This window comes from Aulonocara stuartgranti (assembly GCF_965226115.1).
Source record: "Aulonocara stuartgranti genome assembly, chromosome: 15".
Taxonomy (NCBI): Eukaryota; Metazoa; Chordata; class Actinopteri; order Cichliformes; family Cichlidae; genus Aulonocara; species Aulonocara stuartgranti.
In genome coordinates, this window is record NC_138951.1 from 30,958,996 (window position 1) to 31,247,353 (window position 288,358).

The following is a 288,358-nucleotide window of genomic DNA, read 5'->3' on the forward strand; positions in this document are numbered from 1 at the left end:
AAGAACATGTTTTTGTTTCATAACTAGACATGATCCATATCACACCCAAGTCTGATTTTCCTTTTTTGTTTTATAAATAAACTGTATTGACAAAGGCCCACAGTCGGGCAAAAGGTTGTATATAATGGTTCTTTGAGCAAAATGCATACCATGTTTTTGTGTGGATGGGAAAAAATGCAGTAACTTCTGGGTCTGAAAAGAGAACTAGTTTAATATCTTAAACTTGCATTCTTTCTGATGTTCAACACTGGTCATTCCTGTGCTTGGAAGAAGAAACCAAGAGGGGTGTGTCATTAAGCTAGATTACTAGGTTAGCAAGAAAGTCTTGTTTTAAGTTGTTTGTCATGAAAGTGGCTTTCTTTCTACCTGACTAAAAAATTGTGGTAATTTAACCTGAACAGGAGTGGGTTATGTTCAGGATTTCTTTTTACAAACGGCTGGACTTGCATATGATTTTTTTCTTTGCATATTAGAATTTAAATTGTATCTCTGTATCATGGCTTTTGTACCTCACTGATATTGCAAATGAAGCGCAGCTGTACAAACGTCACAATGTTGCTGGAATATTCATCTGATGATGCAGAAAATGTGTAAATGTTCATATACTTGATTCTGATCTGCTGCTCTTTTACAGCGCAGTTAGTAGAATGCAGAACACACACAAAGAGCACCTGTCAATCAATAAAATTGATTTAACTTCTGCCAACAAACTAAATTTCCACATCGCCTTTATTAAGGTACAGGCCAGCTTTAAAGTTCCAGAGCTCTACTGTGAATGATAGGCAGAATTCATAGGGATAATTTTGTATGGAAAAAGATCATATGACACAGCAAAGAAAGGCCGCCTCAACAGAGAAAGTTGCAGAAATTATAGCGTGATATCTCTCATCTCTGACTGGGGTTTTAGGTTTTGTCAAGTCAGCTTATACAAAGAAAGCCTGACTTATTTCCTTGGTAGTACACCCTTCAGTAGTACAGAAGGTTGATTTTAAAACAACAAGAGTGCCCAAAATCAACCTTCTGGGTTAATAATGTAACTTTAGTAACCAGTGACTGTTGGTGACGATGTCAGTAGATGTACTTTATATGTTGGCATCACATACAGTAGGACGTAGACGTAGGACCCCGGTTGGAAAAATTCAGCCAATATGCAGTTCCTTAAACCTGCCTTCTGTCTCAAGTCCACCTGATGACGATAGCTGTGAATGCAAAAGGACTCCCAGTCCCATAGAAGTCCATGGAAAAATGGCTTTCTGACTTAGAAGGAAAACGTTTTGAGAGGTTAAGTTTATGGGCTCAGTCACTCATTTTGGGTCATATTGAATACAAAATAAATTTTTAAATCTCAGTCATAATTTTTTTTAAGAAATAGAGGCTTATCTGTGGCATTAATTCACAAAATATCTGTTTATCTGTTGGATTCAGCTTTTTGGGACATATGTATAACTTCATAGCAATCAAGAAATTGTTGAGGTGTTTCAGAGCAGGTCATCCATCTGTCCAATTTGGGCTTTTGCTGCAATCTAATATTGTTGTATGTATTGAGAGCCATGACACCAACATAGGTATTTCAATCTTTCTTTCAAGTCCTCTCACTTCATTTGACATTTTGACACCTTTTCAGAATTCGTCCCAAGTATCTGTTTTTGCAATATATTATGTTAAACAAGTTTTTCATATACACCATCTGCGTATATGCTGATACTGTTCTACCTGTGTAAACCAACCAAACACATCATTCTGGCTTTAGGTTAATATCGAAGTTGATGAGTTTCCGGGGATACAGCCTATAAAAGTAGGTAAGTGTACCTTGATTCACGGCTTGATTCACGGTTCGTTCTATTCTGTAGGTTTTAAACTGGTTAGCACCACAGACACAGGGTTGCTGGAATATGAAGCCTTATGATCCACCACTGAAAAAACTTTCATGGTAGTATTTGTGAGGACAGAGCCCAGTTCAAGTGCCTTCTCATTACAAGTCAGTACCTGGACCAGCTCTTGCCGGAAGCGGCGACTGACCATACAGTAGAGTAGGAAGTTTGTGGTGGAGTTCAGGTTCTGCAGCATGTTGGCAATGTCTCCGGCAACGTTGATTGGAATGCTGTAGTCATTTCTATTAAAATTCTCATTATTGTAGTTGGTCCTCAAGATGCAATACGTGACAAAACGAGGAAGGCTAAGCACAACAAAAGCCACAGAGACGGTTCCCAGCAGGAGAATGGTCCTCCTCAACATGCCCCTCGTGCTTTTACCCTGCATGACACGATACTCCTCTTTAGTGAAGAGCTTACTGGCGTTGCACAAATGGTACCCAATGAGGTAATTGAAAATGATAACCAACACGATTGGAATTCCTCCTGAGAGGAATGTAGTTATCCACACTATAACAGTAGTGTAGGTCTCATTGCGGTATAGACATCTGGGCAATGTGATGTTCTCTCCATCCACTGTGAGGTTCACAGGTGTGACAATATTGATCCAAGCCAGAGGCACAGAGACCAGGTGGGATACCAGCACAATAGCTATGCAGGTAAGCTTAGTGACCCTAGTTTGTGACAAATGCTGTTTGACAGCCGTGCTGCGGAGGACCAAGTAACGCTCGATGGTGAACACCACCACAATCCAAGAGGAGCTGTAGAGTGACCCATACTGCAAAAATCCCAGAATGCTACACCAGGGGTAAGAGTGCCAGAAGGGCTGCAGGGTCCAGAAGGCGAGAGTTAGGTCAATAAGAATTACCCACACCAAGTAGAAAATGTCAGCAATAGCTAGACAGCTGAGGTAGATGATGGCTGTGCTGGACATCCCACAATTACGGAAACAGATCATGTAGAATGTGAAGAGGTTTCCTAGAACAAAGAGTAGGAACACAGGCCCACACTCGTTTATTGATCATTTGGTCAAAGATAAAAGCTAAAACTAAGGATGCATATGATATTGTACACATCCACAAGATACAGTAAGTAGCAAAATTAATCTGATGTCCAGTTTTCACACATTTTTAACTATTCAGGAACTATTTAGGAAACTTCATCTCATGGATTTCATCAAGGATTTGGTAGCTAGCATACATCAGTTAGCTAATGTTGTTGGTTACAGAGTAGCTGTGTCCAAATTCAGAGGCTACATCCTCCTGAGGCCGCATTTGTAGGCCGATTACATCACAACGACGCGACAAAGGCTTGAAGACTGAGAAAAAATAATTCAGATGACTTTTTTCTCAGAATTCTGACTTTTTTCTCAGAATTCTGAGATTAAAGTCAGAATTCTAACTTTTCTCAGAATTCTGGAGAAGAAGAAAAAAAAGATGTGCCCACTTTTTCTTTTTTCCAGTGGCCCTAATCCTCGTCCGCAGCTAAATACGCAATGTCATATTTCTATTTCTACTTGTCTTGTGCATTGTTATATTTTGATGTCCATTATTCTTGATAGATCGTGGAAAGCCAAACGCAATACAAACCTGGAATGCCGATGACACAAAGTAAAGGGTAGTAGATCTTCTGGATAGTAACAAAGATGGATAAAGTGGCTCCCTCCATTGTTTGCTCACATGCTAATACCTGCAATAAAACCACTGGATGTACAGTAAGACAAATAATGTTCAGGGCGTCACATTGTGCAGCTTTTTAAGACCTACTTGGAAAGTTTTAGGTGTAACTGTTAGGATAACATATTGTACATGATGACAACTGTTGAGTTTAAGCTGCTAAAAATAGATTTACATTTTGTAGGCTACTTTGTTGTAAACTCAAAATAACTCTACATGAAAGCTGGCCTACTGTGTTAGGTGGGTTTCATCTGGGTGTAACTAAAACAAAGCATTAATGGTTTCTGAAGAAAGTTATGTTTTCTTCAAATCTCTGTCACTTGGAAATTGCTTGTCTGCGGCCCTGTGTTACTTGAGAGAAGTTAGGGATCCACTGTAATCTTGATGACATACAGAACCATACATATAGCTTTATTCTTTCATCCTTTTTTACCTTTTAGAAGCTTCAAAACTCTGTATGAATATAGCAGTCTTTACTATTAAAGTGAACTAAATTAGACTTACCTAGTTTCTGCAGGATGTGATTGCTGTGCTCCTTTTAGCTATAAAGTTGCCACATAAAGGGGAGTTTTTCCACAGAGATGCATCCCAGCTGGTTATGAGTCCACAAAGACAATGGTATTGATAATATGAAGGAGAGATGCTGAGGGAGCTCCACCTGCTGCTCCAATAAGGCTTTGGGAGGGGGGAGTCACACCACCTGACATACGGTTGAAGGGAATTTTCCTACACAGTGGAAGCTCATTTCTGGCAGCACTTATAACACACGCCTTTACAAACCAAATTAAGTTACTGAAATGACCCCCCTCCCACTCGTGTGTTTTGAATGAAAAAACTTCAAGCAAGAAAAATAGACAGAATTTATTTCTTCCTCACTATGCAGGTTTGTGAAACCTTTTCATTGGACAGCTCCACTGAAATAGAAAGTCATATGAATTTGAAATGAAACTCTGAGATTTCTGATAATATTTTGTAAATTTACAGTGAATTGCTCATCACAATTACTCTACAAGTTTATCCTCTAACACATTTACATCTTAAATCTGGGACTCTCCACCATTATAGTCTTAGAACTGAAGAAGATTCTCAGATGAGAGGTGAAACGTTTCCAAGCTCCTTAGACTACGATGACCTGGATGACACAGGCACATTTACATCTCCTTTTTTGTCCTAATCCTTGCTTTTTGGAACATAACTTTTCCTTTGACTTCCTCTGAGTATGTTGTCTCTCTAATTTTGAAAAACTTGAGAATACACTTTAGGACATTATTGTGTGCTTTGCATATTACCATTGCAGTGCTGAGCTCAACTAAATTGCAAAATTTCAAGGCAGATTTTTCTTTTTAAAAAGATGTGCCTCCCTCCTTTTGAATGTAGTACTGATTCTGCAGCTGGTGTCTGTCTAAAGTGGTAGGTTGCACATTGATGGAACATCAAAGCTGCTCCCATTCCTCACTGGCAGCATTGACTTTTTAAGCTCTAAACTCTCCCAAAGTAAAATTAGCAAATAATTTTGGATGGTGGTGCTGCTCAACTTTAATTCCACTCACAAACAATCATATATTCAACCCACCATTACCTGTGATCCCTGAGCGTGTCGGCATAAGTGGAAATTGGAGCGAGAGTGGCTGAGGAGAAGTGAGTGTGCGTGAGAAAAGGAGTGGCGGCGTTTGGACTGAGTGAAGAGCGAGCATGGATTTCCTCCCCTCTATCCCCTGGAGCCCTGGACCCCTGCCCCACTCACTGTATATATAAATCACTGTGGTTTCACTCTTGTGTCAATAATTTGTCACCTTTATTGCTTGCCAGAACACTGTCTGCGCTTGAATCCATCTGTTAGCCATGACAAGCTGTACAGTGTGATTAAAGTAATTAGAAATAAGTAACATAACTTGTTTTATAAGGCTGTGATCAGGTGAGATGTGGTGCTACTCTAAAACTGCTTTTTTGTGAATTTAGCCAATTAAATTCAACAAGATTTAAACAGATGTTTCACAAGCTGTATGGCTGATTTATTTATTGATTTTTTTCCAAAAAGTTAGCAAATCTCTTTACTGTACTCATACTAGCTGTCCTCTTTTCTGCCTTCAAATCCTACTGATCAATAAATCAAACAGCAGTGTACAAACAGAATGCTTTAGCTGAGTTTGGAAAATTTGTTGTCATGGAAAAGAAGTGATACCTTTCACATAGAAGACATTGATTTGTCAAACATAGGCGCAATAATCATTAATGGCCATTAATGGTAGTGTTACCAGTTGGTGAGCCAGAGACCTGCACTTTCAGTGACTTTAATCCAGGGGTAGGCAACCTTTCTGATGATGAGTGCCATTTAAAATTTCCTCAGAAGTAAGTGTGCCATATGATTGCATTATGATTCACTCAGATATACACCTGGTTTATATCTGACCCAGATAGACTGCAGGTCATAACTTCTTACCTGAAGTTCAGTTCACCTGACACTCGGACCGTCGGCTGCCTTGGGTCTCTCCTCCTCCTGCCTCCCCTCTCCCCCAGCCACCTGCTGGCCTCCACCACTTGTTAATGTTACTGAATCTGTGGAAGCTCCGCCATAGCCACCACCAAACAACTGAGTTATTTTTACACACCGGCCAGCGTCTGGCCAATCCACCACCTTTCATTGTTTATACCGTTCCAAAAAAAAAAAAAAAATCATCGGCCCACCGAGCAAATGCCTGGTATGCCCGATGGCCTGTCCAACTATGGTCGTGCCATCAGTTAACCCTTCGGGCATGCGTGCCTAGGGTTGCCGACTCCTGCTTTAATCCTACTTATATATGTAAGTTTTTGAAAAAAATCTACTTCTAAAAGTACTTTTATTGCACCATGTTTATTCACTCATGAGCTGCTGTAACATCAATTAAATGGCTGAATTACCACCTCAGGTGTTTATTCAGGTGTGTTGCAGCAGGGACACATTCAAAAGTTTAAGGACCCCATCCCTCAACGACTGGAGTTTGACACCTGTGACCTAGGGGAAGCATGTATAATGCAAACAGAACTGGTCCTACATGGAACCCTGTGGAACTCCAATATTAACCTTAAGTGTGTGAATAAAACTCCCCATTTACATGAACAAACTGGAGTCTATTGGAGAGAGATATGATTCAAATCAGTGCGGCACAGGACCTTTAATACCTGCGGCCTGCTCTAATCTCTGTAATAAAATACGGTCAACAGTATCGAACGCTACACCGAAGTCTAGCAGGACAAGCAAAGAGATAGGTCTATTTGTCACAGGTCATAAGAAGATAATTTTTAACCTTCTGAGTGATGAGGTCCTAAACCTGACTGAAACTCTTTAAATAAACCATTCCTCTGTTGCTGCTTTACAACAATTCTTTAAAGAACTATTGAGATAAAAGGAAGGTTGGAGACTGGCCTACAATTGGCTAAGACAGCTGGATCAAATCTTTTTGAGTAATGGTTTAATTACTGCCAGCTTAAAGGCCTGTAGGGGTACATATTAATGGTACATAGCCCACAGACTTATCATATTTAAGATTGACACATTATTTAATGGTAGGACTTCTTTGAGCAGTCTTGTAGGAATGGAATCTGACAGACAGCCTGGTTGGATTACTGAAGTTATTCACTGCATACCAGGCAGAATCGTACGCAGTGAGAATGTCACACTATTAACATGATAATCAGGCATAGAGCAGAGCAGCTACCTAAACTAAACTCCCACGGTGTTGGCACATTTCATTCAAGAGGATAACAGCAGGCGGATTATATCCTTGACTTAGCTACAGCAATTTCAGAAAGACATCTACAGTAATGTAATGTATTTGCTACTGCTGTGTAATCCATGTTTTTAAGAAATTATCAAACAAATGAAGGTTTTCAGGGAATACTGTAAAATCTTTAGTTTTTAGAGTATATGTCACAACAAGATCCAGAATAAGATTCCTCCTCCTGCTCTGCTGCTAGCAACAGCAGCCTCCTGTGACTGTGAGGGCTTGTTACCAGTTGTGCTGGTACTAACATGGCAGTTAATTTGTCACATTTTGCTGCATCTATTTTTAGTTTCTTTTTCTCTCTTTTCAGCTCCACCTTTTGACCACTTCAAGTTGTGTGAGGGCACAGGGAAAGTAGGGCCTGGCTGCCACTGGCTCTCTTGCTCTGTGAGCATGCAGTTTCTCTTGGTTTCTCAGGCAGGTGCACACACACATGTAAAACACTGGCATTGGTCATAATAAGTGTCTTGGAAAGAGTGTAAAATGTTTATTGGTCTTTTCTGAGTTCCAAATGCCAAATCACTGAATTAACAAAACAAGTCATGTTAATAAAAAATGGAAATGAAAGATACAAAGGAGAGAAGTTAGCGACACTTAAAACCCATTTAGCTGTACAACTGAAAAATGAGGATTTACCAAAGGCTTTGATACCATCTGCATTAAGACCAGACCAGACCAGAGCTGGTTTCCATTTATTTTCAATGCGTTTCACATTCAGACTCCTGTCACATGAACTGGTCCAGAGCTCCCCTGATCATATACTCCAAATGTCTCTCGAAGGATCACCTAAAAGGGTTAAATAAAATCAAAGACTCAATATAATCGTGTCACTTAAACATAAAAGAAGAAGCAGCTCAGGAGGTAAGATGGTCCTGGTTCAGGTGCAGCCTGTTGATCCTGCAGGCTCGGGTGGAGGACGTGCAGGAGGAAAAACCCCACGATCTGTTTCCAAATGAAGATTCTCAATCAAAGACATTTATACTCTTAAATGAAAATCTTTCTTGTCTCCCAGCTACAAAATAACACACCAGTGGTATAAAGACAGAAACATTTTCACCCAAATAGCAATGAGGGATATGTCAAAATCCTTGTACGTTGCTGTGATTTACAAAAATGTGGCAGATCGTTTGTAAAAGAACCTGCAGCAGCAGCAGCCTAACTAGAAGCTTTTGTGACGGGAAGGCAAAAAAAAAGAAAAAAAAGTGGACTGTGTCATGCTCACCAGGAGAAACTTTATGCAATAACACGTGTAACTGAAAAGTAGAGAATAAAGCGATGAATTCTCTTTTATAGGAAATGAGAAAAAAATATAGAGCCTTCCAATTCAATCTCTAGAAAATAATAGAGAAGCTACAGTATAATACACATACAGATTAACTGTGCCTCCTCAGGTACTTGACTTCCTTTTATCATTATTATTACTTTTGTGCAGAAGAAAATAAAATCTGAAACGGAAGCAGACAAACTAAAACAAGCTTTTCTTATTTACATTGAATACAAGGAACTGCATTAGCACAACCCCCAGTTAACCCCAGTTCCATCAGCCTTGTTAACTATGGCATTTACAGAGTTCAGACACTAGGGGGGCGTGTCGGAGACTGAGGGCGGTGTCGTCAGGGGGTTTGTATTGGAACTCAAGTTGAGCTGAGGAAGCTGTACACATCCCTAACATAAAAAGGCCAGGCTGAAAAGGATCCATAGTTTTTTTGTTTTTGTTTTTTATATAGCACTGCTGTAGCTAATCGTGTCCAGGCCTCGAGCTGACCCCGAGAGAGAGAGAGAGAGAGACAGAGAGAGAAAGCAAGAACAGGGTGTGGGGGGTGGTAGCGGTGGGTTAGAGGTTGTCCCCGGGCTGGTACTGAGGTTCGGTGGCTGTGAAGTAGTCTTCCAAGAAGGCTTGCAAGTACTCAAAGGTGGGCCGCTCCTCTGCGTCCTTCTTCCAGCACTGTAGCATCAGCTCGTGCAGCGAAATGGGGCAGTCCTGTGGGCACGGCATCCTGTAGCCCCGCTCCACCTGCTCCAGCACCTCTCGGTTGTTCATACCTGAAAATTAAATGCAGGAAGCAGGTGAGAAAGAGCGCTCGGGAGCTCTGCCTGGGATCACGCAGTGATCAAATTCAAAAAATCAGTTCTTAACGTGCTGAATCTGCAAAGGGTTGTTTAATGAAGATCTGTTTAATTAAAACCTCTAACTGAAGAAAGCAAAATCTACAAAATAATGTTACTAAAGTTTTGAAAAACATGGCCTAGTCTGAACATGTCGCGCGTTGTCGGTCTTAAGTGCTCCTCAGTAACATTCAATATTCACTATTTACTGGCACTTATGCTTATGTTGGTTGCTGCTGTGGTCTCCCTACTGTGTTCTTCTCTTTTTGCTTATTTTCTTTTCAGTAGGTGATCAAACAGACACACAGCAGTGGATGGAAGCAGCTACAAAGTTTGCTTTTCTTCACGTTGGAGGTTGTTAATCAGGTGCTTTGATGAAGGATTCCTGTCGGCTTTTTCTCAGTAAAGATTTGAATGTTGATTACAGCTGGTTGTTCTGGATGCTAGAAAACCCCTTTTTTGACTCCACCTGAGCTCACCATCTTTTTAATCTCTTTAATCCCATCTCTTCGCTCTTTGTAATCCCTCATTTTGTAATCAAGTTATTTGAGTTACTCAATGCATTGTTGCAGCCTTATATTGACCAATACAGAACAATGGGAAAGGACAAGGAACTCAGTGAACATCGACGAAGAATTGTAGATTTATACAAGTTGGGAAGGTCTTCTGGAGCCATTTCTAGACAAGTGCTGATTCAGATCATCAGTTGAAACAACTGTACTCAAGTAAAAGTTATTCTGATGGTCTAACATTGGTTAGGTTGTTTAGGAACAACTCACGATCCACTGTGGCTCGAAACCTGCCAAAAACTGGAATCTGCTCAAACACACAGTCATTGTCCTCAGTGCTTGACTAAAATTTGAAGCCAAATGCCTTCTGGAGAAAAGCTTTATGGTCAAATGGGACAAAGAATTGAACTAGTTGGCCACAATGACGAGAGATATTATTGTAGTAGTAAAGATGAGGCAAAGCTGAACTCTGTAACAGTGTCAAGCATGGTGGTGGTAGCGTCATGCTCTTGGGATGTTGTGCTGCTAGAGGCTCGTGGTACATTGCACAAAGTGAACGGAATAATGGACTACCTCCAAATTCTCCAACCAGACAGCCAGACAGTTGAAACTGTGTTCTAACACAGAGGCCTTCCCAACACACCAACCTCATGCCTATTAAAATTTGTGGACTATGCTTCATGCCAACCTACTTCAATGAACAGTCAAATATCCAGTCTGAAGTATGCTAGAAGCTTGTTGTTGGCTCCCAAAAGTGTTGAAGTGAAACTTGCCACGAGACATTTAACCAAATTTTACTGATGTTGTATAATTTTGACCCTGAGATCAGATAAAATTCAATATAAATTCAAATGATGTCTTTTCCCTTTTTAAAAACAGCTGAATTCTACGGGGTCTCTTTCCAGATGATCTGAGAAACCTTCCAGTTTTTAACTGAATCTGGCAATAATCTTCATCTCAAGTGTCTCCTGGGTAGGATAGTTCTCTTTCTTGAGTCCATTTTTCTGCTATTTTGTCCACTACCTTATAAAGCTGTTAAGGTGCTGCTTTTCCCTCAGCTCACTTGCAAGCTAACCATCCTCACCTGCTCTCTACAGCAGAACCAGCCCACCAGCACCATCTGGTCAAACATGTTCCCCCTCCCTGCATGGAGCTGTATACGGAGTACGCCCCAGCCTCTCCCACTCTCTTTCTTTTTGTTTCTGTGTAAAATGTATCTTGTCCCACAGGGCAGCAGAAGTAATTAAGGGTTAGCTCATATTCTGGCAGGGAAACGAAGGTTACCCAAGCGTAAAGGAACATTTTAATCCCATAAACAGCAGCAGGAGCTGCCTGTTGTGATAGCTGTGTGTACTTTGGTAACTGCTCAGTGTTTCGCAGTTCCCCTTTATTGAGCCCCTTAATCAGTGTAGACTGACCGGCTCAAGGTGAAAGCAGCTGAGCGAGCAGAGCTTAGCTTCTACTGCACCGTTTGATCCTTCCCCTTCCTTACCTGGGTAAGGCACCCGACCCTTGGTGACCAGCTCCGTCAGCAGGATGCCGAACGACCACACGTCTGACTTGATGGTAAACTTCCCGTACAACGCGGCCTCTGGGGCGGTCCACTTGATGGGAAACTTTGCACCTGAAGGAGAGCAGTGAGACCACATTAGTATTAACGAGGAGAGCATGTCTACACTTCAGGTTTATTCAGTTTAACATGATCCTTTTTTCTGTTATACTGGGCCTTCACAGTCCCTTATCATTTTAAACTAGCTTGATGAATTTATCTTTAAAGTACACACATATACACATATACATATATATACATATACATATATATACATATGTGTGTGTGTGTGTGTGTGTGTGTGAGTGTATGTGTGTAAATGCATATTATTGTATATGTGGTGGCCTTTCTCTTTTAAGTGAACAATGCTAACATGTACAAATTTGATACCAGCAATACAGCCTGTAAAAAAATTTACAGGATAAAAAGGAACATTCACGTTTTCTCTTAGGTTCCCCTTCACACGCTGTCATTGATTGTAACTGATTAAACTTTAAAAGTACTTCCTGGGAAAAGTCAGGAAGGAAATTAGAGACCAGAGATTAAACATCAGAGGTCTGACTTTTAAAAGTGAAGTGAAGCATCTAGCAGAGAGCAAAGAACATGTGTGCAACAAAATGACTTCATTTGTCAAAGGGAGGAAAGAAATTACAACATAATGACAGTATCTGCTGAGCACATAGAAATGGCATGAACAGCTGCTATGAGCTTCAACTAACCAGCTGGGAAATGACGATATTTACAGTATTCTGAGTGCTGACACGTACATTTGTTATAAACGTTAATCTAACATGACCCATAATTCTGCATGAAACTGTCTTTCTGCACATTTAAAGTTCAAATGTGGAAGAAAATGTTCCTTTGTTGAATTAAAAGGATTAAACCCAAGAATTATTTTATGAGGGCACAGCAACGTTTTGGTGTCTCTGAGACAGACTGGTGATCTGTCCAGGCTGTACCCCATCTCTCACCTACGGTAGCTGGAATAGGCTCCACTTTGTCCATGACCCCGAATTGGGTAAGCGGATGAAAATGGATTGATGGATGAAATGGCAATTAGATCAGAAAAAGGTCTGTGGATATTTATTTATACTTCCAGAATGCAGAATGTACAAATATGTTTTCTCCAAATCAGGGAACAGCTAGCACAACCTGATATCTGAATATCTCAAAGGCTTCAAGGGTCAATAGTGAAGTAACATGATGTCCAGTTTAAAATCTCTCTGTGTCTCTGGGGCAGGGAGTGTCTTCCCTCAATGTCTGTGTTATTGAGAAAAATATTTGGAGCTGACTGGCTGTGCTGGCTAGTCATTTTCTTGTGGGTGTAATGCAAAGCTTGCAACTCCCAGAGCGAATTTCCTCCATGATCTAATGCAGTCAGGCAGCATGTGAGCTTGTGTGAGTGGGAGCATTAAGTATGTGCATTTAACATCGTTTCTGAGCGAGTTGGAAAGGAGTTAGAAGCCCTACCTTGTCGAGCCGTGTATTCGTTGTCTTCGATGAGCCTTGCCAGGCCAAAGTCGGCGATCTTGCACACCAGGTTGTCGCCAACCAGGATGTTAGCAGAGCGTAGGTCTCTGTGGATGTAGTTCATCCTCTCAATGTAGGCCATACCTGCTGCCACCTTGATAACAGCACAGAAGGCAACAATAGCTAAAGAAATTTCTGTCTCAACTGTGAGTTGCTCTCACTTCACGAGAATACATTTAATAGCATCTATATCTATTTATCTATATCTATATCTAATGGTAGGTAAAGCTTGTTTTTTGATAGGACAGCCCTCAGTAAGATATGTCGTTGCAGTTTGGATTGGTTTGATTCAACTTCTCTCTCAATGACTCTCTATTTGCTAAAGATTTGGGTCAAATAAAAAGAAATTGACAATAGAAGCCCTCAAGTTATCTCTTAATGAAGTCCTCTAATCACATGATTAGAGCAATCACAAAGTTGCAGTTTTGAAAAGAGGACAACAAGAAGGGTACACTGAAACCAGTGTAGAATCATATTTTATAAAGAACAAAGCTGTAGAATTACTGGCACAAGTTCTGGGGTTGAAAAAGTAAGCCAATGCAGAAGTGCAGTTTCTGGAGTGGCCACTAGAGGCGGACTTTAGCCTTTAGTTGTTCTAAAATGCTGGAGCAAGAATCCTAACAGAGAATACTAGAGAGAGCGTATTTCTCCTGTACTGGCTTCTCTTCATTGGATCCCTTTTAAATCCAGAATCTATTTTAAATTTATTCAAATATATCACATATATTCTAATCTAACCAATGTCAGACCATATTCTAATCACATATTAGAATATATGTGATTATATTGAATAATCAGGCCCTATCTTAGCTTAAAAGACTTCATAGTACCACATATTGTAGGGTGTACATTTATATAAATCAAACTGAATTGAATTGCATATTTACATTTTATTCAGTGTCCTAACGGTTTTGGGATGTTTTGGAATTTATGGTTGCACAAACAGATTTTGCTGCCATAGCAGGACCATTTTCAGGACCATAACCTGAAGTCTGTGGCATACCTGTGCAGCCATGTCCACCAGGTTAGGCAGTTTTAACCCTCGTCCTTCTCCATCCTTTAAAAAGTCCAGTAAGCTTCCTGGAGTAGGCATAAAAACATGTTATGTTGCACACATGTGCACAATAAAATAAATAAAACACAACTTTATTAAATCAGTTTTGGTTTCCGTGCCCTGTGCAATACAGGAACACAGGAAGTGTTTGTAAATCTGAAGTAAAATAACCTTGAAGAAAAATCAGGTGAATATCTCTTAGAAATAAGCCACAAAAAGCTCGCCAGCTACAAAAATAAATATTGGATTGGTGGACCTAAAAAGATCCCCACATAAACTTCTACATTCATACAATTCCACAGTGGATCGGCTCTTTTAAAGGCACTCCTCTCCAGCTTAATTGGCTGACCTAGATATGGCAGGCTCTGCACGCAGCAGACACAGCAACGTACATCAAAGTTTCCATTCTTGCATTCTCTGGTGATTAATGCGCGTCCACAACGCTTTCTTGTGGCATCTCTGAACCCCAGTGTTTTGAAGGACTGTTTTGCAGGCCTTAATCATCTCCACTCTCTTTGAAAGGCAGGGTTTGCCATTCCAGAGCGCTCACTCTTCAGACTGGAATGAAACAAAGTGCTTTGACAGACATTCTTTTAACTGGCCACAAGTTTCACTTTTAGGCCACAATATATGCTTTTTATGGCTTTAAAAAAAAACAAAAACACCCAGCACGCCCCTGCGGGCGGTTTATCCTTCAAGCTCGGGTCCTCTACCAGAGGCCTGGGAGCTTGAGGGTCCTGCGCAGTATCTTAGCTGTTCCCAGGACTGCGCTCTTCTGGACAGAGATCTCCGATGTTGTTCCCGGGATCTGCTGGAGCCACTCGCCTAGCTTGGGAGTCACCGCACCTAGTGCTCCGATTACCACGGGGACCACCGTTACCTTCACCCTCCACATCCTCTCGAGCTCTTCTCTGAGCCCTTGGTATTTCTCCAGCTTCTCGTGTTCCTTCTTCCTGATATTGCTGTCATTCGGAACCGCTACATCGATCACTACGGCCGTCTTCTTCTGTTTGTCTACCACCACTATGTCCGGTTGGTTAGCCACCACCATTTTGTCCGTCTGTATCTGGAAGTCCCACAGGATCTTAGCTCGGTCATTCTCCACCACCCTTGGGGGCATCTCCCATTTTGACCTCGGGACTTCCAGGTTATACTCGGCACAGATGTTCCTGTACACTATGCCGGCCACTTGGTTATGGCGTTCCATGTATGCCTTGCCTGCTAGCATCTTGCACCCTGCTGTTATGTGCTGGATTGTCTCTGGGGCATCTTTACACAGCCTGCACCTGGGGTCTTGCCTGGTGTGATAGACCCCAGCCTCTATGGATCTTGTGCTCAGAGCTTGTTCTTGTGCTGCCATGATTAGTGCCTCTGTGCTGTCTTTCAGTCCAGCTTTGTCCAGCCACTGGTAGGATTTCTGGATATCAGCCACCTCCTCTATCTGCCGGTGGTACATACCGTGCAGGGGCCTGTCCTTCCATGATGGTTCCTCGTCTCCCTCCTCTTTCTTGGGTTTCTGCTGCCTGAGGTATTCACTGAGCACTCGGTCAGTTGGGGCCATCTTCCCAATGTATTCTTGGATGTTCCTTGTCTCATCCTGGACTGTGGTGCTGACACTCACCAGTCCCCGGCCCCCTTCCTTCCGCTTAGCGTACAGCCTCAGGGTGCTGGACTTGGGGTGAAACCCTCCATGCATGGTAAGGAGCTTTCTTGTCTTTATGTCAGTGGCTTCTATCTCCTCCTTTGGCCAGCCTATTACCCCAGCAGGGTACCTGATCACGGGCAGGGCGTACGTGTTGATGGCCCGGATCTTGTTCTTACCATTCAGCTGACTCCTCAGGACTTGCCTGACCCTCTGCAGGTACTTGGTGGTTGCAGCTTTTCTAGCGGCCTCTTCATGGTTCCCATTCGCCTGCAGGATCCCCAGGTACTTGTAACTGTCCTCTATGTCTGCAATGTTGCCTTCTGGTAGTTCATTCCCTCAGTTCTGACTACCTTCCCTCTCTTTGTTACCATCCGACTACACTTCTCCAGTCCGAACGACATTCCAATGTCATTGCTGTATAGCCTGGTAGTGTGGATCAGTGAATCGATGTCTCGTTCACTCTTGGCATACAGCTTGATGTCATCCATGTACAGGAGGTGGCTGACAACTGCTCCGTTCCGTAGTCGGTATCCGTAGCCAGTCTTGTTAATGATCTCACTGAGGGGGTTCAGGCCTATGCAGAACAGCAGTGGGGACAGAGCATCTCCTTGGTAGATCCCGCACTTGATGGTGACTTGTGCTATGGGCTTGGAGTTGGCCTCTAGTGTTGTACGCCACATCCCCATTGAGTTCCTGATGAAGGCTCTTAGGGTCCCATTGATCTTGTACAATTCTAGGCATTCCAGTATCCAGCTGTGGGGCATTGAGTCATAGGCCTTCTTGTAATCAATCCAGGCAGTGCACAGGTTGGTCAGTCTGGTCTTGCAGTCTCGGCTGATTGTTCTGTCTACCAGTAGCTGGTGTTTTGCGCCTCTGGTATTCTTGCCAATTCCTTTCTGTGTCCCGCTCATGTATTGACCCATGTGCCTGTTCATCTTAGCCGATATGATGCCTGACAGGAGCTTCCATGTAGTACTGAGGCAGGTTATTGGTCGGTAGTTGGAGGGGACCGGTCCCTTCTTGGGGTCCTTGGGGATCAGGACCGTCCGGCCTTCAGTTAGCCATTCCGGGTGTCTCTCGTTAACTAGCAGCTGGTTCATTTGTGCTGCCAGACGCTCGTGGAGTGCAGTCAGCTTCTTCAGCCAGTAGGCGTGAACCATGTCGGGCCCTGGTGCTGTCCAACTCTTCATACTGGAGACCCTTTCTTGGATATCTGCCACTGTGATGGTTACTGGACCCTGTTCAGGGAGGTCGCTGTGGTCTGCCCTCAGATCCTCTAGCCACTGAGCATTGCCGTTATGGGTTGCATCCTTCTCCCATATGCTCTTCCAGTATTGCTCCGTCTCCAGCCTTGGTGGTGCTGTTCTCTTATTGTTCCCTTGCCACTGAGAGTACACCTTTGCTGGTTCTGTGGAGAACAGCTGGTTTATTCTCCTGCCTTCTATCTCTCTGGTGTACCTCCTCAAGCGGCTGGCCAAGGCTGTGAGTCTTTGCTTGGCAGTTTCCAAGGCCTCAGGTATGGACAGCTTGCTGTATTTCTTAGGCACCTTATTTGTCGCACCTTTCTGCAACTCCGTTAGTTGGCTAACCTCCCTCCGTGCTACTTTGATCTTGCCCTCTAGCCTCCTTCTCCATGGAGGGTACTGCCCCTTGTCGCTGTTCAACTTGTAGCCAAGCATCTCACTGATCACTGCTGCCGTATTGTAGATCAGCTTGTTAGTGTCGGTAATCGTGGTTGTAGGTATTGCCCGTAGTGCTGCATTAACATCATCTAGCAGACCTTCTGAGGGTACTTCACGTAATCTTGGTAACCGGCTACGGGGGATCCAGGTTTCAAGCTTGGCCATGATCCTATTTTTCAGGTCAGTTCCTCTCGCACTCAACGATCCTTCTCCTATCGCACTTGGGGCTATGTACCCAATCTCGGGTGGGGGTGATGATATCGCCCCCCTGACCTGGCGTCCTGACTCCTCCTTGCCGTAGCATTTGTGTTGTACCTCGTCAATCTCTAGCTGTGAGAGCAGTCCCTTCTTTCGAATATTGGAACACTGAGCTACTAGTTGTTTCGCCGTCATTGTGGATGTTGGGTATCGAAGAATCCATAGGTCCCTCATCCTATTCATGTAGCCCCTTCCGCCGGGGTTACTTTTTACTGAGATAGTGGTCAGTGAAGACACATACAGGGGCTTGGACTGAGCTGGTCACACAACCAACATACAACATAACATAGAACTTTAAACTCTTCTACTAATGGAAATTAACTTTGCTTTGCTTTGCAAAACTTGGCTGTGTTACGTTTTCTGAGTCTGCAGCTTACGCACAAAACCATACCAAGAGCTATTTCTCTTGTTTGGTGTTAGTCCTTTCCTCTCTCACACTTTGTTTCTGCACAAGGGTGAGAGAGGCAAACTCGCTGACATGCAACCAAAAGCAACGCAAGGTCAACTGCTTTACAACCCATTTTTGTCACACAGAGCTTTAAGCTTGTGTCTCCATTATTAGTTTTCTCTTTCAACAGAAATTCTGTAAAAATTCATCTTTTTCGTAATTGAATGGTGATGACAAAATTCTTCTATTCTTCTTCAATAAAATCACTCTACATAGTATAAGATGCTTGTAAAAGCGAGAGAAACTGCATATTTTGAAACAGGAAACTGTTGCATCAACTCTTATTTTATAAAAATAATTATTTTTTAACAAGTGAATAACTAGCACTTTTGGGGTGCAATGAAAAACGCAAGTAAGCAGCTGTGGATTGTGGGTGTGTTCCATCTACCTTTGCCCATGTACTCTGTGACGATGTAAATGGGCTCCTCAGACACGACAGCGTAAAGCTGCACCAGCTTATCATGACGGAGTTTCTTCATGATCTGAGCCTCCTCCAGGAAGGACTCTGGGGACATCGTGCCAGGCTTCAGAGTCTTCACTGCCACCTTAGTGGTGCCATTCCACGTTCCTGGTACACAGAAGCTGGCATCAGTACAGTGGGAAAATGCATTCGTGTCATTTCAAAGTCAAGCTTGACAACCCTGTGCTCTAACCCGAAGACATGATTGGCAGGTGTGAGGCAACTGTAGTTTAAAAACATGGGGAAAGTCTTGCTTTGAAATGACAACGAGATAAACATGCAAGACAGGAAGCGATCGAGAGACTGAGGGAATAATCTTTCATGCACAGTGGTTGGGCTGAAGGATAATTAAATGTGTACGGGATTTGGAGCGGACATTGATTTGAAATGGCTTTTAAAGGCTTGGAGAGAGATTCAGCAGGGCTTTAAGAGTCACAATACGCCAACATGGGAGCGGATAATCCTTTGTAGGATGATCAACAAAGGCAAGCCTGTAAGCTCCTCACTGGTTACATGTCAGTGACTGTAACACAGCACGGCTATGCCTCCAATATGCACTCTATCAAAATACTGTGTGAATGTAGGTAAAGGTATGGATGACTTCAATTATTTTATTGAAGCAGTACCTTTTTTATATTATTTTTTACAGTAAACATACAAGAATCTTAGGAAAGACAAATTTGACCTACTTGTTTATTTTAAGGGGCTTAATTTAAGATTAAGCTCATATATCAGAGTGGGCTTCTGTAGCATCGTGACTGTGCTTTCAATTTTGGAAGTCAGGACTGGTAACCTGCTGCTACAGTGGCCCAGAGAGGTCAAACATACTGCAACTGAGAAACCATCAGCAAATAGAGAAATACTGCAAAAGCACACAAAAAGTATTGTTGTGTGTGTTTGTGTGTACTTTTGCTGAGTATTTTCTGTTTGCTGGTGTTTTCTTAAGCTGCAATGCATTTCACCTTTCAGGGCCACCTCAGTGTTCAACTGGAATATTATAAGAATGCAAACATACACTGTGGGGTGGAAAACTATTCTTATAGGTATCAGCTGATTTTCAAAGAGACTTTATAGTTTATGTCTTAAGAAACTAAAACAAAAATCCTGTGGGAGTGCTGGAGAGGGATAAGAAAGCTCCAGCTTGCATGTGAAATGGCAAAATAGCTTCTTGGCACAATTATGAATACATAGATGAGCATAAAGGAGACTCCACGTGTACTTGTGGGATGGGCCAGAGTGAAAATTTCAAAGTTTGGTTTTGAATTTTCTTACCATAAAACACATCGGCAAAACATCCTGTTCCCAGCTTTACTTCCAACTCAAGTGCGTCTCTGCTGATCTCCCAGGCATCATGACTCAAGCCCACAGTGTCAGGGATGTAGTTCACACACACGCCCGTTAAATTAAAGCACAAACCATCCGCACTCTCTACAGGGGAGGGGGGGAGGTAAGGCAAACAGGGTTAGGGGAAAGGAACATGCAGTGAGGTACACATGGAAGGAGGCCACCTTTAGGCTGTGAGAGTTTCCTGACACACTGGATGATTTTTCCAGATTATTTTGGCAGAAAAGTTTGGAAAACAAGGACAATTTGACTGGCAACACCCTCAATCTAAGAATTACCAACATTTTTGCCCCATGTTCTCATTTGATCGAACCCATCAGATTATTGGCCTGTGTTTTGGACTGTGTCTGGTGTCTCCGTCAGCTCTGTGTGGCTCCTTCCGAGTGGCCCCCTTACTAGGAGGCGACTCGATCCGTACCCATCCAAACCTCCCCAAACTGCCCATTCCCGAGACGCTTGATCAGCTGCAGCGACTCCCGTGGGATCTCCCACACGTCTTTGGTTTTGACGGACAGGTCAGCGAGGCGGGGCATGCCTTTGTGGCAGGGAACCACCAAGCGACAGCAGAGCCCCGCGGCTCGATCTACACACAGCACACGGCAACGCGCAAAAAAGAGCAGAGACAGAGAGAGGGAGATGTACAGAGGGTTAGCGCAGCACCCTGCAGGAGACAAAGACAAGCTTCAGAGTGGCACAACAACTGGAAGCATAGTAAACATCAAAGCTGAGAACCAGCGCCTCTGTTTTCACTTTCTGGTGGGCACATGAGCTGATTACAGGTGAAAAGATTCAGGATGTGGCCTCTTTCATCCATCTTGATCATCAGATTAATCAGTTTGCTTACAAGTCACACGCGTCTCATACTTATAAAATTAGAGCGTTGTGATGTAGCACTGGCGGATGAACTTTTCACAACTGGCTTTTTATGTAATAACTTGTTAAGTATATTCTTCCTAATAGCCAAAACGAATAGAAATCTATTAAAATGTTCTCATTTTCTATAATATGATTTCAGAGCATAGTTAGAGTTGGAAGTCTACCCTCTGAACTCCCAACAATCTGTAAAACAAGCGAGTAATGATGTATAGACTGTTGGGTGTTGGGTGGTGAAGGGGTTAAAACAGCAGCCAGAGATACAAACGCCAGCTCTGACATGTAGCCAAACAGCCAAACTGGGGGTCGGTTGTCATTTCAAATTGTTGGCAGTCTACCTCTGAGTGTGCTATAAGTTCACAAGCATCATCTGTTGCTGGAAAGCTAAAATAAAACAGTACCTAGCTCTGCAGTTACAGCTGAAATTTAAATGACTTTAATGGTTATTTCTGGCCTGGGTTGGTAGAGTATCACAGTATAACAGTAAAAGTCTTCAACACTCAATAGCAACAAGCAGAACTAAAGACTCTAAAGGCTTCCTGTGGCTAAGGGCATGGCGACGTGCACACGGTTTACGATAACAATGGCCATTTACGTAAAGAGATAGCTGCACGGTAAAATGTATATATTTATAGTTATGTAACGTTAAATCATAGGTACTTTGTGTACTATGAAAAGCATTATCGACCATACTTGTTTAGGACGATGAGTGCCCTTTCCATTTAGATTAGGCCTGTTTGCTGTCACTTTAGCTGATAACACCACGACATCTATGTGCTCGTTCAAATCATTCTTTCTTATACTCTGAAGGAAGTCTCATGTTTGCCCCCGACTGATTAAGCCAGTGGATTAGGTCAGAGTTTCCGCAGGCATCCTCACGCTGATATTTAGATATTGCCTTGACAGCAATGATAAAGTGACCCTTGGTTTTTATCCTCACGGTCACTGGTAAGACCCCAGGGTGTTTGCACAGGGCAGTAAAGATGAGATAAAGGCCCGCGTCTCACCCACAGGAGTGTTAAACCTGGAACACGGCCATCAAAGCCCATCTGGGCCACCTGCCTGCTGCCACAGCTGCTCCGCTCAAACATCAATACGGCTCTGTGTATTCTCCACTGGCTGTCATAAAAGCTGTCAATATGTGCACCGTCTCCACGGAGAAAACACAGAAGCAGAGGGTGTTTCACAGAAAGAGGTGGCGGCTTAAAGTGTGGAAAGCTCATTTTATTTTGAAGACCAAGTTAGTCTTTGTGATGCTGCTGAACTCCATTTTGCCTGCTCATAAATGTGTTATTGCTGACAGTTATTAAAGTTTATGTTCTGCTCTCTAATCAATTACAAACCTGAGCAATTCCCAACACCTGGTTTTGGTAGAATGATGGTAGGATCATACACAAATCCATTCAGTGCCTTATCACATCAATTTATCACGAAAAAAATAAATAAACAGAATATAAAAGTAGACAGGGCTAGCTTGTTAACCGTTTTATAATCGCAATAAATCATTTCAGAGGATTGTTTCCTGGTCTTCTCTTGGGTCAGTTGCCTTTAAAGACATTATTACGCAACCAGAATGTGAATGAGTGAGAGCAGGTAACAACACTCCTACTGTAATTTGTTCCCCTGAAGCCACTGATTCTATCAATGCATTTTAATAAAATGTTATTTAAATGGTACCAATTCACAAGAAGGCATTTGACCTTATAAGGTAAAGACCAGAGAGTGATCTTGACATCAGTGGGATGCAAAAAGCAAAAGCATCATCATGAACTGCAGCCATTTATTTGTAAAAACACACTTAAGGAATCGGATTTCTACAACTAAAAAATGCAAAACGATAAAAATTAAAAACAAAACAACAAACAAAACTCAGTACTCCTTGAAACTGACTATTTTATTTCATCACGTGCAGCTTTTAATTTTCTCTCTCGTGACTAGCAGAAATGTCGTTTGAACAGAGTAAAGCTAGGTTTGATTCTCAGCCTGTTAGTGAATTTGGCCAGATTAGCAGCCAAGAGTTATTGCTTTCTGACCCCTGCAGGTGATGCGAAGAACAGAACAACGCTCTACGATGCCCGATATGCTCCTCGGCTCTTCAGCAACATGTAAAATAGAAAATAGCGCAAAGCAGAAAGCAATAAAAGCATAAGCCCTGCAAAGAGTCAAGGTTATTTGCAAAGGTGTGCTCCATATGCCATTTAGAGTGGCGATAAAGTGCAGGACGGACAGCCTCTCTTCACATGTTGCCTCCTGTGAGATTCCTGACACCCCTCCCCCACCCATCACCTTCACTCAATACCAGGTTGAGATGCAAATGAGGAGACTTCACTCAGGCAAGTCTGCTGGACCAGACGGAGTGAGTCCCCTTGTCCTCAAGACCTGTGCCCCCCAGCTGTGTGGAGTCTTTCATAAACTGTTTATGCTGAGTCTGAGTCTGCAGAGGGTCCCGGTGATGTGGAAGACATCATGCCTCGTCCCTGTACCAAAGACGCCTCGTCCCAGTGGCCCCCAGGATTACAGGCCCGTGGCACTGACCTCCCACATCATGAAGACCCTGGAAAAGCTCATCCTGGACCAGCTGCGACCCATAGTAAGACCACATCTGGATCCCCTTCAGTTCGCTTATCAGCCTCGTCTCGGAACAGAGGACGCCATCATCTACCTGCTCAATCGTGTCTACACCCATCTGGACCAGCTGGCGAGCACTGTGAGGGTCATGTTTTTTGACTTTTCCAGTGCTTTCAACACCATCAGGCCGACCCTCCTGGGTGATAAGTTAGCAGCGATGCAGGTGGATGCTTCTCTGGTGTCCTGGATTGTTGATTACCTGACAGGAAGACCACAATATGTACGTCTCCCACAGTGTGTGTCTGACAAGGTGATCAGCAACACAGGGGCACCACAGGGGACTGTCCTCTCCCCCTTCCTCTTCACCCTCTACAGCACAGACTTCAGCCACTGCACAGAGACCTGCCATCTTCAGAAGTTTTCTGATGACTCTGCGGTGGTTGGATGCATCAGCAGGGATGATGAGACAGAGTACCGGGCTGTGGTCGACTCCTTTGTCACGTGGTGTGAGCAGAATCATCTGCAGCTCAACGTGGCAAAGACCAAGGAACTGATCGTGGACTTCAGGAAGACCAGGAAACACTTGACCCCTGTTTCAATCCAGGGGGTCAGTGTTGACATTGTAGAGGACTATAAATACCTTGGAGTACACATTGACAATAAACTGGACTGGGCTAAAAACACCACAGCACTTTACAGGAAGGGCCAGAGTCGTCTCTATTTTTTGAGGCGACTGAGGTCCTTCAACATCTGCCAGAAAATGCTGAGGATTTTCTATGAGTCTGTGGTGGCCAGTGCGATCCTCTATGCTGTTGCATGCTGGGGGAGCAGGCTGAGGGTCGCAGATGCCAACAGACTTAATAAACTGATCCGTAAGGCCAGCAATGTTGTGGGGATGGAGCTGGACTCCCTCAAGGTGGTGTCGGAGAGGCGGATGCTGTCCAAGATAAAGACAATGTTGGATAACACCTCCCACCCACTCCATGACATGTTGGTCAGTCACAGGAGCACGTTCAGTGAGAGACTGAGATTACCGAAAAGCACCACTGAACGACACAGGAAATCATTCCTGCCTGTGGCCATCTCCCTGTACAACGCATCCACTTAACACACTGTTTGCTGCTACAACTACACATGTTTCTTTTCCAACTATTTATTTATAAGTGACTTATGTATGTATGTATGTATGTATGTATGTATGTATGTATATATATGTATATATTGTACTATTCTTAGTTAGCGTATTGTCTGTCTTGTCTTAATGTTGGTTTAAAATGGAGCACTGTAACAAAAAATAATTTCCCCCAGGGATCAATAAAGTATTCTGATTCTGATTCTGATTAATGTGCCATGACGCTAACGCATACAGAAAATCCATGGCACTGATTTTAGGACTTCAAGAGATCAATATGTCAATGACAACTGGAGCGTGACTGGAAAAGCACCGTTCTTAGTCAAAGGGACACAGAATGAGAGAGATCAAACACAACAAATGAGCACGCTTTCAAAGAAGCACAAGTAGAAGCGAGACAGTGAGAAAATGCTGAAAAACAGAATCCGTGTTAACAAGTAATAAGTAAAACATATATGTGTCAGTGCACCAGTGGGGTGTCCGTTTCCAATAAGCTCAATATGAACAGCAGGATGGGCTCACAGTGGCTCTTCAGGGTGTCAGAGTGCTCTCTCTGTGGCCTCTTGTTTGCTGCATTAAAAATTAATGTGAATCCAGTTGCACGTGAGACACAAACTAGCAGGTATTCCAACACAGGCCATGTCTTTGTGTCTCACAGTACGAGTCATCTTCTATTCCTGTATGTGAAAATGCAATAACAGCGTAACAGTGTTTGCTTAATGCATGTTTGATCAATTCACGGAAATGGACACCACACAAAACACTTTCCTATTTGGGCTTGTGAAAATGGGATCGCAGTGTCAGTGCTCTGCATCCACCGACAAATCTGTCTACGGCAACGTCTGTCTGGAAGGCTTTTAAAAAAAGAAAAGGCATTTCTCCCGTTTGATCTGCTTGTTTTCAGGCCAGCGATGCACTTTCTTGACATCTGCATCATACATTCAGCATTTCCCAGTACAGCATTAAATATTACCAGATTATTATCTGAACTTAAATTTATGTGATCATTCCTGTCTACCTGGACTGAAGCAGAAAGTACCAAGCTGAATTTCCTAAGACCTGGTGGAGAAGTGGAGCATGTAAAAAGGATAAACACATTTAAAACTGGACGATTTTTGTTAAGATCAACCTATTTTATTTGTTTTTTTCTAGGTTCAAATTGATTCTTATTATCTTACACTCGGCATTAGTGAGGCTGTTTTAGCTCTGTTCCCTCTCCATTTAGACTGACTGACTGGTTGTCCATCTTAAACATAAGCTTTTAACAACATATATATAGCTATATGAAAAAAGGGAAAACTAATAGCTTTAGTGGAAGCATTGTACTGTAAGCATAGAGTTTAGATTATTAGATATATTAGATAATATTAGAATATTATGAACATTATTTAACACATAGTGAGTCAGAAAGGTGACTGAAGATCATGGGAATCATCCAGCAGCCTACATCTACTGCAGCATAATTAAGGGAGGATTCAGGGTCACCTGATCCAGCCCTAACTATATGCTTTAGCAAAAAGGAAACTTTGAAGCGGGAGACAGATAGTGTCTATCTCCTGAATTAAGCTGGTTCCACAGAAGAGGGGCCGGAAAACTAAACGCTCTGCCTCCCATTCTACTTTTAAATACTAAATATATAAGTATATATACTTTAAATATATAAATATATAAGGATTAACACACAAACGTAGCCCTATACCTCTACAAACATATAAAACCATATTGTATTATCTCATAGTATATTTTGTCCTAACAAAGAGGAGAAAATCCAAACAGACCAGAATGAGAATATTTTGAAATTCTTCAAATTTACTTGAATAAATAATGACAATGGCTCATATTCAGCGTTTTCTGAAACAAAGAGCTCTACACCTGCACAGACTCTTCCTTTAGCCATTCTCCACCTCTCCATCAGCTTTAATGACATTCAACCAAAACGGCACTGAACACTGTTGTGGCTCATGTGGAAGAAGCAATTACAATCTAAAATCATTCAGACTGAACAGTCGCACATTTACAAGAACAAACTGCAAAGCTACCTTTTTTTAAGTCGACCTTAAATACACAACAAACAAAAATAGTTACAAGTTTACACAACATGACAAATTATAGAATCTTTGTATTTTACCTGAATAGTGCTGAACCAGCTGCTGCAGTGTTTCAAACTGAGCCCTGGTAGTGATGTAGTAGCCGCCGCTGTCTAGCTTGCGGATCTTATAATGCTTGACGTGGTCGCCCTTGAGATCATCCCAGTCCCGTATGGATAAGGAAAAGGCACCTGAGGAAGACAGACCAGGAGGTTCGAATCACTGAACACCAAGTTCCCATTCAACACTTCAGTACTCACTTCTACCCATCCAGTTCTGCTGCTATTCAAAAAGCAGAGGCTATCACACTACACTTTTACTACAAAAGTCTTATGAGAAATATGAGAGCTTAGAAAATACTCCATGCGTTCTACTTGTGATTACACCATCAGGCAGCTGTGAACACTTCTTACTCCTAAGTAGTAAATCTGTCATGGCATAAACACACACACTTACAGGTCGATGTGTGTCAGTGTGTCTGTTTTGTGGTTTTTTTTACCCTTTGTGGTTTCACTTTCTCGGATGAGATAGGTGCCTCGAGGGTTGCCAGTAGACAGTAGCTGCCTCTCTGCATCCTTACGGCCCAGTTTACCAAAGTACCAGCTGCAAATATAGGAAAAGAAGTCAAACACAGACACACTGCAGTCACTGTGTTCAAGTCATGCATAAGGTCACATCATAGTACTACTATTTCCAGGGGTATTGCCAAAAATGGTTCTGACAAGGAATCAGAAAATCCCGGACAGTATCGTGGAGCTTTTTAGTCTGATGATGCTAAAAGACTGTTAAGATAAGCGTAATTCTCAAGAGGCCATTCATTTGTCCAACATTTGTCCAACACTGTTGGACAAATGAATGAGGCCAAAATGTGTATGATAGCACTGGAACACGGGGTTTGCGATGTCATCACTGAGAGCCCTGCTGCCAGCTGACCTTTTAACATTATGTAACACATGATGAAATCAAGTGATGATGAGACGGTCAACACTGATATTATGGATGGAGAGTAACACTGACAATCTACATTCCTACATTACATATTTGTTTCGAGTATCACAACATGGCAACTAGAGGTGGGAATCACCATACATCCCACGATACGATCTTATCACAATACTTAACGCACGATACGATATTATTGCAATTTTAAAAAATATTTTGCGATATTCAGATTCTGTACATAAAGGTAAACTTTATCAATATTCATTTTATCTAATATCAAAGTCTTGCACTCAGTCTTTCTCTCATTTCAATCAGTTTTATTGTTGACAAACTGAACGGTTTGTATTACAGTCTAGTCCAACTTAACTGAATGCAACCATCTGGTACAATTATAGCTATTTATGAAAACTATGCAGCCCCTTCAGCAACTGAAGAATTTGAAAGTTAATTAAAACAAAATATAATTTTACATTAAATAAAAAAGTTTTAAACTTAATTAAAATAAAACATGTCTTAAATTAAAATAAGTAAACTGTCATGTTTATTGCTGCCAAAAAACAAGTTAAACACATTTGGACAGTGAAGGAATGTCAGGATTCTTGCTCAGAAAAAGGATCAACATGCTCTGAAGTCAGAGTTCCAGTCCACAAAAACTTTTTTTGTAACAAAATATCGATTTCTGCTGTCCCTGTATCGATACATTATTAGCAAACAAAATATCACGATACTACACAGTATTGATTTTTTCCCCCATCCCTAATGGCAACGTGAGAGCAATAATTTGGAAAACGATTCGTGCTCAACACTACCCAGCAGCTGTCTCTTCTCCCCTCACAGATTTCTGAGTGCCCTTTCAACTGATGGATGTACTACAACCCTAAGCTCCATCAACAAGAGCATCAATTACTGCTTTGTTAGCTACATTTAACTACATTTTTTATAGAAAAAAATACACTGCTCAAAAATCTTAAGGGAACACCTGATCATCACAGTATAAGTTAGTCAGTTAAACTTTAGGGATATCAATCTGTCCAGCAAGGATGCATAAACTATTGTGAGTGGATTCTAAATGCTTTGGTGTAAATGAAAATAACAACAGGTACAGTATAAAATCATCAACAAGACTGTCACGGTCCTGGGTCGGTGACTCAGTGGTTTTGTATTTTTGAATTATTATATAGTTTCTGAGTTCATGATTTGTCCCTGCTAGTCTCCTAGTTTTTGTCTCAGTATTTCTAGCTCCCTAGTTTTTTAGTATTTGCTGATTTCAGGTTTTGTTATGTGCCTTCCCTGTGTTCCGTGTTGTGTCTAGTCTGTGCCTTCCTGTCCCACGTTTCAGGTTCATTGTGTTAAGCTTACATGTCTTGAGTTCAGCCTGTGTGTTTCCTGTTTTACTTTGATGGTCCTGGTCCTTTGTCAGTGTAGTCTGATTTACTTCCTGTGTCTCGTTATGTCAGATTAATCCCAGCCGTGTGTTCCTCCTGTTATGCATTCCTGCCTCGTTACCTGGTGTGTATATAGTGTGTGCTTTCCTTTGTTCAATTTGATCGTCTGCGTTTCCTCCTGCATGTTATCATCCTCTGTGGTTCCTTTGGATTACCTCTGTCCTCGTGTTTCCAAGTTTTCTAGTTTCAGGTTTGCGTTATCTTAATGCTTAGTTTTGGTTAGTTTTCTCTGTGCCACCTGTTTGTACTTTTGTTCAACCATCAATAAAGGCTTTTGTTATCATCCACCTTCGTCTCAGTTTGCCTCCACTTGGGTCCTCAGCCTCATTCCTTCCATGCCAACTGCCCCGGCAGACGTGACAAAGACAACCTCCAACAAGAGATCGTCGTTCTCTCCTTGTCCCCCTGACTCAATTTTCTTTCGTTTTTTGTTTTCAATAGGATCCTTGTCACTACTGGTAGCATGAAACGGTACCTGTAGTCCATTCAAGTTGAAGAAGTAGTCTGGCTCTTTTAGAAAGGCACATAGGGTTTTCTGCATCTCCTAATACAGTCTCACAAGTGTTCAGGAGTAGCAAGAGACATGAGAAGAGCTGGGCAGGGATATATACATGCATTAACCCTGAAGCTGGACCAGTATGTACTTCTTTGTGTGAGCAGGGCATCATTACCAGAGCCCTCCAAAATGACCTCCAGTGATCTACTTGTGCATGTTTCCCAACAACATGTCAGAATCAGATGCTATAAGGTTGACATTAGTGCCCTTTATCAGGCCCTGTGCTGACAGACCAACACCATATAGTTTGAATGGCATTCGCCAGAGAACACCAGAACTGGCAGGTCTGCCACTGGTGCTTCATTCTCTTGTCCTATGTGAGCTCGTTAGCTTACCACTGTATGAAAATGCTTCTCTACAAAGCTAAATGCACAAGAATAATATAATTCTTCACAGTGAATTGACTGAATCTTGATTCAGAAAAACATCTGTGTGGAAGATTACAATAATCCAGCCGTTTGATGTCTGAATCAAACATAATACTCTTTATAGTGTCACATAAATGCCATTTTATAAGGCCAGTAGAAAAGCTTGCCTTGAGTATAAAGTATAAACTGTTCCTCTCTCCTGAACTTCCTTTCTCAGAAGGTTAACGTGCAGCTGTCAGTCTGAAGCTTCACATCCACTAATCTCAAAGTACTTCAGAGCACATTCTCTATGAAAGTCAGCGGGTATGAACAAGTGCACGCTCACACACATATGCTACTTACTCTTCAGCCTGGATAGAGTCCACTGGAGCCACATAATTACTGGGAATGTAGCCGCTGCCACCGGTAGTGAGGGAGCGAGCATCCCACCAGTCCCCTTCACTGAAAGACAAAAAGAGGAATAGGGTGAGGAAAGGAGAACATTTATACAACTTCATTTTATATGAGCTGACATGCTCTGGTCCACTCACTTGTGCAACATATATAGAACTCTATAATCCCTATATAAGTTTAAAATTAAGAAACAGCTAAAAGAAATGCACGTTATCAAAGAACAGCTCAATGAGTTCAGGAGAGCATATTTTAGCTGCTGAAGTAAGAACATAATGACGATATAATAAAGATGTATTTTTTTGAAGGTGTATATTATTATTTCCTCATCATCATGAACTGGGAAAGAGGGCTTTTACTTATGCTGCCCCTTTCACATGGAACATGATGCAAAAAGACTGGAAGATAGCAGATCTTATTTCATTAAATGCTTTTAAGTCCAGATTGAGAGAGCCAGAGAAAAATGTTTTTAAAATGTAATTGTTATTTATAATATGTATGTAACTTTGTAATTTCAACGTGTTGTCGCCTCTTGGCCAGGACTCCCTTGCAAAAGAGGTTTTTAATCTCAATGGGACTTTTCCTGGTTAAATAAAGGTTAATAATAAAAAATAAAAAAATCAGAAAACACGTTATAAAAAGCTGAAGCTGGTCCTGATGTTTCCTAACGAGACGAGGAAGAAACTGAGATTCTGGGTTCATCCAATCCTCATGAGAAGGCAGCAGCAAGGAGACTTTCATGGTTTAAACCAGGAGTTTGAGTTAAAGCACCACATCTGGAAAAAAATTCACAGAGGCTGAGGTGAAATAGTACTATACTAATAATTATAATATATTATAATAATTCAACCAGGCTGCATTTTGAGCTACAAGTACACTCGTTGCCAAATGCAGTCATCTGATTGGTCAGTTCTGTTTATTTAGACCTAAAAAATCTGAAAACTTGAGCTTGGCTCAAAAAATGAAGTGTTCTATAATGTTCTACTAGAAATAATCTCCAAGGACAAGCACTATATCCCCCAGTCCTCTGAAATGTTTGTTGAAAAACTACTGCTGGCCTCCAAGTTCTTAATTAATAATAAGCAATCAATTGTAATCAAATAATAATTAAAGTTCTAAAACAGACGTCTTGATATGAAGACTATAATGTCAAAAAGGAATTTGACATTAATAACGTCCTGCACTATAGTTTCATAAGTAGCTAAATCAATAATTTTGACCCATATTAAAAATATAAAGACAAAGTATGGAGATCACAAAACACTGAGAGGTGGAATCACACCAGTAGTTTAGAGTTTCAGATTGGATTTGCCAACAAAAGTAAAAATGTACTGTAGTACAGCGGTCCCCAACCCCCCGGCCTCGGACCGGTACCGGTCCATGAGTCGTTTGGTACCGGGCCGCGAGAGTTGAGGCTCAGGTGTGAAATGTATGGTTTTCAGGGTTTTTATCGGTTTTCAGCGTTATTTTGTTATCGTTTTTATCATTAACTCGGTTTTCCTGGGTCTTTTCACGTGTGTTATGAATAAATCTTCTTTTTTCCGTACCAGTACTAGTTTTATCCGCGACACCTTAAAGGCCGGTCCGTGAAAATATTGTCGGGCATAAACCGGTCCGTGGCGCAAAAAAGGTTGGAGACCGCTGCTGTAGTATCTAACAATGTACCCTTCGTCTCTCCATCTCTGTGCTAAAACCGTGCCTCACTGACATGCTGTACCACTCTGCACTTATTACTATCATGTCCCTTACACACTGGGAAGGAATGGCTTTAGATGTGTGTGAGTTTATCTATGCATGAGAGAGACGGTTATAAGACAGAGAAAGAGACAGAGAGAGGGGAGTGGAGGAAAGGGGAGGAGCGCAGAGGCGTTGCTGAGCCTTCATTTATTCTGAATAAAGCCATGATGAGGATTGCCTGGGGACGACATCCCAGGCAGAAACAGACACGCTTCCCTTTGTTCAGAGGGGATCCCTTGGGAAGGGAGGGAGAGAGGCACACATGAAGTCTCAACAATAAACCTTCTGAGGGTAAAAAGTATGCAGCAGTAAGAGGATGTGTTTTTCTGTGTAATGTCGATATGTGTGTTTGCATGGAACCGGGGAGGCATAAACAGACGGGGTGGGGTGGGCCCCAGTCTGTCCCGCTGCCTCTTTTGTCTCCTGAAACAAACCCTTTAAACCAACTCTGTACCACCACAAAAAGACTGAAAACAACAACGAGAGTAAACAAGGAACCTCCCTCCTGTCTCCAAATGGATTCAAATCCTCTTTCCCTGTGGTGACTGCTGATGAGAGTATAATTAAATACAGCACTGTGTCGACTGAGACGAGTGGTACAGACGGCCATTCACACCACAGCACGTTTATTCATAGCCTGTGGTCGGATCAGAACAATTCAAGTTGAATTTACTAATAGTGTAATCGTGTAGTGTAGGATTCTTTTTCTTTATTATGTCTGATGAAGCTACACAATAACATGCTCAATGGTGGCTTACAAAAAACCTGAGCTGAAGGGAGTGGCTTCTAAACATTCAGAGATGTTTCCTTTAGGATGCCATCATGTAACACAAAGGAGACACATTGCCTTCTGTCAGCTGAGACTCTCCCAGAACTAGTTTGTTGCCCAGGCAGGCGGGGGCATCTGTTAGTCACTGCCAGCTCTGACAGGCTAGAGCAGACGAAGGCTTTAGGCAATTTTACTGCCTTTCTCCACCAGGGGTCAGTGTGGGCAGCTGAAAGGAGCCCTGACCATACTTGAGGCGTGGGTGGATGGAGAGAGGTGGAAAGGAGAGAAGTAAGGGAGTAAAGATATAGCAATCTATGTTTCATGCTGGGGAGAAAGACATACAGAAAGGAGGAAGAGGAGGGAGGTTGGGGCTTTAATGACACTTTTTTCCTGCTCTGGCTGGAGCCCTGGAAAGGCCGAGGTGTGTTGTGGAATGTGCAAGACAGCGGCTAAGTGGGTGTGGTGAGAAGGAAGGCTAACCTTGTTGTGCCATAAGGCACTCATGTATGGACAAGAGGCTGAAAATGAAAATGAATCAGAAGAAAACTCACATGGGAACTGCATTACCTTTTAACAATAGAGGCTTGTGCTTGTTTATAATATAGTATCAGTAAGACCACCAATACAAACATCCATGTTACTAAAATTAGCAGCACTGACTCACTTCTACAAGGAATCACGGGGAATTTGTGAACTTCTTTCCCATTTTTGACCTAAATTTAGTCTCTAAGGTTTATATAGATTGCTCCACCGTTAGAATTTACTTAGAATTTTCTCTGAAACCAAAAAGATAAATTTGTGCAATTTCCACATTATTTCTAACAAACTACTTCAAGCTGCTGCCCGATTAATTTGACAACCCATATTAGCATGTTGATTTATTTATATTTATCAAGGACAATGGAAATCAAGATTGTAAAAGCCAAAAGCTGAAAACTTAGCGGTCCACCCTCTTAACTCAATATGGTCACTCCAAAACCAGTGGGTGACAATTACCATTTATATACATTGATCTCAGTCAGGGAAAGCAAGGTAGCACTACTTGCCCAGTGAAATCAAAAAATAAACATCAATTTCAAAGCAAAAGATTTCTTTCCCTTTGCATCTCAAACAGCGCTCTTCATCATAGCCTGTCTCATCTCTCTCCGTCTCTTAAAAATTACTGCCATATTGTTGTCGCTGGAAGCAGCCTTAACTCTGAATGACTATGAGTCCAGTGAAATCTGAAGTGTGTCTCATTTCTGCTGGTGTATCTGTCCTGATTTAAGCTTGTCACAATGTAAAGTCAGCAGCTTTTTCTGGTGTCTATGTGTGAGCATTGTGGATAAACCTCTCGTATTTGACAAGAAACTGATAAGAGACAAGAGACTAGCGAGGTAGACAAGCTGCTGCTGGCTCTGCTTTCACTGCTCTGAGATCAGTTACCATCTGCACCTACTGTTAGCAAGTAAACAAGCTTCTGTGATTTCTCATCTTTGCATATAAGTTTGATCTTATTAGCCTTATAAGGAAAACTGAAGTCAATATCAGCGTTATACACTATACAGTGTTATATACTAGATTGATAGAAACTTTGTTTTCATGGTTGCATTCTTCTTACAAGTAATAAACCCAACTTTTCTCTGAAAAATAAATATTCAATTTTGAAATCCAGCAGCAATATACCAGCAACATAATACTGTCACTCCACTGTGTTCATGTGCTTAGAAATCACAAAACTAACAGCAACACTCACAGCCTACTGTTTAATTCTGAAACTATATGGGTCCCCTCTGCAGTGCTATTCTGCACATGTACTGAGCAACCTTATTACAATGAAATGTGAAGGAGAACAGGGTCACAGCGCAGTCCCAGCAGTGTTCATGCTCTCCTCAAATGTCAGCGCACTGCCGCAGGAACCCAAACAAACAGAGGCAGGCTGAGATGCAGCCGGATGCAGACACAAAGACAATGAAAACCATCAAGGATAGTTAAAGAGCTGGCAGATGATTGTGGCTCTTTTCTTGTTCAGTTTCACACACACACACACACACACACACACACACACACACACACACACACACACACACACACACACACACACACTTTGCTGCAGTTCTGCTGACTAGCAGAAAGGCAAGCCAACATGACTGTGGGTGTAACCTAGGCACTTCCTGTTCAGAAGGAAGTCTTGAAGTTACACTACACTCATCACTGCTGGTTGGAGATCCTGCTCCACCCTCTGTAAAATCATGACTGTCATATTGCTTGTTCAAGCCACCACTTTTACCTCATGTGAAAGGCTCTGCACCCTTTAATGCCATACCCTATGAAAAGCTGCTGCCAATTCTGGCTTTCTCAACCAGCTACTGTGGTCTTAGGTCTTATTTCATGGTTTGAATAATTGAGTTTTCAACGCTGAGGTTGCCAGAGCAGAACACAGCTTTTATGTTTCACAAACTGAAGCAGTAAAGCAGGCTTATTTTGGGCTCTTTCCTGCTCTACATTATGAAACCAAAACATTTCTTTTTCGTGTACAAGCTGCCACTTTCGACTCATCTGAAAACTTGTCTGCACCTCTCCAAGTAGCTAGCGCCATCTTCTCGTAGACTTGCATTTCTCCTGAGTGTGGACAGACTGATAAGCAGCTGCAACTTACGTGCTGTTGATAATCTGGAACCTCTCTCCCTTCTTGAAGCTGAGGTCATCTTCTGTCCGTGCCTCGTAGTCATAAAGTGCCACAAAGAGGGTGACTCCTGCAGGAGGGACCAAACCATAGTGTCAGCGCTAGGAGGATTAGCAAGAAAATCCAGTTTAAAATTACACTCTGAACTGAAATGAGCTGCAACAACAGCTCCTTCACAATGAGGATAAAGGAACAACTGTGTGAAGTACATTGTATGGTAGCAGATCTTTTTAAACTTTTAAAATCAGAACAACATGACTTTTTAGATGCAACTCCTAGAAGGTAAAAATTAAAGATCTTGTACAAGAACTTCAGCCGAATGGGTGAAGACAAAAGCAGAAAAAATGGAACTATTTGATTGATTGTATACTATTGTATGGTACTAAGGAGGTTCTTAAAATATATTAAAACTATTTTTTGGTTGGCAGTTGGAACTGTTTAGCCTGAGGTAGTAGAGACTGACTGTACATACACTAGGATAGGTTCTGCTGTAGCTCCGTAATGTCCGTTCAAAACTTTTTCTAACATAGTCACGATCCAAATCCTCTTTAACATGTTCAGTGTTGATGAGACTCCTTCTACACACAAGTACTGCCGTCACTTTCTGTGTATATAATCAAGTGCTCTTTGAGGATAGACTGTTAGAATGTTTAGCCCTTAACTCCCTTCGCAGCATTAATTTCACCGATAACCACAAAATGCTGAAGATTCTTGAAAGAAGATCAAGGAGGAGATACGATGCTGCCAACCATGGCTAAATTGGAAAGAGCGATGGACAACAGCACCGTCCATCTTTCCAGAGAGACATTGATCGATTGCACTGGGTTGAAGTCCAATGACTAAATCAGAAACAGACAAAAACGAGCTAAAAAGATACAAGTTCAGTTTCTGTACAATCATGGTGTGTGGTGGATGTGAATACTGGATCATCTGAAAGATAAAACATAAACATTGAAATATCAGATAGAAACCTTGTTTTATAATGGTTTCAAACCATCAAACCGACACGTCAGACACAAACTAAATCCACCAGCTTCCTGCAGTTTACCACAAGTTATATTTATGACCTTCTAATACCTTTGTTAATGCCACTATGGTTAAGCAATTTGACAAAGCAATAATATTTGGTTCATGTAGTTCATTGCAGGCTTGCCCATGTCCTTGTCACCGTGGAAATCTTGTATGTAGGCTATCAATTTAGGCTAATATGTTAGAGCTGCTTGACCTGGAATTGCTGCTTTTCACTGATTTGATTCCTTCTGTGCCAGGATCGAAACCCTTGAGCAATATTTTGAGATTAATTTTAAATTGTAATGTTAGAGGAAAAAGCTGTATGTTGATTCCTGCTTCTCAGGTCTTAGCATTCTGAATATTTGAAGACCTGATTTACCAGTTAAGTCCTTATTTTTAGATTATTGTCTTCATCTTTTTAAGGATTCGGGAAGGCTTTTAGTCTAAAAGAACCAGCGAGTCTTAATCATACAGATCACGTTTACTCTGTGACACTATATGCTTTATATTTGTAGACTAACTTTTGCAGAATCAATATTCTCCTCCACCAGTTTTGTTAATTTACCTCTTATCACAGATGTAAGAAAGAACAGTATCCTTTAAATATCTATCTCAGCACTGTTTTCTGACCCTTACACACCTTTTATAGAATATGTTATTGGATAACAGGAGGTCAACAATAAAAAGAGACTAAGGAAGAAAGAAATTCAAACTGGTACAGTAATAAAAAAGCAATAGAAGAAACAATCAAAAAGGCATTTTGTCTAGACACTGGCTCAGTCAAATTCTGGCAACATTGTGACATGGAGTGATCTTTGCTTACCTTTAATTGAAGCTAAAACCCACACAGAACTGCTAAAACTGCTACAAGATAGTTTCAAAGTGTTGGCAAAAGTTCAAAATTGACCTTACAAGCCAGAGCTCCTGCTTGCCTAAAGCAAATCCACCACTTCAATTAGATAAAGCTGACAGTAATGTGAATGTAGCAGCAGGGCAGCCAAAGGTCTGACATTGAATTGTCCAGTGACAGAAGCTTGAATATGGACTTACTTCAATCCAGCCTGACTCCCATCAGACTGGCTAAAACTCGAGATAAAGACCAGTGGCCTGCAAAACCTTTTCAGCCATGCCAGCATTATCTCAACGACTCCACACAGACAAGACTGAAAACATCAAGCTGGCTGAAATAGAGCAGAAGTTGTTGTTTTCCCTTTCAAAAGCCATTACAAAGTGACTTTTATGAACAAATCTCGAATGCCTTTCTGCTTCTCTGTTTGTCACACCAAACTGCAATAATCCTGACAACAAGGCAGGTGTTGTGGAAAGTTCAACTGGAAAACCTCGCAATGTGTGAAACGAAAGCAGTTAATGTAATGCTTTCAATGTCCAAATAACGATTCTACTGACTGGGACTGAGTCAAATGAATGCAACGACTTGGATAAGTGAGAGCAAAACAACCTGCTTATACAATATGAGTACTTATTAATACAGTGTGAAACCCTTACTCTGTCTTTACACTGTATTTGTAATGTTACTTATAACAGATACAACTTCGAAATCTAAAGTTGTTAACAGTAACATCTGAAAGGTTGAAACATCATTTTTATAACAGGCTTTACATGGCAGAATCTGTAATCTAGCTGTGTTTGTATTTTCTATAACATTTTACCACAAATAAAACAGATTAAACAGTTACCTCCTCCTAACCTGCTGATATCATTAGCTGCTATTAGCCCATTCTGCATCTATTAATGTGGGTATATAATGCTTTGATATTTGCTGAGTTTACCCATTTTTTGGTTAACATTACATAAAGCAGAAAATGATACTTGAGGTAATTTACAAACAACCCCATAATTTGTACAGAAAAGTAGCTGTAGCTCGATTGCACCATCTGGAGCACAGTTGAACACACATGCGAGTGGCATAATATGGCAAGTTGGTAACTACTTTGTGAAATACATTGATGGAAAGTTTTCCTCTTTCAATATTAGGTGAACATACTTCACGTAGATATGCAGAGAAAAAGCAAAAATCTAGTTCTGGTAAGTTATAGAAAGAAAATTGTTTTCTGCTGACTTTTTAGTGGATATATATAATGTCACTTACAGAGCGTGATATTTTATTAATTTCAACATATTGGCGGATGTTCTTTTTTCTTGAAACACATAAAACATAAAGGTAAGTGTAGTTCTTTATTGTTCCAAACACATATGCCACCAACAAGGAAGCCCTCTGGTGGACAAGCTATACAACGTCAACACACATAACATAGTTGAAGGGTGTTTCTTATTTCTTCTTTTTTTTAATTTAATGGCTATTACTGATACTGATAGACTGACAAACAGATAATATCAAACAGACCATTTTTCAATGCTATTTGAATGATTGTCTTTCGCCAATTAAAAAACTACTGCGATGACGGAGATACCTCTTATGGGAGGTTAAAGTACAGACAAGAACATGTAAACAGCCATACGTTACCATACGCATGCACGCAAAGCTCCTGAAAGTTGAACAAGAAAGTTGGTCTTTGAACTGGAATTTATCTTAACGACAGACAAAAACTTCTCTGATTATCTGGATGCTCATCTTTCTTCCACCATTTCATCAACTGTAACTGTAATGATATTATCAATAACAAATGATGGCTCCAGTTATGAAAATAAGACCCCAAATCAAATATTATCTTTTAACAGCTCGGAAATCCAATTTTAGTTTCGCTCCATTTGTCTCGCCTCGTAACAGGTCTCAGGTCTGAGACGACAGCAGCTGTTTGATGCTGTGGAGTGTTTGACATATGAAAGCTGAACAGGCAATTCTTTAGAGTCCACTTACACCGGCTTGATAATTCAAGTAATTTCTCATCAGAGTCTCATCAAACGGATTCTTTGTCAGGAGGCAGCAGTGATATGAAGAGGCTTGTTGTGGCGCTCTGGGTGATGGAACTGCAGATAAAGAGGACCTGCTGTTACTTATGTGAAAAACCAACACAGATGTGAGAGGAGACCTTTAAAAAGAGTGTTTGATTGAAATACTCGAGTTCTCCAACCGAACAACATCAACAAAACCTTCAAGCCAGAACAGCTGTTTGTGGTGTTTGAATGTTCGATTAGGTCAGCAGAGGTGAGCGCCAACTATAAACTAGTTTATCGATCAGAGTTGTCTGTTGCGATGCCACTCAATTAGTTACATAAGACCATGGTACTAGCCGAAAGTTTCCATTTGGGGAGAATGACATCAGCAAAAGATCAACTGATCAATAAGATTTCAGATACCAGCTCCACTGAAGGGGCTGACTGGGGCTGAGGAGAATGAGCTAGGCAGCTGCGTTATAACAAGGCTTTAAAGGGAAGGCCGGCTTACATCCAAATTTCTCCCACCAGGAGAAAATTAAAGAGCTAAACCCCTCTCTGCTTCTCTACCACCGTGTGGATTTGGATTATACAGAGCAGAAAAATAATCCACACTTTCAGGGAGTGTTCTGCTAAGTTGAGTGGAAATGCAGAGTTCCTCTGCATAGCAGCCTGGACTCAATCAAACACAAAGGATATCCTGAGTAGGAATATTCCCTACCTAAACAATGAAACCGGCACACAAAGGCCGGTGCTAATGCCAGTCGGACATTCCTGACATGGCCGGGCTGGGGTCGGACTGTCGAGGTTTTTGGGATGTTATGGGAAGTCTTTAACAGCAAGAGAAACCCCTCTTAGTTTGCTTTTGCATATGGAGGCGTATGCCTGTGGGTGGCTGTGAGCACAACACTATTACTAGGCCCAGTCAGCACCTTAATTGTGTGGGACTGAAACAAAAAGAACTAACACTCACACTTCAGGCTGTGATGGAAATCCTTCCCGTCTTCTGTCAAGCAATAAAGAGTATTTTCTCCAAGAAATTTGTTATTTACTCCCTCTATGTTGCTTGTTTGCAAAATACCATTTGTCTCTCAGCAGCATTGTCCTCACACTTCACATGACAGGACTGCTCAGATGCGAAAGCAAAGATGGAACAAGGATATGATCAGTTTTCTGCTTCTCTTCTGCAGTGATTTTCTAAGGGAGAGTTGCTCTTTTTATATGTCACACTATTCCCAAATGGTAACTAACAACTACAAACACAGTCTAATCTGTTTGCCACTGAGCAGATCTGCAAAAGAAGCTGAATATAAAGGTTTTTTTGCCCTATATCACAGCAGTGGTGACAGGCAAGCTCTGCTCTTTGTTTTCCCATTCTGTTATCATCCAAGTCCAGGGATCAAAACTGGCTGTTGTGAGCAGAGTCATCAAAGTCTTGATACGCTTCAAATGAACTTGAATTGTCTGGCATCCTCATGGCAGAATTGCAGTGGGAAAGTGGTATTCTTTGTCCCACTTGTTAATGTTAATGATACAAAGAAGTTCAAAAGACACAATTCATGGAGATAATGGTGGCCAAGGGAGGCGTTTTCAACCCACAGTGAAAGGGACGACTTTTTGTCTTCCCTGTTAATGTGCTTTTAGAATTTAGAAAATATAACTTATAAAATATAACTAAATGCTTTTTAAAACTGAAGAGAGACATTGCAGTCATATTTGTTGGGATCCTAAAGTCTGAAGCACCGTTGGATTTTATACTTCACTGTTGTAAAAGTTCAATTAGCTTCAACTCTGACTTTGTTTGGCGTTGACCTTCCAATTCGCAACTAATAAGATCACAGCTGTCCACGATGTAACCCGTGATAAACTTGTGATAGATGAAAAGGTTATTGTCTCTGTGTTTGAGTCCTCAGAAGCCTACGACAACACCGTCATGTTCTGCCACGATCTTAGCTGGAACACTACAGCATCCAACAACAACACTAATACCTGTCGACAGACATACTAGAAACTTCAGTCAGTTTCCTTTGCAGGGTAAATTGGCATACCAGCACTGTGTTTAATCACAAATTTAGGGCAAAGTTTTAGAGCACATGAAAAAATGTTTTAATAAAAGATTTGGTAATTAATGGAGGGTTTATGACTGTACGGAGATGAAAGGAAATAACTAAGGCTTCATTTATAATTTAAAACTGAACCTAAACCTTTTGTGCATAGGTAAAGCACAGGTGTAGTGTAAGGACGGCACTGGTACAATGTAGGTAAGGTAAGGTGTAGGTACAGCACAGATAAAAACAGTCAAGGCGCAACAGGAGATGTATACATCTGTGTACTTGCCACAGCACTTGCCACTCACTTGTACACCACTTGCATTTAATCATCACTTATTGTTATTTTTTTCCCAGCCTCCCGACCCCAACCACCAACAGGTTACGGCTGATTGATGTCCCTTCCTGAGCCTGGTTCTACAGGAGGTTTCTTCCTGTTAAAAAGGAGTTTTTCCTTCCCACTGTTGCCAGTGCTTGGACAAAGAGGGCCGTCTAATTTTCTCTGTATTACTGTAAAGTCTTTACCTTACAATATAAAGCTCCTTGAAATGACTGTTGCTATGATTTAGCCCTTTGTAAATATAATCACATTGAATTGAACTAAATTGAATTGGTAAAGCTCTGGATATTGATAAATCAACCTTAAGTACCAACGCTCTTTCATGTCAAAGTTGTTTAGACATGCGAGGTACCCTGCTGGCCTGCCTGTGCAGGTACATTCATTAGTACTGTGACAAAGTGGAAAACCCATCAAGATGAGGATGGCAATATAAATTAGGTATAAAGAAGGGAATTTTGACAGCACTGCTTAGTCTCCCTACACTGGGATCTTCAACAAATGGATCTACGTTTCTGAAGCTAACATGCACGTGCTCAGGGTTTATAGCTCAGGGAAAAAAACCCTAATCAGGACAGGTCTTACAGCAAATGCTAAGCATACTGTATATTACTGTGCAATTAATATATATATATTGAATCACTTTTCATTACTTTCACATTCAGAAATAAAAATTGTGATTCCTTTACCTGTTCCACCCCGGGTCCTCAGCGTTCCCGTGTGTGAGGAAGTGCTGACTCCCCCGAAGACGGTCATCCCCTGTCCTACAGGAGCATGGAAGTTGTTGTAGTTGGGGATGGCGGTGACCCCGAAGTTGGGGTAGTGCTGTGGCGTGGGGTCGGCCCCATAGCGGTAGCCCGCTCCCTGGGAGATGCTGTTGTCTCGGTCATCTGTGAGTTTGGTTGCCTCCTTATCCTTGCATTGCACACAGCCCATTATCTATAATCTGTTCACGACACAGAAACAAGAGGCATTTTTTGAGTTTGGATAATAACTGTTGACTGGAGTGACAGGTCATTAAAAACAAAATGACTGCAGCTAACCAAAAGAAACCCATCCAACTGATTATATAAGTAATAAGGAATGAAATGTAATAATGAGCAAGGGAAATAAACACGCTACAAGAGCCTTAATTCAGGCAATAAATAAAAATTATATACTTTCAACCTGATGGGTGGATCGATAGGATGAGCTGGAGAACAGAGCTTAGCCACACTCCACAACAAACAGAACTGAAGCCATCGCTCTGTTAAAAGGTTTTAGTTCACACCATTTTCTCTACAGCTGAGATCCTTCCACTGATTAGCACTCTGGTCTGAGACACGGGGACCTTTTTTTACATAGCCTGACATACAGCTTGGTCTCTGGATGAGTCACACAAACAGTGTTTCTCTTTTATGGCCAGGAAGAAAAACAGCTCCTATCACATTGACGGTGCGGAGGCACAGAGCCATGCTGTCAATGTCACCTCGTCAATCTTAATGGATAGCTGTAGGAGGATGGAGAGTCGGCGATTGGACGCTAGTTTTATCACAGAGCCTCCTAATCAAAGTCAGTAACAATCTTCACCTGTCTTTCATGTGCTCGAAGATTTCTGTACCTATAAATCTCAGTTCATGCATCCCTGCCTCTAGCTTACAAGTAAGTTTGGTCAGTATTGAAAGCAGCTCACTCTTCTTACCCAATTTAGTATATTCCTAAATAAATAAATAAAAAACATCTAATTGTTTCCTTAAAGGAAAAAATCTATAAATATAAGACTATTGGAATGGAACATAAGAAAGAATGAGCAATAAATCTTGTCTCTCCTTGGAAAACAAAATCCTGATCAGGCCTTAAGCTCTGGCCTGTTACATGAAAATATATATTCACTTCCTGTTTCTTTTTAAACCCTAGTTTCCTTCTGTCTTTTGCCTCCAGTGACTGCAGAAAAGAATTTAATTTATTCACTTGTGAAAAGAGAATATTAAATAAGGAGTGTAGGATTCCCCTCCTTCTTCCCATGATCCATGATCTACAGCAGGGGTGGGGAACTCCAGGCCTCGAGAGCCGGTGTCCTGCAGGTTTTCGATGTGTCCTTGATCCAACACAGCTGATTCAAATGACTAAATTGCCTCCTCAACATGGCTTGAAGTTCTCCAGAGGCCTGGTAATGAACTAATCATTTGACCCAGGGTGATATCTAAAACCTGCAGGACACCGGGCCCTTGAGCTCTAGAGTTCCCCACCCCTGATCTACAGCAGCAAGTGGATCACAGATCATAGGAAGGAATATGAGTCTTCTATCAATCGATAATGTCCCTGATAAACAGGATACTGTGACACAGATAGACAGAACCACATCATGAACCATTATAGCCAACGACTAAGAAAAACTGCTGAGGATATTTAACTTTTCTAGGAGAATAATCTCTTGCAGTTTCAACGTGTCTCCCAGCATCACCTTCACACCCGATTTGATGTGAATTTTCCTCATCTGCTTAGACAGAGTGTCAAAAAACTTGTTGAGCACATTCATGTTGCCTAGGGGAAGAACCATTTTCACTTTGAACTGATAATGACCTTTCCACTGGTATTCTACCCCAGGACAAGTTTACACTGTCAGTCTTATTTTCATGCTTTTGTTGTTTCTGCTGTTCAGATACCAGGGTGCTTTGATACTGCCTGTCTTGTATCTCACTGAGGGTTGGATTCTGACAGATTACTGTTAGGTTTATACCTATCACTGTTCATGGATATGAAAAGTAAAAACTGACCAAACTGATCCGTGAGACTTGAAAGTGACAGTGAAGTGACTGTCTGAGCTCTAGAACAATGGACATTACAAAATTCACTTTCTTTCCTTAAGATCAGGGATGCCCAACTCGAGGCCTTAAGGACTGGTGTCCTGCAGGTTTTAGATACCACCCTGGGTCAACACACCTGAATCAAATGATTAGTTCATTACCAGGCCTCTAGAAAACTTCAAGACATGTTAAGGAGGTAATTTAGCTATTTAAATCAGCTGTGTTGGATCAAGAACACATCTAAAACTTGCAGGAGACGGGCCCTTGAAGCCTGCAGTTGGACAACCTCTGCTTAAGATGCTCTACCAGGCACGTACTGTGTCCGTGTTCAGTTGCAGCTTGTTTGCTGGTCTCTCTTCCTTCAGTTCTGCCTTCAGTAAGCAAAAATCATGCTCTTTTGGGATGAGATCAGGTCAATAAGTTGGTCATTGAAGTATATCCCATTTCTTTGTCAGTAGCCCTTAACAATGACACACCTCCTTTAACATCTTCTTAACTTCTCCTTCAAAACCAAAGAAGAAAACTGTCTATTGTGGTCTTTCAGGCCTTTTGGCGCTCTTGCCAGTACTTTTGAGAATGTATTAGATGGTTGATATTCCCAGTCAAAAATTTCTACTATTGGTCTGACGGTTGTTGTTGGTGTTGCGTTCCCACATAGCAGACAGGTCTGGCCCGGATGTAGTGTCAAGCCAGCACTGCTGGCTGACTTCTGGCATGGTACGTGTGTTATGTCATCCAAATAGGGGCCAGGCCTGGCGTAGATGGCACTGTTTATGTGATGGCATGCCACAGCTGGCCCGATTGTAGTTTGGTTTATGTGGCCCAGGCTCATAGAAAACAGGTCTGGCCCAGATCCGGCATTAAGCCTTCTGACTGACTGGTGTCATGGCAGGGTGTATGTCAACCAGATGTGGGCCAGGTCTGGCAATGATGACACTGTTTATGTTCCGATTTTCCTATTTCAGTTAAAAGACCCAAATACCACGTTGCAATACTATACTGCTATGGGCCAACATTTCAAACGCAGGTTTGACAGGTTTGTGAGTGTACACTTTTTCCAAAACATAGTGAGGGTTTACTCATGTGTACCACCGGGTGGCTGTAACTCAGGAGGTAGAGCAGGTCATCTACTGATTGGAAGGTTAGTGGTTCGATTCCTGGCTCCTCCAGTCTGCATGTCAAGAGTATGAATGTAGTTAGGAAGCGCCCAGTTTAGAGAAAGTGTGTGAATTTGGCATGTTGTATAGAGCACTTTGAGTAATCCGGGAGAGTAGGAAAGACCTATCTAAGAATCAGTTAATTCAGTGTCTAAACAGAGTTTTGTCATGTTACTTTTGTACTATTATGTTCCGGCACATGTTGTTATTACATTGCTTGACACACATTAGGCTGACATCTGGGGCCAGAGCTGAAACTGTTCTGCCCCAGCACAGGGCCGTCATTCTTTGTGGTATGTGTGCCATGTGTAAGCACATTGTGTGGGCCAGATCCGGGCCATACCAATTTTGCTATGTGGGTTGATGTTGGTTTTTCAGAGTATGACCTCCTTCATTTGCATCAACATCTCTTTAGACCTTATGTATAAAATACCTGTAATCCCCCAAACAGTTAAATACTTTTATTATATCTTTTTAACTACGGCTGCAAGTCTGCATCTAAATTAAGTCTTGACTGTTTTAAAATCCAAAAACTGTACCTCGCTAATGACATCAAATCAATTTGGGAAGAAATTCCTGTGATAAAGATAGTTGCACCTTCCTAAGCTTTTTTTTTTTACTGTTAAAGGGGATTTCTTCCTCTCTACTGTCACACGGGCTTCCTCACAGAGGATCATATCATTAATTTCACCCTAATATTGCTGGGCCTTTACCTTACAATAGAAAGTGCCTTAAGAAGACTGTTGTAAACAGTTGTTTTATAAATAAAATGGAATATTCAATCTATGCTTTCGCAATCATGTGGATGCTACATCGGTCCACCGTTATAAGGAGAGAGCTTCCAAGTGCTACCCTCTCCTGGGCTTGACTCTTTGTTGATGCCAGAACAGTGACTAACCATTTAGAACAGGTGCCTCATGCTGACTGACACACTGTGACTATTCTCTTTCAACATAATTATAGACCAGTCCCTCAGATGGCACCAAAGTGCAGACAGAGGCCGAAATGCCTGTCAAGACAATCAGAGGTTGTCACAGCAAGTGGAGGTGTAGAACAGAGACCAGTCTTACTGTAATATTGGTTTGCGTTTAACATCTTCGGCAAAGATATGCCTTTCAAACAAAGTGTTCTGTTTTACTCTTTGTTCTTTCTGTATTGTATTGTATTGTATTGTGTATTATTCATATTAATCAGAATCAGAAATACATTATTAATTCCAAAGGAAATTTTATGCTGTATAATGCCAGATATTATACAAAACACGAAGTGTGGACATCTTCGTTATGTAAGGATGAAAATCAGGAGTGGACAATACCCTTTTCATCCTCTGGCTGAACTTGAGCTGACCTATGCTAAAGCTATGAAACCAGCAGACAGAGTGAATAGAAGGCTATGCATGAAGAAGCAGTGCACCAGCACACTCTGTCAGGGGACGCTGTAATGATCAGTGACAGGACGCAGGGAAGGCAGGGAAGGCTAGGCGACAACAGCAGCAACACTACGCTCAGTGCGAGCCTGTAGAGCATCTCTAATCGTACGCTCCCAGCAGAAGCCAACATCAACTGCTGTGTATTCCGACCCTCTACATAACCCACACTTGGCAGAGGCAGAATCAGATTTTATAGAAGGGAAACCGATGTATTGATCCCTCTGAGCTGGATGGAAAGCTGTTCCTGCTGTTAAACGCTAATCTATGGAGGAAGGATGATGACAGATCAGGTCTATATTCCAGAATGGATGGCTTAGCATTACAGCTGGTCACACAGAGCTCGATGCTTTTGACACATTTTTGCTTCTGATTAAAGGCAGATAAAGAGCGATGACACAGAGAAAAATAGACTTGTAAATGCACCCAATGATGCACACACAGAGCATCTCTCAACATTAATATGCAATATGAAAGCACTATGAAGGCCCTGCTGTCACTCAGAGTGGTAGCAGAAGATACAGACAGTGTAAAGTCAGAGGATTGTTCTTCTATTCTACTTCACTCTGCTGGGATAGAAGCAGCCCTGGCACCTCTTAATTGTTTAGGTTACCTTTATGTTAAATATGTTAAAAGATCCTTTACATTTGAACTTTGCAGGCCGAGTGGGTGAAATAACGTTAATTTATTAAATTAAAGCAATTTTAATCATAGAAATCACATCACTGTTTTAAGATAAACACATGTTTATTGTTGTAGTCATTAAAAAAATGAGAAAAATAACTTTTATAAATAATGGATAACCATAGCTTATGTGTTAGCCAGCTAGCAACAGCAATGAAAAACTTTACAAAACTGAATCTGCCACCAGGTATAAGTATCTCGTGGAAAAATGGTATATTGCCCAACACCAACATGAAGAAAAAGGCACTTACATTGGGCCTTTTTAGCTATATGTTGCTTTCCCCGTGTAGCTGAAATAGCAAACTATGGGATTCCTACTGAGCAGAAGAAAATGGTTGTCTATTTCCACTGGGTACTTTTTTATGCAGTAACTTTTTAATCTATTGGATGTTTATTGCAGTCAGCTGGTAATATATCCGATAGTATATCAGGTGCAAATGTCAGAAATGGGTTTTCCTCGAAGGAACTCGGAAACAGGGTGAGGAGCTCAGTCACTCAAGGGATTCAATTTCAATTTTATTTATATAATGCCAAATCACAACAACAGTCGCCTCAAGGCGCTTTATATTGTAAGGTAGACCCTACAATAATACATACAGAGAAATGTATTATGATATGGTACTACAAGGTCATTGAGATAAGATGGAGCCTGATTATTTAAGACCTTGTATGTGAGGAGCAGGATTTTGAATTCAATTCTGGATTTAACAGGGAGCCAATGAAGGGAAGCCAAAACAGGAGAACTATGCTCTCTCTTTCTGGTCCCTGTCAGTACTCTTGCTGCAGCATTTTGGATTAGCTGAAGGCTTTTCAGGGAGTTTTTAGGACTTCCTGAATATAATGAATTACAGTCGTCCAGCCTAGAAGTAATAAATGCATGAACTAGCTTTTCAGCGTCACTCTGAGAGAGATTTTTATTTCTAATTCTAGAGATGTTGCGCAAATGGAAGAAAGCAGTCTTACATATTTGTTTAATATGTGCATTGAAGGACATATCCTGGACAAAAATCACTCCAAGGTTCCTTACAGTGTTACTGGAGGCCAAGGTAATGCCATACAGAGTAAGAATCTGGTTAGATACCATATTTCTAAGATTTTCGGGGCCGAGTACAGTAACCTCAGTTTTATCTGAATGCTCAGAGACAAGTTGCTGTTCCTCTCCGTTGAAAGGAAAGTCTAGGTTGGTTGGGTATTTGGATAGAAGGCCTCCTAGAAACCTCCTCGCTGAGGTGTTTGGGATTATCAACCATTTAGGAACCCCCGGGCAGACAGAGGACACACTGTCCCTGTGATGACTTGGGAATGCCTAGGTATCCCTCCCACAAGAGCTATAAGCTCTGGCCAGCGACAGGGTGGTTTGGACTGCTGCACCTGTGACCAAACCTGAGATAAGCCATAGAAAGTGGATGGGTGAAAGGTTGGTGGTTGAACAGCTGTTAATTTCATTCAGGTTTAACGATCAATGTCTCATTTACCAGCTGTTCAAAAAAACTGCCAATTATTTTCATGCAGGCACGCTGCCTCTGGCCAGACGTTTGATGCCAGACGTTTGGTAGCTGACAGTTTTTGATGCTCCAGACAGACATAACAAGGCTCGTGGTGACAAATGAAAGAAAAAAAAAGTCTTTGTAACGTGTCAGTTAAAAATGAGCTTCAACAAGATCTTCAGTTCTCCTTGTTATGATTACTTTTTTTTATCCTATTCCGAGAGTACCTTCACTTCTTTGAACGATATTCCCTCATTAGGTATTTTATTGTTATCGAGCAGCCATGAAACTTTGTTTATGTTAAAAATATTTTTAGGCCACAATGCAATTATTCTGCTTTTCTTAAAACTCAAATCAATTAGACCAATCACTGATGCAATCGGATTGCTGGTTCCATGCTGAATGTACTCTGCGTTCCTCCAAAGACAGCCCTGTTTGTCTGGGGCCTTCCTCCATAGCCTGCTGCAGTGGGCCAGGCTCATCACTGACTGCTGTCTTTGAACTGAAGCCCCTTTCATCTCTTTCTTTTCCACTTCCTTCCCTCCTTTTCACACTGCCCTCTCCACTGATTAATTATTCCTCCTCCACAGAAAAAAAAAAAGTCACCTGCTTGCCATAGGGGCTGTTTTGCTGTTTATTCCCTGCAGTCTCTCTTCTCCTCACCCAGAGTGAAGCAGGAGCTGCTATAGAGGTGCCTAATCACTGCCCACCACCAACACAAGGCACTTCTGCAAAATGTCTCTAAAATTTGTTTATTCAACGCAAATTATTTGCCTTTAAAATGAATCTTTACAAGAAAGCAATACAGTTCTCCACGTCCTTGCATGCTACACATCAGACTAAGCACCCCTTCTATATTTCATCCTTATTCAACATGAAATCAATAAACTCTTGGTGAAAATCCAATTACAGAGCAGAACATGACCAGTAGTGGAGTTGGATCTATAATTAGTTAACGCAAAAGGCTATTCATTGGATGGTCAAAATTCATTAGGCTCTTTAATTGGAGCCAAAGACCTAAAGCACCTAAAGATGTGAAGAGCATCATTAAAGGAGTTAAAGGAATGAATATAGATTAACTCGGTGTGAAATATGATTCCTGTTAAAGAAAAGATGGGGGGATAAAGGAGGGCACTGGGGGCTTTGACCAGAGGCACAACCAACCGTGCACTTGGGTAAATAATTCATTGGATGGCTGTGCAGGCCTGAAGGTATGTCACTGTGTTTGGAGGCATCCATTGAAGGCAGCGCTCCCTGACTGCATTCATATTTGATGGGGAGGTGATGGATTGAGGTTCATTAAAATCAGGAGAGGAGGGAGAAGGCTCTGAGTGGTTGAAGTAGATGGAGCTGGAGGACACAATGTTACATTAACCCCTGAGGGAAGGCTTTTTCCTTCCCCTTGAATACTGAAGGGCTTAGGTCAGATCCTAGTGAAACTGTCTAGACTAATGATTGAGAAGAAAGGAAAGTGGTGACTTCTCCAGAGCAAGAATGCGAGCTCCTGTACTTACTCAGTTTAAGGGAGAACAACAAGGAGTAGTCACTCTCTTTTAATGATGACTTATGAAGGAGTTGATAAAGGTAAAAGTGCCCACGACACAACACTCAAGGAACTGGAGTTACCTCCAAGAATGACTGAACTATTACTTTTATTTCTCTTATTTCATATTCCGCACATAATTTATATAGGACGGGGATGTAAGCATTCAATAAGTAGAGCCAAACCTTGTGTTCTTTCTATTAGCCAATAAGGGGCAACTAGTTACAAAAAAGAAGTCATTCTTGAATAAAAGTCAGTCTCATTTAATTTATAACCTCACTATTCCCATTTTACTAATGAATTAGGATCTCAATCGCTACTTTTATACTCTTCTTTAATACTACTGAAGGTCATTATGGATTTTATAATACGATTTAGAGTCAGCTGGATAATCATGATAAAGCAGGGTATGATTTAGTGTGTGGCAACTTTGCTATTGTCAAACTGTAGAGGAGTGCACAGCACTTTCCCATTGATCTCTCACTCGTTACTTCTAGCATCAAAACATGAAGATGGCAACGGCCTAATTAGAAATATCAGGCTATAAAATAATTGTCATTTATATACGGTGTACATATTTAACATAATATAAGCTCATACTTAAAGCTGACTCTGACTGCAATCGCACCCTAATATTTCCTGCCTGCTGTGGTTAAATAAAGGCAAAAAGATGCTCAGGAGAGTTAGTGTAAACTCTCTAATCTGACCTACAGTTTATATAGAAATTGCCCAGCCAGCAACAATAAAAGTCAAATTAAAGTGCGTTTGCATGAGCTATTTTTCTGCCCCCTGTTAAAAACATCAGTTCATGCGCATTAATACAGCGTGCAATTTCATGCAAATTCATTTTTAAGCTCCCTTGACAATGCTGACCTTTGAGGGAACACAGAGACCCAGAAAGTCTAAAATGTAGGAGGTGTCCGTGACAGCTATCTGACACCGCCCACAAGTAATATGAAGTCCCAACACGAAGCTGCTTGCACCACCTTTTTCTGCAGCTTGCACAGGTTGGTCACTGATCATTCAACCAAATGTTTAGTTTCTCACTGTTGTAGAACAGACGACACATCACAAAATAACTGTCCACTTCACATCATCTGTGCCCTGAATCAGAGAGACATAGAATCAGAGGTGGGCATGGAGTAATAATGCAGAAGAAAAGGATTACGGGGCCTGGAAGGAGGGCATGAAGCAAAGGAGGAAGAACGGTGGCTCAACCACTGGAGGAAGATGGGGGAGGCAAGTGTGAGACGGAGCTGAAGTGAAGGAGTGAGTCGACAGGGGGGTGGAAAAGAAGGTGGTGAGTGCTGAAATGAATAGACAGAAAGAGAGGAAAATATACGTGGGTGCAGGGGCTTGACAAAGGAGCAGGCTAATGATGGGCTCGGGCTGTCACATGCTGCGCCCGTCTCTGCTGGGGGAAAGCCTTGTCTCTGCCCTCGCAGCGTGCCGTCCCACTGCTGTCATGCAGCGCCCTGTGGAGGGAGGATGTCTGTGCTGGTCAAGGTCAGTCGCTCACACACAGACAGATGGAAGGATGTACTCCCAGGCCTCACTCCATCGCTTCCTGTCTGATTTATTGATATGTACACCAACTATAAGAGTACACCCCTAAACCTGCTTCTCACTAAAGCTGCAGATTACCAAATGCAACCTATCGGGCATAAACATGTGAGCAGCCTCCCGATTTAAGAAGCCAGGTCACTACACTTGAATCAACAGTTCAACCATAATATTTACGCAGCCTTAGTGTCCAGTCACTCTGCTTTTACTCTGCACAAGACTGTGTGAAGCTGTGAAACACTGTTCACTGACGAGGATCTAAGAATAGCCCGGCTGAATGCTCGGCAACCTTAGAGAGTTTATCAGTTATTTAACAGCCGCAATACTGTGTGGGGTTACTGAAAAGGTCCGGTTAAGAAAAATAAATTAGCCATTGCATAGCAAGAATTTGCTCTTGTAAATGCAGCGACCCCAAAATTGCCAGAATCAAAATAAATCAGTGAAGGAAAACTCAATCAGTATTTGTTTTTTTAAATGTATTGCACCAAAAATCATTTTTTAGTTGATATTCTTTCAGTTGGTAATGATTTCATTCCTGAAAACCTCACACTAATTATTTCAATTTAATTTGCTTCTGTATTAACTTACCTATATATTAATTATCCTGTATGTATATACATTAAATTATGAATAATTGAGTTGTTTGTTTTTTTTTAAAATTGTGTATTTATTCCATAATTTACTTATGGCTTTTGTTTTTTTTTTAAAATTATGTCAACTTTGCATTCTAGTCTTTATATTGGCTTTTATTTGATCTGGATCGTCAGTAAAATAATAATCTAACCTTGCTAAAAACATTTGTTTAATAGGAGTAAAAAAAATGGAATTAATCCCATTCTAATTTGACAATCAATATGATGGACTTAAAAATCACCATGTCTGTGTGGCTTGGAGCTTGGTAGTCCTTATTCAGCTGTGGGTTCACTGAGGTCACCTGCCACATCACAGAGGAATCAATGCTGACACAACAGCACTGCTGCAGCATCTGCGGTCCTTTCCTCCCCCAGCTGCTTAGAGGGTGGCCTCTGCCAGGCTGACCAAACCATTTCACACAGAGCAGGCTCCGTTTTCTAAGGAACCAGGGTAGCAAAGGAAAAATACACACAAGTGACCAAAGACACTTCAGCTGGTCGGGTTTCAAAAGGAACACGTGGAGAAAGCTACTTTTAGCTGGCAATGACTCGGTTATGACTACAGGCCCTGATTAACGACCCAGGAACAAAGCAAGGCAGGATATGTGAAAATATATTTTCACTTGGCATGTGCAGCTGCTACTAGCTTCCCCATTTAAAGAGGTAAACTCTCCATTTTGCCCTTAAGTAAGTAGTCATGCAGCGGTTTGGCTTCAGTTTATTTTAAAGAGGTTGGGTGGAGCAGAGTCTGGAAAGCAAAGGGCTTCATAATCGTGTGCTCAGCAGCACTTTGTCTCTGCAGGAGGTCTTCCAGAGGATGCCCCAACCCCCCTTCATTAAAAATCTGACTATCTTGTGAGCTCCTCAGCCTGAACAGGATAACGCCATAGAGGATAAAATGCACTGCTTCGTGGTTCATTTCAGGGTGCAGTATCTCCGCTCTGGTTGGGATTATGAGCTGTGAGCTGTCAAAGCAAGAATAAGCCTTCCTCCTGCCTCTGCTGGGAGAGAGCTGAGACGCAACATGTTTGTCTGCATCTCTTCCTGGTGGGTGAGCGTAGATCACAACAACACAGGTCTCAACTGCATCTCTCCCAGCACTCTCCACATTGTGGAAAAAGGTACATGTCTCTGTCCTCCCTACTCCTGTCAGCATAACCCAGGCTGGGTGGAGCACGCCGTGACACCATTGTGTCAGGGCGGCTCAGCGTCAGAAGCACCGACAGTGATGAAGAGCTGGGAGAAGATGACAGTCGACACCTTGTGATCCTCCAGGGTGGAGACAGAACTCTTAGACTTTGTTAGAAAACGATTATTTTGCTCCAGACATGCTGCGTCTTCAGGTAGGAGCTGAACCTACAAACCCTGAACAGCAACTTTAACAGCAAGTGATTCATCCACTGATCTGTGGATCGCAAGAAAAATCTTGGGTTTTTGTTCCTATTAACCAGGTATATAGGTGTGTAATTTATGTATTTTAGAGAATATGAATGTGTAAAATCCCTTATTTAATTACAACCCTATAATTTATTCATCTCAATAGTCGTAGGTGCTCATTCACGACACTGCATCTTATATGTGTTTTTATGGTTCAGTAATAAAATCTGTTCCAGATGCTCTGTGTTATGTGCTCCTTGTGGTCTGCCTCTGCTTTATTGAACAAGAAAGAAAAAGTTCATGAACCTTCATTAAATGGCATACAAGGTTACAAACATCCCAGCCGCAGGCTCAGAAACACAGGGAGCTGCTTGATGTGAACCCTGCAGACGTGCTGACAGCTGACCTTCTGTTAATAATGCAGCTGTGTCCAGGACTTGACCTGGCAGCCCCCCCACTCTTCCCCTGAGCCCTGAATGAATCAACACCAACACGAGATGCTACGTCTGCTCTCCTCATTGAAATATTCCTCGGCTGCTTGGAGGAAACTGTCAATTAGCTTTCGGTTTTATTCAAGTGCTTTGCTTCAACTGAGCAAGGTAGAAAACCTAACATGTAAATTAGAGATGGACCGATCCGATATTACGTATCGGTATCGGTCCGATACTGACCTTAATTACTGGATCGGATATCGGAGAAAAATAAAAAATGTAATCCGATCCATTAAATATCACGAAAGCACCTCACAAAACTTGCAACACGCCATAACTCGCCTCAGAACGTTAGCACGTCGGAGCAGTATGCATCACGTGATAGAGCGGCTGTGGCATGCGGGACCTGTCGGTGGTTTTGCATTTGGAGCTTCGCTAGCAACCTGGCATTTCATCTCCGACAAAGTTATCCCCGAGAGAAGTAAAGCAAGTGTGTAAGTCCATCTCTGAATGTTTGTAAAGCATTCCTGCGTTAAGCTTAACAAGCGACTGCCTCTCCTGCTGCTACTTCAATCATGAAACTGCTTAACGATCAGCTGATCGGCTTTTCTGTCGCGAGTCCGTCTCTCTTGTTTGTTTTTGGCCCACTTTGCACCAGAAAGAGGAAACCAGCGGCTGAACAACAGCAGCACATTTAAGCTTGATCAGCTGTTGTTAGAATGTATTTAATATTACTTTCTACACCAGGATCTTTTTCTACGTAGCTGACGCTGGTAACTGTGCAGGGGCGGATCTAGCAAAGTTTAGCCAGGGGGGCCGATAGGGCATTAACAGGGAAAAGGGGGCACAAAGACATACTTTTCTTTCTTATTCTCATTTAAAATGTCTAGCTTTTAATAAATAATTATCCGAATCTTACACCCAAAGTTTTAATTTGATGTAAAATGAATAGAAGTCAATTAATGTATATAGTGACTATTAAGTCTAATATATATACCCTAGTAAGCTATAGTACTTTTTCCTTTGGGAAGGTACCATCTGTGCAGTCTGCAATTTTGTTGAAGAAAGATGTTGAATCTATTTAATATTTCTTGAAAAATAATTGATTTCTGTGCATTTTTTTTTTCACACTGCATCAAATTAAGGTTGATTACGTCGATTAAGCATCATGAGGTGGAGCGTGAGGGGTGGTTCCCTATTTTTTATTTATTTATTTTTGTTGTTGCTGGGAGTTGGAACCCTATTAGTTAGGTTGCTTAATATTTATGCTAAGTACTCTTTAAAATACCAGAATAGGGAGGATGGTGTAGGTTTAAGTTTATTAGATTGATCAGTATTGCTGAACTATGAATTTATTTATTTTTTGCATACAGGTATAACAGAATAGCTTTAGTGTAGTTGTTGTTTTAAACTTGAGTAAACTTAAACTTAAAGTTCTTTTATTGGTTTTTAAATGTCTTAATGGTCTTGGGCCTTCTTATCTCTCAGATCTGCTTTTACCATACGAACCCTCGCGGACCCTGAGGTCCTCTGGTACTGGCCTTTTGATTGTCCCTAAAGTCAGGACACATACTCACGGAGAGGCAGCTTTTCAGTGGTATGGTCCTCGTCTGTGGAACAGCCTGCCGGAGGAGCTCAGGGCCGCAGAGAACGTACATGTTTTTAAGAACAGGCTCAAGACCCACCTTTTTAATTTAGCTTTTACTTAGCGTTTATTTATTTTTTATGCTTATTTATTCTATCCTGTTATTCTATTATTAATTTAGGATTTACCTAATATTTCTTGATTTTATTCTTATTCATTTTTTAATCTTCTTACTCTATTTATATTTATATTTATATTGTATCCTGTTCTTATTTATTTTATCATTTTACCCTGTATACATCGTATTGCGTCATATCTCCAGTGTTTCCTCGGAGGGCGCTCTCTGCACCGGGGCTGTTATTGACCGTGGCTGCTGGGTCTCTGGGGTCCTCTCAGCCTGGTTGGGGGGCTCCTTTGCCTCCCTCCGGCTGTGTGCCCAGCCCGGAGGCTGCGGTCTGTGACCGGCTCCCGGTGCAGACGGCTCTCTGTTATAATGTTTCCTCACTTGGCTCATGCGAGCCCAGCCCAATTTTTACTCTTTAAGTGTGCGCGTGTGTGTATGTGTGTGTGGGTGGGGCTGGGGGGATATATGTGTATTGAGAGTGTGGGAAGTGAGTTGGAGGGTGGGGTGGGCTGCTTTTAACTATGTAAAGCACTTTGTGCTACATTTTTTCTGTATGAAAAGTGCTTTATAAATAAAGATTGATTGATTGATTGATATGAACTTATACAAAATGCAGCAAGATGTAAATATGTGTTTCAGCTTTACTTTCCTCCCATAAGAGTTCATCTGGTAAAGAAAACAACTGTGAAAATGAAAAACATCCAAAAATCCTGACTCCTTAATAAGTCACAGTTCCTCATTCACTTCACAAATGTCACTGTGATTTTGTCACCTCAGACATATTTTTGTGATCATGTGATAGGACTGAGCCATGTATATGTATGTATATATATATATATATATATATATATATATATATATATATATATATATATATATATATATATATATATATATAAGAACAAGATCCGGGCCATCAACACGTACGCCCTGCCCGTGATCAGGTACCCTGCTGGGGTAATAGGCTGGCCAAAGGAGGAGATAGAAGCCACTGACATAAAGACAAGAAAGCTCCTTACCATGCATGGAGGGTTTCACCCCAAGTCCAGCACCCTGAGGCTGTACGCTAAGCGGAAGGAAGGGGGCCGGGGACTGGTGAGTGTCAGCACCACAGTCCAGGATGAGACAACGAACATCCAAGAATACATTGGGAAGATGGCCCCAACTGACTGAGTGCTCAGTGAATACCTCAGGCAGCAGAAACCCAAGAAAGAGGAGGGAGACGAGGAACCATCATGGAAGGACAGAGCCCTGCACGGTATGTACCACCGGCAGATAGAGGAGGTGGCTGATATCCAGAAATCCTACCAGTGGCTGGACAAAGCTGGACTGAAAGACAGCACAGAGGCACTAATCATGGCAGCACAAGAACAAGCTCTGAGCACAAGATCCATAGAGGCTGGGGTCTATCACACCAGGCAAGACCCCAGGTGCAGGCTGTGTAAAGATGCCCCAGAGACAATCCAGCACATAACAGCAGGGTGCAAGATGCTAGCAGGCAAGGCATACATGGAACGCCATAACCAAGTGGCCGGCATAGTGTACAGGAACATCTGTGCCGAGTATAACCTGGAAGTCCCGAGGTCAAAATGGGAGATGCCCCCAAGGGTGGTGGAGAATGACCGAGCTAAGATCCTGTGGGACTTCCAGATACAGACGGACAAAATGGTGGTGGCTAACCAACCGGACATAGTGGTGGTAGACAAACAGAAGAAGACGGCCGTAGTGATCGATGTAGCGGTTCCCAATGACAGCAATATCAGGAAGAAGGAACACGAGAAGCTGGAGAAATACCAAGGGCTCAGAGAAGAGCTCGAGAGGATGTGGAGGGTGAAGGTAACGGTGGTCCCCGTGGTAATCGGAGCACTAGGTGCGGTGACTCCCAAGATAGGCGAGTGGCTCCAGCAGATCCCGGGAACAACATCGGAGATCTCTGTCCAGAAGAGCGCAGTCCTGGGAACAGCTAAGATACTGCGCAGGACCCTCAAGCTCCCAGGCCTCTGGTAGAGGACCCGAGCTTGAAGGATAAACCGCCCGCAGGGGCGTGCTGGGTGTTTTTTTTATATATATATATATAACACCCAGCACGCCCCTGCGGGCGGTTTATCCTTCAAGCTCGGGTCCTCTACCAGAGGCCTGGGAGCTTGAGGGTCCTGCGCAGTATCTTAGCTGTTCCCAGGACTGCGCTCTCCTGGACAGAGATCTCCGATGTTGTTCCCGGGATCTGCTGGAGCCACTCGCCTAGCTTGGGAGTCACCGCACCTAGTGCTCCGATTACCACGGGGACCACTGACGGCACCCTGGCGACAAGTGGGCTACTGGAACAAGAAGGCATCGGTGGGCAAGAGACGAAAACAGGGCGTTGTTGGAATGAATAGGATATATGTGTGTATATATATATATATATATATATATATATATATATATATATATATATATATATTAGGGGTGCAACGATATTCGTATCGATATTGAACCGTTCGATACAGTGCTTTCGGTTCGGTATGCATATGTATTGAACAATACAAAATTTTTAATTTATTTTATCAACTTTCCTTCTGACGATGCTGTCTGTGTTGAGCGCTCAGTGAATCTGCGTTCGACTACTCCGCCTAGGCTGCACTGTCGAGCGCAGATCCACTGAGCGCTCAACACAGACAGCATAGTCAGAAGGAAGAGCGCAGGGCAAGCTAGCAAGACAGAAGTTAAGCTCTCCTTGCAACATGGACCTCCCCCACCCTCATTCAGATCTGGTGTTTGGAATTATTTTGGTTTTCATGTGACGTATGACCCTGAAGGTAAGCGAGTCATGGACTAAAGTAAAACAGTATGTTGGATGTGCCATGCAATGCTCAATTACATGGGTGGGAACTAGTATGTTAGCGCAGTTAGCTCGTTAACGTGTTGGCCGTCTAGCCCCATGCACAGGGCGATCGGCGGTAGCTCGTTAACGGAGATTTGCCGTGTTGTGGCGTTAAGGTCATTTCAACGAGATTAACATGAAAGCACTAGTGGGAACACAACGAATATGACTGCACATTTACGCCGACATCATCCTAGTGCAAAGACAAAAACAACAAGCATGCTACTAACTTTAGCCGAGTCATTTAGACAGCTGTTTAATATGCTGCTGAGAATATAGCCCAGAAGAAGCGGATAGTATAGCTTTGATTTTGGAAAGAGCCATTTCTCTGTAATAAACTCTCTTTTCCAAAGATGAGTGATTCCTCAATCAGATACAGGGCTCGCAAAATCGCTAGCCCGAGGTCCTGGGGCTAGAGATTTTTCCAGTCGGGCTACCAAAATCTATCTCTGCCCTGCCTGTCGGCCTATTGTAGGAAGGAAAAATATATGTCAATGCTTTTGCATTCTTTCGGAAATGTAGCTGGGTAATTATGTCATTGGCATCGGTGAGCCACTGTCAATATGTGACATATTGAAGTCGCGTTTGAATTTGCGCTTGTTTTTTGCTTTCACTTTGCAATCGCGTGAACTGTGTATAGAGAGCGACAGCACTGATCTGTGAGTGATGATAATTTGCGCACCAATTCCTCTGACATCGTCTTATTAATCGTTAGCTTACTATGCAAACATGGCAAGTGAAATCTCCCGCAGCAAGCTTAAACATGTGAGAGGTTGATCGCGCAGAGAATCGCTGAGCTTATGTGAGTGAGTGTGTAAAAGCATTTCAGTTCTGCTGAGCCAAATAAGACAGGTCAGGGTGAAGAAGTGACAGCCAAAGAAAAGCTTACCACAAAACGGAGAAGTTATGACAAATCAGACTATAAGGCAAAAAGAAAGTGCAGCTTTATGGTTTCATGGACAAAAGAATTTCTGTGGCTGCAATATGATGAGCTAAATAACCAGGGCTGCACATAAGTGGTCCGCAGGTGCGCATTCGCTGTCAAAATAAAAAACACGCACAAGGGTTAGGGTTAAATTTAAAAACTGTACTTTTGAGTTAAAATATATATTTATAATTTTAATAAATGACAAATTAAAAAGGCATGAACATTTTTTTGTATCGAAAAAATATCGAACCGTGACACCAAAGTATCGAACCAAACCGAACCGTGAATTTTGTGTATCGTTGCACCCCTAATATATATATATATATATTCAAGTATTCAAGGAGCTTTATTGTCATTCGCATCACATGTTTACATGAGGTGGAACGTGGAACACAACATTGAGTGCTAATACCAACTCTCTCATGGGGCATTAAAATGTCCATCTTGGCTAAAGGATCATTTTTCAGTAACAGTAATTGCAGGTCGGGGTAGTTGGTCAGCATGTCAGCGATATCCTTAGAACACACACTTGAGGTTCATTATTAAAATAAACCCATGAGTGCAAACTTTTTATTTTTGGCAGTGGTTGTGTATCATAAGTGGTCTAAGTAGTTTGAGGCCAGTGATGAAGAGAGGGGCTATATCAATCCCCAGTATGAAATAACTACACTTTTTAACTGTGAATTATGCAAAGTAGAGTCTAACAATAAAAATATAGAGAAGGAAAGTAGAAAATACATTCAAAGTATGTGAGTCCAATCGTAACCCGTCCTGTAAAATACAAATTAAGAAAAAAAAAAAGTTGATAGCTTACTACTAATCAAAGTCACAATGCAGCCTAACTTTACTCCTACATCACGAAAACTGATACTTTAGAAAATGTAAAAAGCAAAGGCACTTTTTCTTTGGTACTGTAGATACCATTGCTAGTGTACAGCATGTACAAGTGTTCTACTCTTGCTTTACATACTGAAGAAGAAGAAGAGGGAAGCCCACAAGCACAAAAAACTACAGATGGCATAGTAACAACTACACGAGGAAGATGGCTACTCATGCAGCTGCTACGATAGTGCTGCTCTGACTCATTGATAGGAATGGCAGCGTATGGAAGTACTTTGTGTTTAAGGGGGACCCAGGGATGACAAATGATTCTCAAAAGGCATTATGGGGTCTTTTGGAATAAGGAAGGAAATGCTTCCAATTTAGCAAATCACCTAATCTCCAGATCTGTCCGAAGACTTCAGTTGACAGTAAAAACATCCAAAATATCATCCTTCTTACATCATCCTAAACTGCATGCTACCTTTTTGTTTGATACATCTAGCACTGCCATTGTCAGGTCACGTTTTGTACACCAGGCTGCAATGTTTGCAATAGCTAACATAACATAATTATGCTAACATAATGTAATTAAAACAGTAGGATATTCTGCAACCATCCTAACATTTGAGTCTGTGTCCTGTAAATAAAATACAATGTTCATATTTTAAATAAATGTTCTGTCACCATATCTACATGACTGCTAAACTTCTAACAACCCTAAATCTCCCTTGTAAGTGGCTTTCTGGTGACCTGCTGGAGGTTAAGAGGTTATTTTTGCAGTAATGATGATAAATTGGACACATAGGAAGTAGAAACAAACACTCCACCTAACCTGACCCTATTACAATGACATCCCAAAGAGAGGATTTGAAAAAGACTGTCTACAGGCCGTGACTGTCTGTCATGTACAGATGAATGTGTTCTGTGTGATCAAAGTGTTCTCTCAATGCTCTGCACCAGAGAAAGAAATTCTGCAGATCAACACTTCTAGTGCCCTGCACAGGAAAGCCCTGCTGTCAAGACATCCTCGCATTAGCGAGCACAGCCTGAAGCTGCTGCTGCTGCTGCGCTGACTGCATTCTCAACAGGAAACAGGAGGAAATAAAACATTGTTAGAGCGTAATGCTGCAACTTCCCCAAGTGCTCAGCATCCAAGACAGCACGACAAATGCTAGCAGTGTCAGGGTCATGCTCTCTATTCAAATGCTATTAATAGAAAAACAGCTGTATGGACGATGATGAGGTAGGGGCTTTTACTTAGACTACAGGGAAGCAATATAAGGGCTTTTGCCTGATATGGAACACATTCACTGTGATAAAACCTGGCTGCTCGTCCTTCATGGGCAACCAACACATCTGAGCACACTGAGGAATGCTGTATTCAATTTAATTCAATGCAGTTTAGTTCAATTCAAATTTATTTATTTAGTGCAAATCACAACAACAGTTGCCTCGAGGTGCTTCATATTGTAAGGTAAAGACGCTACAATAATACAAAGAAAACCCCCACAATGAGACAACCTCCTTTGAGCAAGCACTTGGTGACAGTGGGAAGGAAGAACTCCCTTTTGACAAAAATAAACCTCCGGCAGAACCAGGCTCTGAGAGCAGAGCCGTCTGGTGAAGGCAGTGAGGAGAGGAAGACATGACACAAGATGTGAGAGCGATCCAGATATTAATAATCACCAGAGGTGTGGACTCGAGTCACATGACTTGGACTCGAGTCAGACTCGAGTCATTAATTTTATGACTTTAGACTTGACTTGAAAAAATGTTCTAAGACTTGTGACTTGACTTGGACTTTTACACCAATGACTTGGGACTTGAATTGGACTTGAACCGGTTTACTTGAAAAGACTTGATATTTTACCCCAAATATAAAATTTAACATGCATATTATATAGAGATTGAAAATGTGACGTCATTCACGGGTAGAACCGCAAAGGATTCTGGGAACTCGTGGCAAGCGGTACTAGCGCACGCAGGCTTTCAATTGAAATCAGTCACACAGCAATAAAAAGAAACACAAAAATGTCAAGAAGCTGTTGTATTATTAACTGCAATAGCCGGTCGCATGACAGCCACGGGAAGCCGACGGGTAAAGAGATCGGTTGTTATCGGATTACGTCGTTGAAGAGAAATTGTTCGAGCCATGTTTCCGAAGTAACAAAGACGCGACGGATGGTCTGGATTGCAGCCATTCAAAGATCAAATATAACGTCCCAGAACACTCCAGCTCACAGGTTAGTCTGCTCCAAGCATTTACACAAAGGTCAGTCTGCTGTTGTAGTTAATGCGTCATTTTCATAACATAATTGGTGATATAGGTTACAAGCAAGTCTGGCGCTGAACAGAAATTGTCGCGCTATGCTCCTTTATTTATTGTGCATAAATAGTGAATTGTCCTGACACAATATTGCGTTTCGCTTCTGTTATTATGGTACATTGACAAAAACATATACTTTTATTCACAGGATAAAACAGGTTTTTTGTATCACTAATTGCCCAGTACGATTACAGCATACAATATTATTGTCACTGCTACATTTCTGTGATGGGTACCAGAAATTATTTCCACTACTAATTAATTACCGTTGAGCTCAAAGGTCCTATTAATAAACGGTTAAGGAATGTGTATTTATGACGACGATTTGTGAGACTGGTAAACTTATGATACGTACGATGGTCTTTCGTTCTACACGGTGCATTTCAAGGTCCTGTACCCATCCGTCGGTAAACTGTACCTGGGCTTGTTGCAGTGACCTGAAGTTACTAAACTTCATGAGTGTGTGCACTCACTCCAAGAACCGTATGATTATAAATATGCATATAAATATGCTAAGATGAGATAGTTGACTTCATCTAACTAGCAAATGTTTTCCAGGCTACGTTGGTGATTCAGTTTTTTTTAATATGTATGATATTTTTGTCATGCGATTTTAAAGCCGGTCCTACAACCGCATCCAAGAATAACATGCAGCTTATCTCAGAACTGTCGGTGAAAATTATTCTTGGAGCTAGGTTTAATTGAGCTGCATTTTAAAGAGGTGCAATTTCACAATTTGTGTATATTTTCTAAGTTCACTATTTTGTCATGTGTTGAGAAAAACACAGATTTTAAAATTACATGGTCTAATATTTACATTTAGCATAACTGCAACATTATTTTTTCGTTTTTTTTTTTTTAAAGACTCGAAAGGACTTGAAATTCAAAGTTTCAGACTTGTGACTTGACTCGGACTTTTACACCAGTGACTTGAGACTCGACTCTGACTTGCCTGACATTACTTGAGACTTGACTTGAGACTTGAGGATAAAGACTTGAGACTTACTTGAGACTTGCAAAACAATGACTTGGTCCCACCTCTGATAATCACTAATGATTAAATGCAGAGTAGTGTATAAACAGATATGCTCAGTGCATCATGGAAATCCTCAAGCATCCTGGGCCTATTACAGCGTGAGTAAAGAATGATTCAGGTCAAAAGGATCTACAGACTTCTGAAGGTTTCCTGGTTTATGGTACAAAGATGTCACCAGTAAAAACACAAATTAGATAAACTGAAACAAAGAACTTTTCTTGAGCTGCAATTAAAAACAAACTCTTCAACATTTGACCATTGGGCGGTATAAAAACACAGACGTCTGAAGGTAAGTTTAACAGTTTCCTTGCTCTTTATTTGATCTCGTTTAATAAGCTAGATGCTGTGTTGTAGGGCTGCCACAAACGATTATTTTGATAGTCGACTAGTCACCGATTATTTATGCGATTAGTCGACTAATCAGATCATCATCCACTGAACGTAAAACTACAGCTTATTGCACCAGCAGCATCTGCTCTTATATAACTATCATTAGCTTACAGCTTTAAGCTTTTAAGGTGCTAACTAAAAATAAAGACAAGATGATAGTTTATTCAATTTTAATGAAATTTGCAGATTGTTTCGGTGAAGTTTAATAAACTCCTTGCTATCTAAAATATAACAGGACAACGGAGTATATTCTCCAGCATCTCACACTTCTGATAATCAGCTGTCTGCTTGACGTTTATTCAGCTGTGTAAAAACTATAACTTTAATCTCAGACAAACCGATTTACTCAGGAACAAATAAAATACTAAAAAAAAAAAAAAAAAGCCAAACAACAACATTTTTAATTTATCTAAGTGACTCATATATATTTAACCTGAGTAGCGAAAGACGGCGGTGGGTTTGAAAACAATTTGCCGGGAGTCCGGTGTTCTCACCGCGCTAGTGACCTAGCCCCCGGCTAGCTATCGAGCTAGTGGGTAACAGACGTCTCTGAAAACGTCGGAGCGCTTTTGAAAATATGTGGTGTCCTGATAAACTGAGCCGATATTTGAGGTTTACACAGCTACATTCTCGGCTGAAAATATGTTAAACGTTTATTTTGTGACCCAGAAAGAATAATAAGAGTAATATTAAAACTAACTAGCTGCCGCCATTGTTGGAAACTGAGCTGGGCCGCGCTATGAATTCTGGGACACAGCTGCTTCTTCTTCTTCTTCTTCTTCTTCTTCGGGGTTTAACGGCAGCTGGCATCCTTGTACATGGTGCTGCCATCTTCTGTTTCAGTCCGTTATTACACTCTTAAATCCTGCTACTTATTCCTGCGTCTTTTGGGATCTTACAAAGCTTCAAACGACGCGTCAACTATTAAATCAGTCGTCGACGATTTTGATAGTCGACGTAATCGTGACTAGTCGACAAATCGTGGCAGCCCTACTGTGTTGTGACACATTTGGGGCAATAGGTAAAAAGTCTGTTCTAAAACCTGCTCTAAAACTAAAGAGCTGCTCCATACAGCGCCCTCTGCTGCAGATCAACAATGCATTTCTCCGTTGGGAGGCTTGCACTCAAGACTTTCTGCTGCCTAGAAGATGCCTATTCAAGTAATGCATACCATCAGAGGTGTACATTTAGGAGATAAGCCAGATTCAAACCTTCCTTTACATTCAAAACCCATATCCTGCTACGCTACCACGATATCACAAATCAGACAGCAGAAGCAGTTCTAGTCCTCTGGAGAATCCCAAACAAGTCCCTTAAAAGAAACAGTCTGCTCAAATTAGCTCATGAATACTTTGACCATAACAACACAACAACTATTCAAATTTGGCTGATGGTGACAGGCAATAATGGTTTGATTCTTGTTATAATCACTAAGGCCCATTTATAGCGGTTCACTATATCACACCATAGCATGCTGTTGTCACCAGCTAATACATGTTTTTTAAAATCTATGCGAGATGTCAATAGTTTTGTGTCTACATAATACTTTGAGAAACAGAAACCACTGTATTTTAACAGCTGATATTCACTTTAATACCAAGAGGAAATATTTTGATAGAAGAAAATTTAACAAAAGGTCAAAACTCACAAAAACAACCATGTTTACTGTAACTAGTGGGTGATGCACCTTCCTGTAAATGTAAAAATGTGAAGAAGGTGCAACAGTCTGCTGAATCCTCCTGGCAGAGCGCTATAACACATTGACAGCTAGCTGAGCATCATCACATTATGACTGCTAGCAGGATGTGGTTAAAGCCCCAAATATACCTTAAAGCATGTAAGCTTGTAAGTTTCCATTCATGTCACTGACAATAAGGTTGTAGGGGAGCTACGTAATAATGGCTTAGGCATGAAAAAATATACTGAAAATAACTATTCAGTTCTTCCATTTGGAGGAAGGCAGTTTTGCTGAGGAAATGTCTTACCCGTCATTCTAAAAATAGGCCACAGAGGCCTACGTGCCCTGCTCTGAATCTCTGCATTTTACCTTAGCTGAACAGGGGTTTGACTGTGGCTCTTGTAGCTCGTAAGGTGTTTCAGGCAGCTGACTGACGTTTCTGTCCAAAGCTTGTATGGTATTCCTTCTCCATATCATATGCATCATATGTTTTAGTACAAAACAGCAACATGCATGCATCATGTTGTACACAGAGGACACATGAGTTTGAAAAAAGTAACAGATCATATAAAAAATACGTACATACAACCGTAAGAGTGCACTGAGTAAAACGCATTCTCATTGAAATGCAAATGATTTAGCCTAATTTAATTGCTGTATATAACTTCTTCGTATTATTTATACGTATCAGATACTTTAGCTCACTTAATGGCTGAGGCTTACATCATAAACAGCAAACAAGCTGGCGTTCAGGCCTCATTTTTCGCTCTCTTTGTCAGATTTTTTTCAGCTACCGCAAGATATATTTGGTTGTATATTTGCAGTGTTCGTTGTGGCATTTTGCCTAGACTGATGCTGCTTTCAGGGTGAGTGTGGCTGTCTCAGTGCAGCCACAAGTCCACCTTACACGGACGAGCAGATATGTGGTGGTATTTGTGCCACATCTAGCCCACAAAGAACTTGATGCCTGGACTACATTTGGCGCAGACGACACTTGTGAGAGCCTCAAGTGCCAGAAGCCGAAAACATTAGACCCAAACGATTATGTCCATTTGGGTGGCATCATAAGCCTTTATGATCTAAGTACAGAACAGACATGCATGGATTGCTTTTCAATCTGTGGTATCAGACTTGACAGCAAAGAGAAACCAATAAAAATTTCCAGACGTATGAATGACAGCTGAGGGTGACTTCCTATTTAGAGGCAGGGTTTTCCTTTAAGCAGACGAGCCACAGTCGCCCATCGCCAACCTGATCTGTCTCTCCGGCCCTGTTGCTAGGTTACCGCATTCCAGAGCACACTCAGTACTGTGTGTCCTTGCTCTGCCGCCAGAGTTGGGTCGGAAGAGTCTGGGACTGCAAATGACACAGCAACCGCGATGCTTTAGGAGCCTGTGAAAGAAGCCGACCCACCAAGGGATATTTTTTGGGAGAGAGTGTATAGAAAACTGCACGCAAGCGTTTCTATCCGAGTGAGTTTGTTTGTCACTGTGGCTGGGCGACTTCTGACATGAGATGCTGTGATCCAGCTGTGACTTTTTGCGCCAGTGTGTGCAGCTGTCTGGCTTAGTACAGCACGTTCCTCCACACACAGCTGTCTAGCAGCAGCAGCGTCTAGACAGCACCCAGACTCAGATACGCCCCGCAATGCACAGCGCCTCCAAAGAGGATTGTGTTCCGGCTGGGGATAATCTTTGAGGCTCATCATTCTTTGTCTTTGCTCGCTTTATGTACGTGGCTACACGCTCAAACACGCACACACAAACAGGGTTACACACCAAACTGCAAGGGTGCCTACAGCACATGCTGACAGTTTCTGATTAAACAATTTGCCTTTAAGCCACTTTGATCACTCAACAAAAACAACACACCTATGTGTATAGACCCTAATGACAAATTGGGGTCATTAGGGTCACTAGGTCTTTATATACCTCTCTGCATTTAATTATTTGTTATTATTAATTTCCAGCTCTCTTCCACAGAATGTCTTTGTCCTGTCTCCATCCACTCACCCCCAACTGGTCGTGGCCCTTCCTCAGCCTGGTTTTGCTAGAGGTTTCTTCCTGTTAAAAAGGGTTTTTCCTTCTCACTGTTGTCAAAGTGCTTGCTCATAGGGGGTCATATGATTGGTGGGGTTTTCTCTGTTTTCATCGTATTATTGTAGGGTCTTTATCTTACAATATTACAATTACAATTTCTTAAAGGGTAACTTTAAAAGTACATTTCTATTAAAACTTTATTCTCCTATATGTTAAATGCTCAATTGAATTTATTCCTCTCTGCAAACAGAAGACATTTTGCCTATGATAACAGGCCAGTCAGTTCAGTTCAGTTTATATAATGTCAAAACACAACAGCAGTAAGCACAAGGCGCTTCTTAGTAAAAGGTAAAGACTCTATAATAACAGAGAGAAAACCCCACCAATCAGATGACCTCCCTGTGATCAAGCACTTTGGGAACAGTGTGAAGAACAGGAAGAAACCTCTGGCAAAACCAGACACAGGGGCAGCACCTTGAGGTTAGTGTGCACCCAGGGATATTTGGTATACAGACCAGAGCAGCTAGGGATCGAACCACCAATCTATCAGCTTGGAAGCTGGAAGAAAACCAGCAAACACCTGCACTACCTCCTGAGCTAAGAAGGCTGATTAAAACCACCAGCCTAATGTTGTACCACTTAATGCCCTTACAATACATCTGACTAGTTGGGGATGGAAACCGGGCTCTTTGAAATGCTTCTTGATCAGGTTGTCAGCATTGCTTGGTTGCACAAGTGGAAACTGATGGCATATGTATTAATCACAAAACTGCATGTCAGCATTTATTTCTTTAGGCAACACTGCCGTATCATGTTTGAATTGTTTGAGGGCAATGCTGTAAGAGCACTGAAAACCCAACACTCACACAAATGCATACGTTGATGAATACAGGGTTCAATGTCTTACTCAAGGATTCTTGGACATGTAGCGTAGAGAAGCCGGAGATCAAAGCACCGTACATACTAATATTTAACACCTAGCAGAATTATAGTGCACTGGAGTGTCGCAACGATGACCTGTTCTTTGCAGTTTGAGGCTACATCAAGCAATAGGGCAGTGATGCTGAGTGACCGACTGACATCACTCAATCTTCAATCATTGTTCAATCTTTGATAAGCCGTATGGAAACAAACACAGGAAGTGTAGTGGACCTGGCTCTCTGGAGATGCCTAACCTTAGCTCAGTTGGAACAACATTGGGCATAGCCAGCCTCAATCAATACATCTATAAATGGGTATGTAAATGAAGCACAGATACTTTATAACATTATGGATCACTGTGCCAGTTTAAAAATGAGTTTCATCTCTCTGCCATCTGCATTTCACCTCAGAATCAATGTACCCTGTCTGGTGGAAGCATTAGTTCTGCCAAACCACAGCTTCCATTTTTTGAGGCAGACTTTAGGTCACCACGGTAAGTAAAGAGGCCAGAAGCAGGCCACAACTAATTTGCCCCCTGTTGCTTGCTCCATGTCTGCACTGAGGCTACCACACAGCACAGTGGGTGAGTTCTATTAAGATCAATCCACTGATAATGTCTAAAGAGATGCTGATGTAGCAGCAACTGATAGATGGGAGTCCTTTGGAGTGGCGAGTCAGCTTACTGCACTAAATATACAGTATGCATTCATTCTGGAAACACATGCAGTAGAAAACTGAGAACAAAAGACTGATATTGTCTTCAACTCAGAGGTTAAACTCTGCCTCACATCCAACTTCCCTTTCCTTCAGTTGTTTTCTCTCCCCCTTAGTGCAAAAGACATAGTCAGGGTTTACCACAATGTACTGAGCATTTTTTTTTTCACTTCTCACTATCTTTATGTTATTACACCTTTCTGCACTCAATCATTGAGCAGCTGACCTCTCCCATCAGTCAAAACACTGTGGTTAAAGTAGCACTAATTCCTGCAGGGCTGCTTATTATTAAGCTGTGGGCTGAGTCCCAGGGGGCCCGAGGCCAGCATATGGCTGGAGACCAACAGCCATCTTTATCCCCGCCCCCATTATAATTAAATCTACATCACCGCACTGATGGAAACTGTGGCTGATTACTGACAGGCCACACTGGATAGCATCATATCAAATTGGTCCTTTCTTAGTGTTTGACAACCACTAACCACTCAATGACCCAAAGTCAGTAAACTGTTAAATAACCCATAATGAGAAAGCTAAGGAGGACCTCGGGAAGCTGTAAGGAATGATGTCCCATTTCATGTGCTACATGTCGATAACTGAACCTCTGCAAAGTGATCTCTACACCCATGGAGACTGAGAGGTTTCTGCCACAGAAGTTTCCTTTGTTGGATCAATGCTCGTCTTGCCTGGGTGGGTTAAGATTAGGCTAATTTGCAAACCAGAAATGTTTCCAGCCCCGCCAGTGTAAGGTTTCCAGCCCTGCCATGGCCGACTGAAAGACTCTATTGTTGGCCTCCGTGAAGACGGGTCCATAATAAGCCCTTCGAAATGTGAGGGAAGGAAGCCCTGTTAAATCCAGAGCGTCCCACAGTTTCAGCCACAATATACCTGTCACAGCTCTCAGTGGGCTGGGCAATAAGTCTAAAGCTTGTCAGCAAAGAGCTACAGCTGCTGTTGTTTAGGATGTGTGATTGCCCCACCCTGCTTATTTTTAAACTAGCCCATAAAAAAAAAAAATCAGTGTTCATCTTCTGGCCATATGGTGGCCTAGTCACTTAATCTGCATGCCTACAGACAAGGAGCTCTCCCAGTTCTCTTATTTCTGTGCTTATCCGCCACTACATGCAGTTGAGATTAACAAGAAAGAAAAGAGGGTGTGCTGACTACGTCATCACGAAAAATACCCGTCTAATTTCACAAGGAGATGCGGGAAATAGGTGCGAGACATAAATTATTTAACAGATCCAGGGCAAGTCATTAGCATGCTGCAGCAGATGTGCTTTTGGTGGGCTCTTTAGCAAATTGGCCAGTCAGTAAAGCAGGATGAGGTTATGTTGCTATACCATCTGCACAGTAGGCGCAGCAACACACTGCTGCCAACATGCATACACAAGCTTTAAACTTTCCCAGTCAAACAAACACGACTGATCAGTTTAAGGAGACGCACTTCATAAACATCTTAATCCGAGACGAATTTCAGCCTTCTGCTTGTGGCCCCCGCCCACATGCCTAACCTCGATCACAAGCTTGGCTATGGATAGATGAGGGGTTAAGTAATATCACTGAAATGTGTTTCCAACCGACACTGAGTTCCACTCAAGTGAATGAGGGGGTGAAGCATCAAAAGAACTTTCTGAGGAGGTCGAGATAAAAACCACTCAGAACAGGTGGTCAATCATTCCACCTCTTCTATGGTTGTTTGATTTTCCACCTCCTCCTGCTTTGTTTGAAAAAAGAACAAAAAAGAAGAAACATTTCAGGGTAGGCAGATGAAGAATGGACCAGAATGCATAAAATTCTGTGCAGGCAGTTACTGGAAAGCAAACCTGTATTTTTGGTCTGTTTCACTGTTTGGGTGTACATCTCTCTCTATATATATAACTCTTGATATTCCTGTTACATAGTTCTGTAACCGTACGGGGCAATGCTGCAGTAGCAATAAAATGCACCAGTTTTTCCACAGACCAGAATAAAACACATCATCCTTCCCCGACACGTAGTAAAAGCACCCTGTGATCTCTGGGAAACGTAGGAAAGAGTCTTGAACAATAGAACAAATTATTTTCATAAGTAAGAAATGCAGTAAGTAAGAAACACACAGACTTTACTTGGCCAGTCCAACCAGGTATATTAATAAACAACAACACATATAGGGAGAGTCACATTATCTTTTTAATACATCTGGAATTGATTTACTGGGCTGGAGAAGTTCAACTCAGTGCCTGAAATTAGCCGACACCTGAAAGCCTAAGGTTGACAGTTTCGAGATGACTGCCAATCCGCAGGGAACACACACCTAACTCCAGGTGGATGAGTTGTAAAATAAGAAAAAAATACATCCATGTACAGCAGTTCTGAAGTGGAAACTATCCATAGAGGCCCAAATCCTTTTTGTACCAGGCTGTAAACATGCTTTAATGATGTAAAGTTGGGAACCTTTCAGGTCCTTTTGTAGCCAGGGTCAGGGTTGGTCTACAGGTCTACATGATAGGCATGTATATATATATATATATATATATATATATATATATATATATATATATATATATATATATATATGTATATATATATATAGGAGGGGTCCAACAATACTCGTATCGATATTGAACCGTTCGATACAGTGCTTTCGGTTCGGTACGCATATGTATCGAACAATACAAAATTTTTAATTTATTTTATCAACTTTCCTTCTGACGATGCTGTCTGTGTTGAGAGCTCAGTGTATCTGCGCTCGACAGTGCAGCCTAGGCAGAGTAGTCAAACGCAGATTCACTGAGCGCAGGGCAAGCTAGCAGACAGAAGTTAAGCTCTCCTTGCAACATGGCAAATTGAACCTCCCCCACCCTCATTCAGATCTGGTGTTTGGAACTATTTTGGTTTTCATGTGACGTATGACCCTGAAGGTAAGCGCGTCATGGACAAAAGTAAAACAGTATGTTGGATGTGCCGCGCAATGCTCAATTACATTGGTGGGAACTAGTGCGTTAGCGCAATTAGCTCGTTAACGTGTTGACGCCGTCCAGCCCCACGCACGGGGCGATCGGCGGTAGCTCGTTAACGGAGATTTGCCGTGTTGTGGCGTTAACGTCATTTCAGATTAACGCTGACAGCACTAGTGGGAACAAAATGAATATGACTGCACATTTACACCGACATCACCATAGTGCAAAGACAAGCAGACAAAAACAAAAAGCACGCATGCTACAAACTTTACCCGAGTCATTTAGAAAGCCGTTAGCACATGACTCTCCTTATATGTTTAATATGCTGCTGAGAATATAGCCCAGAAGAAGAGTATAGTATAGCTTTTATTTTGGAAAGAGCCATTTCTCTGTAATAAACTCTCTTTTCCAAAGATGAGTGATTCCTCAATCAGATAGATTTATTATTTTATCCCTTTGTTGTTTCAGCAACATTAAATTTAAAAACTGTATGTATATATCTATATATATATATATAGATATATATACACACACACACACACACACGTATTAAAAACAGGTACAACGCAGTGAGACAACAGGTTTAAAGTTTGTGACATCAGGGCTGCAGGCTGGAGTTTAGTCCAAAGGCATCAGATAATGTGGCTGCAGTAATGAGCTGTTTTTAGCTGAGTTTGACATCCACATCTTCACTTCTTACCTTGTATATGTAGGTTCCTTGGGCTTTCTTTAAAAAGTAACAAAATTACATCTCCCATTTAAATCAAATGAGTACAATTATATTTGTTCATCGTCAGTCGTATGTTTACATTTTAAAAACAACAAAAAAAATTCCCCACATCTTTTTAAAGAAAGAGTATTTAACCTTAATCATAAAAGTACATTTCCCAATGCTAGAAATTTGGATAACATAGTAGCCAGGTTTTCAAATGTGGTCTAGTGACGGAATCCGTGATTTGGCTATGCCGTATTTTGCCTGTAACAAGCAGTAAATTGTGTTTTTTTGGTGAACTTTGCTCAATTGGCTTGCAGCTGTTTAAACTTGTGTCACACGGTCCTACATACATATTCCACCAACAGAATCTAAGTATGTGGTTAAATCTGGTCAGTCAAGAATGATACTGATACAAGCTGCTGATGTAATGTGAGAAATAAGAGGTACATTTCCGTTAAAGCCCTAAGGTCTTGCTCAGATTGCTCATTCATTCCACTGCAGGGCAACCTGCCACTGCATGTGGCGAATAAACTTTGAACTTGAACTTGAACTTTAGTTTGATCAAAATTCGAAAACCAGCAAACAGTCCTATTCTAAAACCAAAAAAGTGTTCTACATATCTGGAGAGTCCATAACAAGTTTGAAAAGGCAGCCACATTCCCCTGATGATAATTACATTAACTGATAAACACATGAGCAGAATTCTGCTAGCACGGTTTCTACAAAGCAGAAGCTAAGACAGATCTCATTACCTGACTGGTACTGACTGATGATCCAAGGGTCCGGCGCACCTAGCTGACGCCTTAGTGTGGTCGAACACTACTGCTGCTGCTGCTAATTCACTGACATCTCCTCAGACACAGCACCTGAGGAAAGTTCTTTCTGTAAAGTTGGATAATTGACAGCCATCGAGTGGGCAAAAGAAGTCTGAGGCTGAATCTGCTACTGACGTATTATACTGAGGTTTCACAAAGTCACTTCAAGGCTGGTTAACAAGCTCAGAGAGCTAGTGTAGAGTGCTTCCTGTGTGTTCTACAGTGGGTATGCTTTAGTTTGCAGCCCAGATCACTTAATTAGGCTGAGGACGGAAAGCAAGCGGATGAAAAATGCCACCAGATGTGTCAATATAATAGAGTGGAGCTTAATGCTGTTCATTAGCGCCACCACTTCCACCCCCAACTGCATCTCCTTACCATCAGAAAAACTGGAAACCACAATGGAAGACTGAGGGCAACACCGACATTTCAGTGAATAGCTGCCCAGCCCACACTGGCATGGCCAGTAACAAGCTGGGAGGAGGAGCGGTTTAACAGTTAGCTCTTGAGATTTAAAGGCTCAAGGCACAAGTGTACATTTGTTCCATGGCTGCAAGTGATTGCTGAAATGCATATCAATGTCTGGGACGGGGACGACGTCACGATAACATGCTGTTGTAGCTCGCTTCTCTGTACAGTGCAGAAACTCTCTGAGAGACAGAGCAGAAGCTTGAAAACACGATTGGAATTGGTGACTCATTTGCTGTTTCTCACCAGCCTACAATCACACCCACTCAGCAAGAACACTGAAGCACAGACACACTCGCGAGCTCCATGCTCCCACCACGAGGATGCTCTTGATGTGCTACAGTTGAAGCTCTGCACAGCTTCTTCTGACGCTCGCTGCATCGCTCTTTCTCACATTTCAACCACCGCCTCACATCTACAGCAGAGGTTCTAAACAGAAAATGAAAAAAAAAAGACATGCCAAACTGTGACTCCGCTCTCCGACAAGCCCAGGCTGTACGCTCCATCGAAACATGCCGAAGCGTCACAGGAAACTGGGGTACACAAAATAAAGGAGCTATCAGAGTAAATATGACTGAACCTTGCATAATGAATACACTTGCTCAGCTGACTCCAGTTTCCTGGAAGAATGCCCTTGTTAAGTGTTTTTCCACTCAACCATTGATGAAATTTACCCCTAAAACCTTGCTCTCCATTTATAGCTACTCTTCTGCTGCTCTTCTGTTTTGTTTTGTTTTTTGTTTTTGCCTTTTTATTACAATGTGTCTCCTTTGTGAAAGGCTGGCTCTGGATTGGAAACTCCAACGAGGAAGAAATCACAAAGTCAAATGTTCTGGACGAGTCCAGGCATTGACATCTTTTCGGTACTAATAGTAGGTCAAGAACATCCTGTGACTTCACAGAAACTGCCCTGGAATATAATTTTTAGCATTTAGCACAGATAGGCCTTTGACACATTGTCTCAACCTCCACAGAGGATGAAAAAATACTAGTGCAATCTGATTTTCCACTCATCCCATAACTAGCATCACCTATTTGGTACAAGCTTTTACACAAAAGCTAGAAACATCAACTCATATCAGCCTACTGTTCTCATTACTCATCTTTACACATTAAAAACAGCTTTTAATATAATAAAGTTACATAATAAAGTATTTCTGTAGTTCTGATTTGACACCAGATCTTAATGTAACTGTGAGTTTGCAAAAAGACAATGACATCTCCCCTCCTCGACTTCTTTTTCCACCCGTGAAAAACTGGGTGTGAAACACTTGGCTTGTAAGTAGGGGACACAGTGAAATATTGAGACATTTTATATTAGCAAGTAAAGCTACAAGAAAAAGAAGAATATGTAAAAAAAGTTCTCTGTGCATATATGAATAAAACTTCTGCAAGGTCAAACATCCACCACCGATGTCATTTAAATTAAACTAAGACACGGTGACTGGCAAAGTGAAGATCAAGCAGTGCAACTGGCTAACTGGGGAAATGCTGAAGTTCAAGAGTAATTCTAGTATTTCAGTCTGTGAAATACTAGAATTTCACAGACTGAAATACCATTAATTTAGCCTTAATTTTCGACTTCCATTGTGGTTCATTTAGCTTCATTTAGGCTGCAGGTAAGTTTCCATTAAGATAAAATGACTTTCCGTTGTCTTCTTAATGATCTACAGGGTCATCCACTGTTTTTACATATTGAATTTCTACAAAGCCAGTTACAAACAAATTTGCATGAGTATATGAATAGGACATGTTAAGGTCAACAGTGAAAAAATTCCTGTATGGAGATCCTCAATTAAGTTGAAACAGCTAAATATATAAACATATATTTCAATTGAATTCAATTCAATTTTATTTATATAGCGCCAATTCACAACAAAAGTCGCCTCAAGGGGCTTCATATATTCATATATGAAAAATTTCCAAGTCTATCTTAAGTGGACAGTGAAAAGTTAAAGGATAAAGCATTCATAAGAACCATTAATGGGAAATGCAGCAACCTGAATAATCATGTAAGGCACATCCATCTGAATGCTACAGAAATCCTTTGATATACGCCAGTCCTTCCATCTTTATGTTTTTATCCTATTTTCATGCTCCTCTCTGGTGGTGCTATCCACTACAAAGTTCTTATAAATACTAATACAAAGGGTTTTTTAACCTCTGGACCTCCAGAACTACAACTTCAAGACATAAACATGTGACATTCAACCCTTGACTTAAACATTTGTGATCACAGTAGGAATCCCAATGAAGTACATGCTTTAAAAGTCAACTCCTGTCCTTTGTCTCTGCAGATCCTGGACTCCTGAACATCAAGGTAGACATAGACGTATGTTTCTACGCAGTACAATGGACTTTGCAATGTTTCTTCTAGATTTCAAGAAGCAATATCAGGTTTACTGTTTACAAAGTTTTACTGTTTATGTTAAGTGAAAAGCATTGAATAAATTAAACAATTTGAATTCTGTATCAGTCCAGTGCGGCCAGTTCGGTCCAAGTGTATGAACGAATAACGACAACGGTAACGATACTAGAGTACAACTTTTATTGCGCCATGCATCTCAGCTCAGTTATAGTAGTTGTTAGCCTCAGGCAACCACAGTACAACGTTAAACAATGATCAAAGGCAGAGTCTAATGTCAGTTATGCTCTTTTCTAACTCTCTGTCATACATGATGGGGGCTCTCTTATCAGCACTTTCTACCATTCCCACATTGTCATTTATCAGATCCCTCCTTCACAAAACCCACACAAAGGAACAAAGTGCATTTTTTATGCAACATTGTGCTCACTTAAAAAACAAAAAAACAAAACGTATCACGTGCTTGTGCACTGTGGACTCCAAGAAGGAAACAAAGAACACAGTGCTGCTGCTGGCTGTCGAAAACCAATCTAATATAAGTGCCGTCATGTTCCAGTCTAACCTAGCAGCCACACTCGGATTAGGAAATAATGGGAACATGTTTTTTTCCGCTGCAGTTTTACCCCCGGATATATGCAGCATGGGACTAAGAGAACAGACACACACACACACAGGACTGATGTGTCAGAGCTGAGGAGAGGTTGCAGTGGGCACCGGCTGACCTTACCTTTACTCCCACAGGAATTTTTCAGGTTGACCTTAGTGCTGTACTGCGTATTAAAGATGGCAGCAGCAGAAATGGAGGTCAAGAAGGAATCCAACACTTTAGCTTTTAGCTGGTGGCAGCTGTTGACCTGCAGGTCAGACTTGTAACAACATCAGTGGCGCACCACTATTACGCTGCACGCCCCAAGCTAACGCACCACAGGTATGAGCGCCTATTTGGAACAGCAGGTTAGCTTGTGGCAACTATCTCCGCTTCATGTGTACGCATGTGCTTTAATGCATGTGTGTGCGCTTGCTCTAGTATCCTTATGACCCACATCCATTGAAGGAAAATCCTCCAGAATGAGCAGGTTTTGTGGGCCATCTGCTATGAGGTTATTTTCACATGGCAGTGTGTGTGTGTGTGTGAGCAAGAGAGTAAACACGGCCGAGTTCATCCACAAGTGTGTTTGTGTCAGCTTACAAATGTCCAGTGGAGTGTGAAGACTCATACCTCGGGTTTTCAGCGTATCAGGATCTTTATTTCCTCCACATTGCGTTGTGCTTCGCCAAAACAGAGGCCCTGCGGAGACACACAGAGGCTCAATTATTCATTGTTGCGATTCAATAAAACATGAATATCAACTGCGTATGTGCCAGACCTCGTCATTCACGATAGTCTGCGGAAAATGGGTCTTATACACATACACACACACAAAAGACACAAAACAAAACAAAGCAGCAGATGTGTCCAGCTGGAATGAATGACCTCGATCCAATTAGCAGAACAGAAACTGCAATCCCCCCTTACACAGCAGCATGGCGGCACTGTATTTGTGACATTCAACTAGTCAACAACAGGTTAGTGTGAAGGGTGCAGGAACTGCTGGCTTTAATCACAGGCCTGTGTGGTGGCCCCATTTCTGACAGCCTCTCCAGCAGGTGCATTCTGGAAATCTATTCATTCACTCGTCCAGGTGCAAATGAGACGATGCTGCTAAATGTAGGACATCATCCCTCACTGCCATCTGCCACTGAATGAGGCTTGACTGCATTCTAAGCATGAATGATGCTGGAATAAGAAAATGTTGCTTATAATAATACAGTCTAATGCAACTTTACTAGTGTTTGTAGCTCTCACTGCATTTTTTAAAGTTACAACTTGATTTCCACTTTTGTTCTGTGCTTCAAACTGCCTCAGAGGAGGAGGGATTTTTTTAATGGGGTAGCACAGGGTGGGGAGCACAGGAAATGAGGAAATAAATGCTATGTAGAAAACATAACATTTATAGTTTTCTACATGCCTATTTACGTCCACAGACTAATAAACCTTCACTCTTCATGTGAATCCAGCAAGACAGGAGGAGGATCTGACTTTTTGGGCATCGCCGTCCTGGGATTGGCTACGATTTTTCAGGCTCCTGTGCCCTGTTATTATGTAAAGAGTGCCACTGCTTAAGCTACTGAAATTATTTTCTATTGAACAGCTTTTGCAACAAAAGCAACTTAAAGTGCCTAAAGTAAAACACACATACAGTACTGTGCAGCCACCTCTCAATTTGGTAAATTTTATGCAGTTATTTTATATAGGTGCATTCCACGTGTTTGCATGTTTATTAAATTTAGGATGCATAATATAGGGCAAAATAAAGGTTGTACAGAAAAGAAAAAAAAGGTTGTACAGAAGAGCTTGAAAGTCCATATTTGATATATTTAAAGTCTGTATTATAACGGAATACTTCTCCTGGCTTCCCTAGTAGGAAATTCTGCTCCTTGTCATTTACAGATGGCTTTAGACTGAACATATGTACAATTTTCCCCTCTTAATAGCTATCAGGGAATCACTTTGTTGGTGCAAAAAATACAATTTCAGTGTCAAATTGCATTACTGTTTGCATTTTTCATAGATTCAACTTGCTAGATTTTCTGTTATGTGTTGACCAGATGCTGGTTCATTGAGTTGTCAATAACAAAAATACAACTCAATACTTTGTAACATAACCTTTGTTGGCAGTAACAGAGGTCAAACGTTTACTATAGGTCTTTACCAGGTTTGCACACAAAGTAGCTGGTATTTTGGCCCATTCCTCCATGCAGATCTTCTCGAGAGCAGTGATGTTTTGGGGCTGTCGCCGAGCAACACGGACTTTCAACTCCCGCCACAGATTTTCTATGGGGTTGAGGTCTGGAGACTGGCTAGGCCACTCCAGGACTTTCAAATGCTTCTTACGGAGCCACTCCTTTGTTGCCCGGGCGGTGTGTTTTGGATCATTGTCATGTTGGAAGTAGAGCTGGACGATATGAGATTTTTTCATATCACGATATGTTTTTTTCATTTCAGGCGATAACGATATCTATCACGATATAAGCCAAATAACTATATTTGTAAGATTTAAATGTGCCGTTGCTCACAAGTAAAATGTGAAATAATCAGCAGCTTGTTTTTATTTAAATATTTATTTCCCATAATAAGTTCAACAGGGTAGATGTACTTAAGGAACATGAGACTTTTTCAGATAAATAAAGGCAAATATTGCAAACTACACAAAAGGCAGCCGCTAAAGCGTTTAAGTTTCAAAATAGAACAAACGAAACAGACTAAATTGTCAATTCCACTTAGAAACAAAATATTAATTCTAAAAATAAATCTTAGTTTGTTTTACAGAAGAACAGACAAAACTGACTAACTTTTGTCAGTATCAAATAAACTGAGAACTAAAAGGAAATTCTCAATCTCTCCTTGTTGTATAGCTTAGCTTTTCAAACAGTTTTAACAGTTACTTTAGTCTGACAAAAGCCGAATGACGAATTAGCGCTTCCAGTCAGAGACTGAGGCTACGTCCACACGTACACGGGTATCTTTGAAAACTGAGATTTTCCGTTTTCGTTTTAAAAAATAATCCCGTCCACACATAAAGGCAGAAATGAAGGAAAACGCTGCTATGAACATGCCAAAGCAGCAGGTGGCGCTAGATTCCTAACCGTGCCGAAATGTTGGCCAATCAGAAGTCTAGAAGCCTCGGTGGGAAAAAGTAAACAAAGCTGGGGCATAGAAGCAGAACCGAGTCGTATGTGTGGAGGGACAGTAACTTTGTGTATATGTAAGCATTTAAACACTGCAGAGAGTAGAATTAACAGTAACAGTATTGTAGAAATTCATTTCACCGAAACAATAACGTGGCGCACAGTGTGACGCATGCACCAGTTTATTGTATTTCCAGACTTGCTTTCGGCACAATTTACAGTGCACGCTACTCTGTTTTTTGTCAGACTTGAAATAGCCGAAATACCTTCACACTACGGAACTTCTATGGCTCTTCCGTTCGACAATCTCTCCGGCATTGGAACCATCATCTGTTTTCTCTTCGGTCACGCTCGGTTGATTTTTCTAGTTGGCACACTCATTTCCTCCATTACGCGCTGGCTCCATTACCCGCTGGCTGCTTCCCAAACAAACACACGTGCGGCTTGGCACTTGTGCTGTACGTAACAAGTCACGCGACGTGATGCTGCGGCTGTGATTGGTTCGGCTCTGCGCTACTTAATTTGGATTGGCTGACCTTTTTTTTTTTTTTTTCTTGAGGACAAGAGCGGCGAGGTCTATCGCGATAGCTTAATTTCTCTATCGAGTCAAAGTTATATCGCGATACATATCGTTATCGTTCTATCGCCCAGCTCTAGTTGGAAGACCCAGCCTCGTTTCATCTTCAAAGTTCTCACTGATGGAAGGAGGTTTTGGCTCAAAATCTCACGATACATGGCCCCATTCATTCTGTCCTTAACACGGATCAGTCGTCCTGTCCCCTTGGCAGAAAAACAGCCCCATAGCATGATGTTTCCACCCCCATGCTTCACAGTAGGTATGGTGTTCTTGGGATGCAACTCAGTATTCGTCTTCCTCCAAACACAACGAGTTGAGTTTATACCAAAAAGTTCTACTTTGGTTTCATCTGACCACATGACATTCTCCCAATCCTCTGCTGTATCATCCATGTGCTCTCTGGCAAACTTCAGACGGGCCTGGACATGCACTGGCTTCAGCAGCGGAACACGTCTGGCACTGCGGGATTTGATTCCCTGCCGTTGTAGTGTGTTACTGATGGTGACCTTTGTTACTTTGGTCCCAGCTCTCTGCAGGTCATTCACCAGGTCCCCCCCGTGTGGTTCTGGGATCTTTGCTCACCATTCTCATGATCATTGTGACCCCACGGGATGAGATCTTGCGTGGAGCCCCAGATCGAGGGAGATTATCAGTGGTCTTGTATGTCTTCCATTTTCTGATGATTGCTCCCACAGTTGATTTTTTCACACCAAGCTGCTTGCCTATTGTAGATTCACTCTTCCCAGTCTGGTGCAGGTCTACAATACTTTTCCTGGTGTCCTTCGAAAGCTCTTTGGTCTTGGCCATGGCAGAGTTTGGAGTCTGACTGTTTGAGGCTGTGGACAGGTGTCTTTTATACAGATGATGAGTTCAAACAGGTGCCATTCATACAGGTAACGAGTGGGGGACAGAAAAGCTTCTTACAGAAGACGTTACAGGTCTGTGAGAGCCAGAGATTTTCCTTGTTTGAGGTGACCAAATACTTATTTTCCACCCTAATTTACAAATAAATTCTTTACAAATCCTACCATGTGAATTCATGGATTTTTTTTTCACATTCTGTCTCTCACAGTTGAAGTGTACCTCTGGTGCAAATTACTGACCTCTGTCATCATTTTAAGTGGGGGAACTTGCACAATCGGTGACTGACTAAATACTTTTTTTGCCCCACTGTATATATATGTGTGTGTGTGTGTGTATTGTACTGAAGAGAGAGCTGAGTGTAAAATGGAAGCTCTTGGCTCTTGATTTACCGGTCGATCTACTTCCCTACCCTTAGATTAGATTAGATTAGATTAGATTAGATAGAACTTTATTAATCCCTCGGGTGGGTTCCTCTGGGAAATTCGATTTCCAAAAAAGCACAGCACCGACAGAAGTTACAGAGTTACAGAATATTATATAAAAAAACACCCAGCGCGCCCCTGCGGGCGGTTTATCCTTCAAGCTCGGGTCCTCTACCAGAGGCCTGGGAGCTTGAGGGTCCTGCGCAGTATCTTAGCTGTTCCCAGGACTGCGCTCTTCTGAACAGAGATCTCCGATGTTATTCCCGGGATCTGCTGGAGCCACTCGCCTAGCTTGGGAGTCACCGCACCTAGTGCTCCGATTACCACGGGGACCACCGTTACCTTCACCCTCCACATCCTCTCGAGCTCTTTTCTGAGCCCTTGGTATTTCTCCAGCTTCTCGTGTTCCTTATCAACAAGGTCCGCGTCAGGTGTTGAGGAACCAGGGCACCCTGACGAAAAGTGGGCTACTGGAACAAGAAGGCATCGGTGGGCAAGGGACGAAAACAGGGCGTTGTTGGAATGCTACTACGCAAGTAACCCCGGCGGAAGGGGCTACATGAATAGGATGAGGGACCTATGGATTCTTCGATACCCAACATCCACAATGACGGCATATATATATATATATATATATATATATATATATATATATATATACACACACACACACACACATATATATAAATACAGAGACACCTTAGCTATGGTCACGAGCTGTGGGTAGTGACAAAAAGAATGAGATCGCGGATACAAGCGGTGGAAATAGGTGGCTAGCCTCTCCCTTAGAGATAGGGTGAGGATTTCAGCCATGAGCGAGGGGTTCAGAGTAGAACAGCTGCTCCTCCACATCAAAAGGAGCCAGTTGAGGTGGTTCAGGCATTTGACAAGGATGCCTCCTGGGAGCCTCCTGGGTGAGGTGTTCCAGGCATGTCCCATCGGCAGGAGGCCCCGGGGCAGACCTGGGACACGCTGGAGAGCTTAAATCTCTCGGCTGGCCTAGGTATGCCTCGGTGTTCCTCTGGACAAGCTGGAGGAGGTGGCTGGGGAGAGGGAGGTCTGGGCTTCTCTGCTTAGGCTGCTGCTCCCCTCAATCCCAGCCGGCACAAAGCAAGAGCCAGAGTACACCTTGGACAGGCCAAAACAGAGACAGAAAACCATTCACATTCATAGCTACAGCCAACTTTGCATCTTCAGTTAACCTAAGCTCAGGCATGTCTTTGGACTGTGGGAAGAAGCCAGAGCAGCCAGAGAGAGCACATGCAGACAGGGAGAACACACAAACTCCACACAGAAAGGGCCTGGCCAGATGGTGGATTCAAAACCCAGACCTTCTCGGCAGTGCCACTCAGTAATAAGTATTATAATATGGGTTTTGGTAAGTTTTGTGAAAACTCAGCCTAAAAGTATTTAAAATGAGTTTTTATCTTTTAAGTCAAATTTAAATGAAACCAATGAATGAAATCCATGGAAGCCATAAGTGGAAAAATGTAATACAACAGCTTTAGACTTTCTTGTCACCTTCAATCATTCAAATTCACTTTATTCTGTTCCTCTGTCTGTTTGCAGCTCATTTTCTTTTTTCTTTGGTCTTAGCTACATATTGTCCCCAGGTATGATAAGGAGAGGAGCGTGACCATGTATGCCCACTCACACAGACTGGTCCACATCCAATACTCAGATCTACCTTTGACTTGTCTTAATACATTAGATACTTTTGAGGTTGCTGAAGTTTATTATAGTTCCACACAGCGTACTTTCCTACCACCTGTAGTTAAAGAAAAACCCATGTATTTTGCTCACACACACTGGTTATAAAAGAAAACAGAGGCTCTCTTTTGTATCTACAATGCTAGCACCAAGCTCTTCTTGCATTCATTTGTTAACTCAAAAGTGCAGGGAGCAAAAGTGCGAGAAATAAAGCACACACAGACCATTTCTGACACGCTACTTTTCTTTTTTTCCCCCACAAGTTAATCTCCACGCGGGCGTGAATAAACTTCGCAGTGGTTGCCAGATCTCTGACTGACAGCGGAATTACACAGTGGAGTGATTGTGTGGCAGCAGGGCTGGGGTTAACTGCGTGGCGCTCCTCCTAACTGCCCTTTATTTACAAAAGACGCACTGTTGCTGCTGCCAAAATATGTTAGAAGCCATTAGCTGCTGATCTGACTTTAAAGCTCAGTCCTGCTAATCTAATTTAATCTGCCTCTGTGGCTTTGCTGATTGCTGGAGCGGATCAACGGTGACACTACAAGTGCAGGCGGGCTTTGCTGATGTGATGCAACTGTTTGTTCTGCAACAGCAGACGCCCACGCTGAACGGTGCTGCTGCTGTTGTTGGTTTTTTGGGGGGTCTCTTACATGAACACTTCCTGTCGTCGGTTGAATTAGGCCTTCACGGAATGTCTGAGTGGTTTCTCTGGTGATAGTCAGCTGCTTAAGATCAATAAGCACGAAGCAAGGTATGATGGGAAATGACCTGAAAAAGATGCATTCCTTAATGCGCAGCTTTTGACTTTGTCTAGATAAAGTGCAAAAATGTATAAGGGTAGATATTTATCGAGGACAGCCTGGTGTAACATCTAAATGGTGTAGGTGTGGGTGGAGGTGGGTGCTTTGGCTACTCTGTTTCTTGGCCGATACAAAAACAGAAAAAGAAGTAGCTGAAGAGACAGGAAATGAGAGAAAACAAAGATATGAGGACAACAGGATGATGGTTTGACACTTTCTTTCCTGTGAAGTCTCAGGTTTTCACAGTCAGCAGCAGCACGGCAACACAGCACTTGTCCTAGAAACACAACTGTCTGCACTAATGTTTTTCCAGTTTGGGTGATCTGTACATAAAACTGCGAGGGAGTCTCAAAATACTCACGATGACCTTAGCGTGTAATTGAAACCTGTGATTTAAGTCTTCTTTACCAGCACAAAATTGCAGTGTTCCCACGAGCGACATGCTTCACCATGTCAGGCCCCAGAGAAAGCGAGCTGATTCTCTTCCTTCAGCTGCAGCCCACCCGGCTGAGGGGGGGGGGGGGTGTTAGTCATTCAGCCACACGAAAGCTGTCACATGACTGGCCGGGGCACAACAGCAGTCATTCTGCTCCTTCGCTGCCACTTGGCTAGCGGGACACATGAGTGGGCCGCTAAAGTGGCCGGACACGCAGCGGGATCCGGATTCAGTGTGCTGAGCTGCCACTCAGGGACAGGGGGCTGAAATACATGCGCTGCATGTACTGAGCACGAGAACAAAAATCAGGGTTTGTGCTGCTTTTGTTTTTGTACTTCATCCAAGTGAGCACAGTCAACAGCGGCTCCATATGCACATCTATTAATGGTCACAAGTCTTCTATTGTCCTTTAAAAACTTTTCACATTCTTCCAGTCCTCGTCACCCGAACTCAGCAACCACACACAGCTACACACCCAAACACAACAGCTGCCTGTTTAGAAAGCATCCGAATACTGAAAGTGTTCTTATTCTGCTCATTTCCTGCTCCATGGTATATTCTGTGATTCACAGTTCAGCTGGACCTCAGTGCAACCCCATCACCTCTGACACACGCTGGTTTTCACTTCCATGGTCGTTGCTTTCTGTTGTTAGCCCTTAGCATCTAGGTTTAGCAATGATACAAATAAGATAATAACCTAATTACAACCATGAACTCATGTTTATGCACTGTGCAGTGCACCTAGGGAATAAGCAGTGTAGTAACTGTACTAGACTTAATTTAGTATACTTCTTTTTTAGACAGATTTTTAAACAGATAGTAAGAATTGTAAAGAGGTGTAGCTAAACCTGACCCTTTGATCTTCATCTTCTTATTCTCTGATAACAGCACAATAACATTAATAATAGCTTCATAACTAATATAGTTGGTTCAACTATTTGTCAAATATTACCAAGCAATAAATGTTTCAGTCTTATTAAGAGCATGCCAACTACTCCTTAACTACCAACATTTCCTCTGAATTTATAACTAAGATATGAGCCACAGGGTTATTGTTCTGTATTGTTTCACACTGTCCGACTGTCTTCTCAGCAGAAGAGCATCCACCATATAGCAGGAATTTCTTTCAATTATATAGTAACCTTTATATGCTACTATACAGAGTCTGCAATTGGTAAATGTATACGTCACAGTCGAGAAGTGAAGAGTTACAGCCCAGATGTCCAAGTTTTCTATCTCGCACTTGAATATAGCACACATTTGTGGATTTGTCTCACAACCTCATTTACATGTGATATGATCTATGCACACAACTCATGCAATCAGTGAGTGAAAAGACATTTGTGCTGAAGTGAGGTTTTCAGATTCAGACATATGCATTTGTAAAATAGAGCAGATGCTCTTTACATCTGTATTTGTATCCAAGTGATAGGCTTGAGGATCATACCATACATGTTTGTAACCTTTTGGAGACTCATTTCCTTCCATATTTCCTTGATTCCTCCAGCAAATTATAGCAGGAGACAAGTGCAAGTGTAGAAGGAGAGGAAACATAGAGGAAGCCACAATTCTTTGGGGACCCTCGCCAAGCTGGAGGGACCCCTGCTGGTAAGTGAACCCAAGAAGTTTCTGTTGTGGTGGGCGACTTTGTCTTTCTGACTTGTATAGTTGAACATATAGCTCGCTGTCAGCCACCCACTTGTGGTTCATTCTAGGGCTAGTCTCTAAAGGGTAAGTAGGGCACTTTGCCATTTCAATAATAGCTGCATTGGCAAAGCTTACAGCTGCAGGCTGTAGCCTTTACATGGATGTGGAGCAATCTTGCAGACAGTGTGGTAGTTCAACAGTGATTTTATATTCAGCTGTGTGTGTTTTGTCCTCCAACATTCTGATACAACTCATGGTAAAGACGTACCACGTTACAACATCCCGAATATTTCCCTCAGAGATTTAATTTGATTGACTGACCAGCACCACCAGTGAGAGTCTGACTGGCATACGCTGTTGAAGAGTGGATTAAAATGAACCATTATCCTAACAGCACATTAGGCCTCCTCCTCTGGGTTTCCGCATCCTTACATCAGAGAAGGATTTGCCAGGTGATTAAAGTGAGAAAAAAACTGAGGGTGTTCATAAGAAGAGAGAATTAACAACTGATCTTACTCCCACAGACCGCACTGACAGCAGAGTGAGGGAAACTCCAGAATGACTGGTAGACAGAGAGTGGGTGATATGGAGGATGTTGTATTTTGTGTTATCAGGACATACGCTATATGGCTAAAAGTCCTAAGGTGCCTAAACAGTATACCTAGAGGCGCTGCTCGGCCAGCTGTGTGCCATGACGCTTCATGTTGATGTTAATGCCAGGGGAGGTTTGGAATGCTGCAGTTCTAATTCCACTAAGTAAGAGAATGGCCTGAAAAGGCAAAATAAGAGCCAGTGTAAGATTATATTCAACTGAAAAGCTACTCTAGTACAGTATAGATAAAGCTGATATGGTATCTAAAACAAGCCAAAATGATCTCCTGTGACCTGGAGGATCGCTCTGACCGGAACTTATTCTCTTGCCATGCTGAGCTCAACAAGGACCAACAGACTGCTGCTTGCTAACTGCAGTGCAAAAAGGCATCAACATATTATTATTTATTTATTTTAAATAGTTAGAGAGAAGATTTTTAATGGTTTTATTAAATATGCGAATGAAGCTGCGCATACACACAGCAGGAGTGAAAGAGAAGGTTTAAAAGAAGGTAGTGAGACCTGCTATGATGTATGGTTTGGAGAAAGAGGCACAGATAAAAAGACAGGAGGATAAGCTGGAGGTGAGAGAGTCAAAGATGTGAAGTTTTTCAGTGCAAGTGAGCAGAATGGACTGAGAGGAACAAGTCAGGTTGATTAGAAAGGTAAAGCTGCGATGGTTTGGACATGTGCAGAGGAGAGAGAGTGGATATACAAAACATCCATGGATGTCTGATGTGTGATTGGAGGACACAAATGGGACCCTATGTTTGGGTGACAAAACTGAATGTGAATTGAACATTTCATGTTTCAGCTCGAGTGCTGCTCAGTTTCACATCTCTTTCAGTCGGGGTCTTAGAGGAGCATCAGTGTATGGCAGCTTAGGGAAGATTCAGCTTTAGATTGAACTTTTCAACCCTGGCCGCAGCCTCTATAGACAAATCACTCATTTCTTAAGCTATGTGACTCATTACCATGCACATCTCATTGCAAACGATTCAGATCCTTTCGATTGCAATATAGTGCATTATTCCTACGGGAATCTGAGAAATGATAAAAATCCTATCAGCATATGCTGATTCAAAGCTGTGGAACTCATTTAACATGTGCCAGGGTGTCCTGAAGATAAAGCTCTGTTGCTCTGCCAGCAGCTCTATCCCTTGGCAACATCACAGCCATTTAATGGGGGCCTGGTGTAGGCCTTGGCCTGGTGTGCCAGTGCACTGCTGCTGCCAGGGTGAGCAATCATCTCCTTTGTCAGCATCTTGCAGCTGCATCAGCAATGCAGGGAAATGACGCTGCACAGTGAAACGTAGACCACAGCGTAATACGGACAGCACACGGATCAGGGGGCTCTATATAGTGGTGGAAACTGGCTATAATAGAAACCTCCATCCATGGAGGAGTTTGTCACAGTTGCTAAGACAAAGGTAAAGGCTCAGAAACAAAAGCTTCCACACAGAAACACTCATTTGTCCACCACAATCTGACAGAAAGTCTGTGGGCACAAAGCAAAACCATAAAGTCTGCATTTGAAATTCATAGAGACCATAAAACATAATTGCTTCTCTGCTATGCAGATTTCAACATGTGGCACAGTAAGGCTTTGTTGAGACAGAATCCAGCCTTTGTCCCACACGTGACATTGGACGTAGCAGGGAAAATTCACAGCAACTTAATAATGCATGAAAACTCTCAGTGCCGTTAGCGTGTGTACAGAAAGCACTTTTGTTTTAGTCAAAACACAAACACTCGTTATCAGTCTCACGCCACCACCATAAACATATCATTAATAAATAATAAAGCACAGCGAGATGTATCACGCGCCTCAATCGTCGCTTCGATCAACGAAGATCAACGCCCACATGATTGCTACTTGTGACTGGCGGAGAAAAAGCTCGGAGATGCTCATGCTAACGCTCTCTGGAGAAGCACCGTCCTTGTGAATTTACAGCAAGCCATTCCTTGACCCAATCCAATGAATGCATTCACTACACATAATCGGCCTGACACATTGGATCATTTTGGGAGCCCCTGTGACGAAATGGCTGCATACATTATGCTGACTACATCAAGACTCTTTGCTTTGCTTAATGTCTAACACATTTCATGCAAGAAAGATGCCCCTGTGCCCCTGAACCAGTAAAAACATATGCTGGGAAAGTTGATGGGCAGCTGATGGTTTTTCCACCAATCACAGCTCACCTGTCAGGCGCTGAACAGAGCTCTAACATCTAGCTTTTTTCTTTCAGTCAGTATTATAGCAATAAAAAACAGTATAAGAGGAAAGAGAGAAAAAACGATTCTGTGACGTGGAAAATACTGTACAAAAGTGACAGCGCTCGGTTGTGTAGCACGTATGACTAAAATAGATACGTGCAGACTATAAAACATATTGAGAAGCACATATACAAATAAAAAACAGAAGATTCAAATCAAGTAACCTCACACACCAAACAACAGTGTGTAGTTTATGCTAGCTCTGCAGCCCTTTCTTCTCTGTCTGTCTTATTGTAGAGCTGACAGCAGCAGTTGCTGTAATCAAATCTATTCCTTAGTAGGTGAAAAGCCAACAAGAGTCATATGAAACATCGTATTCAACAAGCATAAGCATGAAGTAAAGCGATCCTCTCACAATCAGCACAGCTGACTTAAGAACAAGCTGTCTGCATGCAGACAACTCCTAGCTTTGTGTGATGTGTGTTTACAAAAAACTCTGAATTTAATCATGAGTTGTTATTAATCAGGCTCTCTTCCATCACCACCAAGTGGTGCAGCAGATAGCTGTCCCTCCCTGAGCCTGCTGCTGCTGGAGGTTTCTTCCTGTTAAAAAGGGAGTTTTTCCTTCCCACTTTCACCAAGTGCTTTCTCATAGGGGGTCGTTGGATTGTTGGGGTTTTCTCTGTATTATTGTAGGGTCTTTACCTTACAATATCAAGCACCTCGAGATGGCTTTTGTTGTAATTTGGTGCTGTACAAATAAATTCAATAAAAAATGTTCAAACTTTTGTGCAGGATGACAGCAACCATCCCAACTGACGGGTAGCAAAGCATTTACTCCACTAAATCTAATAACTACTGATGATACATTATTACAGATTGAGTTTTTCTGTAGTATATGGTCTGCAGTAATGAGCTTTATTTTATCTGATTCTTTGCTTGTTTCTTGACACGCCTGTTAAAATATGTGTGGGGCCTGTAAAACTCTGCAGACCGCACAACCTGTTAAGAGTTTGAACAAATCTGGAATTTTATTACATAAGAAATATGCTGAATATATGCAGTTTTCCCGTGTATGTAACTGTCCCTTGGTTACTGCAAAACTACACACACAGAAAAACTACTAGGTGTGATATTTTATAAAACATACAATTAATAGATTGTATGTTTTTGTATTTTTGTGACTTGGAAAGCAGGTTGATATGTGGGTTGGTGCTGGCTAATTAGCTAATATTAGAAAACAGCCCGCACTGCTTATAATTAAGTTTCTCCACTGATGTCAGAGGAAATGATGACATGTCTTGAATACAACTTTGGCTCTCTGACAAATAATTTCCGAGAAAATGAGCAAGCAAGCAAACAAATTCCAATACAAATGTTAAGATCCCAAAATATAAACATATCTAATAATACGTTAAACCCAATATTATTGCTTCACTTGGTTACTTGAGTTCTCTCTAAGTTCTTTTTGTGCACAAACCTGCTTCGGCACTTCTTTACTGGCCTAAAACTGACTTTTATGTAACGACTGATCTGCACACGCTGATGCTGATACTAATATCCTTCCTTGTTTTTTGTTATTTCTTGAAACCAAGAACTCTTTATAAACATAACTTATATGTCAGATATGAGATTAGCCACCATAGAATTGGCATGACAAACATACAAATCTTGACTGCTGACATCTATAATAATTTTATACATAGTCAGCATCGACTGGCTTTTTCCAACAAAATATTTGAAAATAGTTACAGAGTTACAAAGTCTGAGGATAACTCATTCAGTCAATTGTATCTCTGTGTAACTGCCGAGAGGCTAGCGTATGGCTGAAGCCTGGTAAAGGAACCTATCTCTGTCTTTCCTCTGCTCCAGCTCCACTGTAAAAACTCTGGAGTGGGGAGATGGCTGGCAGAATTAAAAGATTTCTGCTCGATTTATTCAGTGGTGAGGTTTTTAAATATAGACCGAGGAGCTCCAGTGCACTGCTGAACTCATGAATAAAGGCTAAATGGACTTGAGAGCTAAATGGAATTGGAGAGATTAAAAGAAAAAAAAGGGGGGGGGGATTAAAAATGGAAAATGTTGAGCAGGATATGAGAAGCAGCCATGCTTGCTCAAATTCTCTTGCTTTGCCTGCACTCCAGATGTAAACGAGCGAGTGTGAGATTTTTTTTCAGAGGAAATGAAGCCACATTTAAGCACCGCCGACCGACTTTGTGCATTTTAAGTACTCTGTGAGCAAACACAAAGAGTGTGGCAGGTTGAAGTGGACTGTCATGATGCGATCGGCATGATAGGATCCCTGTATTCCCCGGGTCCTTGAAGCAAGACAAATAACTCCCACTAATTGAATTCCTTTGAAGAAACACCCCAAAGATGGACATCTCCACGGGCCCAGTTTTGACAAGCTTTTTCATGCCAGTGTATCACTTTCACACATCGTTTCCTCCCTTGACATGGCTACGACGATGACCCAGTGGCAATACGTTTGGCTTATAAACATGCCTAATTCATTAATGAAGCTGATGGATTGGGGAGACAACAAAAGCAGAATAGCCTCTGTTTTTAATTCATGGGGGACATCCTAGAGTAGAGCTGGGCGATATGAGATTTTTTCATATCACGATATGTTTTTTTCATTTCAGGCGATAACGATATCTATCACGATATAAGCCAAATAACTATATTTGTAAGATTTAAATGTGCCGTTGCTCACAAGTAAAATGTGAAATAATCAGCAGCTTGTTTTTATTTAAATATTTATTTCCCATAATAAGTTCAACAGGGTAGATGTACTTAAGGAACATGAGACTTTTTCAGATAGATAAAGGCAAATATTGCAAACTACACAAAAGGCAGCCGCTAAAGCGTTTAAGTTTCAAAATAGAACAAACGAAACAGACTAAATTGTCAATTCCACTTAGAAACAAAATATAAATTCTAAAAATAAATCTTAGTTTGTTTTACAGAAGAACAGACAAAACTGACTAACTTTTGTCAATATCAAATAAACTGAGAACTAAAAGGAAATTCTCAATCTCTCCTTGTTGTATAGCTGAGCTTTTCAAACAGTTTTAACAGTTACTTTAGTCTGACAAAAGCCGAATGACGAATTAGCGCTTCCAGTCAGAGACTGAGGCTACGTCCACACGTACACGGGTATTTTTGAAAACTGAGATTTTCCGTTTTCGTTTTAAAAATAATCCCGTCCACACATAAAGGCAGAAATGAAGGAAAACGCTGCTATGAACATGCCAAAGCAGCAGGTGGCGCTAGATTCCTAACCGTGCAGAAATGTTGGCCAATCAGAAGTCTAGAAGCCTCGGTGGGAAAAAGTAAACAAAGCTGGGGCACAGAAGCAGAACCGAGTCGTATGTGTGGAGGGACAGTAACTGTGTGTATATGTAAGCATTTAAACACTGCAGAGAGTAGAATTAACAGTATTGTAGAAATTCATTTCACCGAAACAATAACGTGGCGCACAGTGTGACGCATGCACCAGTTTATTGTATTTCCAGACTTGCTTTCGGCACAATTTACAGTGCACGCTACTCTGTTTTTTGTCAGACTTGAAATAGCCGAAATACCTTCACACTACGGAACTTCTATGGCTCTTACTGTCATGGTCTACGGTGGGTGGCTGGAGTTTCCATTAGGCTCCTGAACTGACCTGGGATCCGCCCCTGGGCAGGGCCAACTCCAGCTCCTGCACACCTGGAGCCTATTGCAGGCTTTCAAGCCAGAGGGATTTAAACCACACATCGATGTTCACTCACTGCCAGTTCGTCATCAACCCATGTTGGTAACAGGTCTTGTGTTTCAAATTCTCGCTGTGATTTATCTTACTAACAAAGACTCTTTTGTACTACAGTTGCTGTACCCACCCTGGCTCACTCCACCTCCGGACTCGGGATACCTAGTGATCATTTTGGAAATCCCTCTGTGCCTCACCTGCCTGCCCTCCTGCCATCACACTCCATCTGGAGCCCCGGATCTCAGGTCAGCCTTTCCACGCCACTCAGCCTCCCCTGGATCTTCATCATCCCCCTCTCAAACACTCCAGGTCCCTAACTGCAAGTAAGAATTGCTGCTCTTATACTGGCCACTTCTGAGCTGCCTTCACTACCTGCCTAACTCCTATATCCTCTCCCCTCAGTGTGACTGTTCCCCACTCAGCTCCGTTCCACTTCTCAGGCCTCGTTCCCTCGCCCTAGCCACGTTCCCCTGGGCACGCCACACCAAGGCTCCACGTCTCGTCATTTTCTGTCTTTGCCACGTTTCCCTTTTTTTCCCCCTTGCACTTAACCGTAATAAACTGTTAAATCATCTACTGTCTCCGCTCTGGGTTTCTGCACCTGAGTCCTATTCAGTACCGGCCATCCGTCGCCGTGACACTTCCGTTCGACAATCTCTCCGGCATTGCAACCATCATCTGTTTTCTCTTCGGTCACGCTCGGTTGATTTTTCTAGTTGGCACACTCATTTCCTCCATTACGCGCTGGCTCCATTACCCGCTGGCTGTTTCCCAAACAAACACACGTGTGGCTTGGCACTTGTGCTGTACGTAACAAGTCACGCGACGTGACGCTGCGGCTGTGATTGGTTCGGCTCTGCGCTACTTAATTTGGATTGGCTGACCTTTTTTTTTTTTTTTTTTTTTAAAGAGGACAAGAGCGGCGAGGTCTATCGCGATAGCTTAATTTCTCTATCGAGTAAAAGTTATATCACGATACATATCGTTATCGTTCTATCGCCCAGCTCTATCCTAGAGGGAGCGAAGGCCATCGTGTGATCTACAGCTCGGCTCCCACGTGTCACCGTATGTCCCCACTGGCTCAGTCAGAGCCTGCATTCATACACGGATCAACATTTACTCAAGCGTGACAATAATTTCAGCCTGCAAGCACGTCACAACCCAACCACCAGAGCAAAGAAACAAATAAGAAACTAAGAGGAAAAAGGCACATTTAATTGGTGTGAGGTTGAGAACAGATGAACGGCTGTCTAAGATTGTGTGAGCCTGAACAATCTGACCTCCATGTGATGACACGAAGTCCTGCATTGGTTTTTCTACACACAGACACCACTCAGCTGTGCTGCTACATCTGTTAATGGAGGGCAAAATATTCCCTTAATTATGGAAGCATTTAGCTGTCCTACCACGAGAGTTTCTCCTCTGTCAACATGTTAAAAAAATATTTATCCTAATCTTGTTTCATCCATAAATAAATTGGATTGTTGCATCCCAAATTCAAAACTGTACCGTCTTGAACAGCAGCAGTGGAAGTGGGCCTGGAGGATCCCTATAACCAGAATCTCCAGCAGGTGGAAAACTGGTTCATGTGTCACTTGACTGAACTCACCAGAACAAGTATTAGCACTGCCAGCTGAACTTTAAGTCAATCTGTGGGATGAAAGACACTCACTGAAGAAGCAACTTGTTTTCTTTTTTACTAAATAAATATTATCTGTAGGTCCATCCTGCAGAATTTAGCTACTAAGGGTAAAAGTCTTCCAGAATGTCTATTTTCTGTCAGAAAAGTGTATAATTGTGCAGTAAGAGATTAAAGATTACATAAGATTGCACAAAGATGAGGATTAGCATTAGCCTTGATGCTGTCAGCTCCCCAAATCTACTCAAAATGGATCTAGCCAAATTCACTGTGCACAGACAGGAACCAAAAGGATAAGAGGGAATGACAACACCCGAACACCCTCCTCAAGCAGGAACACTGAGCACAATGAGAGCACATCTGGTCCTATGTGGGTCAAATCCCAGGCTAATTTCATACTATCAGCTTCATCTGCAATAATAGAGCAACTTACCATATAATACTCTCATGATACATTCACCAGAATTACTATGGTATCATGATTCAGTGATTCTGCTATCCTTAGATATAATGAGCAGAGGCCAGTTCTGACTGACCAGCCTCATACTAATCTAGTCCTTATTCCAAGACCAATCCTAGCATAATCCCCTTTATAACTCTGATAACTATCATAACGCATAAAATAAACATCATCATCACAGTATGATATGAAAACAGTGACTGAGCCCATTAAATCTTTGAGAAAGTGTTTACTTAAGTCTATTGAACTCCACACAAATGGAACAGAAAGGAGTCTCCCCCCACATGTTGTAAAAAATATGGGTTTAAGAACTTTTACTTTGGCTTCACTTTTTAGACCCTGAAGAAAATGAACAAAACTGATCAATAAATATTTGTGTTTTGTCTCCTGGTGTGTCTGTGGATATGCTTCAAGTGTGAAATGAGATCTTAAATTCATAGGTGTATTTGATTCAGATCACCACAGAAGCAGTCCAATTAGGCTCTCGAGCTGTCTCACAGTTAATTAACCCTCCAGCAATTAAGTTAAATCAAGAGCTTAAAATTACCAACTGGGATCAGCTGTGTATATAGGAGTACCTACTACGTGGGACCTACAGTACGTGGGTCCTACAGTACGTTGTTTCCTTCAGAACAGATATTCTTAAATGCTATAATGTAGTTCATTATGAATTTCAATCATATTTATGCCAAAAAGGCCAATCCTACATTATACTCTGCTGTGGATACGGACAGCTGGAGACCCCATGGCCGGGTAGTCATTCTTGTTATACTTCTTTACTCAGCCCCACCCTGGGCTGCATTGTAATCTAAGTTCCCCACGGAATTCCACTTCGGAGCGGTCACATTTACTGTCTGTTGATGAAATTTACGTCACGCGGATCCCAGCACACTTGCAGATGGAGAGAGTATAATGTGCACATTAGGGTTCGGCTAGAGACTGCTACAGCAGTGAATGCTTCTTGCGTCTCTCAGGCTGTTCAGTTCAGCCGTAGTTCAGTGCAAACTTTACAACGAAGAGCTGCAAAAATCAAAGCCTGTATTTTCACTCAGTTTCTGTAAGCACACAAAATCAGTGTCCAAAATATTTCCTAAAATTGAAAAACTTCTAGATTATCATGAAATTTTCTATGAATTGTTGACTGGAAGATGTCAGACTGTGACCATTCTGTGCATTACTGTAGGTTAGTGACAACCATTAAAGAGACAAATAGTCACTTGCAGTACGTTCATCAAACATTAAACTTCTGATAAAAACTCCACCAGCTTTTCAAGACACTGTCATCTGATCACAATCATGCAGCATTATCACCACAGCATAAATACAGAAACTACTATTGGGCCATGTTGCACCCCTAAGTGTGTGTGGCTTCACTGAGCCAGGTTTTTACCCAAACAGCCTCTGAGAAGTTTGCTGGACAGGAATTTGGTGCACGCATAAGCAACTGTTTAATAAACTGCATTTTCAGACATAGTTTGGAGAGTTGCTCAGTCTTTTTGCACAACCCACTGTCATTGTTGCATGTTTTTTGGCAATTTTTGCACGCTTTGCGCTTTATATAGTCCCGTGCTGACTGTATGTTACATGTAGCACCATGGTCTTGGAGAAATGCTGTCTTGTTTCACTGTGTACTGTACCACTGCACACAGCTGGTATTAAAACATACTGATATTATAGATTATTTAATGTAGGCTGATGGGACAAACAATATGAATTGCTTGAATTGCCAAAGAAGCAGCCAAATACAGTGCAAAGACAACAACAGGGCTTTACCCTTTTTTTCATTTAACAAAATGTGGGTGTGTCTCCTTTTGCGCACATCCCTGTCCGCCGCAGACAGAATCGACTTCTGTGTGAAATTCTGCACTAGTTTGGATTTAATCTTCAATCTTTGGAAGCTTGAGGCGAAAGCACTAGTCTATGACTGCAGTTATCCACAGTTTATTATTGGCAAAATTCACTGCAAACACTCCTCTTCTCCTGTTTTCCTGACCTGATCACCTCTGTGTGATAACCTGCCTGATCAGATCTCCTGGCAAAACAAGCTGTTTAAAGCTGCCTCACTAAACATGAGTGACTTCCATCAGGGACTCATGTCTCATCTGATTCGGTTAAGACAGAGTATTAAAAAAAGCGCCCCTGAACTCAGCAACGAGTCAGACGGCGACATGTGCAATCTAGAACTTTATTACAACGACTGGCATGTTAAACAAATTTTTAATTTAAAATTGGTAAAACAAATATTTCTGCTGATTTACAGTAATGATTTAGATCAGCAGAAAAAAACCTGAAAGCACTCTGGTTCCAACGCTCTGTTTCCAAGACTATTAGCTGTGAGCAGATATCTGATATCATCCTAGAGATACATCCGTCCTCAGATGCATATACTGTGCCTTTACACAGTGCACCTGCAGAACCTAAACTCAGCAGACCACATCCCAGCTTCTTCCTCCTACTGCAGAAATCTTGCACTCAGTGCAGGCGGAGGAGCTGCACACCAGCTGCTGGCATGCTCAAAACCAGAGGAAGCTGCCTTTCTGCAAACAGGCCATAATAGTACTTCTAAAAAAACGAAATAAAATCACACATTACAAGGCCCTCTAGTTTCTGCACTTTCCCTTTAAGTGCCACCAAAAACACATTGATTACAACTCTCGCAAATAGAGGGTCATTCATTAAGGATTGCTAATGACACATATATATACTGCACCCATTTTGCTATCAAAACACAGGGAACGTATGGCTGCCGGTCAGAGGTATGCAGTTTTATGGTCTGAAGTCAATAGATGGAGGGATGCTCATCATTGTTTTAAACGGAAATAGAGGTGATGAGTGTTTAACCCCAATTACTGAAGTGAAGGAGGGAGAAATCAGCCTGAAATGCAAACAACATCATCGGCACAGAGCATAAAAATCCACAGGTACAGTGAAAGTAGTCACCGATGGAAAGTAGGAAAAAAAGACTTTCCAACCAACCGCTGAAAGAGACAGAGATTGCTTGGATCGGCATTAACAAGAAGCGAATACACTCGAACAGCTGCATGGCACTGCGTGCACGAATGCAGCCCGCTCCTCAAAGTAAACAGAGCAGCCAGGCTTCTCCCTGAAGCACACACAGAAAAAGCATGGCAGAAAACAGAGCCACTGAATCATGTGAGGTTATGTCCTTCATCTGACTTCACTGAGCATCAATGGAGAGGAGAGGCTGCTGCTGCTGAGGATGGGAGAAAAGGGGAGGGGGGAATGGTAAACAAGCGAGCTGGAGTGAATCAAAAACGAATGCGTCAAGATGCTTTGAAGCCCCCTGCATGTCAGAGGCTCGGTTTCCATCGGTGACTGTGGATAACCTACTTGTTTAATTAGCTTCGGGTGCTGTTTCTTCATCCCACTTGTACATACTGGATGTGTGTATATTTATTCTACCATATATAAATCGGTTATCACATTCAAACAGCCTCACCTTAGCCTTTCTATACAAACTGAGCGGTGGAGCTAGCGAACGGGCTAAGCACGTTTACGTTCCAAAACGTCAATAATAATATCACCTGGGGAAAAGCAAAAAAATCAAAGTAATTCAATCGGTTTGGGAAGCAAGAGCGAGAATGATGAGCGAAACGAAAAAACGGTGTAACTTACCAGTTCAGAGACGTCTAATAGTCCGCGGCACTATATTCCATGGTCGTTATAATAAAATAATATGACAGTAATAAAAGACTGCACTGCTATGGTGGCCCTGCTGTCGCCGTCCTGCTCGCCGTAGCCGCTTCAGTGTGATGGCGTTGGCTCTGCAGGGCCACAATGAAACGGCTGATGCCTTCACGAGCCGTCGGATATTGTCGGCACAGACCAACTAGGGGAAAGAAGACTACATGGATCATTTGTATGGTAGAACGGGGGGGAAAGAAAGAAAGAAACTCCGTGACATTCTAAATATCTTCTGTTTAGTGCTACACTCACAGGACGTAAGACATAAAAAGTTACGGTGATGAATGTGTTTGCAAATTCATTTAATGTTGTTTCTGGAGTAGTAGATGACCGTTGGTTATTTTTCAAAGAAAAAAAAACACTGACTAAACGCTGGTCTAATTTGTGAAGCTTGTCACGTTTGTTTCGTACTTGTTTAATACCTTGGTGTTCTTATTGTGGCGTTTGAATAATCGATCGTTAAAATTCCGTATTTTTTAAGAAGCTTCGAAGGGCACATTCCGAACCCGGCGGTTTGACTGATAGGACGTCCTTCCAATCAGAGGAGAGGAAAGGTTTTGGAGGCGGAACAGGGAACTGTCCGTATATAGATTTCTTCGACGAACATTTCATCGTGACACACTTCGAGAAAAATTTTGTTTACACCAAAGTTATTGAATTACAGTCTTTTATTAGAATGTTAAAGCTCAATAAGGCAAAAATAAAATACATTTGGGAATAGTTAGAGACAGTGAAATAATGTGGGGCCTTTGTTGTTAAAATTTAAAATAAAAATCGATTTTTATATAATAAAGTGCTAGGTGAATGACCTGCCATGAAGTGTTTGACTTTACAAAAGAAGAGACACATAGCTGTTTGGGATGCTGTGGAGGTTTGTTTGTTTTGTTATATTGTTGAGGCGCCATCTTTTGTCTGCACATGGAGCAGCACTTTTTATCACAGTTTTTTTTTGTAATATTATTATTCCTTTAGTTGCTTCTTCTTTTGAAAACAAAATAATATAAATATTTGCTAAAATGTAACAGTAGAAATATCTTCCATGGGTATAGCGACATTAAAAACAGTTATTCAGTTGTATTTACTTATATTTTGACTAAATTAGCATGAAAAGCTAATGAGATTAGTTCTTTATTCTGTGTAATATCCCTATCTTTATTTAACCTATATGCTATAATATCTGCTGATATTGTAGCTCACTGGGCTGACTTACTGGAACAACAAATGAAACGGACCCACTGCCATCCATGCTTCTTTGAAAATGTTGAAAGGGTAGGTCAGATACTCATAGATCGCCATGAGTCAGTGATGTTATACATAGCCAGTTCTTAAAAACGCCTAATTTTTTGTCAGGTGGTAGAATCCTTCCAATTTTTACTACTTATTCTATGCCAAACCTCCTCTAGTGCTTATCAGCAGAGAAAGGAGTCTCCTCAAAGAGGCCATTTCATTTTTTTCCCCTGCTGAGCACCGTGGCCTCACACATGGAGGTGCTAATGCTTGTCCTTGCTGCTTTGCACCTAGGTACAAACAGCCCCAGTCGCAGTTTCAGATGGAGGTCAGCGCTAAACAAAGCCAGCAGGGACCCATCATCTGCAAAAAGCAAAGATGAGACCAATAGGCCACCAAACCAGAAACCTTCCACTTGCTTTGTATAGGTAATCTGTTATTAATAGAACTGTGACAAAGAGCAAGCTCTGGCATAGTCTAATGCCGGTTAGGAACGTGTGTGGTGCTCTTGATATGAATATATAGGGACCAAATTGCCTATAACAACAACCCTGATGATGCACAATCTCAGAGCACCCTTCTCCCAAACTGCACCAAGGGATACATAGCATATCTAGACTAGTCACACACCTTTAGATGTCCTCAAGACGATGAAGAAATAGTTAAGTGTTCCACACCAGGATGAAAACTGCACTAAAAAATACATTCTGTAGACCTTTCTACAAACAGGGTGGATAAAAATGGGAATGCAGTGACACAGGCTAACTGTGGAATCAGGACAGTGGTCTAGTCTTGCTCTATACCCTTTGCTTATTTAGGTTTCTGCTTTCCAGTTGATGTCTGATGTCTTAAGGCTGATGTGTCAGTGATGACAGCCACTCTACCCTCTGCCAGCTCCTTTCAACTTATATCCTACAGCTGTTCATGTTTGGCAGGATGGAGTAACACACTGAGCTTTACTTACATGCTTCTATGTAAGCAGCCCTGACATCCCATACATCAAGGAACCTTTGTCTGTCTGCTCGTCACCTATCTTAGCAAGGGGACTAGAGTAAATGGCATGTTGAGTTCAGCGGTCTCACTTTTGGGGTCTTGATAACATCATAAAAGTATGTCATGTCACAATTGTTTATGACTGCATTACAATGTCACTAGTTCAGATAATAAACCACACCTAACATGTTTGTGACACTACATTGACTATACATGATGTACAATCACCAAAATCCAGTATGGTCGGGTCATATTACAACAACTTTATCTGTCAATACCCTAGCATTATAATGCTCCAGCTGCATCAGTTCATGCTAATATACACAAGTGTAGTATTGTAGACATTAGTACATACTAATCACCCCTAGTTCACCCCTTCCCAGCATCATTGCAGATTAACCGTGGCTAGATTCAAGCATCATAAATAAGTTACAGCTAGCTGGTTAGGCTTGGCCTGCTTGTTTGTTGATATTATTAATTGGGTGTTGTCCTGACCCAAACACTCCTGGAACCCTCATCTGCTCTGTCCTCATCTTTCACAAAGGCCCAGAAACATGAATGCTTTACTTATGGAAAAGAGCATTTATGTGTCTAATAGAAACGCAGTAGTTATGGAATACTACTGGGGAAAAGAGGAGTTCTGCTACACTGGCACAGCTGCAGGCCTCACTATCTCAGCACTGGCACGGGATCCTGGTATAGACAATGGAGTGCTTCACGAGCTATAGCATGGAGGATGCTTTTGTGCTTTCTCTCTCACTGAATAGATGTCGTCTAGCCTTTAAATACAGTAGGAAACAACTTTTTTCACAACTTCTGCAACATCACTCACTGTGGATATGAAGCTCACCAAACACATGTAGTGACTGCAACTCTCCCACGGAAAGAACATTTAATAATTTCAGATCAATTCAATTTCAATTCAATTTTATTCATATAGTGCCAAATCAATAGATGCTTTATATTGAAAGGTAAAGACCCCACAATAATACAGAGAAAACTCTAGCAAGCAGATGACCCCCTATGAGCAAGTTTGTTTTTTTTTCAATTTGAAGGAAAATCACCCTTTTAACAGAAAGAAACCTGCTGAACTGGGCTCAGTGAGATGCAGCCATCTGCCTAACTGGGTGAGGGTGAGGGGCGAAAGACAGGACAAAGACATGTTGTGGACGAGTGAGAGAGGGAGATTAATAATAACTAATGTTTAAATGCAGAGTGATGTATGAACACATAGTAAAAAAAAAGGTGAGCGGACAATAAACAGCTAACATACTAAGGGTTGTGCACACGCAAAACTTGTTCATAACTATCAGTTAGTTCTGCACAGACTAAAGACAGCTGATGTATAACACAGTTTGAGCTTTACTCTTAAATAATTTGTTACACATGAGGCTGCTTCATCAGAGTGGTCAGAATATTTTTTAATTGTGAAAGTGTTTTCTGTACTAAAAACAAAAGTAGATTTATTTTTCTGTAAACTATGTAAGAATCTGCAGTAGTGACTATGGTATTCTAATTATTGTACACATGTGTTTAGGCCAGGGATAATGTAACTATAACGTCACTTACTGGGCCGTTTGTGGAACACTTTATGTAACATACTCATTTAATTCTGCTCCTACAAGGATAGATACAGTTAATCCTTCACACCTCATACAATGATGCTGTACACTGCAACATATAACAATATGTGTTTTCTTTCATGTTAACAGGTTAATTGAACCTGTAGCTGTATCTTAGAAGGTAGAGCAGGTAAGCTGCTAATCAGAGGGTTGGTCCAGGACACGCTGGAGAGATTATATCTCTTGGCTAGAATGGGAACGCCTTGGAGTTCCCCCAGACAAGCTGGAGGAGGTGGCTGGGGAGAGGGAGGTCTGGGCTTCTCACACACACAAAAAGCCTTAAGTAATTATTTAAAAAAATATTTATTGGTTTCAATCAATATTCTCCTTTAATATTGATGTATGTAATGTAAAAGAAACACCAGCTTAATTGACTGCATCACTGCGCCCTCTGGTGGTAGGTAAGCTACAAGGCTTCTACTGTCAACTGGTTTTATTTTACTTCTTAATTACTTATTTGACTTCTCAGCTAGTTATGGCCATGGTCTAAACCCCAGCTATTAGGTTTTGATTTGGGTTTAGTTGATTATTTTTCTTATTTCTAGATTTTCACTTATTTCTTTTTAAAAATTAATATAATATTAATACAATGATATATACTTATGTTATCTGGCCTCTTAATGACTCTAGCCTATCCTACCAGCCACACAGCTGCACCTTTATTTTTGATCTAGTTTTTATTTTTATTTTAGTCATTTTTCCTAATTTCCAATGGAAAAGCAGGCCTCTTTAAACAAGAAGTCAAATCTTTCTCCCAGTGATAAAAAAAGGCCTAAAAACACTCTTATTTTCTGGATGTTCTTTATAGATCTCTATTTATATCTACTTCATAGATGGTTTTCACAGCAGATATTTGAAATTGTATAAAATACACATGTTGCATGAATGAACCCCATGTTCCTCCAAGTAATAGCAAGAAAGAAGCAGAAGAAAATATTGATAGATTTTAAAGTCTTAGTCTCCCTTATTATCCATCCATCCATCCATCCATTCGCTTCCGCTTATCCTTTTCAGGGTCGCAGGGGGCGCTGGAGCCTATCCCAGCTGTCATGGGGCGAGAGGCGGGGTACACCCTGGACAGGTCGCCAGTCTGTCGCAGGGCCAACACACAGAGACAGACAACCATTCACTCTCACTCATAGTGGCAATTTGGATTATCCAATTAACCTATCCCCACAAGTTGCATGTCTTTGGATGGTGGGAGGAAGCCGGAGTACCCAGAGGGAACCCACGCAAACACGGGGAGAACATGCAAACTCCACACAGAAAGACCCCGGCCTGATGGTGGAATTGAACTCAGGACCTTCTTGCTGTGCGGCAACAGTGCTAACCACTGTGCCACCGTGCTGCCCTTATTATCCCTTACCTTCAAAATAAATGCAGTGCAATGCAATTAACTAGAGTCATTAGTACATTAGTGCTAGTAATTAACTAGGATATTAAGTGTCTGCGGCTCTTCTTATGTTCCTGCCTTTATAAACCACCATGCTCACTCAAAACTTAACCCTAAGAAGGATAAGTAGTCTTTGGCAATGAATGAAAATGTATATTATGTAAATATTGATTACTGGTTTATTGTTTCTCATTCAAGAGTAGTCACTGAATCTGTTTGACAGGTTTCTACGTGAGCATATTTTTTGGCAAAAATTGTTGTTGTTGCTGTTGTTTTCAATCTTAATCATTCTTTGATGGCAGCTTCCAGCAACACTCTGAAAGTCTTATGTGTCAAACCATTAGCCAAGGGTTCATTTCTAACCTTTTCTGCTAGTTCTCCTACATGATTTGTTCCACTTCTTACTAATGACTGATGAGTTTTCACAGAATAAATTCCCCAAACAAACGTTTATTGTACAAAGAAAGACAGTAAAAAACATAACAGCTTCATTCAGACTTCTCTTCTGCAAAGTCGAAACAATACAAAAATACACAAAAACAATGCAGCTGTATATAAATGCATGTAAGAGCCTTACAAAAGATTTCAATGTTTGAATATTGTGTTTCAAGTATTTGTCACTAAGCTGTCAGAACCAATGTGACACTCACTGTTCACCAGTAAGTGTCAGCGTTTCCTCAAACACAGCTGCTGCTGCTTCTTACTGTAAACATGAGTGCAGTTTAACATCACCCATTCCCACATTTCCCACACCATTATTCTATGAAGACACTGACCATAGACTAGCACTACTTCTTCCTTAGCAAATGAGGATTTTTGTTTTTAAATGAAACTGGCTTTGTGCAAACTGCTTATAAAAGACTGTTAGAACACTGTTCAAAAAATTCACCACATACTGTAGCATTCACTTCACTAAGACAAAACAATGTTAAAGTAAGCTTACGTACGTGCCTGTGTATGTACGCAGCAATAATTAAAACTGCAGACCAAACACCAGACCAGAAACAGACCACTTATAGAGATAAACCCATGAATTCATTGTATTTCATAGCCCATCCATGCTCTACAGCATAGGTGTCAAACTCTGGCCCTAATTACATTTGGCCCGTGAAGCCATACCAAATTACTATCAGAGCTAGCCTACTGGTATTATACAGCTAATATATATATTGTTTAGTATTAAGCTTTGCTTGTTCCATATTCAGTTTTTCATCAAAACTTGTTTGAGTCCATAAGAAAAGATTCATTCTTATATCTGGAGGAAGATTTTTTTTTCCAATAAATATTAATGTTAGCCCGCAACTTTGTTCCAGTTTTGAATTTTGGCCCACTGTGTATTTGAGTTTGACACCCCTGCTCTACAGTGTCTTTAAGTCTCTTTATGGATATTGGGCATTCATCAAGCCGATGTAATTAATTGCTTATGTTAATGTGCTAACAATGCCAATATTACATTATATCAGCATAAACTAGCAACTGTTTGCTAACATGTTAGCGTTGCATTCACACCTTGCTGAGCTGCCACAACGTAACCAAACAAAAAACCATAATACATTAATGCAGTTTTACTGTGCATCCTGTGCATCCTGTTCTCCTGTGCTCCTCTTGTTCCACATTTGTAATTTTAAAGTTTTATTCCAAAATGGATCAAACTCGTTTTTCACCTCAGACTTCTACACACAATACCCTGTAATGACAAAGTTAAACCTATGGAGACCTGAAAGACCTGTGCCACTCCTTAGCAAAATGCAAATGACAGCCTACTTTGAGTTTGCTAAATCAGACCACTGGAAACAAAATTCTCTGGTCTGCTGAAACAAGGATTGAACTAAAAGCCAAACATTATGTCCGGAGGAAAACATTGTGCAGAGAAACTCCCCAGTTTACTAGATGGAGGTTCTGCATAGAAGAATTGGAGAAACTGCTCAAAAAAGCTGCGCCAAGCTTGTAGCATCATACTCAAAAAGACTTGAGGATGTAACTGCTGCCAAAGGTGCTTCAATAAAGTACCAAGCTGGATACCTATTGACATGTTTTATTTATTTATTTTTTTACTTTTAATAAATTTGCAAGAATTTGAAGCAAACTTCAATTTGTCCCTTTGCTTTTGTGATTAATTAATTTAATCCATTTTGGAATAAGGATGTGACATGACAAAATGTGGAACAAGTGAAGCAGTGTAAATAGTTTCTAGACTGTAAGTCCAAAGCCATATATCTCTCAATAGCATGTTCCAAGCAGTATGTGGTCACAGTCACACTCATGTAATATGAAAGTATGTTCAAAAAACCTTAGCAGAAATATTCAGGTATGCTTTAATGTAGCAAACAGGTGCTGTGACTGTTCAAATCTTTCATTGAGTGCATCTGCCATGGCACCAGTGTCTTGTTAAGGACTCCAAATGGATTTCAGAATAAACCTTTACAATGTATAACACTTGATGAGACCAAATCAAAACAACAAAAAAAAAAATCGAATATAACACACTGACCTAGAAATGTATTTGAAAACAAATGAAATAAAAATTGTGATATAAATCTTCAGAGTTAGGGTGACTTACAGGACCTAAGTCTCATCATGACTTCCACTGGAAGCATAGACTAGACCAGTCATAGAAAACACACAGAATGTCTGTGGTCTGTGGTTGTGTTTCAGTCCATACTGGTGTTGCAGATGTTGATGTTCTTCATAGAAGTATTGAAGATGGCTGGCTTAAGACAGCTGTCCTCCTCACTAATAAAGGAAAAAGAGGGCACTTTTTAGAAGGTCATAAAAAAAATCGCTGGTTTTCATGGAATTGTGGAGAAGATGCCCTCAGATCTACAGGCACATATGGACCCTGCAAGAGGAAGAAAGTAATGGACTCCTTGATAGTGCTGGTGGTATTGCTGCTTTTTAAAAAAAAAACAATTTTAATAGAATTACCTGACATTTCAGAATTAAACAAAAAGGGTGTTTTCTGGTAAAACAACATGGGTTAATAATTTAAAACTGTTCTGAAGCAATGGAGATTGATTCTACTAATTCCTACAGGCGTTCCAACTTTCCTACAGAGAAATCACAAAGAAAGTCAACGTGTCATTGAGTACAGTTTCCTTCAACATCTAAAGGCACAAGCTCCCAGGGCTCTGGTAGAAGACCTGAGCTTGGATAGGATAATATATATATTAGGGGTGCAACGATACTGGTATCGATATTGAACCGTTCGATACAGTGCTTTCGGTTCGGTACGCATATGTATGAACAATACAAAATTTGTAATTTATTTTATCAACTTTCCTTCTGACGATGCTGTCTGTGTTGAGCGCTCAGTGAATCTGCGTTCGACTACTCCGCCTAGGCTGCACTGTCCAGCGCAGATCCATTCAACACAGACAGCATAGTCAGAAGGAAGAGCGCAGGGCAAGCTAGCGAGACAGAAGTTAAGCTCTCCTTGCAACATGGCAAATTGAACCTCCCCCACCCTCATTCAAATCTGGCGTTTGGAATTATTTTGGTTTTCATGTGACGTATGACCCTGAAGGTAAGCGTGTCATGGACTAAAGTAAAACAGTATGTTGGATGTGCCACGCAATGCTCAATTACATGGGTGGGAACTAGTGTGTTAGTGCAGTTAGCTCGTTAATGTGTTGGCCGTCTAGCCCCACGCAGGGGTAGCTCGTTAACGGAGATTTTCCGTGTTGTGGCGTTAACGTCATTTCAACGAGATTAACGCTGACAGCACTAGTGGGAACACAACAAATATGACTGCACATTTACGCCGACATCATCCTAGTGCAAAGACAAGTGGAAGCAGACAAAAACAACAAGCATGCTACTAACTTTAGCCGAGTCATTTAGACAGCCGTTAGCACATGATTCTCCTTATGGGGACCTGATATGTTTAATATTGTGGCGAGCTCAGACAAGGAGGAGACTGAGGTGTCGTTTGGTCTTGCTTCCCGTGAGCTAGCCAGGGAGCACAGCCGTTTATTGACATCTGCAGAAGAACACTGCCGCTAGCTAACTGCTCAGCGCAGCAACCGCACAGCAACAACAACACACAAGGCGCCCTCTGACCCCGGAAGGACACACCGTGGCAGCGAGAGGGCATCACCCGTCACTATGGCAACATAAACAAAACATAACTGTACAAACAGAACCCCGAACAGCCCTGACCCGCTACATAGCCCCCGCACCTAAGGGGTCAGTCGTCCCCGACGACCCCATTGCCCCACACAAAGTCCTGCAAATGTCCAGGTGCCTTCTTTTGGCACACCGGCCGGTCACGACCAGCGGGGGAAAAGTCATTCGGGTCAGAACATGGGGTGCCACCATCATCCCACTTCTGACACCAATGTGGCGAGCTCAGACAACGAGGAGACGGAGGTGTCGTTTGGTCTTGCTTCCCGTGAGCTAGCCAGGGAGCACAGCCGTTTATTGACATCTGCAGAAGAACACTGCCGCTAGCTAACTGCTCAGCGCGGCAACCGCACAGCAACAACAACAACAACAACAACACACAAGGCGCCCTCTGACCCCGGAAGGACACACCGTGGCAGCGAGAGGGCGTCACCCGTCACTATGGCAACATAAACAAAACATAACTGTACAAACAGAACCCCGAACAGCCCTGACCGCTACAATATGCTGCTGAAAATATAGCCCAGAAGAAGCGTATAGTATAGCTTTTATTTTGGAAAGAGCCATTTCTCTGTAATAAACTCTCTTTTCCAAAGATGAGTGATTCCTCAATCAGATACAGGGCTTGCAAAATAAGCTAGCCCGACGTCCCGGGGGCTAGCGATTTTTCCAGTCGGGCTACCAAAATCTATCTCTGCCCTGCCCGTCGGCCTATTGTAGGAAGGAAAAATATATGTCAATGCTTTTGCATTCTTTCGGAAATGTAGCTGGGTAATTATGTCATTGGCATCGGTGAGCCACTGTCAATATGTGACATATTGAAATCGCGTTTGAATTTGCGCTTGTTTTTTGCTTTCACTTTGCAATCGCGCGAACTGTGTATAGAGAGCGACAGCACTGAGTGATGATAATTTGCGCACCAATTCCTCTGACATCGTCTTATCAATCGTTAGCTTACTATGCAAACATGACAAGTAAAATTTCCCGCAGCAAGCTTAAACATATGAGAGGTTGATCACGCAGAGAATCGCTGACGGTTGTGTGTGTGTGTAAAAGCAGCAGGATATATATTTTAGTTCTGCTGAGCCAAATAAGACAGGTCAGGGTGAAGAAGTGACAGCCAAAGAAAAGCTTACCACAAAACGGAAAAGTTATGACAAATCAGACTATAAGGCAAAAAGAAAGTGCAGCTTTATGGTTTCATGGACAAAAGAATCTCTGTGGCTGCAATATGACGAGCTAAATAACCAGGGCTGCACATAAGTGGTCTGCAGGTGCGCATTCGCTGTCAAAGAAAAAAAATAAAATAAATAAACGCGCACAAGATATGAAGTTGCAACGCGTGTTTGCATACATAAGATTTTCTGGAGGAGAACAGACATTTTTTTAAAACTCTTAAAGATGTCGAAGAAGCTCCTTTAAGCAATTACTTTGGTGTTCCTCTACCTCCAAAGAAATGTCAGAAGGAGTCCGAACCACAAAAGAAGCGCGTATTCTCGGAAAAGTGGTTGCAGGAGGTGAGCTGGCTTCAAACAAATGATGAACGCACAGAGATGTGGTGCAGAATGTGCCGTGAAAATCCCACTCTAGCGGACAAAAACAGTGCTTTTTATATGGACGCAAACGCGCGTTGCAACTTCTTATCTGGTGCGCGTCTTTTATTTTGACAGCGAATGCGCACCTGCGGACCACTTATGTGCACCAGTGTAAATAACATAATGTTCTGCCGGGTGTGTTGTTGGTTTTCTCTCGATTTCTGAGTCGACAAGCGCCTTTGTTACTGGGACCAGTCATTTAAAAAAAGGCCCCCATTAGAAGCCATGAGAAATGCAAGAAATGCATTATTGCTCAGTCTGCAATATCTTTCCCAGAACAAACACCAATTGCAAATAACATACTAAAAATAAACCTGAAAAATCTGTTTAGAACAGCGTACTATGTTGCAAAGAGTGAACTACCACTGGCAAAATTTAGCAGTCTTTGCAAACTTCAAAAAGCAAATGGCCTAGATCTTGGTTCCACTTGTCTCTTACCTGTGACTTCAGTGGAAATTTCAAATTCAGGATCTGACACAGACTGATTCATGTTCTACACAGTTCTTACAAGTTCATAGAAATTTCTGTTCAATTAGAACCAAGTGTTTGAGTTGATGATTGTCATTTTTATACAATGTTGTAATTTGTGTTTCAACTATTTTTTGATTAATGTTTTGTTTCCTTTACAATATTATACTTTAATGTATAATATTGTAAAGGAAACAAAACATCAATCAAAAAATTGCTCTCTTTTTTATTCGGGCTACTTACATTTATTTTGGGCTACCAAAAACTGAAGAGTCCCTGCCCGAAGGGCTACCAGGGATTTTGAAATTTTGAGAGCCCTGAGATATATATATATATTTTTAATTACTTTTGTTTCAGCAACATTAAATTTAAAAACTGTACTTTTGAGTTAAAATATATATTTATAATTTTAATAAATGACAAATTAAAAAGGCATGAACATTTTTTTTGTATCGAAAAAATATCGAACCGTGACACCAAAGAATCGAACCGAACCGAACCGTGAATTTTGTGTATCGTTGCACCCCTAATATATATATATATATATATATATATATATATATATATATATATATATATAAAGCCACTTTTCTTTTCTAACTTCCTGGAAGTAAAAGTTCTGGTGGCCGAGCAAATGTACGTACTGGTATGTACATTTACGCACATTTATTGATCAAAGAAAGATCTATACCATCATATTTAGTTCTCTTTTTCTTCCCCATGATTTCATTGCTCACAAAAAAGATGCAAGTGCTGCTTCTTGATGTGCCTCCAGGCAACACTGTGGCCTCCTTGGTGCAGCAAGTATTTGATTACATTTACTTACATTGCACTCTTATTTTGCATCTCTAACCAAAAGCAAGATGAAATTGTCTGAGACCAACCAATTCTCAGTTCTCTTTTATTTTGCTTGTGTTACTGGCTTCAGAGATGATCCTAACCTTACTCCTAGGCTATGTGAATATACATTTTCTCATCAAACTCTTCCCCTAAGCTTTGGCAATCAAAGTGACACAGATCAGCAACAATTTTCATTATTTAAAAATGAACATTTTGCCTTTCTTCAAAATATAGGGTTAGGATCAGCACCTATGATGATCTTGCTCAGGTTAAGTCAACAGTTAAGTCAAACCTGTGATTGGATCCCTCAACGTCTTCAATGCTATCAGGCAGCGGCCTGTTGGCCGTCTCAGGAAGTAGCATTGTGAGGGCTGAACCCAGCAGGGGGCAGAGGCCACACAGAACCATGGGAGCGTGAGGACTGACCCCCCTCAGAAGGTACATCATGGGAGCCAGGACGCCACCAGTGCGAGCACACATAGAGCCTATACCAATCCCATTTTGTCTGAAAAATACAATGAATAAAAGGGCCCGGTTACAGGTGCTTATTATGGATATCAATGTGATCTCTGTCTACATGCCATAAAGTTTTGAATAAATTCTGATGGAATCTATTGGGTGTGTGGAGTTGGGTCATGTGAATAATCCATCAAGATGTGGTTTACATCCACTGACGTCTTCAAGGTCAACATGATGATTTATTGGAGAGAAAAAAGGACTCATACCTTAGAAACTATGTATGTATGTATGTATTGTCAGCATATCCTTCAAGGTCAATAGAGTGACCTGAAATTCAAAGTGATAATAGTGCTATTTAAAACTATGCTTCTTACCACCATTGTTTGCACTGACAACAGTTAAGCATAAAGGGATGATATATACTAAATATTGCATTACTTTGGACCTCTGACCTCTTCTCCAAGGTCAAATTAGGTCAAACTTTGATGAAATATCTTTTATCTTTAAAAATGTAAATTCTCCTGCCTTTTTTGTATTGGTAACATTTAGGAAACAAATACTAGTGTGTGGGGATTCTAAATATCACATTATAGTTTGCATCCAGAAATAATTTCCCTTAAAAGTAAGTACTGTACCAAGAGAGAGCTGCCTTGACAGAGGTTTGCACTCTCTGAGTGCCATTGTTGGTTAATGATTTCTTATCAGACAATGTCTTTATGGCATTTGTCTTTTCTGTGGGGGGGTCGTTTCTGCACTTAATTTCCATTACAGCTATTGCTTTCTTGCTCTCACTTTCACTCTGTATTTATAGATAGTAATGTATACCTTATATTTTCACTTACACTATTCCACCTTTCTTATCTGTGAACACTCTTAATAACAAACATGTAATGTAAATCATGCATGAATCCATCTTAGTAAATGGAACAAAGCTGGATTCTTGCAATTTAATGTAGATATAGTGATTTGCTTATGCATTAGAATGAACACATGTTTGTAATACACGGCAACAGCATTCTCAGGATTAAGATACAGCCAGCAATAATCATAAAGACATTATTTTAATGATATCTCAATAATTCCAGTTGGTATTTATGGCAACAAGGTAAATCTATAAGTGCTTAAATTCACCAGATCACCAGACACCTATATAGGGTTAGGGAGGTCGGTTTTGGGTTATAATTAGGGCTGCTCGATTATGGCAAAAATGATAATCACGATTATTTTCACTGAAATTGAGATCTCGATTATTTGACGATATTTATTTAACAATAACAATGTGTTGAATAATGACTTTAAAGATTGTCAAAAAATAATATAAAATAGTGTGCAAATACTGATAACAGTTTAAATGTTTGCAATATAAGAACTAAATGAAAAATGTAAACATCTATGTTTAGTGAACTTTGCAGTGTTGCTCTGTGGTGCAGCTACGACACCGTAGCAAAGTTTACACACTGTGTCTACTTGATCCACGTCTCGACTCTGCGAACCCATAATGATTCCACAACACTGAAGTTTTTTTACCTCTCTTTTCAACCAACGGCAGTCACTCTCCTCTCCAAATAACTTCTGTTTAGCTTTCCGAGCTTCCCTCGGGTCCTCTTAATCAGCGGTAGGGATGGGTACCGGTATCCGGTGCAATTATGGCACCGGTTCTGACATAAACGGTAGTAACCAGACCGAAAAGCAGCGCACATTTCGGTGCTTTATTTCGGTGCTTTTTTTTCCCTGAGCTGTGATACACTTTAGATTCTAGCCAATCATTTTACGTTTCCGAGGATAGTAGGTGGGTCCAGGTACGTACGTTCTTTTAGAGCAGAGCTACAGATTAAAAATGCCCAAGGCGAAGCGGTCAAAGTCTGGCTGTACTTCACAGCAAAATATGCAAACTCAGCAGCCTGCAACAAGTGCTTTAAGCTGATACTGTGATACTGTCAAAGGAGGTAACACCTCAAATCTGATGAAACACCTGGCGACGCATAGTGTTTTTTTTAAAAGCCGAGAAATGCGCCGTATTTGATAGCTTGCTGCGAGACCTCACACCGTGCACATCTACTGCGGGTGTGGTGCCTGTTATCGGACCCGGAGTTAGCAACATCCCCCAAAAACCCGAAGAGGAGAGTCCTGGCCACTAGCCTTGCCAGTGTAGCAGAAATGATGAGGATGATGATGCAGCAGCAGCCGTTCTTCTCTGCGCGAGTAGCTTAATGTTGTTCGTGTGTAATTTACGTTGAGTAGGCTAACCACGTTATTACATTCATGCATGTAAGGTGAACTAGCAAACATCATCTTAGCTACATGCGGCTGTCTTCTTGTTTGATGGCAGATACTCCCTTCACCCTGGCCAAAAAGGCTAAAAGGACCAAAGAAAAAGAGGGAAACAGCTAAACATGAGAGGTTTTTGGACAAAGTTTGTGTTTTTTCCATTGTTTAAGCACTGCTTCCAGCCAAGAGTGATATCATATATGCCCTATAGCTGCAGAAAAGGCTAACATTGTTATCTTTTTACAAAAAAAACAGCTGAACATGAGAGGTTTTTGGACCAATTTTGTGTTCTCCATTCTTTAAGCACCGGTTTGAGCACCGTTTAAGCACCGGCACCGTTTCAAAAGTACCGGTTTGGCACCGGTATCGGATAAAACGATACCCATCCCTAATCAGCGGTCCCCAACCCCCGGGCCTCGGACCGGTACCGGTCCGTGAGTCGTTTGGTACCGGGGCCGCAAGAGTTGAGGCTCAGGTGTGAAATGTATGGTTTTCAGGGTTTTTAGCGTTATTTTGTTATCGTTTTTATCATTTACTCGGTTTTCCTGGGTCTTTTCACGTGTGTTATGAATAAATCTTTTTTTCGGTACCGGTACTAGTTTTATTTTGTTGTATTTATCCGCGACACCTTAAAGGCCGGTCCATGAAAATATTGTCGGGCATAAACCGGTCCGTGGCGCAAAAAAGGTTGGAGACCGCTGATCTTAATTGTTGTGACACGTGTTCGAAATGCAGAGAGGTGCGCTCGATTTGCCACACGGAGCAGCGCGAGAGTAAAGCATGAGGGAGGGGCTAATAATCGGCTCAGTCATTTTTAATGATCGTTGAAAGCCCAGATCGTAATCGTGATTAAAATTCGATTAATTGAGCAGCCCTAGTTATAATAAGGTTCAGTCCTGTGGGATTTTCATATATCTAAAGTAGGGATGTTAAACTCTTTATTGGCCTTAAAGTCTCTTCCTGCCAGTGTAAATATGTTCAACTATACATTAAATCCTATTTAATAATAGTATGTCTCAGTTTTTCTACATTATAAAGAAATGCTGATATAATAGCTGAAAGAAATATGTTAGCACAAATAAAAAAGCTATCAAACATAACCCAAATGCAGTCCATAATCTATGTCCTCCTTCACATTTTTCCTGTCATCCTCCTCTTCCAGCATCCTGTCAGCCAAATAGAAGTCTGTCCGGGGCTTATGTTTGATACGCCTGATGTAAAGGAAAGCCTTTAACAGGAAAGTTGCAGCGTTTTAACCACATTCTAAACTTCGTTAGCAAAACCAACTCTAACACTAACACTAGTTAGTCAGATGAGTGAGACACTTTAAGTATCATGAGTTATTTTTTTTAAGTTTTCCTAAACCTTGCTGTATTAAATTTAATCTAGCACTTCCGAAAAAAATAAATGTAAACAATTTCAACATTAATCATAATGGGACAAGTCTCAAAACTGCTCTGCAGACAGTTCGACCAGTAATCCGGTGTGCCATACATCTAAAACCTGTTGGTAAGTATTTGGGCTAATGAAGCTTTTCTATAAGCCTGATAAGCCTTTTGCCCAGGCTTTGATATAGTGATGTAGTTAATGAAAGAACTCTTCATGGGCCGAATAACTGGATTTTTGGATGAGCTAACAAAGAAACACCAAAAGTCATGTTCCGATTTCTTTGAATATATATATATATATATATATATATATATATATATATATATATATATATATATATATATATATATATATATATATATATATATGTATATTGGAAAATTATTCCAGAAACAACTTGCCAAAATGTTTTGTGTTTCCATAAAAATACCATTAGGTAACAATCACTGACTGCCTCGTCAAACTGCTTTTGTGGCACCATTAGCAGCTGCCTTTAGAAGACTCCACAGTTCTGATAATAACACAGCCTGTTTAAGTGAAATTGCTAGCCAGAACATGTTTAGCTTTAGATAGTGAAGGAACTCTTTGTGTTGTAAGACTCCCGGGTATTTGGAGGGTAACACTCACCTTATAACAGTGGGGAACACCTCAGCAGAATACACATAAATAATAGACAGAGAGGCTGTGATTCCAAACTTTCCAATCATGGCCAAGACCGTTCTGACGACAGACAAATCTAAAAGAAGATAAAAGGATGGCGAGAAAAGCTGTAAACTACATTTTTAGAACAAGTAGGGCAAAGAGTTAATCATGCACAGTCCAGCTAAGCTGTCCTGAGCGTGTGTTCATACCATCGGGGATGAAGATGGTGAGCAGACAGGCAGTGCCTCCAACTGCTAAGAAAGCTAGCTGGGAGATCTTACGGGAGCGGTTCAGGGTGAACAGGGTGATTGTGCGCGCAGGCATCTCAACCAGACCAAAAATCATCTGAGTCAGGTATATATTCATTCCAAAGTCAGAAATGTTGAGGGACAGGCCATAGTACACGAGGACATTGACAAACCTGAGAATGTAGGAGCAAAGAAAGAAAGAAACGCTTCTGCTTGAAGGGAAATGTCATGGTACATGTCATTCCTTTGATACCTTTGAATGTATTATTTGTTGTTCATGGAAAAATGAGATAATTCCCACTGCTGTTAGTCTTTGAAGTTCCTACAGGATGATGCCAAAATAAGTTACATAGTGTAAAACAAACCCAAATCAAAGCTGGTTCACTTGGTTTTCTAAGTAATGAGCAGCAAAGCCTCACAGAGAGTTTAGCTTGTTCTGTTCATTAGTGTTTTTCCCCTTAGTGTGCGTTCCTGTTTTTCCTTTTTGTCTAAGCTGTTGTTTGCCCCTTCAGTTACTTCTTATTTTAGTTTTTATTTTGCAGTTACATCTTTATGGAGATTTTTGACTTTTCAATTTGCGCCTTTGTTTCTCACTCTTGTTCTCTGATCAAGTTCACGTATGCCATATGATTCATCTCCCTGGAGTGCACACAGTCTTTGGGTGTGTTCCAGTAGTCTGTTTTGCTTAGGAAGACTCCTAAGTGAGATAAGCGACCAAGAAGTGACTGATCCAACTCACTGGCGCGATATGGCAGCCTCTCTTCTGTCAGTCTGCCCCAGGGCAGCTGTGGCTACAACTGTAGCTTGCCTCCACCAGTGTATGAATGTGAGAGTGAATGAATAGTGGTATTGTAAAGCGCTTTGGGTGCCTAGAAAAGCGCTATATAAATCCAATCCATTATTATTATTATTATTACTAAATACTAAGGAAAGAAGTGCCATGCAGTCCCAGAATTCTCTTTTTTCCCCTCTCACAATCTGACAATAGAAAGAGGCAGCAAACTGAAATGTCATTTGTGACACCGGCGACAGGTCACTGGTCGCTTTGTATTATTCTGATTCAACCCCCGTTTTTTTCTCTTGCAAGCATGTAAGTTCTTCAGCTAAATTCCTAGCACAGCCAACTAAACCGCTTTATCTTTACTGACCATTCGAAAACTCGAGAAAAAGAATCTAAAGCATAAACAAAGTGGAACAACTCATGGAACTGTAAACAGCATTTTCCTTCTCATAACCTGCTTATAACCTGCAAGACTGATCTCTGAACATCACAACACTGGAAGGAAAACCACGTCTCATTAGGTTGTTGCTGCATGAAGAATGTAGAATTGCTCTTTAAAGATTATGAACTCTGTTAACTGATCAAAGTCTGTTTAAGGTTCCGTATAATTTGGTTTAAATTAGTAATGCACTTTGCTGTATTGCAGCCTTTAGGATAATCACAAGGGATAAGTGACGGTTCAGTTCATTTTTACTGTGTTACTGAGGAGCACTAAGTGGGGTTCGCCTCTAAACACTGAGCAGGAGGACTAAGTGAAGAGTTTTTAGACAGAGAGGTTTGACATAACTTTGAGCCGTGGTTCTTATTTAAATGCCCCACATAAAACAATGGGGGTAGAACAAGTTGTGGTGAATTAAGATGCGCATTTTGTAGTCCATCTTCTGCACATTGTAGTTTCCGCATCGTTTTTACATTTACTGGCTATAAAAATCAGCCTGCTGGACTATTTTTACAACACACTGATTCACAGTAGATTTAAGGATAGTTGGAGTAACACTGCAAATCCACTTTGGTACAATTCACTGTTTGGTACAATTAAGCAATCACCATCCACGCCAGATATGTGGCCAGTATGAAAGAAATGCAGAGTAAGGTCAGCTGATCCTGATTATAGCATCAAAACAGCAAATGGAAAAAGCTTGAAGTGACAAAAACAAAGACTTTATTGCTCTGGCACAGATGACTATCTCGTGTTTCGACAGGAACAGGGACTAAAGCAACATCCGCATTTCAATTAATAGGAAATGCATCAATAAAAGCTATTTGATGACTGTGATGCTTGTGCGATAGGGCAATATGTATAAAAAAACACAGGGTTAACTGTTCCTCATCTGACTGTCAGTAAGAACTATCTGTAAACATGGATATTTTAGCAGGGCTGCAGTGAATAAACCCCTTATTGCACTGATGGATTCACATTTGAGAATTCCGTGGTGCAAAAACCAAAGGCACTCATCCTTAGCCATGAAAAATGTGATATGACAGGACATCCTTTATAATTTTAACAGGACATTTAGCCCTTAGGAACGATATAAGTCTTAATGCTTCACCTCAACTGTAAGTAGAATCAAACTAGTTCCGCAGGCTTCCACTGTAGCTTTTCATAATCAGATTAGAGGCAGAAAAACAAACTGTCAAAAAGCAAAATTCTAGACTGCAGGGAATGTTGAAGAGGCACAAAACTCCAAACTGCTTCCTATATCTTTTTAGGGCCAAAAGTAAAACTGTGCACACAGTGTGGTGTGGTTTTTCCAGCTTTAATGTTGTTTTAACCCAGTGAGCTAATGAGTGTTTCACTGATTATAGATAAGCCCTCTGTGACTTGGTTCATGGCCTGCACATCCCAGCTAGTTGTGGCTTGCTGTTTTTCGCAACCTGTGTGACATCAGTTAGCAAAGATGTGCCAGAGATGCTATCAAAGTGCATTACATATAGATTAGCAAGCCAACACTACTGTTAGCTGATAAGCTCACAGTTCGACCTTAAATATTTAGGTGCCTGACTGCTACTTCAGCTGTTCTCTTTCTACTGTAAGTCTATTTTAAGCCCAGTATTTTTTTGCTAGCCAAAATTTCATTTTATGTCCCAGAAATAGATTTACCTAAATTAGCTAGCTGGCATTAGCATGAGCTAAGTGCTAATATTCAGCCATGTTATGAAGTATATCAAATAAGTTTGATTTATTTGTTTGTTTTGGGTTCAAATTCAAATAGGTCTTACATGGAGATTTTGTTCAGATGTTACATTTTTCCTGGATAAATAAGACTCAAGTATTTAGAAGCAAGACAAGCTTACTCATTTGTTTTTCCCATGGTCATTTTTTCTGTTGTTTGAAATTTGATTGAGCTTATAGCACTAATTTGTCCTTATTGCATTCCCAAATCCATGTTTCAGACAGACTCTTCAGCCCCTGTTGAGAGTTTAAAAGGTCCCCTTAGACAGGACTGAAGGCCGACATGCAGAGGTGGGGATGTGGATGATAAGCGTGAACCCTCAGGAGCAGTCTTGTGCTCAGTCTGACTCTGACTGAAAAAAACATGTGCTTATACTCACCACAGATAAAAGACAATCAGAGAGTGCTTCCTCATTCTTGGTGTTCGAACAAGGTCAAGGAACGAGTGTTTGTTCTTCGCTACAGTTTTCTCTTCGGTTTTACAGACCTGCTGTGAAACAAGCAAGACAATAGGTATCAGTGTCTGTGGTTGAGGGTGCAAAATATGTTCAGTAGTTCTGTTTGAATAGTTTGCATGTTTAAATGATACCCACTTATCAAAAAACACATGAAAATAAGTAGTGGCTCCTGAATAACAGAGGAGGATAAAAATAGAATAGCAGTGTCATAGAGGGAATATTCTCACTGCTAATAAAAACTATCCTTGACATTCATTTGTAATGAAACATTATTTATCTTTGCTTCTAGTGCTTTAATGATATCTGCTCTAAGCTGTGTTTAATTACCTTCCTACCTACAACACTACAGCTGAGTGGAAAGCCACGTCTGTATAAAGAGCGTAGCATGAGCAGCACGTTAGCAGAGCTGTGTGTGTGGAAACAGTTATATTTAGTACTGAATAAAAAAAGAAATGCACAAGGTGTAAAAATACATTGAGATGAGCTTCTGTGCAAATCCAGTAGTTGATTTGTGTTTTATTTTTACTGAGCCTGTGCACTTTTCCAGTAATGGTGAAAGACGGCTGGCTCCTGCTGACAGATGACGCTGTATGTGTGCTTGTCTGAAATTGATTCACACAGACTTTTGACAAAACCTGTGAGTGTCTGAGACCATGAGCAGGGCTTGAAATTTTAGTCAGTGATTTCTTGCATTGTAACATGAAAAAAATGGGAAATGTGCGGTTATATGACCATCCAAGCAGCTGGTTCACATAAACCTTAGACTGCCATCGGGACACAAGGATTTACTGCACATTCAATAAAGTCAGAGATATTTCATGGGCCAGACGCCTGTGGTTTTTGTAGTTTTCCATATGTTTTTTGCTGAAACCGCAGATGAGAGTGAGCAAACAAAAAAGAGATTCTGTTTGCAAGTTTTCTTTTAAAACCTGTGAGGTGTAAGTAATGACTATATTTTGCATATTCTATAGGACAAATTCAGTTCTAACAAAAGATGAAGAAAAGCGCCACAAGATGCATAGATGTTAAACTGGGTAACTTCAGAGGCAGACTTCTCTCTACAAGCCAGATATTTCTAAAGTTCATATTAGTGTATATACGTTTATGGAAGCCCATTTCTGCCACAAAAAATAAACAAACAAAGGATCCATAACTCGAAATTTAGAGTTATTTTCTCGAAATTTAGAGTTAACAAGTTAAAATTTCGAATTAGTAAGTCGAAATTTCAAGAAAATAACTCGAAATTTCGAGTTATGGATACCTGTTTTTAGGGTTTTTTTTGGTGGCGGAAACGGGCTTCCATATTCGTTTGATCAAACACATGCAAAATGGGGAATTTAAAAGCTCTTGAAATGCCCTGCATTATAGACACCCCATTAATCTCAGGGCCAAAGAGCACATTTACTAGCCAAACTGGCTAGTTTTTAGACTACCATTAAGGAAAAAAGATGAAAACAAAACACCTTCAAAATCTGTAGTTTTATTTTTTTTCTAATCTGACTCCAGGAAAATGTACACTTTCAAGAGCCTACTGCAACTTTAATAAAGAACCTTAAGGGCATCATGTCTGTGCAGTGTACTATGCAGAACCAAAAAAACCCTCTTTTTTTTTTCTAGACTTGGAAGTATTATTAAGCTTCCTAGCACTAAATAATGCTGTAGAGTTTAACCAAACTGATAGCTGAGCACTTTACCCCCTTGTCAATTAATCCTCCAAAACAGTATTATTCAGGCTTCAAAAAACAAAGTGCAAAAAGCAGTGGGTGATTTTAAAGTGGCTACATCCACGTTCAGTGACAAGTTAGTGGGGACAACTTGGCACCTTCGTCCTCTTTTATCAGCATCAGAGGAGCACCATTTAAGTCTTGTTCACACAGGGAGTAACGAGATCACACAGAGTCAATGAGTTTCAGCAACTTCCGGTGAAGATGAGAAAATAACCACTTATTGATGCGAATTGGGCAGGTAGGCGAGATAACCTTTTTCAGCAGTGGCTCCTTGCAGGATACTGGTGACTTACAAATGACAGAGTAGTAAATACATTACAGGGGCAAACAGCAACTGAACATCGGCTAGCAACCAACCACAAAGACTTTATCTCTTCCACCAGGGAAGTGTTTTTTAAAACTAAGTTAATGCCATGATCCCAGGTCATTTCATTCATTCATTTGATCTTTGAGTCTTCATTCATTCGTTGTCCGATCGTCTGCTGTCCTGCCGCATTATGCCATATTTCCAGGTCTTTGTGGATTCATGCCAAGTTGTCAGGTTTAAGGTTTTTTGCATGTTTATTTTGTCCTCGCCAGGTTTTTTCATGTTTAGGATGCTTCATGTTTTCGTTCAAGTTTTCCCCAGTTTTAGGTTATTGCTTAGCTTCAAATTATTTTTGCCCTTTTATTTTTTGTACTGCTCAATAATGCCATAATAAACGGCATGTTTTCTGTTAGAATCAAGTTTTGTTTTTGCGTGTCTGCATTTGGGCCCTCCTCTTCACTCCACACAGTCTGCATCCGCACACTGTGACAGTTAATAATACCATTTTCTTTGTTGTCATAAGGCTCATATAAAAAAATAACATTTGCTGTAGTTTGCCAAAGCTCACTCCAGAATAGTGAGAGAGAGACAGATTTAATTGCATTTGGAAATTTTTTCACGTGTCTCTCATCTGTAAGGCCCAAGACTGTTCGCTTTGGCAAAACAGTTTTGCAGCTGTTGCTCACTGAATTTGGCAATTTTTGTGTTAGGTGTTTACTTAAAGCTGAAATGAATATCTGGAAATCTATAATGATCATCTAAGCACTCATGTAGGACAGCTACTTAATGAAGCTACTTAATTTGATGGGACTGTTAATCAGGCCAGTGCTACATGTGTTACTAAGGATACTAAGAACTGCTTAGTCAGCAACATGAAATGGCAAGTTCCATAATTTCAGCTCACGACAGGAAGAGAAACTTATTTTTTTAAGAGTCTATCACCAAAATGAAAAAAACATGTTTTCTCACTTCCTTTCGGTGGTTCCTAAATTTGCTATGTATTCGTTTTTTCAACATTTTCGAACTTTCAAGGTTTTAGTGATGCCTCCCTGATGGTACTGTTAAATTTGATAGGATTCCAGACATCATCAGTTTATTTGCAGTACTGTGCATGTTAGGGAGACCAAAAAGACAAATGCAGTGTCTAACCAATATGAAGAACCAAGAGTCCAGTAACAGAATAATCTCAGCTTTAGACGTATCTAAATATTTAGAATGTGACAAACTGTTTTTTGTTTTGTTTTTTTAAATCTTGAAATCTTCTGAGATCTATGTCACATAGGCTAATCCTAAAATTTGGTGATAGGAAAAAAAAAGCTTTTTAGATCTTTGATGAACAAACTAAATTTTTATGGTCTCTTAAATTTTTCAATGAGTTGACATAGAGACCTTAGTGTGCAGTAAGACCATGAGTAGTAGCAGTAGACTAGTATTAGTAGGCTTAGTGGCCCACCATCAGACATCTGTCAGCACAACACTCAATGTCAGTTTCGAGTGTTTGCTGTATTCTACAATGACAGCTGTAGAAAAAAAAGCTCATGTGTAAGAGACAGAATTAACCTGTACCTGACACATCTCCAGGTCTTTAATGAGGGGCTTCCCGTTTATCTGCGCTGCCTTCTGGATCAGTTTCCATGCTTCTTCTGTCCTGTCATTGGCCATTAACCAGCGAGCAGACTTTGGCAAAACCCTAAAAAATATATTACAGATAGTTGTTCTTTACACGCATACTTGACTCTCGATGCCTTAATTGGAAGCTATGACTTGTCGCATCACCTAATTCTCAAACATCTTAGTAGAATTCAGCTATTATTGACTGTAGTATTAAAGTATTAAAGTAAGGGACAAACAAGAAGAATTCAAAAGTGGGTCAGCGTGTTTTTCTGTAAGACCACACTGGCTTGTGAGGAATTTCATATAAATCACAACAGTGAGCATTGGCTGTAGTTTTATTTTCTGAACCACAGTGTTCAAAAACTCAGTCTGTTGTTGATTAGTTCCCTTCTTTCTTTGCTTTCTGATACTTTTACCAAATCATTATTGGAAACTAGTCAAAATTCTAGGCTGGGCTGCTCCACACTCACCAGATGTAGAAAATAAAGAGGAAGCCAGGTGCGGATATAGCCAACTGCAGTTTACGCCAGTCTCTTATGAGATACGCCACACCGGCCAGAAAAATGTAGCCAAAGCCAAAGAAGTAGTCTGTGATTATACCCGCCAACATCCTCTGTTTTGATCCGGTCCATTCTGTGCCTGTGCAGTAAGAACATATTAATACACAAAGCTTGACACACAATACAAAATACTATATGAAAGATATACCAAAAATAAATAAGTAAAAACATCAGTCAAGTCTTTGATTAAAACTACTTTCTATTTTAGAAATGTCACTGTACACGTACTCTAGTACTTTTTTTTTTTTTACAAATTTAACCTGCATGTGCCAAAATGGTGGAGTGCCACCATTAAAACTGTGGTTGAGCCCAAGTGTTCATTCTTGTTAAATTATGAGAGAAGAAACTATTTTCTCCCTTCATAACATCTAATGGTAAGTATAAATGCAGGTTTTAGTTTAGGTTTATAATGCCATGCTTTGTAATCTTGTAAGCACTGTGCACCACATTCATTTATCTTCAAAGTAAAGAAGGAGAAGCAAAAACTGTACTTAAAACCACACCAGTCTAGCCAGTATAGGTAACGTAACATGTTTTTGTAATGTGAGAAAACTTTTCTTTGAATTACTTCCTTTTAATTCCTTTGAACAACAACAATTCATATAAGTTGATGATCTTGGTCAAAGGATAATACACATATCGTGCTGATCAGAATTTTTATCTGCACTATTGACACTTCAACAGTGAAGACATTTAGCATCTTGTTTAACTTCTGTTTTCGTGTAACCACTGCAGGACACTGACCAAGGACAAAGGCATTCATGATAACACCAGAGATGGATGTTCCAACCATAAAGCGAAGGGCAGTGTAGATGTAGAAATTAGGTGCGAAAGCAGCAGCAACTCCAAAGATAGCCTGGCTAGCTAGGTTGACAAGGATAATTATCCTGCGACCGTATCTGCGACAAAAGATTTCAGAAGTTAGTCATTCCAGTAAATGACACTCAAAAAATTCTACCACTACAAACTCCTAAAAGAGTAAAGTACTTTGTATTCAGATCAATAGAGCTCTGAAATGGGTATGCTATGTTTAACTTACTTATCAGCCAAGTGTCCAAACACAACCGCTCCAACAAGAAGGCCAAACATGTAGATAGATGAGCCCACATTGTTCAGGCTGGCATTATCGCACACCAGGTCCCACTAGGAGGAAGAAAAGCAAGATGTTTCATGAAAACTCTTAAACAGTGGAAAACAGGCGCAGTGAGTGGCACATTGGTACAAATGCTTTACTTTGAAAGGGATTGGAGACAATTCTGTGATTTTAAACAGCTAGAATACAAATTGATCCCCACAGTCACCCTAGACAAACCCTTTACTCAAGGACATGATATCTCAGAAAGATTGGATGTGATCATCATGAAATTTGGCGAGATAGCAGGAGACGTTTATGTCCCTCACAGAATAAGGTCTAATGATAGTGTTGGCACTAACATGAATTTTTCACATTTTTTTAAGAACTCGGGAGTCATTTAAAACATTATTTTTTACTCTTGGACCTTGAGAGAGCTTGATCACATAGGGATATGTAAGGAAAACTGCACTTTGTTAAAGCCTTGTGTCACCTGACTATAATTTCAGTGGTCACCCAGAGAGAAACAGTTCATGTAGAGAATCACTATCTTTGGTGTTGTGGCACTCTCCCGTAAATTTGAATTCAGGAATCTTTAAGTTGGGCAGCGCAGTGATGCAGAAAGGTCACAGCAAGAAGCCCTAGGTTCAAATCTGACATCTGGTTGAAGTGTTTCAGTGTGAAGTATGGATGTCGCCCTCGCGTTTGCATGTTTTGTCCACACAGAGTCCAAAGACATGCAGCTAGTGGGGTTAGCTTAATTCGTGATTGTAAATTGGCAGTAGGTGTGAACGTAAGTGTGAGTGGTTGTTTGTTTCTCTGTGTTAGCTCTGCGACGAGCAGTTAATATGTCAAGGGTGTACCCCTCCGCTCCCTCTATGGCAGGTAGGATAGGCTCCAGGCCGACCGTGATTCTGAGTTGGGTAACAGGAAAAAATGGATGGGTGGATTCTTTAAGTTCTGTGTCTCTCTTGTTCAGTGTCTCCAACTGGATATCTGTGGTAGAGAGAACTCTGCAGCCTTTCATAAACTTCATTAACTTTGTCTCGACAAAAGGTGCTAGAGCGTTTGTAGGACGCTCTAGCAAAGTGCTCTTTGGTTTTAGAACTAACATTACAGATCAGTGAGGTCCTTTATAGCATAAAAAGCTAAAATGCTCCAGGCCGACATACATCTTCTAATCGAATGATGAGTCGATTGTCCTAAATCAACTGCACTTAACTCATAATTTTCTCCTTAGTTACTGTATTTACTGGAGATGAATTGTGTCTTACATGTGACAGTGCCCTGTCCAGTTACATCATTTTGGTCATGTAACTGCTGCTGCTCCCCGCCCCTCACGTGTATGTTTCAAAAACATTATCCAAGTATGTAGGGATGCCTAGAGGGCCCTGCCCTGCATGAGTCCAGCTCTCAACTGTAACCCCATTCACCCCTGTCTCAAATGTCACCAGAGGCCATTGTAATAAAAGTGTTAAGTCTCTCCACATTCCGTATCTCCATGCTGAACACATCTGGGTTTATCCAAGAGGCTGCTGGATTTACACTCACCTCAGTTACTATAGTGTTTTGAAATGTCTCTGTGCTGTACTCCCAGCCGTCCGGGCAGCTCCTCCGGGTAGGATGTCCATTGCCAAGAGATTCAGCACTGCTGTGGTTTAAAGGGACGGTGCAGGACAGGTCAAGTTGTCCATCACGGGTGGTTAGAAGGCTGAAGTTTGAAGAGGCTGGAGTCCCCACTGAGAGCCCGGGAAAGCGGCATAAATGAGGAGGGACTGCCCCGGTGAAGACTGAAACCAGCATGTGGAATGCCAGAAAGATCTGAGGTAGACAGATCCACACATATAAGATCTTCTGGAACTTCCCAAAGCCTCCGATAACAGAGAGGATTTCATCAAAATTCATTGTGCTGACTGTTGGTGAATGCACAGTTAAAATCTGCCTTATTATAACTAATCGGATCTAATTCAGAAAGTCCAAAAGAGCTCCTAAAATGAAGCTGGAATACATGCACAAGCAGACAAAGCTTCAGTCAAATGTCTAAGAAAAAAAGGCTGGAATTTATGCCTGTGCCAGGCTGATGATTAACAGGCAGAGTCACTCTCATTCATATGCAGTCACACCTGTGCTGCGCCGCACTCTAAACAGCAACCTGTGGCTATCTGTAGGAAAGTGTGCAGCTCTCTGAGGGTGATCTAACCTCCGAGTGATGGGAGTGAACCAAAACAGGAGGGAGGAGGTTCCTCACTGTGGGAGGAGCTGCTGTGTAGTGGGCTGCTTGCCTTTTGACTCTCCACCCCTCCTCAAAAAGTTTCATAAGAATAAATTAGGTAACCCGTTTTGACTTTTTACCAAGAATTTGTGGCTGTCTCTCCCAGTTGACAAACAACTTGATTCAGCTGAATTATTTGCCCAGCATTTCTTGCAGCAATAAATGCGGATCAAAAAAAGTTCTGTTTGTTTATGAGAAAACCCAAAGGCATCACATGGCTCCTCAGTTTCCTGTATTTCAGTTGTCAGACTAGTTCAACTTGTTGTCAGTGTGGGGGGGGGGGTGTCTTTGGTGGTGAGGCAAAGAAGCATTACCCATTTCAGAGCACTATTGAGGAGGAATTAGAGCTGCTTTTTTATGCTACTCCATCACTAGCTCACCACTTCCCAAACACATCCAGTCATCTCTTGGTTTGTGCTGCTGATAATATAGTTTAAAGAACCTCGATTATTTCTCCGGGGAATCCTCATGCATAGTAACTTATATGCAAACTGGAACAGAGCTCCCAGGGGTAATCTGAGAAGACTGGCATTCTTTGATTAGGCGTGGGGCTCCTGACACTGTCAGTGGGAAGGACAAGAAATTACTTCAGGAAGAATAGAGGAGTAGTTACACATAATGATCGAAAAAGACCAGAGGCAACTCAGTACAAGCCCTGCTACTGAATTCTAAGCAGGAAATACAACTCCGGCACTATTACATAAATGCTACTCGTCACTTTCACAGAAGGAAAAAGTAGCGTAAACAACTTTAATTTTTCAAGAGCTTCTAACAGTGTTCATTTCTGTGCCACCTGCACTGCCACTCATTCCACATTGCAGCACCATCTTGTGGTTACATGGAAACAAATGGAACTGTACAAAGCTGCAAAGAATCAATATATTTTCAATACTGGAGCTTTTCTGTAGTCAGTGTGGACAGTGTGTCTAATTAAATGTTTCTGCTTTGAATGGTCGACCCCAAATATTTAAACTCTACCAATTTCAGTATTCACCTTTTCATCTGTCTCGCTCTCATTCTTAAACATCTATCATACCCTCAACAGTTTCATTCCTCTTCTCGCCAGAGCATACCTCCATGTATCAGTACATGTCTTCTCCATTCCTGAGATATCCTCTCATTTTCCAATGTTGTGTTAGCCAGTCTCCATATCTCAACAGGTATATCTGGACTAACTGCCTTTTTCATTCATCACCCTTTTCATAGCTGCCCCCACGTCCTTCTTACTAATCCTCTGGGCGTCTTGATTCTCTATCTTTCCTCCATCCGCATTCCCCTTTTTCTCATTTTCTCATTGTTTTCTATGTAAAATGTATGTAAAATCAGAAAGCATTGATGCTAATTATTTAACATCTATAACAACATCTTTAACAAGAAGCAGTTCAGAGCTGATCCCGAGTGTAATCCCACCCCCAGTTTAAACCCATGTGTAACTCCTACCATGCACCCCACAAAGAAGCCAAAGGATATTTGTATATTTTGTATAAAGCAGTTTTTTGTGTGTATGGATGATGTGTTGTTGAAGTATGTTGATTGCCAATGAAAATATAATTTCACATTTTAAAGGTCAACACGCAAGTAGCAACCCACTTAAAATTAATTTACAGCTTTTTCATAGAATATCTGTTTATTTGAAGCCAAATTGGAAAGCTCCTGAAAGGAAAAACTGTAATGCCAAACTGTGACAGAACTGAAATGCTTAGGTTTTGAAAATCAGCCTGTTTACCATGTGGCTTAAATAAAACTCAACACTAATCAAAGACAGATCATTTGTGATGAGGAGGGAAAAACACAACCAAAAAAACCCCCAAAAGAAAAACAAATGTTATGACTAAATATTTTTTTTTTATCTATGCATATGTATGTTCTAATTACTGTAGGGTTAACTATTCATCATTGAATCATGATGGAAACTAACATGTTTTAGTGCTCTTATGGTGTATAAAAAACGTTGCCGGATCAAAAAGCTTTTCACACTTTTCCACTGTGAGAAGGTGTTCCTTTGCTGTTGATAAGAATGTAACTACATTACTGTGGTAGATAATGACAACTTGAACATGTCTAAACTAAAGAAATGTGAATGAACGGCAATGCTGATCCAACACATTAACACCACAACAACAAAAATAAATCCACCAGACCCAAATACCCCAACTAAATTTAAGATCCTCTAAAATTATATTTTAAGATATCAGAGGATTACACTCAGTTTTCAACATCATAATACCAGATATCCTGGCCACCATACTGGACCACCTTCAGATCCCCCCTGCCACCTGCTCCTGGATCAAAGATTTCCTTACCAACCAACCAACCTCAATCAGCCTGGTGGAATCTGTCTCCACCTTCAGGTTTCTGCGCACCCAAATCTCAGGTGATTTCACCTGGACCCACAACACCATCACACTGGTAAAGAAGGCCTAGCAACAGCTGCACTTCCTCTGTGTCCTGAGGAAGAATAAACCTCGGCCAGAAGCTGCTGCTGGCCTTTTACCACTGCCTGGGTGTTTGCAGGGGCCACAACTGTGAACAGGAAGGGTGCTCAGATGGTAATTAGCTCAAAAACTCATTGGCTGACCTTTGCCAACCCTGGAAGCTATTGCCACTCATGCCACTCACACAGTGGCATGAGTGGCACTCTATACTCTCTATACCCAGACAAGTCCTTTTTCACTGCTTCCTAGCACTTTGTTCTCCAGTGTGTGCCTTTCTTGTTTTGTACATATTCCTCTACTCCTTTTGAGTGTTATGAACATGGGTGAATTACTAGGCCATGGGGGCACATCCCTTGGAACCAGTAGGGGCTGTTACCCTTCATATTTTCATTTATTTATTTATTTTCAAAGTTAAATTACACTTAATACTGACCCGGGTTATATAATCACATGTATCTGGCTAACAACATATGGAAAGCACAGACAGCATAGATTACATTTGGCCGGTTGGCAAATTGAATTGTATTAGTGGGTCCAAGTTCAAGGCAGGATGGTGGCTTAGCCGGCAGAGAGAGAGACACTTGCTGAACCCTCTGATGTCACCTGTGGTCCAGGGTTGAGGAATATTAAGACAATTTAAGGCCTCCTGTTAATGACTTTGCTTTAAAGAATACCAGAATGAACTTTGCTTTAGGTAGGTGATTTTAAAGCTTGCACAGAATGTAAAAGAATAGCAGAAGAAGTATAATCTCAAAGTAATGTGCTACAAAACTTTGAATGCGTAGGTGTGTAGAACGTTTGTATCCAAAGTGTGTAGTCGTGATAATCCTCCCATGATTGCAAGTACAATAGCCAGATACTCACAGAGTGCATGATATTGTAAAGAGGCTTATGTACTAAACATTAGCATATGGAAGTATGCAGTTGAATAAAGGCTCTAGCCATGGTTTTGGTCAGTAACCCTAGTAATGCCAGTCCCACTATGGTGCTACACATAAACACTAGCGAATCACCATCACTATTAAGATTCATTCACTTCAGACTACTACAAAATCCAATTTAAAGCTGTTCTGCAGCAATGGAGGTTGATGAAGCCTTGAAAGCTGGTTCTACTAATTCCTACAGGTGTTTCAACTTTCCTGGATTGGTTACAACCCCCTCTGTCTGCATAAAAGCATTGTTGGAAGACATTGTGGTACCATAATCTCGTTAGAATCGGTTGAACAGTATTGTACTGCATGAAACACCATCATTGGGCTACTGAATACTGGAAGAAGGTATTATGGACTGGTGAATCAAAATTGGAAATCTTCGATTTTTAATGATCTTTGCAGGCAGGATCTTTGTACGCTTTCAAGTAGGCGAAAGGATGGTTCCACAGTGTGTGGCATCAACTAGCATGTTGAAAAAATGCTAGAAAGAATGCCATGTGTGATCAGCTGTCATACCCGCCAAAGGTGGCTACTTTGATGAGTCACAAGTTTAGAATACATTTTGGTCTATAATTTCACGATTTTTATTCTTTACTCAAATTGCTTATTTAATGTCATTTCAGACTGCAATTAGACATCAAACTCCATCATTTTCAATAAAACACTGGAAAAATTGGGCTGTTCAAAAACTTTTGACCGGAACATTACTTTGAGTGCACAGTGCACAACTGAGTGTAAAGGTGCTATTGGGGGGGGGGATTAAAATCTCACTGCTGGGTCCAGACCTCCTCCAAACTGATGTTTATTTACCTACAAAGAAATGAGCAGTCTCCAATTGTTATGGCAGTTTCATTTAAATTAAGAGAGACAGAATATCCAGAGAAAATGACATAAAAGTTATAAATTGCTTTCAGACAATCCAACAGAGGATTCAGGAATGATTTCCCCTGCGGTATCAGTAAAAGAGACCATTAATATCTCTACAAGATTTTATAGCAACACGTTGATTACTTGTAGTTATAGAATATATATAGTTACATTGCGACTAGTTTTTAAAGTTGATAACGATCTGATGACATTCTGGCCTCTCATTGTTGGCAGTACTGGTAGTACAGCACGCAGTAGCAGCAATACGAGTATTATCAGTGTTTCCATATGAAATCTCAAAGGACTGCTGGTTTTAAGAGAATGTAGGTGGAGAGCTAGCTATGAGAGGAGCCTTTATACTCAGTGTAAATAATAATGGAATGTGAACTCAAATAGATGTCAGTCCACATTAGGTGAAGCACGCAGCTTCAGCACCGCATTAAATAAACGGCACAAAGTGAATGTGTCAACTGAGAAGACTTTTAAACATGAAAGTAGGTTTGTTAAGATGTTATGTACAATAGTAGCTTATAACACACACGGTTTAAAGATTTAACCCGTATTTTCATTCAGGTGTGAGTAAGGCTAAGGCTAAGACTATGGAAGTAGGCAGGTTCTGAAGGCTGTGGAGCGACCCAGCATCAAATACTTCCCCTCTGGATCAGTGAAATGGGGGGAAAGGTGTGTTTGAGGAGGGACAGAAGGGTGCTTTGTGGCCTTCCCCAGTCAGGTCAGCTCTCGCAATCTCTCCCTACCCCACCCCATTCCAATCCTCTCCCTCTTCCAGCACCCAGTCTCCCTCCCTCAATCCCACCTTCCTGCTCCCTCGTCACCCCATCTCTCTCCTGGATCTCACACAAACCTTGACCACTTGAGAGATGCTACTGCTTCTCTGCCATTCCCTCCTGCTCATCTTTGCTCAACAGGTAAGAAGAGCACTACCCTTTCACCTTTTTTTCCCTCAGACTGCAGATAAGACAACACTCGATGCCACTCAGAAACTGCTATATATAAATCCAGAGGAAAGCAGTCAGCTGGGATACCTGACTGCAAGTGAATACCAAAACACCCCGTTCAGAATTGACTGTTTGATAGTATTATTTGTATGTAGGCTTTAGTAGTTTACTGGCTTTAGTGTAGGGCTTATTTTAGAAGCGTGAAGTAAGAAAAGATGACAAAATTGGGAAGCCTTTGCAGTTCAAGCTCCCGTGGACTCATTTTCACACCATGAAATGAGCTCATTCAGCAAACCTGGCAGACAGGCTTCAGATTTTTGCCATAACCCTCAGTAACCCTTGGAAGCTCTGAGAGACCAGGGGTATTTGGAGCACAAGTGGTGCCATGGCTGGATTTCATCACAGCAAATACCATCAGGTAAACATGGACATTCAAGGACTGGAATATATTGAAATATCTAAGACATTTTGGCCTCTCACTGCTCTGAGCTCTGTGCAGTGTGTCACTATGTTAGATGTTGAATTTTTTGGCTGTCATGCTTTGTTGAAAGGTTTCTTATAGATTTTTGTTTCTATTTTGAATTTTTGTTTTGTTTTGCACTTAGCAGTGAAAAATACAAAGCAAGAAAGACTGGGAGGAGCCGAGTTCCCCTTAACCAGACTGTCCCTGCACAGTTACAATGACAATGCTAAACTAGAAGTATGATGGGTATTAGACATGTCTAAGCCTCAAACCTGAAAGTGTGTGTGTGTGAGAGAGAGAACAAATTTCAATCTTTTCTGATAATTATTAAAGATGATCAGAAATTAAGTGGCTAAATGTGTTTTAGCTAAAGCTAACACATGGATCTGAGTAAAGCCACTGCAGTTAGGATTTTACTCGTGGTTTTTAGACACAGACAGTAAAGATAGATAGGTTTAAATACCTGAAGTCAACCATCCAAAGCAATGGACACAAGAGAGATGAAGAAGAGAAACCGGCAGGGTGGAGTGGGGTGGGTGGAGACGGGTGTTAAGTGTGATTTGTTACACACTTAATACTTAAAGATAGCAGTGAGAGGGAAAGGCAAGGGTTACAAGACAGCAGGGAGACCTGCTATGATATATGGTTTGGAGATGGTGGCACTGACCAAAAGACATGTGCACCACTCTAAATAAGGGGTACATGCACTCACTGCACCATAAAGTCATATCCTGTTAGCAGCTTTAGAGAAATTTAGAAAACATGTACTTTTTAGAACAAGTATATTCAAATAACTCAAATAACTATTATCCAGCGTAAAACTGCCAAATCAAACATGTGGACCGGCCTGCTGTGGTGTGTGTGTATAAGAGAGAGAACGAAAGACAGAGTGAGATTTTATGTCTGCTCTAGTACAACGTGGCAGTAAGGGACCCCAGGAAAAAAAACGCCCCAGGGCCTATCATGGAGTTACTACTCCTGTGGCAATGAGATCATTTTTCCAGTCCAGGGGAAAAACTAAAAGCACCTTTGAGGCATCATCTGTCTCCTCACTTTCATCTCCCTCAAGCTGGGCTAAAAGATATCTGACACAAAATATTGACCTTGGCTGGTAAAAAGCACTACAGTAAAATGCAAAGGCATCTTGTTCCTTTAGTCTCCCATTAGAGTGTCTGCACTGAACACTAAAGAGTTCTACTTTAACATTTTCCAGAGTAACTAAACCTGGTTGGACAAGGAGGGTCCAGAAAGATGGGTGTGAATGTAGACAGGAAGCAGATAGACGTTACTGGTACATGTAAACATTTTATTATTTGAACTGTCAATTTATTTAAAAAAAGCTACTGGTTCGAGGAGCAGCGTTTTTTACTGTACATTTCCCCTATCATCTCCATCATAATAATAAAATAAAAATAGTACTGCCAATTCAAAAATTTGACTCTTTCTGGCTGTTTTCCCCTCAGTGCTTCAGCAGGGCGCAGAACAATGGGCAGCTGCAAGCTCCTCAGGGTGGACGGGCTACGACAGAGAGACGCCAATTCTGCCAGTGGCCCTGCAAGTGTCGGCAGAGACCTTACTGTGCCCCTGGTGTCAGCTCTGTCCTGGATGGGTGCGGCTGCTGTAAGAGCTGCGCCCGACAAATTGGAGAGCCGTGCAACGAGAGGGACGTGTGCGACCCACACAAGGGCATGTACTGTGACTTCTCCGCAGACAAGCCAAGATACGAGGTTGGAGTGTGTGCATGTGAGTGGACCTGGTCTTTTACTTGATTGCAGGCAGGGTTGCAATAAAGAGTCAAGGGGCCCAACACAGGTTTTAATCAGGCTTCCTTAGTTGCACTGCAGCAGTGACTCATGGTCAAAGCAGCCACTCATTTTACTCGGATCCTTCGTTATTATGTCCCTCCATCTTACCACGTTTGTTTCATCTTCCTCGTGGGGTGATCGTGGCTCAAGAGTTGGTAGTTCGTCTTATAATCGGAAGGTTGCTGGTTCGAGCCCAGCAATGCAATCCATTATTATTATTATAAACCTTTACAAGCTCGTAAAAAGATTTGTAATAAATATGAATGAATGGGCTGCTGTCAGTGCTTGTATGACCAGTGTGCAGCAGCCTTTCAGATCGGCGCTTCGGCCCACCGGGAATAGGGCCATTGTGCCAGATTACCAGTCCAGCTCTGATTACAGGGGTACATGCTGCTTTACTTCCTACAACTATGGCAGTGTGATGCTGGCTGTTGGCAGGTGGTCAAACATTGTAAAAGTTGGACATGGCTATAGTAACATCACCCACTGGTTTGCGTTTTAGTATTTTGAAGCCTTGACTTTAGCTTCATAGACATGGCCATCTTCATTCTTTGCAGAGCAACTGTAATGGATGGATATACTTTTAGACCACAGGTTAAGTTATAAGCTAATGCTAAGCTGCATCCATAACCGCACAAGTGCAGACTGGATTATTTTTAACTAATGCAGCTGATAAATATAGCTGCACCGTAGCTGCTAATTAATGCTGACAAACCAACAAAATATTTGAATTTTATTATCCAAAAACTAAAGACTTCCTGAGAGAATGGTCTGTAGCACACAACAGCCTATAATAATCATGATCAAACTAACCTCACCTCTCACTTTAAGCTTTAATACAGCTCAAAAGTTTAGTTATTGAAAATTTATGAAGGGAAATATTAGCTACTGAGACCAAAACACCTTTCTGTACCAACTTATAAACATGTTTTTGTTATTTTTTTGGTTTTAAACAGTAGTCTATGGGGCTCGCCTCACTTTTGGATTCAGCGTCAAGAGGATATTTGAGGATTCAGCCCCAGGGGGCTGCTGTCGCAGGGTTACGTGTGTTGCAACAGTAACAGAATTATGGATATATTGTGAATGGCATATTTTAAAGCAGTGCAAATCACAATTACTCTACCATGAGCCAAACAACATTTGGAAAGACCATAAAAGTTGTATGTTTAAATTAGTTTTTTTTAGTGTTTGCATAAAGCCACACAGTGGCTTCAGAGGAGGCCGCTCTAAACCGGTTCAACGGGAAAGCATTTTAAAAAAAATATGCAAGTGTGAAGAAGCCTGAAGGGGCTTTTACAAACCTCAGTGGGAAACTTAAACTCCAATCAACAATTCCACCTACGTGAGTCAAAAACCACTGGCAAAAACATGTTTTTACATTCCATGTCATCATTCGAAATGTGCAAATTGCGTGCTAGGCTGGGAATCAATGCCAGCATAAAGGAATATGCCATTTTAAAAAAGCTAATTTGCACTCAAATCTCATATTTTGTATGCTTGTGGGGAAAAAGACACAGTAAAATTCTTGGTTTACAAAAAACCCCCAAACAAACAAAAAAGATATTAATTTGCATTACAGTCTTAAGATCCACCATAATCAGAGTTTGAGATTTGCACCAGCATGTTTCTTCTCATTCCTTCAGACATGATGGCGGTAGGCTGTGACCTGAATGGGGTCCACTATGAGAATGGAGAATCCTTCCAGTCCAGCCCCCTCTACAAGTGTACATGCATCGCTGGAGCCATCGGCTGTACCCCTGCTTTCATCCAGAAGCCTGCTGGTCTCTTAGGCTCTGCACCACTGATCAGCAACACGCCAGCTGGCCTTCGCAGTGGCCAGAGCCCAAACAAGCACCAGCAGGACACTACCTACATGTCAGGTGTGTGTTTAGAGAATGAATTCATGGAGAAGAGCCAGACTGTCTTGCCTGGAATGCTAATTGCTGTTAGGTAGCTGGAAGGGAAGGGGGAGCCTCATTACTCAGTACTGTCAGTGTGAGGTAGAGCTGGGCGATATATCGAGTTTTTAAAAAATATCGATATATTTTTATACGAGATATAAGATGTGACAATATCCTTTATATCGATATAGTCTATGTTACGTTATAATTATACTTGCGGAGCCGCAAGTTTGCCTCTCTTTCGTCCACTTTCGTCTTTACGCAACGTTACTCGGCCTCGCCTCTCCTTCACTGAACACAACCCCCCCTCCTCCCCCATCGCTTCACCTGCAGGAAGCGACAAGATGGACACGGCAAATCCGTTAACGAGTTACTGCGCATCGCCCCGTGCGTGGGGCTGGACGGCGTCAACGTGTTAGCTAGCTAACCACGCTAACGAGCTAACCACGCTAACGCCATGCAGCCCAGAGGTGCTGCACGGACTAAAATCCTTTCATTTTCTCAAAAGTTGTCAGCGCGCCTTATGTATGAATTCTGGTTGTGCTTGATGGCCGCGCACCGATTTTATGTGGAACACGGCGCTCAGCAATCTGTCAAAAAATGTTTTAGTACGACTTTGGTAAGCTACGGAGCTGCAGCGCTTGATGGATTGTCGGAGCATTACGGCTGAGCCTCGCGGAGTGATACGTACTGTGCTTCAACGTAATATTACCTTACTGTGTATAAGGACCATAAATGGCACCTGTTAAGAGACGTGGTTGCGAAGCGGATTTCAAACTCCAGGTTGTCAGTCACGCAGTACAAGTTGGGAACAGAGCAGCTGTGAAATCTGTCCTTGTTATAGTGCTCGTCTTTTAGTTTACATTTTGACTGCACATTTGTGAGCTTTTTGTTATGCACAAAAACAACATTGTTTTCTTTTATTTATGGAGCATTATTATTTAATAAATGCTCATAATTTATTTTTGAGTAAATTTTATGTACTTCTGCTCTATGTTAATAAAAGTGCCTGTGTGACATCTGGGACACAGCTTTGACTAAGAACTCTCTTTTTGTTCTTACTTTATGGCTTTAAAAAAAAAAATATCGAGATATATATCTTATATCGCCATCCAGCTAAAAAATATCGAGATATGAATTTTGGGTCATATCGCCCAGCCCTAGTGTGAGGTGTGACTGCCTGTGGTTAAACTGTCTGACACATATGATTCCAGTTAGAGGAGGAAAAGGAAGAGAAACAAGTTGGTTTTTATTAAAAGCCATAAAAATGTCACTTTGATGTACGGCAAAGCTTATTTAATTGGCGTGGCATGTAGCTGAACCAGATCTATCACATGATCTGAGTCACATACAGTGATTTGCCACTGTGAAAAAACAAAGCACTTTCCCACCCAGCAAAAACTCATCGTCCCTGTCGTTGAGATTTGGTTGAAACATTTTAATTTTGATTAAAAATGTCAAAAAAAGACACGACAAGCTTACTAAGTGGTGCAAACGAGCATGATGCTATAGTCACAAAAATGCACTAACGAGATGGGAAAGTTCTGAGGGTGATCTAATAACAAAAGAAGCTTTTATTTTGGTGTTTGTGGGTCTGATCTGGTTGTGGTTCGAGAAGTGTTGGTGCTAGTGGACGGCTCCGGTAATAATAATAATAATAATAATAATAATATGTAAAGATAGCTACATGTAAAAGAATGCCTGAGTTTGTGTAGTGAGCTGGTATGTTTACAGTGTTTCAGATTCTTTTGTGTTACATTTCTATGCAGATCTTTTAATTTTTTTGTCCTTTTCTATGTAGTAGCAATTTCATATCATAATGAATTCAAAATTGATTAATGGGACTGCTCCCATAAGGCTCTATAGCACCTAATCACAACCAGTATTAGTCAAGTTACTTGAAAATAGTAATTTGTTACTAATTACTGATTACTTCTCCACAAAGTAATCCTGTTACTTTACGGATTACTTATTTTCAAAAGTAATTAGTTACTTTATTATTTACTTTTTAAAAACATGATACATATGTAATAATGCAATAGACCTTTCAGCCAATTCAAATTTTTTTTCCTGCATAATCCATCATATAAAATTGAATCAAATCAAAAAGTCTCTTTTTCAAACTTGTTTTATTAGTTTTAATCTTTTAACTTTATACACATTGCATTAAGCAAAAATTAAATTATATGCAACATTCTCTGAGTTGAAGAAATTTGTTTAACATTTAAACCTATGTTCTGCATATTCCAGCATTTAAAATAAAATAATTTTTGCGTTTACTCTCACTCTTTCAAATAGATGCAAGAAAAACACAGCAAGAAATAAATAATTTGAAGTTTAATTTTTCACTGTAGAAAGAAGTTTTCTTCCCACGTAGAGTGCACGGCGGACGCTAATGTTTATGTCACTTTTTACAGAATCAAACTAGAAGTAATGTCAGTAATTCCAAGCCTTAAACACTGCATGGATGTACTCTCTGCCGCAGATCAACAGTGGATAATATCTCGATATTATCCACTATTGTCATGAGACATTAACAAACAAAATCAGTAACGCAGCATGCTTATGGTATAGTAACAGTAATCCCTTACTTTACTTGTTACTTGAAAAGTAATCAGATTACAGAAATGCATTACTTTTAATAGATTACTGCCCATCTCTGATGGAGACACAGCAGCTTGTTGGAATGATTCTGATCTGTGCTTTGCTTGACACAGTACCCTTTAACTGTAACACTGAAAGGTTACAGGGACCCTCCTTTAGCCTGGAAGAGGAACTGCCTAATCCAGACCACCCACTGGAGTCCCTGCTCCAAGACCTGTGGCCTGGGCATCTCTGTACGTGTCAACAACGATAACAGCAAGTGTGAGATGAGGAAAGACCGCCGCCTGTGCTTGCTGCAACCGTGTGAGAAAAGCGTGCTCAGGAGTGTCAAGGTGGCATCTTTAGCTTTAATCTGTCTGAATCTTTAATATTTTCATTTAATTTTTAAAGTTTTTTTTCTCAAACTCTTAAAAAGAAAGACACCAATTGCTATTCCCACTTCTAGGTGCCAAAGGGAAAGACGTGCCGACCCAAATTCCAGGCAAAGAAAGCAGAGAAGTTGACTCTCTCTGGCTGTACCAGCAACAAGAAGTTTAAGCCCACATACTGCGGTGTGTGTACAGACAAGCGCTGCTGTGTCCCCAACAAGTCACGCATGATCAAGGTCAACTTCACCTGCAAAGGAGGCTCCAACACACAGTGGAAGATGCAGTGGATAACGTCCTGTGTGTGTCAGAGGAAGTGCAACGATCCGGGCGACATGTTTTCTGACCTGCGTTTACTCTAAGGACCCCAAACGTCAGAGACGCAGAGTGGTGCAAGCCCCGCTGTGAGAAACTAAGGACTGAAACACACATACACTTTAATTCTCCCTTAGTAACAGTTTTGCACCTCCAAAAGGACAAAAACAAAACTAATTTTGAGAAAGAAGAACAACAGATCATTAAAAAAACAAAACAAAGTTTTATGGAGCACTCTTCAGGACAGGTATGTGCACTAACAACAAGGAATATGGCCAGTGTACTAGCTTTAACATTACCTCATAACAGAACAATCAGGGAGCTTGGAAAAGCAAATAGAAGCTTTAGAGTAGATTAAACTGATGTTCTCTTTAAGTGCTGTTTGGAACACTTTGACCATGCCATACATTAGATAACGTTGATATGTAAAAGCTTCAGTTCTGTGAGTTTGATTCCCAGATTCACAGCACAGCAGACCTTCATCTGGCGATGGAGAGTCTGGGTGCATCAGGCGTGAGTCTGGCCTTGGTGGCATCCAGATGATGATATTCTTCAATCAGTGAGTTGAGAGAGGCAATGGCCTCTGAGAAGAAGCTCTGTTCCATCCCTTCTACATGCAGGTAGTGGTGTAAGTGAGCCTAAAATGAAAAAAACAAAACATTAAACTGAGTCTGACTGATGTGTTTGTCAGATTTAGAGACTGATATGCATTTGCCAATAAGCTTGAAGAATAAACCTGAGATATCATTTCACCTGAAGACAAACTGCTTTGTTTTCTGTGGCTGTACCTGCACCACATATTGAATTAAATAAGAGAAAATACACATTTTGAAATCCATGTATGCCTCTAAACTTAAACCAGTGCAGGTAGACTATATGCCAAGTTATCTTTTGTAGCTACATTTTACAGATGGGTTAAAAGGTTTAGGGTTTAAGCTAGAATTAGGTTTAGGCTAAGAGTAGACTATAGGTTTGTAATAGTAAAATTTAAGTTATTAGATCTGGGAATGCATTACTATCAAAGAATGTCCTCACAAAGACAGCTTGAGACGCACCTTCTTCCTGTAGAGCTTGGTAAAGCGTTCCCTGAGCTCCATGAACGTGGGCTTCACGCAGGTGTTGTTGGCCAGAGCTAACAGGGAATGGGAGTGTCCCACGGGAGGCACTGAACACAGACTCGTCTTCCAGCCTTCCTGGTTCCATGAGACAAAGGGCAGTGATGGTCTCAGTCTAAAGCCAGGAGAGAGGGGAAAATAACTGTATATGTAATGTTTAACATGTGAGCTTCACATGACAACCAAAAGACTTTGTTTAGTCTCAGTTTACTGTACTTTAAACTGTACTTTATCCTGAAATCAATATGTGAACAGTTCCCTAGCTAGGAGCTATGACTTTAAATCCAGAAACCAAGCACATTTACTTCACTAGCTTTAACAACAATCAAACAACTGGAAATGAAACAGTAAAAAAAAACAAAAACAAAACAAAACAAAAAAAAAACTTCACTTGTCTGCAGATATATATATATATACTTCCTTCCTCCTCCTACCTCTTTTGCCAACAATTTTAACACAACAGTCACAGTACAAAATGTGTGTGCCAACTGAAAAGGAGTTCTGTGAGAGCAGTGGTTAGAGGAGAATATAGTAAGAGCTTGTGGCTGAATGCAGTAATCATGACTTACTGCTAGTGCTCAATGGGTATACTATGGGAAAAGGTGAGTGTGTGGATCACTGGGTACGTTGGAATGGTTGCATGAAATCGTTACATCTTTTGGTGTAGAATTATATACAGAAATAAAGGATTTTCCTCTGACCTCTCGATGTTCCTGCGGACATCAGAAACCTGCACGTTACCCCTGACCATGAGGGCACAAGCCAGGTACAGGCTGTGCTTTGGGTCAGCTTGTATTAGCTGGTGGTCTTTACTGAAGGCATCGCTGAACATCTGATCCAGTCTAGAGCGCACGGTTGGAAGACAGGAGAAGAAAAGAAATGCTTGTATCAGTTGATCAACTTTACAAGAAATGAATGTGCATCAAATCATGTTAAATATTCCTTTTATAGCTTTTTCTTCCAGCCTCAATGAACCCGATTTTAACTGAACATGCCTTGAAGATTTTTATCAGAAGTTCAAAAAGACTGGGAACCAAGACGGCAGTGTTTGGCATAGAAGAATGTTTGCACCTTTATTTATGTAGGGAAGTCCCAAAGAGCAGGCGAGATATTTTTAAGCAACACCATGCCCTGCATTCATACAGTCACATTTATTTACTGCTGGGAGTTATCCAGTAAAACCACCACTCTTTTTGACCAATAAGCATCTTCATAGGAGGAGAGAAGGTCTCTGTGGCCCACACAAGGCCACTTTTGTGGCAGCTGTTGCTGGGAGGAGGTAGGCAGATTGGTGTTTTTTTTTTTTTTTTTTTTTTTAAATCCTACGTCTGGAAAGCTAAAATTGAACTTGCCGCTTTTTCACATAATAAAAAGAAAGCTGGGGCTTTGTGGTGTTTTAAACTCTTACGCTTCTGTTTAACTAGGAAGAAAAGTGTTATTCTGAGTTTTTAGTAACTTGGTTATTCAGATCAGGTGAGTTCATTAAAAAAAAAAGCTTTATATTTAATACAAACTCAAGGTCGAATGTAAAGTGTTAAACCTATTTGAACTGGATCTTACTTTAATACTATTTTTCAGTAATGATCAGCAGAATTTCTCAACTATTAATCATTAAGTACTGGATTATTATTTAAACCATTCACAACTCTTAGCTACGCCTCTATTTTCCAGCTGTTTCCCCACTTCTGCATCACTGCTTATATTAACAGAAGTGTTAAAAGGTGTTTGCCTCCTTCCTGATTTTGTATTTCTTGTATGTTTGTCACAATTAAATATCCATCAAACAAATGTAAATATTAGACAATATATGTTTATTATTTGGCAGTTTAATTCTACATCTGATCTATTACTTTTACCTAACTGATAACTTTTCTGCTCAAACTTGAGGCATTCGGTTCTTTACTTTTCCAATTTTTTTGTGACCAGACAAGCTAATCTGTCACTTGGACACTAACCTGTGGGGTGTTTGTACTTTGGGTTGAAAATCATAGACTAACCAGGTCATTCATAGAATCATTTTAAAAAGAAAGCTTTTATAGGAGATAATTAATTGATCATGAGCAAGTTTCACTTTTTTCACTCTACCACTGTAAAAGCAGACATTTGGGCAGTTTGCCACTCATTGGTAAACTGAAGCATTTAGGAGTGTGTAAAGAACACCACAATTCTTCCCAAGGTCACACCATGCAATGCTCAGAGGAAATCCAAAAGACCCAAGAGCTACAACTGAGATTCTACAGGCCTCTGTTACCTGGTAAATGTTAAAGGTCATGACAGTACAATTACAAAAAAAAAAAAAGACTAACCAAGTATGGCTTATTTGGATAAAACCACTGAAATGGAAATTGCATAGAAATTATGAAAACCAAAATGTTGAAATATATTCTATTTTTTGACTTTGCATAATATTGCAAACTCTATGAATAAAAAAAATAACAACAAAAAAATCCATTATTTATTCAATTAAATACCCTGAATTCAAAAATTTAGTAGCATAACATAATTTCAATTAAGTACAAAGAATATAATAGGCAATTACCACCGAATATGCACAAGGTGTGGATATGAATGAAGGATGAACACAAAACCAATGATGTTATTGTGTATTTCTTACAGGAGTTTGGAACTATTGTCCTGACAAAACTGAAATGTGCAGCACACTGAAACCATTTAAAAATGTCATGTTTAGTGTTCATCTGAATTTGGGGCAAACGGTCAATCATTTCTCTCTGTTTTCATAGTGATTTTGTGTTTAAACCAGATGTTAAGGATGTGGTTGTGTTCCTTATGTCTAGAATGGTGTCAGGGACAGGAGTTATGTAAGCTGCAAGCTTCAGCCTATACTCTTTCACATGATTCATATCAGGAAAATATTTGAATCTAAATTATGCCACTAACCATATCAGCCACCCCATCTGTAGGAAATCGTGAGTCAGTCCTGCTTGACTGGTGCTGTTTCATCATCATGTTACAAATGACAGTTTAAGTTACGGTGTAAACCAACCGAAACCACTTCTAAATGGTCAAGTCATCAATGGAGGGGTTCATGTGAGGAGGAGCTCTGCAGGACACACAACAACTGTCAGGTAAAAATAACTGCACCGATGGGCACAAGGCTTACCTCCTTGTGGGCACATTAATATCTGCTAATGTGTAGAGGGGTGTGAGACTGGGCACCAGGTAGTGTAAACGAGGAAAGGGCACCAGGTTCATCGCAATCTCATTCAGATCCATGTTGAGGGAGCCCTCAAACCGGGCTGAGCTGCAAATAAAAAAGTTATAATGACATGCTCAATTTGACTGCATAATAACGTTAAGTTCCACTAATTAGGGATAACTAAAAGAAGCAAATCTAGAATATCTTCTTGATACATAGCACTGTGCAAAAGATCAAAATACTTTTATTCATAAATAACTTCCTAAGTTGACTTGTGTGACAGTACCAAATCTCCAGGTTGACTCTCAAGCCCTTGCAGGACTCTCACAGAAGCTTTTAATGATAAGATAGCATCACGCGATAAACACCTGAAATGCTTTGACATCTCTGGTTAGTGTCTTATGCTCCAACTTTGGCTGACTCAAAGGGCCAAAATTAAAACAGACAGGAGACTGCAGATGAAAGCCCAAACTGGCTTTACTGACTGTTATTATGAAGAGAATGGATACTAATGCATTTATTATGGCAATCTTATGGACTAGAAAAAATGGTCAAAAGGGTGTTAATGTTTTTCCTTAGCACACGGGCTTCTACTGTATATGAGCAAACAGTAATACTATACCTGGTAATATTGAGCAACAGGTTAGCCACAATGTTATTCATAGCATCAAAGGGTTTTTCTGCCCCACTGAGGCCTTCCTGTCCAGAGGTGACTGCGCTGTTTCTCTTGATATTTAAACCAGGCTTTGTACCATGGGACATAACTTTAATCTTGTTCACAATGTCAACCAATGACTGGAAGGGGAGAAATGAGGGAAAAGAAGAAATCACATTCAGTTTGACAGTTTTCATTTATGTGCGTTGCACAGACATTTGCAGGGAGAGAGGGGAGGCATTTCTGAATCCACAAACCTGGTTTTCCACTAGCAGGACACAATCAGCGTGCTCTGTGAGCTTGTTCATGGCAAGGACACTGTTGTATGGTGAGGTGATTACGTCATCTTCCCCAGATGGATAGATGGAGGTGACAACGCGACACACCTCAGGGAACTCCTCCTCCAGCAAGCTGAGCACTCTGGTTCCCAGGCCAGAGCCAGTACCTTAAATCCATAGTCAGTAACTAATTAATTATCAGCTGTCTACAGAAAAATCCTTAATTTACTGACATGACAATTGAAATCTTATTTCTACACTGCTTGAAAAATTAAGGTAACACTTTGACATATAACAGTAGAGCTGCAATCCCTGGTAATCCCTGAGTCAGATCGTGGACACTGAAGATGAAGGGACCGATCAAGCTGGAGGAGACCTATCGGGTTTGGTTAGCCTGTGGGACCTCAGAGGCAGCTGATTGGTACTGGCAGGCCAAGCAGAATATAGCTTGGGCGGTGGGTGAAGCAAAAGCTTAGGTTGTGGGAGGAGTCCAGTGAAGCCTTGGACAAAGACTTTCGGTCTGCCTCGAAGTGTTTCTGGAAAATCGTCAGGAAAGCAGTGCTCTACTCTGCGGGTGTAGTACTGCGGACTTCAACTGAGTATATAGTCAGGCAGTGGAAGGAATACTTTAAAGACCCACTTAACCCCACTGGCATGCCTTCTATAGAGGAGGCAAGTCTGGGGACAAGGTCACTGAGGTAGTTAAACAACTATCGGTGGCAGAGTCCTTGGACTAGATGATGTTGATAAAATTCCTGAAGGCTCAGGAATGTCATAATCATCATGTTGCGGGGATATCTACTTAACACACCTCTGCATGGAGATTGAGGTAATGCAACTGGACTGGCAGTCTGCAGTGGTGTTTCCCATATTCAAGAAGGGGGAGCAGAAGGTGTGCTCCAACTATAGGGGGATTGCACTCCTCAGCCTCCCCAGGAGGGTCTAGGTTTTGAGCAAACGGCCTCAGAATTTGATCTCTGCATTTTGCAAAATGGTCCTGTTGCTTCATCAGGGAATGGCCTCCAGCTTAGAAATGTGGACGAGGCCCCTGGGGTAGACCCAGGAGACACTAGAGAGATTATATCTGTTGGCTGGTCTGAATAAGCTGGAGTACGTGGCTGCAGAGTGGGAGGTCTGGGTTTGTCTGCTGCCCCCATAACCCAGTCACAGATAAGACAAATAAAATGGATGGATGAATATTTGAATATATTATTTCAATAAGTTTTTTCTCTAAATTCTAGTTTCTATTTTATTTCAGCTAACTACTCTTACAGCCTTCACACAGGTCTAAAAGTAAAGAAGTGACGTGCGTGACAACAAAGATACAAAAATTAAGTAAGTGAAATGAAATCATGCACAAATGTATTCTTATTGGCTTTATTCATTTTTTTTGTCACTACAAATCTAACATGAATTAATTGAAGTAAAGCTTGGAGTACTGGACTGTGAAGCATGAATGAAAGGATGCCCTTGAATCAGAGCCTTACCTCCTCCCATAGAGTGAATGAGAAAGAAGCACTGCAGACAGTCACATTGCTCTGCTGCCTTCCTGAGCTTATCCACCATCTTCTCCCTGTAGGCCGAGCCGTACGTCATGTTTCCAACTGCCCTGAATGACAAGCACAAAACGATACCTTGGTTTTTCCCCCCTAATCATAAGATAATGCCAAAAATTGAACATTAATGATAAGTATAATTTTTAATGCTCAGGACAGATTTCATATTACTTTCATCTTTTATGATGATCACTATGTCAGATTAAGCAATTATATTGAGTGATCAACATGACAGACTGCCCGTTGCTCCCACAGCATGCATGATGTGTTAGGAAGTTGTCAGTAGCTAGTGTGTTCATGGAAAGGAAAGGTAACAGACAAAAGCAACTGAAGGGGCTGTCAGGATGTCCTGGAGCATCCCATGTTGCTCTTGTGTTTTTTTCATTACGACAAACTATGCAAGATAAAAGAGTCAAAGTTCAACTCTCCCTACGTTATACGTGTTGTAGGACATATAAAAGAGTTTAGTGCAAAAGTCATTCATGGTAAAAACAATATTGGAATTTTAAACATAGGGTATAATTATGTGGGCCAATAAAAAGATTGCCGTGCAGTGTAAAGGCTTTCTCGCCTCTAAGCAACAAACTGTGGGAATCAGACTGACAGTCTCAAATTGTTGTGGCATGCCAAGTACAGGATTTACCACAGGCGTCATGGATTGACTACATAATCCATTGGTGGTTCATTCACAGGCAATGCTACACTGTAAACAAGTTGCACTTTTTTGTGCAGACAGAAAATAAGCCACCGGCAGCTGAGAAAAATTTACAGGAGATAAAGATTATTTGAAGAAATTAAAAGCGTGTGCTAATATAACTCTGTGTCAAGTAGACTTCCTGTTAACATCCCATAACATTCCATAGCATCTGATATCACTGTGGGCCTTCTGCTTGACCATTTCCAATCTGTGAATCTGTGAAATCTTAGAGTCATATATTAAATACTTTACAAGAGATATATACTTTTTTGAAAAATATAGACTATTGGCTCATTAACATATGAAAAAAAAATTGTAAGAGGTCCTGTAAAGTCCCACATTGGAGCACACACTAGATAAAAAGATAGTACATAGTTGTATTTCACAATAATGCATGGAGACCTGGTCTACCTACAATTTCAGGTAGGTAGACCAGGGAAACCATACAGAGAAACTACTCACATCAGGCTGATCTTTTCCCTAAATTATACTCTGCACAATTGAGAATGTGAAAACTGAAAAAACAACAGTTAAGCCACCCGTGTTCCTCTTTCAGATTATACAAAATTCAACATATAGTGGATTATTAAGAAAACATGTTTAATTCTTTCAGACAATTACCAAAAAATACTTTCTTTGCAATCTCTTCAAAGACTATTCCCTGAATACCACTAGAACTGCATATAGTGTAACAGCACGTGAGCTGTAACACAACTCCAGCAGGATTTAAATTATGGTGTGCAACAGTTGGTAAAGTCCACGTGAGCTCGGTGGCATCCTGAGGCTTGTCTGTCTCTTACCAGTTGTTGCCTGAACCTGACACGTCTGTGAGTAGTTGCGTGCTATCAAACACTTCTCTTAACGGGCCCTGCAGGATCTGGTTGACCACACCCTCTTCCATGTCCACCAAGACCGCCTGTGGATTCAAATATGTGAAAATGAAGCCCGCTCATACATTTCAATGCTATCATATACTGAGCACATTCCTTTTACCCCAGTCATTTCATAATTCACCCAATGAATGCTGAACCTTTCAGTAAGCTCGACTCCAAAATAAAATGTGAAAAGAATACGCATCATCAATCAGTCTTAAGCTTATTATTATCCATGTTAAAGCCGTTTATCATTTTTCTTTGGGCCAAAGTTAACCCCAAAGGGTGAAATTTGAGATGCGGCAGCCCTTTTCTCATTTCTAGTAGAAGGCTTATTTAATGGAAACAGAAAGACGTGGCACCTCTGGCACAGCAAAAGCTACAGCCAAACTCAATGACTGAGAGAATCAGATATGGAATTAATTTGCATTTGATACAGTTGACCAAGAGATGTTCACAAAGAATTTACCTTCAGTATCAGTCCATACTAGCAACATTCAAAGCCTTATGCTTTGCATGTAAAAGACACTTGACTATGCCTGCACTGCTATTGTGAATGTTTCATAGGTTAAAATGTTTGCACACATAGGCTAACATCTATTTTTATTATTACCAACTCTGAAATTTCTGAAGTTCTAACTTCTTATTTGCTTAATTTTTATCCAGTTTTGACACAATAACTAAAAATTAGGGACTCGAGAGTCCTTCTAGAACTTACCCTGGCCTTCAGGTGTTGGATTCTCCCACCAACAGCAAATGCAGCCCCGTCACTTTTCCTGGAAAAGGACAGTCAGTGATTTAAAGAAAAAAAGGGTAAAAAAAAAAAAAAAAGCAATACATTTGGAAAACTTATATGTCAATGAACAACTGGAGGAAAGCAGGTTTAACATACCTGGAATCCACATTTCGGAAAAAGCTATTGAGGGCTTCATCGTACAATCCCCTCTGAGGATGAAGGAAAAAAAAAAAAGATTTAGGAGCTGTGAGAGTCATGTCTGTTTCTTACAGGACAAAACAGGGCACACAGAAAACAGACATCCCTTAGAACAAAGGTTTAGTGAGAAAACATAATGACTTCCCTGATTATCATAGATAAGATGTTAAAAAATTTACTGAAAGTTTTTCTTGGTCACTTAAATCTACAGTGCTGTGAACAAGTATTTGAACTCTTCCTGATTTTGCTTTGTTTTTGTTTATACCAGCTGCATCTACATTTTTCATTCACTTAAACATAAGATTATAGTAGACTAGGCCTGGGTATCTGGTGAAATGGTGAATCAGTAGTTTCTACATAGTTGATGCATTTTACCTAAACCCTAAGAATTACTGCACATATCACTGGAACACTTTCAGTTTTACCATGATAAAATTCATGTGAAATCAGGATTTCATTTTTGGAAATTAAATTAAATTGTTTCTAGTGCTTAAGACCAACATCCCTAAAGCTTATGAACTACAGAAGGCAGCTAACATTTAAACTGGAAACCAAAATGATTACAACTTGGATAAAGCTGAGGTAAATATCTCTCTGTCACACTAAAGAAATGAGTTATTAACTACCCAGCTGAAATACAGCGCTGAAAAATGAGGTTTTCTAATCATTAAAAAAAAAAAGAGAAGCATTCTCTGAATCACTTAGGGCGTGTCTGCTGAGGCGTCAACTGACAGCTCTCACATCATCTCAAACAGACTGCACAAAGCAGACAAACAGAGCTGGAATTGATTTAACGCAACAACACAAGTCAGAGAAGAAAATTACAATGTGTATTATACAATAGTGTTTGACACTTATCTGTTTTTCTGTCACAGTCAGTTTGGAATGCAATTTAAAAATGACATGACAATGTGGCTGGAAAGTCTGGTAATTATAAATTTACACCAAGATGAGAAACAAATAACACCCACACTGATTATTAAAGCAAAATACCCCACTATACATTATAATTCCTCAACATAGATACATTCGAGCTGGCCCCAGTGTTTTCTGGCATTTTCAACTCCTCACTGCAGGCATGTCATGTGCCTGCCTGCTTCAAGTCCTCCACCATAATCCCTGTCCCCAAGAAACCTAGGATCACTGGACTAAATGACTACAGACCCGTGGCTCTGACATCTGTGGTCATGAAGTCTTTTGAGCGCCTAGTTCTCTCCCATCTCAGGACCCTCACGGCCCCCCTCCTGGACCCCCTGCAGTTTGCATATAGAGCCAACAGGTCTGTAGACGACGCCATCAACATGGCCCTACACTTCATCCTGCAGCATCTGGACTCCCCAGGAACCTACGCCAGGATCCTGTTTGTGGACTTCAGCTCTGCCTTCAACACCATCCTTCCAGACCATCTCCGAGACAAGCTTTCCCAGATGAATGTGCCTGATCCCATCTGCCGGTGGATCACTGACTTCCTGACGGACAGGAAGCAGCATGTGAGGCTGGGAAAGAATGTCTCGGACTCCCGGACCATCAGCACCGGCTCCCCTCAGGGCTGTGTTCTTTCTCCTCTGCTCTTCTCCCTGTACACCAACTGCTGCACCTCCACCCACCAGTCTGTCAAGCTAATCAAGTTTGCAGATGACACCACCGTTATTGGGCTCATCTCGGACGGGGATGAGTCTGCCTACAGGAGGGAGGTTGAACGTCTGGTGTCCTGGTGCAGCCACAACAACCTGGTGCTGAATGCCCAGAAGACAGTGGAGATTATTGTGGACTTCAGGAAGCACACAGCCCCACTCCCCCCCATCATCCTGACTGACACCCCCATCACCTCTGTGGACTCATTCCGCTTCCTGGGTACCACCATCACCCAGGACCTGAAGTGGGAGCCCACCATCACCTCCGTCATCAAGAAAGCCCAGCAGAGGATGTACTTCCCGAGGCAGCTGAAGAAATTCAACCTGCCAACACGGACGATGATGCAGTTCTACACTGCAATCATCGAGTCCATCCTCACCTCCTCCATCACCGTGTGGTACGCTGGAGCCACTATCAGGGACAAACAGAGACTGCAGCGTGTTGTGCGCTCTGCTGAGAAGGTGATTGGCTGCAGACTCCCATCTCTGCAGGACCTGTACACCTCCAGGACATTGCGGCGTGCAGCTCGGATCTCAGCTGACCCTTCTCACCCTGGACACAGTCTGTTTGACCTGCTCCCCTCAGGCAGGAGGCTCCGGTCCATTCGCACCAGAACCTCTCGCCATAAGAACAGTTTCTTCCCCTCTGCTGTTGGACACATGAACAATAACCATATGACTGTTCCCACCACTAACACATGACCCTACGCTGTGTCACTGCATCATTCCATGTTTGGCACTGATCACCACCTGCACTCATGTATATATCTTTCTACGTAGCACTCTTAATTCTTATTCTCATGTATATATCTCATGTATAGCTCATGCACATATCTTTCTACGTAGCACTTTTAATTCTTATCCCTACTTTTATTTTTTCATGTCTATTTAAGTGCTATTTATGACACTACTTAAGTGCTATTTATGACACTATGTTTGCACTGAAGCACCGCAGCAATTTCCTAATGTTGTAAACCTGCTCAACATTTGGCAATAAACCCCTTTCTGATTCTGATTCTGATTCAAGCACATAATCAACACTTACTGTGGACTAAGTTACTAGAGGTGGGAATCACCATACATCCCACGATACGATCTTATCAAAATACTTAACGCACGATACGATATTATTGCAATTTTTTAAAATATTTTGCGATATTCAGATTCTGTACATAAAGGTAAACTTTATCAATATTCATTTTATCTAATATCAAAGTCTCACACTCAGTCTTTCTCTCATTTCAGTCAGTTTTATTGTTGACAAACTGAACGGTTTGTATTACAGTCTAGTCCAACTTAACTGAATGCAACCATCTGGTACAATTATAGCTATTCTGAACTATGCAATTTATGAAAACTATGCAGCCCATTCAGCAACTGAAGAACTTGAAAGTAAATTAAAACAAAACATTTTACATTAAATAAAAAAGTTTTAAACTTAATTAAAATAAAACATGTCTTAAATTAAAATAAGTAAACTGTCATGTTTATTGCTGCCAAAAAACAAGTTAAACACATTTGGACAGTGAAGGAATGTCAGGATTCTTGCTCAGAAAAAGGATCAACATGCTCTGAAGTCAGAGTTCCAGTCCACAAACTTTTTTGGTAACAAAATATCGATTTCTGCTGTCCCTGTATCGATACATTATTAGCAAACAAAATATCACGATACTACATAGTATCGATTTCCCCCCCCACCCCTATAAGTTACCAACTAAAGATAAGCAAACACAAAATCTTTCACTCTGCAATGACAAGTATAACAGAAAATGGTGGTGAGACAGGGAGGAGACAGTTGGTTTGGGTCTGTTCACTACTAACAGCTGGTGAGTCCCAATTTATACAGTGTAAAATAATTAGAATAATGCTAATAGAAATGTACATTTGCTGATAATAGTCAGACATAACATTATGACCACCTGCCTAATATTGTCTCAGTCCCATTTTTGCTTCCAAAACAAACCTTACCCATCGAGGCATTGACTCCACTAGCCCCCTGAAGGTTTGCTGTGGTATCGGCACCAAGATGTTAGCAACAGATCCTTTAAGTCCTGTAAGAGGTGGGGCCTCCAGTGGATTGGACTTATTTGTCCAGCACATCCCACAGATGATCGACTAGATTGATATCTGGAGAATTTGGAGGGGTAAAAAATGCCTCAAAGTCATTGTTGTGCTCCTCAAACCATTCTTGAAGTTTTGCTTTGTGACAGGGTGCATTATCCTGCTGACAGAGGCCACAACCATCATGGAGTACTGTTTCCATGAAAGGGTGTACATGGTCTGCAACAATGCTTGGGTAGGTGCTACATGTTAAAGTAACATCCATATGTATGGCAGGACTCAAGGTTCCCAAGCAGAAGATTGCACAAAGCATCCCACCGCCTCCACCAGCTCACCTTCTCATAGTGCATCCTGGTGTTATGTGTTCCCCCACTAGGTGATGCACATGCACCCACACCTCAACCAGTTGTCTAGCCATCACAATTTGGCCCTTTTCAACCTCTCAAATCCTTATTAAATTAAGGAAAGCCTCCAAGCCCCCCCTTAACACATGGACAAACATCACAGACTGAGGAAAGCAGACAGTTTTCCCACCTTGGTTGTTGGAGGTGCATGTGCCAGAGGTTAATGACACTTTTGCTGTAGTTTAAGAAATGCTAACAGTTGAAGGTGTTTGTTGCTCCCAGCTTTTTGAATGAGTTTCTCCTCTGAGTTGATTAAATATGCTCAACTTTAAAGGTTTTCCTACACTAACTAAAGTTACTTGTACTTGAATTACATTTTGCTATTTTGTACTTTTACTACAATGCCTTGACATGATCCCAAAGGTGCTCTACTGGATTGAGGGATGGTGGCTCTGGTAGCCATTTGAGTACAGTAACCCCCTTTCGTGTTCAAGAAACCAGCTTGAGATGATCTGAGCTCTGTAACGTATTGTCTTATCCAGCTCAAAAGCACAGGTGTAATTATAAAAACGTTAAAAGCGGCTGTGTTTCACCCAGAGATGCTGTGTCTACGGGTTTTTGGTTGTATAGTCTGGGTCACCAGAACATTAGAAAGACAAACATGTGCTTTTCCTGTCGTAACAAGTCAGACTTCATTATTATTCGTCGGATACCTTCGTTGTGCTGTGCTGTGTATGTAATTGCACTTACTTTATTGACATGGGCATGCTCTCGCAAAGCAAGATCCCAAAACCTGCAGCCAACCTGGTTGCCGCACTGTCCAACTGCAGAACGGAATTTCAGTTTAACTTAAAAAACACAATTAGTAGTAATACAGATTTCATTTGTTAAAGGTATGTAGCTACGTCACATAAAACGGAACTACTTGACATAAACACCGACCTGGGGGCTAAGCTAGCCTCCTACCTGTCATTTACCGCGCTGAGTTTCACTCACCTTGGACCACAACGGACTGTGTCATGTCAACAACACCCCATACACGTTGTAAAAGTGCGAAGCTAATCCATAATGACTGTTCCGTTTATGTTATCCATCAATAAGATCTTCACAAGACTTTTGAACACCTCTTCTTCCTCGCGCCTTAGCTATGTTTGGTCGAGCATTGATGACGTCATTTCCATGGAAACGGAACGTACGTTTCAGCCACTGACCCCCCCACTCCCCAAAAAAGTGTGTGTGACGAACAAAAACAAACAATAAAGACATTTTTAAAAAGAAAAAACAGGAGGTTTGTAGTAATATAATATAGCAGTTTTGTAGAAACCACACATTAAATGATTAAAATCTCTTCTGTAGTTTAACTCCCATTAATAAAGTTAAAATAAAGGATGGTATGAGATACTGGTTTTTAAAAGCAGAATAAAAGCATTTAAGACTGTAAACTATATTTTGTCAGTGATGTTACATTATGGTTGAATTTTGTGTCTCAGCGTGGGTGCCAAATTAAGGTAGGTATATGTTTTTCCAAAATTAAAACAATTAGAAAACGAAGAGTTTTCAACCAGTTTTCCAGTGTTTTGCCTTGGTATTTATTGCTTGTCTGTGATTAGGCTTCCCAGTTATTTCACCTTCTGTCTTAACTGTCGTGAAATATTTTACCCCCTGAAAATGGTGTGCTTCTGAGTAAAAACATAATAAAAACATTTTTAAAGAAAAAAAACAAACAAAAAACAGTTACTGAACACTTATTATGACTTTTCATCTTACATCACGAGCATGCTCTAATTTCCACGCCCACATAGGACATATACTTATTGGCCGCTTTGATAGGTACACCATCCAACTGCTAACTAAACAGCCATTAGACTGCTGATCCGCTTGGATTGTTGTGTGTGTGTGTCGCCATCTAGTGGCTGATTAAACTGACTGCAAACAAGTTAACTACCTTTAACAAGATTGTGACAGTTGTTTAATTTTCATCTGAGTCATTGGGTGGACACTTTGGATGTACATGTCACTGGACTGTGGGAAAAACCAAAAGAAAACACTCCTGTGTTCTGACCATTTTTAATTTACTGAGTATATCTGTGCAATATTGCATGCATATACGAGGTTGTTAAGTCAGTCTCAGCTGATTTTGGTGAAATGAACAAGTGCACTATAGGAGAACACACATGTAAAAAAGTTTCAGTGGAGGTAAAATGTTATTTATTATCAGAAATAAAACAGTACAAAAGGAAAGCTTTGAAAATGAACTTATACAAAAAACATGTGCCATCAAGATTATGAAGTGGAGTAAAGGAACATACAGTAACACAGTAATGTTAGTGTGCCTGTGTGCTTCACACTGTGGACTGGAGGAATCAATCTGATTTGTTTATTTATAACGGGTGTTTGCTTTGATTGAATGGACGTTTTGGTCATACTCTTGGTGGGAGTGAAAAACAAAAACCGACAACTTCTACACAAAAAGCACACAAACGTGTCAGAAAGGAAAAAGACTGATGATATGGGGTTTCTACCATGCATTTGGTCATTGCTTTGCTGAGCTAGAGATCACAGAAATCTTATGTTGCTGGACAGGTTCCAACACTGACAGCTCCACTGACCAGGACCGCTTTGCTGAAGTTTACTTGGCTGTTGTTGATTGTCAGGTTTCTCATGCAGCCCACAAAGGCCTTCCTGGTAGCAGCACTTTCTGGAAGGAAACCATCTGAGAGGAGGTAGAAGGCATTATTAACAGCTTTATACCGACAGGACAAAATCAGGAGGAGCAATTGTCACCAGCTCACCTGGAGTGCCACCAATAAATACAGGCTTTCTGCTATCTGTGGAGCTGGGGCTCAGAGGTCCCACCACATGGTTGATCTCAGAATCCACATCCAGCTGGACAACGTTGGCATCCCGTATCACTGAAACCAAACATTACAGAACGCTTTCATTAAACATTAAACTTGACTAGCTACTGTAAAAAAATAAAAAAAATAAAAAACATTTTTTTTTTTATTATGACACAAAAAGGCGGTTTTGCCTCTCACCCCCCACAACCCTGAAAAGGATAAGCGGAAGCGAATGGATGGATGGACACAAAAAGAGTGACTGAGCCCATTAACTCATTCCTTGACACAGAAAGCTATTTTCAGTCAGTCTTTTTGAAACCACAGGCCTCGCCCCCTGGTGGTCTTTAAATAGAATGCTGGATTAAGGCATTTGTGTGTTTATTCCTTTTTCAGACGTGGAAGACGTAACATTGCACATACAATATACAATGTCAGATTATTTTTCAGAGAGTGATGTTAGTGTGACATTAACAGTGCTGCCACAGAACACATCAATTCTGAATAATAAACCTACAGTGTGATCACAAAGGAATTCTTACCGGTAATTTTGTGCCAACTCCCCGAACACACTCCCTGTTTTGGTGACACCTTTGTGAAGAACTCACGAGTCCCATCATTTACAAGAACCACCACCTGCAAAAACACTAATGCTATAATCTGTCTAGAAGACGGCAGTTCTTTTGAATGAAAAAACTTCATTTGAACCAAGAAGAATGTGTGTATTTTGTGTAAAAACGTACCGCTCCTTGATGAATGTACACAGTGAAATAGTCATCTGCTGAGTGCACATGTAGTAGCACCCCTGATGCCACACGAGGGCGCACCTCCATCACCAGCTCAAACCTCGGTCCCAGGTTGAAAGAATCGTCTGAATTAGGAGGAAGATGACGTGAGGTCTGAGTTATTCTTATTTATTATGGCCCCATAACCCTTCATCAGTTATTCTGAGGTGGGTGCGAGTGTGAAATCATTTGAGTCCTGAGTTTCTTAGGGCTTTCAGCTTTGCCTTTTCCTCTTTCGTGCTTCTTTAACACTCACACATTTTTACCACAGCTGCACTTAGGCTATCGAGTTCCCTCAGCCAGCCACACTCTCCTCATGAACACGAAAGAGACTGTGGGCCTTGTGAGGCTAATGAACTGTGTAAGTTAACAGATGCTCAGTTTGCAAACAGTTGCAGATAGTGGAAAAATATATGTGGTGTTACTCACTGTGAGAAAGATTGCACAAAACTCTGCATACAACATATTTCTAGGTTGCAGAAAAATAACACAGATATTAAATTGCTAGAAACACACCCAGGACAATGTATCCTCCTTCTTCTGAGAAGTATGTTCCTCCCTCAGAGACTCCATCAAAGCATGGAGTGACCCCAAATGTGTCTGCCACAGAGGAGAGCTGCTTTCTATCAAGCTGAAGGTTCTTTATACAGCCAGTAAAGCTGTATGCAGAGTTTCTCTGAAGATGAAAGATAACAAAAAGAATGATTAATTACGATAATCCACACAGAAACAAACCTAAAAAGGCATCACAGAATATTTTAAAGAACTACTAAATAACACATTCACTTATCCACAGTAGTTCTCATATACTGATTTTTACTCTAATGTACTAAGTACTGAAAGTGCTTTCTACTACAAGCCTCAGTCACATACACATCAACACAGTACTTTTACTCTAAGTGCTCTGTCTAACATTCATGCACACTTTCACACCCCAATGAATGCATTGGGTTCAGTTTCTTCTGTCTTGCTCAGGAATACTTCAACATGTAGGGTGGAGGAGCTGGGGACCGAGCCACTGACCTTTCAGTAGACAACCTATAATGGTAGAGTAGAGCTCTACTTACAAGCAACACAACAAACTCCTGATCACTACAGAATATTTGAGGACCCTGCAGCTATAGCCCTATTTGGTCTGGTATGACTAGTGGCTCTGTATGGCTAATGACGGCTAATGCTAAACAAAGTTTAAGTGAATGTAGCTGTGAAATCTTAGTGGTCTGTTTGATAACTTTATGACTCTTCCCTTATAAGTTTATCTTATGTAATTTCAGCATTCAACAGTAATCCCCACATTTGACCATAGTAGTTGTCATATAAGCTGTCTTTAAGGCCGCATTAAGCAATGTTTTCATAGTAAGACTGAGTCATTTGGTGACTTTATGCAAGAAAGAAGAAAGTGTATTTTATTGATCTCCGTGGGGAAACTCCTCTCTGCATTTAACCCATTCACTCAGAGAAGCAGTGGGCAGTCATTGGGCGCCCGGGGAGCAGTGTGTAGGGACGATGCCTTGCTCAGGGGTACCTCAGGGTAGCTGTTCAGGGGAATCGAACCCCCAACCTTCTGATCATGGGGCCACCACTCTACCTACCGAGCTATCCCGGCCCCCAGTGCATGTAATGTACAAGACATTGCTTTTAGGGTCACACCCCATAGAGAATTATCATCTCACACTTTTACATTTTATCAGCTTACAGTGAAATGGAGCTAGTACATCAGAAGAATGCAGCAATTATTATTTTAAACTGTTAGCTAAAGTCATTCTTATTCATCAGGAGCGATCTCTGAGTGCCTTGTGCTCCGCCCACATCTGAAAAGCAGCCAATTTTTGAACAGTGGGATTAATAGGAAGGAGAAGGGCTCCGCTATATCAGCTCCAATACTCAAAACTGAGAGGAAACCTTCTTTCTTAGGGTCACAATAGTGGTTTCCTCTTGTCTGTGGGAACAGACAGGGCTGGATGTCCACACATTTTCCGGACAAACATAGGGCTATAAATAAAGTCCTCTATAAGATTCCAGTTGTCCCATTTTTTTCTGCTGTTTAATGTTTTTCACATGGCAGATTTTGACTTGTACCTGAATATTCTTCTGGGCTCTCCCTGCAGGAACTCCTCCGACATAGAGGGGGCTGCTGATGTGCCAGGAGACGTTGTTTCCCTGAACGCTGTCTTCCAGCATTGTGAGCCCATCAACTATTAACCGCCCCACATTTCCATCACGGATAAAAATAACCTTTGGGATGAGAAAAGGTTGTCTCTTACATAAACAAACACTCATGCTGGCATAAATATAAAATTCAGTTATGGAACAAATTCATGAACTTACACTGTGCCAGGCACCATCATTGTATTTGTCTTCACTTTTGATTTTAACTTTTTGGTCTCCTACACTAAAAGTGTACACAAGTTTCCCATGGGCCAGAAAGAGTGCCATGAAATTGTCCTCTTGGGCATCAGATACATAAAAGATGAGGCCAAAAGATGAGTGGGTCTTCATTGACAAGGAGAAGTGGGACCTGGAAAAACAAAGATGAATTTAATCACACATGGAGACACAAGAATATGTGCAGCTTTAAGCAGACATGACACTGAGGTTAAAGTTCTTGTCTTGATCTACCTCTGAGAAAGGGAGTCTGGGAAGTCTGTGTAGTGCTGCCTGCTGTTGGCAATGCTGCTGAACCGGAAGGCGTGGTGAATCGATTTGGGACTTGAGGAAAGAAAGCAGGACTTGATGTTTGGCTCTGCTGATTCCTGGTCATCACTTCCTAGCTCAGTCAGCACTGGGGGGAGGCTAGATTTATCTCTGGTGACCTATGAGAACATTTATTAAATATCAGGTTATCAGTCAGCCCAAAAATGTTTGTAGAACACATTCATATTTAACTAAGGTCTGCTGTATGTGCTATTTTCACTTCACCTTTTGTGACTGTTTGGTTCCAGAAGTGTTAGCCCTGTGCCTTAACAGCAGTGCAGCCGGGGGTCGCTGTACAGGACAGCCCTCCAGGGAAATCTGGACCTTCTCTGGGTATCTCTTAAAGTCTTCAGGCTCAATGTCCCGGTCTAGTCTACAGTGACACGGCAGAAGTGTCAAACACTCTCAACACATTATTCATTGAATAGACTGTATATAAAAGATGAAAGCACTAACCATAATGTCACCTTTGGTTTCAGCAAGTGTTTTGGCTCCCAAAATATTGTGAGTTGTTTTTGGGTTTTTTTGTTATTATTTGGAATAGCCAGAAGTGAATATAATTTATATGGATGACAGGAGGAATTACTAAGTTGCCAGCTAATGCTATCAATTCTCCAATACACATACCTTCCAATTAGTGCCACGTAACAAATGAAACATCAGTTTTCACTCATGTCTTTATCCTGTCTTCCTTCTCTCACCTCAACTGGCTGCGGCAGATGGCCGCCCCTCCCTGAGCCTGTTTCTGTTGGAGGTTTCTCCCTGTTAAAAGAGATTTTTTCCTTCCCACTGTCGCTAAAGTGCTTGCACATATGGGGTCATATGATTGATGTTTTGCTGGGCCATATCATACCGTTCACGGTTATACCGGTATAATGTTGGGCAACGATAAGAAAGTGAAATATTGCGATAGAATTTGGGTAAAACGCGCATGCGCAGTGCCTTTGTTTTCATACGCACATGGCGGAAAAAGAATGGCGGCGGCGACGGAGAATGAGAAGGGCGAAAGCAGATCGTTGAATGAAACGGATGAACCAGAAGTGGTTTGTAAAAATGCTGCAACTTCAGTGGTGTGGAACTGGTTTAGCTTTCGTTCGTCAGATCCACAACAAAGCACTATTTTTGGTAGAGCATGCTAGCAGGCCGTTGTCATTACCGTGTGTTTTTGGAAAATACAGTGCACTTAAAATCAATCCTTTGAGTTTTCTGAAAATCGACAGTGTCCTTTATAATCCCGTGTGCCTTTTGTATGAATTCTGGTTGTGTTTACTGACCTCGAAACGATTTTATGTGGTACACAGCGTTCGAAAATCAAAAAAAGGTATACTGGTGACAAACTGAGCCGATTCTGCTATGCCTGGTGCGTGGGGAAAAACTATCATTATGCTTTTTGTGACATTTTTGTTTGGTGGTGTGTCGTGTGATTTTTCTAATGTGAAATACGTGTTGTGGCTCCAAAAGGTTGGGAAACACTGATTTATCTATCTAGCTATGAAATGGCTTTTTAACATTTACTTCACTAGGACAGTGGAAGACACACAATGGCTGGTCTCAGGGCAGATTCAAACCAGGTGTCTGCATTAACCTCACAATATATTTGTCACTTACTCAACCGAGTGAGCTAAATGAACACTCTGCAACACTACTGCTTTCACCATGGTAGAATTACCTACAGGGCCCGCTATACGGTTTAACCAAACTGTAAACATGTTTTTTAATGCTGCTAAATATTGTAACATGCATTTTTCTTGGCATTTTTATATTTGCTAAATTTTTCATCTTTTTAGCAGCAATCTCCATCTCCTCACAGTTTAACTTGAAATAACATAATACCCCCTCTTTTACTGGAGAGAGGGGGTGACTTACCTGTTGATGTAGGCATAGCTGATGCAGCCCGTGAAATTCTTGGAAGTGCTGCTTGGAGATCCTCCATAGTAGAAAGTCTTCTCCTCAGAATCGTATGACGATCCCGCGGCTGATGTCGGCCGCTTCTTGAACTGCTTGTCTTCGTCATCCACCAGCAATGAGTACCTGAAGTAAGGAGTTGAAGCCCCTCAGAAGATTTTCTTTAGTTGTTGATGCGCCCCTTTGGGTGCAGGGGCGTATGTGACCCATGTTTATAAAAGGATCACCAGATCTTATCAGAGATGCAGGCATCATGCACTGCACTAACGTGTTGTCTTATTCTCGTGCTGCTGTTCTTATTTGTTGTTGCATTGCCCAAAGTTGTTATTTTCCTGCAAGATATTGTCTATGCCACATGCAGTGTACCACATGCTGTAATTGTTGAAGATATATAATGTCTGCTGAAATGTTACATATGTGTGCTTTCGGTCTTTTTAGCTCTAATATCCTCATATTTAACATTTTTGACTAACTACTATCAATAAACAAGTAAATTGATATAATGTGATAATTAATAATGTTTACTAAATGACAAATGCATTTGCAACTTTACAGTAATCCAGATGATGTCCATTGATCATGTTTAGAATACTTATTGTAAAGCACATATTAGCTGGTGGATGTAGTGGCTGTGGTGTCATTCTTTTACTGGTTAGTTGTGTTTTTGCATTCACATTTGCTATTTGTTTGGAAAAAAATGTGGTTTGGATTAAACTGCAACAAGCTGTGACTAAGATATTTCTCAGTGATGCTGTAAAGCATACATAATGGATCTGATACCAAAGCATTCTGACATCTTTCAGAACCTAGCAATTTAAAATATTGAGATAAAAATAATTTTTGTATGACAAAAACTATGATCTAAATGTAATTGTGTAATATTACTGAGTAGAAAAACAAACAAACAAAACCCACCATTAACGTGGTTAAGTTCCTATATGAAGGTTCAACCAGTGCATTCATTCTTCTTTTGAGACTTTATTTAAATGTATATAATCGAGAGGAAACAGGATGTGGAGCCTCAAAGACTAACACAGATGTGCACCAGAAGCAGCTGCCAACAGTGAAGTTAAATACTTACTTCTGATTGTTCACTGAAGCCAGTAAGAAGTGCGACCTTCCATCATTGTATTGTTTCTTGTGTGATTTGACCTTTACGCCTCTGTTGTTTAGGACCACTGCGCCATTCTCCAGGGAGATACTGAACTCGTCAGACTGAAGCAAAATAAAAATTTTTTAAGCAAGACAACGTTGCTTTAACATTGCAAAAGCATTCGTTTTGCATTTGAAAATGCATGTCCTAACACGCAGTAAACATGTATGTACATGTAGGTGTGTTTACCCCTTCATTGTGGTAGAACAAGAGTCCGCTGGGCTGCAGTGTTCTGAAGTTGAGTCCGCCCTCAAAGTTGTCAAACGGTGAAATCTTTGCTGTGGAACCGAGGTAACTCTTTCCAGAGAAATAAGCTTTGCGCGACATCTGTCAAGACGAAAACACATTTCAGTGACCTAGCAGTGGCAATATGGGCTAAAGCTGCTGGACTACACTGTCTCTTGTCTGTGCAGATGTTTACTATATTTGGTATTGGTTTCAGAGGGACACATTGCATTATCACTTAAGATGTGACGTGGTAGATGCACAACTTACAAAGGACTCCTCTGGGCAGCCGCTGCTAATACCAATGGTGCCAGGTTCTTCCAGCAGGTTGAAGTCTTTTCTCTGGAACTGGAATCCTTTCACACAGCCCTTCAGGCCAACCACAGAGGACAGCTCTGGCCTGTGGGAACACATATATTTCAAATTTAAAGCTGCAAGAAACAAAGTCAGGAAGTTAAAAAAGAAAACTATCTACCGTACTCCAAAAGTTCTGCTGTTAGAGAGGAAGGTGCAGTCTCCAGAAGCAACTGAGAAAAACTAACCACTTATTTAAAATGACATATTATGCAGTTATTGTTGGAGACGGAAAGCAACTTTCTGGCCATGTGATGAAATAACTCAAATTTTAAATGATGTATTAACTTTACATATTCTACAAAAAGTTGTTAACAATAAGAATATAGATTATAAAGAATAGAGCTACTTCCATTTGGAGTAATTTATAGTTAGCTGGATGGCTATATCTTGGGACTTAAATGATAAATACTATTATTGTTTGTTTGCATGTATGTTTAGCTCACCTGGATTTCAGGATGCTGGAGGGAGCTCCACCTATGTAAATATCTGCGAAGGGCAGGGTGGTTTTTGGGTTCTCCATGGACTTAACATGACTCTTATCCACCAACAGTATAACCTTTTTTGACTGATGGTAGATCACTGACACCTGAGGAAATGTCCCACCACAGACAGTTATTGTAAGACATTCGCATTTTTAACTTGGGATTATTTAAGAGTTTTAATAAAGACACAAAAAGCTACCTCGTGGTATTTTGCATCATTTATTTGCAGCTTTGCTAAGTTGTTCTCTAAAAGCTTTGGCCCATTGCTGAAGCCAAAGTCATACATTAGACGCAGGATGCCATTCTTTAATTCCAAAAGAAAGAATTTATCCTGAAAAAACAGAAATGAAACATATTTATATTGGCCTTATACAGTTGTCATAAACCAGTTACTGATGATCATTATTACAGGGTTTTTTTATGAGAATAGAAATGCTGGCAGTTGACCTGCTTTACAGACTGGTAGCACATGGGTAAGAAAAACTAAAAGCTTTCGAGATGTGAGACTCTTGTAAGTTTTCCAGATGACTTACCTCATTGACCATGAGGAAAAGTACACCATCACTTGCAATAGTTCGTACTGAAATATCAAATCTTGTGACAGCATTAAACGTCCCCCTCCTCTCAATATTACTGATGAGTGCGTAGCCTTTTCCATCAAATAGGTAGCTTGCAATGCGACTCTGTGAAAATGCCAACTTGTACCTGAGAGCAGAGTTGGAAACATGATTTGGTACCTTTGACAATTTCAAACCATCTATGTGACAAATTAAGTTAAGATACATCCCTTGAAAATCAGACAGGCTAAATATGAACTTAATGTTTGAGATGTCAAAAAAAATGTCAGATTTCTGTAGCAATGTTCAGGTAAGTTGTGTTTAAATTATACAGTGGGTGGTCAATGCTTGTTGAATTTGTATTTTTTTGCCATTGAGACCCTTTGACACATACATTTAGCCATGCAAAAGTTTACCTGGGACACGGTGGAGATGTGGTTACATTTATTTTGTGAGTCTGTTTGAAATTGTAAAGACTGATGACATCGTTGTTCATCGATGACAATTCAATACATCCCACGAAAGGTGCAAGGATCAAAGGAGGTGGAAGCTGGTTTGTAACAAAGAAACAGTCACATGTCAGATTTCTAAAAGAAAGAAAGATTTCTTTATATTGAAGAAATGTTGTAATTTACATTACCTTGACATCTGGAGGGACACCCCCAACAAAAAACACTAGATCTTGGGGGTCAATGTCAAACAGGGATTCAGTGCCTGGAGCTTCACCTTTCTGGATGAACTTCTGTTCATCAGTGGAGCTCTGACTTGGGACTGTTAGGAAGACTTTTCCATGCCTGCCCAGTCTGCAAGCAAAGATCTGCAAGTTACCACTGTGACCTCCTCCTAGCTTGAACTTCATGAATGCTACCTGCTTAGCTTTCTCAAAATTTGCTAATGCACAAGAAAAGTTAACCACACTAACTGTCATGTGTGTTAGCAGGATTTCCCTTGTGTTTTGAGGAGAAAGGAAACCACTGAGACCAAGAACAAATTTTCAGTTCCTTGTCAAGATCAGCGTATTAGTAACTTATATAGCAAAGATTTTAAATATAGCCCAACAATATGTATCATTCTATGACTCTATCACGCTCACCTTCTTGAGTGAGTGTGAAGCCAGAAGGTGCTCTAGCATATGGGACATTTTTCCTGGACTTTAAATATTTGGATATAAATGGCCCCATAGTGCTGCTACTGTTCAGAAACTTCATGTGATATATGTATATAAATTTTAGTTAGGCCTTTCAGGTGTTGAATCTAGCCCAAACTGGATCCTAACCCTATATTTTATTACATACTTCAGTTGCCTAGGATTATAATCAGGGCTAGTACTGGGGTTAGGGTCACCTCTGATGACGATTTAGGCTTTAGAGTTTTCAGTCACTTTTGTGTGTTACAACAAATCTGTATGTATGATTTTCAAATAATGCCTAGCACAATTAAAATGGCAATCACTTTTGGTTAAAGATTAGGGTTGCTTTTTTCTTTTAGCCACATAAATTTGAGTGTTTCAAAGACATAAAAATTCTAAAAAAAAAAAGGGGGGCAAATGATAACCCAAAACCCAGCCTACCCCAACCTTAACTATAGATATGCTGCCACTGATCATATGGATGTTAAGAGGTTAAAGCTCATTTACCTCTCTATTTTGACGTAGTTGAAGACTGCCGGCCATTGGCTGACAGGCTTTGAACTCAATGGGATCTCAATGTCTTCACCTCCAAGTTTATAGACAAACACCAGGATGTCATTCTTGGTGGCCAAGCCCATGTAGTCTTTTACACCCTGAAAGCAGGAGCAGCAGAAAACAGAGTGTTCATTTTACTACCAAGGCTTTCACTGTGTCATTTTAAAACACTTCAGCATGTTATAATGGTGGTACGAGTTTCCAACTGTGTGGTGTTACTTTATTTCAGTGTAGAGTGGTTTCAAAAGCTTAACTATGCATCATTTGTGACCAACTACTGCTGGGCCTATTATTCCACAGTGAAAAACATCACTGCATAGATTACAGTGATGGTAAAATCACCAAGGTGAAGCGCTGTTAAAGAGAACAAAGAGGCCCCACATTGGGTATGCTGTACTGTTTCTATACCCTGGCAGGCAGGGGAAAACAGTATTTATGTAAATGAACTTTGAAGGCACACAGATGCACCATTGTCTCAGGCGTCTCTTGGACATCTTTTGAAGGGGGCAAATGGGTGCTTTCAAAGCCATTCAAAGTCATTTCTGTTCTCATGATCACAACATGCTATTCATGCACACAAGCTCCTTTTCATCTTTGAAAGTTGGCATTTATTTTATCACAACTGATGACCCAGAAAGAGAAAGGAACAAAATTTATTCTGCCTGGATTCCTCACATTTCTGTCTCCCAAGTATAGGATGATTCGGTCCTCTATGGGATCCTTGTCAGGGTCCACCCTCATGAATAAACTGATGGATGTCATTGTCTTCAGTTCTTCCAAATTGCTGTGAGGATGAACCTCCACTGAGGACTGTCCGTTAAATTTCATGGAGACCTGGACCTGGGGCAGAAAATAAAGGAAACTGAGTTTTCTTTGTTTAGCAATTATCATCTTGATATCTGATAGCAGAACGTGAATTTAAAAAGGTTTACAGCTTCATAATGACTGGTGTGAAAATTTTAACTGGAGTAGTGGAATGGAGTAGAAGGGTTTTATTAAGTAGAAAAATTATAGGGAAGAATTTTGATAGTCAAGAGGGGATGCTGAAATACTACTTCAGAATTTAAAATGAGAACAAAGCTAACACGTCGGGTGTGTGGACAGTTTTTACTTTTCTTTTCTTTTTGTAGGGGTCACCTGTGTAGACATGGTAAGAAGAAATTTCATTTCTAAAATTTTAAAGAAAAACAAAAAAATAAGCAGAAATACAGAAACCATGGGTGGCTGTAGCTCAGGTGGCAGAACAGGTCAGCCACTAATCAGAAGGTCGGTGGTTCGATCCCAGGCTGCCTCCGGGCTGCATGTCAAATATCCTTGGGCAAGATACTAACCCCATGTTTGCCTACTGGTGGTGGTCAGAGGGCCCGGTGGTGCCTGTGTCCGGCAGCCTCGCCTCTGTCAGTGCGCCCCAGGGCAGCTGTGGCTACAATGTAGCTTGCCATCGCCAGTGTGTGAATGTGTGTGTGAATTGGTGAATGACTGAATGTAGTGTAAAGCGCTTTGGGGTCCTATGGACTAGAAAAGCGCTATACAAATGCAGGCAGGCCATGTGTGAAAACTATGTATACCTAATGATTCAATAGATTATTATCGTATAGAATTTAAGCCCACTCTTTTTTTTCTTTTTACAATGTTCCCTCAGTTGACCGACGTTTGCATCTATACACAGTTCACTTAAGGTCTGACCACAGCATTTCAATTGGGTTGAGGTCTGGACTTTGAGTCATTGCAACACTGATTCTTTTCTTTTTTAGCTGTTGTAGATTTGTTGTGTGATGCAATCATTGTCCTGTTTCATGACCGAGTCTCTGCCAAGTTTTAGCTATTGGACAGGCAGCCTCACATCTGACTCCAGAATACAGTGGCATACAGAAAAGTTCATGGTCAACTGGATGTCAACTCGTGGTCAACTCATGGTCAGCTCGATGACTAAGGTGCCCTGCTCCTCTGGCTGTACAACAAGCCCAAATAATTTCTCATGGGAAGTCTACAGAGTCAAATATTTGCCAGTTTTGTCAATGTTTTAATTTATGCACACACAAATGTTTAAGGTGCAAGGAACTTGGGTTGTTCTTATTAACTAATATCAATTCCTCTAAATATTGTGGTATAACAACATTTTGTTTGATTGGGCCTTAGTTACAGGCTAGCTAAAGCTAACCTCAATGCTCTTTAATTATCATGATCATATATCATCATCTTTTATATTCTCTTATTAATATTTTGTTAGCTTTATTTAGTCCGTAGGTACAGTTTGTGGTTCTGCTTTCTGCTTTTGTGTTGTATTGCTATATTTACTATTTTACCATTTTTATTTAATAACTTCACTCCCCCCCTTCTTTTAGTCCAGCAAAACAATTTTTTTAATTGAAAGTGTTTAAAAATTTTGTCAGATAGCTTTTTACAATTGACTGCACCATATGGCATGATTTTAAGCAACTTTATACTAGCCACAGCTGCTGCAAGCCACTTTGAAATCCACTTCCAGTCCAGCTGATCCTTATATAATTTACCTAACTGAATCAGTGTGATGTTGCTGTTCTCCCTCTTTTGTCTTTTCTTCTATGGCTCAAAATGAAAGGGTAGGAGGGGTGCAACAACAGAGCCATGTCATCAAATATAAAATGATTGCACATGGAAGTCAGTCATCCTTTGCTCTAGTGGTAATGACTAAATTGGGATATCATTACTAAGTGTGTCAAAAGGACTGAACGAACTTTCTTGGCCACACTCCGGGCCTGGGCTATGAGCTCTCTGATCCTCATGATGTTGGTGGTCACGTTGTTGACAGGCTTCTTATCCTCAACAACCTTCAGCTTGTCCAGCAGGGTAGGAACAAGCAAATTCAGGTTCTCCACTGCCAAAAAAATAATGAAGAAAAATCAACTTTAAATGTGGTTGCGAAGGAACTGTAAGTCAAAAAAGCCGATAGGAATAACAATAGCTAACATGAAAACCAGTATAGTGTGTTCTACTCATTAAATACAAATCTCATAAAATGTAGTAATTTTGATATATACCTGCTGCCCCTGCAGAGGCAACAGCCTGTTCATAGGCAGCTGTGGAGTATTCGTTATTTTTCATGTTGTTGTTCCACTCCTCTACTTTGCTGCTAATGGGGGTGATAGATTGAAGAACTTCCACTGAGCGATTCAGAGTCTCTGAAGCCACTTCTGAGGTAAACTCCAGACGTTGTGGTGTTCTGTCTGAAAATTAGTGCACATTTATAACAAACTGCAAATTCGCATGTTTAGCAACTAAAGCATTCAGTTGATGGAGATTTCTGCCAATGTCCTCCTTAGTCCTGATAATGCAGAAACTTTAAGGTAAAGAACTAATTTGGGTCCGTATTGCCAAACTATGGGAAAAAAATTGCTATGGCCAAAACAGAGAAGACGTATCTGTGAAGTGAGGCTGTCCGTACGTATTTTTAAAATAGGGGAACAGAAATTGTTGAGTAAATGAGTTACTAAACCATGCACACAGACTAGGAAACTGCACAAACCTAAATGCAGAATTTTTGGATGGAAGAAGAGAAGATTATCCTTTGGACAAAGTGGGCCATATGCTAGGTTTTTATGCTAGCGGACAACAGATCACGATGTTGTCATAGTTTATTTGAGAAGGCTGTAGTTAAAGTAGTTTAATATCAAAATCTGCACATATTGTTCCTAGTATGCATTCCTGAAAGTGGTATAGTGCTATTTGTTTAAGTAGCAGAGTGTATCGGTCAAGCCCGCACCCGTGTGTATATGCAAGCTTGAGTTTCACCATTTCACAGTTTCATCAAAGTGGCAACTTTATTCAAGTCAGACTGGATTTTAGAATAAAAGGTCTGACCATTTTAGCTGAATTTCAGCAGATCAAGCTAACTGTGAATATCCTCTATTGCTCCTGTAGTTCTGTAAGGCCTACATCTCTGATTTTCAAAGAAAGCTACTTTTTAAATTTTAACTATATAAAACCCCTGGGGGATTTATTCATCGGCTGACTTTATACATCGGCTGACTTTATACATTGGCTGACTTTAGGACCAAACCACTCAAGTAAAAGAACAAAAAAAATTTTTTTGTGTGTGTGTTATTTCTTTCTTTCTTTCTTTTTTTTTTTTTAATCACACATTCAATTGGAAAACCTAGCAAGGTCTGCCCTGTTAGATATTCCAACTGTTCCAGTCTGTGCGATAAACTATAGTTTAAACACGCCACGGGCCTCCTTCTGAAACGTATAAGAAAAGTATATTCTTACCTGTTTGGAGTTCACTGATGTCCTGCACAATTTCTGAGAGTTTTTTCACGTTGTTTTCCATGGTCTCTTTGGTCTCCTCAATGTATTTTAGCTTGTCAGTCACCTCATGTTTTAGCTCTGTTACAGAAAAATGTATTAGACAACAAAAATACTATGAACAGTATACAGCTGAAATATGACTAATATGTCCGCAATATATAATTCTGTTGAGCTCCATACCAATTTGCTCTGAATGCAGTGTGACAGATTCCTTGAAAACATTGTCACTCTGTGTTATGAGGTATTCAAGCTGCGCATTGATCCCACTGGTGGCCTAAAAGACAGATGTATGAAGAAAAATAACAAGGACTGATAGAAAGTTGAATGCAGTAAACGAATGCCTTAAAACTGCATGATCTGACATACATCTTCAGCTCTTTCGGATAAGTTGAAGGTGGTGAGTGAGGTGATGTTGGCATCGTCAACGTATTTCACTATGTTGTTGTAGACGTTGGCAGCAGTTATAGCCCTCTGTACAAAGCCATTGGCGTCACTCTTTCTCAGGTCCCTGGGGGAGACAGTGTGATTCAACTCAAGTGTTCATAATCTGCGACCTCAAGCTCAGTGAAACTGCAGAGCAGAACACGGACTGCTGTCACTAGTTGCACTGCAAGACAGCAGCATCAGAATCTGTCCACTCTCTGGAGAGCCAGCTGATTCCTCCTCCACAATGCATATATGACATCACTTAACAACTAAGTGTGTATTCCATATGTTTATCATTGTTACCAAAAACATGCAAAGAAACTGTATTATTCTAACATTTTATATATGATAGAAATTAGGAAAAACTTCATAGGTCACAAATAAATACTATATGAAGCATGAAATGTTTAATAAGTTTAATAAATGGTTCCTATCCGGGCAAAAGTCTACTAAAAGCTACTATGTGCAACTGTGTGCTACACAGGTTTATTTCAGATGGATGTCTCACTCTTCCAGCTCATTGGCTTGTCTCTCCAGCCCCTCAGCATGTCTGTCAGCCTTCTGAACCAGATCTCTGTCAACCAGTGAGAGGCGCTCCGTCTTCTCTGTCAGCTTTTGGCTGGCACCATCGATTGCTGCATGGTACTCAGTCACGTTCTGCACACAGATGCGCACGCACACGCACACGCACACGCACACACACACACCTCAATTACCTCGAGACGTGCTTTCATGTTCCAGCCTGTAACATTCAGTAATCTCTGTTTAGCTTGTAACTACTGTAGGTAACAATATCAGAAAAGATTTTTTAGCTTGAGATTATTTCAAGTCCAAAAAGCTACAATATGCACACACACACACACGCACGCACGCACGCACGCACGCACACACACACACACACTTGCTAACATTGTTACTTTCAGATTATTGTAATTCCCTCCAGAGTAACTTAATACAGAGCTACTTGACTAAAACAGGAAAGCACTTTGAGAATGCTGCTTATTCAATTTTCTTTCCAGCAATCCATAAATTGCTTCCAAATCAAATTGCCCAGCAGTGCAATGTAACACAGACCAGGTCAAGTCTTAGCAATCATTTCTGGAATGAATTCAATTTAATCCTTGGGATATTGGGATATTACAACCCCATAATTAGATTATGCTACCTTGGTATGATACATAGCCTTTGTTCAGTAGGCCATGAAGAAACCTGACCATCATTATAAAAGTAGGGCCTGAGATATTTTTAGTCTCATCAGACCGTAATTTGCCTCACCTTTCCCAAAGTGTCCACCTCAGCCACAGTTCTCTCTGATTGGGCGATAAAGTCTCTGGCTGCTTCCAAAGTGTCGTTGACAGTGTCATGGTTCTCCATTAGCCTCTGCAACTTCACCTAGGATGCAGGGAAAGAAAGAGAGCACCATTTTTTTTTTTTTTTTAACCAGAGTCCAGTACTTCTTGGGGGGTTTGTTTGTTAGATATTCTTAACATGTCAAAATTCTAGGCCAGGGGTCGGCAACCTGCGGCTCCGGAGCCGCATGCGGCTCTTTAGTCCTTATAGTGCGGCTCGGGAAAATAAATTAGAAGCATTTAGCTGAAGTGTATTTTATTTATGTTAGTTATTTTTTTTAACTTGTAGTTCTAAATTGGAAGATTATTGTGACATTGAAATATAAAAATAAAATTATATTTTATTATTTTTTCATTGATCAAAATAAGCGTCACACTCGCAGAAGTCGGTGTACCCACTGAAACGACATGCATTTATAGAGACTTTCAACCCCAGGTAGGCCAGTTATGGATCTTCGGATCCACATTATGTCAGCAGCTATTCTCCACCGTGAACTATGTTAAAAACAAACACCGCTCGCGCCTCACAGATGACAGCTTACAGTCCTGCGTAAAGATGAAAGTGACTTCGTACAGCCCCGAGTTGCAGACGCTGTGCGCAGAGGCTTAGGAGCAGAAGTCCCATTGTAAACATATCACGGCAGACCCGACGATGTTTCCATGAACATGCTTTTCACACACGATTGCTGTACGTATACAGCCGGCTGTAGCTTTTCAGCTCACAGCCCGACACATACCAACAACAGCATAGATGGCACAGACGTTAATGCGGCGAGGCGTGATTACGGGTGCCGCTCAGGTGCGTCTGCCTCCCCTGCAGCAGTGCTGCAGACCACGCCCCGCCACACACATTAACCTGGTAAAATACATATTTAGGCAGAATTTTGCAAAGATCTATTTTTCATTTTTTAGCAGCATAGTGCATTTTTTTTCCAATTATTTCTTTAAAAGACTGATCAAGGCTTCAAAAGCCCAAAGGCGATATAAGGGTGGCGTTTCTGTTTGCTACATGGATCATTTTAGTTCAGGTTGGTGTCTGTCCTTTTGTTATGTTTCTTTAAGAGTTCAAAATGTGTTAATTACATAAATAAAATGTAATTTTCTCTGTAGCACTTCATGGATTTTATAAGCAACACACCTTAGTTGTTCACACAAAGCATCAAGGTAAAAAACAATATATACAGTGTTATCTTCATTTTAGATGTCAAAAAGTATTTGCGGCTCCCAGTGTTTTCTTTTGCGTGGAAACCGGGTCCAAATGGCTCTTTGTGTCTTAAAGGTTGCTGACCCGTGTTCTAGGCTTTCCTGCAGATTCTGAAGAAAACACTGCTAATAAGTGCCAATATGTGATTATCATTGAATAGGATTCTAAAGATTTTCCTGTTTAGTCCTGTTTAAAGACTAAACAAATGTTAAAGTGGTTATAGAGGTCAAAAATCAATGATATTCCCAAAGACTTTACGTCAAGTTTTGAGTCTGATGCATTTTTGAAATAACTGCTTTAAAAAGACTAAAGGGCTAAAACACTTCATCACTGGCTTTACTTTGGAAGCAATGTTAATCTTTCATATGCAGCGTAGAAGTATTCGTGTTTGCGTATATTTTTGTTGCAAGTAATTTTAAATGTCACATAGTTAATAGCTATACTATTTAATAAATAGTCTTATTTAGTGGAATCATAATATTTATGCTGTTCCATTCAAGCAGTATGTTAGGCATGTATGTTACAGATAATAGATTCAGCATCCACACCCCACTTTTAATTTGACTGCATGACTGAGTATTGTACAGGGATGAGATCATCTGATTGGCTGTGGTCAGCCAGCAGCATACAGCCACATACTGGTGTCGACCAGTCTGCTGAGGCTAGGTAGAGCCCTGGATTAGGAGAGGCTCTGTGTTTGGCTAGGAAGCTATTCATGGCAGACACCCTGATCATGGAGATCCCCACTCCTGATAACACGCATGCTCACAAGTAACCAAATGCAGAGTCCAACAGGAGCTGCTCTGCTGCATCCCTGGATTTCGATTATGACCAGATGTTTTTATGTCGACTAATTAAAATTTTGACTCTATTATAAAAACAAAAACTGTGCTATAGCTAGATAAAAAAATGTTTAAAGGTTATGTCCTTTGTTCTGACCAATTAAGCTTTAAAATTAATTTTAGGACTCATAGAAATCCCTCAGTATCTGGTCTGAAGAGGAGAGATATTGGGCCATTCCATCTCAAGTCAGCAAATCTTTACATTTTCTGCTCAACCGTCTCTAAATTGCCTAGAAGTTTTATGGAGTATTCACTAGTTAAAAAAAAAAATTTGAGCATACACTTGCTAACTAACTTCACATTGCAAAAGGCAACTAGTGACAATGTCTGAATACATATGGTTATATTTCATAAAAATGCAAAAGAAAACTTTTAATATTTTTTTAACATGAAATTCTTAGTCACAAAAAGGAAGGAAATTATATTTTAAATCAACTTTCATGCTGGATTGAACAAACACAACAAGTTGTATTGTGGAAATATCTCTAGATAGTGTAATCCGAATGGAACAAAATTCTGGAATTTCCAAATGGTATTTTAACTATAACTATAACATAGTTTTGTTAATTATGTACATATTTTTTATTTTTATGACCTTTTCCTCTCCTACTATCCAACCTCTCAGGGCAGATGGCTGGCCTTCCCTGAGCCTGCTGGAGGTTTCTTCCTGTTAAAAGGGAGTTAAAAGGAACTTCCCAGATGTTTAAAAAAAACACCCCTGCTCTCGGTCTATTCAACATGTACATTATGTGCATCTTAGTGTTTTTGCAGAGAAGTGTTTTGTTTTTTTTCCCTCTTGGGATAAGACTTGGCTGGGTGCATCATGAGAAAGTCAGTCATGTTTGTGTGGGTAGGCTGTGAATATTATTGTGGGAAAAACACTTGCATTGCAATGTTGCTTTTTCCCCTGTGCAGGCCCCCTTCTAATGTAACTCCCACAGATGGTTTTAAGTTTCTGTTCTCATCACCTAAATACCACAGTAATAGAGTTCTCTGACATGACCGGCAAAGTACAACCAGATCTCCTTCTCTCTCTGCTCTTTTGCAACTGTGCATTTCGGATTAAGAACACGCTGTACTTCTGTCTTTAAATGCCAGGTACTAGTGTGAAAAATCACAACTCAACACTGTTTGAAGTATTCTGAGTTGAAAAAAGGAAGAAATAAGCCATTCTATAGAAGTAAAAACTAACAGAGAATCAAACATAGTGTAGATGGGAGAGGGAAGTAGGGCGCTGTAAGAGCTGAGGGGGGTCACGGGAAATTACCTCATGCCTCTGGAATTTGAGGACACTAGCTCGGTTCTTATTCTCCGCCTCGTGCACATTGCTGTCTGCTTTTGCAAGAAAGCCTTGAGCTTCTGACAGTCTGCCGGAAAAGCGGGACAAGACCTCTCGGACAGACGGGAGGCGGCTGTTTGTGATCATCAGCTTCTTTTCCAACTGCCGAATGCGGCCCAGCACTGCAAACATGACCAGAAACATTAGCTGAAATTTTATCACCACTGCTAACACATTGGAGTGACTCAGGGTGCTGTTTTTGTAGAACTTGTGAGTCTTTTCATCCACAGCAGTTATATTATAAATGGTAAATGGACTGATTCTTATCTAGCTCATTTTTACTCTGAGCACTCAAAGCGACCTGCTACATACATTTGTATGCATTATCTGATGCAGAAAATGTATTCTTTTAACCTTTTAACATCTACCAGGTCATGACTGAACCACTGAACCAGTCTTTTACATGCATGTTTGGCCTTACAGTTCTGCTGTGGTATGATTCCATTGGGCTATAGGGGGTAGGTATGAACCCAACCCGATACCTTAAAAGGTTGTCACCATTCAACTTGATGCTACCAGCCTGTTTTGCACATGTGCATGTTTACAAAAAATGTGCATGCTTTGAATATCAAAATAATGTTCATATAATGTTGCATCTCCAACCCTTGCTCACTACAGTGTAATAGGGATATAGTGATGTAATCATGCGCAGGTGTTTGCTGTGTAACTGTTGTGTGTCTTACAGTCATGGGCCTCTGTGGACTCGCCAGTGGCGATTGGTTCTCCTGGAGAAAGGTCTATTTTCCTCATCAAAGCCACTATTTCCTCAGCGTCCGCTGAGCTCTTTCTCACCACCTCAGGATCCACTTCCTGCTGGATACTGTACACCTCCCAATCGTGGATCATCTCTGTATGAACGTGTAACATCAAAACCCAGTTAAGCTAGGTAAAATACATTTAGACATAGCACACAGTTTCACTATTTAATTCACCGGACACAGCAACAAAACAGGCTTTTGCGTTTGAGAGTTGTTTGATACCTTCAATGCGTATGTTTAGATCAGTCAGATTTATGCTGAGCTGTTCAGCGAGTGTGAAGGTCTCCAGTGTGTCATTATCCAACATGTTCCACAGAATGTTCACCACACTTTCCTGAAAAGCCACAAATAAAGAGATAAGTCAAAGCCTAAAATCAAACATTTTAATAAATGTAAATAAATGTAGCATCTTAAATGCTGTGACAGGTTATTATTTATAAAAGCATAAAAATATGCGTCGGGAAAGTATGACCTGCAAGTTGATATTGAGTAATATAATTTCTACATTATTGTAAGTGAAAAAATAGCTAGACTGCAGACACACAAACACTAGCTTTAAACATCTAAAGGTTTGATGGTGCTCACCGATTTCCCTAGCTCTCTGATGTCCAGTACCACAACATCTGTGGCCTCTTTCAGCTCCTCAGTCTGGGCCTGCATTACAGACGACTTGTTTCTCCAAACTCGATACCCACTCTGAAAGGAAGACAGGAGTGAAGTAGAAATAATGAAAACTCACTGCAGGAATTCATGCATCAGAATTTAAATAGCAGCATTTCTGTCTGTCTCTGTAGAAATGTCTTACATTCCACACATTTAAAGCTAAAAATGTAAAGGAAGCTACAACTATCATAGAGCTAACATTGTAATATGTTTGTGCAAAAATAAAGCCGAACTATCAGAATTAATTGGAAGGTAAACTATGAACAGAAACTGAATGTTGTGGGTGTAGTTGCTAATTCTTGCTAATTTGGTGCTATGCAAATTGTATTATTGTAGGGTCTTTACCTTACAATATTGTTGTGATGTGGCGATATATAAATGAAATTGATATTGAAAAGTCAAATCAAAGTTGTGAGGTCAAAAACCAAAACAATGAGCTTAAACAGTGATGCTACTGAAGCTAAAATGCTTCATACATTTGTGTGGCAACTGTCAAGCTACATGACAATTCTTAGATTCATCAGTATGAGCAATGTACCTCCCAGCACACATAAACTTTTGCACATTATATGTATAAAAAGGTTTTACTAGTGCAGTTTCATTTTACCTTTATAGCAGTAATACATATAAATGTGCATGTACCTGCAGTTGATGAGCAGTATAGTTGTAGTATTTCACTCTATCGTTAGCAGCAGCACCTGTGGTAATGTTCAACACTCCAACTTTTAGCTGGTCCAGTGTCTTATTGGAGTGCTCCATGTCTTTAATCAGATGCCAGATACACTGATCACAAGCTAAAGTCAGGAAAAAGAACGAAAAACCCAACTTGGATCAGAGCTGTTCACATAATTTTCCTTTAGTTAGTGAATTTCTGCCGCTGTTGTTTGTTGCACTTACTGATGTTGCACAGGTTGACCGTTGAAGACTCTGCCAGGCATCCTCCTGTATGCATATCACAGAAGCCACTCTCACAGTCACACTCTATTAAAAAACCCCAACAAAAACAGACACTTCATTCAGTTTAAAATTTTCACCAGCTGGAAACAAGACATTAAAATCTGCAGATGTTCACTTGGCTTGAGGCCTGCACATCTGTCTTGTGGTTTCTTTAGTGTGTGACTCCTTATTTAAGCAGCTGTGTATGTATACAGATTTGGAATTGGGCGTTGATGTCATCCAACTCTCACAGTGATAGTCACTGGCCACAGAGACTATCAAAGCTTCCAGCAGATGTTCCTCTGACATCATTAACACCCGAGGTCAAAAGTAAGAAAGTAAAACACTTACTGTTACTGTCTCTGCATTGAATCTCGGACGTCTGTGCTTTACTTTACTTTGGATTCCTTACTTTTTCCGAAAAGCCTAATTACTATTAGGTTTAAGACATTTGAGGGGAATACATAAAAGACATTTCTATTATTATGTCCAGCACCTACACAACAGATTAAAAAGGCAGAAAAAACACATCTAATTAATGATGTCAGTCCCCTCTCACATGGGATCAGGTCCCAGTGTAGACTTTTAATTAGCCTTTTAAAATTGAAACCGGCCACAGCAGTTGGGTCTGGTTCTACCGAAGGTTTTTTGTTAAAAGGGAGTTTTTCCTTGAGCGTCGAGGTGGCTGTTGAAAAGTAAAACTGAAAAACGCAACACTCTTAACAGCTCAGCAATATCAAAAAATGTGAAAAGTTTATATTCAGTTAAATTGGTATTTTTTAAAAATATTATTATATTTCAAATTTTTACCAGAGTGTTTTTAAAAACAATTTTTATTTCTACTTAAGCGAAGAATTTGTACTTTTACCACATCCAATGAACATTAAAACAACAGTGGGTGTGGGAACATGAGCGTTCAGTGCAGTCTTTTCCTCTGGGAATCTACACTGAATGTTTTTAACAAATGCTGATTATGTCAAGTTATCTGCCCTACTGTGTACAGGCAGATAACTTACTCTGGCAGCCAGAGGGGCTATAATTCCAGTATCCTGGGAGACAGTGCTCGCAGTAACGTCCTCCAGCCCCCGGGCGACATGGACAGCTGTGGGTGAGAGGATGGCAGGTGGACCGGAGGGAAGCTGGCCCACAGTCGCACCTCCGGCAGCCCTGACAGCTGGAGAAACCCGAGTAGCCTTCCTAGATTACAAGAGTGAAAAACAGTGTTGGACTCCAGTTATTGGGCTCTTCCAGTTCATTTTGAAGCAGGCTCTGTGCATAATATAAGAGATAAATGCTGTGCTCTGATGTCATTGTAAGGGTCAAAATACAGTTCGCAGTAACTACTGTAGATCTTAGAAAAAAAATGTAGGCAAATCATTCAGCTGTAACTGCTTCCATCTTTTTTATGTTCTCACTTGAGAGTTCAGCTGCTTTCATCTGCAGCTTTCATGCTTCATGTAACAGTTGCCCTGTTTTCAGTACTTTTCCCTTAACCTCACAATGACCCTTGCAGACATTTCGTAACTGCAGCTTTTTGTGTTTTTGCTTGAACTCATGAATCGACTTCATCTTTTCATCGACACACGCATACATAAATTCACAAAAAATAAACTAGACCTATTTTGGCTTTTATATTGCCTTTTTCTTCTAAAGAATCTTAGCTTATTTATTATATGTTTGAACTGCCTTCTTGAGTCTGCTCCTCGTATGTTCTATGAAGTTTTATCCTGGGCAGTGGCTGAGTGATGTAAGGCTGGTCCTGCCCTGTAGCCACTCCATCCCAGTCTCATAACAGAATATGGAATAGTCGGAAAAAGGCTTTCTGTTTGTCTGGGAGGATCAATTTATAACTTGTCTATTTTGACAGAAAGTTTGTTTGATGTCAGAGAAAGTTGGAAGGTGTTACAATGGTAGCCAAGCCAAACCACGATCTTTTATTATTATTCTTACCTAACCGAGGAACTTGCCTAAGCCTAGTTGTCAGTGCCTAATTGTACACAAAGGGACATTTTTTATTAATAAAGAAGAAATAAGAGTTGCAATAAAGAAGCTCACGTGCTGTGTCTCACCTCACACTGGTCGCACAGCCGTCCAGTGACTCCCGGCTTGCAGTGACACACTCCTGTCCTGTCATCGCATGAAGAGGTGCCACATTTGTCACACTCGCACTCTAGAAAAGACATGGGATGTATGGAGTGATGAGAACACCAGAGGTCAAATTATGTCACGAGTATGGTGGAAAGGGTTATTTTTGGACTTGCAGGGCCTCTAAAGGCATACGATAATCCTTGATATGGAATTGAGACCATGTGTCTTTGCAACAGAGCAACTTCAAGGTTGTGTGGGGCTAAAAACTGCACTTTTGTCACCTTTTGTCATCTCTTTTAAGCAGCTAAGGTTAAACTGAGTAAATAAGTTGTAAAAAATAGTCCTCCTGTGAAGTACTCTATGGCGACTTCAGGACAGTGTGACACAATAGTGCAGGTCAGTGTGTGCAGTCTGCAATGAGCTGCTGGAATGCCTGACTACTGTCACTGAGTTTATGACAAGAATGTTGAACAGCCAGCCAGAACAACTGCATCAACAAACTTCATTAATCTCCCATCATTACATTACACACCCATCTATGCGACTGGCTTAAGATACACAAATTACATTGTTGGGGTATCGTGTGAGAACTGCCATAAAACATTGAGGAACAATGCTTTCATGCATCAAACATTAGCTATCCCATAGGAAATACCCCCCAAAGTATGGGTATTCACCCATTATCCTCACCTCTGCAGTCCTTGGCACTGATGGCATCGCCATAGAACCCTGGGGTGCACCTCTCACAGTTGGCACCGGCAGTGTTTCCCCAGCAGTGCTGGCAGTGGCCCGTCACATTGTGACACTCGTTGAAAATCAGGTTGGGGTCAGTGTTACCATTGCAGTCGCACCTCTTACAGGAACTACCAGTCGTCATTGGGCTGCCATAGTAACCGGGAGCACACCTGGATGGAAGAAACTGCAGATGACTGAGAGCCTCACTGTCTAACACAGTAAAGTAAAATCTACTTTTGGAAAATCTTTTTGACCTTTGTTACAAGACAAGCAAAGCTAATGATTGTTGTAGCTTTATGCCTAAATTGGACATTATTCAGTTTTAAATGTTAACACATAACTAAAAGCTCAGCACGATCTGATATCCTCGTGTTGGTGTTGTTCCCAGATCATCATACTAAATGTTGTTCCAGGATCAACATTGCAAGTGACCAATCAGAATGTTGTGACGTCATACTTTTGCAACTTCGGGAAAAACCGGCGTAAAACAAAAAACTGTACTTAAGCTGCGAGAAACCGCCTCTGTCCGCCGATCAACGGATCCTGACCCTAACCCTAACACTAACAGTAACCCTTTAATAAACAGTAAGCAGAATTGATATTGTCCTTGCAACATTGGAATTTCATAAATGCACGAATGGCTTGGTGCGCAAAGGAATAACGTCACAACAATGTGATTGGTCACTTGCAATGTTGAACCTGGAACAACATTTTCATGATGGTCTGGGAACAACACCAACACGAGGATATCAGATCATCCAAAAGCTCATGACTTTCTTCCTCGTTGTTTAAAAAAAACAAAACAAACAAAGCTAAGGCTGCTCTCATGAACCAGTTAGAAGTGATCCGTAAGCTTTAGCAAATTACTAGCAAAATCTATTCATCTTGGGTGTGAGCATAAGTCCTATGCATATAAATGACAGTGTATGTGATGTTGCACTTTACAGAGATCTCATGTTTTCATAAATGTTGTGGTGTTTAAAAGTTTTGTACTATATATGGCAGTTGGAGTTAGATGCTGTATAGATATTGTGGCCATTCCAATATTAAGTAAGTAAGATAAAATAAGTGTGAATGTTGTGAACCTAAATATATTTTATGTGTTTCATTGACATGAAATCTGCTCAGTCTGTAACGTGTACCTTTTTATTGAATGCGCAGGTAATGCAGTTATGTTATAATTGATTTACATAATTTACTGATTGCTTGTTCAAGGCCTTCTCAGCACAGACCTCTCACAGTAATTTCCAGAGTAGCCCTCTTGGCACTTGCACCGTGGAGTGGCACCTCCTTTGTCACAGTGCACTGCAAAGCTGGGCGGACACACAGAAGAAAATATTTTTGAGATGTCTGTCAGTCTTGTGGCAACACAAGCAACAGCAGAGCAGCTTACTTATTGGATGGGATGGGGAGGGGGCAGGCACATGGTTGGCAGGTGTGGCGTCCACCCAGGCCAGGAGTCAGAATGTAGCCATCTTCACACATTTCACAGAAATCACCCATGCTGTGGTATTTGCAGTTCTGCGAGAGGAAATATTATGTTTACGACAACATTTGTGTACCCGGGCACCTTACTGAGTGAAAGGCAGTCAACTTACTATACAGATGCCAGTGATGTCTTCACAGTAGTCAGCATGCCCCTTGCAGTTACATGGCAGGCATTCGCTTTGCTCACTGAGGAAAAATCCCCTGCCACACACCTGCAGTGGGAACAGAAATGTCAGTTTTCTGTAAAGTAAAAATTTGTAGAAAACTCTAGTTGGGTTAAGTAGACACACTAACTGCAGGTAAGAGCTGAGGAACTCTCAAAGTTAAGTTGATTGGTTGTTTAAACTTGTGTTTAAACAACATCCTCAGGCCATGAAAAGTGGAATAACAATGCTAAAACTGTGGTTCCTTTACTGGAAGTTTAAGACTTTGACTGGTGGATCTTGGCAAAGGCAAATGTGGCTGGGAGCTGCCCTTTAGGCTTCTCCTTGAGTCACTGTACTTGGAGCATTTATAATGGAATTATCTGACAAACAGTTTGTGGTACAGCAGCTACAGGAAGTTTGTGCTTCAGTTTTGATGAATAAAATTTGAATATATATATATAGTTGCCTCCAGCTCCAAAAAAACAAACGAAAATATAACATGACAGAAAATAAAATACTAACATTGAAGCCAAGTGTAAAAACAGTGTGTGAAACATCAGCGGTTAAGTCCATCTGTTAGTCTATTGTCAGGGTAAAGCAAAACTTAATACAAGTGAATCTGCCACATAACTAAGTTTTATACCGGGACTCAGTTATATGGTAAACTGATGTATATGTCATGTGCCACGTGCAATATTCATTCATTAAATGCAAAATGTTGACTGATAGTAGTGATAGAGGGAGAATGTTCGGGTGCATTTTCTTCAGGGACTGAGCTCTGACCTTAGCATTTAGCGTTGGGGCTAGGACTGATGTCATCGCTAATGATGACTGCACAAAGCTGATTAGGGTTAGAGTTAAGTTTACAAATAGACCACAATAAGAGACTTGATTTGACATGTAACATCTCTCAGTTTCTTAAACTATGCTGCTTTAGCATGTGGCTAAAATGCAGCTTAACTTTAATCACCAAGAAGCTGCTTGATGTTCAGTTCCATTAAAATATTATAGAACCAAATACAGATAAATATCGCTAACATATCCTGTGCTATCTATCAACATATAAGAATGCTATTGACCCAGGGTTCTCAGTCATGGCTCTCACTTTCTGGGCATTTGAATCGATGGTTGATAATTTAGCAGTTTCAACACACAACACGATAAAAGTACAGCATCCTGACATTTTACAGAACATCAGTCCAAACACTACATCCTGTCTGATGTTTGTTCACCAGACTTTCTGACGACAATGTGATGCAAGAGTTCAGAGGCGTCACGCACACGCTCGGCCCTCTGACTATCTTTGATTTTCTGAAGCAGCACCATTCAGTGAGGTGTACAGTAGCACTTTGTTTGCAGTAGTCTGCAAGACCACCATAGTTTGATCTCCTTGTTCCACTCACTCTGCTGGACATTGATGCTTTGCATTCAGAATAACCAGACGATGGAACATTCCAAAGACATACAGTAGTGTATACCCACATGTGATTCATACTCTCCTTTGATTTATTCACAGATGGGCTGCGACACAAAGACGTTATTATGTTGCAAGCTGATGTGAAACATCCTGCAAACAGGAGCTCTTATTATTCTTGCTGATCCATTTCCTGTAGGCTTCCCTGAGTCTACAGGAAAAGCATCCACAGAGACATCTATTATTATCACGTAAACACTTATGTGTAAACCTTCCATGTATACACATACTCCTATTAAATGTGGCAATGGGATCAGTGCTCAAAGGAAAAAAAAAATAGCCCCAAATGTTAGTTTAAGCTATTAGAACTAATGAGCCTAAAGTTTATGGGAAAACCACAAAGATCCCAATTATCTATCATTTGTAAAAGCACATTAAAGTCTTCTGAAATAGTTCAGACCTATTAACTGTGTGACAGTCTGTGATGGGTCAAACAGCTGCAGTTCATATACACAGGGGAATAGAGGAAGGGGGCTGAGGGCCGAAGAGCAGATGGTATACTGCTAGGACTTGGACATCTTTAGACTTGAATGTTAGGGACTATGTCTTTTTACAAGAGAGCCTAAACAGAAGAACAAACAGTTACATTATACATTATGTTTATCTGGCCATAAACAGAAAGACAGAAGAGAAATGCAAATCACATTCATACTTAAAACAGATTTCTTACAGTTGATATGAATACAAATCATCAATATCAAGTGATTTTTGTCAGTTCAATTTCTTCGCCATGATAATCTGACATTTCCCCAAGAAGTACAAAACAGTGGTAACCAGATAGCTTAGGTCAGCATAAAGACTGAAGTAGATTAAACTGATAACCAAACTTCCCTCTCCGCACAACCTCATGCAGCTTGTCTGGGGAAATGCTGAAGCACACCCAGGGTAGCTGATAGACGTGATCTCTCCAGCATGCCATGGGTCTGCTCTTCCTTTTGGTAGGACATGCCTGGAATACCTCACTCAGGAGGCATCCTAATCTGATGCCTGAACCACCTCATCTGACTCTTGTCAGTCTATCTTGAGAATCACCAAACTCAGCCAATTTCTAAGGCAGAGACCAGCCAAGCTTCAGAGAAAGCTAATTTCTATTGTGTCTGCAACCTTATTCTTCCAGTCACTACCCAAAGCTTGTGACCATAGGTTATGGTGGGGAAGTAAATCAACCGGTAAATCGACAGCTTTGCTTTTACAGCTCAGCTCTCTTTTCACCATTACTGACTTGTGCAGCATCTGCATCACTGCTGACATGGCCAAATCTCCCCTTGTTCCTGAATAAGACTGCAAGGCACTCTTTGAATAGCCACTTCTCCCTGACCAGGGTGGGCCCTCCACCGTTTTCCGTCCTGCTGCTTCACACTCAGCACCACCTGATGAAGCTAATAGAAGAACATCATCTGCATAAAGCCAAGATGAAGCCACTGAGGGATGAAACGTTTCTCCCTTTAAAAAACGCTACGTCCAGATGAACAAAATAAACTTTTTGGGATTTCTGCCACTTGGTTAAGTGTAGAAATTCGGACCATAACAATTACGAACAGAATTGGTGACAAACAGTTTAGATCAATCTTACAACTTTACTCTCAGCAAAATATTTGGGTGTATTTTAGGTGAATATTGCTTTTGACTACAGTTTCAACATACTTTGATTTGTAAGAAAGCTTATGTTGCTCAAACAAACTTAAAAAGAAATCTATAGCCTCTCAGCCACTTCTTTAAAAAAAAAAAAAAAATGAAAGAGGGTAAATGAGCCACATTTAAAACAAGCATAATTTCAGAAACTACATCTTTCAAATAAAGTCTGCGGCCTCACAGTGTTTGTGTTATTAGATTTCCCTTTGATTATGCCAAATAGAAATAGATTTGATAGCCTTGATAGAAACTTAAACCTGAAAAAAACACCCCTTAAACCTGAAAGCATTAATAACATTCACAAACATCTGAAGCTCTCTGCCAGCTGTGAGCACGCTTAGTAATGTGAACAATCTCTGTGGCCCTCCTACACTGGGAGGGCAGGACAAAGCTTACATTCAGCATATTATATAACCTCGATTTGTTTTTTAACTGAAGATAACTTTTCCAATGATTCACTCTCTCTGACATTTAGGTATTTATCAGTATCTGTGTGTTGACCTAGGCTCTGAGGATGGACCATAAGGCAGGTATCACACGCAAAAAACAATTTATGGCTCCACAGATTAGCTCACCTAAAATCAACACCCTGTCCCATAATATAGGTTGAAATTTGTACAGCCATGTGTGTACACGGAGCTCTTATTGTGGATGTGTTGCTTATAATATATGTACTTCTGCCTGCTTTTTGAGATTTTCCTAGCACAAGGGCACTATAAGTGGATTAAATGTTAATGCTTGAGGGTTGAATGTCATTTCCGCTTTGCCTCCCAAATGGAGTTATCTGCTGTACTTAGACTGACCTTGAAGGGATGGTCAGACGGTGGATTTAGTCATTGTAACTCTTCTGAACATCCGGATATACCCTGGGTCATGAGAATCTCATCCCGACTATAAGTGACTTTGCTCATACAGATCTCATATTTATTATCACAATGTTAAGTTATAGTTAATAAATATCCCTATTTGCTTAAAGTGCTAGATTTATCTCTAACTATAAATTTATATTATGTTAAGAATGTGTTGCAAGCACTACCAAGGCACCACAAAAACTTAATTTTTGCAGTGATTTGCAGTATTATACAATAGTCTTGAACCACCCACCGATCACTTTTTTATACTTGTGATGTTTTAAAACATGCATATATTTTTTGGAATTACAGTACAGAATGTAAAAACAGCGTTTGTCCAATTCCAACGAGCTTGAAAATCAGTATTTGGTATAATCAGCTTTTTTCTTAAATAAAGTCTGAACCCTCTTTGACAGGTTTCCTTGTAATTTCTTTTACCAGTCTTTTCTGATTTCATAATTCCATCAATTTTGACAAGTCTTCCAACACCACTGGCTGAAATACAGCCCCAAACTATGATAGGGCCTTGAACGTGTTTTAAAGATGGCTGAAGACACACATCTTTTGTACATACTGATGATGATATGAGCATAAAATTTGGATTCACCACTAGATAAAACCTGTCACTGCCTTTTCTCACTGGCATATTTAAGCCTTTTTCTCCCTGTTTCTATTCCTGAAGAATGACTTCACGACAAGTACTCTTTCACTGAGACCATCTCTGATGAGACTCCAGCAAAGTCCAGTTTCCTCTCTACTGTCCTGTGTCAGACCTTTGCTATATTTTTTTCTGTTGTTTAGACAAGAAAAGCAAAGCTCAGCAAGGTCCGTAAACACTGCCCTTAACCATAACCACTTTCGAGGTCTAGTAGCTGCACAAGACAATGCAGTCATTGTACTTACATCAGGCACTGGGTCATCATAAACAGAACAGCCTATAATGAAGATACATAAATGGACTTTTAGAAGTCCGTCAAAGATTTGAGTACTTGTGGGTTCGGAGCAAACTTTGATTTCGGGATCTAATAGCAAGTTATTCTTTGAACACTGAAGGAAAGAAACACATCTTTGACTGCTTTGCTAGAAGACCAGCTGTTGTCTGCACTCACAAACAAACACCGGCCTGAGTCGTATTATAACATAAAGAAGAAGAAAGAAGACCAGTGTTGCCAGGGTTTTTATATTATGTGAAAATGCACATGCAACAACCTCAGACTTTCACATTATCGCATTATTTATCTCCATGCATCTTTCCCCACGGTCTAAGTTTATTATGATCGTAAATTCAATACTTTTAAGTTAAGCGTGTGAGCTTACAAGTATTAAAGCTATTGCCAATGGAACTGTAGAGTGTGTGCCAGTAGTCATTAATGGCTTCCATGCCCTTACTGCATATTGTGCCCCCTCCCCGTGCTGTTGCTCAACATTTTGTAGCTGCTTTCCATTAGAGAACTGTCAGGGAGGGGCAGGAGGAGCAGGCTGTGCCTGAATCACATACAGTAACTCAAAGCCTATCAGAGTTGTTGTCTTGGGGTACCTCTGATGGTATAAACACACATGCGAACCCACTGCAAGACCACTGTGAAGTTTCTGTATCCTCAGAGAGCTTTGCAAAGAACCCAAACTCCCAAGACATCATTTCCAGCTTCCCAAAAGCCTGTGTACTCAATCATAACTCATAGAAAGTCAGAAACTGATAACACTCACAGTATACAAGCCAAAAAGAAGGAAAACCAAATGTGTCTTACTTTGAGAACTGACTGCTGTTGTTCCCCAGAAGTTATTCTTGCAATCGATAAGAAGATGCAGAGAAAGCAGAAGGGCAGAGATTTTGCTGCCATATTTGCCCACTGATCCTCCGTTTAAGTCTCAATCAGTGTCCACTGGCTGTAGGGAAGTCCCTGGGCAGCTCCTTATGATCGGCTGCACCCTCTGGCTTCGCTTTTCCACAGCTTGCGATGTCCAGATCCACCACTGCCCCTTATCCCGGCCCTAGCTGAGTCCTGTAAAACAAACTTGTGTTGACTGCTTCCCTCCCTCCCTCCCTCTCTCTCTCTCTCTCTCTCTCTCTCTCTCTCTCTCCCTGCCCCGATTCCTCTCCCCTAGTGGACCTGCCTCTCCCCTGAGCCTGTGCCTAAATCACATACAGATGGGAAGACTGGAAACCGAGACAAACAGTGAGAGAGACAGAACAGCAGAGGGAGCGGGAAATGAGCCACAGAGGGTTTGTGTCTGCTGAGCACGCTAGGCCATCCAAACTGTTCAACCCCCAACTCAACTGTCAGAGTCAGACTGAGTGTTAAACCCTTGTCTCCATTTGCAGGACTTTGGCACCCTTTTCACCTTCAACACGGGATCCCTCCTTCTGTTGTTTCCCCCTCCCCTTCCCCTTCCCCTCTTGTCAGCCAGGGTGGGCAGAGGGTCTAAAGCTTCAACACTCACTCTGCGCTCAGCAGGCCGAAAAGAAAAAGCTGCTCTGATTTTCTGGCCCATCTTCTCTTCACAGTCCCAGACATGAGCCTTCTCTATGTTTTGCAAGGTTCGATCATCAAAAGCTGCAAAGTTTGCAGACACAGTGTGAGTCAGTTAACAGGAAGAGACTTAGCATGACACTTCCAGCACAAAGAAGGCATTGTCAGAGTCTGAGGAAGGTATTTTTAGATTCAGATTCAAACCGATGGGTAGGTATAACTCATGACTCTGCGAGTCACACTGGTCCCAAGACAGACTTTTTTTTTTAACACCACAAAGATCGTGTTGTAGGCAGTTCCAAATATGTCCCATTATGCACCATGTCTCAAGTAACCAATAAACACTAGTTATGTTTGGCAGTGATGCATTAAAACAACAGCATTAAGAGGCTTGTTAGGCCAGGCTAGGTTTACCCCTTTGAACAGAAAATTGACATAAAATCGGAATTCTTTTCACTCCTACAGTATTTTAAGTATTACAGTTATTTCACATGATCCATATCCAGTCTGTCTTTGTCTTGTCTCTGTGTTCTGTCTTCAGCGTCTCTCCTTAGTGTCTGTGTGCTTTCCCTGTCTTGTCTAGATGATACATTTGTAGTCCTGGTCCATGTGTTGTTTCCTTCCTGTTCCCACATTCATCCCTCTGTGTGTTTTCCCTTTATTTTGACATTCCCTTGTCTCCCATGCGTCATGTTCCATCAGTTAGATTATCCATATTCCCTGGATGTGTCATCTGCTCTGATTACCTCTTGTGTATATGTTGACTGAGTCTTTTGCTATTCTTTGTCATGTTGTCATGTCTTCCCTCTCGCTGTGTGGTCTAGTTCTTAGTTCTAGTCATGCCTTGGTTTTGTGTTGCATTGTTGCATCTTGTTCTAGGGTTGTGTAGTTCAGCAATAAAGCTGAAGTTCTGAATCACTTTTTTTTGCCTAGCATTGTGTTACCTGCCTGAAAAAGCAGTGATGCCATATCAGAGTTAATTGCTGCCTTAAGAATAAATGTGTACTTAAGTGAGGACTTTCTGAATGCAATTTCAGCCTTCATAAAACTTCTATGAAAAGTAAATAGCCTTGAACTGCACTAACAACCAGGAGGCTGAAGTTAATGTTACTTCATCCACATTCTGTTTATTTCACCAGCTCACTAAGAGGGTGGAGGCTCTCTCTCCATGTTTGGTCGGCTTCACATTGGTATTCTCAGCACAGCCACAGTATAAACACCAACGATCACTCATGGGCCAGGGTCATAGGCAGTGATAGGGGAGGTTTTCACAGCAGCAGCACTGCATTCTTAACTTCTCCACAAAGCAACGAGGTTGTCCCTTTGGGTGGTCTTCTCTGCCAACCTATTCAGCTAAGGCTATTCATGTAATCAAAGGCCACTGCTGGGTCTGGCAGCCAAGGGATACAGTGTGCGTGGCACAGTGTATAACACAGAGTAACACCGCTCTCTGAGCCAAAACCAACAGGGAGAAATCCATCTGCACTGCTTTGACTTAATATAATCGGTAAAGCTTTGCCACAACCACAGGGAGTTACTGACAGCAAACACATGTATTTCTGATGTCTGTCCTGCAGTACAGCAATTCTAATAATTACAAATGAGATCTTGTGAACTATTTTGGCTGTACATAAAACCATTGCAAATGGTTTACAAACAAACCCTTATGTTTGAGCAGTTTGAGCATTCATCACAATTTCTCTAACTGACTTCCTGCAAAGTTACATTTGAGTAACTTCTTTCCCCTCCCAAAAAAGAAAGACAAAGAATGAATTATTAATTCGCAGTGTCTCTGAAAGCAGCCTGCTACATGCTTCTCCACACTGCTTTTAGTTTCAGACACCTAAGAGGCCAAAAAGTCCAAGGGGTCAGACCTGCGCCTCCTGCCTGTGGTGTTTCCTTACTCTCTGAACACAGAGAAAACTGTAACCTCTATCAGAGCAAAGACCTCCGATCTCAGTTGTAATACAAAAACACACCATGCTTAACAGAGTGTTGAAGACTCAGTATGATCCTGTGAATAAGATGGTGGGAGCGCTGCAGTTACACTGGAGTGAAAAACCTGTTACTGATTTTCACTGGGTAAGTACTTTGACTTCTACCCACTGATTAGGTTTAGGTACTAAAACTAATTGACTACAGGGAGTGCAGAATTATTAGGCAAATGAGTATTTTGTCCACATCATCCTCTTTATGCATGTTGTCTTACTCCAAGCTGTATAGGCTCGAAAGCCTACTACCAATTAAGCATATTAGGTGATGTGCATCTCTGTAATGAGAAGGGGTGTGGTCTAATGACATCAACACCCTATATCAGGTGTGCATAATTATTAGGCAACGTTCTTTCCTTTGGCAAAATGGGTCAAAAGAAGGACTTGACAGGCTCAGAAAAGTCAAAAATAGTGAGATATCTTGCAGAGGGATGCAGCAGTCTCAAAATTGCAAAGCTTCTGAAGCGTGATCATCGACCAATCAAGCGTTTCATTCAAAATAGTCAACAGGGTCGCAAGAAGCGTGTGGAAAAACCAAGGCGCAAAATAACTGCCCATGAACTGAGAAAAGTCAAGCGTGCAGCTGCCAAGATGCCACTTGCCACCAGTTTGGCCATATTTCAGAGTTGCAACATCACTGGAGTGCCCAAAAGCACAAGGTGTGCAATACTCAGAGACATGGCCAAGGTAAGAAAGGCTGAAAGATGACCACCACTGAACAAGACACACAAGCTGAAACGTCAAGACTGGGCCAAGAAATATCTCAAGACTGATTTTTCCAAGGTTTTATGGACTGATGAAATGAGAGTGAGTCTTGATGGGCCAGATGGATGGGCCCGTGGCTGGATTGGTAAAGGGCTTAGAGCTCCAGTCCGACTCAGACGCCAGCAAGGTGGAGGTGGAGTACTGGTTTGGGCTGGTATCATCAAAGATGAGCTTGTGGGGCCTTTTCGGGTTGAGGATGGAGTCAAGCTCAACTCCCAGTCCTACTGCCAGTTTCTGGAAGACACCTTCTTCAAGCAGTGGTACAGGAAGAAGTCTGCATCCTTCAAGAAAAACACGATTTTCATGCAGGACAATGCTCCATCACACGCGTCCAAGTACTCCACAGCGTGGCTGGCAAGAAAGGGTATAAAAGAAGAAAAACGAATGACATGGCCACCTTGTTCACCTGATCTGAACCCCATTGAGAACCTGTGGTCCATCATCAAATGTGAGATTTACAAGGAGGGAAAACAGTACACCTCTCTGAACAGTGTCTGGGAGGCTGTGGTTGCTGCTGCACGCAATGTTGATGGTGAACAGATCAAAACACTGACAGAATCCATGGATGGCAGGCTTTTGAGTGTCCTTGCAAAGAAAGGTGGCTATATTGGTCGCTGATTTGTTTTTGTTTTGTTTTTGAATGTCAGAAATGTATATTTGTGAATGTGGAGATGTTATATTGGTTTCACTGGTAAAAATAAATAATTGAAATGGGTATATATTTGTTTTTTGTTAAGTTGCCTAATAATTATGCACAGTAATAGTCACCTGCACACACAGATATCCCCCTAAAATAGCTAAAACTAAAAACAAACTAAAAACTACTTCCAAAAACATTCAGCTTTGATATTTATGAGTTTTTTGGGTTCATTGAGAACATGGTTGTTGTTCAATAATAAAATTATTCCTCAAAAATACAACTTGCCTAATAATTCTGCACTCCCTTTATGTTTAGGCAAGACTGTGTAACAGCAACTCTAGACATTCAAAAATCATGTGCTGGGAGGGACAGCTCCATTTTACTAAGGTCATGACCAGGCATGTCGCACACCTCTGCCAGCTGACCCCTCGAGTGTAACTGAGAAGCACTGGTGGCTTTGACAAAAGTACATTATTTTACACACCAGGAATTCAAACGGTGTGAGAAAGACTCAGTGTTGTGAGCATTTTGCTGAATTGATTCAACTAAACTGGAATTATGCTTGAATGATGTAACTGCTGATAGCAGAAAAAGGATGAAGTCTGAAGTGCACATGGCTAACTCTGCACAGATTCAAAACTGACTGGATTGATCATCACAGTGCAAACGACCCAAAAATACTCCAGAAGCAAATCAAGAGTTTCTCAAAGAAGATCTTCTTTAATGGCCAAGTTGGTCACCTGCGTTCACCCCAATCTTGTCTTTATTAAATACAAAATACATGCAAACAGACCAACCAGCTAGGACTAACTGCATTTGGCTGCAGTAAAGGCCTGGCAGTGCATCTCAAGAGTTCAAGACTTCAGGCAGTCATTGGGGTTTTCATCCAAGTATTAAAAACAATCCTTGTATTTAAAATTATGTTATGTTATGTTTTTCCCAGGTAATTTTGAGTATCTGAAAATGGGCTTCTATGCATGTGTGAAATCTGAATCAAAGCTGCAAGTTTGTACAAAAAGCAACATGGCGGTATACAGAGGAAAACCTATAGGTTACGTTCACACTGCAGGCGAAAGCGCATCAAATCCGATTTTTTTGACCCTGCGACCCATATCCGATCATGGTATGACAGTGTGAACGGCACAAATCCGATATTTTCAAATCCGATCTGGGTCACTTTCGTATGTGGTACTGAATCCGATACATTTTAGAAAGCGACTGCTGTTTGAACGGTCATGTCGCATTAAATCCGTCTTTTATGTCACTGACACAAGACAGACGCCAATTATCAGCGCCGGAGAAGCGCCCGAGAAGACATTGGGACGCTTCCTGGCCATCCCGTGTAGATGTTAGTGAAACTGTTGGGAAGAAACGTTGGAGAAGCGTGAACATTTTATTTGTACTGTATAATCTGCCAATCTGAAAGAAATCTGCAAATCCTTTAAAGCACCGCTCCTCTAAAACAGCAATAAGGATAATTATTAGGTTATTTACATTATTATGTAAATAACAAAATAACTTAAAGCAAAAATTGGGAAACGTAAAGTCCGAAGTCTTTACATTAAGGGCCATCAGTCAAACAATATTGTTTGCTCTGGGTCTAAACAGAGCGCGTTATGTGTGACATCTTCTTTTGCGCATGCGGGCCGCTTTGAGCGTTCACTAGAGCGCGTTTGCTGTCACATTTTATTTGTAGTGTGAACAAGCAGACAAAAAAATCGGATTTGATCAAAAAAATCGGAATTGAGCATTAAGACCTGCAGTGTGAACGTAGCCATAGATGTGTCTCCGCCCAACGAATTTTCTACCTAATTGTACTTAATATTACTGTCCTTGATCAAACTGGACACATTTCAATGGAAGCACAACTACACTCAACAAAAATATAAACGCAACACTTTTGTTACTGCTCCCATTCCCCATGGGATGGACGTAGAGACCTAAAATTCATTCCAGATACACAATATAACCATCCCTCCCAAACAGTGGTCACAAATCAGTCCAAATGTGTGGTAGTGGGCACATCTGCTATATTGAGATAATCCATCCCACCTCACAGGTGTGCCACATCAGGATGCTGATCTGACATCATGAGTAGTGCACAGGTGTACCTCAGACTGCCCACAACAAAAGGCCACCCTGGAATGTGCAGTTTTTTGCGCTATTGGGGGTCTGGGGACCCAGAACCGGTCAGTATCTGGTGTGACCACCATTTGCCTCATGCAGTGCAACACATCGTCGCATGGAGTCTATCAGATTGTCAATTGTGGCCTGTGGAATGTTGGTCCACTCCACTTCAATGGCTGTGCGAGGTTGTTGGATATTCGTGGGAACTGGTACACGCTGTCGTATACGCCGGTCAAGCACATCCCGAACATGCTCAATGGGTGACATGTCCGGTGAGTATGCTGGCCATGCAAGAACTGGGACATTCCCAGCTGCCATCTGCCCTGAACAATGTGAACCATGATTCATCCGTGAAGCGCACACCTCTCCAACGTGCCAGACGCCATCGAATGTGAGCATTTTCCCACACAAGTCTGTTACGGCGACGAGCTGGAGTCAGGTCAAGACCCCGATGAGGACGACGGGCATGCAGTTGAGCGTCCCTGAGACGGTTTCTGACAGTTTGTGCAGAAATTGTTTGGTTGTGCAAACCAATTGTTCCAGCAGCTGTCTGGGTGGCTGGTCTCAGACGATCTTGGAGGTGAACCTGCTGGATGTGGAGGTCCTGGGCTGGTGTGGTTACACGAGGTCTGCGGTTGTGAGGCCGGTTGGATGTGCTGCCATATTCTCTGAAACGCCTGTGGAGACGGCTTATGGTTGAGAAATGAACATTCAATGCACGGGCGACAGATCTGGTTGACATTCCTGCTGTCAGCATGCCAATGCACGCTCCCTCATTGCTTGTGGCATCTGTGGCATTTTGCTGTGAGACAAAACTGCACATTCCAGGGTGGCCTTTTGTTGTGGGCAGTCTGAGGTACACCTGTGCACTACTCATGATGTCAGATCAGCATCCTGATGTGGCACACCTGTGAGGTGGGATGGATTATCTCAATATAGCAGATGTGCCCACTACCACACATTTGGACTGATTTGTGACCACTGTTTGGGAGGGATGGTTATATTGTGTATCTGGAATGAATTTTAGGTCTCTACGTCCATCCCATGGGGAATGGGAGCAGTAACAAAGGTGTTGCGTTTATATTTTTGTTGAGTGTACAACCAATGACTGAAATCTTTAGTTACGTATTTGTCAGTGCCAAACAGCCTGACATGATTCCCTTGAACACTCAGTTGGAACACAACCACAGATGTTAATTTCTCTGAAATTCTGGACCTAGGTGTTGATATACTATGATAAAGAATACTCCTGTGGGATCCTGCAGTCAAGGTCTAGCTTGCAGACTGCTTTCATGACTTTCCTGTGTGTGAGTTGCCTCTTCAGGGAAGTGTATCTTAGTTTTGGCAGAGAGCGTTGATTAGAAACAGATGGAAGGAGGAGGGGGTGTGAGAGAGTGATTTCCAAAATGTAGAGCAGAGGTCTGACTTAATGGGAAAACTGAATGATTTAATCTTCACTCATGTAAAACTGAAACTACCCGACAGATAAGATTGCTGCAAACCACATGTGAAAATACTGGCAGTGCCATAGTGATTTGCTGAGTGAAGCTCAGGCCAGTATAATATATTATCTTAACTCTTAGTTAAATCTTAACTCTTAGCATGTAAAATGCCACTGCAAGTTAAAAGATACCTAAACCAGAACCACAGGTGCCTCCACTATCCCGAAGACGCTTTTGTGAAGTGGAAAACTGTGGACTCACCAATCCAAATTAGAAATTCTTTTTGGAAATCATGAATGTAATATTAGTGCTTGTTATCCTTTAAAATCTTTTATCCATGACTGAACAAAAGTCTTTATTTTATACAAATACACTTGGGCAACTAATTAAGTACATAATTTGACATAATTTTGAACACAATTATTTTGTATTTATGTGGAAATGGTACATGTGAAGCATTCATTTTACTGTTTAGTAAATTTATTTAAATGTTAGTTTTATGATCAGAAGGGTTTTTCTTTTGTTTACAAAAAAATCAGAAAAATTGTACATCTATTAAAATAGTTATATACAGCGGGGAAAATAAGTATTTGACACATCAGCATTTTTATCAGTAAGGGGATTTCCAAGTGGACCATTGACACAACATTTCCACCAGATGTTGCCATCAAGCCAAATATTGACGTCATACAAACAAATCAGAACATATAAGTATACAAGTTAAACCACAATAAATAAAGTGAAATGACACAGGGAATAAGTATTGAATACATGGAGATAACAAGGGGCAAAATGACATAGAAAGCCAGGAGATCACCTGAAATCTGTCAGTATTGATAGAGAAATCCTGTCCCCTATCAGTACCAATTGATATCAGCTGCTTTAGTCCTAATTGATGGCCTATAAAGGCTCCTCATTACCCAGAAGGCACACAGGAAAGACTTCATGATGGGTAAAAGCAAAGAACTCTCTCAAGATCTTCGTAATCTTATCGTTGAAAAGCATTTTGATGGGAATGGTTATAGGTGCATTTCCAGAATGCTGAATGTTCCTGTGAGCACTGTGGGGGCCATTATCCGGAAATGGAAAGTGCATCAGTTCACCATAAACCTGCCACGATCAGGTGCTCCCTGTCCGAGGAGTCCAAAGAATAATCAGGAGGGTTCTCCAAGAGCCAAGAACCACTCGGACAGAACTTCAGGAAGACCTTGCATCAGCAGGTACTGTTGTTTCAAAGAAAACTATAAGCAATGCACTGAACCGCCATGGCATCCATGCACGCTCACCACGCAAGACTCCATTGCTGAACAAAAAGCATGTCAAGGCTCGGTTAAAATTTGCGCAACAGCATTTGGAGAAGCCTGTGGATTATTGGACGACTATAGTATGGTCAGATGAAAGCAAAATTGAACTTTTTGGCAGTCATTCTACACACCATGTTTGGAGAAGAAATGGCACTGCTCACCACCCCAAGAACACCATACCAACAGTCAAGTTTGGGGGTGGAAGCATCATGGTTTGGGGCTGCTTTTCAGCAAGGGGTACTGGCAGACTCCATATTATTGAAGGCAGGATGAATGGAGAGATGTACCGGGACATTCTGGATAAAAATCTGCTGCCATCTACCAGGAAGCTAAAAATGAAAAGAGGGTGGACATTTCAGCAAGAACGAGATCGCGGATACAAGCGGCAGAAATGAGCTTCCTCCGAAGGGTGGCTGGCCTCTCCCTTAGAGATAGGGTGAGAAGTTCGGCCATCCGGGAGGGGCTCAGAGTAGAGCAGCTGCTGCTCCACATCGAAAGGAGCCAGCTGAGGTGGTTCGGGCATCTGACAAGGATGCCCCCTGGGCGCCTCCTGGGTGAGGTGTTCCAGGCATGTCCCACCGGGAGGAGGCCCCGGGGCAGACCCAGGACACGCTGGAGAGATTATATCTCTCGGCTGGCCTGGGAACGCCTTGGTATTCCCCCGGATAAGCTGGAGGAGGTGGCTGGGGAGAGGGAGGTCTGGGCCTCTTTGCTTAGGCTGCTGCCCCCGCGACCCGGCCTCGGATAAAGTGGATGAAGATGGATGGATGGATGGAAGGGCCACATTTCATTATTTTCTTTAAAAACTGTGCGTCCAGCTAACAATCAGGTGACTTTGAAATTTGTACTGAAAATTTTTTTACTGCTCAACAAATTGACAATTGATTTGCTCTTTAATATTTTTCTAATGACCTGTGCATACTGATTTTTCCATCACATAGTAGAATGTGTTTGGCTTACTCTATATGCATTCAGACAAGACTGGCCAAAAAACCCATTCACAGCTGGTTCCACTAACCTCTTTATCTTAACCTCTCTGACCCCACACATCAAAGAGCTGCAGACTCCACTTCAGTCTATCTACGTACTGTCCACTGCTCTGCTGCTGTGAACACAACACAGTCTCTGAGTGGGTCCAGCATCACACATTGCCCTAAAAGACAAACCAATCTCCACCTAAGACAGACCGAGCTCTCCATCAACCTGTCTGCCACTGCACAAACTCAAATTGACTTCATTTTATTTCCACCTTCCTGCTCCGTATCTGCACCACAAACTTAATCCATCTCTCCCGTCATGGAAAACCAGGCCTGCAGAAATTCTGGGTCACCAAATTCATTTTTATCTAAATGGTTTCACACACTGACCAGATGCTGTCAGTGTCTAGTCTGGCAGGAGTAACAAATTGCTTTTCATTTATCTTTAGAAGGGAGCCTCACAGTGAGTCCAGCCGGCCGCTCGATCTGCCAAGTGAAAACACCTGCAGTCTGAGCTGAGTCTCTCTGACATCTTCATTACTGTTTGACACAGTCAGACTTCACTTAAGCTGATTTTAGTTGTCTGAAATGCGTGTAAGAGTTATAACCAAGAATACAGTAAGCCCAATAACAATACTAAATAATACACTATATGTTTTAACATTCATAAATAACAGACCCAAGGCTTGTTGGTTGTTCTCTTTGTACCTCTGCTCTGGATATGGTCAAGTAAAAAAGAAAGTGGCCGATGTTGTAAAGAAGACTTATTCGATCAGTCAAGCATTCAAGTGTTATGCATGTTTGCACAGCCTGCTTTGAGGTGCCTTAGACTTTCCATAACATAGCACAGAGATGTTGACTCTCAGCTGATTCTCACCTGACTAACATCTCTCACCTTCAGTCAAATCACATGAGCATCACCAAATCAATACATTAATTACAATAACTAAACCTTTAGTGCCGGGGTCACCAACATTTTACAAACTGAGAGCAACTTTAAGGGTATTGAGTAATAAGGTGGGCTCCTATTTTGATACAAACTTCCTGAATTAAATCCTTCCTGAATTTATGTCTTACCTTTACCTTGGAACTTATGTTTTCCGTTGCTTTCCATAATATATTCAGTATACTCATGAATTAATGTAAGAATTGTCAGGTGGGGAAGCCCTGCGATCAGATGTAGGAGCATAGCATGGGGAAAACACTTAGAAAAAAGGCACATAATTCCTGTATTCATTGGTGTTTGTGGATTTAATCAATCAATCAATCAATCAATCAATCAATCAAGGCTTTATTCGCCACGTGCAGGGTGCCCTGCAGTGAAATAATACCCCCCCGACCTTACACACACAACACAGACATCACATGGGGATACAGGTTGGAGATCGGTAGCGCTACAGAAAACTCCCCCCAAAAAAACTGAAATATACACTACAATGGGAAAGTATAAGAGGGAAAAAAAAGACCTCTACTCATGCTGGGCTCCTGGGAGGACAGCATGAGAACAGGAAACAAATAAACTCTGCACAAAAAAGCACATAAATGTCCACAGTACAACATTGTGGAACACGTGACAACCCACAGGGTCGGGTGGGGGGTGAGGAGTAATCCGAAGCAAACACAACAGCCATCCTGCCCAGCGCTACCATTCCAGCGCGGGCTCAGACCCGCTGTGTTCCCAGGAGGGAACAAGCATCGAAGGCGTTTGGAAAGGGAGGGGGGATGAGTGTGTGCATATCAGTGTATAAGTGATATGCGTGTGCGTGTCCAGCGTTCAGCTGAGACAGTGTCCTTCGCCCTGCTAGGCTAAGTAAACAGTCTTCCAGCCAACCCAGGTGGCCTTGCATGGAATGAGAAGGAACAGACTAAACACAGTCGTTATCAGGGTGTTTTTGTTCGGCTCCAGCCTTGCGACCGCAGCTGGCGCCGAAAGGGTATCCGCATGAAGTGATGGTGCTTTTTACTTTAGTGCGAACAGCTCATATGAATTTCAAAGCAGTTCTACAGTCCAACACTGGTCTCTCAATCTCCCGTTGGAGAGCCGCGAGCTTCGCCATACTTGCGTTCTGTGATGTTGTCATTCTTGTGCTCAAAGAGCCGATTCTGAGAACTCACGACAGTGTGCCTCCCCGAGATGCCATCCAATTTGCACCCAGAGATGTTATTCCGAGCGAGCCATTCCGAGATGTAATCAAGTCTGCACTCAGAGATCTTATTCGTATTCACGGCAGCCGTAAACCTTTCCAAGATCTTATCCGTGCTGACTCAATGAGCCCATTTTGAGAAACTCACGCCTCTTTCCATCGTTTCAATCCCAGCAGGCAGCCTTGTGGGCGTTTGAACAGCCAGTTCCGCTTTCTTAATTCTTCGATAAGTCAGGGCCAAGCCAGCTCCGATCAGCCAGAATTTAGCCAACGATTTAGCTGGATTTAACCATTAATGTAACCTAACACAAAAACCTACCTGTTCTGTAGCAGTCCAAAGAAGCGTATCAGTGTAATCTTTGTCATAATACTACAAACTACTGTAGTTATAGTAGGTGTGGAAGGTAAAATGGAGTGTTTTTTATATGCACTTTTCTTCTTGGGGATGGGTGTAGCTCAGCAGGTAGAGCAGGTCATCTACCAAGGTTGGTTGTTTGATCCCCAAGTCCAGTCCTCATGCCAAATATCCTTGTGCACACCCTGTTTCCTCATGTTTTTATCTACGTCATGTTTATTTTTCTTCATTTTTTCCCCGTAGGTTCTCAATCATCCAGGTAATTGTAGTCTAACAGCTTGGAAAGGAAGCACAGAAGCGATGTGTCACATAAACTCTATTCCATGGGAACAAATATAGACTCCATCGCATGAAACTTTTTAAACTTTCCCGTTTCATTCGCTCTCAGACTCTGTTCAGATTTCAGCTGCTTTGGTTTGTCGAGCCTGTTCCACGTTTGCAGAACACAGCAGAATCATCAAACACTTCACTTACACACTCATCTGTGACACTGAGACAGCTTCTGAATATTTGCTATATAGTTTTTCTCAAACTGCTGCACTTAACAAGTTTCCAAAGAACCTGGTGTATGAGACGATAAACATCCTTCATCCTGGAGCTTCTGAAAGAAACACAGGTGAGTCAGCTGCTTTTCATCAACTGCAAACACATTTGTACACTTTGTCTGTTTATTGTGCTTTTCTTAACACAACTTAAAAATCTGACAGTGCTTTAAATATTTCAAACTTTTTCAAATGAAAATGATAACTATACATTTTCAAGTGATTTTATATGTCTTGATGCATGCTCAATTATCCAGTTCAGCAAATCCCAAAAAGTTGATTCTGTTCATCTGGACTTAGTGTTTTCAGTGGGAGAAACGTTTCGTCACTCATCCAAGTGACTTCTTCAGTCTCAGCTGACTGCAGGTTTCTCCAACCTTAGAAACAGTACATTTGCACAATGACTGAAACTAGTCCAGTGAATGAACAATGGGTTGGTCGTCACTTTGTGAACAAGGATCGGGTCCCTGGCACAAACAGAGTAATATAGCGTACACCGTTATGTGCCGGGAGGATTGCCATGATTTATACATCGGGAAAACCAAAGAACCTCTAAGCAGATGGCACAACACTGAAGATCTACCTTGTCAGGCCAGGACTCTAGAGTCTATTTACACCTACAGGCCAGTGGACACTCTTTCAATGATGAGGATGTACACATCCTGAACAGGGAGGAACGCTGGTTTGAGTGGGGAGTCAAAGAGGCTTTTTATGTGAAAAGAGAAAGAACATCTCTGAATTGGGAAGGGAGCCTAAGGGTACATCTTTCGCCATCTTACAATCCTGTGATAGCAGCCATTCCCCAACTCTGTGAATGGTACTAATAGTACCAGCTAATAGTACTAATAGCTAGTTTTAGTCATTATGCAAATGTACTATTTCTAAGACTGGGGAAACCTGTAGTCAGCTGAGACTGAAGCAGTCACTTTTTTTTTGTTTTCCCATTGTCTAGTTCGTGTTTCCTCATCTTTTTACCCAGGTCATTATGGTTTGTCTCTGTATGTATCCTGCCTCTTTAGTTTTTGTTTGTTTTATGCTTTACTTTTTGTCTTTTGACCTCTATTCGTGGTGTCACGGAAGTTTTCTTCTTTTCTTCTTTTTTCATGTTGTTCTTGTTTTTTGTTTTCATGTCTAATTATTTCTCCCGTGTGTGCTGTTTCCTCTTTGTCTAATCCATAATTCCATAAGTTTCCCCGGTTTTTAAAAAAGGTTAGTCTCTGCTAGTTTTTACTAGTTTTTACTTTTTGTAATTTGTTTGTTTATTGTTATTGTGATTTTATTGTTATTATTTTTATTTACACTTTTTTACCTTTTACTTTTTCTGTTGTTTTATTTCCACTTATATCCTGTTTCCTGAATCTTGCTTTGTCCTGTCTTCTGTCCTGTTTCCCTCTATTTGTTATCCATGTTATGTCATTGTTCATGTTACCAAGTTGTTTCTTCTCTCTGTTTAGTGTTGTTCTAAAAAAAGTACACCAATTGCTTTCAACCTTTGTAGTTTTATCTTTTTCAGTGTTTTTCTCTCTGTTATTGATTTGTAGCCTTGTGCTTGATATCACACCTATTATAATGTTGTAGAAATGACTGCTGTAACATTTCTTAGAACATTATTAAATCTTAAATTCATGTCACTTTTGTACTTTATTACATTTGTAGGACAAACAATTGAATGGCACGATAGGTTACATGTAGGGTTAAAGAAAGATGCTGGTTTCATTTTAACTCACAAGCATATCCTGTGTTTGCTCTTGATCAAATTTATGTCAGAAAAGGATGATACACAGAGGTAGGTTGAACCAAAACACGTAGACAACATTCATAGCCGCTGTGCATACACCTTTGTTCATTCTGTGTCCATAAGGCAACAAAAGTGTGGTACACCGTGATGGGCTTTGAGGTGGAGGTCATTTTGCAACATTAGGATTTTAATCTGTCCAGCATGCAAATTGAATGTTGCACTCTCACCAACGCTCTCATGTCCACTTGCATGAAGTGATTTGATTTCAGTATCCTCGAGCAGCCCCATCCACTTTTTCTCCACAAAGAACTTCTTTACCATGTGATAGATTTCAACTCCCTTCATTGTTGTATACATGGGCAGTAGTGTCAGGAGCTTTTATTTTGTGGACAAAATCATCAAAACGCTACCTGGATAAACAGTGTCAGCTGTGATGTATGGCTGTTGTACACAATTACAATTTTTAGAGGGATCGCCATGGTGACTAGTGGTATTTTTAGAAGATATCTTGTTGGGCTACCACGTGCTCGCAGGCACAATGTACCTGATACCAGTACCACTGATATAGTGTATAGAAAAGATGGACATTAAGCCAGTGTAGAAATGGCAGCAGAAGTCTGGATACATGACATCTATAGGAAAGTAACCCTTGGCTGTCTTGATCCATTCCCTCAGTAAACAGTGTCCTCATTAGTTTATGAGATCTATTAATGGTTTCAACTCTTATTGAATAGAATATGAAAGGTATTTAGTGGTCTCAATTAGAGTTGAAAAGAACAATAAAGCATGTATGGTGGGCCAGCTCTGTTTTTGAAAAAATGCTAACATGTGAGACTGAAGTGCGACTTTGTTTCATATTCATATTCACCAAGTAATCCTGGTCACACCAGACTTCAAAAAAGTAAAGCATTTGCAGTAAGTTAGAAATGCTGAAAAAGCTTTACTCATCAGGAGAGCTGAAGCTAAACTTCAACTGAACTCTGTACTAGCTTGTTGTGCAACCTGTCAACTATTTGCTAGCAGGTTCACCACAGTAACTTTTATAAAGTAATGTGTGTTCAAAATAAACATATACTCTGTTTCATAAACATCTGTTTAAACTCAAATTGTTAAGTCTGTTTTTCTAATGGAAGACGACTGATGCTCTGATCAAACATATGCCTGCATAAGTCAGAATGATTTCTGAGATGTTTTTTCCCCTTTGCATCATATACAGCTACTTCTGAGTTGAATCTACTGCTATCAGCATGGACACTAACTATAATAGGATTTAGTATATACATACTGGATATTGGTCTTTGTCCACATGAAAATGCAGCTTTTGGTCACTGAAAACAAAACCTGTGTCTTATTCAGAATGTTGGTTCTGACTGGTCAACATGGCTTTCTTATTTCTTTTTTCTTACATCTGTGGAAAAATACCTCGGTGCTCTAGGTCCATGTCAAAACCAGAAAACAAGAGTGCTCTGAGAGTCATCTTTCTGCTCTGAAAACAGCAACCCATTACTCAAGAACCAGACATAAAACCTTAAATGTCATATGGCAAGAACATGGGCAGCATCGCGGTGCGGTGGTACTCTTGCAGGTGGTGGAGTTAGGTTAATTGGTGATTCTATATTTTACATAGGTTATGAAAGGTTATGTGTATCTCTCTGTGTTAGCCATGTAAAAGGCTGGGAACTTGTCCAGGGTATACCCTGCCTCCTACCCTACGACAGCTGGGATAAACAAGATGAAGCAAGAATACACATGTAGAGCAGGAAGAAGACTGGGTTTCACCCAGTCTGAGATAATCAGCTAAAGAGCTGAGCTTGAAACCCTGAACTGTGTTTGAAATGATTTCCCTGGGTGTCATCATTAACCTCAGAGCACTAAGATCTATGCTAATGATTTTGGCCAGACATGCAAACACATACACATGCCCTCTATGCCCACAGAGAGACACAAAGATGCAGTTGGTTGACAGCATGGGAAATGGGATGATGGGATGGGAAAACAAAGCACTGACTCAGACCCTGGTTGAGATAAACAGTCTAATTTGTCATCAGGCCCACTGCTCTCATCGCCCAACACTATCACCAAACTCACAACACAGAGCGGGCCCCTTGTTTACCACTGTGTCTCCCGAACTTTTCTGTTAAGCTGCCGGTTCAGCAACAGACACTCTAGAGGGCAGTGTTGCTCTCAGATTTTAGCACAGGAACCAGCTGCTGCGTGTCCTCAGGGTGCTCCTGGAATGTAGGAAGGAGGCTGTCTTCCTCTTTTGTTTCCCAGTTGCTCTCGGATAGGACTCCTGCCAACCTCCCCTTGAAAAAATTAAGACAGAAGAAAGACCTGTGTGGCAGAGCTGGCAGATCACAAATCAGTAGTACTGGCCAAGCTCCCTTATTGAGTGTTATAGCGGTAGCTATACAGCAATTATGGCCCAGGCCAGTCAATAGAGAAGCACTGTATTTTCCCCCAGGGTTTCGAACAGGGTAAATAGATCCTTAGACAAAAAAGAAAACCTTCCTCAAAAGAAGGAAAAGTGTCAGCTGAAAGTGATGAACTATGTATTGTATTCGCTTTCAAATGTCTGATCCCTACAAGACACCTGATTTTGTTAAAGCACAAAGATGGATAACCTTATCTATGTCGGTTCACAACAAATGTATTCCTCCACACTTTCATCTGGGCCTTCGACTCTGGATATGTGGAGGAGGGTTCTTTACAATTCAAGAAAAGGGGAAAGGTTGGAAAGATGGTGTGCTACAGAGAAAGAGAAATTATCAGTGTTTAGATGAGATTTTGGATGATTCAACAATACAAAAATTCCCATGTGATCAAATCACAAGGGAATTTTTCTTAATCCTTGAAAATATGTAAGCAGATTGATCCAGATATTAATCTCCTTTTTTCTATCTGTGATAATGTATATTAATATATCTGGGTGCTCTGTCTAGTATCATGAAATACCAGTAACATTGGAAACCATCAGGACCATCAAGAATCAGTTTTTTCTCATCAGAGAACAAAACTTTCTTAAAACTTTCAATGTCCCATGTTTGGTGCTCTCTTGCAAAGTCCAAATGGTCAGTTCTGTGCCGTTCAAGGAGACAAGAGCTTTGCAGACATTTTTTGTTTTTGAAGCCTTTCAGTCTTTGATGCCGTCTGATGCTGCAGTCGGCACCAGTAACGGTCTTAATTTGATTGAAGGATCATCCAGTGTCTTGACGGACAGCCAATTGGATGGTGAAATTTTTTTGAAATTTTTTTTGGTCTTCCACTTGACTTTTTTGTTCCATAATCCTCAGGATCATTTAAGAAATTCCAAATGACCGTCTTACTGCGTCCCACCTCAGCAGCGATGGCGCATTGCGTGACACCCTGCTTATGCAAAAAAGGGAAAGTTTTTTTTCCTTGGCCATCAGAACGTCAATGTTAGTGTGACTACCTGACAGAAAATGACAATGAATCCACATTTTTGCATAGATTTGGCCTTTTAAAGGCACATGATGCTAAACTTTTGATCAGCTTTAAAACAGCCTGTTTCAGTTTAAGCATTGTTTTCAATAAATTTCATGCTCATTTCTTCTTGTTGCATGTGGAAGCTCTACTTGGTAACTTGTTAAGTTCCAACCATGCAAAATATGATTTTTTGCCATTTCTCAAGTGGCCTTAAACTGTTTGTCGTGACTGTATATTAGAGTAATTAGAGTGCTGAATAAAAGTCTATTCAAACTAAAATTATTTGTGTCCAAGACAGTCTGCATCTGACAGCAGGCCATATGGTGTTTCAGATAATTGTATTAAAAGCAATTAAAATGGCAACAACACCACAATCACAATGGAGGAGGTGTAGCCAACTGTGCTGGCAAACATATCATGTGCCTTTTTTATTCCTCTACAGCTGTCAAGAAGAATGAAATTGTCCACAGTGACAGTTTTCATACCATTTTTGCTGTAAACTTTGGCATTTTAACATAGGGAAGAGTTGCTTTTGGATCCAGTCTCAAGTGGGAACTGCAACTTTGGCAGTAGCTTGCTTCATCCTTACTTGCTTGGATATTGACAGAGTATAAAAAGAATCATGGATCCATTTAATACAAATTTAGACTGTTGAAACCAGATGGACAATCTTCAAGTACAATTCTGTATGTGATTCATCACAGTGCATTCCAACATTCCTTGTGTTGTAAATTAATATCCACCCACTTAAACTGAACCCACACAGGAGAAAGTGTCCATTTCAAAGTTCTGAGCGAATGATTTAACCTGCTTGTCTTAAACGGAGTGCTCACTCAGAGAGATGGACATTTCCATTTGCAGTGTTCAGCTCCTGTCAAGCTCTTGTCTGAGATTAATGACAACTACATCCCTCAATGCCACTCCTGCCTAATCTGTATTCAAATGCACTGCTTGTAGAATCAAAATAGGTCAGGACCTTAGCAAAGTAATGCATATCTCACAAGCTGATGTTAGAGGCACCATGTTCCAGACACAGTAAGAGCCATCTTTTTTTTTTTTACAGTCAGTTCAGATTGAGACTTTCAGCAGGGTCAATAACATCAGAGCAACACAAATTGGAGGTCGAAATCATGCCAGGTACCACTATATTAGTCATCCCGTTTTCTTTGGCTGTATATGCTGGTAAAAGCATTTGAACCCTAAAGTTTCTAGGGCAGGAGTGCCAGTCATGACCAGCAGGAATCAGAGAGCAGAGACAGCATTACTGTGCCATGGAGTCCTGATGGCAGACAGACCCACACTGCATCAGGGTCTTGGTTCAGATTCTCTATGATGCTCTTTCTGGGCCATCTTACCAGCACTGCTGAGGCTTGGCTTACATTGTCCCTTTGCCAGAAGACAGGGACCCTCAAGCATATTCTGAGCTGTTGCCCTGGGAGAAGGCTGCTATCAGTGGTTTAAGACCATCACCGAGAGCATCTGTAATATGATAACCAACTGCCAAAGGTCAAACACAAAAAGAAAGCCACCAGCTTCATCAGAGAAGGAGAGAAGCCAATAATAACATCTCAGGCACCTTTGGGGTTTCTCAACACTGCACAGGACTGCCAGCTGTCAGTGGACCTTGGCAGACAATTCCCAAGTCTCCCTAGCATGCCATCAAGACCACCCTCACACTTGACATGATGACGGTGTTAGAGGCAACAAAGAATGTTTTCACTGTGCTGTGGGAAGAGTGAATGGAGAAGACCTTTGAGCAGAATAGGGAGAGGTACCAAGAACTAGTCAGTGACTGCTACAGAGAAGGCTGGAAGGCAAGGTGCTGCTGCAGAGACTGTTACTGCACTTGGCACCACAGGTGAAATGCAAAGAAGGGCCAGCTCTAATAGCATAAAGGCAGCAGGTAGCTCTGTATAAAGAGAACAGATCTGTGGGAGTGTGCTACCAGTGCACAAGCTCAGCTTTGATCAACCTAATCTGGATTGCCTGAAAGAGGTGTTACAACACAGCTCATAGGCTGCAACAAAACAGAGGGAGACTGGATGAGGTAGTAACGAGTAAAGAATGATTTATTTTGCAGGATATAATTAAAGTGAATGTTTGTCAGCAAATCAATAGTGCAAAGCATGCATGGGTGTGTGGCAAAGTTTTTAGAAAGCAGAATGGCTCAAAAGCACATATTATAGCTGAGTTGGTGTAGTCTGGGAAACTGGTGTCCAAATCAGGATGGAGAGCAAATTAGAGAACCGGAGAGAAGCCAGAGGCCCACTGCAGAAAAGAGGGACATTTTATAGCCAGGCTCACTGCGCCAAGGTGAAGCTCATGCAGCACATTACAAACCACCACACCAAATCCAAAACAGAGACACCTTGTGCCTGGAGGTCATCACAGAGTGATGTTTAAAAGACCCAAAAACATCATGATGATGAGCCCCAGCTTTGCAACTAAAGATGCGTCAATATAACTGCACACATGTGAATAAGTCATGCAAAATAAAGACTATGTGCGCAAAAAGCAACAAACTGATAAACTGCTGATGTTTATGTTTCCTGCATTTCACATGGGAGAGGAGGGCTGATTGTTACACGCATTCCTAGATCAGAATACAAAATGAATAATAGCTATCCAGCTCTCATTCTCCACATTCAGAGTTTAAAAAACATATTACAAATTTGTGTAAAAACTGCAAAACACAGGCCCTGAAACTACGCCTGAAGCAGCACCATATTTCAATATTTGCTATAATAACTACCAGAGAAACAGCTTTACTCTCTGGAGGTAAAATAATAACTGTCATACTGCCACTATGCCATATATATATATATATATATATATATATATGTGTGTGTGTGTGTGTGTGTGTGTGTGTGTGTGTGTGTGTGTATACACCCAGCACGCCCCTGCGGGCGGTTTTATCCTTCAAGCTCGGGTCCTCTACCAGAGGCCTGGGAGCTTGAGGGTCCTGCGCAGTATCTTAGCTGTTCCCAGGACTGCACTCTTCTGGAGAGAGATCTCCGATGTTGTTCCCGGGATCTGCTGGAGCCACTCGCCTAGCGCATGTTGGTCCGGTGAACCACCTGACTCAAAAAGGGTCTCCTCCACACAGTCTTCATTTATAAAGTGCTACAGACCCTAACATTTCAGCTAACAAGTGAATTTTCTTACACACAGTTAGCTAACATTGAAGAACCACTTACTGCTAAAGAAAAAGAGAGTGAAAATGCACAGTATAGCCTCAGTTTTTTTTTAAACATAAAACTCATTTCTACAGTCAGGGACAATACAAAAGTGACCCTTTAGATTGCTTTTCAGTATTAGGTTTCTTGTTTTCCAATGAGTTATCGCTTCTTTCAATAGTTAGCTAGGATCAATTAATGTAAGTCTAGTAGCACTAACCAACTAACCAACCCAGTGATGTCACATTCTGCACTTGTGCAAGATGGCACTGAACATGCTCTAAAGACCTGCACTACAAGCTGTTATCTTTTAAATCCAGCTTCACAGTTGTCAGAGTTAAATCTGTGACAGTTTTTTTCAAAGCAGGGCTTTATTGTGTAAGTTATCCTTAATACAGGCAGTGTTTCGTGTCTACTAAACAAATCTCCAAATAAAAGGTTCCATATTGTCTCACTGATTTTTTTTTGCACAAATAAAATCCAGCTGAAAGAAAAGTTCCACTTTATCGACAACTTTTTCAGTGCTTGGCATTCCCTGAAAGCTAGATATTACTATACTGTGTTGAGCTTCTTTGAGTACTTGAATCAGTGCTAGTAATAATACTAGCAAATGGAACATTTACAGCTCATTAAGTTTGAACACACTATTAGATTAAACTGTGACATAACAAACTTTGCTTTTGTGTTTAGCAATATGTTCTAACTGTGCTTATACAACTAAGTGGAATTCAGTGTGGCATATGTACAGTTGGTGTGAGGTAATTCAGATGTTTGGTTAGGGCAGGGTGTCAGCAATGAAGGCATCTGCTTATGATACATCAAAACATATCCTTTCGCAAAGGAGCTTTGGTTGTTATGCTACCTGCTTTCAACACGGCAACTTAAATACTGCTGAAATGTACCATTGTCGTTAGATAACAATCACTTCACTTGTCTGTGGTTAAATCATGGCAGTTAACAAAGAAAACAGAGTCCAATCCATGTATTTGCTGTATTTGTATTTAACAAAATTACAGCAGTTGCAGTGGGTGCCTACAGTACCTGCAACAAAATTACATATCTGCCATATATTAAATTAGGAAAAAATTTCACTACTCATACTAACTGAATAAAACAGTTTACTTCACTGTGCTGATATCAAGAGGAAACATGCTGTAACATGCTTTTCAGAATTTCCCACAGAAAAGGGATTTATGGAATTATTATTCGATGAAGTATTAAAAACAAGCTTGCTGGATTAGACAAACTATGTAATGCTGATTTTGAACCAGAGTACAACAATAGTACTGCAATAACACTATAATTCAACATAAACTGGACATATTTTTCCATTTTCTGCTGGTCCAATTGGAAAATCCATACACATCAATCCCTTCATCATATATTTAATTCATATTCATGTAATAAGCCATTTGACAGAAAAGGTCATGTGTGATAAATTCCAATGTGGGTTAACATTTTAATGATTAAGTGAACCGGGTACATTTTGTACTCCTGCATTTTTTTCAATGTTAAAAAATGAAGTTAAGAAAGAGCCTCAACAGTGAAACAGTCCAGCAAACTCAAAAGTAAAAGGTTTGATCATGGAGCAGATCTTTAAGGAACAAAAAAGGGGTTTATTTGCTATTATTAATGATGTGATTCATCCAAGACATTTTTGGTAGCTTCCCAATGTTTCTCTTTGTACACTTTGGAAAACAATGTGCTGTAAAAGTAGCTGATGTACAGGCTGTTTTCTATCCACTGGGACATGATCAGCATATACACAGGTGTTTCTGGTTATAACCCCTCAGTCTCTGAACAAATATTAAATCTGCATTGTAATGTGACTCATACTAAGGAAGCAAAGAGTTTCATTCCAAAGTAAGGCACCCTTGCTTTGAAAACACTACCACCTGCATTCACACACTAACAAGTTTTTAGTTCAGCTGAGGTCGCTGCTGAACTAAATCCTTAAGTGACCACATCTATTGATAGCACATTGCATCATTATTTAATGTTAAAAGAAAAGTTCTCCCTTCATGGATTGACTGAAAGATTAATTCTGGCCTAGAAATGAACTCCATCCCAGGCTATTCTGTTATTTTGAAGCACAAGAATATTAACCTACAGTGGTGTGAAAAAGTGTTTGCCCCCTTCCTGACTTCCTATATTTTTTTAGTATGTTTGTCACACTTAAAAGTTTCAGATTATCAAACAAATTAAAATATTAGACAAAGATAACACAAGTAAACACAAAATGCAGTTTTTAAATGAACGTGTTTATTAAACATCTTCAAGGTAAAAAAAAAGAAAAAAGTAAAAAATCCAAACCTACATGGTTCTTTGTGAAAACACGATTGCCCCTTAAACCTAATAACTGGTTGGACCACCCTTAGCAGCAACAAGTGCAATCGAATGTTTTCAACAACTGGCAATGCGTCTCTCACAGCTCCGTGGAAGAATTCTGGTCTACTCATCTTTGCAGAATTGTAGTAATTTAGCCTGACGGTTTGCCAGAATCTCTTCGAGGCAGTCTGAAAGTCTTTTGCTGACGTCGACTGAGAAAATTGTCAGGCGGTGGAAGGAATACTTCGAGGACCTCCTTAATCCCACTGACATGTCTTCCGAGGAGGAAGCAGAGTCTGGGGATGAGGGGAATGACCCGCCAATTTCCAGGGGCGAGGTCACTGAGGCAGTTAAACAACTCCTTGGTGGCAGAGCCCCTGGTGTTGATGAGGTCCGTCCCGAGTTCCTGAAGGCTCTGGACGTTGTAGGGCTGTCCTGGTTGACACGCCTCTGCAATGTTGCGTGGAGATCAGGGGCAGTACCTGTGGACTGGCAGACCAGGGTGGTGGTCCCCATCTTTAAGAAGGGAGACCGGAGGGTGTGTTCCAACTACAGGGGGATCACACTCCTCAGCCTCCCTGGGAAAGTCTATGCCAGGGTGCTGGAAAGGAGAGTTCGTCCGCTAGTCGAACCTCGGATACAGGAGGAACAATGCGGTTTTCGTCCTGGTCGCGGAACACTGGACCAGCTCTTTATCCTCTCAAGGACACTTGAGGGTGCATGGGAGTTTGCCCAACCAGTCTACATGTGTTTTGTGGACTCGACCGTGTCCCTCGGGGTGTCCTGTGGGAGGTGTTGTGGGAGTATGGGGTGTCTGGCCCATTGCTACGGGCCATTCAATCCCTATACAACCGTTGCAAGAGCTTGGTTCGCATTGCCGGCAATAAGTCGGACTTGTTCCCGGTGGGTGATGGGCTCCGCCAGGGCTGCCCTTTGTCTCTGGTTCTATTCATAATTTTTATGGACAGGATTTCTAGGCGCAGCCAAGTGGCGGAGGGCTTTCACTTTGGTGGCCTCAGAATCTCATCTCTGATTTTTGCGGATGATGTAGTTCTGTTGGCTTCATCGGGTGAGGGCCTCCAGCTCGCACTGGAACGGTTCGCAGCCGAGTGTGAAGCAGCGGGAATGAGGATCAGCACCTCCAAATCTGAGGCTATGGTTCTCAGCCGAAAAAGGGTGGAGTGCTCACTCTGGGTCGGGGATGAGTTCCTGCCCCAAGTGGAGTTCAAGTATCTTGGGGTCTTGTTCGCGAGTGATGGAAGAAGGGAGCCGGAGATCGACAGACGGATTGGGGCTGCAGCTGCAGTAATGCGGACGCTGCACCGGTCTGTCGTGGTGAAGAGGGAGCTGAGTATAAAAGCAAAGCTCTCAATTTACCGGTCGATCTACGTCCCTACCCTCACCTATGGCCACGAGCTGTGGGTAGTGACCGAAAGAACGAGATCGCGGATACAAGCAGCAGAAATGAGCTTCCTCCGAAGGGTGGCTGGCCTCTCCCTTAGAGATAGGGTGAGAAGTTCGGCCATCCGAGAGGGGCTCAGAGTAGAGCCACTGCTGCTCCACATCGAAAGGAGCCAGCTGAGGTGGTTCGGGCATCTGACAAGCATGCCTCCTGGAAACCTCCTGGGTGAGGTGTTCCGGGCATGTCCCACCGGGAGGAGGTCCCGGGGCAGACCCAGGACACGCTGGAGAGATTATATCTCTCGGCTGGCCTGGGAACGCCTTGGTATTCCCCCGGATAAGCTGGATGAGGTGGCTGGGGAGAGGGAGGTCTGGGCCTTAGGCTGCTGCCCCGCGACCCGGCCTTGGATAAAGCGGATGAAGATGGATGGATGGATGGATGGATGGATAGTAATTTAGCCACAGTGGAGGGTTTTTGAACATGAACTATCTTTTTAAGGTCATGCCACAGCATCTAAATTGGATTCAGGTCAGGACGACTCCAAAGTCTTCATTTTGTTCTTCTTAAGCAAATCAGAAGTGGACTGGCTCATTGTCTTGCTGCAGAACCCAAGTCGGCTTCAGCTTGAGGTCATGAACAGATGGCCAGACATTCTCCTTCAGGATATCTTGGTAGACAGCAGAATTCAAATTTACCACAGCAAGTCTTCCAGGTGCTGAGGCAGCAAAGCAACCCTGGACCATCACACTGCCAACACCATATTTTAATGTTGGTATGATGTTTTCTGAAATGCTTCCAAAAAGTTAGAGTTTTATCTCTTCAGTTCACAGAGAATTTTGCCAAAAGTCTTGGAGATCATCAAGATGTTTTCTAGGAAACTGAGATGAGCCTTTATGTTCCATTTGCTCAGCAGTAGTTTTCGTCTAGAAACTTGCTCATGCAAGATATTTTTGTCCAATTTCTTTCTTATGGTGGACTTATGAAAATGACTTTAGTGAGACAAGTGAGACCTGCCGTTCTTTCAATGTTTTTCTGGGTTTTGTTTTTGTGACCTCTTGAATGAGTTGCCGCTGCGCCCTTGGGGTAATTTTGGTCGGCCAGCCACTCCTGGGAAGCTTCACCACTGTTCTGCGTTTTTGCCATTTGTGGATAATGGCTCTCACTGTGGTTCGTTGGAGTCCCTCAGCTTTAGAAATTGCTTTATAACCTTTCAGACTGAGAGATCAGAAACTGCATTTTGTCTTTACTTGTGTTATCTTTGTCTAACATTTAAAGTCGTTTCATGATCTAAAACATTTAAGTGTGACAAGCAGACAAAAAATAAAGAAAATCAGGAAGAGGACAACACATATTCACACCACTGTATCTTTGAGGTACTAGACATCATGTTCAAACGTTGGGGTGAAAAAATGAGGTTCCTCTTTTGACCACTTTAAGCTGGTTCCTCTACCTGAGTTTGTTAAGGATGCCAAATCAGGCATGTTGACAATGGCACTATTGCTGGTAGTTCTCTGGCAGAACTTACTTCTGCTAATTTGAGTTGTGAAATCAACCTCTCAGACAATTGTAGGGACTTTTCAAGCATTTAATAGAATTCTCTGACGAATAACACGACTTGCTTCATCTTACATACTGTCAAAGAAGTTTGTGCTACAAACTTTGGATTAGATCAAAGTTTGTAGCACCCCAACCTGGTTATGCTGGAGGTTTCTTCCTGTTAAAAGGGAGTTTTTCTTTCCCACTGTGACCAAAGTGCTCATAGGGGGTCATATAATTGTTGGGTTTTTCTCTGTATGTATTATTGTAGAGTCTACCTTACAATATAAAGTGCCTTGAGGCGACTGTTGTTGTGAATCGAATTTAAATTTGTGTCTACACGTTTATGGATGCAGGTTGCCATTCAAAGTTGTGAGCTATAGTTGATCATTTAGAACTCCTCTCCTCCAAATATGATAGCAGTCTATGGATGAAACGCAGAAGATCATCATCACACTGCACTTAAGATTAGATTCGAGCCTTTTGGTCCAGCGGTTCTTGTAGTGAGTGGTCTTGTAATAACAATATTTTAGAACTGTACTCTGGTAAACTGCACCCCCACATAACTCGTGCAAGGAAGGAGGTTATTACCCTGAGAGGAGGGCAGAGGAAACAGACAGTGATGACTAGCCCAGATCTAATGCCATATGCTCACTGTCCACATTTGAATGGTACTTTCTCATTAAAAGAAAGGCAAAGACAGGACAAGCTTTTCAACCAAATGAGGCTTAAGTGTCCTGGTGCTCCACAGAAAGGAAGTGTAGGAGGCAAAAACTGTAATCAGTGTCTGTGGAATATATAATGATGCAGCTGGGTCTGTGCTTTGTGATCTGCACTGTTGTGTATCAGGGGCAATACAGAAATATACCTTACTTTACAAATCAATGGAATTATACCTAGAAACAAATAGGTTATAGACATGTTGGTTACTGTATGTCCCTGCCAAAGTGTAAATCAGTAAAACAGCTACTTGATGCCGTAAGTCAAGGAGTTCATTGCTCTTTTGATTGTTCATTGACAAAATCAAGTAGAAAGTAACTGTGAGAGTATGTATGCACTGAAGTGACTGCCAAGGAGAAACTAAAATCCGTGGTAATTGCTTTATGTCCTGGGTTAGGGCAAGGACTTACATTGTCTGAAATGCAGTGAATAGCTGCGCTGGTATTTATACTTGGGACATGGATCTAATTTCATGCTTTTCATTAATATAGCTCACGACAATAGAAAACTTTAAAAGTCTGAAAATATAAAAGAGCTGATCCTCTGATAAAGACAAAAACCTTCAAATTCACAAAAGATGAAAAATATAGGTGTTACAGGATTATCAAACAACATCCACAGCTAGGGCCAGGGTTGCTCTGGACACTTAGTCAATGACATTTCTTGCGTTGGATGAAATTGTTAAGGTGCTGATGTCGTAATTGATGAAGCTCCTGCACATAGCTACAAAATTTTACAGCCAGTTTCCATACTGAATGCCCTGACATGAAAAGTATCTGTTGTGTCAGATCTACACTCAGAGATACACACTGTGTTGCTGTTGTCTTTCAGGATTCCCAGCATGAAACCTGCCTATCCACTCTGCATACCCTCTTCATTGCTGTACCCTTGACAGGCAACAGTAAGAAGCAGTTGGTGCAGCACACACAGGGCAGTTCCATGTAGGATTGCGAGTCAGGTCCTCACATGAATAATGGGAACGCTGTGCAGCAGCCCAGCTGCTCCAGTCAGGCCCCGGTGTAGCCAAAACCAAACAGCAGGCCCCTCACTCTCTGTCCTCCTAACACGATCTCATCATCCCAGCCACACAGGAACGTGGCCAATCACAACTAACCACAGCCCGTGGTGATATCTCAGTCTGCTGCCCATCTGCTTCCTGGCCTGTCTGACCTTGGAGGTTACCCAGACAACGGATGGAAGGTCAAAAAGCCTTGAGTGCAAGACTTCTGAGTGAATGATGGACTTCTGCAGAGCCTTATCTGAACTGCACTCAGATAAAGGCAAAATAAATGCAAAACGTGCATGGAGCAAACTAAATACGTATAAGCTGGAAAACAAGGCCATATCACTGATAACAACAACAATATACAGAATTGATATAGAAGAAAGGAAGCACTTCACCTCATCTAACATCTATTTCTATCTACCATTCAGACTCGAGTAAACACATGAAGCAACTCAGTGTTAAATATCTTGCCCAAGGATACTTTGGCATGCAGACTCAAGCAACCGTAGGTGATCGTGGCTCAAAAGTTGGCCGTTCGTCTTGTAATCGGAAGGTTGCTGGTTCGAGCCCCGGCTCGGACAGTCTCGGTCGTTGTGTCCTTGGGCAAGACACTTCACCTGTTGCCTACTGGTGGGGTCAGAGGGCCCAGTGGTGCCAGTGTCCAGCAGCCTCGCCTCTGTCAGTGTGCCCCAGGGCAGCTGCGGCTACAATGTAACTTGTGGGTGGCTGACTGAATGTAGTGTAAAGTGCTTTAGGGTACATATGGACCAGGTAAAGCGCTATACAAATACAGGCCATTTACAACCAACCTTCTGATTACTGCATGACCTGCTGTACCTCCTGAGCCACAGACTCGCCGATGAAATGTAATGCAAGAAAAATGAATACTCCAAACTGTTGAAAGCATTTGTTAATTGTGGAAAGTTGTAAACTATTTTTAACTCAGGAATTTACATTAAGTATCATAAATATCATCATCCTATCTGAAAGAGCAGAGTTTGGCATTGAGTCGTTTTTCTTCCACGAAACAGCTGCAGCTTGAAATAAGATTGATCTAGGAGTTTGTGGAAATCAAAACAGTTAATTAAAAAAAGTCTATCAAGCTCCATAGAACGAAAGGGAAGAGTTGGGTTGCCTCACTTTTTATGGGAACCTTTTTTCACAAAACAGTTCATCGGTTCAACTTTGACAGAAGTTAAAATCGAACTCACTGAACTAGGAAACTTTTCTTCTTCTCCTACAGGTCAAAGAGTTCTTCATTTTCATCGCTTATACTGTGGTCCAGCTGGTTTAAACTGCTGTTCAGTACAGTATTATTACACACAGAAAACTATGTTTGTAAATAAGTATAAGGATGATAGGACACCTGTGGGGTTGGATGGTCGTGAAACTACTGTGAGAAGCTGTTGGCAGCAACTGTGTATGCACTGGGGGGCTAGGAGAGTCTACCACTCTGTAGCTTTACTGACAGGAAGTGGGCCCCCTTTCTGTCCTCACATTCCTCCAACAGATGTTTGACAGGGAAAATATTTTCACAGCTGGAGAGGGAAGGGAGGGAAAATATGTTTTATAATATATCACGCTGGAGGTGGCAGAAACTGAGGGAAAATGATTTTGGTTTTTTTGACAGTATGTCTTTAGTGGCTAGATATGGATGTTCAGTTGCTGTCTACCCTTCCACAAACTTCCCCAATTTCCATGGTTTTATGTCCTTGTGTTGGTGATAACAACTCCAATAAATCATTCAGCCAAAAGAATGTGAGCTTTTAATGATTAATACATCTCAACAACAGCTGTTATCCATCAGCAACACACTAGAAAGAGAAGTGAGCGATAATGATGATGTTGTGGATGATAATAGCTGTACCTGTGAACCTACCAAAGTGTATTACAATAAGCTGCTTGGTTATGCATTAAAAACACAAAAAACAAAACAAAAGAGAAAAAGACTAAATATGTAGTAAGTATAGTACAATTCGAAGCCAAAGACTGACCACAAATGCAAACAGCAGAACCTAAAAAACAACCCCAAAAAACAGAACAAAAATCAGAACTGCTAACAGTGCCCAAAGTGTTAAAGACAAGAAGCAGGGCACTTTCACTTCTCAGTTTTTCAGGGGGTCAATCTGGCAAAGTGAGAAGTGGCACAACTCAAATTCACTTCATGAGCTGCCACATTTCAAGACAGACAAACAGTTGTTTAATATTGTGCAGTCACCAGAGGCTGCTTCATGATTCTTCTCTCCTTGCAAAGCACAAACCAGAGTTTGTTTTCATAAAACTCTTGAAATATTTCAATAAATGTTTGATGATTGCTTCCCGTGTGATGGCAGTCTCCCTTTGCTCTGTGATGCCCTTGACTTCAGCTTACACTGTCCCTACCTCAGCCTGGACTCTCTTCTTGATTGTTTTTGTGTTGCCACAGTAGTGAGGTCATTGTTTGAAGATTGTCTTAGTGGAAGGAAAACATGGGATGGGAGAGGATCAATATCCCTCCTGGTCGACATTTTATTGTATTTTTACAGCAACTTACTGGCAACACTATTGCCAGTACGTTACTGTAATTACTAATCTACAGTATCTTTACTGTTGTGATGTTTTACAGTTCAACCACTTTACTGTAAACATATATTACAGTATAACAGCTTTACTGTAAACGTGGTTTACAGTTAGAAAGACTTACCGTGATTAAGTTTTATAGTATCACTGTACTGCAAATGTGGTTTATGGTATAACACTGTAATTGTGTACAGTATAATTTGTTTAGACTGTAATTGTGTTTTACAGCATATAAAATAATATTAACATTCATATTCAATATAAGAACATTTACAAAAAACAATATAATTCAATAAAGTAGTCTCAGAATAGTGAATTAAACCAACATTTATTGTTGATATTTTTTTTAACAAGAAAAACATTTTTCAACTGAATAAAAACAATGTCAATAACCAAAATAAATAGAAGCGTACATGAAAACTACACAGTCCTTCACCTTTCCGTGTCTGATTTTTTTAAGGAAAACAGTTTTTCATTCCACTAAAAACAGGACAAACCCACCAGCATGAACATTAAATAAACTATTACAATTGTAAAACAAAAATCATTTACAAAATGTAATAATTATCAGTGGGTCCCAGGAAACAGAATGTGACATGGGATTTAGATTTCCGTTACCAGGATGGTCGGGTTCAGCGTAGTCTTTATCACCACCTGTCAAAGACACATCATCAATATTCATGTTTGCTCAGGTTATTCACTTGTTCACATCTGTCTGAGATCATTCATACTGTTGTATGGATGTGTGTACAGTATGTATATAATTATCAGCTATGCAAAAGATATTATCATCTCTGTATTCTTACCTAGTTGGAAGTCCTCCATTCAAACTCAGAGAGCCGCTGGAGGAAGGTGGTGATCCGAGGGCTGATGCTTGTAACCTTCCTCTTTACGACACGACCTGTCTTGCAGCTTGTACCAAGTTTTGCAGGGCATTTTGTTCCCATGTCTGGATTGATCCTCACAAAGAACCTTTTAACGGAAAAAAGGCTGCTTTAATTTCAAAATTAAAACATACATTACAGCAATCACCTATATGTTTCTGCAACTGTAGTCAAGCTATCACATATATTTCATTCTTAAATGGTGTAAGCTTTAATGGTGTAAAGTATTTACCTCTGTATCATCTCCTGTGTGATGGACGCTGACTCCTGATACTCAAGGTTGAAAACGTAGTATGACGCAAAGAAGACAGCAAGGGTGCTGGCAAAGTCATGCATCTGCTCAGGCTCATAAAATACCTTGCCCTCCAAACTGATCATCCAGCGGCTTGCAGACATGAAATTATTCCCTAAAAACAGACAAGAGTCCAATAAGACAATGTGCTCACCCTTACAAATAAGGTTTCCACAAGAATGCTGGATAGCAGGCCTCACACTGTAAAAAAATAGAATCCACACAGTTTGCTGCTATTTCTCTTATTATTTATTATGTAATGAAAATTATGATCAATTACAGGAAAAAACTGCCTAATGTTTTGGCATTTTGGCCTGTGCTGAAATGTTAGGCTGTTTTTTCCTGTTGGTCATTGTGTATAATAAATAATAAGAGAAACAGCAGCAAACTGTGTGTATTCTATTTTTATACAATATAAAACAGACAAACCCCTGTTAAGTAAGTTGTTGTGGGTACAAATACCACAATAATTACATAGATTTTTTACAAAAATATTACAAGAGGATTGAAACTATTTACTTACCAAGCGCTATTACCCTTGGTGTGATGGGTAAGGTCATCTCTCTCTCAACAGACATCTTGGTGGAAAAAGCCTTTAAAACACAAACACTGAGGCTACATCACACTGTCAGCGCAGCCAGCAAGGGCAGGAGGACAGCAATGCACCACACTGGGCGGGAAAAGACAGAGAGACAATTGTTAATTTAATGTTGCATTTATTTAACCCTTGAAAAATATATTTACATAAGTAAATAAAAGAAAAAAAACACACAACCCATCTTTTCAAGAATAATTCAACTAATTGCTCTTTTGACCAACCTAACACAGACGTTACACGGTTTTCCTATGAAAAAGACCCTGGAAGACGTTGTATTAAAGGAAAAAAAACATGCTCCCCTTCCCACTTAAAAAAATAATAAATATTAAACTTAGGTTGGAGTTCCTCATGCCACCAACCTAATGTTATATTAACTTTTTAGTGTTGTGTACTGCAGCTCACACAAAATTAAATAAAGCAGGCTAACCTACATGAGCAAGCTCAAAACTGGATAAGATTGTTTTAGCAGTCTCTAAATTTCCAAAAAAAAGTTGTCTTTCTTTATTCTCATTAAATGTGTATTTTTACCTGCTGCTTTAGCTGAAGCTAAATGTCCCACTGTTAGCATGGCCAGCTTCTCAATAGTCATAGAACAGAAGCGCAGGAGGACAATGCACCACACTCGGCGGGAAAAAGACAAAGACTGTCGTTGTGCCTGTGTTCTTCGCCCCTCCCCGTGGAAAATATATATCTAAATATATATTTAAATAAGAAAAGAAAAAAACACACACAACCTATTTTTTCCAGAATAATTCAGCTAATGTGCTATTTCGACCAAGCTAACACCGATTTTAAGCCCCCCCCCCTCCCCCCCACACACAAAAAATATATATGCTCTTAAGAATTAATAAACGAGTATGTTAGGTAGGAGAGTCCTTTGCATTACCTTATGACGTCCTGTTTGCAGTTTCCACACAGAGGTCCAACAATAACGAGGTGCAAAATCTTTTGTCCTCTCGAGCATATCGTAATGAAGAGTTAACAAAGTTGGACTGTCTTTCCTCTCCTGTCAATCACTGGATCACAGGTCATGTCAGTCAGGATATGGAGTGGTGGTGGTTGGTAGAGGTAGGTGGGTGGGCGGGGCCAGCATGCATTCAGTGTGTGTTTCACTAAGTTGGGTTGACTAGTTCCCAGAAGAGTTCTGTACATGTTGCACGTTCAGTAAATGAGCAATTCAGTTACTGCTCGACTGAGAAGCCTCCGCCAAATTATTACAATATTCTCCACTGACTGAAGTTCGCCTTTGGCAACGCAGTGGCAAGCACACATTTGCAGCAGCTGTGCATGTGCATACAACTGCATGCAGCAGATTAGATGATCAGAATTCTTGAACCTTACACACAGGCAAGTCCCCTAAAAAGTCAAAACCATAATACTTTCACTGGTATCATACTGACAAATGGCATAGGTTGGAGGAAAATCTGGAAATGGTTGGCAGTGAAAGAGTTAAAATGTAATGCACTATTGCAACCAACCACTGAAAGAGTAAAAATACACAAACAGTATGATGAACCATTCAAATCACATAATACAGTAGCACTACTGCTAATGTGTTAACGGTAGGTATAACTACTACCGCAATTTTAAAAAATACAGTAAGTAAATGTAAATAACCTTAATATACCCATAATGCAAAGCAAATTACAGTAATTAACTGTAGAAATGTTTTCAGGTAAGTTATTGGGCATTTTGTGGTATTTTACTGTGAAAAATACAGCAAAGGTTAACAGTGTAGCCCAGCCAGGGCTTGCCGGTCCCTGTCAGTCACAGGCCACCTGAAAGAGAACTTCAGGTGAGATCAAAATGAGCCAAAAAATCAATATACTGTTATTGATGAATTGCCAAGATTCATTACACATGTTGGAAGAATATAAAGGCAGAAACTCAAAGACTGTAAGAAGTAATTGAATATGCTGACAAAGGTTTTGCTTTTTTCCAAAGTCAAGAATGAACAGTAAGTATGGATGAAACCTGTAAAACTGCATAAACTTTCATCTTGTTAGAAAGACTAATAAGGTTATTTTCAAAACACTTACTGCACCCCTTAAGCTTTATTAGATTTAACCTCATTAAAGCAGTGATAAAATGATGTTTTTGAAAAATAAAAGTAAATGAAATGTGAAATCTCATCAGCTCATCAAACCTCTCTGTCCAGTCTTTGGTTACAGTATTACTGCTTGTCTATGGACAACAAAACTATTCATCTGTGTCATTACAATGACTTTGAACAGACTACTTGTCAGGTAACAAGGGAACTTTGCCCACTTTAGATGTGAGTCAAAAGGTGTGAATGAGCTTCCTGCTGCATCCGGCTGAAATACGTGCCCACGTTGTTTGGCTTAGGTCCCGGCTACCACGGCTGCTCTTCTGGCTTGGCTCCCACTCAGTCTGTCCACACTGACTAGAGGAGCAGCACAGTGTTCTGACCCTGTGAACACAAGCCTGCCACCCCTCAGGTCAGAAAACAAAGGTCAGAACTATGGCCAATAACATCTATATCTATATATCTATATATCTATGTTGCAGTTTCATTCTAACACATTTTAATGCTGCTACATACATTAGTACTGTAATAGTAGCATTGTGCCTTTCAAATACAAGCATTTCCTCATTTATTATGGTAGAAGGCATTCTGCAAAGGCCACACTAAGCAATACTGTGTATTTTTCTTCTTGCCAGGATTTGGCTTAAAACAAACTCCAGTGACCCCTCAGTCAAGCCTGAGCTTGTTTAACATCTTGCTCAAGGTTGTTGATTTCATGTGGGCGACAGCTACTGTGTTGTTAGAAAGAGAAGTTTATAATGTACTTCCAGTTCCACTAAGGAGATTACAACATAAACAAAACCATCCAGGAAGCTCAAAACAACACCAGCGTGCATGTTTACACATGCAGGTTATTGCATGTCTAACATTTCATGAAAACCATTTGTGTGACTTTCCCACACTTTTCATTTGACACATCAGTGTACCTGTTGAACGAGATCCAAGCTGTTTACAAACCTTTGTCCCGAGTACAGCTTTATGGTATAAAGAGACCATTAATAACTTAATTTTGTGCTTCCTGTCTATTGGCCCTGACTTGCAGACCAACATTCGCTATGATAGCTTTATAGTACAATAATTAGTGGTATAATAATGTTTACTTATACATTTTCTTAAGGAGAATCTTCACCTGACCCAAGGCCAAACTGTCACAGTGCCAAGGAAAAGAAATTGTATTAGAGCATTCCTCTATAGATAGGAAGAATCTGCTTTACGGTATATTTGAAGAAGAGCAGATAAGATGAAATTCAGGTGACCTCACTGTCAAAACACAAATACATAAAAGTTGCTGCCATGATGGCCTGACTCGAGTGGGAGGAAGTTTCTTGCCAGCTTTTGTCAGATGTTTTTTTTTTTGTAACTGTTCTATTGGCCAAGTCTGAACCAGAGTGCCCCTATGAAAACGAAGGGATTAAGACAGTTGGAGAAAAAGCCAAAGAGCACACATTGCCTCTCTTCCAATGAGAGCGCCCACCCATCCACACAATGATAGTATACAATAGGATGATGTGTTCTTTTTGGCCCACACCGGATATGTCATCCTGCACTACTGTGCAGAACTTCCATGCATTGTGTGCTGGGCTCTGCCATTGTGGCTGAGCAATACTAATACCTTGCAGATATTTCACAGTTCATGACTACTTTCTTTTAGACAAGGAAGCCCAGAGTTCCCTGGCTTCCAGGGTCAGGAAGCAGGGAGGCCCTGAGACTGACTAGCCTACAGAAGCTCAGCTACAGCTGTGGGGGAAGAGGAAGTCAATGACCTGTGTTCCTTGGTCACCATTTGTGTCTCTACCATGTTTGGAGAAGTCTTTAAGGAGATTGTAAACACTCATTTCCTTTCTGTCTGAGAAATAAAAAGACATCTGTGAAATCTTTGTTGTAGAGTTTCTTGACAAAAAGAACGTCTCCCCGCTAAACCTTAATGTTACTTTAATTGTATAACAGCATCATCTTTAATTATAGTTCATTAATCTTGAAAGTTTCAGATATTCAGCATTATTTAAATTAACATCCGCCAGGAAGAGAACAAAATATTTACTTTGGTCATTTATCTGCATTCCTTGAGGAGTGTGCCTGCTTGAATTGCAGCACTTTTCTGTACAATGAGATTCATAAGAATTGGTGTATCTTCCCTAGCGTGGCTCTGGTGTGACCAACATATTTGAATATTTGATAAATACATGTAATGTCTGAAGAAGGCAAGGCACATGTTTGATGTTGCTCTATGAAACAAATGTACACTAACCTGCTCCAAATGTCTAATGCTTGGTGAGAGTCATAGACTGACACATGTGCATATCAGTATTATGTCACTGATATGGCCTGGCACAGCCCGCCTTCCACCTCCTTTGTTTCTTGCTCTCTCTCAATCTGTCTTTTGACAGGTAAGGGCTTTCCAGTCAGCTGTTGGCCACTCCACCTGGACGCATTTGCTTATCATTCCCTCAAGCTCCTGTGTATTTAAGGAATAGTTCAGTTTTCCACACTTCAGATCATTGTAGCTACTACAAATGTCACTGTAGTGGGTCTCTGATCTCTTTGATTGGACTGGACCATTTCTGCCAGTTTGGAGTTCTTCCTCAGATTCCTGTTTTTGAAAGAAAATATTCATCCATCCATCTGCTTCCACTTCTCCTTTTCAGGGTCACGTGGGGTGCTGTAGCCTATCCCATAGGGTGAGAGGCGGGGTACACCCTGGACAGGTCTCCAGTCTGTCGCAGGGCTAACATATAGAGACAGACAACCATTAGCACTCACATTCACACCTATGGGCAATTTAGATTGACCAGTTAGCTATCCCCACTAACTGCATGTCTTTGGACTGTGGGAGGAGGCGGAGTACCCAGGGAGAACCCACGCAAACATGGGGAGAACATGCAAACTCCACACAGAAAGACCCGGGCCTGATGGTGGAATTGAACTCCAGACCTTCTTGCTGTGCAGCAACAATGCAAACCACCGTGCCGAAAGAAAAAATATATATATTATTTTCTCTTCTCTTCTTCTTGGTTGATTTAATAAACTTATTTGAGGTATCTTTTTATTTTAATGCTAAATATCCAAGACTTGGATTTGGGTTTGATTACTAAGGAAAAGTGCATTTTGCAAATGTCATGGACCAGCAACCATTTTCATTTACACACAATGAAAGCAGCAACCAGGAACCTTGGACATGCAGATGCGATATTTGTCATGACCATTCGTGCTGTCTGCAGCAAGGAACTGAAAAGGGTTGACAGAGGAACTGCCTGTGTGAGAGCAGTCAAAAGGAACGTTGCCCTTTGGCCTTTGAAAGCACATTTTTCTCTGCTGTCATGGAGATTTCTTTGCTAATGAGCTGAATCGGTGAACTATCAAGTACTGCCAAATGCAGAGGAGAGAGCTGTTTCTTTGCTTAATTAAATCCTGGCCAACCTTACAGCTTGAATATTTGGGAATGCCTCATGTAATTGTTAGTGGGACTTAGATCCACTAACTTTTGTGAAAAATTAAATTGAAATGCTTCTTTGTCAGGGTGAAAACAGAATTAGATGGTTTCTTCTGTAAGTATTCACACATTTTCACATTACTTAGACGTAATGAACAATGACAATTATTATACATATATATATATGTAATATATGTAATATATGTATAATAATTTCCATCTATCACAGTGTCTTCTTCAGCCTAATATACCAAAGAAATTGAGACTATTTGGGCAGCATTCAGCGTACAAACCAGTGTTTCCACAACAAATTGAACTACAGTAGTTTCTATCACTGCTCTTTACTTCTGTATATCAGCAAATGTGTGTAGAAGATTGACCGTTGTGACTTTCTATACTCTTCATCATGGAGATATTTTCAGATGGAAAACAAACAGTGCTGAAGAGAAACCTAGGGTTGTTCTTATATTCTTCAATCAGTGATGAGTAGTAAGATGTTCTGGCTTTCTTATAAAGCAACAAACTATTTCTCCAGGCTAAATGATGATCTTCTAAATTTGTGACACGCCATTTCCTCTCCAGCTTATGAGTCATCTGTTTTAGGCTACGTGTTTGAGAATTATACCACGGAGTCAAGTACTTCTGATTTGAGGCCTTAGTTTTCACCAGAGCTACAGTATCCAGAGTTGTACGTAGTGAGGAGGTAAAATTATTAACAAATTGAAGTGTTGAGTAGCGTTCAGGTAGCTGCTCTGCTCTGTGTTGGTACAGGGCATTGAAGATGATAACAGTGGGTGGATCATATTCTCAAACTTAGTTGCAGCACTTTCAGAAAGACATCTACTGTGATGAAGTCCGCTCCCCACTACTGTGTAATCAATTATTGTAAATGTAAATGGGAATCAGGAAATGATTAGACAGGAGAGGGTTTTCAGGAAACACTGTTAAATGTTCAGTTTCTATAGGCTGTCATTTTTAGCATCTACATGAATGTTAAAATCACCCACAATAATTATTTTATCTGAGCTGAGCACTACATCAGATAAAAAGTCTGAGAAATCAGACAGAAACTCTGTGTAAGGCCCAGGTGGACGATAGATGGTAGCAGGTAAGACTGGTTTCTGAGTTTCACAGCTGGGGTGGACGAGGCTAAGCATCAGGCTTTCAAATGAATTAAAAGTCTGTCTTCGTCTTTCATTGATTAATAGGCTGGTGTGAAAAATTGCTGCCACACAGCCACACAGCTGTGCTTTGAGGTTTCTGGTAGTTAGAATGACTCGGGGGTGTTGATTCATTTAAACTAACAGAATCATCCTGCTGCAACCAGGTTTCTGTAAGGCAGAGTAAATCAATTTGTTGATCAATTATTAAGTCATGTACTAACAGAGACTTGGAGGAGAGAGACCTAATATTTAATAATGCACATTTCACTGTTTTACTCTTTGGTTCAAATGTGGATACTGTATTGTTCTTTCTTTGTGATTTTTTTTTTATGTTTAAGTTGTTTGTTGCTGGTTTTTAGTTTGTTTTTTTGTCTGTTTGAGAGCTGACACAGTCTCAATGGAGATTTGGGGGTGGGGGGGGGGGGGGGGGGATCCGGAGTTGACTCCAAAATATGACTCTGGATAGTCATATTTTGGGGGGTTTAATAAATTTGTCCATATTTCTAGAAATGAGAGCTGCTCCATCCAAAGTGGGATGCATGCCGTCTCTCCTAACAAGACCAGGTTTCCTCCAGAAAGTTTGCCAATTATCTATGAAGCCCACATCGTTTCTGGGACACCACTCAGACAGCCAGCAATTTAAGGAGAACATGCAGCTAAACATGTCACTCCTGGTCTGATTGGGGAAGGGACCAGAGAAAACTACAGTCTGACATTTATTATAGCATTCCTCCAGTTTATTCATTTAAATCAGTGGAAATTGAACTAATTTTGAAAGGCCTGTTTTGGCCAACCTCCAAACTTCAACCCCTAACACTATTCAAATGTATAATTTATTAAAAAAAAAATGTAAATAACCAAGATGGACAAAAAGTGTTTTGTAAAGATTACGAACATGTCACTGCCATGGCTCATTTTAACTATGAGGATTAACTTTGCTGCTTTTGGGGCCCGCCTTGAGTGGCCATTAATGACAGGTTGAAAAGACTGTCATCCTAGAGAATGTTGAGTTGAGTCAATAGCAGATAACTTTATTTTATTTAATATTTTTGCACTCACCTGAACACACAAAGTAATGCTAATATCTCAGTATTTTTCCTTCTGGTCAGTTTTGTGAAGTACAGCATGTGTGACAGTTACAAAAGTCTTTGTGCACTCAGAGTAGAAAACCATTCCAGTCCATTTATGTTCATCTTCACCTTATACTGTACCTTTTGCAATCCTAGACTTTGGAACTCAAACACACGGTTTTCAATAGATCTTTTTTTCATATTTTTGTCACTTGATATACAAAAGATTTAGTGTTTGTGTAGCTGATGTGTGTCCATCATCTGGCAGATTGAATTGCAATACTTGAACTGAAGTCAGACATTGCCCATGGCACTTACTGTGACATACAATCCATGAACACTGCCTTCGTAAATGTAATGCATACATCTTTAAAAAGAACTTTGGTGATGTTAGCTATGCCCTGTGGTTCCAACCCATGGTGAGTTGAATGGAAACCAGGGGTTAACTTCATTTAGGATAAAGAGTGGAAGCAGGGTCTTTGTTCTGGAGGAAAAAACACATGAGTGGGAGCAATCTCTCATTTAACCACCAAAAGGTCCATTGAAAGATGAAGAATGCGAGAACCTACACTGGAATGATAATGTTCTGTTTCCATAAAGCTTTTAAGCTATTTTCTAAAGCGTATTCTATAAGCAGGAACACAGGACGAACAAACAGGAGGAAGAAAGGGATTCAGCTCAACAAGTTCCTTTCTGCCATAAAAGGGAAATGTGGTTTTGTGTCCAGGAGCTTTGAGACGATAAAAAGAGGCTCCTCACAAAGGCATAACTTCACAGCTGTTTCAGCAATGTACAGAAGTGTGAATGCAACTTTTTCATGTTCAAAACAGGTCCTCCAGATCAAAGGTTCTTTTCATGAGCCTTGTGAGCAATAAAAGTAGCCACTTGCAGTAGACTGGAACTCAGGGGAGGTACGTCCAGGTGGCTTCTGTTGGCATACAATGTAAGGGAGTAACTAGGTGTTCTGGACTTGTGCTACAAAGAGTGGAAACGTTCATAAATTAATTGCAGTTGCTTAAAAGTCTCAGAAGTTCTGCCCAAGTGAAAGCAAGCTCCAAGCAGAGCTTGCAGAATTTGATGTTCCCTTCTCAATTAGGAATATTTTCTCACGTGGTTTCAAGTGTTTGAAACAAAATAAAAGAAGGGACAGCACCAGGAAGGTGGCACACTGTTGTCAGACAGCAGCACTGCGCTAGACTCCAACTCTGCTCCAGACTTACATTACTGCCACAAGGGACCTTGTTTATGACATGCTAAAGCCTAACAGGCGTGATTTCAACTGCTGAGATTTTCAAAGAAAAAAAAAAAAGCAGGACTCCAGTGTTGATTCATCAGTGCTATTTGGCACACGTATCCATCTAAACTACATCTGTTCAGTCTGAAAGAACACACCCCCACACAAACACATGCATTTATTGGTTGCATCTGATGGAAACAGTTCTGGATAGCATGTGAAGTCATGTGGAAGTCTATAAGGAGGCTTAATGAATCCATAAGTATAACAGTATGGAGTGAGATGAATGGGAGACGACGCTGTTTGATGTGCCACTGTAATAGGTGGCCTTTGCCCACACAGAGGTTGGTGGAATGCTGGAGGTGTTTCTGTGGCAGCTGCTGCTGCTGCTGTTAGAGAAGCACGCTCACATATAGGCTTTATGTTATAGTTTGACTATAGTCAGACATCTTCCTTTTCATGTTGCAACTCATTTAACTTTTTTCTGTTTATTATTTTTCTTTTACATCTATTGTCAGTAATGTTTAAAAGCTCTTTGTGTCCCCTAAACAGATATGCTTATCTGCTCAATCATCAGTGATACATAAACCCCCCCCCCCAATAAAAACAGTGATGTTTGTAATTTTGCTTATTAATTTAATTATATACAGAACCACACAATTACTTTCAAGTACTTTAGATGCTAAGATTCTCATCCATAGAGCCAGACTGGGCCAGATGGGTTTCATTAATTTTGTAGTGTATTATCTATCTCTTTTTTCCACTCTCACCTCATGAAATTGACTTACTTTTAATAAAATGTTGCAGATCACTTAAAACCTATCTCAGTGTGTGATCTGATATGTGTGATGAAAAAGCATGACAGTATATGTCTCACTGCTCTGGTCAATACTAGCTTGCAAGCACAAGCTACGTGTTAAAACAAGCATCAGCATGCTGATAGCGCTTGACTTAGCATTAGCAGGTGTTAGCAATGATTTTGTTTTTGCAGTTATCTTTGGATTATGTCCATTTTGACTAATCTCTGGAGATACCTTAGCAGGTTTTAAAGTGGTGGAATTGGAGAACTTTGTATTAGGCAAGCAGATTAAATTCACATTCACTTCAGTTTTAGCATACATATCTCTATTTTTGTTTCTGATTATCTGGGTTCTCCGCTAACATTTATTTTTTTAATGATCCTTTAGAATTTTACATTGGCTCTTTTTGCTAAATGCTTCTTTCTAAATTACATGCAATAAAAATAGTCAGAGTTTGCAGCCCGTTTTTGTAACTGTAAGCTCTGAATCACAACTATAGAGTTATGACATTTCTTTGCTATATTTTGAAGTTGGCACATTTTCTTTTTCTTTCCTGCCTGTTAAGAAAAAAGACTACATCTGGAAAGACAACATCTGGAAAAGGCATCAGCCATTTCCTTTGCTTTGTCATGTAGTTGCTGTGACCATGGCAACAGGGGTCTGTGCAAAGGCAGCGTTCAACAGGAGTTCAGCTCTGCATAAGCTGAGAGGCACTGAAATAACAGTTGGATCTAGACTAAAGGAAGTCGTGTTCAGACTGAAGTCATCAATAGATCTTTTTCTAAAAAGGAAACTGCGCTTCATCTATTGCCCATTGTTTAAAGAATGCACTAGAAGCCTAAATGAAGTGATTGATTATTCTTCTGTAGTGTGCCTTCTTACGCTGCCATCAAAGCAAATGAAAATCCAGTCAGATCTCCCTCTGACAGCCATCTTAAATCCACTCAGAGATCTCTGGGGTCAGTTTTTTTTGCAAACTCAATATGCTCACAGCTCCTTCAGCCCACACCGTTGCCATGGTGACCATGGACCACCTCTGGCTTCTAGTGCATCTGTCAGCTAGTACCCCACTCCTCCCCTCCACCAACACACAAACATGCTACTGTCTTGCTCCTTCATAACATGAACCGAAATGCGAGATGTTTAATAAGAATACAAATTGACACGCCAATAAAATTATCATATCTTGCATTTTGAGTTTTACTCCACCATTCTGACGCCATTCCCTGCACATGTAGCAGAGTGGAGGCAAGAATGCTGAGACGGCAAAGCAAAACTGCCCTTTGGTTTTTGGTTTTTTTGGTTTTTTTTTACAGTTTCTATCTGAAGAGGGCACCCTTGATCCTTTTCTCAGGCAGCCCTGTTTTCTTACCACACGCACACACACACACACACACACACACACACACACACACACACACACACACACACACACACACAAACAAAAGAACCCCAAAAGCAAGATAACAAAATTCTAAAAATTTTTATGACAATCCATGCAAACTTGCTGTGTCACTGTGTCAAACTATTCAGCAGTATCTATCTATCTATCTATCTATCTATCTATCTATCTATCTATCTATCTATCTATCTATCTATCTATCTATCTATCTATCTATCTGTATGTGTGTCTGTTCATATGCATGCATATTTAGCAGCAAGAAGAAGAATGAAAGACTGACGGAGGAGCAGCTGAGTGAAGCAGCTCTGTTTAGCTCTGTCTTTTTATTTTCTCTTTCAGAAGCAAGTGAAACAGTATTGTGTATTTAGCTGTACTGAATGTGCCTTCTCTTCTCGCCCTTTTCTCTTTCATCGGAGATCTTTCTCTTTTGTCACCCTAAACCCTCCCCGCCTCTCTTAAGTCCCCCTTCACCCTCAAACCCCACCCGTTCTAAACCCTTCTGAAGTCCCCACACTTTATCCAAGAAGCAAGTGTGAGATTGGATTGGCGGAGTGGGGTATGTTGGGGGAGGGGTGTAGTACTCTTGTAATCTGCAATTGTTAAAGTCTGGAGCCTTGCTACGCCGTCACCATCCCAAATTGATTTAACCGTCAATGGCTGCATCTATTTAAGTGCTGTGGCTGCTCTGGCCACAACTGCCCAGATTCAGCTGAATGTGCAATGTGGACCCTTTTGCTGTCTTTCCCACCATTGGCTATCAAAGGCTATTGTGACCTGAGAAAGAGGAAGGGTCGCCCGTTCACCCCCTGTAGTTGAACCACGAGCTGGGACTGACGGGAAAGTGAAAGAGTGGTGAGGAAGAGGCTCTTTGTACTGATGCGGCATTTATCTGTACAGAAGTGTTTCTGTGTGTGGCCCTGATGTCAGTGGAGTCATTTAAAGTAGAGAACTCAAAATATTTGGAATTGAAGTACACCCCATCTGCTGAATGCTGAAGCTACTGAAACAAGGTGCCAGGTGAACTACAGTATAAGTAAGTAAGTAAGTAAACTTTATTTATTAAGCGCTTTTCGCAGACAGGCAATCACAAAGCGCTCACATTAGTGATACAGCATTTTATCCAGTGACGCAGCACAAATCAAACATTAGCACTATCTTTCTGTCCTTCCTAACCTGTTTGCACTTAATGGTGTCTCTTTTGTAAGTGGCAAAACAAATTTTTGTTTCCCCCTTTAGTAGGAATGGCATGCTTTGCAAAAACCTGTAGGTTGAGGTAGTTAAAATAGATCTCTTTTTAGGTACTGCCTGGGCTTGTCGCATAGCATGCACTTGGGGAATGCACACGCATTGCGTTTCCATATAATTTTTTGTATCACTTTTGCAAGAACCAAATAGATACATATGTTTCCAATGAATAAAAGTTACATATGTGCACAGTTTCTACTAGATTTAAACCTCGTAACAGCCTCTTAACCTCTTGCTTTTTTATTCTTTTCTTTACCTTTACACAGAATTTGCAACTATACTTTACACCACAAGAACATAAAACTAAAAGCACGCAAAAATCTAGATTTAAAAGTTAATATCTTGTAGTTCTCAAAATTGTCCATGTTCAGCATGTACTTAAAGTGAATCCCAACCCTACCACTAACTGATTCACTAGTGACCTGTTGGATGTTACAGTTTTTCTCGATTGGTTTGGCTCATTTCTTGAAACCGAGATGACATTCTCAAAACCATAAGGTCATTTGGCCAAACAGTCTTACAGTTCTGCCCAACATTATAGCTCACTAGCAAAATCAAAGATCTTTCCCCAAACTCTTCGTCCATGCTTCAAAAGCAGATTCCTTTCCCATATAAAAGGTCAGTACAGTCAAAATAGCACAGATCCTTCTCAATTGCCTTGGCACATGTGCATTCATTTAGTGCTTTTGTCAAAATAACCTGGATGGTTTAGCACAACACCATGGATCCCCTGCAAAAGCTCATATCTCACCCAAAAGAGTTTATCCATGTGTCAAAACTAAATATCCTTCTCATATAAATAGTCAATGCCCCCAAAATGCATTATACCTTTGGCATTGTTTAAGCACTGCAAGTCAAAATGCTTAGACGTTTTGTCACTGAGGCACAGGTCTAGCAACAGAATACCACTATGAATAAAACTAAAAGATTTTACAGTAAAATCAGCCTCCAATAAGCCACTCATACTCAAGGAAACTGTAAACATTTTTATTCGTACAAAGAAATGTTAACATTAGAGAACATACTGTGAAAAGAAAACATATACAGGATTCTGTAAATGTGAACAGTTATAAACACAAACAAAAAACAAAAAACCCCCCCAAAAAATCTAGCCTACCATACTGTAAATAAAGTTTCAGAACTATAGTACAGTAATATTTTCAGTGGTCGCCATTGTCACCCTCTCTTCCTGGCCACCATCCTCATCCCCCTGGCCATCGACGCGCTGCTCTCTGTCAGGCCATAAATTCTCATCCACATCGCAACGGATATTTTCTCTTGCGATGCAGCGAGGGAAGAAACGGCGTGAATGTCTCAACCATCCCCTACATTGATCCCCTGTGATGTCCTCACATGCAGCATCCATTGCATGCAGCAGGGCCCTCTGGTCTTGAGCCTGATGCTCATACACCCTCCACCTCCAAGCTGAAAAAAACTCCTCAATTGGATTTAGGAAAGGAGAGTAAGGTGGAAGAAACTCCATTTCTGATGCGTGGGCCGCGGTGGTAGTTTACATTATCCCACACAATGACATAATGTGGTAGCTGAGGTCCTTCTTCACCTCTCTCTCATTTCTGGATCAGATCAGTATAAAGGTGGTCCAAAAAATTGAGGAGCTTTTGCGTATTGTAGGGCCCTAAACTGGGAATGTGTGTGGCCACACCTCTTTCTGATATGGCGGCACACATTGTTATATTTGCTCCTCGCTGGCCTGGGACATCCACAGTGGCTCGGTGGCCAATGATGTTACGGCCACGCCTTCGACCTTTGGCCAGGTTGAAGCCAGCTTCATCAACGAACACTAGGATGTGAGGGGTTTCATTGCCATCTAATGCCATTATTCTCTACAATAGAATAGAAATAAATCTAATCAGTCAAGTAGAGACAGATACTGCAGGGAGGATCTAAAGTACTGTAAAAACAGGGAGTGGAAAACTGAAGACAATTTCTAGGCAAAATGCTCTAGTCACACAAAGCTGGATTCTGAAGGTAAAAAGGATAACGCAAAACAAAAAAACAGTGGTAACCATGTCTTACTGTAATAGTGTTACAATGATAGACAACCAGTAGTTGACTTACATGCACATACTGGTACTGCAGCCCTTTCACTCTGTCAGAGTTTCTCTCAAATGGTACCCTGTAAATCTGTTTCATGGTCATCTGATGTTTCTTCAATACCCGGTCTATTGTGGAGATGCTGATAGAGTTTATATTTTGGAACATTACATTGTCTAGCAGGATTGCATTACGAATCTGTCTCAGTGTGATGGCATTATTTGCAATGACCATGTTACATATTTCTCGTTCTTGTTGTTCATTTAGAAGTTTTCTTCTGCCACCCACTTGAGGCTGTCGTCCAATCCTAGACATACAAGTCAAAGGTCAACACTGTAAATGTGTTACAAAATGAGTTACCAATGTAATTGTACTGCTGTTTTATGGTACTAAAAGTGTGATGCACTGCACAGTGACTGGAATACTATTCACAGTATTTTCTCCATTTTTTTTCTTTGTCATTTTTATAGTATCATATAACATCACATGAAGATATTACAGTACTCTAGGCCTACACACACACCAACACTGAATAGTTCAATAGCATAGTTCTGTACCTGTTTTCCCTGCGAAAGGTTTGGATGATGGAGGAGACTGTAGACCGAGGCACATTAGGCTGCACTCGGCGACCTGCCTCTGCCATTGTGAGGCGATGGTTTATAACGTGGTCAATAAGGGTGGCCCGGATTTCATCTGGGACATCATGGTGCCTCCGTGCTCCTCGGCCTCTTCCCCCTATCTCTCCACGCATTCTCACTCCTCCTCTTCCTCTTCTTCTTCCTCCTCTTCCTCGAGCAGGAAGTTGCTGTTGTACTTGGCGAGGTGCTTCCATGTTCACACTGCAAATGAAACTGGCCCCGGGCCAAGCTCTGTCTATATACTTTTGGCAGCAGTCATAATCATAGACAACACCTGTCAGGTATCTAAACAACCTGTTTGATTGGTCATCTGAGATGTGGGAAACTGCTCCTTCGTTAGTTCTAATTTCACCTGATTGATTGTCAAGTACTGTCATAACTTTATCAAATGTTCCAAGATATTCTTTCATGGTATTATATCTTTGACTAATTTTGACAGTTGAACAGACAATTGTGCATATGATGGCTTACACAATGAAACCATGCTGATATGTTTTGGAGTGAGTAACCATTTCACTGAAAAATCAACTAATCAGTTTAGATCGCCAAGATCTATTTATTTGGAAAATGTGCTAAATATGGGCTCATTGTGCTAACTGTAGCTACTGGTACATAATCATTGGAAAAGAAGCACAGAGTCACTTGAGACATGTACTAAAGCATTTGCAATTTGATAAAACCAATGAAAAATGACATTCTGTTGTGAACAATTGCAAGGTGGTTTGGAGATTTGTCCATGTTATTTTGAGAATGTCATCTCGGTTATAAGAAATGAGCCAAACCAATCGAGAAAAACTGTAATAAAAGTATAATGTTAACCTTCAGCCAAAATATCCTGAAAATCCTTGTTTTTTGCTGGTTTTTCTTTTAGTGGTCTGGGAACAGACAGTCTTTGGGGATGGGATTCTGGCAGGATGACAGGGGAACATAACTTCACTTTCCAGCTTCAAACTCATGAGCCTGCCTGACAGTGTCTTCACCTCCACAACACTGTTCACATGCTCTTCCTTCTACATTATCCCTACTCTATTTCTCTTCTAATCTAAAGCATGGTAGAATAGCTTGAATCTACCCCCTGCGCTATTGGTCATGATTCCCTTCCACCTGGTTTTCTACATATGCCGGACCCCTTTTTCACACAACCTTTACAATTTTTCAGTGTGTGGGATTGACACTGGCTTGCGGCCCCCTATGGCTGGTTTGTTTTTTTTAAAAAAAATAAAACATTCAAGGCAAACTCAAGGCCTTATACACTGGTGAATTTTCAGCAACATGCAACTTAAATGCCAGGCAGAGTTCACATGACTCACCTCGTCATCTGGACACATGCTGGCTCCAGCTCTTGCCCATGTACTTTGGCTTATTACTAGCTAACAAATGTGCAGAGAAAGGTTAATGCCCTACTTTGTTCATGTTTGACAAGTGACATAAGTGCAGGAATGAAATATGATAATGAACAGCTTCCACAGAAGCATCAGTTAAGATCAGCAGTATGACTACAGTAGACTGCGGACAATTGACTCATGTTTGTCATGTTTTTGGTTCACTGACGCTTGGTCCAGAAATAACACAGATGTGTGTTTCTACCTGTAAGGAGCTGTTGAAAGAAAAATACTGTCATGCTTTTGTCTTTTGAGATATATTAAAATGTTGAAGTTTTCTGTGTCTATTTACCTAGCATTATATACTGCTTTCAGTGTTGGTTTTTAAGCTTTCAATGCCAATACAATGAAAGAAAATGAAAATTTCAGGTTCATAACTCATACCATAAGAGAATCACACTAATGTGTGTGGTTAATTGTACTAACAGCCCATCCATGATGTCTTTTCTCCAGCTTTGATCAATTAAATTGTAATATTTTCTCTGTTACTTAAAAATAAATAGCACTTCTACCTCTCATCCAAATGTCACTTCTGGCTCCAAAAAACGCAAACTTAGAAACAGTCCAATGCTAAAGTTGAAGCACACTTAAATTTTAGCATCGGGCTTTTTCCATAAATGTCCTTTTGGCTACGTTCATTGTTTTTATTCAGTCTGTGGTGAAAGATGCCACATAAAAGACATTCAACCTTTCCCGTTCTTCAAAAAACATCGTCCATATTCACCAATACAGAACAAGTGGATTAATCCAGTTCTCCTGCCTTTCAGTGAATCCCTCCCATGTGCCAATAACTCCTCGTGATTACCTGTTAACCAACCCTCAGCCAACAAGTACCACTTGCCCTGTTGAACCATAGGTGGTATTCCATTCACATCGATTGTAGGTTCATAAAAGCAGAAACCACACAGATGACTCAAAATTATAAGACGTAAGTGAAATAACTTTCTTTTTCTCTGAAACAGCATTTTTAGGTAATACGAAGCAAATAAACAAAAAGAAAAACCTATAATGCACTGAGTATTATTTATTATTATACTGCTAAAATAATTAAAACTTCTGAAAAGTATTACCGTTTTCCATCTGCATATTCTGCACTGTTTTTTTTTTTTGCTGTTGCTGTGGTGTTAATTACATCCACAAGCAGGGCTTCTTGGCATGGCAAATGTTTTGACACTTGAGTGTTGTACAAATCATCCAACAGTGGAATCCAAGTCATCCAATTCATTATCCAATTGGATCACTTGTGTAGGGATTCAGGTTTCTATAGCCTTCCAACGAAAGTGGCTCAGGTCCAACTTAGAATGGCACTGGCCCAAAAATTGTTCAAATTAGCCACTCCGGTGCCATTTAGCACAGTTCAGAGAGGTAACTACATTTTGTAGAGAAGATGCCGCACAGGGACGGAGACAGTTCATTATCCCACTCACTAGCTTGAATCCAGGATGTCTGGAGAAGCTGTTTTTCACTGTGATAAGTTTCAGGTTCACGAGTGCTGCTGTTAATCTATCTGCTAATTGTCCAGGAAGCACTATTGGAAAAATAACATCTCTGAAATCTTAAATGGATCAGAAGGAAAGGAAGTAGCCTTCGGTGACAGCCATTATGCATATGATATCTTTGGCTTGGTTCATGCACCAGCATACAGATGAGGGTGCCTTTCACATTCCTCTCCACTACAAAGAGACTATCACTCCCTTGTCACCCAGGAAAGGCCCACTGCACTCACTGCCTTTATTTTAGTTTTGCTCCTGATGTTTCCATGGTAACCTAAATACTATTCAGCACTTGCAAGAAAAAGAGTCCTTGTAGGTGCCTTTTCTTTAAAGCAAAGAATGCCGCTTGCTCGAGCAAGGGCTGATCAGAATTCGATGATTTTGTGTGCGTAATTCTGCCAGCTAATTTAAAGGTTGGATACAAGGGGAATCCTTTAAGTTTAATGGTGGAGTCATGACTTGTTGACGGTTTTATTCAGTGACCTTTTTTCTGTCTCTCTAAAATAGCTCTCAGTTTGATATGATGGGGGAGGGGAGTGATCAAGTAATAAAACTGATGTAACATTGAGCGTATTTCTATGGTGAGCTTGTCGCTGAGTAACCAGTTGCCTTGGTAACCCTCTCCTTCCCCATTCTCCACCACAACTATTCCCTAGCCACATTCTCTGCTTCAGCACTGCGTGATCTCCAGTATGGGAGGAGAATATTAAAGTATTCTTATCAAGGCTTCAGATAATGAGAAGGGCTGTGTACTACGCACTCCCAGAGGTCTAATGTCATCTGCCATATGGTCCTGAGAGACTCTCAGGGGAGTCTCTAATGGCTCCACAGAAACAAATGAGACCCGAGGACTGGATGTGAACACGATTGGTTGTCCCTGACTGGCCGTTTGAGGTCGGGTGAGGGGAGGAAGACAGAACAAAAGACATATTATGGAAGAGAGACAGAGATTAATATTAACTGATGTTTAAATGCAAAGTGGTGTGTGAACACATACTGAGTGAAAAAATGTGAATGAAAAAGCACTCATCGTGATGAGACCCCATCAGTTTTGACCTATTGCAACATAACCAAAGAAGGATTCAGGGTCACCCGATCCAGCCTTAACATTATACTTTGTCAAAAAGTAAAGTTTTAAGCCTAATATTAAACATAGACAGGGTATCTGTCTCTCGAATTCAAACTGGAAGCTGGTTCCACAGAAAAGGGTCCTGAAAACTGAAGCCTCTGCCACCCAGAAGTAATAAATCCATAAACCAGCTTTTCTAATTTGAGAGATTTTGAAAAAAAAAATGGAAAAAGCAGTCTGATATATTTGTTTAATATACACAGTTTAGGACTGTAGTGAATCCCGCTGCCAGCCGTACTCACATCAACAACAACATCTGGTATGATATAACCTACGATCCTGTGAAGACCCTAGGAGACATCCCGATCAAATGCCCGATTCACCTCAACTGGCTCCTTATGAAGTCCCTCTCGATTAACGGAACTTCACCCTATCTCTAAGGGTGAACCCAACCACATTTTAGGGAACGCTAATTTCAACCATTTGTATTCGTGGCCTCATTCTTGTTGCTATTACCCAGAACTCATGACCATAGAAGGGGGTAGAGACATAGATCAACTGGTAAACTCACAGTTTTGGTTTAACGTTCAGCTCTCTCTTCATCACACCAGACCAGTACATCACTGCTAGATGCTGAACCAATCCAATTTGCCTCACTTGTGAACAAGACCCTGACATACTTAAAGTCTTCCATTTGGACCAGGATTTTGCACTACATGCTTTACCGGCTGAGAACCATGGCCTCAGACTCTTGGTTCACAACCGCTCCAGTGTAAGCCTAACCAAGCCAACAAAATCATGTCATCTGCAAAAAACAGAGATAAGATTCTGATGCTGCAAAGGTAAAAGCCTCCCACCACTTGGCGACCACATGCTTCTAAATTTTGATTTTTTTTATATTTTAAAAGCAACAGGTGAAATGGCTAGCATCAATTAACTAAAAATATTCTGCTGGAAAAATCGTGTGTGCTGGCATTTATACGGATGTTACTTCGACACATGATACATCGCACTTAAAGAGCAGTGGCCTTTTTCAATAGCTCAAGGAATGCGACAAAGAGCCTAAGTCTTTAACAACACTTCCAAAGTACCACGACCTTTCTGACTGAGCAACCGATGTGCCAGGATGAGTGTAAATCACATCTTGGTTCCAAACACCACTGAATGTCCTGAGGAGTTCCATGTAGGTGCACTGATGCACCAAAAACCATTTTGGTGACACAAGTGGGCATTACAGTTTTAGAGTGTTTATTGCTAATGCTTCTAGGTGTAAATGCACACTAACATATGCTGCTGCCACTAGTACTGGAACAAGCCTCCCTTGTCTCTCAGTTAGTCGTCATTTGTTGTATTCGTGATTTCACACACAATTTGAAACATTCAACAGAGACTATACTGCATATCCACATGATTATGTCACATAATTTCAGCAAATTTGTCAAGTGCACATTCATTATGTCAGTCACTGACTCACACATTGGAATTTGTGAATGAAATCTATTGGACTCATTTTCTGTTATTTTACTATAAGGGGATGGTAAGCTGTGATCTTAAAGAGCTAGACATGGTGAACAATGACGAAGCATTATAACATTATACCCCCAGCAGCTTGGACCGCAGATATTTATGATGGGCAGGATCAATCATTCATGGTCTTAATCAATGCCACTATCACATTTCTGATTAAAGAACTGTTTTAGTTTGTGTCTTTTTTGTCCAGTATTTAGTTTGATTTCCTGTCTTGACATCATGGATTTGTTTTAGTGGTCTCTTTTACACTGGTGTTTCCCGTCTCCTTTGACTACCAATCTATTCAATGCCTCAGTCTGTTTGTTTCTCATTTCATTGTACTGTATTACTGTCTGGCTTTACTTCTGTATTTCTTCTGCTTCTGTTTGTATTCCCATGGTCTTTGTTTTCAGCTGCCATTTAAACTGCTGCTCCAGCTGACTGAAGGTTTGTCTGTTGTTTATTAATTTTTTCTACATAGTCTGCACTTGACAGTCACACCGTGTTGTCACTCTATCCTGCTCTTTTCTTTGGTAAGGTATTGCTGCTGATGCCTCTAGCTTTCCATTTCATCGAAGTATGTATTCCACATATGCACTTCGAAGTGTGCGGAAATTCCAGAACAGAGCCAATAATAAATTACTGCAGATGGAAATATCAAGCTTTTTTTTTTTTTAAATCACCACAATAGTAGGGATGTTTTTTTCCATCCTGATGTTGCCTGAACATTTACTGAAGCTTTTGACAGATATTTGCAAGAGTTTAACTACTGCTCTGCTGTCACATGATTGACTGATCTTGTTCTCTATGACAAATGGTTCAAATGGAGATTAAGGTAAATTATGCTGGCAGCATTACATGTAGTATTAAATTGTTACCCTGGAGCAAAGATAAACATGTTACACAGACTAATCAATCAGCTGTATTTGTTTCCTTAAGCCTCACTGGAAAACTCCTGCTGTCAAATCCCACACGGTTGCTAATGGGGAGGCAGTAGATTCACACATCAATATTTGATGCTGATAAATAATGAGCAGAGTGAAATGAGTATACACTCGGTATCTCTAATTACTGAGGATAATTTATCCTATGCTTTGAAATTTTTTGTGCGTTTAAAATGCAGTTTTGTCTTTCTTTAATTCTAACTGCCAAGAATGGAGGATGTGAACTGGCAAGATGTGCTATAAACCTTGGTTTATTCTGGTGTTCAGATAACATGCGTGTTTCTGCGCTTAGGATGGAATGTTTATATCACCAAATGTGTGTCAGAAGAAGTATGCAAGAAGCTAGAGTAACTTTAATCAGAATATGTAATTTAACAAAAGCCTTTTTATTGGTTTACAATATGCCTTACTCTGTTTACACTAGTCATAGCTGTGGAGACACTAACAGGACATTATATGTTACTTTTCTAATTACACCCATTTTTATTGCTATTAGACTGCAGCCCTCGAACGCCTCTGTAATATCTTCCTATAAGTGATATAGGCATTAAAACATCATTTCTACTCAGATGCTATATCTGACAGAAGATTAGTTTCCATCCCATCAGTGGGTCTATGCTCAGACCAAACACGAACTAGAAAGTGCATTTTCTGAAGAAACTGCAGTGTGAATGCTTGAATCTGAATGTATGCATTGAAATGAAATAATTACTGAATTCTAAGTTAAAAATGTTGAATGAGCTGGAAAAAAATTTTTTTAACCTGAAAACAAAAGTGCTGAACTGCTAAAAGCTGAAGGTTACACAGAAGAAGAAGTTGGAAAAAAGCTGAAAATGTTTTAATTGTAAATTAGAAAAACCTAAGAAATGAGAAAAGAACATTTAGAGTCAGAAAACATCTGAAAGAATATTAAAAGGTCATATTCTTTGAATCACTGAATGACTAAAATGTGATCCCTCCACTTGGACCCACACAGTTTAAAAAGTTTACATCTCTGAGCTTTGAAAGACAAGATGTTGGAAAAAGAACAACGATGGCGACGTTTTGAGGGTAAAATGATGGCTTTAACACTGTGGACACAGCAGCAGTTGAAAGAGAAGTGTTTAAGATGAATTTTGGCAGAGTGGCAGAGAGAGCTCGTTAAGCAGGCAGGTGTGAGCCTGGTTGCTATAGTGACCGCACCCAATGGCTCCATACACACGTACACAGACATGCGCTTCACTTTTGCTGCTTAAAATGAACAGAAAAGTCAGGCCGAAACAAATCGCTCCCAAATGAAAAGTAAAAGTCGTATTGACAAAATTCTTTCACCGTGAGCGACAGCAATGTCTAGTCTACCAAATTCTCAGTTTTCATGCCTGTGGAGCTTATTATATGGACGTGGTGACAGTGGAAAGACACCATGCTCTTCTGATTTTCAAACGAACCTTCTGAGCCATTTTAACATTAGAGTCTATGGAAGAGTTGGAGGGAGGAGGCTGTGCATTGGTGACATTTACGAAAGAACCATAACACCTAGGACAATAGTAAACACATTGGATGAAAGAGGACAGCGATGGCTACGTTTTGAGGGTAAAATCATACCTGTAGAGCAAACGCTGCGGACACAGCAGCAGTTTTAAAAAAGATTTTAAGATTAATTTTTTTGCTCCTCTCACTCTAGCAGTTGAGCTGTCTCACTCTAGCCCCAACATTCCGTCCCATACACACCCATTATAAACTCTGAAACGGGTGAAAAAACATCATGAAACTTAAACTGGAACTGAAGAAAAAGTATAATAGATATTGAAAAGATAAATACAAGTTGAATAGTTGAATGTCTTGTCTTCGTTTTAAAGTTTGAATGGTGGCTCTATGTCAATGTATGTGGAAGTAGTAAGAGTTTAAAAATGAGTAAGTTGAATGAGAATTTGAAGGGTCTCCCCATTGAAATACATGGGAAATTTTTGTTGAATAAAGTTGAATAAAATTAAAAATATAAATGTTAAAAATGAGAAAAGTAGAAGCAGTCATGTCCAAAATAATAGGAATCTAATGGTGTTTGAATGGTTTTTCTAAGTTGAACGGTTTTGAAGGAGTAGGCTTTCAAAAAACGTACGGAATAAGAAAATATAATAACTAGAAAGTGCATTTTCTGAAGAAACTGCAGTGTGAATGCTTGAATCTGAATGTATGCATTGAAATGAAATAATTACTGAATTTAAGTTAAAAAATTTGAATGAGATAAAAAAAAAAAACCCGAATTTAACCTGAAAACAAAAGTGCTGAACTGCTAAAAGCTGAAGGTTACACAGAAGAAGAAGTTGGAAAAAAGCTGAAAATGTTTTAATTGTAAATTAGAAAAACCTAAGAAATGAGAAAAGAACATTTAGAGTCAGAAAACATCTGAAAGAATATTAAAAGGTCATATTCTTTGAATCACTGAATGACTAAAATGTGATCCCTCCACTTGGACCCACACAGTTTAAAAAATTTACATCTCTGAGCTTTGAAAGACAAGATGTTGGAAAAAGAACAACGATGGCGACGTTTTGAGGGTAAAATGATGGCTTTAACACTGTGGACACAGCAGCAGTTGAAAGAGAAGTGTTTAAGATGAATTTTGGCAGAGTGGCAGAGAGAGCTCATTAAGCAGGCAGGTGTGAGCCTGGTTGCTATAGTGACCGCACCCAATGGCTCCATACACACGGACACAGACATGCACCTCACTTTTGCTGCTTAAAATGAACAGAAAAGTCAGGCCGAAACAAATCGTTCCCAAATGAAAAGTAAAAGTCGTATTGACAAAATTCTTTCACTGTGAGCGACAGCAATGTCTAGTCTACCAAATTCTCACTTTTCATGTCTGTGGAGTTTATTATATGGACGTGGTGACAGTGGAAAGACACCATGCTCTTCTGATTTTCAAACGAACCTTCTGAGCCATTTTAACATTAGAGTCTATGGAAGAGTTGGAGGGAGGAGGCTGTGCATTGGTGACATTTATGAAAGAACCATAACACCTAGGACAATAGTAAACACATTGGATGAAAGAGGACAGCCATGGCTACGTTTTGAGGGTAAAATCATACATGTAGAGCAAACGCTGCGGACACAGCAGCAGTTTTAAAAAATATTTTAAGATTAATTTTTTTGCTCCTCTCACTCTAGCAGTTGAGCTGCCTCACTCTAGCCCCAACATTCCGTCCCATACACACCCATTATAAACTCTGAAACGGGTGAAAAAACATCATGAAACTTAAACTGGAACTGAAGAAAAAGTATAATAGATATTGAAAAGATAAATACAAGTTGAATAGTTGAATGTCTTGTCTTCGTTTTAAAGTTTGAATGGTGGCTCTATGTCAATGTATGTGGAAGTAGTAAGAGTTTAAAAATGAGTAAGTTGAATGAGAATTTGAAGGGTCTCCCCATTGAAATACATTATAAATTTTTGTTGAATAAAGTTGAATAAAATTAAAAATATAAATGTTAAAAATGAGAAAAATAGAAGCAATGTTGTCCAAAAGAATAGGAATCTAACGATGTTTGAATGGTTTTTCTAAGTTGAACGGTTTTGAAGGAGTAGGCTTTCAAAAAACGTACGGAAAAATAATAAAATATAATAATAATAAAGATTAGAAGAACAATACTGTGAATGCTTTTCAAGCATTCACACTAATAAAGATTAGAAGAACAATACTGTGAATGCTTTTCAAGCATTCACACTAATTACAAGCAGAAACCAGTGCTCCACTAAGCAGGATTTTTAAAAAATGCTCACAAATTGCACATGAACTCCTCTGAGGAGTAATTTGGGGTGGGGTGTTCACAGAACCATCCATTAGTAAAGGCTGTTACAATTTGTCAGTTTTCTCTCCATTTTCTCCCTCCTGATGATCAGGTAGAAACATTGTGAGCCCCTCTGAGCCCTGTTTTGATGATATTACCAGCTGCTCCTCAGGAACCAGTAATGAGGAGCTCTGATTAATTTATTATTCTCTGGAGCAACTTCCAACTCAAGTCCCACCAAAGCACCAAATAATCACCTTCAGTCTACAAGCATCAGAATAAAATCATGCAAATAACATCTACACTCACAAAACCACTCAGAATAAAATCGATTATAAAAGACAAATACAAATTTCCACTGTGTGACATGTACATGAGGATTTAAAACAACTTGGTGCAGACTGAAATTTTGACAAATTTATACAAATAGGACCTTCTTGCTGTGAGGCAACAGTGCAAACCACAGTCCCACCGTTCTGGCCTGAATTACATTTCACCACCTGGCTGGGGCCTTTGTCTGTGGAGTTTGTATGTTCTCCCAGTGTCTGCGTGAGTTCTCTCTGGGTATTTGGCTTCCTCCCACAGTCCAACTGTAGTTAGGTTAGGTCATTCGTAACTCTAAATTGCCCATGGGTGTGAATGTGAATTCGAATGATTGTCTGTGTTAGCGCTGTGACAGACTGGCGACCTGTCTGGGTGGGGGTAAAAAAATGGACTGTCTTCCAGATCTAAATTGACCAGACATGTCTAGACATAATGTTTAAAACACTTGGTTTTAAAATTATAAAAATGATAAAATATGTGTGAAAGATTTGTGAAAAACTAAGTACACTGCATGATTATTTACCTAATTATAAGACCTAATAAATATTCAGTTTTATTTTGTTCCGCTACGTAAATTCTTATAGACTAAAAGAGGGGATGTTCATGAACTGGGGACACATGTCAGTATTCTGCCAAGTAGGTTTAGCACAAATCCAAATAACAAAATGAGACTGCTTTAAACAACTGTTTATCCATCTGAAAAATTACACAAATAAATTTGGAAAGAGAGGAGCTGCAAATCATTACTCAGATTCGGTCTCCTGATTTGGTTTTACAAGACAAGCACTTTGATAAATGTTTCATTCTGATATTGTATTTATACAGGGCAAAAAAGAAAATCAATGCAGCTTGAGCATGCACTAGTGTAGAGTTTAAGCAGTGTATTCTCGACCCTGGAGAATCAGTTAGAGACACTTTAAAAGTCCACCTGTCCTGTAGTTCAACCAAGAGTTTAGCTGTGGTCCATGATTAACAGCGGCTGCACATCATGTCCTTGAAGCACTGTTCACATGGCAGTAAACGACACCCATCTTGGAATACCAAGATCGTTGATTTTAGATTATCTTTAGTTACATTTCACTGGCTACTTGGTCAGGTTTAGGATTTCAGTGATTTAATATTTCTAGAGTGTTTTGGCTGTTTAGCTACATTTTGTACCAGACTGTTGGATTTATTGAAAGACTGACTGAAATCATGTTTTTTTATATTGACTTCTATTCCCAATACGAACACATTAATTTAACACTAATTCAACACAAACAACAACAGCAACAAAAATCAGATGAAGGTGTTTTTTATTGTTTTTCTTGGTAGTGTTTCCCATGCTGACACTGTTGTTAGACAGCAAGAGGAATGACAAATAGTTGAAATGGAAATACAGGTTTTGACCAGCAGGGGGTTTGCGTGCACATGAAGTCTAGACAAATGAAACCTTCTCTGAACCAACTGGATGGAAAGCTTCAAGGCTTCATGAGGCTTCATCTGGTCATCACTGTTGAAGGACTTCCAGCATTGTAAAAAACTAACTTAATGGAGGGTGAAGTAATGCCAATGAAAAAATTATTAAAAAAATATTAAATAAATGGAAATTTGCTACCTGGAAACCCACAGGAAACCAACAAGCACACAGTACATAACAACAGAACTGAGGGGAGACACAGGCTGCTTCCACACAATGTAATCACATGTATTCCTCTGCGGGGCAACCTGCATATGGCCAATAAAGCATTCATTCAATTCAATTCAATTCAATTCAATTCAAAGAAATGAAACACCAGGATACACAGCTGAAACTAATCAAAACACTGAGACAGGGAAAGTTTGAGAATGGTATAATTGCAATCAAACCAGGAGACTATGCTAGAATACAAAACCCAAAATGAGCAGCAAACTATACAGAAACATATTACAGATCAAACATAAGTGTCAGAACTTGAAATGCTTGGTTGGAAAGCCATTACTGTGACAAGCACTACTTATGTAACTACAGGGTTACATAAAAGTGAACAGTCCAATACAAGAATATGATTTGAGTAACATGGAAGCTTCCTGTGCATTGTATATCTGTCAAAATGCTGATGCTCAACAGCATTGATACACCTGGTAAAAAGCAATTCATTGCCTTACAACATAATGGTCATAGTTAAAGAATGTACCAGTGGTTCATTTGACAGATTTGAGTCCTGATGTCCATGAACTACAAATACAGAAACATCTTGACATATCTATCTATTAGGGGTGCAACGATACACAAAATTCACGGTTCGGTTCGATACTTTGGTGTCACGGTTCGATATTTTTTCGATACAAAAAATGTTCATGCATTTTTAATTTGTCATTTATTAAAATTATAAATATATATTTTAACTCAAAAGTACAGTTTTTAAATTTAACCCTAACCCTTGTGCGTGTTTTTTATTTTGACAGCGAATGCGCACCTGCGGACCACTTATGTGCAGCCCTGGTTATTTAGCTCATCATATTGCAGCCACAGAAATTCTTTTGTCCATGAAACCATAAAGCTGCACTTTCTTTTTGCCTTATAGTCTGATTTGTCATAACTTCTCCGTTTTGTGGTAAGCTTTTCTTTGGCTGTCACTTCTTCACCCTGACCTGTCTTATTTGGCTCAGCAGAACTGAAATGCTTTTACACACGGACTCACATAAGCTCAGCGATTCTCTGCGCGATCAACCTCTCACATGTGTAAGCTGCGGGAGATTTCACTTGTCATGTTTGCATAGTAAGCTAACGATTAATAAGACGATGTCAGAGGAATTGGTGCACAAATTATCATCACTCACAGATCAGTGCTGTCGCTCTCTATACACAGTTCGCACGATTGCAAAGTGAAAGCAAAAAAACAAGCGCAAATTCAAACGCGATTTCAATATGTCACATATTGACAGTGGCTCACCGATGCCAATGACATAATTACCCAGCTACATTTCTGAAAGAATGCAAAAGCATTGACATATATTTTTCCTACAATAGCCCGACAGGCAGGGAAGAGATAGATTTTGGTAGCCCGACTGAAAAAATCGCTAGCTCCGGGACGTCGGGCTAGCGATATTGCAAGCCCTGTATCTGATTGAGGAATCACTCATCTTTGGAAAAGAGAGTTTATTACAGAGAAATGGCTCTTTCCAAAATAAAAGCTATACTATCCGCTTCTTCTGGGCTATATTCTCAGCAGCATAAGGAGAATCATGTGCTAACAGCTGTCTAAATGACTCGGCTAAAGTTAGTAGCATGCTTGCTTTTTTTTGTCTGCTTCCACTTGTCTTTGCACTAGGATGATGTCGGCGTAAATGTGCAGTCATATTCGTTGTGTTCCCACTACTGCTTTCAGGTTAATCTCGTTGAAATGACCTTAACGCCACAACACGGCAAATCTCCGTTAACGAGCTACCGCCGATAGCTCCGTGCATGGGGCTAGACGGCCAACACGTTAACGAGCTAACTGCGCTAACACACTAGCTCCCACCCATGTAATTGAGCATTGCGTGGCACATCCAACATACTGTTTTACTTTAGTCCATGACTCGCTTACCTTCAGGGTCATACGTCACATGAAAACCAAAATAATTCCAAACGCCAGATCTGAATGAGGGTGGGGGAGGTGCCCTGCCCTCTTCCTTCTGACGATGCTGTCTGTGTTGAGTGCTCAGTGGATCTGCGCTGGACAGTGCAGCCTAGGCGGAGTAGTCGAACGCAGATTCACTGAGCGCTCAACACAGACAGCATCGTCAGAAGGAAAATTGATAAAATAAATTACAAATGTTGTATTGTTCGATACATATGCGTACCGAACCGAAAGCACTGTATCGAACGGTTCAATATCGATACGAATATCGTTGCACCCCTACTATCTATCTATCTATCTATCTATCTATCTATCTATCTATCTATCTATCTATCTATCTATCTATCTATCTATCTATTACACACACACATATATATATATATATATATATATATATATATATATATATATATATTACGACACCAACTCTCTGCCATCTATAATCCAGTTTTGAGATCCCTTCCCAGACGCCTTAACGCCCACTCACATCCTGGGCCATCTGATCTCAGGAATTCGCATGATAAGGTGGGGCCAGGTTTCACAATGAACTCACCCGAAACTCTGGCTGATTGGGACCCACACCCAGTTTCACACCTTGGCTCAGGCGATTATTAGAGGATCATCAGGGGGTCCTTTTGTCCCTCTGTGGGGGGATACTCCCACTAGGTTTATATCTGGGACTCTCCACCATTTGACCTTAGAACTGAAGAAGCTTCTCGGATGAGAGGTGAAACGTCTTCAAGTAACTTAAAGAAGTCCAGACGCTTTTCTTTGCAAGCTCCTTTGATTCAACAATTTTCTTAAGCAGTGGGCCTAGGACTGGACAAATTTAAGAAGTTTAACTTTTTATCATTATACAACCACAGGTTTGTAAAATTTAAAATCCTTAAAACAATGTATAAACATTGAAGGCACGCACGACAATCATGCACCTTTAAAGCTATGATCTTTCAAAATGTAAAATAGTAAGATAAATTGCAATATGTTTCTCTGATATAGCTTTGGAAGACTAACTCACCCCTTGGCTTTTTGTATTATTAGCTCCCCAAGGAAGCCGCCTGTAACTCAGCCTGCAAATGAAACAGACAGGATGTTTATTGATAGTAACTGTGATTGCCTCGGTGGGCATCTACACATGAATCCAAGCCAGATCTAAATATAACCCACTTCTTTCCCTATACAGATGGCTGGCAGTGAATACCATCTCACAGGCTTTCAGAAGCTCATGCCTTGGAAGATGGTAGAGACTTTGAGGGTGTGGATGAATACAGAATGTATTTTCTTTTCTATCAATATTTAATGAAGATAATATAGCACACCAAGTATTTTCTTTCCTATTTGCCATATTCTGCAGAAATAGCTAAAAAGTGTGCTGTATGGTCCTGGATCTTGGATCTAGAGTTTTGAGGTTTGGACATATATGTGATTGTTTATTTGATATTTGTCATTTGGATTTTAATTGGTTTATTTGTTACATTTTCATCATAATGTATAGTCTTTTATATTTTTGAGTCTTTAGTTATTAGTTCAGTCCTTGTTCATATTAAGAGTTATTTTGATCTGTGGGTGTTTTCTGTTTCTACCTCCTGTGTTGTTTCCTCTGTTGAGCTTATTCTTCTGTGTGTTTTCCTGTTTAGTTTAGTTTTTTGTGACAGCTGTACTACAATACAGTGGTCTGCTTCTTAATTGCTCCTGACCATCTGTATGAATATTTTAAAAGGAACTTGTACCTTTACTATTGTTGCAAAAGTCTGCAATGACAAGCATCAACTCAGTTTTTTAGCTGAAGTTTATACTGGACTGTCCCAATCTGGAATTGTCCTAGGTGAGAGAGAGGTAGGTAATCTTGTATCCCGTTGGTTTGTTATGTGTAGATTGGAGTATTTCCTAGGACCTATTCCCTTTGCCTTTGGGCTGGGAAATGGGTCCTTACTATCATTTGTGCTTAAGCACTGAATGACAGTTCAAAATACCCAGGTGTCTTTGAGTTGCTGGATGTGGTGCTGGAGAATGCCCTACCTGAGAATTCAGCACTGACCTAGGCAATGAAAGTGATACCTGGAGTAATGTGATTGGGAAGAATGACCTGCCTGATCTGAAAACGAGTGGGGTTCTATTTTTGGATGGTTGGTTCATAATGACCATAAAGGTGTTCATAAGTGCACATGGCACCAGGACACCTTAGATCACTACTCAGTGATGATAGAGTTTGTATTTGTATCATTAGATGTGTGGCAGTACACTCTGGACATGCAGGTGAAGGAAGGAGCTGAGCTCTCAACTCATCCATTGGTTGGATCAGGTGGTGCTTGACAGGACTAGCATACCCAAATATATAGTAAAGCTATGCTGTGGAGGATCTAGCAGAGGCCCTGTTTAGTAGACCTCTTTAAATCCCTCCCAGAGCAGAACACCTCCATTATTGAGGTGGCTGCACAGGTTTGGGCTTGGTTAGCTTGTGGGACTCAGGAAGCAACTTGGTTGATATAATTTAGCACCATAACAGTTAATTTACCCAAAAGAATTGTTTCCATGGTGCAACCTGCTCCAGTCAGTCTCAGTTTAGTAAATATTAAGATTAACCTCTGCCAAGTTGGTGAAGCTTTCTCAGTACTGTCATTTGTGAAACCACACATGTTAAAGACATCCTGAATATATGATACTATTGTAAAACCACAAATATTGAAATTAATACCATTTAAAATGTCTTAGCTAAAAAGCTGAGGGTAGCTCTCTCACACAGCATCAGTACCAATTTTACAACAGTAGCAGGCAAAAAGTCAGAAACTTAAAAGCAGCAGAGAGCAAGTGCACTGGAGCTGCTGATTAAATATTTATTGTATAATATACAAGACTTAAAAATACATTTTTAAAGAGACTCTGGGACTGTGGTTGTTTTTAGTAGCCACTGAATACTTTACCTAATTTCTTCCTCTAGTAAGGAGGTAGGTGACCCTCCTTTCACTACAACTATGAGTCCTCACATGCTCATTCCCATTCTGCTTTAATTTTTTTTCAGCTCAAAGCATTTTATCTGGTGACATTTATTTATTTATTTATTTAGGACAGTGCATGTTAATGAACATAAATGTAAAAAAAAAATACATGAATGTAAACATACCAGATTATAGCCAAGGGCTAATTTCCATCTGTTGTCCTTAAGCATAAAAATTAGACATAATTCATAAAAATTCATCATTCATTCATAATAAAAACTCCATCACCAAACTTACACATACACACCATTCTGTAATTGTCAAGTGTTTTTCTTAAAAGTTAGCAATAAGAAACAGTTTTTAACAGCTCTATATAGCATTATTATTACATTGACCTTCAGATCAATCTATTGTCCTTGAAGGAGAGGTCAGAGGTGAAATGTGACATATTTTAAATCCTGTCTGTGGTACATTCTTTATCTTGACACTACCCCACTTAAGAGTAATGGTTATAAAAGTTACAATGCCTTTTTTTCAATTTTCAACCAAAGAATCACTTAGTTGACCTTGAAGACCTTGGTGGATGTAAGCCAAATTTCATTGGATTGCTAACATTATCCCACCCTACAGAGGCTTAGTTTTATAAGAATTCATTCAAAACTTTTCAAGTTATCATGTTTGAATCAGACACACGCACACAAGCACTACCAAAAATATAACCTCCTTGGGGGATGTAATAATGTTTACACAGAGGGTACGAACCCCAATCTCCCGGGTAAAGCCCAGTCTCCACTGGGGCCCCTATATGGGCTTTCAATCCATAGAAACCCCTTGTGGTGCTCATAATAATTTTGCACTTTTTGTCCCCTAAGAAAAATTTCTGTGAGCACCCTAGAGGGGATTCGCTCACTGAAAACCATGTAGGGCTCATGTAGTATAACCAATAGGCCTCTCAAAGCAGTTTTGTCCTTTTTGCACCCTGGTAGGTTAGATTATGCAGACACTACAGTAGTTTTAATTCAATTCAGTTTTATTTTGACAGTGCCAAATCACAACAATAGTCACCTTAAGGTGCTTTATATTGTAAGGTGATGATGCTTTTACCACATAAGGACTGCATTTGCTTTGTGTGGGCAATTGACACTGGGCATTCTTCTCTCTACCTAGCAGGAAACCCATAAAAGGCACAAAACACCCACTTGAGCCCAGGTGAAATAAGCATGGGTTTGCCCTTCCTACAGTTCACCAACATCTGCCAGGTGTAGGCCCACACGGCATGTTTGCTAGGCGATTTTAGTATCTGTGCCTGTGCATGTCTACAGTTTAAAGACAAAGGTCTACAGAGCATAACAAACTAAAGACTTAATACCCCCGCCTCCAAAAAATCAAAAACAAAATACATAAAACGCAAAACGAAAGTAAAGAAAAAACCCATCACAAACAATTGAAAATGCATTATGGTAAATGGTCCGATTCTTATATAGTGCTTTTCTACTCTCCCGGAGTACTCAAAGCGCTTTATACAACATGCCTCATTCACCCATTCACACCCACTCATGCAAGCACTTCTAAACCCAAATGCAAACTAACCAACATTCACACACATTCACACTCCAATGAATGCATCGGAGGGCAACTTCGGTTAGTATCTTGCCCAAGGATATTTGGCATGCAGACTGGGGAAGCCAATGATTGAATCACCAACCTTCCAATCAGTAGCTGATCTGCTCTACCTTTTTGTGGGAAGTTTTATTGTTGATGTTTAATGTTTTATATTGCCTTCCACTTCTAATCATTTGCTTTATTTAATAATATAATAGCACACCATCATTTTGCCATAACAGTAGCCATCTACTGAGCCATCTACTATTAATCTTCCAAACTGGTTCTGTAAGGTCCAAGCAAACAGCAAGACAAATATGGTGCATTCAAAGAGCAGCAGACAGTAAACAGTAGCTCAAGAAAGAGGACAGACAGTCACATTATCTTCATTAATGCATGAAGCAATGCTCAGTGAAGGAGCTCGACTGGATGTGCAGACGTACTTTACCACTGGTTTTTCTGTAGGTTATCTGTGAAAAAAAGAAAAAGAAGATTCTTTTCGTTAAAAGTGTTGGGTATGAAATCATAGTATGCACAGGTGAGAGAATCATAACCTGATTATCTGAAAAGAAAAAAGAAACCAAATAGCTTTGAAGTCATGACTTCAGGCTAATAAGTCTGCCCTTGACAAAGGGAAAGTCAATAATTCACTGGCCTGTAGCTACCTCCCTGTTTTATCTTCCTGCTTTATCTATAATTTTGCCAGGTTTAACATGGATTCACACAAATACTGAAATGACCCTTAAATATTTTGTGAGTGAGTCATGTGGGCAAAAAGCCTATGATAATTATGCAAATTACCCGACTGATCTGTCAAAATTTACAGCTGCCACTTTTGCTGGACACCATCAGCCCTAACAAAAATCATTAAAGCTTTTGTGTAGACAACACTGCCAATCAAGAAGATGCTGTTTTTCAAAACAATAATCCAAAGCTGACCTCAGAACTAAACCCTACTGAAATTGAAGAAGAGGGTTTTTGGATCTGGAAAGAAAAAGGAGAGTGTAAAAGGAGCTGAAAAGGGAAAGGACAGCCACAGGAGAAAGCATGGAGGAGCATCCATCCATCCATCCATCCATCCATCCATCCATCCATCCATCCATCCATCCATCCCCTTATCCAGAGCCGGGTCGTGGCGGCAGCAGCTTAGGAGGGGGGCCCAGACATCCCACTCCCCAGCCACCTCAACTACTCTGACCCCGTCCCTATCACCCTATCACCCTATCGCTGATTCTCATTCCCACCATTTCACACTCGCCTTTGAACCATTCCAGTGCGAGCTGGAGGGCATCACCCGATGAAGCCAACAGAACCACGTCATCTGCGAAAAGCAGAGATGAGATTCTGAGACTCCAGTGCCCCACTAACACCAGTAGCATTCACTTTACACTATCACCCGCTCCACTCCACATCAGAGGAATCGACTATACCTCAGCCTTCAGGAGTTACCACCCCAGCTGCTTTCCATAATGACAGACGAGGTGAGAAATGTGTTAAGGGAGATGAAAGTAAGGAAAGCAAAGGGCCTGGATGATATCAGCTCCAGACTTCTCAGGGACAGCACAGACCAAACTTGGGTCATTTTTCATTGTAACCTAAATCCTGAAATGAGAATGTAATCATCAGAATCAGAATCAGAATACTTTATTAATCCCAAAGGAAATCATGTCTCTGTTCCATCAATTTCTTTATCACCTAGATAACAATGGGAGCACTGAAGAGTCATTGAGCCATTTTCCTCGATTTTTCTTGTGCTTTCAATCCAATACGGCCATTGCTGTAAAGTATCATTGATTGTCATACTAACTGACTGCAGTACATTAGACTTCATGGCTGTGTGTCTATAGTAATGGTAAATGGCCTGTATTTATATAGCGCTTTACTAGTCCCTAAGGACCCCAAAGCGCTTTACATATCCAGTCATCCACCCATTCACACACACATTCACACACTGGTGATGGCAAGCTACATTGTAGCCACAGCCACCCTGGGGTGCACTGACAGAGGCGAGGCTGCCGGACACTGGCGCCACCGGGCCCTCTGACCACCACCAGTAGGCAACGGGTGAAGTGTCTTGCCCAAGGACACAACGACCGAGACTGTCCAAGCCGGGGCTCGAACCGGCAACCTTCCGATTACAAGGCGAACTCCCAACTCTTGAGCCACGATCGCCCCAGTAGTATTTTGCAGCACAGTGGCCCCACAAGGTACCGTGCTATCCATTCATTTTCACTCTCTACACATTGGGCTTCAGACACCATGTTCATAGTTTATCATCTCCAACGTTTTATAAATACTCAGTCATTATTGATTGAGGGGAGCGACCCAATACACCAATACAGGTGGGTTATTACCAACTTCATTGAATGGTGAACACTGAGAGAACCATTTTCAATTAAAGCAAGAAACAATAAATGACGACTGACCTCCCTCGCAAGGTGACACCAGTAAACATTCAAGGTGAGGAGACTGAGATTGTTACATTGTCATATACCAGAGCACTTTAAATTAAAATGAAAAACCTTTTTTGGTTTTTATACATTTCATGTTATACATGATTGCATTGCACTCTAAAAGTTCCTTATCTTTCCAAATCACTATGCCTTGAAAAGGGACTTTTCAGCGGGTAAACAGTTTTTCCTCAAGAGTAAATGAAACAGAGGAATGGAGTCGACAAAAGGTTCTAGTGTCTCCAAGGAAAAGCCCCCTCAGTGCAGCTTTTGTTTCATGATGTTCTGTACAGGAAGTTTTAACAGAGAAAATGTAGGCGTTCTAGAATGGAAATTAGAGGGTATATTATTATTAACGAGCTGATTTAGTTGAGAGTCACAGATTTGCTAGAATGTAATATATGAAGGAACAGTGCCAGACATTTGTGGCTGACATTTAATTTCCTGTTCACAAGCACTTAATACTGAGTTCAGTACTCTGGGACATGATCGATAGAATTAAATATTCACTGTTCTATAAGTGCAAATTACTGACTAAGCAGTGCTTAAAATGTGATATTGCAGTTCATTCCTGTGTTGAATACAATAATGCTGTGCTGTGCACGAAGGAAATTGAACATAAACACTGTGCTAAGAAGCACAGCCTGTTTTCACTAAAATAATGTTAATGCCTGCCATATACCATTCAAACTCTTCCATGCATGGTTTGCTCTCCCTCAGTGTGTCTTTCTTGTGTGTAGAATGAGACATCAGTCAGATTTATTGGTGGCTGAGCCTGGCTTAATGGTGCACTTGACAGCTTTCTTTGGCTCAGTGAACAGACTAGCTCCTGGAGAAAACCTCTTTAGTTCTTTCAGAGTGACTTACTGTATAACCCTGTCAAACTGGATGGACCTGCGGCCCACACTTGCCTTTGCTGATAATTACAAATAGAGGTTGCATTGTTCACTACAGAAAAAGAAAATGTGAAAAAAAGAAAAAAAATATGTGTAACCATATAAAGTTCTAAAAGAAATTATGTCTAGGAAGACATAATCCATGCTCCTCTCAGGGTCATGGGGGTGGGGGGACCCTCTTGCTGTGAGGCAACAGTACTAACCAAACTTTCCCCAAATACAAGCCAGGAAAAATCTGTCCCTTCTGACTATTGTTGCATGTAATATGTCAGAAAATCAGACCTTTAAATTTGATGCACTTTAAGTATTGTGTGCGTTTTGTAGCATCATCGGAATTTTTTTGTGGAAAATGTAGATTTGATACATTTTGAAGCCTTGAGTTAGTTTATCTGGCCAAGAAGCTTCTGTTTTCAGCTAACAGTAGCAAATAAGCTTAGCAAACCACAACCATAAACTGTGCAAATGCAACTAAGAAATGCAGATGCAGTCACTTGCTAATTATTAAGTGCAACCCCAATTCCAAAAAACTTGGGATGTGGTATAAAATGTAAATAAAAACAGAATGCAACATTTTGCAAATTGCATAAACCACATAAAGCCATAATTTCATCAATTCAATAGAACACAGAAAACATACTGTATCAACAAACTGAAAAGTGTTTTTATTTCATGAAAAATATTAGATTAGTTTGAAATTGACGCCAGCAACATGTCACAAAACAGTTAGGTTAACACAACAAGAAGCTGGGAAATGTTTAAATGTTAAGTTTTAAGACAATGTTAGAGGAGCACGGCTGACATGGTTTGAACATGTGCAGATGATGGATATACTGGACAAAGGATGCTGATGATGAAAGAGAAAAGAAAGCTCTCAAAGACGATTAACTGAAGTAGTGAAGGAGGATATCCAGAGGATTGGTGTGACAGAGGAGGGATGATCTGCAGATGATCTGCTGTGTTGACCCCTAAAGTGAGCAGACAAAAGGACAAGAAGATGGTTAATTGGCAACAGGTAGATTAGAATTGGTATATATTAAGAGCATCCAGAGTTTCTCTGGAGTAAAAATAAACTAAACCTCTGTTTTCTCATTCAAATGTAAACACAGATTTTTGAGTTCACAAGCTGTGTTTTCAGTAATCAGGAGGAAAAGACAGGGAAACACTGGGAACACCAGGAAATATGATTTAAAAAGATGACTAAAGAGCAAAACAAACTCAACAAATACAGAGCAAGAACCTGGGATGATGACAGGACTTGGCCCACAATGTGTTTTGGCTGGTTGTGGGCTCACGCTCATTGTGACAACTGAATGAACTCATTTTTTAAGTCCTCACCATTATTTCAGTCTCCACCACCTTCCACAAGGCCAAATCTTTGCTTTTCTAAGTAAAAGAAAGATGTGTGCCCCCCAACTGAGAGGAAAACAGTTGCAGGACACTGCCTACTTGAAATGGAGCCATTTATTACACCAGTAGCATTAATGAAGGAGACATAGTCAGTAGAGCAGAAAAAGGAAAAGAAAGAAACATCTCTTATTTAATTAAGAGAAAATGCACAGATTGACAGTGATTGGCAACTAATAGGATTCATTTTAGACTTTTACTGGATAGTTTTTGGAAAGCAGTTGGAAACAGTTTGTGTCTTCACAAGGGTGCGTGGGCTTCTTAACTAATTTTCCAGAATAAAATAAGCTGGAGACTTACAATAAGTAACCCAAAAAACATTTATAATTCTCAAGTGTTTCTAAAACTAATTTCAAAAGAAACCTTTAACTGAAATTAGATCCACTGAGGTTTTGTGTAACATTAATGCAAGACCTGTGGGCCATGTGCCTGGGGTCAAAAGCCAGCAGGGAAGGGGGATGTTTGGTACAGTATTTGTTTGCACATGGACTCCAGAAGGAACTCCTTGGTTAAGCAACAGATGCCCAGTGTCAAAAGTCACCAAGCACCCCTAAGCCCCCCTCTTCTGCTCAGACAGACGGGAGATAGGGAGGGACAGACGGCTTATGGTCCCCTTTGAGTGCACTCCTTTCTTCTTAAGCCTCTGATGCCTCAGGATTTGTCTTCCTTTGGAAGCCTGCTCAATGTATTATCTTTGAAGTGGCTAAGGGTGTACTTCAAGGTCTTTGTTTGATGCAGAGGATGAATGTAAAATTGACATTAGTATTAGTATAGTTTTCTTTGTCACTGTTTCTTTTGACTCCATATGAGCTGGACTAAGTGTTTGGGGAGGGAGAGACCTGGGCTTCTCTGCTAATTTTTATTTTTATTTTTTTTAGAAAATGTAGATGTTCCTAAAATCTTTTAGATCAATTGTGTTGTGATGAACAAATTAAGCACTGTGATAAATCATCATCAAATTGTAGAAGGCCATTCTTTTTTCCCAATCACCGCCAAAATTTGTGTCATTTGCTTCAGCTATAATTCAGGATAAACACTCTTCCTGTCGCCACAATGACATTCTGTTAAAGCATTTGGTTACACTGTGTGCAATCTGCAGACTGATTGAGCAGCTTCCGTTTTTGGAAGTTGAGAAGATGACTTATTTTAACAGGCAGAGGAAGTGCTGAGGGAAGTGGGAGGTGGTGGTGGTGGGATATAACATTTTAGACAATTCATACAGAAAGTAAAAAAAAAAGTGAAATTGTCCTTTGTAGCTGGCGCTCTGAAACATTGCATTGACACTGGGAGTCTATTTACCATTTGTCAGTCATAAGTCCTTAGCAAATCAGACTAGTTTCCCTGTGTTTCCACTCTACTGCCAAGCTTTCTGGCATGAAATTGGCTGTACATAAAAAAAATGTTTAAATTATAAACTAAAATCCTATAACAAGTATTTCCCAAGATAAAACTTTAGTCTGTTGCAGGTGTATTGTATAGTGTCACTAATCAGAAGGACTATGGTTCAATCATTGGCTGCTCCAGTCTGCATGCCAAATATCCTTGGGCAAGATGCCAGCACCAAGTCGTTCATAGAAAGCACTTACAAAGAAAAATGTGCTTGTATGTATGGGTGCAAAGGCAAGTTGTATAAAGTACTTTGAGTACTCAGGTAGTGTAATATAAGAACCAGTCCATTTATCACAATTGATCTCTAGCTTTCTGAACCCAAATTAATCCATGACTATAAAGTGATATATTAAGTTAATTATATGTCTTCCTTGACACACCCACTGGAGTGGGAGCTGTAGTTGTGAATACTCTAGGTGTTTATAATATAAACACATAGGGTAGGTGTCTGTACATTTACAACACTATTAAGCGCATTTGAGTATTAATGGGTTGGAGTGGTCCAACTTGTAAAATGGTAGGGGAAGAGACACTTTATGCCCATGTCTCATATTCTTTTTTACTCTGTGAGGTATTTGAAGTCCTATAAATATGATTTTAATGCCTTTAGGTGAGTGATTTTTAACTAAAGGGCAACCTCTGGAGCTTATAAATCAAGCCAGGACAGAAATTCGGAAATGCAAACTGCAGTTCCTCAGGCACTTGAAGCTTATTCCAATCCCCACGGATTCTGTGGCCAGCTTGGCCAGCAAAGAAGCATATTTACAGCCTGATATAAAATGCTGATAGTTTCCACCCCTGTAACTGCTCAGTGGTTTAAATGTGTTTATAACTCATTGTATATTTAAATTAGGTGTCTAGCTGAATCGATTGAATGGTGTCAGCCATGGCACCTAAAGCCAACTGGTGTCTGCTAGACCTCAGCCACAGCTTTGAGTCAAACTCAAAGCAGGCACATCCGCTGTGGCTTAATTTTTTTTCAGTGATCCCATCATACTGTATGCTAACACAGCAGCTAAAACGTACTTTATATGAGCATGGTCAGTGGCTCTCATGCTTGTCATTCTGACTCTAGACTGACAGACATCTGTAACAATCTGTCAGACCACTTGAAAGGATCTTAGTGGTAGTTCAAGACAAAGTAGGTGTGCCTAGGACCACATATTACTTTGTCTACAGATACGTGGTTCAGTAATTTTGCTGGACATGTCATATGTTTCTATATTTCCTAGAGCATAAATCAGGCTTGTTACTCAGACATGTTGCTTCAGTAAATGAGAAATGTTTTGCACTGTCCCTTTGGCATTAAGGAAACATGGGCTCCAGAACAAAACTTATTATGTTTTTATTTTCAGTCAAATGTATTTTCAGCGACTAAGTTTGAAGGAAAGTGATGGTACATCAAAAGTACAATCCTGTTCCTGCAAATAGTTGGAAATGTGAAAAAGAAAAATATATAATGCAAAAATATAAAATGCAGACTAACTAATAATAGTATAAATAAGACATCCAATGTTAAAAATAAGTTACATTTTGTAAGAATATGTTATTATGTGATGTCATCAAGGCAGTTATACATTGATGACAAATGTTCATTTTATAGAAGAGGTTTACATTGTTACATGGCTGTGAAGACTTTAAATAGAACAATCTTAACGGTAGGTAGGTAGGGACACAGTTATTGTTGGTACCAGAGGGCGTTCCAAGCCACTGTTCAGTTACTCAACTAAGTGCAGACATAATAGTGAACTTTTTACTGTTATTCTGAATTTAAGAAACTACAGTAATCAGAAACTGCATAGTCATTCCTGTCATGATCTGGCTGAGAAGCTGGAAATTTCCGCCAGGTTCCCGAGTTTCTCTGGTCTCCACCCCTGGGCAGGGCTGCTACCTCTCCAGCAACTCCACGCACCTGGAGTTGATTCAAGGCAATCAGAATGAGAGATTGAAGCTTTATGTGGACTCTCCTTCATCACCAGTTTTTCAGCTACTCCAAGTTGGTAATTGGCTCCCATGCTCCATGTTCCTGTTACTAAGTGCCTTACTTAGCTTGTTTCCCTGTGCCTCAGCTCTCCTGGACTCTCCACGACACTTGCCTTTGGCTTCAGCTTATTGTCTTGGATAATTATCTCACTCTGAAAATCTCTATGAACCTCACCTGGCTGCCCTCCAGCCATCGAACGCTATCGTATCCTACGGAACTCAGGTCAGCCAGCTCGCACCATCACCTCACTCGGATACTCACCGCCTCTCCCTTAAGGCCTGATCCTTCATGCGCTCCTCTCTAATCCACCATTGTAACGCCATTCTCCTCTCTCCTCAGTACGACCTCTAGATGTACCTGTCACCTTCCAGTCGTTTCTCCAAGCCCCATTCCCCTCTCTAGGCCCACGACCTCGGCACCACACCACTCACGCCACATCATAGTTTCATTCCATGTCTCTCTGTGCCCAGTACTGTTAAATCTAACCTGTGCTAGTTTAATAAACATTGTTAAACATTCTGCCATCTCTGCCTTGGGTTTCTGCGTTTGAGTCCAGTTCTGGACCAGCCTTCGGTCATTGTGACAATTCCAGGTCATGAGTTAAAATAAACAACCCAGAACGTTCTCATTTGCGCTTAACGGCTTTATTTCTAAATTTGGGATCAAACCAACTGTGAGCTGCCTTTCTTCAGACTCCATGTTCATTTATGGGTAGTGTGAAAAATATAGGGCAGGGTTGAGCATTTTCTCTTATTTTCACAATAAAACTGGGGAATATTGTCTTCATATGAAAAAAATATTCAGATATTCTTCTTAATATATTCAGTGATAGGTGAGGTGGGAATTTTTCTCCTTTTTTACCTCGGTGGAGGTATGCAGCCTTCAACTTTTTTTACTATGTATCTGCCAGTCAACAGATGATGAGCGTATCTTTGGACAAACAGGTTTGAGTTTGTTTCCAGATTAACTCAGATAATGCTTTTATAGCTTACTGGGGTTTCTGTGCCAACAATACTTCTGCCTGGGAGATTCAGATTTCATATAATCTTGGCAGATTATAGGAAAACAAGCATTAGTTACATCTGTGGTTGTGTGCTGTATATTCTCGGCGCAATGTTTTTGGTGCAGTATCACTTCTATTTCAGTATACTAAAATTGCTTTGAGTTTGCCTTGACAGAGACACATTTAGATGATAGAGATTTACAGAATTTTCAGACGTGTGTCATCATACAATATTTGAGTGAGCAAACAAAGCTTAGGCGGAAGAGTGAAGAAAGGTAAGGCAAGAATCAGTGGGTGGAGGAAGTGTAGTGTTGAAGATGAAAAGAAAACAGACTAGAGGATGTTTTGTTGTCAAGTTCAGAGCCTGCTATGGATTGTAGGTGGCTGCTGCTTGAGGCTGTGCACAAAGCAGTGTGCTCATTAGCACTGGGCTGACAAAAGCCATGCTTTTAATTAATCTGTTCATTTTTGTCACTTAATTAAATAACGAAAGAGTACGCAATACAGGGTTCCCCTTGTCTTTGATGTGTGGTGACTGGCGGCTCCACTGTGCACCCTACCCATCTGGCTTGAACTGACAATGGCAGTCCAACATCAAATCTCATTAGTGGTGACTAATATTCTTTTCATCTTCCACAAAAGGCTTCCATTGTGCCGGTGCTAAAGTGCATTCCTCAGCTCCCCTTCTTCTCTTCTTGTCTTCTCTGTGTCTCAGAGGGAGGGATAGAGGGGGGTGAAGACAGTGTAAGAAATAGAGATTACTAGCAGGGTTGACTAAGTTCATCTTCAACTGTTCATGAAAAAAGAGTTTACATCAGTCGGGCTGTCGGATTTTGTGTTTTTAATCTAATTTTGGATTAATCGTGTTAATACAGTATGTCAAAATTAAAATACTGTAACTATAAATTCAGACATGTGAGGTTGTGCTGAAAAGAATGATACCAAACAAGGTAAGGTAAACAGTTTTAAAGGTGAAATGTAGAGATAAAATCAAAAGTAGTCAAAAATGGCCAGTTATACCCTGGACCCCAGAGGGTTAAACATTTTTTTAAAGTAACACAATCGTTACTTTTCCTAGTAATCGGTTACTTTTATAATATTGTAACTCACTTTTTTGAAGAAGTAACTAGTAACTATAACAAATTATTTTGTCAAAGTAACTTGCACAACACTGGCAGTTATAGGGTCTGCACCATCTCATCCATATTGAACCACTGACTACACCTGATATAAACAGAACTTGAGAAAATGTATTTTGAATTTGCTGCAAAGACCTTGAGACCAAAACAAATTTAAGTACCATCCAACTGTACAAGACTTTGTGCACTCACTGGAGTAGTGACATTAACTTGGTCCATATTAAAAAGCAAAAACACAGCATGACATAGACAGTTGCAGGATTGAGATATTTTATTTATAATATATACAGTACTGTGCAAAAGTTGTAGGCAGGTGTGAAAAAATGCTGTAAACAAAGATTCTTTCAGAAATATAAATTATTGTTTATTGGCCCCAAATGTATTCTGCAGCAGGACAACGACCCCAAACATACAGCCAAAGTCATTAAAGAACTTTCTTTAGCGTAAAGAAGAACAAGAAGTGATGGTATGGTCCCCACAGAGTCCTGATCTCAACATCACTGAGTGTGTCTGGGATTACATGAAGAGACAGAAGGATGTGAGGAAGCTAGATCCACAGAAGATCTGTGGTTAGTTCTCCAAGATGTTTGAAACAACTTACCAGCCGAGTTCCTTCAAAAACTGTGTCCAAGTGTACCTAGAAGAATTGATGCTGTTTTGAAGGCAAAGGGTGGTCACACCAAATATTGATTTGATTTAGATTTCTCTTTTGTTCATTCGCTGGTATTTGCTGATTGACGAAAATAAATGATTAACACCTCCATTTTTGAAAGCATTCTTTGCTTACAGCATTTTTTCTCACCTGCCTAAACCTTTGCACAGTACTGTAGATATGTATATATATGACTCGATGCCCCAAACCTGGATCCTGGAATGCCTAGAACTGTACAAGATCAACAGGACCCTAAGAGCCTTCCTCAGCAACTCAATGGGGATGTGGTGTACAACACCAGAGGCCAACTTTAAGCCCATAGCACAAGTCAGCATCATGTGCGGGATCTACCAAGGAGATGCTCTGTCACCACTGCTGTTCTGCATATGCCTGAACCCACTCAGTGAAATTATAGACAAGACTGGTTACGGATACTGACTACGGAAATGAGCAATCGTCAGCCACCTCCTCCATATGGATAACATCAAGCTCTATGCCTAGAGTGAACAAGACATCAATTCACTGATCCACACACCAGGATATACAGCAAGGACATCGGAATGTCATTTGGATTGAAGAAGTGTGGCTGGATGGTAATGAAGAGAGGGAAAGTAGTCAGAACTGAGGGGCTTGAACTACCAGAAAGCAACATTGCAGAAATGAAGGACAGCTACACCCCAAGTCAAGCACCCTTAGGCTGTATGCTAATTGGAAAGAAGGGGGCAGAGGACTAGTGAGTGTCAGTACCACAGTCCAGGCTGAGACGACAAACTTGTACAGGTACGTCAGGTAGATCGTCACAACTGAGCGCATGCTCAGTAAATACCTCAGGCAGCAGAAACCTAAGAAATAGGAGCAAGAGGAGGAACCATCATGGAAGGACACAGTATGTACCCTGCACAGTATGTACCAGAGGCAGAAAGAGGAAGTGGCTAATATCCAGCACTCAACATACAGGCCTAGACTGATAGGCAAGCTCCTGGCAACCTCTGGTCACTAGGGAAACATGTATTTCTTGACTGGTTGGCAACTGGTGTTTGGCGGACTCCTGGCTGTCACCAGGTTAAATTGGTCACAAAGAGGATGCTGCACCGAAAACTTCATTGTGATCGCTTTAATTGCAAACAGATCGACATAGCTGTCGTGAGAATATTATAAATGTGATTGTACTACCTCCAGGTCTCGCTGTAACGACAGCGAGACCTGGAGGGGCGTGATTGGGAGGAACGGCCTCCCTGATCTGAACCCGAGCGGTGCTTTGTTATTGGACTTCTGTGCTAATCACAGTTTGGCCATAACGAACACCCTGTTCGAACATAACAATGTCCATAAGTGCACGTGGCACCAGGACGCTCTAGGCCGTAGGTCGATGATCGATTTTGTAATCGTATCACCAGACCTGCACCCTTATGTTTTGGACGCTCGGGTAAAGAGAGGGGCTGAGCTGTCAACTGATCACCACCTGGTGGTGAGTTGGATCAGGTGGCGGGGGAGGACGCTGGACAGACCTGGTGCACCTAAACGCGTAGTGAGGTTGTGCTGGGAACGTCTAGCAGAGGCCCCAGTCCGCGAGATCTTCAACGCACACCTCCGGCAGAGCTTCAACAGCATTCCGAGGGAGACTGGGGACATTGAGTCCGAATGGACCATGTTCAGCGTCTCCATAGCCGAAGCTGCTGCATTGAGCTGCGGCCGCAAGGTGGTTGGTGCCTGCTGTGGTGGTAATCCCCGAACCAAATGGTGGACACCAGAGGTGAAGGGAGCCACCAGGCTGAAGAAGGAGTCCTATCGGGCTTGGTTAGCCTGTGGGACTCCGGAGGCAGCCGACAGGTATCGACAGGCCAAGCGGAATGCGGCTCGGGCAGTGGCTGAAGCAAAAACTCGGGTGTGGGAGGAGTTCGGAGAGGCCATGGAAAAAGACTTTCGGACTGCCTCGAAGAGATTCTGGCAAACCGTCAGGCGTCTCAGGAGGGGAAAGCGGTGCTCTACCTGCACTGTGTATAGTGCTGGCGGAGCGCTGCTGACATCGACTGAGAAAATTGTCAGGCGGTGGAAGGAATACTTCGAGGACCTCCTTAATCCCACTGACACGTCTTCCGAGGAGGAAGCAGAGTCTGGGGATGAGGGGAATGACCCGCCAATTTCCGGGGGCGAGGTCACTGAGGCAGTTAAACAACTCCTTGGTGGCAGAGCCCCTGGTGTTGATGAGGTCCGCCCGAGTTCCTGAAGGCTCTGGACGTTGTAGGGCTGTCCTGGTTGACACGCCTCTGCAATGTTGCGTGGAGATCAGGGGCAGTACCTGTGGATTGGCAGACCAGGGTGGTGGTCCCCATCTTTAAGAAGGGAGACCGGAGGGTGTGTTCCAACTACAGGGGGATCACACTCCTCAGCCTCCCTGGGAAAGTCTATGCCAGGGTGCTGGAAAGGAGAGTTCGTCCGCTAGTCGAACCTCGGATACAGGAGGAACAATGCGGTTTTCATCCTGGTCGCGGAACACTGGACCAGCTCTTTATCCTCTCGAGGATACTTGAGGGTGCATGGGAGTTTGCCCAACCAGTCTACATGTGTTTTGTGGACTTGGAGAAGGCATTCGACCGTGTCCCTCGGGGTGTCCTGTGGGAGGTGTTGTGGGAGTATGGGGTGTCTGGCCCATTGCTACGGGCCATTCGATCCCTATACAACCGTTGCAAGAGCTTGGTTAGCATTGCCGGCAATAAGTCGGACTCGTTCCCGGTGGGCGATGGGCTCCGCCAGGGCTGCCCTTTGTCTCCGGTTCTGTTCATAATTTTTATGGACAGGATTTCTAGGCGCAGCCAAGTGGCGGAGGGCTTTCGCTTTGGTGGCCTCAGAATCTCATCTCTGATTTTTGCGGATGATGTGGTTCTGTTGGCTTCATCGGGTGAAGGCCTCCAGCTCGCACTGGAACGGTTCGCAGCCGAGTGTGAAGCAGCGGGAATGAGGATCAGCATCTCCAAATCTGAGGCCATGGTTCTCAGCCGGAAAAGGGTGGAGTGCCCACTCCGGGTCGGGGATGAGTTCCTGCCCCAAGTGGAGGAGTTCAAGTATCTCGGGGTCTTGTTCGCGAGTGATGGGAGAAGGGAGCCGGAGATTGACAGACGGATTGGGGCTGCAGCTGCAGTAATGCGGACGCTGCACCGGTCCGTCGTGGTGAAGAGGGAGCTGAGTGTAAAAGCGAAGCTCTCAATTTACCGGTCGATCTACGTCTCTACCGTCACCTATGGCCACGAGTTGTGGGTAGTGACCGAAAGAACGAGATCGCGGATACAAGCGGCAGAAATGAGCTTCCTCCGAAGGGTGGCTGGCCTCTCCCTTAGAGATAGGGTGAGAAGTTCGGCCATCCGGGAGGGGCTCAGAGTAGAGCAGATGCTGCTCCACATCGAAAGGAGCCAGCTGAGGTGGTTCGGGCATCTGACAAGGATGCCCCCTGGGCGCCTCCTGGGTGAGGTGTTCCAGGCATGTCCCACCGGGAGGAGGCCCCGGGGCAGACCCAGGACACGCTGGAGAGATTATATCTCTCGGCTGGCCTGGGAACGCCTTGGTGTTCCCCCGGATAAGCTGGAGGAGGTGGCTAGGGAGAGGGAGGTCTGGGCATCTTTGCTTAGGCTGCTGCCCCCGCGACCCGGCCTCGGATAAAGCGGATGAAGATGGATGGATGGATGGATGGATACTTGAGTGGTGATGCAAGGGGACGCTACATGTAGTAGAGGAAAGGGTTATGATACTTCACAGTGATTATCAGTTATCCTTAAACATCAGCCATACATGTTATGTACATCCAGACAGCAGTATTTAATATCAGCTATGCTGCTTTGAAAAAACGTAACACAAAAATGTACTACTTTAAATACCAAACATAGTGAGCAACCAACAACACCGCAGATATGTAAAAAATATCAGGCAGTCGGTCATTATTGTGTGTAGATGAACACTGAACATTACAGACACAAATTAAGGGTGCTGAACAAAACAAGAGTGCACTTGTTTTGCTTTAGAATCTTCTTCCAAAGTTAACCTTATCAAGCCCTTCAGGACAAAAGAAATTGGAATCAAGTGCAGGTCAAACAGGTTGTCACTTAAGATCTTACCATACATCAGAGTCCTCTTGATTTAGCAGATAGTACTTAGAATATTGCTTGAAATTTTTTAAATGCAGACCCTTACAGTGACTTTGACATTGCAACTCTTCCCAGTCCATAGGTAGGTTCCTGATGACCTGATATATAATAAAAAGTTCCACTTGTTTGTTCACCTTCTTACCTGAGAAATATTTAATACACCTTCCTGTCTCATTTCCATGTGATTATTAGAGTCTATCTCACTTTGCAGTTTATATCTCAACTATTAAGGCCATGTCTGTGGTTGTATTGCAGAATTGCTGATAAGTACACATATAAGCTTTGTACCTATAAATAATCAATACAACCAAATAGGTTGGTTCCAAACTCTTTTCTAAAAGAATATTTTTTTATTTTCTTTTATGTTTAAGTAGTAAAACAGGTTTTCTATATGCAACACAATCATTTTGTAACCTATGGTTATGGAGAAGAGCTTCATTATCAACAGAGAACTCAAATTTCTGATATCCTGATAAATACTTACTGAGGCAGTATCTTATTGCAAGTGCTGCTTTTGCTTACCAGTTTACTATACAGGTCTGTCCAGTCAGTCAGTACTAGGGATGGGAATCGAGAACCACTTCTTGTAGAGAACCGGTTCCCAGTAGTCTAACTTGGAATTGTCAGTCTGTCTGCCTATCGTTCCCACTTATCGGTTCTTGCACTTGCGCTACTATCAGCTGATTTCAGTTTGTGTTGGAGGAGGAAATTTGTGGATATGGACAATACTTTGTTTTTTATAGCACAAAAGGACGAGAGCATGATGATAAAGAGGAAACTGCATCCAGGACAGAAACAGCTGCATTATGTTGCTAACTTTGGCTCTTTGCAAGCACCTACTCAGACAGCATGCTAATGCTAAGCTAGACAAGAACCCAGAATGACGTTAAAGATGAGTACATGCTGACCCCAGTGTAGTAGCCAGACCCTGAACTTCAAGAGGCACCAAAAAGGCAAAGCAGAGTCAACGAGAAGCCAACAAGAATCGATAAGGAATTGAATCGATAAGTGATATTAGTAATGGAGTCAGAATCAGTTATTCTTGTAATCGGAAGGTTGCCAGTTCGAGCCCCGGCTCCGACAGTCTTGGTCGTCGTGTCCTTGGGCAAGACACTTCACCTGTTGCCTACTGGTGGTGGTCAGAGGGCCTCTGTCAGTGCGCCCCAGGGTGGCTGTGGCTACAATGTAGCTTGCCATCACCAGTGTGTGAATAGGTGGGTGACTGAATGTCACCCAGCTTTGGGGTCCATAGGGACTAAGTAAAGCGCTATACAAATACAGGCCATTTATCAATTCCTATCCCTATTAAATACTACTTGACAGATTGGAAATATCTTACGTATAGTGGTTTGTGCCATTACTTTGCAATCATAAAAGGTGTAATGAATGCATTTTATCTGGAAAGAAATACAAAAGCACAACATACTGACTATTTGATACATCTGTCAAATGTGATAATGGACGACTGTTTTGTTTTTCTGTAATATTAATTATAACTTGATTATCTTTTGCCCTGACAAAAAAGTAAGACAAAAAATGAGAAAAGAAAAAAAAATGATTATGGTAAGGTAAGTTGGGTTCTGGGATGCTTTTTTACATCATAAAATGCAAGTTTGTCAGCCAAAAACACCGGCTCATGTCCTCGCCCTTTATTTCTGACTTTACTTTCAAGCTAGCTTTAGGCACTGAAAACTGCTTAGAAAGGTTTAGTTAAAAGAAATTGTGGTTTGGGTTAAAATTCATACCTTTCAAAACCTTTTATTTTAGAAAATAAATAAAGGGTTACTGCTGCTGTTTTAGACAATGAGGGATTATACTTCACATTAAAAAATAACTTTTAAGGACTACCTACTGAACCACACTGTGAAGCCTATTACTGGACTTGTGAGAATACAAATAGTTAATACAAAAATTTACTTGAAATAATCCATGACATTTCCCACAACATTCCTCTTCACACATTTACAAGACAAAATGCATCTTTTTCCATAATACATCTCGAATCATTTCATTTCACTACATGTACATATATTAAGTAAGAGATAAAACCAGAGTGTGAATTGTGAGACAAACCAGCAGCCCGTAAACACATTCCCAGGCTGAGGTAAATCTATTTCTTTTCCTCTCCCATAATCAGAACTGGCAGCTGAAATGTGCTGACCTGTAAAATCCCAGCTGTGGGCCTTGTGGTACCCAACACAAACTGGATATTTCTCATTGAAACTAAACACCCATGTTTTGCTGCAGGAAACCAAAGAATGTTTGACCGCTGGGCCTGGCGTCTGATGGCAGTCTGCGTCTGTTTGATGTACTCCCCTTCCAAGGCTGTGGCCAAAGTAAATAAAAGCAAACCCCTCTTTCGACCTCCATCAGAAACATCACTCAGAGACAGCTGTTACCATTTAGCAGAAAAAACCACTGACATTCCTCCTCTCAAAATGTATGTAGGACATGTGAGATAGCAATCACACACATTCTCTGACTGTGGCTACACTTGCAATTTCTTCCTCTTCCCAGTGTAAACAGACTGGTCCGCTGCACTGACCAGGTTGAAGTTATGACCTCAGAATATTGTTTTGTTGTTTTAAACTTTTCTACGCTGTGATTATGTTGTCTGATTTGTTTTGGTTTCAACGAGGAGTCTGTGTACTTTCAAGAATAGCTGCTTACATTTTTAGCACAGAGATAATGTTTGCTTATCACTATTTACTGTACAGTAACTACTGTACAGTAAACATACTGTAGCACAATTAGGTATGGTTATTTTATGACAAAAAGAAACAGTGGATTCCAGGATGTTGTGATTTCTGCAACAAATAATGGTTCAAGAACAAATATAAAGCAAAAAATAAACATTGCGTTTTTCCGATTGTGTTACCACACTTAGTGATAAACTGCGGCACATACGCAGAGCCAGATGTATCCCTGGTTGGGGCCTACACATAATTCTGTTTTACATATATCAGCTGATGTGTATCACAGGACAGATGTTAGTCCCAGTCATTTAAATTCAGATTCAAAGGACATTAAATTTTAAGATGGGCACGATATGTCAGAAATGTTGACTGAATTCTGGGTACAGCAAAGTCAGCATCATTCAACCTCAGAAGACTAACAGGGTTAGTACAAAATCTCATGGTAATATCTATGATACTTCTACATAGTAAAATAAAATCTCTCTAGCTGCTGTAATTTAAATTTACCAGCATTGCTCTGTGGTCTGTGCTCTGCCTTGTGAAGACATGGAATAAGATGGCAACAAGGAGCGTATAGCAAAACCTCCAGCGTAAAACAGTGCAGGCATTAATGACTTACATGAAACTAATTAATTCAGACACAACATCAAATGAAAAACTGGGATAGTAGTGGGTTGTAAAGCAGCTTACACTGTGCAGTAACACTATACAGGCTAAAACAGCTTTAACAGAATGCCCTACTGCAGCACGAGGAGCCAATTTGTTGTGCTGAATAGTATGACCACATACTGCTATTGCAGCTGCAGTAGTGTAACATAGAAAGCTTTCAAAGGACTCTTTAGGCCTGTGAACAACTAAGTACACACTGAAATTCAGTAGCTTTGAGAATCACCTGTAGCAGCAGCAAAATTGGAAGTAATGGTTTTCTTCTAGCTCTCTTTCACGACATTGTCGAAGAGCTTTGGACCACTGTTACTAGCGCTACTTAGTTTCTAACATTACTACATATTGTCCTGTAAAATTTTTATTTTTCACATAACTGTATAAGCAAAAGAAAAGTAATAGACAAAGTTGGAGGTCCTTTTTATTTTCAGATTAAAAAGCTGAATAGTGGCATTTCACAGAGCCTGTACTTCCTTATTTGCCCCCCTTGGTCATTCAAATTTCAAACCAATCTCAGCCAAGCATATTGATCTTTCAGCATCCATTGTATGTACAGTCACCGAACATTGGGATAAAGAGCATCTGAAAAAATTCTCTTCATTCATGGGCAGAATTGTTGGCAATTAGACAGAACATGTCAAATAGATTTCTCTAATTGAAATAAACAACTGAAAAACTGAAGATGAAGTAATTAAAATAAACGCAAAAAGCAACAGCACTTTGCATAAAGTTACTAGTTTCTGAAATTTTGGTTGTGATTTTATTTTTCAATCACACCACATATGTGTATAAAAGAACGGAGATCTTGATGTGAAACACAGCCCACCAGCGTGCATACATTTCCTAAGAATCACTGTGGCTGTGGGCTCTCTGGTTTTTTGGATTGCTGAAAGAAATATGAAAATTGTTTCTTTTCCAGTGTTCCCTAAGGCTCCAGCTCCACAGTACAATAATCTTTGTGGGATGGGAGTTTATTTGCAGTCTTAGGGTGCTTACACTACCTGATGATGCATGGATTACTTGGATTTTCCAAATTCCAAATGATCAACTCTTTCTAGGAAACAGTTTTTCATGTGTGGCAGCTAGATTTCTTCTCTGCAAGTATATCCATCATTTCCAAATACAAATAATCCATTTGGAAAATAGATCATGTTAGTAACCAAATACTGACATTTGGCTGTCAAAAAGTTTATAAGATCAGCGAATGAATGGTTCCTCAGCACTGGGACACAGCTCTGAATTCTGTCAAAGTGGAGATAGTGGAGAACAGCTGAGCAAACACACTTTCATGCTGGACCTGAAACCACAAACGCATTGTTCGAAGAATAAAAGACTTGTGTGATTTAATGTAGGCTGGATTTCTGCCAGAAACCAAGCAACAGAAAACTCATCAAAAGCAACAATACGTGACCCTCTGAGGGCGATTCAACTGGTCTGATTGCTATTTTTTTGGACTGCAGTGTGTACAGCTTCAGGCTCTCTGTATCTACATCAATATGCAGGTCGGTCAGTGTGACGGGTTGTGCACACAGTTGACTGGAGAGGCTGGAGGGGAGCAACGCGTCAGCAGTAGATGGCCTGAAATTGCCGACTGGCCTGTCTGTGACCCTCAGTACATTCCCTCCTATGGTCTGCTGGTCAGGGCACTGGTGTTTTGCTGGGCAGGCACATACAGACTAACATGCCTGCACAATACAGCTCAAATTCATTATTTCAGGTCAAGAGGGACAGAGTGACCACTGCCATCTGGAGAGCTGCACCAAATTCCTTCACAGCATGACAAGCCAAACACTTTTGGCCACTGATTTCAACACACTGATCATGATAGCCAGTAGGGGCACAGAACCGAGGAAATCAGCAGAAATATTTCTATAGACAGAGTTTGACAGATTAGAATTGTTGGCATAAATCGATGAAATGCATTAGAAAGCCCCCAAAAGAGCATTAAATACCTATGTGTTGCACATGAGCGCATTAAGGGAACTGTTGTGGTTGGGTGCTAAATCGAACTGACATCATCCATTGCCAAACAGTAGCTCCCCTGACTTGCCACTACAGTAAATAAACAAAGCTCTTTTTCAGCAGTTCACAGCTATATCAGTGGTAAACAGATGTAGTGTTGACAGGAGTTGTAAATGTGATCTTTTGTTAACCAAGTAGTTTTATTACCTAAACTAAACCAAAGAGCAGAATAATACTGACCAAACCTCAATACATTTCTGTGTAGAGGTTGAGAAAAGTTGAAGGACACCCAAATTTTTACTCGAAGGGCTAGATTTGCTAATGTGGTGTTGCAGCGGGCACAGAATCTCAGTGCATCAGGGTGTAGATTGCAGTAACAAGACTGCATGCACGAGGTGGAAAGATTTTTGTGACTGACCCTGATGCTTACAGTACGTATTTCTGGGAGTTCCTTTCTTATGAAACAAAATATAGGGAGGAATGTATTTATATCAAGGGTAAACTGATTTAATAATGATACACACTTTACGATTTACTTGTTGCTATTTTAATATTTACTGTTTGGGCCGACTCTAGCTCAGGATACGGTGCAGGTTATTTACTAATGAAATTGTGGCTTGTGGTTCAATCCCTGGGTGCTTCAGTCTATATGCCAAAGTGTGAATCTTAGAAAGCATTGGGCATAGAAAAAAAGTGCCTGTATAAATGGATGAACGAGACAAGTTGTATAAAGACCTTTGAGTGCTCCAGTAGAGTAGAAAGGTCCTATACAAGAACCCCTTTTTTTTTTGTTGCTAAAAAACCCCCAAAAACATGCAGTGTTTAGCAGCTACATTGCTTTTAAATACCCCAGCATGGTGGTTAGAACTATTGTCTCACAGCAAGAAGGTCCTGAGTTCTACAGGAGCCTCCGGACTAAGACCACCAGGTACCGGAACAGCTTCTTCCCCACAGCTGTCAGACTCCTGAACTCTGCCTCCTGACATCTGACACACGTTAACACATGGTCTGGACATACACACACCCACAACCACCTACACACACACACACACACAATGGACAACTGTACCCTCAAACACACAATAATAACATGGACTGAACCACCACCCACAACCACTAGCACTTTATATAGCCTGTACATAGCTTGTACTCACTACAGCCTGTACATACTTGTAGTTAAAGCATATTCACAACATACTTCATACCGTGTACATATTTCATACCGTAATAGACCCATTTCTGTAATATACTTGCATATCTATATTATTGCTAATATATATTGTAATATATCTATATCATGGCTAAAGCACTTCTGGATGGATGCAAACTGCATTTCGTTGCCCTGCATGTGCAATGACAATAAAGTTGAATTCTATTCTATTCTATTCTATTCTATTCTATTCTATTCTATTCTATTCTATTCTAATTCCTGCAGTAGCTGGATGATTTTAGGGCATATTAGAGACATCCCAGGCAGGGCAACAATGACATATGTGTCTCAAGTAGGTACCCTGGGATGTACACACAGGCGGCTAAATGATGCATCTAACAGGATTGCTGAGATCAAACCACATTTCAAGAAACTGGCATTCTGAGGCTGGATCAGCAGTTTGCTGTTTGTGTCACCAGCTTGCATTGCTTGCAGCTTGTTTCACAGTAGCATTTGGAATGTGATATTTCCTAATGCCGAGTTAAATACTGGGCTAAAATAACAATGCTTTCTGTCTACAGAATGTATCTGGCTCTGGGTCCATTAACATAACTCAGAAAAAACAGAACAGTTGCTCGCTGGAAGTGATGGCAGACAAAAGCAAACCATATCCTTATCAACAACACTGCTCCATCATCACTTCCAAACATATGCCTACAAGGAAGTTTGGCTCAAATGTCCTTAGCTCGAGCTGATAAATCCTTAGCAGGCTGGTGATTCACTCATTTTTCTCCTACTGAGGTCAAAAAAGACAATTAAATTCAGTAATTCAACCTTGACTTTAAAACTGTCTCAAAATTGTATGAATGTAGTAATGACTGGGTGAAGTGCAAATTTCTCATCCAACACTACCAGCAGGTCAAAAGTTTAATTTGTTCATTATTTTGATTAATGGCCAAATAATTTGGAAACTAAGAGGATTTCTATCATCCCCCAATGGCCTAAATTGATCATACTTTTCACAGGCACAGACACCAGCAGCAGTCTATAGTAAAGGAACTATGCTGCACTAAAACACCCACACACAACACTTGAAAGCCCCAGGGCTTTTAAGTAGACGCTCTGCCATAGCTGGCAAATAGCTCTTCCATTTTTTTTTTTTTTTTTTTTTAGAAAATCATTATGCAGTATTTATGATTTCAACTTCACATCTCATTTACCAAAAGATTCAAGAACTTAAACTCTCAGGCTTTCTGAGTTTGTACTTTTACTCTCTGACTCTTTCTCTGTACTTCTCACCACACAGGCAGTAATGTTCTGATGATTAAAGCTCAGCATACATTCAGTTGTATGGACAGTATTAGATTATCATATTTGACTGTTAATTCTAGTACTTCTCTTAACTATGCTGTGCAGTTCAGTTGTGCAGGTTTTGCTTCTAACAAAGGTTAATTTAATATAGTCCTTGTCATCTCTGGGGGTCACATGCCAGTGTACTCCCAATGCAATGCAGTTGCCAGCCCAGATAAATCTGAAGGGGTGCATCAGGAAGGGGATTCAGCATAAAACAAAACATCAGTTATGACATTTCCACACCTCATCAGTCAGGGCTTGGGTTAACAACTGTTTCTGGTACTGTTGGCCAACAACAGAACTATACTACTGTTGGCTGAAGACTGTACTTACTCATCAGCAGTTTTTAATCTCTGGCTCTCGCTCTCACAGTTTGCCTATTGTTCTGTCTCACTCTGCTCTCTTCTTTTTCCCCTCACCCCCAACTGGTTGTGGTAAATGTCCACCCCTCCATGAGCCTGATTCTTTAGGTGGTTTCTTCCTGTTAAAAGGGAGTTTTTCCTTCCTTTTTTCGCCAAGTGCTTGCTCATGGGGAGTCGTGTGATTGCTGGGGTTTCTTTCTCTGTTCAGTGTTGTAGGGAACTTAACACTAAAAAGTGCCTTGTTGTGGATTGCTGTTACATAAAAATGAACTGAAGTGAATTGTCTGCAGGAGACAACATGGAAGGAAAGCAAGGCCAGGAGCACTGGACAGCAGACAACATTGTAAGGAGCAGGGGGAGGTGTAACAGTGAAACTACAAGAAGTAGAGATAGTGAAGATGGACTAATTTAAATACTTGGGGTCAACCATCCAAAGTGACAGAGAGTGGATAAGAGCAGTAAAGAAGAGAGTGCAGACAGAGTGGAGTGGGTGAAGACAAGGGTGATTAGTGGCAGCATAAGTAAGACTTACAAGATGGTAGTGAGACCTGCTTTGATGTATGGTTTGAAGATGTTGGCAATAATAAAAAGACAGGAGGATGAGCTGGCGGTGGGAGAATTTAAGATGTTAAGATTTTCATTAGGAGCGGGAATGAGTATATCAGAAGGACAGCTGAGGTTGAGTGGTTTGGAGACAAAGTTAGACTGAACACGTGACATGTGCAGAGGAGGGATAGTGTTTTTACTGGACAAAGGATGTTGAAGATGGAGTTGCCAGGCAGGAGAAGAAGAGGAAGGCTACACAGAAGATTTACAGATGTAGTAAAGGAGGATATGCACAGGGGTGGTGTGACAGAAGAGGATGCTAAGGATAGGGTGAGATGGAAGCAGATGATCCATTGTGGCAACTTCAAAAGGCAGCAGTAAAAAGAAGAAAAAGAAAGAAAATGAAGCAATGATGCTTCATTATATATATGCTTTATTATATGAATGTTGCTGATGATTGGAAATGTGGGCTGGCAATAAGAAAAGAAAAAGCCACAACCACTGTCCACTGCGTGCCAGTGTGATCAATGCACCAGCTGCATCCACACCAAAATAAAGTCCTCGGTCTCAGATTTCCTGATATCAGCATTAGATAATAGCAGTGATATTATATATTAGTGTATGGATTAGTAGTGTGCTTCCTCTTGTACTGTTGTCATCCCTACCTGACCTCTGGTAAAAAAAAGAAAAAAAAAAGAGACAATGTAATATATTTAGCTGAGCTTTTCTATCCATTTGAAAGTATCCTACTGGGTTTCTCACAAGACACTGAAGGTGTTATTCTCCTCCACTGTGTAATTTCATTGTTACTTGTGTGAGCAATGAAAAGCTTAAAGGCATATGGTGGGAGGAGGCTACAGAGTAATGAATTAACTTCGAACCACCAAGAGGGATCTTTTGTGCACTTGTCTCCAAGGACATCGGACTTATATTTGGTGAACAAATAGCCATCTCGCAAAATAATGGGAAATAAATGAAGCTCCCAGGGATAAGAGAACAAGATTTCTCTGTTGAGGACAAAGAAATACAAAGGGCTGCAAAATGAATGGCAGCTTTGTGTTCTGTTCAGAACTCAATGAACCCTTAGGCTTTCAAGAGTAGAGCCCGCTTTAAAAAATGTGGCAGCAAATGTTAAAATAATTACCAAGAGCATTCAGTGTACAGAGTGCTTTTAAGAACAGGAACAATAATCAATATGAAAATCTTTCCCATGAAATCAACACTAACACAACCAACAACCAACCGAGCTCTATCATAAAGGAGAGTTTAAAAAAACGTGTTCTGTTTTCTCATTCCTTGTCAAAATCATCAAGCTTCACTGCCCACAGTGAAACTTGATCATCAAGAGCTCAATCACGGTTTGCTATGTTAGTAGTGACTACAGTACTGTGAAAAAGTAATTGCTTCCTGAACCTAATAACTGCTTGTGCCACCCCGAGGAGCAAGAACTCCAATCAAGTGTTTGTGATAAGTGGCAATGAGCCTTTCACATCACCGTGGAAGAATTTAGTCCCAATCTTCTTTGCAGATTGCTTTAATTCGGCAACATGGAAGGTTTTCCAGTATGACCAGATCAGACCATCACAATTTTGGTATGAAGTTATTTTTTTTAAACTATATAGTTATTGGTTTGTTTGTTTTTTTTTCATTTAAACATGAAGTAACACAAGCAGGATCAACATAAATAAATTGAAACAAAACAACAAAAAAACCCAAAACAAACAAAAAAACCCAGACAAAAAAAGAAGAAAAAAGTTGTGTCATGTCGAGTTATATATACACAAAAAGATATCTTATTAATACAAATGTTACAAAGAAATAACACTGGAGTCTACAGTCATTTCTCTGTGAAAACATTTCCATTTCTTCCAATATTGTCCATATTTTTCTGAAGATGGTCTCAAAGAGAAGGTTAGCCATTTCGTGTATTATTTCCATCCAGTCCGAAACAGTTGGTGGTTCCTCATTCAGCCATTTGCGTGTTATTGCTTTCTTGCTGGCAGCCAGTAGTATCTGTAGCAGGTATCTATCCTGTTGAAGTTATTTTACTGAAATTGCTATTTTAGTTTTATACCAAATAGAACATTTTTGTCTCATTAATCAACAGAATATTTTCCCAAATGTCTTGGGAATCATCAGCCTGTTTAATGGGTAAATGTGAGTCTTTGTGTTCTTTTGCCATTTTTGCCAAGTCTTTTTTTAATTGTTGAATGAGCTCTGACGTTAAAGTATTACATCAAGTCCAGCTTTATAGATTTTAATTTGACATTTTTATGTGACTGGTGTCCTGTCTTTGTTTGGGTGCTCTTCTTGTTGAACTATCATTAGCAATATGTGAAGAATATACAGATATGTGGAAAAACGTTTTGCCACGATTCTATTCAGTCCTATAAATCTAAATACACCCCGTGATTCAGTAGCTTGTATTTGTGACCAGTGTTCCACATTGCTGTGGAAGAAGAGGACACTTCTTTCTAATACGCTTCAGTTCACTGAGGTTTGGTGGTGTGCTTAGTATCATCATCCTTGTGCATGACTCATCTTTGACCAAGCTTTAGCTGTTAAAACTGTAAAACAAACCAAAATCATCACCCCTCCATCACCATCCTTGGTTTGAGGTGGTTGTGCTGATATGGTCACACTTGCTAATGACCGGCTCTTATAAGCAGTAAGGATGTACAGTGGGGCAAAAAAGTATTTAGTCAGCCACCGATTGTGCAAGTTCCCCCACCTAAAATGATGACAGAGGTCAGTAATTTGCACCAGAGGTACACTTCAACTGTGAGCAACAGAATGTGAAAAAAAAAATCCATGAATCCACATGGTAGGATTTGTAAAGAATTTATTCGTAAATCAGGGTGGAAAGTATTTGGTCAATAACAAAAATACAACTCAATACTTTGTAACATAACCTTTGTTGGCAATAACAGAGGTCAAACGTTTACTATAGGTCTTTAGGCAAGTTTATTTGTATAGCACAATTCAACAACAAGGTGATTCAAAGTGCTTTACAGAGACATTAGAAACAAGAACAAATAAAAAGCATGATTTAAAATTGATTAAAACAAGCAAATAAACTAACTAACTAATTAACAAACAAACAAACAAACAAAACAGTATATAAAATCAAAACAGATAAAATCAGAACAGTAGATAAAATCAGTAGTTAAATGTAAGTTTTGAAATTTAAGCTTAAAAGTGTGGATTTGGTGCTTTATTCAAATGCAGCTGAGAACAGGTGAGTCTTCAACCTGGATTTAAATAAACTGAGTGTTTCAGGTGATCTGAGGCTTTCTGGGAGTTTGTTCCAGATATAAGGAGCATAAAAGCTGAATGCAGCTTCTCCGTGTCTGGTTCTGACTCTGGGAACTGATAAAAGACCGGATCCAGATGACCTGAGGGATCTGGAAGGTTCATACTGGGTCAGGAGGTCACTGTTGTATTTTGGTCCTAAACCATTCAGAGCTTTATAGACCAGCATCAGAACTTTAAAGTCTATCCTCTGACGGACAGGCAGCCAGTGTAAAGACCTCAGAGCTGGACTGATGTGGTCCACTTTTTTGGTCTTAGTGAGGACTCGAGCAGCAGAGTTCTGAATGAGCTGTAGTTGTCTGACTGATTTTTTAGGTAGACCTGTAAAGATGCTGTTACAGTAATCAAGCCTACTAAAGATGAATGCATGGACTAGTTTTTCCAGGTCCTGTTGAGACATCAGATCTTTTATCCTTGAAATATTCTTGAGGTGATAGTAAGCTGACTTTGTTATTGTCTTAATGTGTTTTTCTAAGTTTAGGTCTGCATCCATCACTACACCCAAATTTCTCGCCTGGTTTGTGGTTTTTAGATGTATAGATTGAAGTTCTCTGGTGACCTGTAATCGTTTTTCTTTGGCGCCAAAGACTATTACCTCAGTTTTGTTTTTGTTTAGCTGGAGAAAATTGTGGCACAACCAGTCATTGATTTCCTCAATGCATTTACCAAGAGCCTGTACAGGGCCTCGGTCTCCTGGTGACATTGTGATATATATTTGTGTGTCATCTGCATAGCTGTGATAGTTTATTTTGTTGTTGTTTATAATCTGTGCCAGTTGGAGCATGTAGATGTTAAACAGAAGGGGTCCCAAGATGGAACCATGGGGAACTCCACATGTGATACTTGTCTGTTCAGATGTGAAGTTACCTATTGATACAAAGTATTTCCTGTTTTCTACGTATGTTTTGAACCAGTTTAGTACAGTTCCTGAAAGACCTGTCCAGTTCTCCAGTCGTTTGAGTAATATGTTGTGGTCAACTGTATCAAATGCTGCACTGAGATCCAGTAAAACTAGGACTGACATTTTTCCACTGTCTGTGTTCAGACATATGTCATTAAACACTTTGGTCAGAGCGGTTTCAGTGCTGTGGTTCTGTCTAAAACCTGACTGGAAGGCATCGTAGCAATTATTCTGTTTTAAGAAGTAACTGAGCTGTTGAGAAACTGCTTTTTCAATGATCTTACTTAAAAATGGGAGATTTGAGATCGGCCTGTAGTTGTTCATTTGTGTCTTGTCAAGATTGTCCTTTTTCAGTATAGGTTTGATTACAGCAGTTTTTAGTGATTCTGGAAACACACCTGATAATAACGAAAAGTTGACGATCTGTAACAGGTCTGACTCTAAAGTCTTTGAGACCTTTTTGAAAAAACTTGTTGGCAGGACATCTAAACAGCAGGAGGCGGAGTTCAGTTTACCTAAGATGTCCTCCAGGTCTTTGCTGTTAATAGGTTGAAACTGTTTCATGGTGTTTAAACAGTTTTTTGGTGGACACAGTACATATCCTGGATCTGCTGTTGATGTACTAATTGCTTGTCTAATTTTTTGGATTTTTTCTGTGAAGAATTTGGCAAAGTCATTGCAGGCCATGGTCGAATGAAGTTCAGCTGCCACTGACACAGGAGGGTTTGTTAGCCTGTCAACTGTAGAAAATAAGACCCGAGCATTATGGCTGTTTTTAGTGATGATGTCAGAGAAGTAGGACCTCCTTGCATTCCTCAGTTGTAAATTATAATTGTGAAGTTTCTCTTTATAAATGTCATAATGAACCTGGAGGTTTGTTTTTCTCCATCTGCGCTCAGCTTTCCTACACTCTCTTTTTTCATTTTTCACCAGTGTGGAGTTTCTCCATGGAGACTTTTTCCTTCCAGAGATAACCTTCACCTTAATGGGAGCAATAGTATCCATTACATTTAACATTTTTGCATTAAAGCTATTGACGAGCTCATTGACTGACCCTCTGGACAGGTCAGGTGTTAATGGGAAGACCTGGTTAAAAATTGCACTACTGTGTTCAGTTATACACCGTTTTGTGATCACTGTTGTTGATATATTTGTGTGGGCTGAGATTTTACTTTCAAAGAAAACACAGTAATGATCAGACAGGCCCACATCAGACACAGTAACCGTTGAAATGCTCAGGCCTTTGGAGATCAGTAGGTCAAGAGTGTGTCCTCTATTATGTGTGACCTCTGTTACATGCTGAGTCAGCCCAAAGTTGCCCAGAGTGTTACTCAGGTCTTTAGTCCCTTTGTCCTGAGGGTTGTCCACATGAATGTTAAAATCCCCAACAATAATTACACAGTCAAAATCAACACAGATCACAGACAGCAGTTCACTGAGGTCATTAAAAAAGTCTGTGCAGTATTTGGGAGGCCTGTAAACATTAAGAAACACAACTTTGGATGGGGCCTTCAGCTGTAAAGACACATATTCAAAAGACTGAAAACTTCCAGGAGATAGCTGCTTACATTGAAATGATTCATTAAATAAGACAGCAACCCCCCCTCCTCTCCTGCTCACCCTGGCCTCACTGATAAAACTGTAGTTAGGAGGGGTCGTCTCGATGAGAACAGCTCCACTGTTACTTTGGTCCAACCAAGTTTCAGTTAAAAACATAAAATCAAGGCTGTGCTCAGTGATTAAATCATTAATTAAAAATGTTTTCCCAGCTAGAGATCTAATGTTTAATAAAGCCAACTTAAGTGTTTTAGAGGTATTACTTGTCCCTCGTGTTTGGGAGCAGTCTGTGGCACACAAGGTATGTTTACTATATTTAAAGATCTTTTAGAGTGCAGCTCTCTGTGTTTTGACCAGGCCACATGTCTCCTGTCACCTAAAAGTACAGAAATTTTAAAACCTTCTAGTAAACAGGGTCCCAGCTTCTCCTGGGAAAAGTCACCACTGCCATAATCCTCACAGCCCGGACCCTTCACACATCACACATCAGACTGCGGAGACAGGGCATGAAGAGGAACTAAGGGGGGCGAGGCTGGGCAATGTGACTTCGATTGCTCTGTTGAGGGTGGGGCTCGATGGCGAACCTTTGGCCGCTCTGGTGGGGGGTTTATGGGGGACAAAAAGGGATTGGGACGGGGGGTAGATCTGAGCCCAGCATTGACCCGCTCCATCATCTCCTCAGTGAATTTCAGGTGTAGGGAGGAGGGAGAAAGGGAGGGGGAGGAGGGTGATGGCCTGTCAGGGGTTTGGGGGACTGGGGAAGGTCGTGGTCCCTTGTCCTGGTCGTTGGTGTTGTTGAGAGAGTTGGAGGCAAATAGGGACCCCTCTTCTTGCCTTAGATGTCTCTCCTTTCTGAGGCTCTTCCTCAGATGCCTTAGATGTCTCTCCTTTCTGAGGCTTGTAACAGCCGTTATGGTGTGGTGTCCCTTTAAGACACCCAAGTCGAGGGTTGATGGTGTCATCAGTGTGTGCCACTGCTCTCTCGCTCTCTCGCTCTGGGATTATGAGGACACGTGCCTTCATGCTCGTGCTTAACGAGGGACGGACTTATGTTTTCTTTTCCAGACCCTTTTTTTTTGTTTTGTTTGCAACGCTTGGGTTGTATGAACGCTGGGCATTTTGTTGTTGAGCCGCAGCCGTTCAGCCGGGCTTTTATACGGTTGCTGAAGAATGCGTATTAAAGAACCACCGTGGATTACTGATACCAGTGTGGGTGTGTATCCTTCCGCCTAGCCTGCTAGGTGTTTTGCCGCCTCTTCTCAACCACACAACACAAGTCAACGTTACAAAATGGCGCCCGAACATCTTCTCTTGGACCTCAGTATGCAGTATCTTCGAGCAGCGGATGATTGATACACTGAAAGGTACATAGCGGCAAAGTAGAGCTAGTAGTAGCCTGCCATACTTCGCGGAGACAGACCAGGCTGGCCTCGACGCGGACGTCCGATTCGCCGGATCACGGAAGTGTGTTTCTACGGCAACGAGTGGAGCCGCCGCAGCGCTGTTTTCGGGATGTATTATCGTCATCTGCCGAACGCCTTTACTGCGACATTTTTGGATTAACGTGGATTTACGCTACTTGGACGCGAGATGGATGCCGTTTCTTCATAGTTTCTGACGTAAATGTAAGCGGAGTAAAGCGCACCGGATTTTTTTTCTTCCTCGCCAGCTGAGCTCACGCTGCAGACTTTGCTTCGTTCGTACGGTCTCTGCAAGTGGGAACTTTTCCACGGGACAAACCTCTATACCGCGTCAGGACTGGACAAGTCTGGTGTCCTCTGGAAAATCGCCGAACTGATGTAGTGAGTGTATTTTAAAAAAAAAAAAAGAAAAAAAAAAGAACGCTGTCTATATTTCAAACTGATTTGCTATTGATTCTCACTGGCTTAACTGTCCTTATTGAAATGCTGTTTTAAGTGCATCTGACTTGAAAAGGTGTTGCTCATACTCAGTTACTCGTAAGTTTGGATCTATTTTACACCTAAATGCTTTTGATCCAGGGTGTTTGCTCCTTCCACCTCCACGTTTCAAAGTCAGATAAGACATGTGTAGCTAAACTTCAGAATTCACATGTTTCATATACTTTTGTGTGACCAGAACTGAAGTTGATTTCTGCTTAACTGCTACCTTGTATAGATTTGGGTCTTTGATAAGTGTGTATTATGGCTACTCATCCTGACTTGAATGACATGTGTGATGATATAGACTTTATGTTACACCCCAACCGACTTACTGCCAGACATAGTACTGCTGACCTTGGGCATAAAGTGCAAAGTCTGCAAGCAGAGGTTGATATGCTTCAGCAGTGTCTTCATGACTCTTTGGACCTCCAGAGGAATATTCTGGAGCAGTGGACTCAACAAAAACGACCAGTCCCAAAAGTGCCAGCTGCCCAGATTACTCACCCTTTTCCTCAGGCCTCCTCTACCCCATATGTGCCAGGCCTGCCAACCAGGGAAACGCAACAATCTATCTCAACACCTGGCCCCACGCAGCCCGCCAGAGCCTTGTCCCAATCCCACTCAGATTCACTGGAGCTAATTAATACAACCAGAGTCCTTGCTGCGGCATTGCACCAAGCCAAATTGGAGCCCAAGGTGTTCGCTAATGATGGCAGCCTTCACCCAGAAGAATGGCTGCAGTCTGTTGCTGCTTATAAAACCTCCTTAGACCTAACAGACGCCCAAATCCTCAGAGAGCTGCCACGCTTCCTAGCTAAGGAACCAAGAAAGTGGTCTAATGTGCTCATTCCTCACGTATCTACATGGGCTAAGTTTTGTGAACTTTTCAGAACCGTCTTCTTGCCTGCTGACAACCAGGAGCAGATTTTGAGAGGCATCCTGGACTGTTTCCAGCACCCCGAAGAACCTCTGCCAACGTTTGTTGCCCACATGCTCAGTGAATTTAGGAGACTGAGGAACCCACCATCTGAACTGGAGCAAATTGAGCTCATCTGTAACCACGCAGTGGAGAAGTACAGAGTAAAGTCAGTAATTGATCTAGTGCTGCGTGCCCACGAGCTGCATTCTGTTCTTGGCACTAACCTTTCACGGCCCTCCCGAGCTCAGCCAAAAAACAGAACTGAGGGAGGACCCCGCTGTTTCAAATGTGCCATGCCTGGTGTTACCTCTCGTACGTGCCCTAACTGTTCCACTGATTTTCAGGGAGCTCCACACTCTCCCAGGATGGCTCCGGAGCTTCCCCAAACGCTGTCTCCTGACCAACATCCAGTAACTCAGCCTGCGGATCCAGATGAAACTGGCGGGGTCAGGGAGACGAGAGCAACGGGCAGGAGGCCGGGAAACTTCAGGGGGGGGAGAGTGTTTCACAGGGGCAACCCTCCCCCCAACCAATAACTCAGCCCTCATCGTCTTTGTCAAATCAAAGTGTGCCACCAGTGCTCAATCACGTTGAAGATGGAACTTCGCAAGCATCGTGGAACACCCCTCTCAGAGTTAAAGTGAACTTTAATGGGGCGGCTCTGGATGCCACACTAGATACAGGGGCATCTCTTTCAGCAGTAAATGCAGACCTATT

General features: G+C 41.0%; 7 protein-coding genes across 18 annotated transcripts; 1 reads left to right on the forward strand and 6 right to left on the reverse strand.

The window, feature by feature from the left end:
• Positions 1–1,485: 1,485 nt before the first annotated feature.
• LOC309688654 (putative G-protein coupled receptor 139) lies at positions 1,486–5,144 on the reverse strand. The gene is made up of 4 exons (XM_082504528.1): positions 5,127–5,144; positions 4,052–4,139; positions 3,461–3,560; positions 1,486–2,849 (listed from the first exon to the last, which is right to left on the reverse strand). The coding sequence occupies exons 3-4, from the start codon at positions 3,537–3,539 to the stop codon at positions 1,840–1,842; spliced, it is 1,089 nt and encodes a 362-aa protein (XP_082360654.1). The 5' UTR covers positions 3,540–3,560; positions 4,052–4,139; positions 5,127–5,144; the 3' UTR covers positions 1,486–1,839.
• Positions 5,145–7,780: 2,636 nt separating this feature from the next.
• fynb (FYN proto-oncogene, Src family tyrosine kinase b) lies at positions 7,781–100,216 on the reverse strand. Of its 6 annotated transcripts, XM_082505341.1 has the most exons (15): positions 99,983–100,216; positions 99,807–99,891; positions 78,714–78,782; positions 42,367–42,623; positions 35,399–35,495; positions 30,207–30,305; positions 27,053–27,156; positions 26,595–26,744; positions 20,312–20,476; positions 19,822–19,977; positions 18,478–18,657; positions 14,006–14,082; positions 12,943–13,096; positions 11,416–11,547; positions 7,781–9,351 (listed from the first exon to the last, which is right to left on the reverse strand). In XM_082505341.1, the coding sequence occupies exons 4-15, from the start codon at positions 42,611–42,613 to the stop codon at positions 9,143–9,145; spliced, it is 1,770 nt and encodes a 589-aa protein (XP_082361467.1). In that variant the 5' UTR covers positions 42,614–42,623; positions 78,714–78,782; positions 99,807–99,891; positions 99,983–100,216; the 3' UTR covers positions 7,781–9,142. The 6 variants fall into 6 exon arrangements, with proteins under 6 accessions (XP_082361467.1, XP_082361466.1, XP_082361470.1 ...); XM_082505340.1 differs by lacking the exon at positions 99,807–99,891; XM_082505344.1 differs by lacking the exons at positions 19,822–19,977; positions 99,807–99,891.
• On the forward strand, positions 72,764–140,971 carry ccn6 (cellular communication network factor 6; the record flags this gene model as incomplete). 2 transcript variants are annotated; one of them, XM_082505373.1, is made up of 6 exons in its annotated part: positions 72,764–72,990; positions 108,677–108,809; positions 135,398–135,677; positions 137,383–137,619; positions 140,383–140,576; positions 140,690–140,971. In XM_082505373.1, the coding sequence occupies exons 2-6, from the start codon at positions 108,798–108,800 to the stop codon at positions 140,969–140,971; spliced, it is 1,005 nt and encodes a 334-aa protein (XP_082361499.1). In that variant the 5' UTR covers positions 72,764–72,990; positions 108,677–108,797. The 2 variants fall into 2 exon arrangements, with proteins under 2 accessions (XP_082361499.1, XP_082361498.1); XM_082505372.1 differs by lacking the exons at positions 72,764–72,990; positions 108,677–108,809 and adding an exon at positions 133,360–133,441.
• Positions 105,717–137,459, reverse strand: LOC309689139 (solute carrier family 22 member 6). 3 transcript variants are annotated; one of them, XM_082505348.1, is made up of 11 exons: positions 137,317–137,459; positions 127,561–127,830; positions 125,977–126,080; positions 125,682–125,836; positions 124,848–125,016; positions 124,330–124,453; positions 120,652–120,761; positions 117,279–117,490; positions 117,055–117,163; positions 112,604–112,816; positions 105,717–108,019 (listed from the first exon to the last, which is right to left on the reverse strand). In XM_082505348.1, the coding sequence occupies exons 1-11, from the start codon at positions 137,332–137,334 to the stop codon at positions 107,938–107,940; spliced, it is 1,566 nt and encodes a 521-aa protein (XP_082361474.1). In that variant the 5' UTR covers positions 137,335–137,459; the 3' UTR covers positions 105,717–107,937. The 3 variants fall into 3 exon arrangements, with proteins under 3 accessions (XP_082361474.1, XP_082361473.1, XP_082361472.1); XM_082505347.1 differs by lacking the exon at positions 137,317–137,459 and having other exon boundaries at positions 120,652–120,758; positions 127,561–128,194; XM_082505346.1 differs by lacking the exon at positions 137,317–137,459 and having other exon boundaries at positions 127,561–128,194.
• Positions 140,972–141,026: 55 nt separating the features above from the next.
• tube1 (tubulin, epsilon 1) lies at positions 141,027–155,407 on the reverse strand. 3 transcript variants are annotated; one of them, XM_082505352.1, is made up of 12 exons: positions 155,224–155,407; positions 154,978–155,051; positions 150,147–150,199; positions 149,973–150,030; positions 149,183–149,298; positions 147,617–147,738; positions 146,109–146,296; positions 145,819–145,991; positions 145,161–145,301; positions 142,741–142,881; positions 141,980–142,154; positions 141,027–141,562 (listed from the first exon to the last, which is right to left on the reverse strand). In XM_082505352.1, exons 1-12 carry the CDS (start codon positions 155,246–155,248, stop codon positions 141,404–141,406), a joined length of 1,425 nt encoding a protein of 474 aa, XP_082361478.1. In that variant the 5' UTR covers positions 155,249–155,407; the 3' UTR covers positions 141,027–141,403. The 3 variants fall into 3 exon arrangements, with proteins under 3 accessions (XP_082361478.1, XP_082361479.1, XP_082361480.1); XM_082505353.1 differs by lacking the exon at positions 154,978–155,051; XM_082505354.1 differs by lacking the exons at positions 154,978–155,051; positions 155,224–155,407 and adding an exon at positions 153,791–154,963.
• A 1,005-nt stretch (positions 155,408–156,412) lies between these two features.
• lama4 (laminin, alpha 4) lies at positions 156,413–189,417 on the reverse strand. Its single transcript, XM_082505283.1, has 40 exons — positions 188,873–189,417; positions 183,132–183,233; positions 182,927–183,054; positions 182,766–182,846; positions 181,489–181,703; positions 180,780–180,880; positions 179,727–179,907; positions 178,672–178,755; positions 178,417–178,568; positions 177,697–177,807; positions 177,334–177,445; positions 177,037–177,201; positions 176,282–176,475; positions 172,895–173,011; positions 172,128–172,276; positions 171,560–171,701; positions 171,374–171,467; positions 171,155–171,271; positions 169,927–170,112; positions 169,624–169,763; positions 167,582–167,746; positions 166,859–167,004; positions 165,863–166,025; positions 165,639–165,772; positions 165,199–165,370; positions 164,865–164,996; positions 164,627–164,769; positions 164,097–164,226; positions 163,791–163,928; positions 163,530–163,663; positions 162,410–162,574; positions 160,769–160,916; positions 160,469–160,662; positions 160,178–160,367; positions 159,929–160,084; positions 158,366–158,525; positions 157,808–157,935; positions 157,607–157,700; positions 157,020–157,139; positions 156,413–156,940 (listed from the first exon to the last, which is right to left on the reverse strand). Exons 1-40 carry the CDS (start codon positions 188,963–188,965, stop codon positions 156,795–156,797), a joined length of 5,622 nt encoding a protein of 1,873 aa, XP_082361409.1. The 5' UTR covers positions 188,966–189,417; the 3' UTR covers positions 156,413–156,794.
• Positions 189,418–220,366: 30,949 nt separating this feature from the next.
• LOC309689810 (uncharacterized protein) lies at positions 220,367–222,631 on the reverse strand. 2 transcript variants are annotated; one of them, XM_082506468.1, is made up of 5 exons: positions 222,455–222,631; positions 221,494–221,640; positions 220,911–221,085; positions 220,601–220,766; positions 220,367–220,448 (listed from the first exon to the last, which is right to left on the reverse strand). In XM_082506468.1, exons 2-4 carry the CDS (start codon positions 221,546–221,548, stop codon positions 220,601–220,603), a joined length of 396 nt encoding a protein of 131 aa, XP_082362594.1. In that variant the 5' UTR covers positions 221,549–221,640; positions 222,455–222,631; the 3' UTR covers positions 220,367–220,448. The 2 variants fall into 2 exon arrangements, with proteins under 2 accessions (XP_082362594.1, XP_082362595.1); XM_082506469.1 differs by lacking the exon at positions 222,455–222,631 and adding an exon at positions 222,097–222,323.
• Positions 222,632–288,358: the final 65,727 nt, after the last annotated feature.

Excerpts from the sequence above, each read along its gene's own strand:
- LOC309689139 (XM_082505346.1), bottom strand. The coding sequence starts at position 127,914 with ATGAATTTTGATGAAATCCTCTCTGTTATCGGAGGCTTTGGGAAGTTC. Across the intron at positions 126,081-127,560 it reads AAAACACTATAGTAACTGAG|TGGGACCTGGTGTGCGATAA; the intron begins GTGAGTGTAAAT and ends TCTTCCTCCTAG. Across the intron at positions 125,017-125,681 it reads CATGAATGCCTTTGTCCTTG|GCACAGAATGGACCGGATCA; the intron begins GTCAGTGTCCTG and ends CTTACTGCACAG.
- lama4 (XM_082505283.1), bottom strand. The coding sequence starts at position 188,965 with ATGGCAGCAAAATCTCTGCCCTTCTGCTTTCTCTGCATCTTCTTATCG. Across the intron at positions 164,997-165,198 it reads TTTTCCTCATGGTCAATGAG|GATAAATTCTTTCTTTTGGA; the intron begins GTAAGTCATCTG and ends CTGTTTTTTCAG. Across the intron at positions 160,085-160,177 it reads ATGATGGTGCCTGGCACAGT|GTTATTTTTATCCGTGATGG; the intron begins GTAAGTTCATGA and ends CTCATCCCAAAG.
- tube1 (XM_082505354.1), bottom strand. The coding sequence starts at position 153,922 with ATGTGCTGGACAAATAAGTCCAATCCACTGGAGGCCCCACCTCTTACA. Across the intron at positions 150,200-153,790 it reads TGGAGTCAATGCCTCGATGG|AGGGGATTGTACGATGAAGC; the intron begins GTAAGGTTTGTT and ends CTTCATCCTCAG. Across the intron at positions 145,992-146,108 it reads TCCTGCTAGTGGAAAACCAG|TCATTGGTTGACATTGTGAA; the intron begins GTTTGTGGATTC and ends CTCCCCTTCCAG.
- LOC309689810 (XM_082506468.1), bottom strand. The coding sequence starts at position 221,548 with ATGTCTGTTGAGAGAGAGATGACCTTACCCATCACACCAAGGGTAATA. Across the intron at positions 221,086-221,493 it reads ACCAAGGGTAATAGCGCTTG|GGAATAATTTCATGTCTGCA; the intron begins GTAAGTAAATAG and ends GTCTGTTTTTAG. Across the intron at positions 220,767-220,910 it reads ACACAGGAGATGATACAGAG|GTTCTTTGTGAGGATCAATC; the intron begins GTAAATACTTTA and ends TTCCGTTAAAAG.
- LOC309688654 (XM_082504528.1), bottom strand. The coding sequence starts at position 3,539 with ATGGAGGGAGCCACTTTATCCATCTTTGTTACTATCCAGAAGATCTAC. Across the intron at positions 2,850-3,460 it reads TTGTGTCATCGGCATTCCAG|GAAACCTCTTCACATTCTAC; the intron begins GTTTGTATTGCG and ends TCTTTGTTCTAG.
- fynb (XM_082505340.1), bottom strand. The coding sequence starts at position 42,613 with ATGGGCTGTGTGCAATGCAAGGATAAGGAGGCAACCAAACTCACAGAT. Across the intron at positions 35,496-42,366 it reads GAGGACCCGGGGTGGAACAG|GAGTCACCCTCTTTGTGGCA; the intron begins GTAAAGGAATCA and ends TCCCTCCTGCAG. Across the intron at positions 27,157-30,206 it reads GACTCTATCCAGGCTGAAGA|CTGGTACTTTGGTAAACTGG; the intron begins GTAAGTAGCATA and ends CTATATTTGCAG.